The 288,358-nt window shown below is 46.1% G+C and overlaps 1 protein-coding gene across 1 annotated transcript; it reads right to left on the reverse strand.

Moving 5' to 3' along the window:
- Positions 1 to 47,193: 47,193 nt before the first annotated feature.
- On the reverse strand, positions 47,194 to 206,204 carry LOC147663565 (uncharacterized). The gene is made up of 7 exons (XM_086950357.1): positions 206,039 to 206,204; positions 157,010 to 157,060; positions 118,293 to 119,489; positions 108,161 to 108,369; positions 95,140 to 95,507; positions 56,753 to 57,009; positions 47,194 to 51,299 (listed from the first exon to the last, which is right to left on the reverse strand). The coding sequence occupies exons 1-7, from the start codon at positions 206,097 to 206,099 to the stop codon at positions 51,124 to 51,126; spliced, it is 2,319 nt and encodes a 772-aa protein (XP_086806483.1). The 5' UTR covers positions 206,100 to 206,204; the 3' UTR covers positions 47,194 to 51,123.
- Positions 206,205 to 288,358: the final 82,154 nt, after the last annotated feature.

Here is a 288,358-nt window from a genome sequence, read left to right on the forward strand (position 1 = left end):
TTCCGCCTTTGCAAATCTCACATTCTGTTTCAGTGCCTGCTGCTTCCCATGTCTCCAGGGCATATTAATTCTTGATGATTGCCTTGCCTTATCTTCCTTTCCTGTTTGGTTTCTGCTCCTTCAGATACCACATACTTGTTATTTTAACCTTCAAGCTTTATTTCCTGGCTCAGGCACACATGCATATACAAACACTCATAGCTTTGGGGTGCTGCTCACTGCCAGAAAAGTTGAGGCCTGACCATCTCTAAACGAGGCAGGCGCACTGAGGGTTTGGAGGGGCCAAGGATACATCATGTTTGTGACATTGTACCCTGTACACCAAACTCTAAATCTACTGGGCTGATCTACACCAAATTACACAAAGCACTCTTTCTGGACCAAGCTCTAGCTTTCTGCCACATTTGGTGTAATTCGGTTCACCTGTTCGTGCGGTAGTTGTGTCTGAATTCGCTCTGGGGAAATTGCATGGGGAAAACACCTTTTGGGACCTGCCTTTTTTTTCAACCCCTGCTTTATGGTTTACCTCAAAACTTTCCAGATAGCAGCTGAAGTGACTAGCAAACCAGGTTTAAAAATGTTGTCAAGATTCACCAAACTGCATCAAAGTTATTAGCAAAGAAAATGCTCTGTCTATGGTTACTAAGTCCTAACCATAACTACCTACTGGCAACCACCAGTAGGCAATCTATCTATATATATCCAGATAATTTTCAATCAATCAAAGGATAAACCTGCTCTCCAGAAGTCATTGAGAGGCTTTATTTTAGTTTGAGTGCAGTTTGATGCAAACAACAATGCGTTTCGGCTTCTGCAAGCCTTGTTCAAATTACATCACATGTATTTACAATCTGATGCATTTGCCTCCTGTGTGGGAATGTGACAAACAGAGAAGACAGACTTCCCCTCTTTTACAAATACTTTATTCAAATACATGCTCTCTTAATGACATGAAACTATTAATGAATATAATAATTATAAGTAGGTATTAGGTATACTTAATGATTAGGTAACATTACTTCTCTAATTTACCATGTTGAACTATTTTTGATAATGCAATAACATTTAACATTGTTTGAAGACTCTACCTCCATTATTTTTTATGGGAGGTTGTCGCAGTGTCAGTCGTTGGCCATGGGTAGTGCTGGAGTTGCCGGAGTTTGTGAATGCTGAAAAGTATTACATTTAATAAAAAGTGTAAACTTACTCAAAGCTTAAGTTGCCTTTAAGAATCAGGCCCTTGGTGAGGAGGAAATGGCCCCAATTTGAAGGGAACTCTCAACCGTAAGTAGCAGACCAAGGTCCGGTGAGTCCAAGTAAAAGTAGAGAATGTGTTTTGCTGAAGGTTACTTAGCGATGCCTAACAGTCCAAGGGAGTAGTTTGCCTTACTACATCTGGGATCAGCAAGCAGTTGTATGGATCTTCAAGTAACTGATGTGCATGATATTTCCATAAAAAGAAAACAAATCCTGGGATCCTTAAAGGAACAGACTACACATCATTGCTTCTGGAGAAGTGTGTGATGAGACATGGGAGCTTGTATTGGCTACTGTTATAGCACATTTTAAAAAGATTTGCTTTGATTTCACTGATACCCCCAGTTGTCATATAATTTTGGGTGCCTCTTTCTTATGACAACACAAACTAGACAGTTCATTGATTGGCAACCATCCGAAGTACAGTGCACTTCATAATATTGCGAAGGACACTGTTTTCCTAAAGACTGGAGTTCACCACTGCATCCCTTATTTGAATGTGCCAATTTAAGCACAATTAAAGATAAAAGAAATATTCCCAAAACCTACACAGAGTTTCAAGATGTGTTCAGTGAGCAGAGTACGGATTCCATACCTTCTCATAGGGAATATGATGGTGCCATTGAATTGTTTCCAAATGTTGGGATTTTACATGGTTGGATATATCCTCTGAGCATTGAAGAAAAACACTTCAAGAAATACATAGAGGAAAACTTAGTGAAAGGCTTCAAGGCATTGTACATCTCCTACAGTTCCTCCAATATGTTTCTTCCCAAAATCCATTGAACAGCTTAAATCATGTGTAGAATATAGAAAAGTGAGTAACATCACAGTGAAGAATCGTTATCTAATACCATTGATTTCACTTTAGTAACAACCAGGCCTGGGCGTAGTTCACAGAGTTTTGCTACGTGGAACTCTGCGAAATTACAAAAAAACTCAGCAAAGTTCCACGAGTGGCGGAGTGCAGTGTGAACTGCAGTTTGTGCTGTTATTCCAGCAGCTCGGGTAGAAATTTCACCTGTGCGGCAGCTCCCGCTCACAAACTTACCATTCACGAAGTTAGCGCTCGCGAGCGGGGAATAAAACTCTGCTGCAGCTTGCGAAACAGAGTTTTCTGCACTCTGCGAGTGTGGAGTGCAGAAAACGCCGCAAACTCCGTGAACGGAGCGAAGTTCGCCGCCCATGCCTAGTAACACCACACTGCCAAGATTTTTACTAAAGAAAATATTAGGGGAGTTTATAATCCTTGTAAGGTATGTGACAAATGGAAAACTACTTGTAATACTAGATATGTCATTTCAAGTATTTGGTCATGTCTTTTGGTTTGTGCAATGCTCCCACTTCTTTTCAACATTTAGTGAACAAAATAGTTATTCTGGGCACTTTCATTATTATCTACTTTGATGACATTCTAATTATATCTCAAGTTCTTAAAGCATATCAACAACATGTACAACAAGAATTAAGACATCTATGAGCCCATCCTTATTTGCCAAACTAGATCACTGCATCTTTAAAGTTAATTAAGTACATTACTTGACCTTCGTCCTTTCAGATAAAGGCACCTGCATGGATCTCAAAAAGTGGCTGAATGATCTAAAGCAGGGTTTTCCAATGGCAGTCCTGGAGGGCCAGATCCATTCCAGATCTTTAAAGTACCTACATTTATGTAAATGGGGATATTCCTAAAATCTGGCATGGATCCGTCTCTCTAGAACCGACATTGGAGAACCCTAATCTAAAGCACATAATATCTAGGAGGACTGTAAATCATGGTTGTTAGGGTTTGTAAAGTGTTATCCACTCTTCATCAAATCCTTCTTTACAGTGGCAGCCTATATTGTACACTTGACTAGAAAATGAATTCCATGTTAGTGGGGTGTGGGGTGCAGCGCAGCAGGAAGTGTTTGCTCAATCCACACTAGCCTTCATTACAACTGCCATCCTAAGCTACTCTGATCAAACTCTCCCACTGCGTGCATCTTCCTTCAAAGTGGGTTCCACACCGTCACAAGGAGATCCGATGACCGAAGCTGTACACCCTGTAGTCTTCTTGTCAAGAACCTTAATGGCGATGGAGCATAATTATAAAATATGCAGGAAGGAATTATTGGCAATCAAAGATACCTTTGCACACCGGTGACAGCACAAAGAAGAAGCTCTGGATTACGATTAAGTAATGTTTGCTGACCAATTGCCTGAACTCTGACTTGCCCCTTGGATAATGATTTGGTTGATTGGTGAACAGCTGCTAAACAGTTACTTGAACTCTGACTTGCCCCTCGGATTATGATTTGGTTGATTGGTGAACAGTTGCTGAACAACTCTGACTTGCTTCTGGATTACATTTTGATTTTAGTTGCTGTGATTGTAATACCGCTTCCTTCCTGAATTCCTGGTTTGCTTTCAACCCAACAGTTATTTAATAGTCCAAACTGTATTGGAAAAATAAGTCACAGTTCAATCATGTTTCCAAAATATGATTCATAATTTTTTTTTAAGACAGACACAATAACCATTAAAATCTGAATTATTATTGCCAGCACAGGTGTTTGGTTCCAAAAACATAATGCCTCTTGGAACTTCATTAGGCCCGAAAGTAATAAAAAAATATAAATAATCACTCAATAATCAAATATATCTGGTTATTAAAAACCATTGTGATGATTTCTGGTCCTGGGGGTTTATGAGCTGCCTCACTGCTACTGATCCACCTCTAACCAAGCTTTCTTCATCAGAGCTCTCTCTAGAACCATCCTCAGTGATGACGGAACAACACCTTTGAAAAGGAAGAAGGGGGCCATCTGGCCTTCGACCTACAATATAGGTCCAAATATCCTCTGAAGATGCCAGGTCCAGGCCAACCTGTTAATCATCCAGTAAACAGTTCCAGATTGGATGCAAGCATTGTAATAAAGTTCTACAAGAGAAGCCTCTTTGCAGGGGACAGGAAGAGAAAACCTACCTGAAAGTGAGGCACCCAGGGTGACATAGGCTGTTGGCTTTTCAGAATTGTACTTTTAGAATGTCTTTCTCTTTTCTCAGTGTCTTCATAGTAGAGACAGCACTGGAGTGCATTTATTGCCTAGCACACATTGCTGCCTGGTCGACCCAAAGCGCAGTTCATCTCTAGTTCATTCCTAGTGTCACTCCTCTTTACATATGAGGGCCTCAGTATCCCAGGTGATTGAAGGGGTCTCTTGGCACCTACAGTTTGGAGAGGGCTGATACTAATGATTGCAGTCAACAAAAGTAGCCTCAAGAGCAGTTCAAAACATCCCAGCTTACTTGTAGTAGTCCAGTGCACACACCCATGTAGATCAACACCCATACATCCAACCATCCTTCCATCCCTCCCTCACTCCGTATGAAGATCCATGACTTAAGAAATGAGGTAAAGTGGGTAAAACGTGTGATCACATGTAACTAACCGTGGATCTAGACATTGTCTTTCATCAGAGGAACATCCTGGTTAGTTGTATTATTCATTCACTTTCTGCCTTTGCAAATCTCACCTTCTGTTTCAGTGCCTGCTGCTTCCCATGTCTCCAGGGCATATTAATTCTTGATGATTGCCTTGCCTTATCTTCCTTTCCTGTTTGGTTTCTGCTCCTTCAGATACCACATACTTGTTATTTTAACCTTCAAGCTTCATTACCTGGCTCAGGCACACATGCATATACAAACACTCATAGCTTTGGGGTGCTGCCCACTGCCAGAAAAGTTGAGGCCTGACCATCTCTAAATGAGGCAGGCGCACTGAGGGTTTGGAGGGGCCAAGGATACATCATGTTTGTGACATTGTACCCTGTACACTAAACTCTAAATCAGGCCTTTATTTTTTAAAAGATCAATAGAGATCAATAATGAGAAAGGTTAAATTACATTCACAGTGAACGCGGTTTGCAAAGAGAAACATAGGTGCTGGATTCACTTACTCCGACTACTGCAAACCACCAGCGACATCATGGTTGCATCATTGAAGTACTTTATATCCAACCTATTAAGAGAAAAGACACACATCAGTAAAGGCTCCGACTCTTTGCACATGCAGACGAGGTGGTAGTCAATAAGGGCCTCCAGGAAGTTGGCTGCCCTCTCGCTCTCTGCTGTTTAATGCTGCTGCCTAGAAAGAGTGTTTGGTGATGCCAAAGAGTGTGTTGATATCACTGCTTTCTTTTGATGACACAGCAATCCTGAAGCCAACAGACCGAGATATGCAGATCACCGTTTTATTTTATTTTTTTCAAAGTTTTATATAACGCTCATGACCCGAAGATGTCGGGTATCAAAGTGCTTTACACGAGCACCAGTTGCGTTACACAAGGTCACATTCATTTTGTGCTAGGCACGGGGAGAATAAGCGATTTGCCCAGAATCACAGAATATTGAGCATCATTGCCGAGACTCGTACCCGGTTCCCCAGATTTGAGATCGATCGTCCTAGCCGCAAGGCCACATCCTCTCCCGTTCTGATCTTTGTGTATGTTAAAGATGGTCCTTTTTGCAGGTTTATCCCCAAGCGTTTTGCTTCCTATTTTTCTGATCCTGTTTTTGTTGGCTATAGGACTCTGGGCACTTTACCACTGCTGATCAGTGCTAAAGTGCATATGCTCTCTGTGTAAATTGTGTTTATGGTTGGTTATCCATGATTGGCATATATGATTTACTGCTAAGTCCATATTAAAGTGAACCTAGTTGTAATCTGCCATGTTTACCTGGCAGGTGCACCTACTTGCCAGGCCCAAACCTTCCCATTTCTTACATGTACGGCACCCCTCAGGTAGGCCCAAGGTATCCCCATGGGTAGGGCGCAGTGTATATGAAAGGTAGGACTTTCACTGGTGTGTTTTACATATCCTGGTATTGGAATACTGTCTATTTCGTGTTTCACTATTGAAAGGCTGTCTGTCCCATAGTTTAACATTGGAGCTAACTCTAACATTATACATGTGTAACATTCAATTGGGATAAGATGCAGAAATGGTGTGAAGGCTCTCTGAACTTAGAATTTAATAACACTCCTTTTAGTGAAGGTGATATTTAAATTGTGTTGGAAAATGCAATTTTTAGAAAGTGAACACAAGGACATGATGGAAGGAGCGCTGAATCAGATACTCACCCCCAGTCACAGATCTGGGTTAAATTCATCATCGTTCTTTAGCTCACTTCGCCATCCCAGTTCAGACCCAGCCATATACAAATCAGTCTTGACCCTGCAACCTATAAGTGTTTTCTTAATTTCACTACCTGTACAGTTATTCCAATTTCCTGGTTGACAAAGTGATTGATGATTTACGTGATTGTGGTCTATATGTTTTATATAGAATAAAGGAGATCTTTTTTAGAACCTGCTGTAGAGTCTCTTTTATGGTGTATTTTGTGTGTCACTGGTGTAAGTGTTGCGCAAACACTTTACACACTACGGGCCCGATTCACAGAACTCACTTAAGACAAAATCCTAAACTTACTACTTTTGGTATTCACAGAAGTTAGGATTTTGTCTTAAGTTTGTCTTAAGACAGACTTAAGACAGGCTTAAGACAAAATCCTAACTTAAGTCTGTCTTAAGACAAACTTAAGACAAAATCCTAACTTCTGTGAATACCAAAGGTAGTAAGTTTAGGATTTTGTCTTAAGTTAGTTCTGTGAATCAGCCCCTAAATCTGGGATAAGCCTGACTGCTCTGCCAAACTATCAAGGGGATGAGCAGGGGTTATCTTCGGTGTGTAACTCCCTTGCCCTGACTAGAGTGGTGGGTTCTGCCTGGCAGAGGTGCATACCCTAGCCAACCAGAAACCCCATTTCTAAGAGTGTGTTTTAGGGAGAAGCACACTGCACTTGAACTGGATGGTGCACAGGCACTCTGCTGTGTTTCTTTATCTCCATGAGAGTGTCAGCCGGGGCCTCTTAATCACTGCTGTGGTTGAGGACCCCAGGGAGTAGGGGTGGGAGCTGATGCCTCCGTTATACCAACTGAGCTCTTTCTGGAAAGGGTGGATGTTGGTATCCTGCACAATGAATAATCACCACTGCTCAGTCAATGCAAGGTTTTCTGAAACTTTTCTGTACTTTTTTGTAATTTTGATGGTAAATGATGCCATGTGGAGAGATTCAAAAAGTCCCAAATCCCAAATCCAAGAGGGACAGATGGGGAAATGTCCCTTCCTTAAATTAACCTCGTATGGAGGTCTTGAACCTTCTCCACATCTTCATTTTACTTTCCAACAGCAACTCCACTAATTCAAGGGGATTATATGAAAGGATTTCTGTATTTGCTGGTGTTGAATAGTTCAGGTTTCTTTGCATCAGAGCATTTATTGGAATGTGACTGGACATCTTAAGGAAGTCTCACTGGAGGTCACTGAAGATGAAACCCACACTTATGTGATGTGATTGCTTGTCTATGCCTGGAATTCTCAGGGATGCTCTCTGGGTTTAGATATGATGAAGGGCCCAGTGGGTCTACACACAACTATAAATAGACACACATGCAGAATATTTGCTCAGAAATTTGTTTGCATTTTCATGGGTTGTATTGATTAATTGGCACAGCATGCTATAAAGTGTTTCTGTATGCGGGCACTGCTCACTAAGGCATTCATTGGGCCTGGCATATGGAGCACGCATTTCTGTGTCTTTAGAGCGCAATATTGTCCCTTTTTAAGGCTGTGTGGGACACCCACAGGAGTGCAGGATGCCTTTAGAGGTAGACAATGGGTACCACACCTGCTCAACAACAACATCACACTCAGTCTTGCTCAAGAAGACTGGGACAAAGGTAGGGACAGAAGCTTCAACTTAAGAGAGATGTATTGGTTTTATATGCGAGTGTTTCCTGCAGGATTGAACAACTGGTAATGAGGAGTGACCACGTCTATTAGTCCAAATGCAAACAGGTTATCTTTGTGTCAACTCATTTACTCCAGTTGTACTTCGCAAGCAGTTTATTTCAATTTCAATGGTAAATCTATGTGGTTTTGAACATTTATAAATTGTTTTGCAGGACAGATGAAGGCATTCCACAGTCCACCCCAAGTACTCCAAGAAGCTTGTAACACTCATCTTTCGCCACTGAGTCTGTATCACGAACAATGTAGGCCTGTGTAACATTCTGGGGTGCCATGCCCATTGGGCTAAAGGAGCTTCACCCCCAGCCCCCTCGTTGCTCATAGCCCAGGCTGGTATCTTTGAGGGTGCTCGCCTCACAGGTAAAGCCTGGGTAGTGCAGAGCACTTATCGTGAAGCCGCGTCGGAGAAAGCGTCACTCAGGGGCATATTGCCAAGGGCACTGTGCCACAAAGATGTCACTTTTAACAAAGTTCCTGTGGCACAATGCCCAGCTCCATATTGACAAAGTGGCTTTAAGCCACTGTCTGTGGCTAAGCACCGCTTTGTAAATATGGTTCTCTTTTACGCAGGTATCTGCGTGAAAGTGGCGTCCAATGGGCGTTCCATCGCAACACCCAATGCTTTTTGGCGCTGCCCCTGATTTACACGGATCTGTAAATCTGAGGCAGCGCCAGAAACGTACGCCGGGCAAGAGCAGGCGTTAGAATCGCGAAACAAGGAGAGATGCTTTTATTTCTTCTCGTTTTTGCTCATTCTATGTGGGCTGCGATCTGCAGTAAACACAGACAGAGATGAACGCCATTAATGATTGTTTATATGTAGCAAGGTGTCCCTTCCTGCACAGAAACAATCATTAAATAATGACAATTTACTACTTCTATGTGTGCTACTTTTAGCGCCCGCGCTAGGGAAAACATGGGTGCGCTGTATTGTTGTAAGTATGACGTATCCCTGCGTTTTGGAAATGTCGGAGTGCGGCGCTGCCAAATTTGGCACATCTCCACGCTCTGAAATTTCATTGTACATATGGCGCTACATTTTCTTTAAAAAAGACAGGTTCAGCGTCTCTGCTGCCATGGATTGTTTCCTCAAGGAGGGAGGGAGGTAACTGGTGAGTCACAACATCCTAGGGTGCGTACCTCATGGTGGGGGCTCTCGCTGTGCAGGGTGATGTGTTTGAGCCTTCACTATTCTTTTAAAGGAGAGCTAATGACTGCCTATTAGCACTGGGATGAGAAACACCATCTGCACTTACAAGGTGATCCCTGCCCCCTCCCCATCTTTACTGATAGATGCCCTTTGAATGTCTAAGAAAACAAGGCAGAAAGTGACAAATTGTATTGCAAACAGGTCTCAATTTCTTGTAGAGATGAGCTGGAACCCAGATACAGCTGAGTCCCTGCATATTGTCGCTGTCCAGATAGAGCAAAGTCCAAGCAAAGATGGAGAAGATGGCATATGAATATAATGTTGTGCTCATTTACAGACAGCTTATTTCTTGCACTGAACTAAGCTGATTCAAGGGAAGACAGAGCTGCTGAGTTGAGTCTAAGATAGGAATTGAGGAGAAGGAGGGAAGGAGGATGAGAGTGAGCCAAAAGGATTGATGGAAGAAATTGTGAAACAAGAAAGAATAAAGAGATAGAGACTCCAGAAACAGAAGAAAGAGAAAGTTTGTGAGAATATAAAGGGAAAAGAGAAGAAAGAAACTAGAGAAGAATGTGACTGAGACATCAAAGAAAGGATGAGTATTAAATGGGAGATGGCAGGGTGAGTGATGTGTGAACAAGCAGCACAACAATGATGCTAAGGCAAATTAGACAGCACATTTCACCAATTCCTTTCCCTTCTGCTCCAGAAGTCTGGATGTCTCCTTGCCAGTGGGTGATGCCAGCCCTGGCAGTGGATGCCACGGGTACCAATCTCCAACGTAAAATCTGTAACACCAGCACTTTGACAGCTTGGGACCTGGGTTCAAATCCAGGTCAGCCCTCAAATGAAAATTGTGCAGTTCTGGACAAATCCTTTAATCTTACTGTGCCTAAACTTTACATATGTGAGATTCTAGTGCAAATCTGAGTAATTCAAAGATTTAAGCCCCCACTTGAGATCACCTCCCGTAATGCCCAGTGCTCTGTTGCTAACCGCCAAGGTCCGTGCAATATACATATCAACAAATACTATTTATGAGCATGTTTTTAACTTATTCCACGTTGTGAATACCACTACTGTTTGAGCTCCTGGTGACCCATCCTCATTTTGTGGCAGCCATATGTCATCCCCCCATCATTTTTTATTAACCCCAGTGCATGCTCCACATTTTTTATGGGATTCATGTAAGTTGACGTCTCTGTGTCTGTGGGAGCACACTCACGCGCTTATTGGGAGAGCCTCCCACAAACCTTGTCTTGTTCCTTTGGCCCATTTGATTCTTATGTGGCTTATGTTGCTCTTTACTAAGAAAAGACACTTCCAATGGGGCTTCAGTGCTTTCTTTTCTGTGTGTCAGACATGAAGACCAGACACCACCTTGCAGACATCTGATGCTCGCAGCTCTGGTGGACACTCTTGAATCCCCAGCAGTGCTAAATGTCTCAGGACAAAGCACTGGTAACGCCAGTAGATCTGGCTAGAAACACAGACAGGAATAAATGCAGTTTGCATCCATTAGAACATTAAAGGCACAGCTGCTGGCTTTGCTAATGTGTGTTCTCATCCTGGCTCAGAGGAAGCCTCCACCCCCATTGCGTGAAGTTGAAGCCCCTTCACTGTGGCTTGAACTACTAGTTCCCGCCCTGAAGTTCAAGTCTAGTTGTGCCCCTGCTTAGCATTTTGGCTCATTCCCAGGTCTACCAGTAATCTGGGAATGCGTCAAAATCCATGGGAGTTAACCATAGGGCTAATCCGCTTGAGGAGTTGAGGGGTAGGTGGGTTCAAGATGGAATAGAATTAGATGACGAGGACTGGCAGTCGGCCGTGTCCTCCCCAAAGGTGGTCGCCATTCCTGCTAGGCTGCGGCTCGTTCTGCTAAAAGTACTACATAAGATCTATGTTACGGGGGCCCGCCACATACATTAGGGTCTTTCTGATACCGGTTTGTGTAGACAGAAGTGTGTTCTCAAGGGTACCTTCCTTCATATCATCTGGAAATGTCAGTATATCACAGAGTACTGGCGCACAATTCACAAAACTATACACAAGGTTTTGGGGGTCTCCTCACTGCCTGAAGCGAGGAGATGCCTCCTGAACATATGGGAACCCACAGACCTAAACTCTGCGCAGACGCAGTGGGCTACATTGGGCTTCATGATAGCGAAAGGGAATAATGCCCAGTTGTGGGGAGCCAAACATCCCCCCACCTTGGAGGTTTGGGAAAACAACTTAGACTGGAGTATGTTTAGGGAAAAGACTGTCGTCATGGCGAGTGGACGCCCTCGAAAGTGGGCATTGACATGGGGACCTTGGAATAGTTATAGAGGAGGGATCTGTGTGCCGCCCAGGGATGCTGTTCTTGATGTACCCCATCCCCGTGAAGTTCCTGATATTGTGTGTGCTCAAGCATCCTGTACTCCCGAATGTGTTATCTTTGGTATGACAACTTTCCTCTGTACTGTGCATTTGACTGATGCTTTGTTCAAATAAAAAGAATTGATAAAAAAAATCTATGGGAATTGTGTGGGAACACCACATAATGCCTATGGAACATCTCCCTGGGGCGGAGTAACGCAACAAAGCAAATTGCACTGTGTGCCACGCAAGGCCAGAGTGGCTTGATAAATTGCATTTTAGGGTTAGCGCCATACATGCACCACGTTGCATGGTGCAATTGCGACGCAAACCCTGAATAAATATGCCCCTATTTGTTATATTACGTTGTAGAATTTGTATGGCGCTTCAATGTAGTGCTACTATTTCCGTGTTGTCTCGTTTCCTCCCTTACAAGTTGTTAACTTTTTTAAGACAGATATTTGTGTGTATAAACTTGAATAGGATAAATGTGCTTAGCATAAGGCGCTTAAAAATATTAAAATACACAACCATGTGATTAGATGAGTGATTTGGCAGAAGTCACAAAGCACAATAGAGGACTGAGTTGGTCCCATAAACACTACTGTTGTTTCTCTGTCACTTGAATGTTATCTTCAGTCGATTAAGGATATAGATTTAAAACCAAGCAAGTTTCAAAAACAGTTCAGGACTGCTATCTGCTGGTACTTGGTTTGATGATTGTTGTATCATATTTCTGAACGTTACCCTGAAAACAACAGTGTGAGAAAGGAAAACATGTTTTACAACTACCACCACTTAGTCTTCACTTCTCACAACCAGCGCTGGCACCAGTAGTTCTCAACATATTGCCCATTAGTAGTTCATTATAGTTTACTAGGTCTTACAGTAACTGTGCCTCCTTTACTGCCAGCCTTGCTTCTCATCAGCAAGGACTATAAGTACAAAGTGTGTGTTTACACACCGCTGGCAGGTTTTCAAAACACGGAAATAAAGGCATTGTCATTTACAATGCCAGGAGCTCAAACTCTTGCAAATGTGAGACCTATTGCATTGCAAATGCTTATTTTAGATCTTATGGAAACTTCCTGCGTGTGTCAGAAGGGGACGACCGTACCTCCTCCTTTTTTTAACTCTGCAGATCACCACATGCTCACAGTCCTGGCTGGGTGCAATGCCTAGTATGAAGTGAGTCTGTGCAAGGGGCTGCCACTGACTGGCCTCTGTAATTTCCATCTGTACATACAAACACACTTGCTGGTCTGTGTACTTGGATATGTTAATGTGTGTTTCTGAGTGTGGGTATGACATATTGTGTGTGTGTCTTATGTGACTGTGCAGACTCAGTGGGTGCACGTGTGCCTGGACGGTATGTCTCTGTGTGTAGGTGTTAATCAAAAACTTTATCTATATACTTTGTTAATGCTTCTTTATTGCAACACAAACCGCCCATACAGGAGTTGTTATAACGAGAACTGTGCGGTGGTTGAGACCAATTTACAGAACAGTGAAGACATGTAGTTGGGTCGATTCTACCTCTGCTCACCAGACAGAATAACTGGTCTTTCCACTTTAATAACTTGAGGCAGAGAGAGCTAAAGAGACTTGTCCAAAATAAACCAGTTCTTTGGCCATGTCCGGAAGCCATGATTAGAACCCTTGTTTTCAAGTGCATGTTAGTATTACAATCTTATGTTTTGTTATGGGATTGGGTGTGTATATTATGTTATGTAAATTTATGTTATTAAGTGGTAATGATGCATTAGATTATGTTATGCTAAGTTATTTTTTACTTATGTTATTGGATCCCTCTGTTATACAACAGATTTTATTCAATGTTCTGATATGTTTTTAGACACCTCTGTTCTAGAACAGATCTTACTCCATGCTGTGTTACGTTATTAACCAAACTAAACAGGTGATGGACCGAATGTGGATCAATGTCACACATTTACCCCAGTCCAAAGATCTGGGCCCAAATCCATCGTTTTTTTGCACTCCACACCACCCTGGGTTAGACAATGGCGATATGCAAATCAGCTCTGACCCTGTGCCCCATGGGAACAGTCCAGTCCGAACTACAAAAGCCATGTCCTTCCCAGAACGGAATCAAGCATCCGAGGACCGGACCGGTTTCGAGGTAACACCTCTCATCAGCCCGGCTAGCTTGACTCCAAGTGGTGTGGAGTGCCTGGGACCCACGTCTGAGCATCCCCAGTGCACTTATGGCGAATTTGCAAACTAAACAGGTGATGGACCGAATGTGGATCAATGTCACACATTTACCACAGTCCAAAGATCTGGGCCCAAATCCATCGTTTTTTTGCACTCCACACCACCCTGGGTTAGACAATGGCGATATGCAAATCAGCTCTGACCCTGTGCCCCATGGGAACAGTCCAGTCCGAACTACAAAAGCCATGTCCTTCCCAGAACGGAATCAAGCATCCGAGGACCGGACCGGTTTCGAGGTAACACCTCTCATCAGCCCGGCTAGCTTGACTCCAAGTGGTGTGGAGTGCCTGGGACCCACGTCTGAGCATCCCCAGTGCACTTATGGCGAATTTGCAAACTGAACAGGTGATGGACCGAATGTGGATCAATGTCACACATTTACCCCAGTCCAAAGATCTGGGCCCAAATCCATCGTTTTTTTGCACTCCACACCACCCTGGGTTAGACAATGGTGATATGCAAATCAGCTCTGACCCTGTGCCCCATGGGAACAGTCCAGTCCGAACTACAAAAGCCATGTCCTTCCCAGAACGGAATCAAGCATCCGAGGACCGGACCGGTTTCGAGGTAACACCTCTCATCAGCCCGGCTAGCTTGACTCCAAGTGGTGTGGAGTGCCTGGGACCCACGTCTGAGCATCCCCAGTGCACTTATGGCGAATTTGCAAACTAAACAGGTGATGGACCGAATGTGGATCAATGTCACACATTTACCCCAGTCCAAAGATCTGGGCCCAAATCCATCGTTTTTTTGCACTCCACACCACCCTGGGTTAGACAATGGCGATATGCAAATCAGCTCTGACCCTGTGCCCCATGGGAACAGTCCAGTCCGAACTACAAAAGCCATGTCCTTCCCAGAACGGAATCAAACATCCGAGGACCGGACCGGTTTCGAGGTAACACAGGTAACACCTCTCATCAGCCCGGCTAGCTTGACTCCAAGTGGTGTGGAGTGCCTGGGACCCACGTCTGAGCATCCCCAGTGCACTTATGGCGAATTTGCAAACTAAACAGGTGATGGACCGAATGTGGATCAATGTCACACATTTACCCCAGTCTAAAGATCTGGGCCCAAATCCATCGTTTTTTTGAACTCCACACCACCCTGGGTTAGACAATGGCGATATGCAAATCAGCTCTGACCCTGTGCCCCATGGGAACAGTCCAGTCCGAACTACAAAAGCCATGTCCTTCCCAGAACGGAATCAAGCATCCGAGGACCGGACCGGTTTCGAGGTAACACCTCTCATCAGCCCGGCTAGCTTGACTCCAAGTGGTGTGGAGTGCCTGGGACCCACGTCTGAGCATCCCCAGTGCACTTATGGCGAATTTGCAAACTAAACAGGTGATGGACCGAATGTGGATCAATGTCACACATTTACCCCAGTCCAAAGATCTGGGCCCAAACCCATCGTTTTTTTGCACTCCACACCACCCTGGGTTAGACAATGGCGATATGCAAATCAGCTCTGACCCTGTGCCCCATGGGAACAGTCCAGTCCGAACTACAAAAGCCATGTCCTTCCCAGAACGGAATCAAGCATCCGAGGACCGGACCGGTTTCGAGGTTACACCTCTCATCAGCCCGGCTAGCTTGACTCCAAGTGGTGTGGAGTGCCTGGGACCCACGTCTGAGCATCCCCAGTGCACTTATGACGAATCTGCAAACGGTGTTGGATTAAGCCCTGATCTCTTGACTGAGTGAGAGTATTCTGTTTAATTCAGAAACTCTGTCCATCACCACCCCCTGTTGTTTAATTATTTTGTCCACCATAAGCGTGGAAGGGTATACTCAGACGTGAGTCCCTTGCTCATTGCACCATCAGGATTCAAGCAAGCCGGGCCGAAGACGGCTGAAATGCCAGAAACCGGTCCCCGGTAGCTTGTTTCCTTCCCAGTGAAAGAATTGGCTTGGTAGTTTGGTTTGCCCTGTTCCCATGATGCACTGGGCCAGGGACAGACTAATTTGCATATAGCCAGGTTCTGTAGCTGGGATGGTGCAGTGAGCTAAAAAACGGTGTTGGATTAAGCCCTGATCTCTTGACTGAGTGAGAGTATTCTGTTTAATTCAGAAACTCTGTCCATCACCACCCCCTGTTGTTTAATTATTTTGTCCACCATAAGCGTGGAAGGGTATACTCAGACGTGAGTCCCTTGCTCATTGCACCATCAGGATTCAAGCAAGCCGGGCCGAAGACGGCTGAAATGCCAGAAACCGGTCCCCGGTAGCTTGTTTCCTTCCCAGTGAAAGAATTGGCTTGGTAGTTTGGTTTGCCCTGTTCCCATGATGCACTGGGCCAGGGACAGACTAATTTGCATATAGCCAGGTTCTGTAGCTGGGATGGTGCAGTGAGCTAAAAAACGGTGTTGGATTAAGCCCTGATCTCTTGACTGAGTGAGAGTATTCTGTTTAATTCAGAAACTCTGTCCATCACCACCCCCTGTTGTTTAATTATTTTGTCCACCATAAGCGTGGAAGGGTATACTCAGACGTGAGTCCCTTGCTCATTGCACCATCAGGATTCAAGCAAGCCGGGCCGAAGACGGCTGAAATGCCAGAAACCGGTCCCCGGTAGCTTGTTTCCTTCCCAGTGAAAGAATTGGCTTGGTAGTTTGGTTTGCCCTGTTCCCATGATGCACTGGGCCAGGGACAGACTAATTTGCATATAGCCAGGTTCTGTAGCTGGGATGGTGCAGTGAGCTAAAAAACGGTGTTGGATTAAGCCCTGATCTCTTGACTGAGTGAGAGTATTCTGTTTAATTCAGAAACTCTGTCCATCACCACCCCCTGTTGTTTAATTATTTTGTCCACCATAAGCGTGGAAGGGTATACTCAGACGTGAGTCCCTTGCTCATTGCACCATCAGGATTCAAGCAAGCCGGGCCGAAGACGGCTGAAATGCCAGAAACCGGTCCCCGGTAGCTTGTTTCCTTCCCAGTGAAAGAATTGGCTTGGTAGTTTGGTTTGCCCTGTTCCCATGATGCACTGGGCCAGGGACAGACTAATTTGCATATAGCCAGGTTCTGTAGCTGGGATGGTGCAGTGAGCTAAAAAACGGTGTTGGATTAAGCCCTGATCTCTTGACTGAGTGAGAGTATTCTGTTTAATTCAGAAACTCTGTCCATCACCACCCCCTGTTGTTTAATTATTTTGTCCACCATAAGCGTGGAAGGGTATACTCAGACGTGAGTCCCTTGCTCATTGCACCATCAGGATTCAAGCAAGCCGGGCCGAAGACGGCTGAAATGCCAGAAACCGGTCCCCGGTAGCTTGTTTCCTTCCCAGTGAAAGAATTGGCTTGGTAGTTTGGTTTGCCCTGTTCCCATGATGCACTGGGCCAGGGACAGACTAATTTGCATATAGCCAGGTTCTGTAGCTGGGATGGTGCAGTGAGCTAAAAAACGGTGTTGGATTAAGCCCTGATCTCTTGACTGAGTGAGAGTATTCTGTTTAATTCAGAAACTCTGTCCATCACCACCCCCTGTTGTTTAATTATTTTTGTGTTACGTTATTAGACACTTCTGTTATATAGCAGATATTATTCCATGTTAGGTTGTGGTATTAAACGTCTCTGTTATGTAACAGAGCATATTCCATTTTGCGCTATGTTATTAGACACCTCTGTTGTATCACAAATCTTATTCCATGTTGGGTTGTGTTAGTAAACACCTCTGTTATATAACAGATCTTATTCCATGTTGCTTTGTTATTAGACACCTCTGTTATATAACAGATCTTATTTCATGTTGTGTTATGTTATTAGACACCTCTGTTATGCAACAGAACTTATTCCATGTTTGTGTTATGTTATTAAAGACCTCTGTTATGTAAAAGAACGCCTTCCATGTTGTGTTATGTTATTAGACACATCTGTTCTATAACCAATTGTATTCCATGTTGTGTATTAGACAGGTATTTTGCTACATTTAATCTCGGGGATTACCATAATAGATAAGGGTTTTGAAGTTGATCACAAACCCTGGGGATAGAAGAATTGCACTAGCTTCTTGTTAGGCCATCGTCCTATGGATTGCATATTGTTTTGCCAACTGTACTGTTGTAAATTTTCTGATTGTCGGATGGGTGCCAGCTTATGCACAACACGGTGGACCTCAGCTGATTCTAGAGACAAGCCAATGACTAAAGTTATAATCATGTGGGGAGCGCGCGCAGCGCCAGACAAGTTGGCCGCCTGACCTTGGAGCGCCACATCGCGACGGGAGCAACTGCAGCATTTTTCACCGTTCCAGCACGAATCTCTCATGGAAATGGTGCGATTCTAAAATCGGAAGTCCCCCTGAGTAGATTTCTTTTACAAAATTCCTGTTTTGTCTTTTTCACGAATTAATTTCTGCAAACTCCAGCAGCATTTTCACTGCCGCCATTTTGTTTTTTCCAAGCAGTAAACTCTTTCCATCTCTCCTCAAACACAATGTTTTTCCATCACTCCCTCCTTTGACTATCACCTACCCAGCCGGAATTCAGGCAAACGCCCCCGCGTCTCTCCTGACCTTATCTGTCCCCTCTCACCTCTCCCTTCCCCCAACCCTCTCCCCTCTCAGCTCCTACTCTTTCCAGCTTCTGTCCTCTGTAAGCATGGGCGGAAAATCCGTTTCGCTCGCGGATTTTGCGGATTTTCGGGAAATTCGCAATCCGCGAGATTCGCGAATCTCCCGCAAAATCCGCAAATCCGCGAGCAGCGGATTTTGCTCGCACTGCTCGCACTGTTCGCGTGAGTTCGCGGCTTCCCAGTACAACTTCGCGCCCCGCGAATAAGTGCTAAATTGCAGAAATACGATCTTAGCAAAACTGAAACTACTTACCAGGTTCAAAAGTTCAGGCTCATCATTAGTAGCCATTTCCTGTAGTGCTTCCTGAGGGGCCCCTCCAGAGTTCAGTTGCCAGTTGCAACTATTATGTGACCCTGCTCTGAACCTCAGAATAGTTACACATATGCCACAAAGGTCCTGAATTACAGCTAAGGGAGACAAGCAGGAGCCAGGCTGGAAGTTAAAATCCATTAATCAGCCCCTAATTCATTATTGTCAGTTGGGGCAGGGCAGGTGTTGTAACTAATTTTGCAACAATGAAAGCACTTAGCAAGTGCAAAAGATCACTAATCAGGGCGCACTAAGGAAGCAGGTGCCAGCTAAAAAAATATTCTGTGACACATTAATCAGCCCCAAATTAATTCAGGTCACTTGAGGCAGGGAAGGTGTGCTTTGCTTTGCCGAAAATATGTACACTGGACAACCAGAGGGTGTGGTGATGAAACAGAGGGTGGCATGGGTGGGCCAGAGGGTGGCATGAGTAGTCAGAGAGTGGCAGTGGTGACAGAGAGTGGCAGTGATGAAGAAGAGTGTCCCAAACAGGCTGGACACGTAGAAACAACAAGTTCGCAAAACTTGCGACCCGACAGGTAAGTTCGCAAATTGCGAAATTGTAAAAACCCTCGCGAACTGGCAGAAACACGGGCGAACACAAAAAAAAAAAATCCGCAAATTCGCGGGAATTCGCGGATTTTGCGGATTGCGAGTTCGCAAATCCGCAAAATTCGCGAACGCGAGATTCGCAAAATTCGCCCATGCTTAGTCCTCTGCCCTCACCTGCCCCTGCCCTTTGTCCCCACCCTGTTTTTCTGCGAACCTCTTCCCTCGGCACTTGAGACCGAACTCTTTTGTCTGATGTCCGATGGAGCTACCCGGTTTAGCTATAGGGGAGATGGGCCGTGGATTTCCATTCTTGGTCGTCACCTACCCAGTCGGTCTTTAGACAGACTTCCTTTCGTCTCTACGGTTGTCCCTCCCCTTATCCTCACTTTCTCACCTCTCCTACCCCCCACTACTTTTCTCTCTCCTTTCTCTCCTCTCCTAATGTATTGCTGATTGTTTGATGTAATGTGTAATTGTTGATCTTTTTCTGTTATATTGTTGAACCACATTGTTGCACTTCCTTTCGTCTCTCCTGTCGTCTTTTCCTGCATCCTCCCTCTATTTATGTCTCTCCTTCTCTCCTCTCTCAATGTATTGAGACTGAACTATTTTGTCTGATGCCCGATGGAGCTGCCTGGTTTAGCTATCGGGGAGATGGGCTGTGGATTCCCTCCTTGGTCATCACCTACTCAGTTGGTCTTTAGACAGACTTCTTTTCGTCTCTCCTTATCGTCTCTTCCCTTATCCTCCCTTTCCCACCTCCCCTGCCCCCTCCACTACTTTTCTCTCTCCTTTCTCTCCTCTCCTAATTGTATTGCCTATTTTTTAATGCATCGTGTAATTGTTGAACTTTTTCTGTTACATTGTTGATTCTCATGTAAAGCGCACTGATACCTTCCGGTCCAGCCAGCGCTATATAAAACTCTTTAAATAAATAAATAAAACATTATGCTGCACCTAATATTTTAGGGTCATTTCCTTTCAATTTAGTCCAGATGTGATTTTATTGTTCCTCAACAATATTCTTTGCGTGCCTGCACTCTGCATTCTAGACTCTTCTGACTGGCTGTGGAGGTCTACTGGTGATTTCTCTTACTTCAACGAAGTTTCTTTCTTCCTTTGCCTTGTGGGCAGGACTAAGAAGTTACTTTTCACTAATAAGAGATAAACCCCCATGCTCCTGTCCCACCTCATACAATTTCTTCATCTCACAATACCAGTAAAATGGCGCAATCTGGATCCTCCAAAGCGACGATTTCGCCAACGTCTTCAATCAAAATGAAGACTCCAACCTCTGCCAACAAACGCCTCAAACAGGACCCTCTTTTCCACCAAAGACTGTCTCTTCAGTCTCTTTGGGCATGGTTCTTGGGGAAATTCGCTCTCTGCGCCCATTCATTGAAGAAACTAACTCTCGCTTGCAAGTGTTGGACTTTAAATGGACATCTATGAAATCTCGCATCACCATAGTGCAACAACATGTCGATGACCTACAGTCTTTACCTACTAAAGTGTCTGCCTTGGAGAGGGAGGTCCATTCACTTAGAAAATTTGCAGAAAACCTTGAAAATAGAAGCAGATGCAATAACCTTCGTTTATATGGTCTTCCCGAAGGATTGGTGGGTAATGACCCTGTCAACTTCTTCAATAATTTTTTGATAAAGCTTCTCGACCTTCCTCCATCTAAAACTTGAACATTCAACAAGCTCACAGGCTGAGTCCCCGCCTGTCTACGTCATCTGCTCCTTCGAACCCGCGAGGTGTCATTTTTCTTTTTTTGCAATTTGCAGACTTGTTGCTAGTCTTAAAAGCAGCTAAACACAAAAAAACAACGTGCTTGGTTAGGCTCAAAATTATTTATCTCCCAGGATGTCTCCTCAGCAACAGCCAAGCGATGGAAAGAATTCCTTGATCTTCATCCAGCCTTATACACCCTTGGAGCATGCTTTGGACTATTTTATCCGTGTTTGTTTAAGGTTACTTTCCAAAATAACACTTCAACTTTTAATGATCCGGCAGATTTGAAGAAATGTATTCACCTGCACTCCACCACATCTATGGAAACTTCTGGTCCTTCTTCTTCCTAATCGTCTTCCAGGCCTTGACTTACTCTTTTTCTTTTCTAGATGCTATGTTTTGAATCGTCTTGACTTACCTTGTTTCTTTTTGCAGGATCCTGTTAGCATTTGTCTTATCACATGTTCTTCTCATTTTTCATTTTTCTTCATCTATATTTCTGCAGGTGTTCTTTTTGGCATGTCTTTGTGTGCGTTTCCTACTTTTTCTCAGGATTCCCTGTTGTGCTGCCTCCTCCCTGGTTTGTGGTGTCATCTTCTCCTTCGTGTCGTCACTCCTTGTATATTTCTTCTAGTGTCCCCTCAGAAGGCATGTATTGCAGTCGTCAATCGTCTTTTATTCATTTGTATCCCCGTTTTGTACTAATTGATGATATGTACTGTCTTCTCTTACTGTTCTTTCAGTTATTGTTTTCCTTCTCCCTCCTTTTCTCCTTTTGCTCCTTCTTTCTACAACTCTCTTCTTTTTCTTTATCCTGTTTCCTTTCTTATGTCTCCTCTTTTTTCTCATTTCTACAACTTTCTCCTTTTTCTTTACTGTTTCACTCTCCTATGGCTTTTATCGTTGATCGCGTTTCTTTAATTGTTTCTCATTATAACATTCTTGTTGGTTCTATTGCTCCATATTTACTGACTATTCTCAAATGTAAGATCGATTATCACACTGTATGCTTAATGAATGCTTATGTTACTTCCATCCTGATAAATTCAGAGTTACTACATGGAATATTAAGAGATTAGGGAACCCCATTAAAAGACAACGAGTGCTGTCCCATTTAGCTAAGTTAAAAACTGATGTTGTTCCACTTCAAGAAACTCATTTGTCTGATGCTGAAGCTTCTAAGTTAAAAAAATGTTGGGTGGGCAATGTTTTTTCTTCTCCAACTTTAGGTAAGAAAAACTGTGTTTTGATTTTCTGTCATAAAAAATGTCATGTCTTGGTTGTTCATTAAGAATCTGTCTCTGATTGTCGTTGGGTTATTGTTAAATTACTTATTGATAAAATACCATTAGTTTTCTTTAACATTTATGGTCCAGTTTCCATTGATAAAACATTCTGGTCACAAATCTCTGATACATTACTTTCGTTTAACGATGACTATATTGTTTTTGGTGGTGACTGTAATCAAATTCATGACCCCAGCTTGGATAGACATTCTCCAGTTAAATTTGTAAACACTAAAATGCATTCACAATTCAGCTCTACCTAGACAAGTAATATCTTTCCTGGGAGACAAGTAATATCTTTCATGGACTTGGCTCAAGCAACGGAATCTGCATTGGGGGTGATCCTGTTGGATGCTGAAAAGGCGTTCAACAGGGTTTCCGGGCCATATATGTAGGATGTTTTGTGATTAAAAGGATTCTGCCCTCAGTTCTGTCAAGCATTTAAGACTCTTTATATATGTCCGGGTCATTTAATATCAGCAGGGGCACAAGGCAAGGGTACCCGTGCTCCTGTCTTTTATTCGCATTACATATTGATTTTGTTTTAATAAACTAAACCAGCACATAGATATTAAGCCAGTCCACCTTCGACATATTGTGTATAGAGCATTCGCTTATGCTGACGATATAGTCATAGTTAGGAGTGATATTGTTACTGCGCTACCTGCAATTAAGCTACTGACTAACCAGTTCTGGTGTTTTTCTGGTTATAAATGAAATATAGAGAAAAACCAAATTCTCTATTCAGGTACTGACCCCCCTGCAAATATGGCAACTGTCACTAAGTAACGTATCTGGGAATAAAAATTACGTTGTCGGTGGGAAAGATTCGGGATTTGAACATCAACCCAGTGATGGAGAAGGTGAATGCAACTTTGGAGAGGTTGGATCACCTTCATTTATCTCTCCATGGGAGATGTAATGTATTAAAAATGCTGGTTTTACCAAAAGATGTATCTATGTTTAGAACAATCCCTTTAGAGTTCTCTTTGTCGTGTTTTAATAAATTAGAGAGGATGTGCTCGAGATTTTTGTGGGGTCTCAAAGACAGAGAAGGGCATTCAAGAAGATGGTATTACCTAGACATCGTGGGGGCTGGTATATCCGATATTTCATGATGTATTATTGGGCAGCTATGATGTAATACATCAGTCCTTTGGTAGTTGGGGATAAAGCTGAACTTCTGCAATGTCATAGACCATCAATTTATGAATTCGGGCTGGGGGATGATACTAATGGGTACCTAGTTAAGGTAATCAAACCCAGTCATTTAAAAAAACAAAATGTAAGAAACTTAAGGCAGCCTATTTAGTATGGAAACAAATCAAACGTAAGATACGGGTTTTAAATTTGAATGCCTACACTTTGTTTTCGGCTTCTGGGTTGCTTCCTATGATCTTTCGAGACCAAGTGCCAATCAGATGGGGCTTAATAGGAATACGATGCTTAGGGGATTTGTTTGATGAGGGCCAATTACTAGCATTCTCAGACCTACAGGAGAAATACGTATTAGGTAAACATTAATTCTTCAAATTTCTCCAAATCCGTAGTTTTCTTGCTTTGTTGGGGTCAGGAAATGGACACAGTTTGTTAAGATTCCTTTAATTGAAAAAATGAAGAAAAAACACCAATCGGTAAATTCTATCAACATTTAGTGGAAACATTTAAGGATGATTTAGACTTTTGGAACTTAAAATGGGAAAATACATTGGGTGTTAATAATATTAATATATATATAAAAGAATCTCTTGAGCTTGCTAATCAAGTTTTAATGACGGGAAGAATCCTCAGTCAACATTATATGGCCCTTTATGATTTATATTATGCACCAAGGAAGATTGCTAAATGGGGGGCAACTGTTGGAATCAAATGTAATAGGTGTGGTTTACCAGCAGCGGGTTCAATACATATGTTTTTTCCATGTCCTAAATTAGGGGAACTTTTTAAAGAAATTGATACATTCTTGGGGTTAATAATGGGATCCCCTGTGACAATAATGGGTGAATTAGTACTAATTGGGGTAGGGTCGGATAGTGTGGCTAACATAAGAACTAGAGCTATAACTTCTTCTTTACTTATAAGTATGGCGGTGGTACGCGCCTATATCACTAACGATTGGATCAGTCCTGGTCCACCCACTTTTATGAACTGGAGCTCAAGCCTGTTAGCCATGTACAATTTAGAGCTATCAATGTATAAAACTAAAGGGAGAAAGAAAAGAGTCATGGGAGCAAAAATGTGGTCCCCAATATCAGAATGGATCTAAAAAATGTGTATTTATGTTTGGTTGTACGAAATGACCTTATTTGTTTTGGGTTGGCATATTAAGTGAATTGCGAAGCTTGTATAAACAATGATTCATTGTCAGGGAAACTCTGCCCACTTATAAGCTTAACAATTTTTCCTTGTTTTATGTGTGATGCCTATGAAATTTCTTTAATTTTTGTCTGAATTGTATCATACCTTTGTGATGTTATTGCTATTTATGTTGCCTTGCTTAAAAAGGGTTAAAAATTATTCAAAGAAAATATTTTAAAAAACAAAATAATTCTGCTCTATCATACTCGGAAAACCATAGTCGATATTTGGAGATTTTGTTACCCAGATCTTTGAAAATACAGTTACTTTTCACAACCACACCAATCGCAATCCCGCCTTGACTATATCTTTTTAAATACATCTTTGGCTCAACATGTCTTCCACTCTGAGATAGGTTCTATTTTAATATAAGACCATGCCCCAATTTTTGTTGATTTTGATTTAATACTTTTTGTCCCATGTGCTGGTAGATGGCGTTTTAATAATTCAATACTTGTGTATCCTAATTTCTCTGGCCAAATCAGCTCTTTCGCTTCTGTATTTTCAGCTATTAATACAACTCTGGAGGTCTCTCCCACCATGATTTGGGATTCTTTCAAAGCAGCCGTGAGAGGCTTCATAATCAATTTTGTCTCGCAAAAGAAAATAGGTTTTGAAAAGCAATCAACTCAAATACTTACTAAAATTAAAAAAACAGAATACGCTTATTATCACTCCAACACTGAATCTAATTTAAAATATATTATTAATGCTAAGCATACTTTTAATAGATTATCCACAGAAGCTTCTCCTTCCTATCTATTGAAAAATAGTTCTCGCTATTACGGGGTCAAAATAAAATGGGGAAGCTATTGGCTAATTACTTAAAAATAAGACTGGATAGAACTAGAATAGAATCATTGCAAAACTCTGCTGGGACCACACTTTTTAAAGACGAAGATATACTAAATGAATTTGTCTCCTTTTATATACATCTTTATACTCCTGAGACTCAACTTCTTAAATCTGATCTACCCTCTTATTTTCAATCTATTAACTCTCCTCCTCAACATATTGCTTTTGATTCATTAGAAAGTGATATCACTTTGGCAGAAATTTCCCATGCTGTTACGGTATTACGACGGGGTAAAACCCTTGGACCTGACAGATTTACTGTTGAGTTCTATGAACACTTTTCTAAGCTTCTTTTTCCAAATCTTCTACTTTTATTTAATTTCTTTATTACAAGCGGTTCTTCCCAGGGCACTTTTAAGGAAGCCATGATTTGTTTAATCTCAGAAGACAATAAGGACCCCTCTTTATGTAAAAATTATCGTCCCATTTTTTTAGTTAATACAGATTATAAGATCTTTGCAAAACTTTTGGCATTGGGCATTGACCCTATTCTACCTGAGCTCATTGGGCCAGAACAATCTGGCTTTGTAAAAGGTCGACTATCCTCTGACAATTCTAGAGTAGTTTTTAACGTCCTTAGCAAGGCCTCTTCCCTAGACTACCCGCTTGCTGATATAGCACTAGATGCTGAAAAAGCATTTGACAGGATTGGTTGGGAATTTATATTTTATGCTTTAAAATTGATAGGTTGTCCTCCCAAATTGATTTCCTTGATTTATTTATTATATTCTGGTCCTAAAGTTTCTATTTTTGCCAATGGTAAAACCTCAGATTATTTTTCTCTCTCTAGAGGGGTACGTCAGGGATGTCCCCTATCACCTTTATTGTTTGTAGTGGCATTAGAACCTCTTTTAACAAAAATTAGACAGGATTCTCTGATCACGGGTTTCCAACTAGTCTCACATCAAGTTAAAATGTCTGTTTACGCAGAAGATATCCTTTTATACTGTTCCAATCCGGATACTTCTCTTCCCCCTTTTCTCCATCATGTTGATACTTTATCTCGGTTATCAGCATACCGCCTCAATTGGGATGAATGTGAAGCTTTGCACCTTAATGTTTTATGCCTTAAGCACTATTTCCTTCTAATGGGAATTTCCTGGCAACCCTCTAAGTTAAAATACTTGGGTCTATGGTCTTCCTCGACTATTTCAGAGACTTTAAAATACAATTTTGATCACATCATCAAAACACTAAATGACACAATTACTAGATGGCATCCTCTTTTTCTCTTTTGGTGGGGTAGATTAGATTTGATTAAGATGATGCTCACCCCCCTCATTCTATACACTCTCTCTATGATTTCTGTGCACATTCAGGGATCTTATTTCAAGAAAATTGATTTGCTTCTACTAAAGTTTCTTGACATTAAATCCTATCACTATGCATTTTCTCTAAAACAAGCCTCCCGTTGGATCTCCATACAAATCTCCCATTGTGGCTATCTATAGAAAAATCTCTTCCCTTTTGACCTTCAAGAGACTCTTGCATTCACTACTAACATCTCCCCCTTGCGCTCATACTTTATTTCTAATACTCGTAAACTTTTAGCTGCTCTCCTACCATCTTCTTATCCTTCCTTCACCTCGTTATCTCAGCAATCCATTTGGCACAATAAATTACTACGTATCAAAAATTACACTTTTTACTGGAAATCTTGGAGATCCAAGGGTTTGATATGGATTTCTCAACTCTTGATTAATACTGAACCCTTATCTTTTGTTGATCTCCAGTCTAAATTTTCTTTTCCTAACTCTTTTAAAACACAATATAATCTTCTACTTCCTTCTCTTAATTAATATCTCCTTACACTCCCACCTATCCCCATTCTTCCTATAACATGTTCTACAATATTTCCCTTACTAGACACTTCCCCCTCTGCGTCTTCTGTTTACAAGTGTTTATTATTGCCTTCAGAACTGAAGACTGAGTTGGCGTGGGAAAGGGATTTAACACAGTGCTGGCCTACCTCTATGTGGGATAAATTGCGGCTAAAGATTCACAAGACGTCAAGCGCTGCTAATACTATCCAAACTCTTTATTTTTTTTATCAATGCCTACTATTCTCCCCTGCGGCATTAGTTTCTTTCTCTTCTAATACTCCATATGACTGCTGGTTCTGTCCCTCTTCAAATGTTGATATAAAACATATGCTATTTGATTGCCATAATATTCATACATTCTGACAATTAGTGTGGTCCCAAATTAACAATATTTTTAGAGTTAATGTTCCCTTTTCCTTACCTACTATTTTCCTAGGTTCACTGTCACCTCATGGGCCTCAATCGCTATCAAACTTTAAGTTGTTATGTATGTATGTATGTATGTATAGGCATTTATATAGCGCACTACTTACCCGGAGGGTCCCAAGGCGCTTCGACCGCTGCGAAACCCTTCCTGGCTTCCCTGAGAGATGGTCCCTTAATGGGTATCTCCAGGGTGAGACCAGGCATCCCCGGCGGTCTGGTGGGGCCGTTAGTGAAGATGAGGCAAGCTAATGCCCAGAGTTGCCGAGTGTGATCGCTGATCAGAGTGGGCACCGAGGCGAGAGAATTATCGAGTCCGCTGACCCTGGTCCAGAAACCTGCCGCGCCGGGAATCGAACCCTGGTCCTGGGCCGTCCTCTGCTCTCGGGTCTGCCGCCTCTAACCAGTGAGCCACACTACTTCATCTAAGTTGTTAGATGTATTATTAGCTATAGCCTTATATTTAATAACTTCAAACTGGAAACATGCGGATGAAGTTTCTTTTAAAGCTTGGGGGAACGCCATATGTTTCCACCACAGACTCGACACCAATTATGTCACCCCTCTCTCTCTAGCAATTAAAAGAGATTTTTTATGGCTCCCACTTACCACGTATCTATCCTGGTTCTTCTTCCAATGTTTCTAATGTTACTGTTGTAAATACATCAGACGATGTCCGTAAACCACCATTAAAATTCCCGTTTTTTTTCTTAAAAATGTGAGATGCTACTGTTTTATGCCTCTGTAAATATCCGCTTTGCCACAGTCGGAAATCCCCCTGCGGTGCGGAGGAATTTCACGTGTGCGTGCTTCGGATGGCCCCCGGCCATCCTCCACACACGCCCACGATGACGTCAGACGGCTGGGGGCCGTCCGGCGCATGGAAGCGGTTATATTACAATATTTTGTTATTGAATATTTGATTTGCATAAAGTGTTTAGTTTCATAGTTAGTTTTTCTCAATCTTTAAACTGTAATAATATAATATTATTATTTTTCCTTTCCCCCTTATTTTTCTCCCTCCTATCCCCTTCTTACGCATAGAATGTTTATTGTAACCATTGTATTTCCTATCCCTTTATATAATCTTAATGTTAACTATGACCTACTTTGCTTATCTTACTGTTGTTCTTTTTCCTCCGGTTTTCAATAAGCTCAAACTTAAAAATAAAAGTTAGAATCATGTTTTATTGGTAACAGTGATGACAAAAGCCATAGGTTTAACCTGTTTAAAGTGAAAAGTTACAAAAGGACAGTAGGCCCGACATTTCTATTTTTAAGCATGTTAAAGCCAATAGGTATTTAAGGGGCGGATTGGTGTTACACCGTGTTAAAGCCTGTAGGCAGGTACTGTATTACTAGGCACCACAGAGTCTTAATTAGTAGGCAAGGGTTGTGGGGTTTATTACCTCTCTTTAACAAACTGTGTGGGTAGAAGATCTGCACTATAATAATCCTTCCAAGACCCTCTTAGGAAGGACAGGTAGATATGGGTGGTTGCCGGGCTCTTTTAATAAAAACAATTATTAAAAATACATTCATTTAAGTACATACATGTGCATACATAGAGGTGCTGTAGGTCCGCCCTCTTCTGCCACTGGTTTGTTTGAATGTTGTTTAATCTCTGCTTCCATCCATCGCAGCAAACTCCCTGGGGCAGTAGATCAGTCCACTTCAGGCATTGGTCCTATTGTGGTGTGAGTGACAGTATTTGCCTGATCAAGTGTGCACATCTGTGTCAGGGCACGGTCTGGTGGGCCAGTCCTTTAGTTTTCCATTTTCTCCTTGCAAATGCCACCCTTCATTTCTGTCCTTCTCCTGCTTTTTAGAGCATTCTGCAGCTTCTCAGTCAGTGCCACCAGGCCACATGCCTGCCACTCATTTCACGTGCAGAGTGATGCCTCCTTCGCAGGCATGGCTTTCAACAGTGGCGTAGGAAGGGGGGTGCGGTGGGTGCGGGCCGCTTTGGGTGTCAAAACATATTTCTGCCATTTTGTCAAGTTGGGGTTGACAAGAACATTTCCACAAAGGGTACCACCTGACCTTGCTACGCCACTGGCTACCAAACCAGGTAATCCATTTAGAATGGTATGTGCTTTATTGTTTTACCATTGCAAAGTGGCCAAGACATTGCTTCTGAAAGTGGTGATCATGTCTGAACCTTAAAAAAACATACACTATCTACAATTCCATTGCAAAATAGCCTTTCGCTTTTATCTTTAAATTTATTTTTTAAATTGCAAACATACATTCCTTTACTTATTGCAATGGCATGCTATATGTTTTTCTACCTTTGTTTTTTAAGTTAGGCTTGTTGTGTTTGTGTGAGCATTCCATTGGAGATTGGTACGGAGATACACCGGTGCACCCCACAGCACACTCCTCGTTGGGGGCAGCAGGTGAAGGCCAAGGGCCCCCACAGCCCACCTGTTTCCCGCTTGCACCCAATCGCTTCACTCTTTTTCCCTGTCGAGAGCACAGGCAGGGAAACATTTTGTTCTTCCACCTGGCGGGAGCTTCTTTACGCCTGTGCACTCTGTAATGATGTGATGACACTGTGATGTCATCTAGAATGGGAATAGATTCTAGAAGGGAATGTTAAGGGTTTCAAGGGATATTGAGTCAGTTAGAGCAGGGACTTAAGAGCTAACATGAAGATCTGTATATAGCTCTAATCAAGGATATATACAAACACATCCTAGTGAGTATATTTATTACAATGGCGACGATAGGCGGAAGAAACACGCAAAATTAGACTTACATAATGCTGATTTGCTGTGAGGAGTCGTCCGTGTGGAAGAATCCTGAACCAGTTGATCGAGCAACAAAAAAAAAAGTTGTGAACGTCTACAGTCGCAATTGCCTGCTGTATCATAAGTGCTCCTGAGGAGCGCGGGGAGGAGCGTAGGACATGGCGCTGGGGAGGAGCGGAGGACATGGCGCTGGGGAGGAGCGGTGGACATGGCGCGGGGGAGGAGCGGTGACCAGCGGCAGACAGGCGGTGAGGACGGGCAGACAGGCGGGAGGAGCGGTGACGAGCGGCAGAGCGGTGAACTGAGGAGCGCGGGGGAGAAGCAGCGGCTGAGGTAAGGCTCCGGGGGGCCCATGGACAATGTCAGGGCAGGCGGGGTCGGGGCAGACGGTGGTCGGGGCAGGTGGGGGACGGGGGGCCCGGGCTGTTGGACAATGTCTGGGCGGGAGGGGTACCGGGCTGCTAGACAATGTCGGGGCGGGCGGGGCTCGGGGAAGCCTGATTGCTCCCAGACAAGGTCGGGACGGGCTGCTAGTTTAAAAAAAGAAGGAAAAATGACTACAGAAAGTGCACGTGATAGTAAATATGAGATCAAAAATGGTTAATGAAGAAGAAAATATGGGAAGTATTTCAAGCACAATTTATAGAAGACCATTGCCATTCAATCTAAATGAACAAGAAAATGTTGTGCAGAGATGGGAAAAGTGGACTAGAAGATTTGAACATTTTTTAAAGGCAACATGCAAAAAATATAACGATGAACAGGCAAAGGATTTATTACTTAATCTTGTAGGAGACGATTTTGAAGATTTAATAGTCACATTTCCGGAGCATGAAAGAAACATTTATGAGGGGCTTATGAAATGTTTAAATACAAAATTTGATCCACAAAGAAACTTGGATTTCAAAAGATATAATTTTAGCATGGCATGTCAACGAGAATATGAAACAATGGGCGATTTTGTAACTAGATTAAAAAACTAGTAACCTTTTGAGAGTTTGATAAATTCAGTAATGAAGAAGCAATGAGGCTAAGAGTAATACAAGGATGTAATTCAATAAAATTTAGGAAAAAACCTTTGGAACGAACATACAATTTACAAGAAATATTGCTCATGGCAAAAACAGAAATGCAAGCAGAAAAACATGCAACAAACATGGAAGAAGGGAGAATCAAAGCAATTGAACAAGTCAAACAGATGCAAATAGAAAATGAGTATAGGAGAGAAGATAGAAGCACAGGTCAGAGGGAAAACACTGAAAAGGGGGGTCCCTTGGCCCCCTGCCCGCATGGCGGTGCGGCGATCCCCTCTCCCCATGCCTCCCGGTGGTGTGGGGGGGCGTGATCTCCCGGGGTCCAATGATTACGCTGGAGGTGTGCGCCACACCACCGGTCGGCCGGCGCCCAACCCCTGATCCGGGAGGTGTGGTGCAGTCTTCCTGGTCAAAGGGGCGGGCGTCGAGGGGTGAGGGGAGGGGGCGCCCCGCCCTCTCCCCGCATCCCCGGGAATAAAGAACGGGGAGCGCTCAGTTGGCCCTTCTTGTCACCTGATGCTCCCCTACACTGGTCGTGCCCCGCGCTCGGGCCTCCTAATTTTCTGTTTTATCTTTCAGGTCAAGGATTGCTGCTAGGAGTGTGTGGTAGCACGACATTAGAAGCAGACAGACGGAGCGTGGATCGTACAGGCCGAAGCGTTCAAGTGGTATACCTGTGTACAGTGGATCTAGGACTGGACTGTAGGACACGCAAGAGTACTGGACGTAGGACACGCAAGAAATCGACAGTAAGAGGAGAGCGGGGGGCTTGCATTTCATCGCTTCGTGTGGCCGCCGGGTGGGTCTACGTTAGAGTTTGGCCACCCCTAACATTCGGAATAGCCGGCGTTGCGGTCGCAGTTGCGTGGTGCTCATAGCCCCCTGCGCATTCTCCGTCTCGTGAAGGTACAGGGTGCACAGGTTGCGAATCCGAGCAGTAAGCGAATCAATCAATAGACAAAATTCCGGGAGCCAAGGAAGCTAAGGGGACAAAAATGGAGTTGATGTTGCAGGCCATGATGCGTAAAATGAATGCCATGGATAAGAGATTGAATAAGGTTGACAGCCTGGAGGCTCAGGTGAAGGAAAGGATTGATGAGATTGCAGGCCCACGCGGTAGACCCAAGCGGCAGATTGCTGCGCCTTTGCTGGAGGGGGATTCCGATTCCTCGCCTAAAAGGAGCAAGTACAAGAGATCGAGGCTCAGTGCACCCGCTCATGCACCTGTGGCGGTGCCCACTAACCAGGAGCCGGTAGTCCCGACTCCCATGGCACTGGCTCCTGCCTTGCCATCAGGGGCCCCTCCTGTCGGGCCGGCGCCGCCTGCCCCAGTTTGCCCACTTCCGTTGCCTCCCGTGCCAGCACCCATGGGGCCCCCCCGCCGGTGCTGCCGGAGTGCGATGCTCCGATCCCACCCGAGCTAACTTCGCAGATAGCGGCTATACTTCCTTGGCTGCAGAAGGGGGGTATGATGCCCTCAACACTAGACCATGCCGATGAGGCGGCCAAGATGGTGGAAAAGATTAGGGCAGGAACAGTTGCGAGTGCGGCTGCGGCCTCTGTTTCTCCTTCTTCTGCAGGTTTGGATGCCGCTCGACCGAACGGAAGCGACGCGGGACCGGTCCCAGTGTCCGGTAATGGTAAGGAGGTAGCCCTGCCTCTCTTAGGGGACGGTATGATCCCGTCTAGGAGTGAAGATTGAGCGCAACATGTTTCTCGGGCGGTGAAAGAGATGATTTGGGCGGGAAAGTACATATATATTTTCTCTTTGCTATTAGACAATAGGGAAATGGAAAATGCCAAAATGCTTAAAGAATGGATGCACCCTAGTGAATGGCGAGTACAGTGTGCGAATGGGGGAGGCCAGATCGTCGGGTAACAATGCAGGCCTCTGGCGGTAAGGTCATGACCAGTGAGCAGCTATTTTAAGGTCTGAGGGGGCGGCATCATCCTTTGGAGGTGTCCGCCCAGGGGTAGGAGGGGTCACTGGCCCCTCCTAGAACTTCAGGGGCAGCTGGTAACGCAAGTTAGGGCCCTCCTTCACTGGTTAAATGGAGTTCACGGGGTGGACCGAGTAATTAACGGGCTTGGCTGCATGGGTGGACCGAGTAATTAACGGGCTCGGCTGCAGGGGCGGACCGGGTAATTAACGGGCCCGGCTGCGCATGCGCACCTGCGTAAGGGCGCAGCTTGTAAGACCTGACACCGGTTAGCGACCTTGCCATATTGCCATAAATGTTAGCATGCAAAAATCTTCAGATGAGGATGTTAGATTCGGTTAGGAAACAAGCTGTATTAGAATCTTGTTAAGGCTAGCCAATCACAATTGTCGATATGAATGTATCTAAATGTTCCTGATTATTTTTGCATAAAAATTGTATATTTTGTTTAACAATTTTATTATTTTGTATCTTAATAAATACGGCCGGGGGGTCTTGCGACCCCCCGCCTTCCAAAGACAAATCACGTTCCGTGTCGTTGTGTTCTGGGTTGATGTGGGTATACAGGGAAAGAGGCGGTAGCCGTCACTGACCATGTGTGCTACAGTTGTGGGTATCAGTTTCCGCATCAGAAAACATGCCCAGCAATGGGACAACAGTGTAAAGAATGTGGAAGGTACCATCATTTTGCAAGTGTATGTAAGTGTAAAAAAAAAATTGGGACAAAAAGAGAAAACTGGAAACAAACTCATCTAAATTAACCCTGGGCGCAGTTCGCGAAGTAGCGCTACGTGTAGCTTCGCAAAGTGCACTTTGCACTACGCGTAGTGAAAAAGCGATCTGAGCTGTACTACGTGAACTGCGTAGTGCGCTGTTTGCGATGATTGCACAGTGCCGGATGCTTGTCCGCACTGTGCAATCATTGAAAACGGCATCTTGCACAGTGCGAGCTGTCGTTTTCTGCCGCTTGAGTAGATTTTTACCCGAGCTATAGCTTTCTAAACGCGGACTGGTAGTTTCTCATCGCGAGCCATTCGCAATGAGAAACCTGACCTCCCCGCGTTGAGAATCTCGCCGGGAGGTTTATTTTCCACGCTCGCGATCGCCAACTTGATGTTGCTGATTGCGAATGAGGAAAAAGTCTCGACGGAGTGTCATTTTGCTCGCTTGCGGCCGCCAACTTGACGTTGATGACCGTTATGCTACGCTACACATGTTCGCACTGTGCGAAGTAGCACAAACTACACGAGCGTAGCATAATTGTACGCCCAGGCCTAATCTAAATGTAAAAAGAAGTAGAAATATGAAATACGTGAGACAAATGGAGGGAATTGACGAAGACTTTGAAGAAGAAGTAGAGGAGTCAGAAAAACTATACATAATGCAAGAAAGCAATGAATTACAATAACTTGACATGATCGGGAGAGAAAATATTGAAAAAACAACGTCCGTAGACTTAATGGTTGGATCTGAAAATGTCCCATTTGTTTTAGACAGTGGAGCAACATGTAACATAATGTGCATAAGTGAGTACATGAAAATAAAAGAACAACCAACTTTGAGCCCATCTAATGTTAGTGTTTTTCAATCGGGTGCTAAGCATCCTGTTTTATGTATAGGAAAATTTGTAGAGACGCTGCAATACAAAGATGTAGTAAGCGAAGAAGACATGCATGTTTTAAGAGGTGAAGTTCCAGGACCATGTTTGTTAAGTAATGTTACTGCTTAATTCATGGGTCTACTAGCAATGAATTGTAACATATAAATGGATCACCCGGTTTTTTAAAAATATCCTAAATTATTTGAAGGACTGGGTAAATTTAAAGGAAAAAAATACTTTGCATATAAATGAAGCAATAAAACCAGTGGCGCAAACGCATAGGAGAGTACCAGTTCACATGCAGGCCAAGGTGGAGAAAGAAATACAAAAATTGCTTGAACAAGATATTATGGAAGAAGTGACAGGAGCAACACCTTGGGTCTCTCCCAGTGTTATTGTATTACAGTGATGATAAATTGGTCTTCGGAAATACTCAAAAAAACCATGGTCAAACACTGGATGATGTATACAGACAATTGCAGGAAGCTGGGTTAGCTTTAAATTTAAAGAAATGTGAAATAAACAAGGAGTTAACATTTTTGGTCATACATTCTCAGCAAAAGGAATGAGGCCTGATCCAGTTAAAGTAACAGCTTTAAATGCAATAGAAAGGCCAAGAGATATATCAGAATTATGATCATTTGATTAATTTCTAGGTATAGCAAGTTACTGTGCACAATATGGAAAATATTTTGCAACAACAAGTTCACCGCTCAGAGAATTAACAAGAAAAGGACGAAAATATCAGTGGAATAATGAGTGTGAAGAAGCATTTAAAGAAATGAAAAAGGAAATATCAAATGCAGCAAATGTGAAATACTTTGATCCACATTTATGTACAGAACTCGTAGTGGATGCCAGACCTGTAGGATTAGGTGCACTTTTGGTGCAGCAGAAACCTGGAAGGGAAACACCTAGGTATGTAGTTTCTCATGTAAGCAAGAGTCTTTCTGAAGTTGAACAAAGATATTAACAACCAGAAAAAGAAAGTTTGGTGGTTGTTTGGGCATGTGAACACTTTCATGATTTCATTTATAGAAAATCATTTGTGATTATTACTGATCATCAAGCTTTAATATCTATTTTTGGGAACCCAAAAACAAAGATGCCACCAAGAATTGAAAGATGGGGAATGAGATTAATGGATTACGATTTTAGAATCATACATAAACCATGGAAAGAGTATAATCCAGCAGATTATTTATCAAGGCATCCATGTAAAACAGAGAGTGAACAACTAGAAGTGGAAGAATATATATGTTTCATAGTCAGATCAGCAGTTTCAGGAATTGTGAAAGAGGATGAGTTTATAGAGGAAACTCAAAAGGGTGGCACACTTCAAGAAGTAAAAAGAATAATACATGAGAATAGATGGACGTTAATGAACAATGGAAGTATATTTGAGATAAATATTAAAAAACAATATATACTAGCATATAAATACATAAGTAGTGAATTATCTGTGACCTTTTAAGAGGAAATAAAATAATAATCACTACAAGTAAGTAAGTAAGTAAGTAAATATTTTATTGTATATGGTTAATTAAAACCTTTACAAAATTTGCAAAGAGAATATAACATAAAATCATTAAAATTAAAAATGAATGAAAACCTACATTTACTCTCTGTTTTAAAAGGAAAGACAGAAAAAATAAAAAAATAAAACAATTTGACATTTGCTGAAATCGGCGTCTTTTGTAATCCTTAATCCTTTGATTTGATACCATTGTTCGCCATTTTTTCAGTTTGCATTATTAGGAGGCTAATAATCACTACAAGTTTATAATGTCGTTTAATTAACCTAGCGCATGAAAGTCATCAGGGCATCTCTGCAACAAAAAAATTCTTGAGAGAAAAGATGTGGTTTCCAAGACTGGATAAACAAGCGGAAGAGGTTATTCAGTCTTGTTACATATGTCAATGTACTTCTAGAGAAAGAGGGATTGAAGTATTGCATATGTCAGAGTTACCGGATGCTGTATGGACAAATGTAGCAGCAGACTTTTATGGACCATTAGATTCCGGACAATACTTGTTAGTGATAATAGATTAATATTCATGTTTCCCTATTGTAAAAATTATTTCATCAACGTCCCTGGCAGCAGTGCTCCCAATACATTCCTAATGTTCTAAAAACAGATAATGGAGCACCATTTAATGGAGATGAATTTAGAAAATGTGTTAGTTATCTAGGAATAGTGCATAGAAGAATAACTCCAATGTGGCCACAAGCAAATGGAATGATAGAAAGACTAATGGCTACAATTAAAAAGGGTGTGCAAAGAGCAACACTTTCACAAAATATCGATAATTCAGGCATTATGTAAAGTTTTGAGAGATTACAGGAATACCCCACATATGTCAACAGGAAAATGTCCATCAGATTTAATGTTTGGGCAAACAAGACAAACTCGCCTACCACATCTTCCAGCAATTCCACCAAAAGATCACAAGGAAATAAAAGAGAAAGACAAGGAGGCAAAAAGAAAAGATGAAATACTATGCAGAAAGTAGAAGGAAGTGTCAAAGTCAAGAATATCGAATTGGTGATCTTGTACTAGTTCGGCAACAGGAAACAAGATAGTCGCAAAGCAGATTTCATCCTGCGCTGTTAGAAGTAACAAGAGTTCATGGAACAGCAGTAACTGCAGAAAGTGATGACAAAATAATAATAAGAAATAAAACATTTTTCAAAAAAATTGAACAAAATGCTATACATGCAAATATAGAACCAAATGATCAACAAAATGAAATGTTAGACAGAAGATCAGAAAGAGTTACAAAGAAGCCAAAGAGATTAATTGAACATTGTTGATTTTATTTTTATTTATTTTTATTTTTTGGGGGAGGGGGAGAAGGTAATGATTTTTTTTTTTTTAATATATTTTTATTGCAGGAATTAGTTCAAGTTACATGCCGGTACCAGGATGCAATAACATTAGCAATGAAATGAAAGAAACCCCAATAGGAAGTACACCGTCTACACAGCCATTCAGCCCACATCCCGGGGGCTGGGCGGCGCTTACGCTAATCCCATGTGGTAGGGTCCGGCAGTCTCCTGGTATCGACCAGGATAAATGTAAGATCTTCTTCTGCTTTTCTAAACCACTGAAAAACACTCAACCCCTCCCATTTAATCCAACCCCCCAGAGGACCAAGAGCCAAGCAAATAGTATGAAAACAACTTCAATTGCGGTGAAAGTTTACTCCGGTTTCCCCTGCCTCTATCTACTACCCTCCCACCCACCCCGCCATTGGTGCGCTAGTGTGTGTACCCAAGAGCTTGCGGTAGGAAACCTATCTCATCATCGAGGAGAAACATGACGAAACATAGTTATTGGGTCGGAGGTTGTACACCCTCATCACTATCTGAGTCATTGGAAGTGTTGTAATCGCGCAGGGCCTGCACCAACGTCTTCCACTCCTATGCTGACTCTAACGCCTTCTCGTTCTGCTGTCGCCTCGCCAGTTGGTACCTCAGGGTGCTCTCCCCAGTAGCCCATTTTAGAAGTTCATTGCGCTATTTAGTGCCCGTTGGACCAACTCCTGCTTTCCAATGTCTGGTTACCTCCCGTTTTGCCAATAGAAGCCCATGGTCGATAAATTTACTGGAGAGTTTGTTTCTGGAAGTGTGAGGGAACCAATGCAGGATTCCAACCGCGGCGTCAAACACCAGGTCCCTCCCAGTAACCTCGTTGAGGGTGTCTCCTATCAACGACCAGTATGAGGATAGCGCAGGGCAAGACCACAACATATGTATGAGATTAGCCGCGGGCGCCCGGCATCTGGGGCAAGCCGCCGTGTCCGAGGCAAAGTATTTCAGTATTTTCTCTGGGGTCAAGTAGGCCCGGTGTAGTATATAAAAGTGAACCAGCTGGAATCGGGTGTGACGGGTGCCCTTCCAGGCGCGGCACATCAGCTGGGCCCATGTAGTCTCCGGTATGTCTTTCCCTATGTCAACTGCCCACCTAGTCCTGAGTATATCCAGCGGAGGTAGCCCCTCGTTGATCAGTCTGGAATATAAGCATGTCACCACCTTGACCGTCCCTGACGACATCATGACAAATTGGCACGCCCCTGACGTCGGAGGTTCCTCCAGACCGTTCTGCCAATACGCCTGAATCGCCCTCACAACCGCCGCGTGAAGTAGGAAATCGCCACGGGGAATGTCAAAGCGATCCAGAATCGCCTGAAACGGTAGCAACACTCCGTCCTCATAGAGGTCACCCACCAATTGTAGCCCTGCGTCTTCCCAATGCCTCAACCGAGACCAATCGCCACCATGTGGCAAGGCGGTGAGCATCCCCAATGGGATCTCCGGAGCATATGGGCGCTTCAGCTCCGCCCGGCTATGTACTCGGTTCCAGCACGACCGTATGGTTCGTTCCTCATGCGTGAGGTCCCTCAAGGCCAACCGTTGTCGCAGTGCAATGTAGGATATAACGTGTCTGGGCATACCGCGCCCCCTCCCCTCCTCCGGGCCTCGAAATTCCCGCGCCACTTCCTGGGTGTAAGTCTGCAATTGGGCAGCTAAGTAGTATTTCTCAAAGTCAGGCACTGCTAGTCCCCCCTCCGATTTTGGTTGCATCAGGGTCTTGAGCGCCACTCTCCGGCGGCCCGATCCCCATAGGAACGTCACCAGCATGGAGTTCAAGGTCCGGAAGGTGGCCGGCGGGATGGAGACCGGGAGCGTCCTAAAGTAATATAGCAGCCGAGGGAGTGCCACCATTTTCAGCAGTGCAATACGTCCAGCCACTGATAGCGGCAGGGTGGCCCAAAAGCCCATAGTACCTCTCAGTGCTCGGATACAGCGGGCAATATTGCCGTCCAGGATATCCGCATGGTCATGATACACATACACCCGTAGGTATTTGAGGCAGCTGGGCTCCCATCTGATCTCTCTGGTGGTATCAGGTCGGGGCTCCCCCTTCCGGACCGGGAACAGGCAAGTTTTCGCCCAGTTCACCTTCAGGCCCGAGAGCTCTCCAAAGGCCGTGAGTGCCGTGTCAGCCCCGGTCAAGGCTTCTCCGGCATCCTCCAGAAATAGCAATAGGTCGTCGGCATAAAGGGAGATGAATTGCTGCCCTGCCGAGGTCCGCAACCCCTGGAAGTAGGCCCCAGTCCGAATTGACAGCGCTAACGGTTCCACTGCGAGTGCAAAGAGCAGGGGGGACAACGAGCATCCCTGCCTCGTGCCCCGTTCCACTGGGTATTGTTGAGAAATCAATGGGCCCGATCGCACCCTGGCCATTGCCGAAGCGTACAGGACCGCGGTCCACCGCAGAAACCCCTCCCCCAGACCAAAGTGTACCAGGACTCTATGGAGGTATGTCCACTCCAAGCTATCAAAAGCCGTTTCTAGGTCGATCGAGAGGATCAAGGGGCTTCAGCGTGGGTCTCCACCAATAGACAAAGCAAGCGACGAATATTCATCGTCGTGTTACGCTTGGGGATGAATCCCGCCTGATCGACATGGACCAGGGAGCTCATGTGGCCTAATAGTCTCGAGGCTAGTATGCTGCTCAAAATCTTGTAGTCAACTGTAAGCATCGAGAGCGGTCGGTAAGATGCCGGATCACTGCCCTCCTTATCTGGTTTGAGGAGGGGGACCACCAAGGCCTCGCACATCGACCCGGGGAGGCACCCCAAGCGCTTCGCCTCCCTATACACCACCAGCAACCTGGGGGCCAGGAGGTCCACGTAGGTGGAGTAAAACTCCACCGGAAGTCCGTCTAGGCCTGGAGTTTTATTTCTCGCCATCCCTTATATGGCGCTACGGATTTCCCCTAGCTCCACATCTCTCCCCAGATCTTTCGCCTGTTCAGGCTCCAGCGTGGGGATCGGCAGTGACTGTAAATATTCGTCGATCGGGGTAGTGTCCTGCGTCAGTCTACTGCGATACAACTCCTCATAATAGCGCAGGTAGCAATCAAGGATCTCGGGTTGGGTGCATACCTCGTTGCCCGCCGGAGTGCGCATGGTCACCGTGGGGGTGGTTCGCCTCATGGGATTAGCCAGCCAGGCTAGGAGCGCTCCCGACTTGTCCCCCTCTGCTAGCGACCTGGTCAAGTAAGCCCTATAGTCGAAGCTACGGAGCCGTTCAACTTCCACAGCCACCGCTTCTCTCGCTGCCAGGGCCTGCCCCTGCAGTTCCGGGTTGCCGGGGCGAAGAAGCTCTATCTCGCGGAGTTTCCTTAGCCAGATCATCTAGAATAACTCTACTCATTCCCACCTTCTTTGTTATGCAATATCCCCGAACCACCACTTTAAATGCATCCCACTCCGTTGCTCTCGACCCAGCCGTACCCTCATTCTCTACAAAGTACTCAGCGATTTTATCCTCCAGTTCTGTCTTAAACACCAGGTCTTCCAAGATCTCGGGAGTAGCTTCCAAGTGGGCACACTGGGGGTACCTGGAAACCACCGGAAGTCTGCTACCAGAGGATTGTGGTCGGAGATGGTCCTTGTCAGGTACTCAGATCTCACGGCCGCGGATACTAGTTCCGCCGATCCCAACAGCCCATCCAGCCGCACGTGCAGCTAGTGCATGCCAGAGAAATGAGAGTAGTCCCGGGCACGCGGGTGTTGTGCTCGCCAAATGTCTGTCAGTCCCCACTGGGCCTGCCATTCCCTTCTACCTTTGGCTACTCGACGAACTGGGGAGTCCGGAAGGGGGGGATGGGATTGGTCGAGATCGACGTCCACCACCGAATTAAAGTCTCCCCCCACTAAGAGGGGTCCCGATAAACAGTGGGCCAAGGAGCCCGACAGTGAGGTCAGGAAAGAGAGTTGGTCCACGTTAGGCGCGTAAATGCAGCAAATGTTCAAGGCTCTGCCCCCCAGGACGCCGGTGATGGCCACAAACCGCCCCTCTGGATCTACCACTGTTTTAGTAACCTGTAAGGGCACCCTGGCTCTCACCCAAATCAACGCGCCTCTCGCATAAGCTGAATACGACGTGTAATACACTTGCCCTCTCCACCTACGCTGTAGCGCCAATCCTTCTGACTTAGTGAGGTGTGTCTCCTGTAGCAGCGCTATTTGTACCCCCCTGCGCACCAGCTAGGCATGGACCCTATGCCGTCTGGACATGGTGTGCAGGCCCCGCACATTCCAGGTAATGCATTTCAGGTTGGATAGATCAGCCATTGTCCCATAGTGTCACACTCAGTTTCCCCCGGTAATGCTCGAGCATGATCAAACTCTCAATTAGACCCACACCAATGGTAGTTGTCCCCTTCAACAACAACAGAACTCCCCCCCAACCCCACACTCCTATCTCACCCCCCAAGAACAGTTCCCAAATAGTACCATCCAGTCCCCATCCAAACCTTACCCTTGAAAACCCCCTCCCCCCAACTAACCTGACGGTAGCCACCGCAGGTATGCCTTAAGGGCTGAGTGAGGGCCGAGCGTCAATAGGGGGTCTCCGCGCCTCAATACTACTGAGACGTGATCGAGCCCCCAATCGTTTAGGTCTGGAAGAAAGTGCAACCCCAACACTCTCCATGTACCGGTAACCAACATCTCCCCCGAGGACCCCCTCGCTCCCACCATCCCCCCCCGTAATCGGAATCAGCTCACCCAAGGTCATCCCTGTCCATCTAGCAGGCCCTCCGCCGAATCTGGGGTTATCACGGGTAGGTTCACACTGTCAGCTTCTGAGTCCTCCGTATCCGACTGACGCCCACCACCACCGGGCTACGAGTCCTCCGCAGCTGGTCCGCCTTGGGAGCCAGATATGTTGGAGACCAACTCCAGCACCCCTCGCCGCTCTGACGCCGTCTCCACCGTCGAGGGCGTGCCCGATCTACCACGGCGACTCCGGATCCTCTTTGATCTCCGTTGACGACCCATCTCCGATGTGGATTGGAAAGAGGATCCAAAGCCGTCCTTGCCTGCTCTGTATAGCTCAAGCCAGCTGCAGACGTCCTCCGGATTGTCAAAGAATTTGGTCGTGCCATCCAGGATGATGCGAAGTTTCGCCGGAAACCACAGGGAGTACTGAATGCCCTCGCTTCGCAGTTCCCGTTTGATCGCCAGGAAGGAGGTACGCTTCCGCTGTGTTTCGTATGTATAGTCCGGGAAAATGTTCACTTGGCTGTTCTCCACCTGATACGGTCCGTTTTGCCTGGCGGAGTTGAGGAGGTGATCCCTGTCACGGAAATGCAGCAGCCGCGCCACTACCGGACGTGAGGAGCGGCCCTGCTGCGGCGGTCTAGCCGGCACCCTGTGTGCTCGCTCCAAGGTGTAAAAGGAGGAGAGCCCCTCAGGCGCCACCACAGTCCGGAGCCAGTCCTCTAGGTAGGCCACCATGTCGCCATTTTCAATTCTCTCTGGTAGGCCCACCACGCGGATGTTATTTCTCCTATTGCACCCTTCTGCGTCCTCCGCCCGTCTCTCCAGGTCTCCAATGCGGGATAGAGCGTCTTTCATGGTAGCAGCCAGAGTCTTTTGCGCGGGTTCCAAGATTCCGATCGAGCTCTCCACGTCTTTAACCCTGTCCGAGAGCTTACCGTGATCTGCTCTGAGCAGGCCCAGACTCGTCGCCACCTGAGCGATGTCCTGCTGGAGGGCCGATCGTGTGTCCGCGATCGCCTCTAGGATTCTATCAAATTGCTGTTGTAACTGCGGGCCCCCCGGCTTTTCCGGATCCAGCCTGTCTTCTTTGTCAGTGGCCTCCGTGTCTGAGGCGACCTGAGCTCCACCTTTAGGACCCTTCGGCTTCCCCATAATTACCGTGTTCTCCAGTGGGGGGCCCAGGAGGTGTCTAGTCGGGGGGGTCCCCGCACACTGCGTCCAATGAATTCGCGTGGGTTCACGCCGCCGTGGGCTGCCAGCCGGGCCCCAATGAAATGGCGCGGGCCTCGTAGTTCCCGACCGTCCGGTGGGCTACAGCGTTCCTGTCCCCGGGACCAACCAGCAGGGGGGGGAAGGTGGGGAGCGGCCGTCGCCGGGAGGCAGCGTCACTTCAGGGTCAGCCAAGCTCCCCAATCATCGCTGTTTTCTGGTGCACCCCCCGATCTCGCCCCTCACCAGGCGGACTGCCCAGGCTTCAAGCTGCTGCTCCCGGTGCACTCACAAGTCCGGGGAGGGGCCCGCGCGCTTTCCACCACTAGGGCACCAGGTACGTCCGACACCAGGCTCAGGGCTGCACCTGGGCGAACCTCACCACTCTCAGCAGCGCAGCACCCCTCGTCGCGCCTGTCGCCTCCCAGGGCCCCCGCGGTGCAGGTGGATCAGGAGCGGTCTTGGCGGGTGTCTCCCCACAGGATCTGCAAAGCCCCGGTCAATCGGACACTCGGCCACAGCTCCGTTCTTCCAGCGGGGGAGGGCTGGTCCGGAGTCGGCGGCCTCCCAGGTCCGCAGTGTGTCCCGGGTCTACGGAGACGGAGCGGGCGCCATCTTGAGCTCCACTCCGCTCTCCTTGCAGACCCTCGTTCTCTCTCCGCCAACTGTTTCTCGGGTCCTCCAAGGCCGCCCCCGAGTCAGCCCTGTCGGCGCACTTCGGCCTGGGGGGGCTGGGGTGCCCGAGACCCTCGATGAACAGGATTAATGCGGGCTCTGTCTCGGAGCCGAGCGTTCAGGCGACCACCGCCATCGACGCTCAAGACACGCCCCCAAGAAGGTAATGATGTGATGACACTGTGATGTCATCTAGAATGGGAATAGATTCTAGAAGGGAATGTTAAGGGTTTCAAGGGATATTGAGTCAGTTAGAGCAGGGACTTAGAGGTAGGGAAAAGACGGTGGGCTGGTGACCCTGGAACAGCATAGCTGAGCTGTGTTCACTACCTATTTTGAAAGTTGTGGCCCCGGGATGGGGTCCTTGGGACCTCTTCAGGATTGGTGAGGAGGGCCATGTGGCCATCCCTCCACTTTATTATAATATTGACCATCAGCCTCAGGTGATTGGGGCCATGGGGCCTCTTAGAGGCTTGTGGAGGGTGGCCACACCGCTCTCCCCTTAATTGTTGACACAACCACATGGGATGCGATCCCCAGAACCCTTTATGGTTCGAGGACGATGTTTGGGCAAGAAAATGAGCCATAAGGTGTTGTATTGTATTTTAGTATTGTTTTAATATGTAGTTTGCTGTTTTGTACTTTGTTTCTTTAAGGCTCGTGGCAGTGCGAGTTATAGAATGTATGTTAGTCATCAAGGTTCCAGCCCAAGGTTTCAGTTGGAGCTGTGCCTTGGACTGTAAGCTGTGCTGCCTGGCGCCTGCCTGTTTTTCCATGTTATTTGTACTTCAATTTAAATTAAATCCCTGAAGAGATCCTGCCTCCTTTGCGTTACTACATAGGGTTAGATACGTAAGTGCATGATATAGGGTTTAGTGGATGGAGTTATAAGTGGGTGCAGTGGGCCCCTCAGGCTGCTTGTCTCAGTGCAGGGCCAAAAATGCCATTTATTCCATCAGCATTTCCTCGGTGGGCTGGAGCCCTTGAATGGACAGTTTTGGAACCCCAGGGCTGCTCCTGGTGCCTCTGTCATTTTCCTCAGATCCCAAGGTTAATTGCAGCAGCACAGGGGGTGTTTAAGAAATAAAGAAAGAGAGGGAAGGTAGAGAGAACGTGATCAGAAATTGAGAAGAGAGAGGGATAGATAGGAGAGGAAGCAACGGAATGGATGGTTGGAACCTGAGAGATTGCACAAGCAAATAAAGGGAGCAGGGCTGGATTGATAATTTTTGAAAGGCTGATTTAGTTTCCCAGCCTGCACTGCCCCGGTGCCATTGCACCTGCTGCGCTATTGACAGCCACACCCTACGCTCGTCGGGATCTTTATTTTAAAGATGATTTTGGCAAGGTGCCTGTGATGTCACTTCCTGTTGAGGTGGATAATGGGAAATGTGGTGATTCATTTCCCATTTAGATAGATAATAAGAAATTGAGTCTGCCTGTTCTTTTTAAATATAGTTTCGGCAGGAAACAAGTGATGTCACTTCCTGATGAGAAGGCTGTTTGGTAATGTGACAATATCAATTCCTGTAGAAATGGATGCAATGAAATGTGGTAATTTCAATTCCAGTTGTGATGAATGCCAACAAATGGGGCCATTGAACGGATTCTTTTCTTTTTCAAAATTGTTTTGTGGCAAACAAGTGATGTAATTTCTGAAATAGATGGATGCTGGGAAATGTGTCACTTCCTTTTGAGATGGATGCATGCTTATTCATAGATGTCATGATGGTAAACGTCAATGTGTATTACCATTCATCAAGTAACATTTTGTGAGAGTTTGTAAGAGTTTCAAAGGCACTAACACTTATTTACCACACTGACGATATTTTGAATTCAGGGTCCTCTGTGTTGTCTGCTCTTGCAAGTGCCATTGGTTAAAGAAGCATTTGCCTCTTGAGTCTTGGTAGAAAGAGGCTTAGGGCCCGATTCACAGAACTAACTTAAGACAAAATCCTAAACTTACTACTTTTGGTATTCACAGAAGTTAGGATTTTGTCTTAAGTTTGTCTTAAGACAGACTTAAGACAGACTTAAGACAGACTTAAGTTAGGATTTTGTCTTATGTTTGTCTTAAGTCTGTCTTAAGTTTGTCTTAGGACAAATTTAAGACACAATCCTAACTTCTGTGAATACCAAAAGTAGTAAGTTTAGGATTTTGTTGTAAGTTAGTTCTGTGAATCGGCCCCAGCAAGATTGATGAATCACATATATTAATTTTTGCATTGAGACTCTGTAATTATAAAAACAACAACGTACATGAAACAAACCAAAGGGAAAAGGCAAATCTTTAAACATAATCAAGCACAATGTACCTGTGTACAGGTAAGGAACGGGAAACTGATATCAAACAAAATCTTAAGGTGCAAATAAGTATGAGATTGACTTGATAAGCTGGAGACTTGACAATAACAAGTTCTTTCCCACCCACTGCACGTGTCATTGCTGTCATGTTGTACACTTGCATTATTGCTTGTTCAAATCTTTAAAATAACAATAGTGCCAGAACATATTGAATGCTCAGCATAAAAAATCTATCATAATAAATAGGATGGTTAAGAATATTAAAACCAGGATACAACAGTGATTAAAAATACCCATAGACTACTCAAAGCTAAGACTGCAGAGTATTAGAGTCTGTCCCAGAATTTATTTATCAAGTTATATCTTAGATCCAATAATTTAGTTAGCTTAGATGCAAAAATACCACATAGTAGGGAAACACATGTTCTATTTATTGCGATATCCCTGATTATTAGCAATGTGTTATTCAAGCGAATAAGCTTCACAGATTTCCATACACCAAACTTTAAAAAAGAGGTTGTTTAGCCTTCCAAATCGAATCGTCATTCTAGTTCTAGCTAGGACTGTGGCATTTAGAAATACATATTTCTTTGGTCTATTATAAGAAAATTATCTTAGAATCAGGGATATATCTTCATTCAACATTTCAATTGGCCTCCTAAAAATATCTCAGTAATAATCTGGCAGTGGACTGGTGGAAAATGTGTGCATTCTATCAGTGACTATTGTAGAAGTCATACAGAGTACGGTATTGGAGCGACTTGTACTTATCTAAGGTGGTCTGTTAAGGAATGGTTTATATCATCACCAACTAGAAAAACATCCGAGCAATTGGCACATTTATGTCTCCATGATTACACACTGACCCCTTTCTCTTGCATAAAATAACCACAGAATCTAGGCATGGATGGGAGCTCGAAGCTCAACATCTTGTAAAGGGTACAGTGTGACATCAACATCATGGAGGTAGATAAACATGTATTCCTGGAAAGATTAAGTTAGTTTTATCTGTTACATTGTCAATGGCTACTAACGAATCATGTAGGTTTGGAGCACAACTAACAACGTTGTTGCATTTGTTGTCAAATATATAAAGGATACTGGAAATGCTAGGTGGGTAAGACCTTGGGCCTTATTTATGGAAAGCGACGCATCGCTGCGTGAAAACAGCAATGCTTCACTTTTCACTGCGCCTTCCTTGCTTCACCAGTGATGCGTCATATTTACAATATGACGCATCATGTCGCAAGGAGTTACAGATACGTCAGTATTTCTGACATATCTGTAGGCGCAAAAATTACGCATTGCTGGAGTGTGTCACAAAAGTGACGCAACTTCAGCAATGGGCGATTTATCATGGGCAAGTCCCATTTCAATGTGCCTGCGTCAGTCTTACGCCTGCTGTGAGGCAGGCGTAATAAAATTATGCATTTGCGTCCTAGAAGTGACGCAGTGAAATCTCATAGATTTCACTGCGTCATTTCTACAAGGCTTACTTGCGTCAAAACGCCCACCCTGCATACATCATACCTGGCGCAGGTATAATGTGGCGCAGGGGTTTACAAAGTGACACATCTACCTAGATGCGTCACTTTGTAAATATGACGCAACATGGCACATTTTTTTACCCTGCTGGTGCGTCACAAAAAGTGACGCACCCACAGGGCAAAAGTGACGCAAGGGCTCATAAAGAAGCCCCCTTATTTTTTTTTACAGAGTTTTATATAGCGCGAACTTGACCCGAATCGGGTATCAGAGCGCTTTACATAGCACCAGTTGCATTACATGAGGATACATTCATTTTTGTTAGGCACGGGGGAATTAAGTGATTTGCCCAGAATCCTTCCCCACATGAGTCTTAAGGAGTTGCTCCATAAGAATTCTTTACATTGACGGGGAGAGTAGACATCCCTGCTTGTTCCATATTTGATTGAAATTCTATTTAGGTGGCTGCTCTTAAAAGAGATGACAGCTTCCGGTCAATGACATACTGCCTCAACCAATTGAATGAAAAACTGATCAATATTCATAGATTTTATTCCCTCCCACATCAGCCACCATCAAACCCGATAAAAGGTTTTTTCTATGCCTATTAGCACACTGAAGATAGGTTGATTAAGAGCTTGAGTGCAGCTGCTCAGGTTCTTAGCAAAGTATAAAGCAACACATACTTGACATATGAGCTAAAAATTAGTTTAGTAAATGCTCTACATTAGATGTTGTGTTATTTTGAAAAACATATTCCAAAGAAATGTCACATAAAAAAAGTTTAACTTTAGAAGGAACACCTCACAAATATCTTTTGCATCGTTTTCTTGTGGATTGGCTGGTTTGTTTTCATTGTGAGCGTGCTCCTCACAAAGACTGCATGCGCCATTGTGGTCTTTCTTCTATGTCACTGGATGTATACGCCACAGTAGTCCTTCTTCTATGTTGCTGGTTTATGTACTATTGTGTTCCTTCTTCACAGTGGCAATAGAAACAGATAATCAAGTCTTACTAATGTCAGCTATAGCTTCTCTTTTCAAATTTCTGGGCATTACTAACAGCCTGTGTCACTGTAGTTTAATGTGTGCTGCTCACTACTCCTACACCTACAAGAAGCCTGTGGTAGAGCAGACTTGTGCTGCTTGCTACAAGGGGAGTACCAGATTATTTCTAATACATTATCGCCCTGGGACCAGTATTGCGTCCTAATTATCTTCTACAAATATATCACTCCATTAGAGTTATAAATATTGTTAATAATAGAAAATCTGCACCCACTGGGATGATATTTATTTCAACGCGATATGTGAAATACATTACTTCTGTCAAACAATTTTTTGTATACGATATTCGGACATAGAACCGCTCACTTGCCTCCTCGTAACAGTGTGTGGTAATGCTGGATTGTGCTGACCACTCTCAGTACAAATAATAAAAGCCTGCATTACTGTAGTCCTGTGCTGCCCACTCTTAAGTCTGACTTTAATGTGCTGATGCTTGCAAATAACCTTTGTGCGTGATCGTGCATGCATGTATTAACATATTTAGGCAAGATTAAACTTGCTAAGAAAAATAACAACTTTCCCTTGTGCCCTTGTTTCTCGCATTCTGCACATAAAGTGATTTTTCTAACGAGTTCCAAATATAAGGCACTTCTGCAGAAAATATCTTGTATTCCTGCGCCAGGAGTGAATTGATCCATTTTCTTATCCGTCATCAATCTTTGCCATAACGTCAGTCATTTTTCTGTCTGTCACCGCATTTTGTACCTGATCTTGAGTGCCACAGTCACCAATGTCAAAATGGTGTTGAATTCTGTGCTTCATTACTGTTAAACTTGATAAATTCACATCTGATTGCAATTTGATGAAATAGTGGTCTGGATAATATCAGTGCCATCCTTTTAACCCATCCTGTGGTGAGGTAAAGAGTCTTGAGCTATGGCCTTTAGAGCCGGTGTTTGCTTTATTCTTTTCCTTCTAGAAGTATTTTAATCATGTGCGTAAGGATTTCTTTGGCTATTTTAGTAGTTTTTATAGCTTTAAGGAGCAAAGGATATCGAATTGATAGGGAGTTTTTCTTCATGTTATTCTAGAAAATGATGTCTTTTGTTTGTGGAGCTCCTTATGGAGAAAATCGTCTTGAAATGTCTCTTCCCTAAGAGTCCTAACGGTAAATAAGTGTGTTAATTGTGATATATATGAAATGTGAAACTCTGACAGTGAAAATTATGAAATTCCGGTTGGATATGTGGATAAAGAAATTTGTCAATAGCAAACACATTCTTCCCTCACACCTGTTTCCGAGTTAGGAAGAGTGATCAAAGTGCAAATGGAAAATGGGATGTGAGCAAACAACTGGATCAGATGTTTAGGTACAGTTAATATTTTCAAACAGGTTTTTCAGATAAATTCCAATTAAATTATCCGATGGTTGTCTATCCAATTAAAATTTCAAAGCAGGTTAAAACATGATCATATGCATACTCTACAAGATATTATAAAACATATAATCGACAATAAATTAGTAGCAATTAAATATTCTCATGTTATTTGTGCTCTTTACATTTTTACTAGTTTTGACATTCATGAAATCATGCTAAGACGGATGCTTTGTTGAGTACATATATGCATGCAAACTTTAATCTCTACCCCGCATACAACTGATATATCTAAGCGGTGATTCGAGGACTTTGCTCCCTTGAGTCTCATCAGCTCTGTTTCTTCCTAAAATACACCCTACAGTTGGATCCTTGGAGGTTTCAGGATTCATTCTTCTTCACCCTGTAGGATCCTGTACCCCTGGCTTTGTGTTCTATAATATCTTTTCTGCACCAGCAATGCCAAAGCTGCCAGAAGGCAAATGCCACAGATCCCGCCAATGAGGGCTGAGTTCGTAGAAAGCTTCTGTTCTTCTTGATATCTTGCCTGCTTGAGGATCATTCCTGAAACATGGAACATAATATTATATTAATTAGTAGATCTGTAGAAACAATTAAAAACAGATGGTCATGGAGTTTAAGAAACATGTTTGCCAAGGAAGCCTCCATGAAATCAAATTGGAATAAAGGCTTTGATTTGTTCTGTTTCATCAATATTTTTCGTTAAAAGCCCCACAGGAGTTAGGAAAGGAGGGAAAGGATGATTTACCTTCAGAAAAATGCGCGCATGCACCTGAAACATTCCAAGTTCTGTTTATTAGGAAGTGAAATATTAATGATTATATAATCAGTATGAAAGCATAGGGGAATGAGTTGGATTAGAGATGATTTACAGGATTTATACAAAATCAATGGAAGCAGTGAGATAATGGAGCATCACCACCTCCACCCATGCACACAGTCGATACTCAGCCTGGAAGGTGCCTTTGTAAGAGATGCAATACCTACAGTGGGTGAAGCTACGTTTGCCTGAAAGCATTACACCCAAGCATGACTATTCTTGACAATAGTTGGAGAAAATATGTTTTTTTATAAAAAAATTGTCTTTGAAAGAGAGTTTTCAAATTAAAAGTGTTTTCATAGGATTTTTCCACTTTTTAATTTAAACTTTGCAACCTTCTTAAAGGTTGGGAAGTTGAAAGATTTTGCAAAAACCTACTTTATATTTGTGGAAAAAAACGAAGTTTAAAGTAACATTATAATTAGGTGAGTATGTCAGTGACAACAATAACGTTTTTGAACTAAAAAAAATACAGAAATGCACCAGTTGTAGTTAGCAGGGCTAAGTGCAAATTGCTCCCCTGCCATGCACTGCTTTTGCCCTCACATATTACATCACTCTTGACATGTTCTATGACATAATATATGACATCACTGATGACATCTCAAATGACATCATTGATGACAATACGGATGGCATAACTCATGACATCTTCCAAGCTGCCTTTGTGCACATTACTCTATAAACTAGTATGGCATTAGAGGCATGAAAGTAAGTACAAAATAGCTCAGAATAATATGAAGCATTGTTAATGCCATCACAGATACAACTCCCTTAGGTGTAGCAAGCATGTGTTATGTGCAACTTTGACTTTATCACATGCACTTCACAGGAAACCTAGTTGACATTAACAATCAACTATAGATTTATGGGAAATCCTCTTAACACACGGTTTTCAATATGTATTGTAAACAACTGTTCAGAGAAAGATGTGTTTCTCTAGATCCTCAAGGCCTGTTGTATATCTAATGCCCTACTATGAACAGTCTTTACCTGTATCAAACCTGTCACAGTCATTGAGCCTACAGTGATATTGGTAGAAAAGTGGGTACTGCAAACAGTATTTATAATATGGAGACAGTTTACTCTGTACCAACTCTCATGGGAAACACACCACAGAGTATTAGAAAGTATCTACTGAAAACAGTGGATGCTCCATGCATTACCTGTCCAAAAAAAGACTATTCACCTAGAATAACCAAGGTCTCAGGGAGCTAAAGATCATACTAACTGCAGCCTTCATACTGGGATGAAAAGTTTACAGGTAACCCATCTTCTGAAGCAAAACAAGCACATGTACATAGGTTAGTACCTGGTGTACGAAGTCTTCTGTGTTATGTAGAAATTGTCAAGCTGAGACGATTCTGCCCAATAACTTAAGGCTGCTTACAATACCTGGGCCCTCATTTACGAAAAGTGACGCATCGCTGCGAGAAAACAGCAATGTGTCACTTTTCATTGTACCCTCCTCCCGACACCAATGGTGTGTCATATTTACAGTATGATGCATCATGTCGCATGGAGTTACAGATACGTTAGTATTTCTGACGTATCTGTAGGCGCAAAAATGACGCATTGCTGGAGTGTGTCACAAAAGTGAGGCAACCCCAGCAATGGGTCATTACATACGGGCGAGTCCCATGTTAAATGTGCCTGCATCAGTCTTACGCCTGCCATGAGGCAGACGTAAGGTATTGACAAATTTGCGTCCTAGAAGTGGCGCAGTGACATCTTATAGATTTCACTGCGTCACTTCTACAACCCTTTCTTGCGTAGGATTTCAGCCCCTGCATACATTATACCTGGCGCAGGTATAATGTGGCGCAGGGGTTTACATAGTGACGTATCTGCACAGCTGCGTCACTTTGTAAATATGGCACTTCACGGTGCATTTTTTACACCGCTGGTGCATCACATAAAGTGACTTAAGGGCTCATAAATAAGCACCTTAGTAAGTAGAACTTGGAATCTTTGCCCTGTTGGGAACTCTTTCTGCAGTACCAGAAAACGTGTGTGGAACATGCAGTTGCCTGCACATAGAGTTATTCATCAATACAAAGATTTAAAACCTGTTCAATGCCTCAACACACCTAAGATGCATTAGGAGCATATGAGTTTTGTATACACTTACACCAGTTAGCGGGACACAGGCTGTACACAATTAGATAGGAAAATAATATGGTAGTTACCTGCCACTATGTAAGCTATAAAGCAAACATACTCTTTGGATGATGTCATCGGTGATGTCATTAATGTTATCATAGAACATGTCATAAGTAATGCAATATGTGAGGTCATAAGCAGAGCATTTTGGGGATGCAAGTTAATGATACCTTAGCTAACTACAACTGGTGAATTTCTGCGGTTGTTTCCGTTCAAAATGTTAATGTTGTCATTGAGAAAATCGCCTAACTATGGTAATATTTTATTACCATAGCTAAGCTCCTCTCCCCGAACCTTGGGGCCTATTAGGATTGCGGTGAATTCACATCCTCCGGGCCGGTGGAAGCCACCGCCGGCCCGGAGGATGCGGATTCACCGCTGCGGACCTCCAAAACACCACCAGCCACATTAGGATGGCGGTGTTATCAGCAGCAGACAGCAAGTCCGTCCGCCGCTGATCCGCAGGATGTTGTCTGCAATTTGGAGGCGGTGTCTGCAAGACACCGCCAGCCAAATTACCAAGGGCGAGGAAACATGCTTTTCCGCTGCGGATTTTCCGCCGTGGAAAAGCATGTGTACCTTTGCTTCTGGGGGCCCGTTGCGGGCCCCCAGGGTGTTGGGGGTGCACATGGGGGGTACTTATATATGCATGTACTTATATATGCATGCACAAAGCGGCAGGCACCGCACGGTGCCTGCCGCTTTGTGCATGCATATGCAATGCATGCAATTTTAACCTTGCGGCGGACGCTGCTTCAAGCAGCACCCGCCAAAAAGTTAAAGATACGGGATGTGACCGCCAGGGAGGCAGTCACATCCTAATTTACATGGAGGGAACGCCGCAGCCCCTGCGGACGGTCCCTACACCTCGGGGGTGGCGGACAGGCGCAGGTCCGTCCGCCATCATAATCGGGCCCTTAATTAGGCCTCAGGAATCCCTGCTCTGGGGCCAAATATAATTAACAAGGGGAGGAGGGTTAAGTGGCTCCCTTTCTCCGAGCCTTCATAGGCCCCAGGTACCCCATCACTCTGGCAATTTTTCATTTAAAAGGGGGAGAGGGCTGCACAGCCCCCCTCACCTTAGATTTTGACCCCAGTGGATGGGAATCCCAGGGCCTCCTTCCCTGTTAAATTGTATAAAAATAGAGAGGGTGCATGCACACCCTCCTCCCTAAGGCTGTTTAGGCCCGGGACCCATCCCCTGGGCCAAAGGTAATAAAAAAAGGGGATGAGGTGTGCAGCCGTTCCCCAACCTTATTAGGCCTGGGGACCCCATCCCGAGGAGCTGAGTAATTAATAAAGGGAGGAGGGCATGACGTTCCCTTCCCTTTTTTATTATATGTGGCCCCAGGGGATAGGATCCCTAGGACCTATTAAGGCTTGGGAAGGGGTGCCACATGCAAATGAAGAATTGGGAGCCCACAGGAAGAGGGTGAATTTTCTATATGAGATTGTGGGATAATACTCAGGAGGGGACGAAAGTGTGACAAAAGTATGCAAATGTGCTCCATAGGGCCACTGTGAAGTGTTATTATTGTCGACCAGGGATGATCATTTCGACATCAGATCGTATGTCTTAAGTGCAGGAGAGAACTAACCCCTCTGAACGTAGTGAGGTTCTGTCTCCCCTGTGGCGTCCTAGGTAAACCATCATCCTACCCAATGAATGGAAATGAATGGAAGAGAACCCACAACACTGGAACACTGGAAGAGGTTGGTGAACCTAACAAGAAGTAAATTACACTGATTTGCAATCAACTATGTTGGACCACAAGTGGTCCTGGGCCCCATCCAGCTTTCAACAAGTGAAAAGGACCTCAGACTTAAGGGTCCCAGTAACACCAGGCTCCACAGGCAGGCTCAGGAGTGTGCCTTTGGTGAATCTGCAGGAATACAACAATTATGGGTGGAATGCTTGACTCAATCTCAGCCACTGGTAATTATTCAGGCCACATCCCAGTCCATTGATTTTTTACACATTATGCCACTTTAGATGAGACCCAGCCTTATGCAATCAGCCTTGACCCTGCTATAGTAGGAACAGTCCAGCCCAACCTACCAGGTCAGGTCCTCCCTGAACCAGAACCAAGCGATGCAAGACCCGGTTTCATTCTAGCTGGGACTCTTCAATCAGGTGCAGCTTGGTTTCAGGGTCTCAGTGAGAACAAGGCTGCTTGGCGGAGCTGGAAACCTTCCAGTCTAAAGTATCCGAGTCCATTACACACCTGAGTAAGGAGGTGGACAACCCAAAGAAGAAGGCACTAACAACCCTAGAATTATTTGTATAATAATGTGACCGGATGTTTAACACGGTTGAGCAATGAAAATATTTGCTTCCTGTCAAACTGCACAACCAAGGGAATATGTTTCCTGCGGTTTTGGGGATATCAAGAAAAGTAGAGACCCACAAACATGATCGGAGGGTGAACATATACAAAGCTAAATTGGCAATGCTGCAGCATTATCAAACCCATGGTTCCTCTGTCACATTTAGAAGTGAGGGAGCAGTGGGGCTTCTCAGTCCCCCCCTCACTTGACAGAGACTCAACTGGTTCTGGTAGTGGAACCCATTGACCTGGTTGCATGTTAGCCGCAAGGCTACCAGGTTCCTGTGTCACTCGCCCAACCCTATTTTGGCCCTGACATGCTGGGAGATTATTTGATTATTCACGGCGTTTCAGGGTCATTGTTTTTTTGTTTTATTAAACAAACTCCCATTGTGTTACAGCATCCTAAGGTTGTAATGATGGCGGCATGGTGATGTCACTAGTCTTTGGTAAGAAGTTATTAGCAAATAAATGACTGATGTTCTTGTTACATGTGTGTCTGATGTCAGAACATGTCTATAAGAAGATATATGAAGCAAAACATTGTATATATCACCCACTTAATATAAACATATTTTCACCCCCTCCAGTGCTATGAATACCTCTTGTTACCCATAAGTACTTGAGTGTCTTTTCTTACTTGTCACCAGTTCTGACATGTAATGCAACCATACTGTTGGACTTACCATGGTTAAAAACAATGGGTCCCTGTGAAAGTCTTGCTGACTGGGGATGGCTCCCTGACCCACTGCTGTCCCTCTTATGCCTCTGTCCAGAGCATCCTTGAGTGCAGTGGTTGGGAGAAGAGTCATTGTGGCAAACAATGACATCGCAATGGAGATAGACCTCTGGAGAATCTCCAAATTTGAACACATGGAATTCAAAGTGCTGAGCTCTCGGATTGGAAGATTCATAACTGTGCAGAGTTGAGTCCATGAAGCATCTGTATGAAGGGTAAAGACGGAGACAGACAGATGTATTACCTTAACTAAGCAAAATAACATGTGGGTCAGGTGTACAAAATGGAGCATCATTAAGAAAACCTACAAACTATTCCTTGAAGTGTTTCACTCATCACAGTAGAAAGAATCGGACTAAGAAAGAGGTTGAAGATCTGATATTCCACACAATGTGTGCATCACTACTATGAAGCGTGCTCTATTCACCCTGAGACGTTCAAGCAACGTATGTAAAGTGATGTGATGTAATATCAATTTGTAAAGTGCTCTAATACTGAGACAGTGTGCCATAACTGACAGGATAGCAAACAGAAGATTGCCCAATTGAGAAACAGACAGGTCTGCAAAGCTTTTAGAAATGCAGACAGGTAGTCATGCATCCTAAGGTAAGAAGGCAAGGAGTTCCATAACTTTGCCGCAGCAGCAGAAAAAAATAGTATTTCTGCAGGTCCAGCAAACCTTAGAAACTCGTACAAGGCGAGCTTCAACGTATCTCTGGCTATGGATAGGGATCTAACCAAGGAACTCGCCCTGCAGATTTTGAGAGCCCAACCAATGAAATGCCTCAAACACAATGTATATTTCTGTAAATGCAGTTCACCTTGGTCCTGGAAGCTAATACACTCCTTGAACATTGGTGCAAAGTTCTTTTGTTTATTTTCCGCAGAAATTAACAATTGAGTATAGTGAGCATAGCAAGTGAACCTCAATCCAAAAGAGTGAATTAGTGCAGCCAAAGGTACAGATTACCAAGTGTTGGGCTTACTGCAGAGCCATGAAGAACACCCCAAACACTTCTTTGAATCCTTATTGAAAGGACCTCATCTTTACAGCCTGAGCCCTCTCAGATATGCATGATCGTAGACAGGCGAATGCATTGACCTCTATGCCAGTCTCCATCAACTGCTCCGTTATCTGAGTGTGGCAGACATGTCGAAGGCTGCAGACAAATCCAGTGACACCGAGGCAGAGGAATAGCCATGGCTGGCTAGGAGTCCATGGTTATTCAGGCCAAGAGAGTAAGGTTGTCTCAGCCCCATGGCCAAACAAGAGCAAGACTGGGCCTCATCAAAACTCCTATCCTGTTTAAAGAAGGCTGAGAATTGAGTATTCTATGTAACGCTGTAAGGCATCTGTTTCCTCCTGTTGTCACTTTTCACTCTGCTTTGGAGGTGCTCAGCCTTTTCCTATCTGATGACCTACCTTCAACCTCTGTACTATTGTGTGTCTTTTGCCATGATCCAGACATCCTTTCTCCTTGTCAGCTGCCCCAGTCTCCAGGGACCAGTCCTCTAATGTCTTTATCCAACCGGTTTCTGTCCTGCTCTCTCATATTCAGTTGTAGAACCTATGAGTAGTTCCTGAGCCTAGTAATTGCCTAAATCATGCTCCCTACCCTTGAGTGCAACCTACCCTTGAGTGCACCCTACCCTTGATCATATCCAGACATGGAGATCCAAAATAAATGACAGATATTAAGAAACTCACTAGAATTAGATGACAGCTGAAGCATCAATGAATGATCAGGGTGAAATTAATGCTACATAGACTCAGATAAACAGTTTACTAAAAAGGAAACAGGGCAGCGAAGAATATGAATCAAAAGTAACCCTGGGCAAAGCACTATGCCACGCTCGCGGAGTTTGCGAAGTTTGCGCAACTTCGCACTACGCGAGCTGCACGTAGCACAGTACGAACATGCGTAGTGCAGCGCTCATTTATTGCTTGTTCACGGTCCTGAACGTCATGTTCGCGACCGCGAGCAAGCAAAATTACATCCCGGCGAGATTCTCAACGCAGGGAGGTAAGGTTTCTCATTGTGAGTGGTTGCGCATGCTCGCGACCGCTTTCAATGAGAAACTACCAGTTTGCGTTGAGAAAGCTGCAGCTCGAGTAATAATCTACTCCAGCAGCAGAAAACTACAGCTTGCACTGTGCAAGATGCCGTTTTTAATGATTGCACAGTGCCGGATGCTTGTCTGCACTGTGCAATTATTGAAAACGCATCTTGCACAGTGCGAACGTGCTACTACGCAGCTCGCGTAGTGCTACGTGAAGTTCGAGTAGTGCGAAGTGCACTTCGCGTAGCTTCGCGTATCGCTACTTCGCGAACTACACCCACCCTTAATCAAAAGCAGGGGTAGAAGGAGGATTGGGCTAGGTTCACTCTCCTATGTGTTCAAAGTATAGCAAAAAGGATCCGTGGATGACGGATCAAAAGAACCTGGCCAAGGATATACGGGTGGTTCACCAATTGGGTGGAAACCAACCTCTATTAGCCGAAAAGAAAATTTTATTTTTTTGAGTCCCCTCACTCACCCAGGGTTGCCCCTAGGTGACATGCTTCATCATTGGGGCCATCCCAAGCATCTACTGCTTGGGGCACGCTGCGACTTGCGGAGTCCCGTAGGAGTACTTACGTTATTTTGTGAGGATATGTGTAGTTTAGTTTAGGGGGGGTGGTGTAAGTGATATTTAAAAATGTACCTAACTAGTGAGCCAAAGTTTTATTCCTGCTCCCAGTTGGCAAGGATAAAAAGGGTTAATAAAAGGGAAAAATAACTAATATGTAATTATAATCCCTAGTATTATGGCAACATGTTTCAGGTATCCCCTAAACCTCTACTTTTGGACAACTAAGGGACCAGCCCCTGGTGTACCACTCCATGCAGGACCTATAATTAAGTGAAAATAAATATAATGAATTCACACCTAATGTGTGAGCATTTCCAAAAAATACTAACACTGGGCAAAGCGTAGTTTGCGAAGTTTGCGCTGCTTCGCACTACGCATGTAGCACAGTGCAAACACGCGTAGCGTAGCATAGTGCAGCGGTCATTTTTTGCTTGCTCGCGGTCCTCAACGTCCAAGAGCAAGGAAAATGACATCCCGGCGAGACTTTTTCCTCGTTCGCGATCAGCAACATCAAGTTGTCGGGCGTGGAAAATAAACCTCCCCGCGAGATTTCCAACGTGGGGAGGTCAGGTTTCCCATTGCGAGTGGTTGCGTATGCTCGCGATGAGAAACTACCAGTCCGAATTGAGAAAGCTGCCGCTCGAGTAAAAATCTACTCGAGCGGCAGAAAACTACAGCTCGCACTGTGCAAGATGCTGGTTTTGATGATTGCACAGTGCCGGATGCTTGTCCGCACTGTGCAATCATTGAAAATGGCATCTTGCACAGTGCGAACAGGGTACTACACAGTTCGCGTAGTGCTACGCGTAGCTCGCGTATTGTGAAGTGCACTTCGCGTAGCTATGCATAGCGCTACTTTGCGAACTACGCCCAGGATTAAAAAATACATAAGGTTGATTCTGAACAAGTAGTATTTATTTTATGGACAAATTGCGCCTCATGGTCTGTCTGGGTGGAGGGGCCTGTGTGGAAATTGAAGAAATTGATGTACATAAACAGCATTAATTTCCCTTCTTCTCCCACTCCTCTCCCTGTGAGCACCATGAATACCGTAAATTATTGACCGTATCATTCTGCCAGTAAGAGCCCATACCCATATGCATATGTATAGCCATCCTAGGCACCACGGCCTTTTACCCATTGGAATCCCCGGCTTCCCTCCTGCGCGTATCTTAAACCCCCTCTCTCATGCATAGACCATGAAACCCTCTCCCTCTGCGCGACCCTGCTGTGAAAGGCAACCCTTCTGCTTGACCCGCACAAAACCCCCCATTCCCTCTTGAAGAGGCAATCCTTCACCTTAGCTGACATAGCCCTCCCCAGCTGCACCTGACTGCCCCCGCTCTCTCATGTACGGGTCATAAGATCTTTCTCTCTATGCGACTCTGCCCTTGTGTCCCCTCTGGCTCCCCCCTCCCCCTTCCTTCTCCTCACATGGGCAAGTCATAAACCTTCTTCTGCAAGACCCTGTCCTTGAGAGTCACGGCCGCGCCTGACCAACACCTCCTTTCCTTCCATGAATGCCCCTCTGTTGACAAGCCTCCCCTCCGCGCTCGATTGTCCACGCGGCATGAATACCACTCCTTTGATGACCCTTCCCCCGAGTCCGGCTGACCACACATGTCCGAGGCCATCGCCTGAGCCAGGAGATACCATTTACTGCCCTTATTGTATGAAGTCACTCCTCTTCAAAGGACCCACTATTGATCCTGGCCACCCCACCCCCTGGGCTATGATCAGGCGCACACATCCTAAACAGTTGACGGAACACTCAGCTGCGTGATTGCCCTCCCCTCTTATCAGCAGGTCAAGGGTCCCTATTGTGAACATATGTGGGGTAGGATTGACACGAGGATTATAGGGATGTCTTTTCTTTTGCGTCACACTGTCCTGATTGTAATGTCAAGTGTTTTGTAAGGTATAAAAGAAGGAGTCTCAGCTCACTTGTTAGAGCACCTCCTGAAAGACACCGTGTTTCGTGTCCGAAATGACTGGCTCTCCTCATGAGAATTAAACTCTGTTCTTGATTCCTGCTTCCAGCGCCCGTCTCTTTATTTGGTAACTATTCGACATGGGAACTAAGAGGTGGTTTGCGCCAGCGGCCTGGGCATCGGTAGTAATCTGGGCTCCTGTTCCACAATTGGCGTCCCAACGCGGGGTCCATCAGTGACATAAGGTTCGGTAAGAGAGATCCAGACGAAGAAGTGAACATCTAAATGATCGGAGTATACCTGCCTTGAGAGGGCCCTCGCCCGGCTGCCGATCGAAAAGAACTTCACCAATTCTGAACGGACCTCTCTCGAGTGACCTATTGTCCTGACTGGAATCCCACAGGAATGCTACATGGAGTAAGAGAACGATCGGGCGCTGGAAGAGGAAGACGAAGAACTGCCCGTATGGTCCGGTCCGGGTAAGATTAAGTAGGGTGTTTTTACGCCTGATTGGTAGGGTGGTTCTATCCACCTGATTGATTGATTGTTTGTATTGGAATCGGTATTTGTATACTGATATTGTTGGTATTGGTTCATTTAGCTTTGAATGCTACTTGACATATTGGTTCTCTTCTTGAGAACGAGACATTCTCTGTTTGCAAACAGCGGGAATAGGAACGTCGTCCCTCTTTGCAGATAGAGAAGGGTAGGTAATGCAGACTTTTGTCCCCGTTGTAATCCGTCATGCCTACTTTTCTCCCCACTGATTGTTTGAAATCGATTAATAATCGATTGTTGCTCTTTGAGATCTTCCCTGTCCACAAACAGAGACGAATAGGAATATTCTGTTTCCTTTATGGATAGCGAAGGGCAGGTAATGCAGACATTTGTCCCCGTTGTAATCCGTCATGCCTGTTTTTCTCCCCACTGATTGATTGGTTGCCTGGACATTGTTGTTCCAGGAATTGTTTCGTTTGAGGTATTTTCTACTTGCAAACAACGTGGAATAGAAATATTCTGTCTAGTCTTTGCAAGTAGTAAAGGGTAGGTTATGCCCCTTTGTGAATTCGTCAGTCCTACCCACTCCCCACTGATTGGTTATTTGGGGGGTAGCTCGCATGGTCCGCCCAGGAGACTACCCTTATGGAGGACATATGCTCCCCGCTCATGGCCATTTAGTGGAAGTAGACCATCTGGTCCGCCCAGGAGGCTACCCTAGTAAGTGGAAGTACATTGCTTGGTCTGTCCAGGATGATACCCTAATGAAGGAATATATGTTCCCCTTTTGATCGATAATCTAGTTCCACCCCGGACCATTTATTGGAGGGAACTCGTCTGGTCCGTCCAGAAGTACCCCCTAGTGAAAAGGACACATAAAAATATGAAGTGATCACCGTTCCCTACTAACAGAAAACTTTAGCTCGAAACACGCTAAGGAAGAGAAAGAAAAATAAAAAGAAATCAGGCTAAGTCAGTAACCCCCTGATGAGCTTTTGACTTCACTAAAAATAAGAAACATTAGAAATAGTTCGTAATAAGAAATATAAAATGGCGAAAAGTTTGACAGCAAAAATAGCCACGAGGTAGCTAGGTTTCGCTGCCTATTTCTGCTCCCAACATGTCTGCCTCATTGCCCACCACGCCCAAATAACCGTCACATGAAATAGAAACAATTCAATAGGTACCTACCCCCATTCCGGAAGCTCCCGAAGTGCAACAGGTCCGCGGTTACGCCCATCCGGAAGGCGGGGCCTCGAGGCATGCGGGGCTCGCCTGGCCGCGGTCAGTAGGAGATGATGGTGGGCAGGCGGCCCAAAGAATGATAAGGACCTCTCCACCTTTCCCTCTTCTGCCGCCCTGCAGGCCGCGGGGAGAGAGGGGGCTGTCTTGCCTCGGCCACCGACCACCCCTCTCTCTCACCCGATCCGGCTTTCGTCGAAGGCCGAAGCCAAAGCGAGGATGGCGGCATTTCTTTGTGCTATAATGGCCGCAACTACACCCAACGCCTGACAGTTGCAGGTAGTCCCGCCACATGCCATCGCCTGGATAGTTACAGGTAGTCCCGCCACATGTCAAAAAGGGGGGGGATGTCTTGCCTCGGCCACCGACCCCCCCCCCATCTTCAATGGCCGGCACAGCCAATACCGAAGCGCTGGAGCCGAAGAACGGCGCGGGGTCGCTGGAAGGGGGAGGCGGCGCGAACGAGCCTCCCCCACCTCCCTCCAGGTGGAGGCTTCCAGCGACACCCCAATGCTCTTACTTAAAGAGGGTCAACATCAAAAAGCGGTCTTTTGCCCAGGACGGGCACGCGCCCCATGCCTTCTCTCCTCAACCTTGAAGATTCTATGAGAGCCGGGGGGCACCCCGATCCCTCCACATGGGCGCCCCCGTCCCCCTCGCCGGGAACAGCGACATCGGTGCACTCCTGCCGGCGCCAGCTTCACTTTGGAAAATGGCTAAGGTGCAGCCACGGCAGAGGCTTGTTTAGTTCCGGAGGAACACCAGAATGACCCGGTAGGAAAATTGTTGCCGCCCTCCTCACTCTTTGACTGTTGTTAGACTGTTACCACATGATTCAAAACTTTTTGAACTACCAACGGAAGGTTCTGGTCCAACCACGAGTCATTGGAGACATTCTGACTGTGCTGGAACCAGCCTGACCTCGCCCAAAATGGCACCGACTCAAAATGAGACTTTTTGAATAAACTTTGTTGCACCCTGACCGCGCAGCTTTTTGTCCCGAGATATGTATGCAGTTTTTTGGATAATGAAAGTAGATATGAAGGATATTGAGTATGTGCTCGAACAAAGAACTGATTTAGGGTGGGTACTGATTATGATTTGGAAAATGAATTGGTGTAATTTAGATAATGGATGAGCATTGGATAATGAATTTATGAATTAATTAAAAATGAATTACCGACATGCATCATGCTTGCTCTGTAGGGAAGTTTAATACGATGTTATTGCACTGCTGCACTTTATGCAATGAACTGCCACCAACTTCGTTCTTCTTGTGTACAGTCTCAATCTGCTCCGTGGCCGGTCCACTGGGTTGTAGGCCTGTATTTATACATCAACGCTTTTTATTAAAAGTATTTTGAAAACGAAAGCATAGTTGTAGCGGTTGCATTAATGAGTTTTGGATGTTTTACTACAATGAGCGAAGAATAAGTATGATGAAACATGAAGGTTAAAAAGGATCAGATATTTAGCAGCTACATTATGTGTCACAGGCAGCCGGAAAAGTGTTTTAGACGCCCTTAAAACGACACCACAGAAATACCACCTGACCGCCACCCTTGCACCCAACAAAAGGGGTTGCGACCAAGTAACTCATGTAGATACGCAGATCGTCAAATGATTATCTATCTGACATCATTGGTCCCTCTGGGCTTAAACGCCGAGACGGTAACGAAATGCAGTACGTGGAGATAGGTCGAGTAAGTGGTAGGTAAACACATTTTCGGACTACTGCATGCTGATGTGCTTTGAATGCTGCCCCCCACCCCTTCTTTCTCCTCCCTTCTGCAGGTCACGTCAGAACGTCGGCTGAAGTGTGGGAGAGCGATGGTCAAACCACCGACGAAAAGGGAAAGAGGGAATATGTGTGTAGTCGTTATGACGATAAGTTTTCAAAAAGACGTAGACTTAAACATGACTGTTCCTCCTTAGAACATAGCGACTGGGAGGATGGACTGACATAGAAACTTGACGGGTACTGTATGACGACGATTGATTAAGAAATAACACGTTAGACAATGTAACTAGACATTTGACTAGGTAGGGTAAGGACAAGGAAAAAGTGTGTGGGTAAGGGTTACCACGGCACCACCCGTCTGGGAAGTTAGAAATGTTGCTGATGTTCAAAATGCACTGCCCCCTTTCTCACACTCTTATAGATATAGCCAAGCTGTCCGACTGTTCTCCCGATCAATACTTGCCGTTGCCTCAGCCTGGAGAACTTCCCACCAAAGGAAGGAACTGAAAAATGGTTTAAGATCCAACCATGGGTAAATAGCACGACCAGGTTAATTTCTGATCGACTAACCGAGGTGTAAGTATTGGCAATTGAGAACGCTCGCAGAGATAACAAGCGAGAAGGAAAAGGAGGGAAGGGTAGAAAGAGCTAAGCACGTAGATAAATAGGATAGAAAAGATACGTAGGATATAATATGGATTTTGTTGGCCACCTGTTGTTTTCTGTTTTGTCGTGAAATGTCTTATATATGTAATACATGTGCTGTCTTCCTTGTCTGAGTTTGTGTGTATGTAATGTACGGATTTATGTCTTCCCTCTGTCTGTATTTGCGTGTTGCCTGACCTTTGCTGTTCTGTGTTGTGAGCGCACTAAATGACCTATTCTCGTACACGTCTCTCTCTCTCTCTCTCTCTCTCTCTCTACATGTCATACGTGTACCGAATGGCTCGTTTAGATTGCGGGCGACTCCCACTCTCTATGAGAGTCTCCCTATTTTCTATCCCTCTTTGTGGTAAAATTGTGCCCCACCGGCACCAGTCTGATTAGATACTTATTGAACGCGAAGGTGTTCAGCGAAATTGACCGAAACTAAAATGATTGTATCTCGCCATATTACTACCTCTCCTTTCTGCAAAATGAATGAACTTGAATTGGCTGAGAAGGAAAGGACAGGTAAGACGACTAAGGTCCCCCAAATCTGGCCATTTATAGGGGAACTGTATGTCAATGGCACCTTATTCTGTTCATCAGAGACGAACGCCAGCGCCTAGATTGACCCCCAATATCCAGATTGCCCCACCCCCTTTGCACCTAAGCGCGAATACCCGAAGGATCCCCACCCCACTTGATTGACCCCAGCTGCTGTCCCGGATATAAACATAATGACCATGAGTAACTGTCGTCCCTCGAGAAAACCTTGTTTTGCCCTGACTCCCGATGATAACGCCCCCGCCCTGTTTGAAAAGGTTAGCCAGCCTTGAAGGGAAATGTTAGACTGTTAAGGCTCAGGTTAGAAAGACGAGTCTCCCTGGAGGCTCCGAAATGTTGAGTTTGATGAAGTACACAGTTGATAAAAGTCTGACTTTCCTCCATATGTGACCTGTGTAGACAATGAATAAAACTTGGCATGAACTCAGTAGGAATGCCGACATATGCACTGCTTGGTAAATGAACCTCTGACTGTGACCAATGAGCGTATCTCCCAAATGCGTAAAATTGAGGGAGGAATTCACATACGTAGATATCTTCTTCTGCCATCTCTCTAAAACCTTGTTTTGTACCTATTCAAAGATTCACGATCACCGAAGGAGAAGGGTCAGATGTGACGTACAGCCTGGCTGCAGATCTTGGGACCCGTGTGACCTCGACCAAAGGTGGAGCTGCAGAGCAACAAGATACGGGACGAGACCGCAATTTCAACGTGGAAAATGAAAAATGACGGGCCGCCTTGAAGCCCTTCGTCTGCTAACCCACGTGTGCCTGGAGTCTCTGTCCCCCTTATTTGGGCCCGATTGATGGGCCTGCCTGCTTGTTATCCTTTGCTCCCTTGGTCCCTTTTGTGTGTCCCAGGAACTCTGACCCAACTCCGCCCCCCCTCCTATCGACTATTTGAACAACACTCACCCTCTTTTCCACGTGACTTTTTGCCAAAGGGAAGAACTGCACTCAAGTGGAGTAGGGTGTTGCCACGGAAATATAGGTGCCGAGCAAAAAGCGCCGCCAAACGGATTGTTTAGGGAACAGGACTGTGGTCTAACAGCCGAGGACTGGCCGCACCCTGCAACGCGTAAGGATAGAGCCGAGCTGGACCTATAGCTCCACCGCCGGTGCTCAACAGCGCCAACGAAAGTACACGGACTAGAGCCTACCAGTGATGGCTCACTGATAAAAAGACACTGTGACGAAGAAATCTTGTGTATTTAACTGAATTCCGCTCTCAACTACCTGGTCAAAACTGTTCATTGGTCACATTTTTAAGTCAGAAACACTTATGCTATGTAGTGTGCTTAATTGTTAGGAACTCAACGAAATGCAATTTCCTATGTGCTGCATTCTGCCCATCACCTCAACTGTCTATGATTGTATGCCAAATGTTAGTATCGACAAAATGCTAATTCTTCAACGATGCCTGTCTATCTGTAACCCCATCAATTGCAAAAATGAACGCTGTAATGTAAAAAGGGGCGACTGTGGAAATTGAAGAAATTGATGTACATAAACAGCATTCATTTCCCTTCTTTTCCCACTCCTCTCCCTGTGAGCACCATGAATACCGTAAATTATTGACCCTATCATTCTGCCAGTAAGAGCCCATACCCATATGCATATGTATAGCCATCCTAGGCACCACGGCCTTTTACCCATTGGAATCCCCGGCTTCCCTCCTGCGCGTATCTTAAACCCCCTCTCTCATGCATAGACCATGAAACCCTCTCCCTCTGCGCGACCCTGCTGTGAAAGGCAACCCTTCTGCTTGACCCGCACAAAACCCCCCATTCCCTCTTGAAGAGGCAATCCTTCGCCTTAGCTGACATAGCCCTCCCCAGCTGCACCTGACTGCCCCCGCTCTCTCATGTACGGGTCATAAGATCTTTCTCTCTATGCGACTCTGCCCTTGTGTCCCCTCTGGCTCCCCCCTCCCCCTTCCTTCTCCTCACATGGGCAAGTCATAAACCTTCTTCTGCAAGAGCCTGTCCTTGAGAGTCACGGCCGCGCCTGACCAACACCTCCTTTCCTTCCATGAATGCCCCTCTGTTGACAAGCCTCCCCTCCGCGCTCGATTGTCCACGCGGCATGAATACCACTCCTTTGATGACCCTTCCCCCGAGTCCGGCTGACCACAAATGTCCGAGGCCATCGCCTGAGCCAGGAGATACCATTTACTGCCCTTATTGTATGAAGTCACTCCTCTTCAAAGGACCCACTATTGATCCTGGCCACCCCACCCCCTGGGCTATGATCAGGCGCACACATCCTAAACAGTTGACGGAACACTCAGCTGCGTGATTGCCCTCCCCTCTTATCAGCAGGTCAAGGGTCCCTATTGTGAACATATGTGGGGTAGGATTGACACGAGGATTATAGGGATGTCTTTTCTTTTGCGTCACACTGTCCTGATTGTAATGTCAAGTGTTTTGTAAGGTATAAAAGAAGGAGTCTCAGCTCACTTGTTAGAGCACCTCCTGAAAGACACCGTGTTTCGTGTCCGAAATGACTGGCTCTCCTCATGAGAATTAAACTCTGTTCTTGATTCCTGCCTCCAGCGCCCGTCTCTTTATTTGGTAACTATTCGACATGGGAACTAAGAGGCGGTTTGCGCCAGCGGCCTGGGCATCGGTAGTAATCTGGGCTCCTGTTCCACACCTGTAGAAGCTGAGCTCAGCAACCCTCCGTCAATATGACCTACTCGATCCCAGGGTGGACGTCATCTGGTCAACAGGCTCAAGATGAAACATAGTAAAGGCCAGAAGAGGAAGGACATTATGCCACCCATCCCTATTTAGGATGGATGGTGTAAGGCATGGGTAGTCACAAACATTTTTCTAGGGGCACAAAGTTTGGTGTTTAATGTGACCGAGGGCTGAACTGATGCCAGCGGGGGTGTAAAGTCAGTGTAGGGGAAGCAAAGCATGTCTATTTAGTGAACTCAAATGCACAATGTCAACCTTCAAAACCGTGGATGAATCTCGGCTTCTCCACTTGAATAAATTGTGTGACCCTGGGCAATGGTTTTATTTCAATTTCCCTCCTTTTTAGGTCTCGCTGAGTCAGCGCACATGCACTGCTCGGAGAGACTTTAGTAGGTAAGCTTTCAAAGTGCTGCTGGCTAGGTGACAAGCTTCCATTCACGTGAGCGTGCACGCGCGAACTGCCAGCCTTCAGCGCCATCTGTCTTTCCTCTTGCTTGCTCCCTGCCTCCTTCCCTCCCCTTGCCTTCACGCTTACAAGCATTCGGGATTCTCCCAATGCGTGCATCTTCATCAGGCAATATCACGCCCACCTTAAATTTCTCTTCCATCGCTGCCTCAATGTGCTTTCTCTTTCCACAAACTTCATGTTTGTGTTCCTTTATTTTGAGATGCTTTTAGTATTACTGTTTTGTGACTTAAGGAACATTAAGGAAATGTTACTGTGAAACTGGACAACGTTCACAGTGTTTATTTCTGATGGTAGCAGCTGCTTCATGTTTGGTGCACTATTCAGGGAGTCCTTTCGCTGGCCCTTTCATGAGGGCATGATGAGGAAGCTGGAAACTTTTGGCACATTCTTTTTAAAAGCACAGCTTGTTGGCGACTGGTTACTCGATTAGACCTATGTTGCGCTTTAGATCTCAAAGCGCTATGGTGGGTGCAGCAGTTATAACTCATGAAATATGGGGTGCAACTCACAAGGAGGGGGCAGGTTTGAGTGCACATTGGTTGCAATCGAACTCTTAAGATGATGGGCTGTGTGTATCCATTATCAGCACTCAGTCTTCGCTAAGTGATCTTGTTTTGTTGTTGTGTCAATACTTTGCTGAGCCCGTTTGACTTACAACGTGCTTTCTCTTTCTCCAAACTCAATGTTACGGAATCTATTAAGGAGGTCTTGGACATTGGAGGGAAGGTGATATTGGTTCTGCTGGATTTGTCGGCAGCTTTTGATACCGTCCCTCACTACCGTCTTCTCTCAAGACTCCAGGTTTGAGAGGGACGGCTTTTAGTTGGTTTGAGTCTTTTCTATCTGACCGCCAACAAACAATCTGGGCCCCTCCATTCTCAGCCTCAGTGCCTCCGTTGGAGGTGGGAGTTCCTCAGGGGTCAATCCTGAATCCCACTCTTTTTAATATATATATGTCCCCCTTGGCAGCATTGGCTGCGTCTTACGGAGCCCAGATTGTATCCTATGCTGACGACACGCAGCTTCTTTTTACTTGTAAAAAGAACACCGACTTTAATGGCGACAAGATCAAGGGCTGTCTAGGGGCCGTCTTTTCTTGGTTCCAATTGAATCAATTAAAGCGCAACTCGTATAAATCTTAGGTTCTCTTTTTTGGCTGCCCCCCTGACCTCTATTGGAAATCTTGGTGGCCGGCTGATATGTTCCCTCCTTCAGCTGCCACTTCCATGGCAAAAAACTTGGGAGTGAAAGTGGACAATGGGCTGACTCTTAAACCTCAGATTCTGGGTCTAGTGGGGCAGTGTTTCGGCCTCTTAAAAGTTCTGAGGAAATTTCTCCCCTTTTTTATCTCCCGTCCACAGGAGGATCACGGTTCAGGCCTTGATTGGCTCACAGCTCGAATATGCCAATGTACTATACTTGCGCCTCCCCGAGTATCTGCTTACCCACCTACAAACTGTGCAAAACTCATCCGCACGGGCAATCTTTGGCCTTAGTCGTAGGTCCAAGACTTCTGCTCTACTAAAATCACTTCACTGGCTGCCAGTGCGCAAACGCATTTTTTTCAAGACTCTCACTATGGCGTTTAAAGCCCTCTATGGCACTGGCTCGCTCTATCTAAGGAAAAGAATATGTTTCTCTTATCCTTCCAGATCCCTACAATCTGCCTCGCTAGCATTGGCTACTGTTCCGGATATTAAACAAGCTCGCATTGGGGGACGCTCGTATAAACTTCTGGCACCCCAATTATGGAACAAAGTGCCTCTGTCTCTCCGGAAGCTAGACAACCTTCTCCCTTCAGGAAGGAACTTAACCACATGCGCGCTAGTGGAATTCTGCACCTATGCTGAGATTTTAAAAAACCCATGTTACATGACGAGCTGGGCTTGTCATCAGCGTGCGAGGAGGCTACACCATGACGAGCCCAGCTCTTCATGAGCCTGGAAGGGGTTAAAACATGGTTGTTTGGACAATAGCCTCGGTGATCTTGTGGTCTCTGCTTTCTAGGTCTGATAGCGCCGGGACACTCTGCCCGAGTAGCTGAGCGCTCTACAAGACTCCCCCTAACATAACAATGTTTGTGTTCCTTTATTTTGAGATGCTTTTAGTATTACTGTCACACACACACAACCACAACCACACACACAACCGCGCACGCACACACACAACCACACACACACACACAACCACACACACAAATACACCCACAGCCAAATACACACACAACCACAACCATACCCAACCACACACAACCCCACACACAATCCCATGCAGAACCACACACACAACCACACATACACAACCACACACACAACCACATGCACAACCGCACACACAATGACACACACAACCACACACACAAACACACACACAAACACACACACACAACTACACCCAACCACACCCACAATCACACATACAATCGCACACACAGACACACAACCACACACACAAACACACAACCACACACACACAACCACACACGCACACATCCACACACACACACACACAACCACACACACACACAACCACACACAACCACACACACAACCACACATCCACAACCACATGACTCACACAACCACACACACGACCACAACCACACACACATAACCAGACACACAACCACACACAACCACATACACACACACAACCACACACAACCACACAACTACACACACCCACAACCACACACAACCTCACAGCCACACCCACAACCACACACACGCAACCACAACCACACACAACCACACAATCACACACAACCACACACACAACCACACACACAACCACACATAGCAACACACACAAACCCACACACACAACAACATGCACAACCACACACAACCACACCCACAACCACACACACACACACAACCACACCCAACCACACACACAACCACACATACAACCACACACACACCCACACACACAAACAACCACACACACACAAACACACACAACCACACACACACACCCATGCACACACCCACACACACACAACCACACACACAACCCCAAACACAACACACACGCAACCCCACACACACAACCACACAACCACACATACCCACAACCACACACACACAACCACAACCACACACACACAACCAAAACCACACACACAACCAGCCAACCACACACACAACAACACACACAACAACACACACAACCACACACAACCACACACACAACCACACCCAACCACCCAACCAGACAACCACACACACAACCACACACACAACCACACACACAACCACAAACACAACCACAAACACAACCACAAACACACAACCACACACACAGCCACAACCACACACACAACTACAACCACACAACCACACCCACACACAACCACACACACAACCACACATACAATCACACACACGCAAAACCACACCCAACCACACACACACAACCATACACACACACAACCACACACACACTCAACCAAACACACAACCACACCCAACCACACACACACACAACCACACACACAACCACACACACAACCCCATTCACGTACACACACACAACCACACCCCCAGCCACACACCCAACCACACACGCAACTACACACACACCACACACACACAACCACACCCAGCCACACAACCACACACACAACCACAAACACACAACCACGCATACAACCACACACACACACAACCACACACACACACAACCATACACACACAACCACACACAAAAACCCCACACACAACCAACCACACACACAACCATGCACACAGCCACACACACACACACAACACAACCACACACACACAACCACACACACAACCACAACAGCACACACACAACCACATACACAACCAAACACACACAACCGCGCACACCCACACAACCACACGCACCCACAACCACAACCACACAGCCATACACGCAACCACCAACCACACACACAACCACCCAACCACACACACAACCACACACACAACCACTCACAACCACACACACAACCACACCCACAACCACACACACAACTAAACACACACAACCACACACAACCACACACACAACCACAGCACTCACACAATCACACACACAACCAGACACACACAACCACACACACAACCACACACACAAGCACACACACACAAGCACACACACACAACTACAACCACACGCACAACCACACATACAACCACACACACACAACCACACACAAACCCTCATAACCACACACAACCACACGCACACAACCACACACACAACTACACACACAACCGCACACAAAACCACACACACAACCACACACACAACCACCCATACAACCACACAACCACCCATACAACCACACACAACCAGCCCATACAACCACACACACACGACACACACAACTACACACAACTACACACACATAAACACACACAACCACACACACACACAACCACACACACAACCACACACACACTCACACACACTCACACACAACCACGCACAACACACACAATAACACACACAACCACACACACAACCCCACACACAACCCCACACACAACCACATACACACACAACCACACACACCCAACCAACCACACAACCACACACACCACACACACAACGACACCCACAACCACACCCACAACCACACACAACCACACACACAACCACATACACAACCACAAACAGCCACACCCAACTACACCCAACTACACACAACCACACACACACCACCCATCGTACACAAGAACACCATCCGCATCTCGACCAAATCCGACGAAACCTCCACCGCCGCTGAACACCTCCACTTCCAGATACACACCGACCCCAAGACCACCATCCGAGGCACCCTCATCTACAGACCCCCGGGACCACGCACACAATTCAGTGAAGACATTGCAGACTTCATCAGCCCGCACGCCCTTCCCTCCGTCGACTACATCCTCCTAGGGGACCTCAACTTCCACCTGGAACACAACAACGACAGAAACACCACCACCCTGCTGGACAACCTCACCAACCTCGGACGCAAGCAACTGGTGAACACCCCCACCCACTACGCCGGCCACACGCTTGACCCTGTCTTCTCATCCAGGAAGCACATCTCCTTCAGCCACTCTACCGGACTCCGCTGGACCGACCACAGCTGCGTCCACTTCAGCTTCAGAAGAACCACGACCCACCACCACCCGCAACAGGTTCCCCGCCGGAGCTGGAGCAAGATCACCGCCAAGCAGCTCACCGCCTCCCTCAGCCAGAACACTCCCACCAGCACAACGGACCCCCACGAAGCAGCCAGCAACCTCACCAAGTGGCTCACCAACTGCGCTGATGACCTCGCACCACTAAAGAACCCTCCCAGCAGACCCGGCAGCAAGAAAACCCCCTGGTTCACCGACGAACTAAAGGACTCCAAGAAGAACTGCCGCAGCCTCGAGAAAGCCTGGCGGCTCGACCAGACCACAGACAACAGGACCGCCCTCAAGCACGCCACCCGCAAAAACCATCAGCTGATCCGCGCCACCAAGAAGACGGCACTCAAAGAACAACTGGACAACAACGCCCAAGACAGCAAGGAACTCTTCAACATCGTCAAAGAGTTCTCCAACCCCAGCGCCGGAAACAACGACATCACTCCCTCGCAAGACCTCTGCAACTCACTCGCCTTGTTCTTCCACCGCAAGAGCTTCGACGCACCAACCACGCACCCAGCCATCGAACCAACGCCTGCCACCACCACCACCCTCTGCATTTGGACCCTGATCAGCACCAAAGACACCACCCGCGCGATGAACTCCATCCACTCCGGATCACCATCCGACCCCTGCCCACACCACGTCTTCAACAAAGCCGACGCCATCATCGCACCCCATCCCCGGGACATCATCAACACCTCCTTCCACACCGCGTACTTCCCGGAGAGCTGGAAGCACGCCGAGCTTACCGCTCTCCTGAAGAAACCAACGGCGGACCCCACCAACCTCAAGAACTACCGTCCCATCTCGCTCATTCCTTTTCTTCCCAAAGTCATCGAGAAGACCATCAACAGACAGCTCGCCGCCTTCCTCGAGACGAACGAATCCCTCGACCCCTCGCAGTCCGGGTTTCGGGCCAAACACAGCACCGAGACCGCCCTGATCACAGCCACTGATGACATCAGAGCCCTGATCGACAACGGGGAAACAGCGGCCCTCATCCTCCTGGACCTCTCTGCGGCGTTCGACACTGTCTGCCACCGCACCCTAGTGCAGCGCCTCAGCAACATCGGAATCCAAGAGAAAGCACTGGAGTGTATCATCTCGTTCCTCGACGGAAGAACCCAGAGAGTCCGCCTCCCCCCGTTCAGATCCGAGGCCACCGAAGTCATCTGCGGCGTACCACAAGGATCTTCTCTCAGCCCAACCCTCTTCAACGTCTACATGAGCCCCCTCGCAGCCATCGCACGCCAACACAACCTCAACATCATCTCCTACGCCAACGACAACCAACTGATCCTCTCCCTCACCAACGACCCCGCGACTGCCAGAGCCAGCCAACACGAAGGGATGAAAGACGTCGCCGATTGGATGAAGAACAGCCGCCTGAAACTGAACTCAGACAAGACGGAAGTCCTCATCCTGGGATCATCACCCTCCGCCTGGGACGACTACCTGTGGCCCCCGCCCTGGGCACCGCTCCCAAGCCAAAGGACCACGCACGCAACCTGGGCTTCATCCTGGACTACTCCCTCTCGATGACTAGTCAAGTCAACGCCGTTTCCTCATCATGCTTCAACACCCTGCGCATGCTCCGCAAGATCTTCAGATGGATCCGCACAGAAACCAGGAAGACCGTTACCCAGGCACTCGTCACCAGCCGACTGGACTACGGGAACACCCTTCACGCCGGAACCACAGCCAAACTTCAAAAAAGACTCCAACGCATCCAGAACGACTCCGCACGACTCATCCTGGACATCCCCCGACAAAGCAACATCACCGGACACCTTAGAGACCTGCATTGTCTCCCCGTCAGCAAGAGAATCACGTTCAGACTCCTCACCCACGCACACAAGGCTCTCCACGACCTGGGCCCCAAGTACCTCAACGACCGCATGACCTTCTACACGCCCACCCGCCAGCTACGATCGACCAGCCATGCCCTCGCCACCGTACCACGCATCCGCAGAGCCACTGCCGGAGGAAGATCCTTCTCCTACCTGGTAGCCAAGACTTGGAACTCCCTCCCCACCCACCTTCGGCGAACCCAAGACCATCTCTCCTTCAGGAAGCAGCTCGAGACCTGGCTGTTCGAGCAGTAACATACGCTTCTCCCCCAGCTCCTTGAGACCCTTCCGGGTGATTAGCGCGCTTTACAAAAGCCGTGATTGATTGATTGATTGATTGACCCCCCCAGCCACTCACTGACTATCAGCCTCCTCTCAGCCAGGTAGCGTGATCGCAATCAGTTTCACTTTCACACTATCTTACGTCTCATCTTCCTGACACTCACTCCTCACCTCTCTGCCACTCACCCTTGACCCTCCTGGCACTAGACCGGTTTCCCCCAAGAACAAAAAATTACAAGCAATAGGTCTCGCCTTTGGGACCTTATAAGTGTTTAGCCACACAACAGTTGGTATTGTTGCACCAAGGATATTGTGCTGCATAACTAAATATTTATAAGGTCCCAAATGCTAGACCTCTTGGTCATTGGCTGCTTATTCTTCACAGTCACATATAAGGTGAATTTGAAATGAAATACACTTTTTGAATTTTAAAAAGACTATCGTTTTTTTTCCATGTTTGCTGTCTTTCAAAATGAAGGTGTACCTAAAGTTAAGGGCCTAGTTACTTTTTTTCCCTAACTGCAATTAACCTTTAAATAAGTACTTACTGTATTAAAAAAAAAATCATGTTAGTGCTGAGTCGACTGGAGTAAACAGGGGGGCACATGTAAAGGTCAGGAGGGCCGCATGCGGCCCCCGTGCCGTACTTTGAGTATCACTAGTGTAAGGCCTTTTTTTCCTGTCTGTCACTTTGAGGAAAAGCCTGGCAGTGAGGGACAGAAAAAAACACAATAATGACCCCCCACACCCTGGATGAAAAATTCCCACAGTGTGAGATCATCAGTGTTATGTTTTTCAGAAACAAATTCCCACTTTGGAAGTTTGTTTTTGAAGAAAAAAATAATCTAAAATGTGGTGGCCGTCCACCAAACATTTAGGCCTTCGTTGATGGGGATTTGGCTTTGGGCAGCGGAGCAAGGCTGCTTGCTGCACGACCCCACGCCCAAGTGAAAGGGCAGGAATGGTGCATTCCTGTCCTTTGCCCCTGCAATGGCGCCATTTCAGCAACCTTGCTCCAACTTATGCCCCCTTGCACTACGGCGCAAGGGTGCCTGTGTTGACGGCAGGATAGTTTTAGTGCAGGAAGGAGCACCATCCTTCCCATAAGCAATCCTAAGAGGTGTTTTCCTCTTTCGATGTGTGCAGCAGAATGCAACAAACATAGAAAAAAGAAAGAAATGAGGAGAAATAAAGATATTTTTCCTCGTTACACCTCACCTCGGGCAGCATAAGGATTACATGCTCTTGTAAATCTAGGGGAGCATCAAAAGCCATGGGTGTTGCGTGGGAACACCAAACGTAAGGCCCAGGGAACTCCTCTTGAGCGCAGAGCAAGGCAACGCAGCGATTTGCGCTGCCTTGCCTTACTCCATATGTATCAGGACATTTAAAGGCATACATAGTCGCTTTGCGTGGCCTCATAGGTATGATTTTGGTATTTGCCCTGCCAGAGCATCACAAACGTGATGCTCGGGCTGCGTAAGGAGCTCGTAAAAATGCCCCTAAGTGCTTTGAAAGGAACTACTGTGAAGCCGGCTCCGTTTAATGCACAGAGATAACTGCTGGCCCGGCATGTCATTTGTAATGTTGACAGGCAGAAAACCATCAAGATAGTGGAAGTAACGTCCTTCGACATCCCGACGTACACTACCCCTTCGGCCAAACTCAAAATCAATCCAGAGTACCCAAATTTTACTGTGACTTTGTATCCGCTTGTATTTATTAGTTAAATGTATTGTATCTTACAAGGTTTTTTAACCGAATAAAGATTGAATTGAATCCAGAGTATGCAATGATGTGCCTCAATACTCCCTCATGCGTTTATTTTTTACATAGGGTGGTCATATAGCTATATTAAACAAAGGCGGTTGACACTTTGTGGTAGTATATTAGGTCACAGTTTCTATCAGAAAAGCGCTTTAGGTGTTGCTAATAATTTGGGCCGCATTGAACAAATCTTCAAGAAATGTTTAAAAAAGTTCTTCCAAGTCAGCTCCTTCCTGGAGAGGTTTAGGGTGATTTATCAAGCTGGGACTGAAAAAAAGAGGGGACCAAAAACACGTTTTCCCCATGCAAATTTCCGTAGAAATATTTTAAAAGTGATAGAGAAAAATTGGCTGAACAGAATTGCACTACATTTGGCAGAAAGTTAGATCTTTACTTAGAAAGTGTGCTTCTTTGATTTGCTGTAAATCTATTCTGTTTTTTAGAGGAAATATAGTGATGTCTGGAGGGTTGGTCCCATAGGAATACTGGGGTGCTGGGAAGTCATTTTTTCCATTGGACCTTTCAGTCCCCACGTGAGGTCTTGCTGACTTCTGCAAGACCAGGCGCATTCCACCCAAATGGTCTTGCAGGGAGAACGATGGGGTGTCACGGAACCGTGTAAGTGTTAAAAAAAACATCAAGAACTGAAGCTTACACTATCCGGTTGTACCTTGAAGAGCTACTTCTGAGTCAGAACCATGGGAGTACCACTGTACGAAAAACAAAAATAGACAATGTGGACTAAGGGTCTGTGGGGGGGAGGGTTAGCCAACCATGGGCATTTGGCCATTAATATAAGGGAAGTTGGCTGCCAGTGGGGGTTTGGCGTGGGTCCTGCAGGAAACCCTATGGAAGGCACAGCCCAAGGCCATACAAGATGGGAGTGTTGAGATACAATGGAAGGGTTGGGCGCTGGAACAGACTACGTGCTAGGCCCTGTAGACAACCCAATGCCGGGCACAGTCAAACACCATGCATAGCTTGGGGAGGACATCCATGGTCGGGTTGCAAGCAGGGCATGGCTGCGTGCCAGGCCCTGTGTCTAACCGCCCACTACTCACTGTTAAAAGTTATACACAATGAGGGAGTTGGCAGAATATGTTTAAAAAAAAAGAAATTCACTGAAATAAACAAAGATTAAAGTGAAGTTATAGTTAGGTTTACCGTATATAAAAAAAACTAGAAATTTATTTAAAAACAAAGATTGAAGTGACGTTACGGAAACGTCTTGTAATATTATTTTACTTTACATTTAAAAAAACTAGAAATTCACTGAAAAAACAAAACTTAAAGTGTTTTTATAGTTACGTCTTGAGATAAAATAAAACAAAACATCCTACTGAAATTCACAAGCTATACTTTACTAAACTAACTATACCTTGCGTCCCCACGATGTGCTGCTTATGATCTCACCTAGTACATCCCTCATGACATTCAATTACATTATTAATGACATCACTGATGGCATCTTAGATGACATCATCAGGGATAGAGGCCTGCTGGGGTCTGTGTCTGTCTTTCAATAAATTAACTTTTTTTTAAATGTAGCTTGTTTTCCCTAAAAGAAATGGGGCTGTGTTCAAAAAGAAAAAAATACTTTTTTTGGGTTGTTTAAGAGTTGGCAGTGGTCCCGTGAGCTACTACCTACTCTTCAACAAACCTTTTTGACATTCACAAAGGGGAGGGGGTCCCAAAGGCAGCCTTTGCCTCTTGAGTATGCTTTACCGTCTCCTTTGAGGTATCAGTATAATATCAATGTTTTGCAACTACATTTCGGTTGCAAAACATTGAAACATTAGATATCGATTTGATATTTTGAAGGGACATCTACAGCATGTCCCTTCTGGGTACTGAATCAGTATCCATTCACAATCCCATTTTGGGAGTCAGAAAAACTTTTCCAACTCCTAAAAAGAGATTATAACATAAGAAAAAGCTAATTGGTACGTTTGAAACCATTAAAATGCTTAGTACATTTTGTCCCTTATTCAGTGTGAAAAATGAATCAAGCCATGGGCATGACCAGGGGAAGAACCATCTTATTCCAGTTACTGAACAGTAAAACAGAGCGACTCAATAGTGGAAATCAGCCTAACATGACAGGTCGTGAATGAGCGAATGGACCTCTGACGTTTTCCGCAGGGATACAAATGATTTTAATTTAGGGAAAATCGTTCGAAGATTATGTTTAATGGCATTGATATCCACAAAGACCAGTCCAATGTTCCCCAGTGAGCCAGACACATGCTGCAGATGAAGGAATGAAGAAAGAGAGTGTGTCCACCTGTGGTGGACTTCATCTAAAACCTCATCCTTCTGGAAAGAGATTCTGAGTCCATAAAGGTATTGTTGGGTTACAAACTCATTCAACCCAGAGGTGGTGCTGCTGGATCTGAAAAATGAGACCTCTTAAGATATTGCAGGAAGGACTCTGGAAGATAATATGCCCGTAAGAAGACCTAAAACACCCTAATCATCAGTGGTGTTGCAAACTGTGGGATGTGTGATGAATAGCACCTACTACTCTGACAAACTCATAATCAGAGCCCATTCATGTATAAGCAGTTGATGGGGGGAGGGGTGTAGATCCTAGGATCTCCAAGGGGAACCCCAGCTTTGACCTTATCCTGTTGCGTTTAACCCCACACACCGCTGCCTGCATGGCCTGAGAGATACAGCCCACCGCTAGTGGGGCCCGCATCCCTCACCGATTGCGCGCCAACTGCCATTTCTTCAGCTGTGATGTGGCCACACTTCCAAAATGGCAGTGTGCTCCGAAGAGCCTTAGAAGACGTCGGCGCCGAAGGCTATTGGAGAAGTGCTGTGGAAGGTGCAGAGACCTGGTGGGTGACCCCGCACCCTTTTGGGTCGGTCCGATCACTTTGGGCTGTCCAGCTGACATCTGAGTAGCCTTGCCGCCTATGCAGATGCTGGCATGAGATTCCCATGACATCTGAGTGCAAGCCGCAGAGGGGAGGCCCACAGGACATTCAGACCAGCCCCTGCAACAGGGATCAGGAGTGCGGGAGGCCCCCCAGGAAGCTCCTGAGTCTGCAGTTGAGACAGTTTGGGCTGGTTTGCAGCCCAAGAAGTGTTCAGAATGGGTGTTACCACTCCCAAGATGACGGCCCCTCACCAAAAACATTTTCTCCTCGAGGCGGCAGACCTAGGCACCAGAGACTGCTGATTCAATACCCCGTTGCATGGTGCTGTAGGTGAGGGTTTCTTCTGCCTGCTTGGAGGGCCTGGCTGAGCATGTAGGCTCCTGGCCATCCCACTACATAACTGGGGCTCCCGCGCTATCTTTGGAATAGGCTTACTTTTCTGGTGCACCACGGAAGTGTCCAGAATCTTTGCGATCCCCAACACTGATGTGGGAATGTCCTCCCCCTCCCGCCACTCTCCCCCCCACCACAGTGGGCTCTGAGTTGTGCTTGATTATGGATGGCTGAGAGAGAGATGGTTACAAGACTCCCTATATAAGGAACCCAGACCTTTGCCACAAACTGCACTGCCTTGATTACTATTGTCCAACCTTCCTGGGGGCAGGGATGGACCACTGCCTTTCCCTTACTGTTGTGCATGGCATTTGATGTGGAGAGGAGGCCCTCTCATTGACTATTGACCCCCGTGCAGGGCTGTGCTTGGCCGCATTCACCAGTTGGGGGCCCACTGATCCAGCTGAGAGTCTGCTTCCCACCCTGTTTCTTTTATGTCCTATCCCTCCCTTCCTTCTATGGGACTCATCCTGGAGATACACAGATGATACTGATATGTACCCTCTCTGTCCGTTTGAAAGTTTGGTGAGACCCATAGTGTTGGTTAATTTCTCCAGTCAGCCCTCCCACTTAGCCCGCCACAATGTCGTGCTCTGGCTGTGGGAAGGAGGCTCAAGGTCCAGGGCCCACACTATCTCCAGTGACTAGCGACTAGTGAGACGCATACTCTGACTTAGTTACAATATCTCAGGACAAGTTGGATTCGACTCTTCTGGCCATTAAAGACACTAAAGACAACTCTTGAGCACAAAATAGAAACAGTGGTTGTGGACCTTGGCCTCCCCTAGGGCTGATCACCGTAAACTATGGACCTCATAGCGGCCATACATCTTACCTTGCAGGTACTGGTCCCCACGACTGCGGATCTGAAAACACAAATGAGGGGTGGGGGTGGTTGTTTGATTGGGTCTAATTCCTTGAGGCCTGAGCGGAAGATTCTGAGGGCTGAGCACGCAGGAAAAATACCCGGGTGATGGGTATGCATGAGAAGTCTCGAATATGGTGGCCTTCTTCGAGACCTGGCTGCGGGAGAGAGTGACACTGAAGTGCTTGTCCCCGTTCTTCGCACTGTAGAGGACCCACAGTGTGCCCAGCTGACCCCTCCCCGGTGGGCCACCTAGGCCTGTTGTAGCACGCCTTCTACACCTCCGTGGCAGAGACCAGATACTCAAATGTGCCAGAGACCATGGAGACCTTCAAGTAGATGAAAGTCAGATAATTATTTTCCTGGATTTTACCATGGTGGTCCAGAAATGAGGGACTCTTTTCTTTTTTGGAGGTCAAGCGTAAGCTCCGAGAATTTGGTATCCAATATGCTATGCTCTACCCTGCCCGACTGTGAGTAATCACTACCCATGGGATGAAATTCTTCCTTGAAACCAAGGAGGAGTGGGACTGACTTGGCTTGAGCCTGGAATGTCGAGGGCATGGCAGGTGTCCTCGGAATTGACCCTGGCATAGGAGAGGACGAATCAGTGCCCATTCATCAGACCAAGCCATAAGGACCGACAGAGTGCTGTTGATGCAGCGGCTAAGATTGCGACCTCTGGTCCAGACGGCATTCACCTGAGGAGGGGGCAGCCTCCAGTGGCCCTAATATTGGCACAGACTCAGACTCTGCCCTACAAACCGACCGGAGTTGGGAACCACCTGAGGTCACTGCGCAATCTGCAGATGGACCAATTTATTGCACTGGGCCTGTGATGTTCTCTTTTCTATTCTACTTTCTGTCTACTTGGGGCTCTTCCCCTTCCTCTGTTCTTTATTCCCTACTGAACTTGCATGTAGGGCCTTTTGCTCTTTCTTTACAGTGAGGCCAAGGGGATTCTCTCCTTTTGACATGATACCCTGGGAGTAATTATGTCAAATATTTGGTATGTGGCTATGGGGTGGGTGCCCTTCGGGGGTCCCTTTCCCCCTTTTTTGGGGGGGAGTCCATGGCTCATGCCTATCGCCCCCTGTTTAGTTTTTGGGTATATTTGTGATGCACAGATTTGACTAGCTGTAGTGGTTTTATGATTTGGATGGAGGGTCGTTACCTTAGTGTCCTGGTGAGGGGGCAGTGATTTGTTGGATTGTTTTTTGAGGTTACCTGGGGTCCTGTGGCGGTCCGCTCCTTCACCTCCTCCATCTGGACTTGGTTCTATATACCCCTGCTTGGGTAGCTTGAATCCAATGGCATGGGGAGCACCAGTTTTGGGGTATCACCCATCTTCAGCCAGGGTAGCTTGAATCCAATGGCATGGCGAGCATGGGACCCATGTCTGCGCATACCCATCTCACTTCCGGCAACTACAGCAACACAAAAAGATGATGGACGGAATGATGAGCATTGTAACACTTTCACCTCCAGTACAGAGGTCTGGGCCAAAATCCATTGGTATTTTACTCATTAAGCCATTCTAGTTTGGACCCAGCCATATGCAAATCAGTCTTAACCCTGCTCCCCATAGGAACAGTCAAGCCCAAACTGCCAGGCCATGTCCTCCCTTAACCAGGAAAAAAGGATCCTAGGACCAGTTTCGGTGTATCAGCCAGCTGGCTTGAATCCAGTGGCATGGTGAGCACGGGACTCACGTCTGGGCAGACCCTTACCACCTAGGGTGACAAATGCAAAAAGAACAATTGATGAGCGGAATGCTCCACATTACCAAACATTCAACCCTAGTACAGAGATCAGAGCCTTAATCCATCGTATTTTTGCTCACCATGCCATTCCAGTTTGTACCCAGCAATATGCAAATCATTCTTGACCCTGCTCCCCATGTGAACAATCGAGCCCGAACTGCCAGGTCCGGTCCTCCCTAGACCAGAAAAAAAAGCATCCTTGGACTGGTTTTGGGGCATCGCCCCTCATCAGCCGGGCTAGCTTGAATCCAATAGCATGGTGAGCACTGGATACACGTCTGGGCATACCTTTCCCAATTGTGGCTTCTATAGCAACATGAACAGATGATGGACAGAATGCTTTTTGTGGTGCTATCACTTCGATGTGACCTAAAGTGGACTTCACAGATAAGCTTGTGGATCTGATAGCTACTCATGCCCTGGCTTCTAGCAAATTTGTATTACTGGGTGATTTTAATTTTCATGGCGAGTTACACCCGTCTCCCGAAGTGAACAAGCTCATCACTGACATGGAACATCTGGGGCTCTCCCAAAAAGTCCAAGGACCTACCCACAATGAGGGGCACACTCTTGATTTATTATATGCTAACATTGACTCATTTGTGTATGATGCGCCATGGCCCCTTACCTGGTCGGATCACTCCATGATCAAATTTATGAGCCCACCTGGTCTACTGACACCTACGGGACGGTCTGCTGGGAAAGACCAACGGTTTCAGCGAACATGGAATAAGCTAACCCCCCAGGCATTTGAGGAAGTTTTCTCGGCACTTCGGGTCTTAGAGGAAGGGAGGTTTCTAAAGCCCTGTAGACCTTTACGGTAAAACTGGGGAGAACCTTAGACACAATTATTCCAGAAAAACAGAAGCCCAAACTCCTCTTGAGTCGTCGCTCAGCACAATGGTATACCTCCGAACTAAGGCAGGAAAAATCCGCCTGCAAAAGACTGGAGAGAAGTTGGCGACGAAGTAAATCCCCCCAGTCAAAGACACTTTTCAAATCTTAACAAAAACAAAAATGTGTGTGGAGGGTCAAGGGGCATATTTACCGACCTGTCTGCTAACACCCCTGCTCAGACTATGAAACATACAACAAAACAGACCAGGTCTAACGATGGTGTGTAACTGTACCAGTGACTGAGAAACAGATAGAATGCATGTGTGCATCACTGTCGTGGGTGGTTATTGGCAACATATAACTAGAAAGAATCCCATCAGACCACCCTTATTGGTGGAGTTTACGTCACGTGGGAGTCGTTGATCATACCATACCACATATGGCCATATAGTGCCGTAGTGGGAATGGATGTCAGTAATCTAGCCATAGAGTTTGCCATTAAGTGGACATAATAAAGTGCAGTGCTCAGGTGATAATGGTGAAATAAAATTGACTACTTTAGTTCTGACAAAGTGTACATACAGAAACTTCGGTGTCAAAAATTAAAAACGCCTGGTGAAAAGTCTACCCTATGGCGCTGTGCAGGACGGTCTGTGCAGGACGGTCGACATGTTTCAGCCTGTGGGACATTATCCCGGCTTTCTTCAGGACCATATATATAAGGAAGCTACTGCAATTACAACCACAAGCAATGTGTTGGGTAAAAAACTAATACATATCTACCAGAAATTCAAACGTTTTAGGCGTCCACTGGTGGGAGAAGATTGTCTTCTTCCCAGCCTTGTGTGGGTGAAGACCTCACCTCACCCGGCAACCCGGCAACCGCTTCCGCTTGGCTCACACACCAGGGCACCGACGGACAGAGCGGGGCCTCCTACTCCCGAGCGGTTGCCGGGTGAGGTGAGGTCTTCACCCACACAAGGCTGGGAAGAAGACAATCTTCTCCCACCAGTGGACGCCTAAAACGTTTGAATTTCTGGTAGATATGTATCAGTTTTTTACCCAACACATTGCTTGTGGTTGTAATTGCAGTAGCTTCCTTATATATATGGTCCTGAAGAAAGCCGGGATAATGTCCCACAGGCTGAAACATGTCGACCGTCCTGCACAGACCGTCCTGCACAGCGCCATAGGGTAGACTTTTCACCAGGCGTTTTTAATTTTTGACACCGAAGTTTCTGTATGTACACTTTGTCAGAACTAAAGTAGTCAATTTTATTTCACCATTATCACCTGAGCACTGCACTTTATTATGTCCACTTAATGGCAAACTCTATGGCTAGATTACTGACATCCATTCCCACTACGGCACTATATGGCAATATGTGGTATGGTATGATCAACGACTCCCACGTGACGTAAACTCCACCAATAAGGGTGGTCTGATGGGATTCTTTCTAGTTATATGTTGCCAATAACCACCCACGACAGTGATGCACACATGCATTCTATCTGTTTCTCAGTCACTGGTACAGTTACACACCATCGTTAGACCTGGTCTGTTTTGTTGTATGTTTCACTTTTCAAATCTTCTCTGACAAATTACCATCGCAATTTAAGGGTAGCGAGATGAGTGTTCATAGCGAACCAAATCGAAAGTGCTACAAATTCCTCTCACGATTCAGAAAAGGGGGTGGTGATGAACAGAGTGTCTGAATTAAGCAGACCACTCTTACCCAGTCCAAAGATCAGGGCTTGATCCATCACCGTTATTTAGCTCACTGCACCATCCCAGGTCAGAACCTGGCTATATGCAAATTAGTCTGTCCCTGGCCCAGTGCATCATGGGAACAGGGCAGACCAAACTACCAAGCCAATTCTTCACCAGAAAGGAGACAAGCTACCGGGGACCGGTTTCTGGCATTTCAGCCGTCGTCGGCCCGGCTTGCTTGAATCCTGATGGTGCAGTGAGCAAGGGACTCATGTCTGAGTATACCCTGCCACACCTATAGTGGCCAAAAACGATTCAGAAAAGGGGGTGGTGATGAACAGAGTGTCTGAATTAAGCAGACCACTCTTACCCAGTCCAAAGATCAGGGATTGATCCATCACCGTTATTTAGCTCACTGCACCATCCCAGCTCAGAACCTGGCTATATGCAAATTAGTCTGTCCCTGGCCCAGTGCATCATGGGAACAGGGCAGACCAAACTACCAAGCCAATTCTTCACCAGAAAGGAGAAAAGCTACCGGGGACCGGTTTCTGGCATTTCAGCCGTCGTAGGCCCGGCTTGCTTGAATCCTGATGGTGCAGTGAGCAAGGGACTCACATCTGAGTATACCCTTCCACGCTTAGGGTGAACAAAATATTTAACAACAAGGGGTGGTGATGGACAGAGTTTCTGAATTAAGCAGAATACTCTCACCCAGTCAAGAGATCAGGGCTAGATCCAACACCGTTTTTTAGCTCACTGCACCATCCCAGTTCAGAACCTGGCTATATGCAAATTAGTCTGTTCCTGTCCCAGTGCATGATGGAAACAGGGCAAACCAAACTACCAAGCCAATTCTTACACTGGGAAGGAAACAAGCTTCCGGGGACCGGTTTCTGGCATTTCAGCCATCGTCGGCCCGGCTTGCTTGAATCCTGATGGTGCAATGAGCAAGGGACTCACATCTGAGTATACACTTCCACGCTTAGGGTGGACAAAATATTTAACAAGCCTTCCTGTCTCCTTGAGAGAAATCCCACCGTATCAAATTTTCAGGAAACTCCTAAAGGCTTTCCTGTACTAAAGGCTCCCTCCTCTCTGTTTCTTTCCTCGGATAGGGTCTGAGTAAGCGCCGAGATGCCTCAAGGTGATTCGAGCGCTATACAAGAGAGTATAACATAACATAAGATAACCTTTGCTTTAGGGGGCGGTTTGTACTGCCGCATTGGATCCAGTTAGATCAAAGCAGGTTTGGGCTGGGCTGCACCTAACACGGAAAAAGAGGATCAACGTTTTTGGGCTGAGTGGGTTTTGTAACTTCAGCTGGTAAACAATAATGTACTCAATAAAGGTGCAAACTCTTACAGAAAGGCCAGTCTGGGATTTGCGAGTCAAGGACATGTCCTGTAGCTTTCCTGCAGTTTGGGGTCAGTTTTCACTCTTTTCTAGGATAATACTTCTCCTGTTTTGTTAAGGGTCTTTTCAGCTTTCCATTCTGCGTAGGTTCCTTTGCCTTTTACTCTGATACTGAAGAAAACATTTTGAGCAACAAAGGGTGGGCCCATCCTCTTCTTTTATTCTTCTGAAGGCAATGCTGGGATTCAGTCTGAAAATGGAATATTTTTACAGCCTCCATCATGTTGGGTAAATTTAAGGATAGTAGATAAGCATTTTTAATTCTTCTCTCAAGTCATTGTAGAACATGGCTACGGCAGCTTCATCAATCCATCCCGTCTCTGCCTTTGATTGATAACATTTGGTCATATTGGAAAGGATATCACGAGTTCCCTGCTTTAACATGAGCAAATTGGCATGAGCTGACTGCAATGTCTGTTTTTGGAATAAGATACTGAAGAATTGTCAAACGAAGTCTGAATAGTACCTTAATAATGGGCACTCTCCATTTATTTGAGGTGTGGCCCCAGCGAATGCATCTTAGGACAAATTAGAGAGAACAAATGTAAATTTAGCTGGTTCTACTTGATATAGCTGAGGTTGACTGAGAAAATCCAGTTTGCACTGAGTGACAAAAGACTAAACTTTTCAAGGTTTGCCTGAAACTTTTCCAGGAAATGCCAAAACGATGAGGCCTATTAACTGGGGCGAACCGTGCCTGGGATATGAATCTATGGCGTTTCTTCAGCCACCATGACAGGGCTTTCAACCATCGCTGCAGATGGTTTCGGTACTAGAGTGTTAATCGCGAGCCACCTCCTATTCATCCTGAATCTTACTAATGGTTTGTGCCACAGCCTGAAGTGGATTAAGATCTGAATCCATGCCACTATGTGAGCCTGGAAAACTGTCAGGGATGAGGCAATTCCCAAGTGGGAGAGCCAGGCTCTGGACTCAGATGGAAGATGGAATCTCTACCAATTTCCCTTTTAGAACTTCTCAATACGCGGAAAGATAGTCCAATGTCCTGGATCAGTCCAGAAATGGAAATCAGGGAATAAGGATAAGAGAAGACAGGAGAGACTGGGTCTAGAGATAAGGTAAGAAGAGCAAGAGAAAAATCACACTAATAAGAGGTTGAGAGTTGCTCTACATGTCTGGACTGAACTTCATTAAAGATTACGGTAACCAGTCCTGAAGGCACTAGGAAATATTCAGAGGCCTGGAAGCTTCTGGCGGCCCTTCAGACAAAGCAGCAGCAGTGATGGGACCAAACGACAGGAGGTAAGACAACCAGGTAAAAGGGAAACATCAACCTGAAAAAGGAATAACAAAACAAAAGTGGAGGAAATGCAATATAGTGATCAACTAAGCGAGAGCAGGAGCATACAACAAGCAAACTGTTGGCAAGCACCATCTTGCTAGTTTGTAGCCTTGTTATAGGGACCAGGAGCTGCTGTGCTTTCTCTACTGGCCCTGACCTCGACTGGTCTGTTCTTGACCCTCTACCTGTGGGCCAGCCACCAACCCTTCAAGGTCTTTTGTGACTCTCTTGGACAGATACAAACTCTTTTCCAGCATGTTCCTACATGAAATCCTGGCAGCTGGATATACATTGAAGAAGAGAGGATTGAGGAGTCACCTGCCTGTGATGTGAATGGTGACGAGCAGAGCTGTGGAAGCATGACAATCGGGCCCAATTCTGCATGATTTGATCCAATCGAAGATCCCTGGACTCCTGCTGGTCTTCAGTGTCAAAGGCGTCTTAAAGGTCCAGTAGGTGTACTGTGCCATCGTCAAAGAGCTTTCCAACCCCAGCGCAGGAAACAACGACATCACCCCATCGCAAGACCTCTGCAACTCCCTGGCTTCATACTTCCACAACAAGATCGCGGACATACACAACAGCTTCAACAACCAACCAACGCACACCATGACCGAACAACCACCCCCCACCACCACCCTCCACGCCTGGACCCCGATCAGCACCGAAGACACCATCCGCACGATGAACTCCATCCACTCCGGATCACCGACCGACCCCTGCCCTCACCACGTCTTCAACAAAGCCGACGCTGTCATCGCACCCCACCTGCGAGACATCATCAACACATCCCTCGACACCACCATCTTCCCCGAGAGCTGGAAACACGCCGAACTCAGCGCCCTACTCAAGAAACCAACAGCGGACCCCACCGACCTCAAGAATTACCGCCCCATCTCGCTCCTCCCGTTTCCAGCCAAAGTCATCGAGAAGACCGTCAACAAGCAGATGGCCGCTTTCCTCGAGACGAACGGATCCCTTGACCCCTCACAGTCCGGCTTCCGAGCCAACCACAGCACCGAGACCGCCCTCATCGCCGCCACCGACGACATCCGAGCCCTGATGGACAATGGAGAAACAGCGGCCCTCATCCTCCTAGACCTCTCCGCGGTATTCGACACGGTCTGCCACCACACCCTAGTACGCGTCTCAGCAACGTCGGAATCCAGGACAAGGCGCTGGAGTGGATCACCTCCTTCCTCGACGGGAGAACACAGAGAGTCCGCCTACCACCGTACAAGTCAGAGGCCACCGAAGTCATCTGCGGCGTCCCCCAAGGATCATCTCTGAGCCCCACCCTCTTCAACGTCTACATGAGCCCCCTCGCGGCCATCGTACGCAAACACAACCTCAGCATAATCTCCTACGCCGACGACACCCAGCTGATCCTCTCCCTGACCAACGACCCCGCCGCCGCCAGAGCCAACCTGCACGAAGGGATGAAAGAGGTAGCCGAGTGGATGACGACCAGCCGCCTGAAACTGAACTCGGACAAGACGGAGGTCCTCATCCTGGGCTCCTCTCCCTCCGCCTGGGACGACTCCTGGTGGCCTCCCGCCCTGGGCACCGCACCCAAACCGACAGACCATGCACGCAACCTGGGCTTCATCCTGGACTCCTCCCTCTCCATGACCAGGCAAGTCAACAACGTCTCCTCGGCATGCTTCAACATCCTACGCATGCTACGGAAGATCTTCTGGTGGATCCCCACCGAGACCAGGAAGACCGTCACCCAGGCCCTCGTCACCAGCCGACTGGACTACGGCAACGCCCTCTACGCCGGGACCACCGCCAAGCTCCAGAAGAGACTCCAGCGGATCCAGAACGCCTCAGCCAGACTCATCCTCGACATCCCACGAACCAGCCACATCTCCGGACATCTGCGAGACCTTCACTGGCTCCCCGTCAACAAAAGAATCACCTTCCGCCTCCTCACCCACGCACACAAAGCCCTACACGACCAAGGCCCGAGCTACCTCAACAGCCGAGTCAACTTCTACGCTCCCAAACGCCACCTCCGATCAGCCAACCACGCCCTCGCCGCCGTCCCCCGCATCCGAAGAGCAACTACAGGAGGAAGGTCCTTCTCCCACCTGGCCGCCAAGACCTGGAACTCCCTCCCGACCGACCTGCGCCTGACCCAAGACCACCTCTCCTTCAGGAAGAAGCTGAAGACCTGGCTGTTCGAGCAGTAGCGGCTCCCCCCCCCCCCCCAGCGCCTTGAGACCCCACGGGTATGTAGCGCGCTTTATAAGTGTCACTGATTGATTGATTGATTGTGCCCCCTCCACCAGATCCTATGGTGTTCAGGAGATCATCCCACGTGGAAATGAATACTCACTTAGTACTTTTAACTGGGCTGAGCCCAATCTTTCTGCATGGGAGGAGTGTGGTTGTTCAATACACAGGAGACCTGTGCAAAGGGTCTTTGTCAATGAGTTTGCCTAGGAGCAATCCTTCAGATATTGATCTGTTATTTGCCTGGCCAGTCTGGTTAAGTTCCTGCTTCTTTAGTTGGGGTTAATGTGGTATGTTTTCATGCTGGTCTTTAACTCTCCAGTTGTAGAGATAAGTTAATAACCTCTTTGACCAGTATGGCACAGAGCGGTCTACCACAATGCTTTTGAATACATATGGAGGGTGGTCTGCCGGCTTTGCTGCTATCGTTATAAGTTTCTTTTGGTTTGATGTTATTAGTTAAATTTTGCTAGTTGAAGGAGCACTGTTAACATGGTTAGCAGTAGAGCGTGTTTCAAGCCAGCTAAGCTACTGTTTGCCTTTGGAACTCAGAGGCTCTTTTAAGAAGCTCAAATGTGGACATGTAGCACGTGAAATGCAATGAGAGTAGTGAGTTCTCTTGCTTTTATGATGGGTGTTGTGTATATTTTGTGGAGCTGTTATAGCTGGTTGTCTTTCATAGCTTCTGGTTTAGGTTCTAAGTAGATTTACAGGTGAGTTGAAGAGGTTGTTGCTGAGTTGTTATATCAGGAGCTGTTATGTTGAAGGCAAGTAATTGCAATTTATAAAATTATTTTGGGAACATTGCTGGGTCCAGAGGCACACTAGCAGTGAGTTCTTCTTCGAAGGAGTTTTACGCTTACGTTCTTCCTGGTGCAGCGTCATCTCCTAGCCATATGATGAAGACAAGATCAGGGTTGGGGTCAGCTAGCTGGTCAAGAGGCGGACTAGCAGTGGATTCTTCTTCGAAGGAGTTTTAGGTTGAAGTTATTCCTGGTGCAGCGTCATCTCCTAGCCATATGATGAAGCAAAGATCAAGGTTGTGGTCAGCTAGCTGGTCATGCTAAAGATCAGGCATTGATTAGCTTGAATGATAGTTTATCAATAGTTTGCCCTGCCTCTGATGTATTCACTTGTTGGTTACATGATGCCGATAGGAGTTTTTAATGGGGAAGCAGGACACTGTTATGAAATGGCATTAAATTAAACTCTGCAGCTGGTGTTATTGAAGAAGGTGTGGGTGACTTCTCTGATGATTCCTCTGGTGATTCTTCTGGCTGATGTAACAAGTGGAAAGGAAGTTATAGATTCCCTTGTTTCCCTTGGCATCATACTTTAAAGACACCCTAGGATCTAGCACGTTAGTTGAGGAAAGGTTAGTAGACCCAAGATGTGTTCTGTTGGCTGCTGTGGCTGTAATGGCAGCAGTGGAAGGACTGTTGTTTCCTCATGTCTGGTTGAAAGACTTGAATAAGAAGGTGTCTCAAAATCTAGCCCATTCGGTGAGCAGGAGTCAGCAGATTGCTTTAGTGAGTGGACGCACGGCTGACTACACTGGACCTCACCGTGTGCCATGAGGCAGAGACTAAACCTGAACCTCTGTATGTTGTACCAAGCCTGGACTCAAACTTATCTATTGCTGTGATAGTACATCTCACTTTTTTACTTCATCTTTCTCCACAAACACTGCAATATTTACAAATGGATGGTTTTCTAGGAAAACAATGATATGTCTGTTAGAATCATGATGTATTGCTTAATTAAGGACTAAATTAATATATTTTTGTTCTGATCAGTATTTACTAATGATCAGTAAGCTTCAACAATACAGTTGTAGTAGCCAGTCCTTGTGCATTATACATGAATATAGAACCCACTGCTGTAGATTGTAAGGATACTACAAGTCATTATGGAGTTTGTAACCATTTAGAGGAGGTGGGCCAAAAGAAAAGGAGAGGGTATTTTATTCTTTTTACTGCATCGTTACACACCCCCTTCCCACAAACTGCTTCAATGAATACTGTCTCGCTCTTTTGTATGAGAGAGATTGTATGGTTGCGGACATGAAGAATTAATATTGTGAAATGTACCCATCTGAAACAGTATTTTGTTGTACAAAGATATTAGAATCGGATTAATGTAAGTCAGATTTTAAAAAAACACTATTGTCCAGAATGTATATAAACCCACTGAGAGATCCCATCTTTTCTGCAAAGACTCCAGGGTGCAAAAAAAAACATTTTGACATAAATATCTCTTTTCTGCTGATCACTGTTCATTTTAGAAAAACAGATCATAAGAACAACAAGCCAGTTCTTTTCACAGTTTAATCTACACATGCAATGCTACTCTGAGATCTGCATTTCACCCTAGCTGCCAGCTCTGGCAAGAAGCATTATAACATCACTCATCTGTGATAACTTATTACATTTGAGCAGCAACACCACATGCTTATTGCAGGTAACCAGAGACATCACAAATTAACTAAAATAAGGGTTTTATGTTCTTATGTGTGCATGTATGTATAATATGCCACTTCTATAGTGTAAACCACCCTGAAAGGCAGGTGCTGTTCAGGTTGTATATTGGAATATCATTAGTAAAAGAACATATGACAGAAATATAGTGTCTAACTTTCTTTTACAAACATATTGTCCTATTTTCTGCAGACATTGTATTATTACCACTGCTGGGTGTTAGCTTTGTAAAGTATATTTAGGACACAATATTTCTGCAAGGTTAGATTTTGGTTACAGTATTCTGAGATCATAGAGCTGGTTGTTATAGTTTTGTAGATGATACAGATGGATGTGAGAGGGTGAAGACTTGAACAACAGTTCTTATATTGCTATCTGGCAGGAATGGTTTAACTTTCCTCAGTAGATAGAGATTGCAATGTGCCCCTTGGGAGAGTAAGGCTGGTGTCCAACATGGACCTAGGTGAATGGGTATTGGGTGAAAGGGGTTTCGAACCCATGTTCTTGCCACTGAGCAAAGTTTGGATCTGGAAAATAGCATGAATTATGTTTGTGGTGGGGGTTATGCTTCAGGTCTGAGCTGGATACTGGGTCTGAATAAATTGTCAGAGGCCTTGGATGTCTGGAGCAAAGGACACTTTCATGTTGACCTGTGTGTCATTGGCAGTTTGGTGAACTGTGGTGCTGAGACTGGTGAGTGGTTCCATGTAGGGTTTGAACATATGGGGGACAGCATGAAACTGAGAGGGGGGGGGGGGTCTGCACGTAAGAGGAAGCTTCTGTGACATGGAGGTCCCCTTGTAAATAGATACCTGCAGCCACACCAACATCTGCTTCTACATGTAGGAATATATTATTATGTGTATTTATATCCAAGTTAAGCTACTTAATAATGAAGGACTGTGTTATTTCACAGTTATTTGGTGTATTCATGGAGAAATGCATTTGTCTGACGTCTCACCCGTTCTTCAGCAGACTGTAGGATTCTTCGTCTGGAGTCAAGGATGGGGAGGAGTTACAGTTTTCGGTATGTATCTGGAGGTTGTCATCATCAGACTCCACCTTAAATTCGACGTATATCCTCCCATGAAGGTCAATCTCATGAGGAAACACTGTGATTGGCTCATTGAAGGCGCTGCTCTGGTAGAAACTCATCGAGACGTTGTGATGCCCAAGCGCCACCTTGGAGGTGACCATGGGGTGGAACTGAAGGATCAAGGTCTCGTTATCCACCATCTCACACCTCAGCGGTACCTCAATCCTGTGCACGGCGGTATTCGGGACGCTGCCATAGACTGTATTCACATACGCTGTTTTACCATCTTCAGACTTAAAGAAGAAACAAATGCAAGCGGTGAGCAGAGCCATTCAAGGAGCTTTCAGAGAGACAATAAAATGGTACAATTTATCCATGGCTGGAACGTGGAGTATAACCGGTCCCTTTGAACTTCAAGAAATGGTGGAGCCAATCAAGAGGTTGGTTCTGGATTTGGTTTGTCACATCAGTCTCTAACAGACTGCTTTGTCTGAGGACTTCGAAGCAGTCCTGGTAGTGCGAATCACAGAATTAGGTTTGACACTTTCCTGTAGAGAAAGCAGTGCCCTTTCCAGCATCTCAGTATCTCTGAAACACAGGAATTTTAAAGGGGAGGCATTCCCAGCATTTTAGGCCTCTGTATGTACCACGATTTGTGTCCTTCATAAGTCTTTCTTCCAAGACTCCACAGAGGAGAGTCCTCTTTATGTATATCCAAAGTACAAAGTCCTGTTTAGTAAAACACAATGCGGGCCACAGAGGTCTTTCAGTGGCGGAACAAAACATGAGGGGCCCCTGCAAGAAATTCTGAAGGGGCCCCTCACACCCACATCAATAGGGGCTGAGGAGGCCCCCTCCAGTATGGATAAGCCTGGGGACTCCCCGCAATGTTGGGGCTGCGGGGCCTTTGTTACTCTCCTGTGGCTTCAGGCCTTCCATAAACCTCAATTTTGCTTGTGCAGAATTCATTCAATTACCTTATAACTTCTAGTGGGTCACTTTTTTTCTTTCATTGAGACCCAATTAATGTGTTGTGTTTTTAGATCGTGCCTAGGCAGCACTTGCGCTGTCTCTTTGAGATATGCTGTATTCAGGATATAAGCATAGAGCTCCACCCACATACCGCCCATCTTTTTAATTGCCTCCTGTCATTGTCCTTTGTAAATGGTGGCTTTTCATTAGTCAATAGGCTTATTAGTAGTCCCAACTTTATACCGCCTTTTCTCTTCTACAAACCTCCCATGAGGACACCCCCTGTTATATGTGTTGTTACTCTGTATTTTTTATTTACAGCATCGGAGCACAATTTTCTTAAATGGCTTTTGCATTAAATAAATATTTAGAAACAAAAAGCTTGCAGCCGCCATTCTTTTCAATTTGTTTACTTTTGTTACACTTGCGGCACTCGTGCTTGAACTTTAACATCGTAAGCTAAAGCGTGGGGGCTGTGATTGCTTCAAAAGTAAAGAAATTGAAAAAAAATGTGTTGGTCTTTTCTTTACTTTTGAAGCAATTGCAGCTCCCGCACTGTAGCTTAAAATGTTTAAAGCTAAAGTGTGAGTGCCGCAATTGATTTGCAATTACTAAAAGTTTGAGCTATTGGTGTTGCATTATTATTAGCAACGTCAATAGCTCAAACTTTCAGTAATACAAGACTTATTGCATTGCAAATGCTTGTGTATTTTGCTTTTGAAGTTGGGTGGTGTAAATACAATCACCTGCCCCATTGGTTACGCTTAGGCCGTAGGAGCCTGCAGCCGCAGTGGAACAGGCTGACCCACGTGAAGTGCCCTATTGTTTACTTTCAACAGTTGGGGATAATCAGCTTGTTGCCGTCTTTTGTTTCCATGATTACAGAACTAGTGGCCACTGTGATGGCGATGGCCATTTTGGAATGCGTGCCTTTTATCTAAATAGAACCTCTGAGCATATTTCTACTACAAGTATGTTGTTGTTAGTATTAGAAGGGGAGCATTTTCTCATCTTTAAGTACAATAATGCTAATAATAATTTGTAGAATATTCTATAAAATTTCAAATATAAATAGCAGCCGCACGCCCTTTACTTAGTGACTGGAAATATGTATAATGATGTGTTTTTCAGACCTACATGTTTGCTTTACGTTTTTGAAACCCTCCACTCTTCTGTAATTCATGATAGCCGCCTCGTTAGTGTACGGCCGCCTAGTTGCAGTATGCTCATGCTCATTGCGGGTTGTCCGCCTGTCCTTATTGATCCTTGCTCTTCCATACAGAGCAGTGCCCGGAGTGTGGTTCTCTGCTGCTGCTAGGAGGAGTACTACGGATGTGACTGGTAAGGCCAGGAACCGAGGGGCATATTAACAAGGAGATGCGTTTATTATAGCAAACCACGCTTAGCGCGATTTACTCTATCGTTGGATTACATCGCTGTGTTAGCGACGTATTAACAACGTTTTGCTAACAGTCGATGTAATTCCAGCAATAGAGGGCGATTCACAGGAATAGCACATGAAATCCAGCGATGATTTCACAGTACTAATGTACAGTTTGCTAATAGGCAGGTGTGGACTCAACCTGACAATCCACCTCCCATTGTCAAGATGGCTAAGTCAGGTTTTAATCAGGCGTTAAATACCAGCGATAAGCACGGTTAGCGCAACTTTTATCATCGCTTCGCGGGTCTACTGCATGGCTTGCTAATATTGCAAAGCCGTGTTAGCGAGCATTCCCATGTTGTTTAGCTCAGGAAAGCCTACTTTGCATGTCATTAGCGATATTGATCGCTGACATGCAAAGTCACAAGGAAAAACGCGCTAACTCTTGTTAGAGTGTCATTGGTGATATTGAGATTAAAGAATCGCCTCTTTTTCGCCGCTATGTGCCGAAAAAGCCGCGATGTATCTCTTGATAATATGCCCCAGAGCCTTTAGTACTCTGAACCGAGGGCAGCAGAGTAGTTTAGGTGGGTACAGGGACCTTAGGGGACAGGGTGGAAAGGGGCATTAGAGTCATGTTCACAGAAGTATGTAGGGGCTATGCATAACTCTATTAGCTTCATACCCGGCCTCCCAAAATGAGCCTCCGTCACCGGTGCCAATAAACCTTTGCTCGCTTTCCACCAGTCCATGCTCCTGGCCCTCTCTCTTCACTATTCCTTCTCCCAGTTCTCCTGTCTTTCTGTAGCCAACCAACTCCCCACCTTGATGTCTTTTTAGCTGTCTCTCCTCTCTCGATGCACTCATTGCTTTCGCCCATCTTTTTACCCCTGCTCTTCTCTCTCTATTTCCCACTCTCCGCCCATACTACATTCCCCCATACGCAATGCCGACCCTTTCCCTCTTCTGTAACCTTTCATCTCTTCCTTTATGAAATCTCATCATGGTAGTCAGGTTTACTTTTATTCACAACCAAACACATTAGCGCCACTTTACAAAGTTTGCCAGTGAAGCGCTACTTTTGTTTTCCCTACTTTCTTTGAAGAACAGTGTTCACTTCTCCTGCTCTGCTGCTGCCCCTCCCCCTCTCTCTTTCTTTCTCTTCCTCTTATTCCCTCTCTTTGACTCTGCCTTGCTCCTCCTCACTTGCTAAAAACCATAAAATTGGAAAACGTTTAATATGATCCTTATCAGCGGTTTTCGTTATTTTAGTTTATAAAATGTGTACCACAGCTCTGTGTCCAGGGATGTGGTCTTTTTAACCCATACTAATTACTTTTTGTAAAGATAAGAGCAATCTGCAATCAAACAGGTCCCTTCTGGCCCTGTAGTCATGTTCTTAACTTTTCAGGCAAAAACACTCAAATATTTTTGAATAATAAGTGTGATAGTATTACAGTAACTATCTTGTTCCTGCTTACATTTCACATGCTTTACTTAATCTTGCATTTGTTGTTACTTTTTTTTTCTAGCCAGCACATTACTCTTATCTCCTCTCCCTCATAACCTATGTCCTATTTTCTGGTTACCAGTGGAGCGAGGGCATACAAATGGCATCAGCGCTCTGTAAATATCATCACTCCACTGCATACAAAAAAAATAAAAACATTGTCATTTTCAAAGCCAAGAGCTCTAACTTTCACAAATGCAAAACCAATTGCATTGTAAATACTTGTTTATACGCCCCCTCCACTCCACTTCAAACCAAAACACATGGGGAAAAACATTGTAATTTACCATGCCAATAGCTCTAACTCTTGCAAATGCGAGACCTATTGCATTGCAAATGCTTGTTTGTACATACTGTGGAGAGAGTGGATTGGCTCCTATCTGAGATTGCAGTACACACTTACTGGGTCATATTGCTAATATTTGCACCGCAGGGTTTCTCCACATTGGTCCCTTTATTAGTTAGGTCTCGACTGAGACAGCACGACAATCTATTATTTAAAAAATTAAAATGCTAAAAAGGGGTTTAACCTGTCATTACTTCATTGTCACCTTTATTTTCTTCCTTTCCGTTGGAGAGCGTCTCTGTGCATGTTGGTCTTCCTTTCTCTCTGCGGGTTGTTTTTATTTCTGGAGCTTGGACCGTTCAATTTCTAGATGAGAGTTTCTTCCACACGGCTTGCACTTGGATTGTGAGCGTGTATTGTTTCTTGCCATGTTCTTTTTACACGCTCCTACGCTGCTCTGGCTTGTGCTTTTTTGCTGCTTTTTCTACCTTCATTTTTGCTAAATTGTCTTGGGGTCACTACCCCATTTCTTTCCCCAATTTTCAAATCTTCGCTTTCCAGTGAACTGCTTTTCTTCGGTCAGTCTTTTCCGAGATGCGTAACAAAACAATTGATTACATTTTAATAAAGTCACATGTTGCAGCATTCACTAAGGTGTTAGAATGGAAATGTGTTTCTGCTTTAATTATGCATTAATCATGTAAAGTTAGCATTCCTGGCGCCATTTTATGTTTGGCCACCATTTGAGTCATGATCGAAACTAATGTCTGTTTCTCCGAGACACCGATTTCTGGTGAGTTTAATGTTTCCAAGGTTGAGCCTTGCTTTGCTAATGAATGTAATGTAATGCAAATTGAATACAGTGTTCTTGTTAGTGCATACCTTTCCCACCAGATAGAGGCCTCTCTCCCACTAGTCTAGAGGTGGGCTCGTCAGGATGACCTTCACATGGAGATGGTGTGTGCCTTATCCTTCTGTACTCCTTTGTTCAGCTGCACCTGCTCGGAAAGTTCCATGGTGGGCGTGCCTTTATTGGTTCAGAATCAGACATAATGTATCTCTAAGTCTGCTAATGTCAGTCCCCTCAACAGCACTCCTAGGCGATTGGGCAGACTGGGTTCTGCTCAAGTGTATCTGAATAAACATGGATTGGTTTGTATTCTCTACAGTCTGACCGACTCCTGATTTGGTACGGAAGACTGTGTGGTGGTCGGGAGTGACCCGGGTGACTCTAATCAGGTTGCTTCTTTCAAACGGCAAGTCTGTTTATGGCTCCAACTCGTTTTGGTCACATTATTCATTAATATAATTATCAATATTATTATTATTATGATTTGCACTGCGCATCAAATCATCCCCAGAGGTATCTCTTGGCGTCCTTGGAGGCACACTACTGGTAGCTTATGACAGGATGGCAATTAGAACAACCAGGTTTTTAACAGCTTCTTAAACTGCCCCAGAGTTGAGCGGGCTCGTATCTCATCTGGTAGTCTGTTCCAATGAAAGGGGGCAAGATGAGAGAATGCATGCCCCCCATTTAACTTTGCTACTTTTGCGGGGCCAGACCAATTTCCGATTGCTCGATCTAAATTGACGTACAGGAACATATGGGATTAGCTTCTTCCTTAGGTACACCGGATCGGTCCCCTGCAGTGCTTTAAACACTATGGTTGAGAGCTTAAACACTGCTCTCTTCCTAATAGGCAGCCAGTGCAGTTGTTGCAAGAGAGGTAGTGACGGAGTGCGGACTGGTTTGTTGAGTGCCAGCCACGAAGCCATGTTTTGGACAGCCTGTAGCCTAGATGCAAGATCTTCACTAATTCCTACTAGTAATAGATTGCCGTAATCTAATCTACTGACTAGATGTGCCTGTATTAAGGTCTTTCTGGCCTCCAGGGGGATCCACTGGAAAATGTTCCTCTGCATCCGCATTATTCCAAAGCACATTCAGTGTAATGCTGCCATCCCACCCAATTTGGGAAAACTGACGTAAATTATATTTCTAAATATTACCAACTGGTGATGTTGGTGCTTGTCTAAAAGAAAGTGTATGGCTGCTGTTAGCAGTTCAAAGGTTGTGTATATTTATAACACAACATACAATTCTCATACCATAATATGCTATACAATAACAGGCCATGGTGTACCATACCATACCATAGCATACCATACCATTGCATACGACAGGTCATGCCATACCATGCCATACCATATTTATTTATTTGTGTCTTTTATATAGCGCGCAGCTACCCCAACGGGGTGTCCCGGCGCTTGTGCTTAAAGTACTAAATCCTGTCAGGGGACGCAGTTAGCAGAAGAGAAACGTTTTGAGCGCTTTGCGGAACGGAAGTTCCTCCTGGATCTTACGCAGGGAAATGGGAAGTTTGTTCCACTGAGAGGAGGCACAGAACGAGCTTTTTTAAATCTGGGAGAGACCAGTAAAAATGTGGAATTAGAACGGAGACTTCTGACGTTGCTGTAGGGACAGAGGCATGATAATAGATAGGCAGATTCATGTACTTTTGTGGCCCGATAGGCCAAAGTCAGAGCTTTAAACTCGGCCCTTTTGTGGACAGGCAACCAGTGTAATTTACGATGATAAGGTGTTATATGTTCTCGGAGAGAGATGCCACAAACTAGCCGAACAGCGGCATTTTGAACTATTTGCAACCTATGGCACAGGCTTGTGGTTAATCCAAGGTAGAGACCATTGGCATAGTCCAGATGAGATGTAATTAATGCCTGGACTATTGTTTTTCTAGTATTGCTAGGTAAATAGTTAATGAATTTTTTGATCATCCTGATTTTAGAAAAACAGGCGGCGGAGACTGAGTGAACTTGGCTCTGGAAGGAGAGACTAGTGTCCCATCTCACCCCAAGGTTTCTTACTGATTCCGTAGGAGAGGGGGCAAGGCTCCGATCCGCCGGCCACCAGAGGTTCGAGTCCAGAGGGGAGGATTGATGAAAAAAAAGAACCTCGGTCTTTCCTGCGTTCAATCTCAGGAAGTTGTTGTCCATCCACCGAGCTATGTCTCGGAGACAGGATCAAATGTGGTTAGGGTGGAATCGTTGTATTAGAGCAGAAGCAGAATGTCGTCTGCGTAAAATGTAATCTTAATTCCTATCTGGGAGATTAACTCGGCCAGGGGAGAAAAATAAACATTAAATAAAAGAGGACTCAATGAGGAGCCCTGGGACACCCCCCATTTGAGTGGGCGGCTAGTGGAGGTGTAAGGTGGAGTAGACACTTGTTGTGTGCGATTGGACAGAAAAGAAGAAATCCAGTTGAGTGCCATACCCTGGATGCCTAGTGATCGGAGGCGGTTGAGCGGGACAGGATAAGAGACTGTGTTGAATGCTGTGGAAAGATCCAGCAGCACCAACACCGCTCTCGAACCCCTGTCCAGCGTCCAACGTACTGAGTCGGCCATTTCTATCAGGGCTGACTCAGTACTATGACCGGATCGGAACCCGTGTTGGGAATCGTGGAATAGGCCGTTAGATTCTATAAATCCGGCGAGTTGCTGGTGCGCCAGTTTTTCAAGAATCTTGGCCGGGGCAGAAAGTAGGGAAATAGGCCTACCAGTAGATGTTCTACTCATGCAGCAGCTTTCTCAATGTGCACACTGGTCTACGCACCCGCTATTCACATTTCAACTTGTACTTAGTATAAATTCATTTGTCAGTATGCACAATAAAAGGACAAAATTCAATGAGCTCTTCAAATAATCAAAAGTCTTTACTGATGTTCTTGTGTTCTTTAATTCTAGTGATATTACCCAGCCAACACGTATTTCGTCATGGGGAATTACCCACTTGACTTCTTCAGGGCTGTCTGTAAAATTATAGGGCCATATGTATCAAGGAACCAATTTGCGATTCTATAATAGCGATTTTTAAGAAATCGCTATTTCAGAATCGCAAATCGGTATGTATCAAGAAAATCTCAATTTTTTAGCGATTCCCTGATATTCCTTAATTGCGAAATCGCAATTAAGGAATACTTTCCCATTCATTTCTATGGGCCAGGAGGCCCATGGGAAGGAATGGGAAATTTGCGATTCGCAATTTGCTAATCGCAAATTGAGAAGAATTTCAAGGGTGCAGGGGTGTCTAAAGGACACCCTATTGCACCCCTGAAATAAGCATGTGGTGCACATGGATGCCCTAAGGGCATGTATGTGAGTCACATGGCACTTAGAAAAATGCTATAATTGGCATTTTTCAAGAAATTCGCAAATTACCACCAACTTGAAGTTGGTGGTAATTTGCGATTCCTTAGGGACAATTTGCTTTTATTTTACTTCATACATTGCATTTAAGGAATCGCAAAATTTGCGATTCCTTGAATGCAATCGCAAAATAAGGAATCAAAAATTTTGCGATTCCTTATTTTGCACCCAAATTCCATTTTGCGCAAATGAGTTCGCAAACGCCGAAATTCTGTGAATTTCGGCGTTTGCGAACCCATTTGGCCTTGATACATATGGCCCATAGTCTCTTGTACGTTCTCCCCGCCGGTTCTACTTCCGTCCCGGCTGTTACTGGGCTATTTCTTTTTTAACTCTGCTATTTCTATCTTATGTCGGCCGATCAACCTCAAGTGTGTGTTCATAATCATGGTGCTGCTCTCTATTCTGACATTTCTCCTTTCTAAGTTGGAATCAGCTTCCAGTTGATTCTGGGTATTGTCAGTCTCTTAGCAAGTACACTCTGTTACTTCATCTGTCTTCACGAGCACCCGTATGACCCAGAAGTCTTTCTCAATGTGGACGGTCACAACCTGCCACGACTGCCCGTGTTGAGAAAATCTTGCCGGGTGATGTTCTAGTACCCGGAAATCGCACCAGAGGACTCAATCAATCAATCAGGAGTTTGTTAAAGCGCGACTACTCACCCGTAGGGGTCTCAAGGCGCTAGTGTGCAGGTTCCATTCCATCAAGGGGGGGGTCTGTCGAAGAGCCAGGTTTTGAGGTTTCTTGCGAAGATGGGGAGCGATGTTGTCTGTCTGAGGTGGAGCGGAAGGGCGTTCCATGCTTTGGCCGCGAGGAAGGAGAAGGAGCGGCCTCCCGATCTGGTCTTTCTGGTGCAGGGGACCACGGTGTAGGAAAGCTGGGCTGATCGTAGGGTCCATTGGGGTGCGTGGAATTTGAGTCGGCTGTTCAGGTATGCTGGTCCGGTGCCGTGGAGGGCCTTGTGTGCGTGGGTGAGCATCTTCAAGTTGATTCTCGCCTCGACGGGGAGCCAGTGGAGTGTGCGCAGGTGCTGGGAGATGTGGCAGTGTTTTGGCAGGTTGAGGACCAGTCTTGCGGCGGCGTTCTGGATGTTCTGTAGCTTGCGGATGAGGTTTTTGTTTATTCCGGCGTAGAGTGTGTTGCCGTAGTCGAGTCTGCTGGTGACCAGGGCGTGAGTGACTGTCTTTCGGTGTTCGAGGGGGATCCATTTCAAGGTCTTACGAAGGAGGCGGAGGGTGTGGAAGCAGGAAGATGAGACAGAGTTGATCTGGCGGTCCATTTTGAGCTCAGAGTCCAGGATGATTCCCAGGTTGCGTGCGTGGTCTGTGGGGGTTGGCGGGTTTCCGAGGGTGGTGGGCCAGCAGGTGTCGCCCCAGGCGTCGGGGTTTGGGCCCATGATGTGTACTTCTGTTTTGTTGGTGTTTAGTTGTAGGCAGCTGTTTTTCATCCATTTGGCGACGGCTTCCATGCCTTCTCGAAAGTTGCGTCTGGGGGTGTTGGGCTCGTTGGGTAGGGAGAGGATGAGCTGGGTGTCTTCTGCGTATGACACGATGTTGAGTCCGTAGGTTCGGACGATGGGTGCAAGTGGAGACATGTAGACGTTGAAGAGCGTCGGGCTGAGGGAGGAGCCCTGGGGGACTCCGCAGGTGGTAGGTGTGGGGTCCGAGAGGAAAGGGGGGAGTCTGACCCGCTGCGTCCTGCCGGAGAGGAAGGAGCAGATCCAGTCGAGGGCCTTGTCCTGGATTCCTGCATCGAAGAGTCTGCGTATTAGGGTGCGGTGGGAGACTGTGTCGAACGCCGCTGATAGGTTCGAGGAGGATGAGAGCTACTGTTTCTCCTTTGTCCAGTAAGGTGCGGATGTCGTCTGTTGCGGCGAGGAGGGCGGTTTCCGTACTGTGTTTTTTTCTGAAGCCGGATTGGGAGGAGTCGAGGATGTTGTGTTCTTCAATGAATGTGGCGAGTTGGCTGTTGATGGCTTTCTCGATTACTTTTGCTGGGAACGGGAGCAAGGAGATGGGTCTGTAGTTTTTGAGGTCGGTGGGGTCCGCCGAGGGTTTCTTTAGGAGGGGGTTGACCTCGGCGTCTTTCCAGTCGTCGGGGAACGAGGCGGTCGCCAGGGAGCGGTTGATGGTTTGGCGGAGCATGGGTGCGAGGGTGTTGGCGGCTCTGTTGAAGATGTGGTGGGGGCAGGGGTCCGTGGGGTCCCCTGAGTGGATTGACTTCATTGTCTTCAGTGTGTCTTCGGTGGTGAGGGCTGTCCAGTTATCAATCGCTGGTTTCCGGGTGTCGGGGGTGGTTGGTGAGGGTTCAGTGTGTTGGTTGTCTTCGTCGAAGTTGTCGTAGATGCTCTTGATTTTGTGGTGGAAAAAGATGCTGAGTTTGTCGCAGAGGTCTTGTGAGGGAGGGATGTCGGTAGACTCGCTGGTGGGTTGGGCGAACTCCTTGATGATGCTGAAGAGTTCCTTGCTGTTGTGTGCGTGGGTGGAGATTCTGTCTTCAATCGCTTTTTTCCTCGTTTCTCTGATGAGTTGATGGTGGGCGTTGGTGGCGGCTCTGAAGATGTTGTGGGCTTCTGTGGATTTGGTGTTTCTCCAGGCCTTTTCGAGGCGGCGGCATGTGCACCTGGACTCTCGAAGTTCGGTGGTAAACCATCTGGCTTTCTTGGCACGGGTATTGTTGTTTTTCTTGAGGAGGGCTATGGTGTTGGTGCTGTCCGAGATCCATCTATGCAGGGTTCGGGCTGCGGTGTTGGGGTCGTCGTTTTCCGCGATGGTTGGGGTGGAGTTGTTGAGTGAGGAGGTGAGCTGGTCATCAGTGATTTTGGTCCAGTTCCTTTGTGAAAGCAGGTGCTGGTGTCTGTGGATGGTGGGTGTTCTGAAGGTGAAGTGGACGCAACGATGGTCGGTCCATGGGAGTTCGGTGGTGTGGCTGAAGGTGATGGAGTTTCCTGTAGTGAAGAGGGGGTCGAGGGTGTGTCCTGCTGAGTGCGTGGGCTCGGTCACAATCTGGCGGAGTCCAATGTTGTGGACTCAAATTCTTGCTCACCAACTTAACACTGGCAAGCCGCGTGTGAGAAAAAACGTTATCACGTGACGGTTGGGACGGTTGAGTTTTATGGGAACTCCGTGATACAAGTGTAAGGTGGAGTGGGCAAAACCCAGAAAATTCTGCCAGTGGAGCGGAGTTTTTCGCTCACCCCTGTTCCTAACACAGACTGACACTTGCCATGCAAATGGAAGTAAATGCCGCTGCTCAACACTCTCTGAGTCTTCTCCACTCTGGGCCTGCAGTCATTTCAGAAAATCTGGCACCATAAGCACCAAGAGAAACTTGAGTAGTACCAAGGCGCTTCCATTACAAATGTCAGCATTCTATGAACTATGGATAGGTGACAGATTGTACTCAGTACCACCTCTTCTAAGCTGACAGGGGTACACATCTTCTGTCTACTAAGCACTCATTTATCTGGTTGGAACACAAGCATAACTTGCAGCGCTTGTAATTTAAAATTATCTTTAGAAATCCGTTCTTCACTAACTTCAAAATGTTTTCCCTAGTTTATCTGTATTTCTACACCATGATGGAACAATTTTCAGAGTGGGCATGCTGCTATGAGTGCTACATCACTGAAGTCAACAAGAAATGTGAAAAATTCAAGTGTCACACTAAGAAAAAGAGTATAAAATGAGCTACTCCAATTCAGCAGGAGAGTGATAATGGTGTGGGATGTAGAGGGTGGTTCATTTTGGAGTGCACTGTTGCAAATATATTATCAAAGCATGGTGTGCCCTTGCAATGTCTAATACAGACAGCACATTTCCCATTTATTTCACAACACAATTTGTGCACACACGCTATGTAACTGAAAAAAAAATATATAGGGCACAAATGTTAAGTAATGTGTGGGATTTTAGTGAGTATTTGTCATTTGCACATCACCAAGTAGAGTCTTGGTTTGCTTTGATCCTAATAAAATCTTTCTTTCCATTACACTTCAGAATTACAAAATCATGTGCTTCATTTGTGTCTAATGCTGATATGTTTTGAAGTATTTGAACAGTTCATTTACAGGTATTCACAGCCTGTCCTTTCACGCTGCCCGCAGGCAAGTAAGATTGTAAGATAGTTCACATAATTCACCTTACAAAATCCTCCCACTTTGCAGTCAGAGAATGAAAAGTAAATGCAAATCCCCATTTTAAAAGAATAAGCACCAATTTGTCAGAAGACAGCCTGATCTGTGAGCTCTGTCATTTAACACACAGAAAATTTGAAAAGATAACAAAACTATTTAATGGCATCTTTGTTGGTCATTCACTTTATGAATTACAGCAAGGTTATTTTGGGGGGTCCTGCAGCACCCTCAGAACCCCTACGCCCAGCACCTATGCGGCCATGTAAAACATAAATTGTGGACTTTGATTTCGCCAAGTGAATGTGGTGTAATTTACTCAAGCATGATGTCTGAGAAAAACCGCAGGGTGGGGTAATTCGCTAATGACTCGGAAACCTGGATGCACTGATGGCCCCCCTCTCCTAAATAAGTCTTTAATACTTACAAGCACTTGGGTGCCACACTTATCGAACGGCATGGTGATGACAGCCCACTGACCCTCCGTTCGAGCTTGGCACTCTGGGCTGTTGAGGTGAACATCGTGAATCGATAGTTCGGCATCGGTGACCAAGCTGAGGGGGAGGCGGTATTCAGCGTGGCGGGAGAGGCAAGTCAGTTCAGGCTCTTCTTCAGGATCCTCAGGCTCTTCTGGTCCTGGAAAAGATTAGAAGAGTGTCCCCGTCTGTGACTGCACCGTATTGTATTGCAACATTTATATAGTTCTCTAGTGGGGCACTGGAGCACTTTCCTACATGGATAGCACACTACAGAATGTAAGGTATTTGGTTGGAAGTGAGTTGTCTTTGTTTTGATTCTGTGTGGGAAGTGTTTCCATGTTGTGTGTGAGTAACACTGTGGTGAGGTTATCGCCAGCCGTGGACGCTGCAGGTAAGAGCAGCGGTCCGGCTGGGGGGGATTTCGAGAGACGATCACAAGGGACAATTTAAGAAATAATTCATTTTCCCGTGTGGTCATCTCTCGGAATCCACCCTCACCTGGCCCCACCGCTCTTACTTGCAGTGGCAGCGGCTGGTTATTGTGTTATGGGATGCAGCGCTTATTCGCATGATGGATGAAGATGTGTGAAGGTAGGTGCCCAGTTTATGGTTTTCAGCAAGCTGGCAGCATAAAATAGTTCTGCAGGACTCTTTATGGTATTTTTAAGGTTCAGAGCCCAATTAACTGGTTACTGCACTGGGCTGTCAATTCTGAGATATGTTGTATAAAGTTTGTGGTCCTGAGCAAGTAAAGGCTATTCCAAGGAGGTTACACTGTTGGGTATAAAGTAAGGGAGAGTGAAAGGTAAAAAAACAAGCATTAGAAATGCAATAGGTCTCGCAGCATTAGAGTTAGTGCTTTTAGAATTGTTTATGGGTTTTTTGGTAAATCTTTAGCATTTTTGTTTCCTGTAGCCAATGCTAAAGAATTTAAAAAAAAAAGCCATAAACATTTCTAAAAGCTCTAACTCAAATTCTCCGAGACCTATTGCATTAGAAATGCAATAGGTCTCGCAGTAGGAAAGTTTGAGCTATAGGTGTTATTTATTTTTTTGTTTTTTATTTATGTGTTGTTTTTTCTAAATAGCTAAATTAATAGCTTTCTTCTTTACAAAGCCAATAGTTATAATTTTTGTAAATGTGACACCTCTAGCATTTGTAAAGCAACATGTTTTGTATTAACGGGACTTATATGTGACTTATATGTATTGATATTAAAAAAATCAATGGCTTTAAAAAACAATTAATAATTAATACGTAAATAAAATGGATTTTATTTTATATTGCCAATAGCTTAAAGTTTATTAAATATATTTAGTGAAGATGCTGTGGTTGCGCTGAGTGAGGGTGAGTGAGGGTGAGTGAGGGTGAGGGTGAGTGAGGGTGAGGGTGAATGTGAGTGAGTGAGGGTGAGTGAGGGTGAGTGAGGGAGGGTGAGTGAGTGAGGGTGAGTGAGTGAGGGTGAGTGAGTGAGGGTAAGTGAGTGAGTGAGGGTGAGTGAGGGTGAGGGGGTGAGAGGGTGAGGGTGAGTGAGGGGGTGAGGGGTTGAGGGTGAGTGAGGGTGAGGGGTTGAGGGTGAGTGAGGGTGAGGTGTTGAGGGTGAGTGAGGGTGAGGTGTTGAGGGTGAGTGAGGGTGAGTGAGGGTGAGGTGTTGAGGGTGAGTGAGGGTGAGGCGTTGAGGGTGAGGTGTTGAGGGTGAGGTGTTGAGGGTGAGTGAGGGTGAGGTGTTGAGGGTGAGTGAGGGTGAGGGTGAGTGAGGGTGAGGTGTTGAGGGTGAGTGAGGGTGAGGCGTTGAGGGTGAGGTGTTGAGGGTGAGGCGTTGAGGGTGAGTGAGGGTGAGGGGTTGAGGGTGAGGCTGAGGGGTTGAGGGTGAGTGAGGGTGAGTGAGAGTGAGGGTGAGTGAGGGGTTGAGGGTGAGTGAGGGTGAGGGGTTGAGGGTGAGTGAGGGGTTGAGGGTGAGTGAGGGTGAGTGAGGGTGAGGGTGAGTGAGGGTGAGTGTGGGTGAGGGTGAAGGTGGGTGAGGGTGAGTGAGGGTGGGTGAGTGTGAGGGTGAGTGAGGGTGAGTGAGGTGAGTGAGGGTGAGTGAGGGTGAGTGTGGGTGAGTGTGGGTGAGTGTGGGTGAGTGTGGGTGAGTGAGGGTGAGGGAGGGTGAGGGGTTGAGGGTGAGTGAGGGTGAGGGGTTGAGGGTGAGTGAAGGTGAGGGGTTGAGGGTGAGTGAGGGTGAGGGGTTGAGGGTGAATGGGGGTGGGTGAGGGGTTGAGGGTGAGGGGTTGAGGGTGAGGGGTTGAGGGTGAGGGGTTGAGGGTGAGTGAGGGTGAGGGGTTGAGGGTGAGTGAGGGTGAGGGTGAGTGAGGGTGGGTGAGGGTGGGTGAAGGTGAGTGAGGGTGAGTGAGGGTGAGTGTGGGTGAGTGTGGGTGAGTGTGGGTGAGTGTGGGTGAGTGTGGGTGAGTGTGGGTGAGGGATTGAGGGTGAGGGGTTGAGGGTGAGTGAGGGTGAGGGGTTGAGGGTGAGTGAGGGTGAGTGAGGGTGAGTGAGGGTGAGGGTGAGTGAGGGTGAGGGTGAGTGAGGGTGAGTGTGGGTGAGGGTGAGTGAGGGTGAGTGTGGGTGAGGGTGAAGGTGGGTGAGGGTGAGTGAGGGTGGGTGAGTGTGAGGGTGAGTGAGGGTGAGTGAGGGTGAGTGAGGGTGAGTGAGGGTGAGTGTGGGTGAGTGTGGGTGAGTGTGGGTGAGTGTGGGTGAGTGTGGGTGAGTGAGGGTGAGGGTGAGTGAGGGTGAGGGGTTGAGGGTGAGTGAGGGTGAGGGGTTGAGGGTGAGTGAGGGTGGCGAGGCTCGTGGTTGTACGCAATTGACTGGGAAAACTCGAAAGACCATGATCTGTGGAACGCCCTGCACACAATGCAAACCTCACCGCCATCTTGGAACTATTTCCTTATCAAAACAATGGGAGTGATGATCTAAGCACTAATTAAAAAACAAAATGCAATTGTTTTTAAGTTTGTTGTTTTATTGAGCACTCTGACGATCTTTTAGGCTTGAATATGTGGTTTACAAAAAGTTTAATGAACCGGAACCCCTGCCTCATTTCCTTAAACAGCAGGCGCGGTTTGGAGGCGCTGCCCGTATAGTTAATTCCTCGTTTCTTTATAGTTTTGACACAATTTAGAAATTGACCTGCAGGGGGTTGGCTGGCTCGTAGCAAGGACTTTTCGCCATGCAATTAGAATGTTTCGAAACATCTTTCCGGGTGCGGTTGGCAGCAGAGTGCTTCCAAGTGAAAGATGAGGCAAGTTCACAATTCCCATGTGTAAACAAAGCCAGGCGTGAATAGCAAGTCCCTTTCCTGTGTTACGGTCCGATCATTCTTCCTCACTAAAACAAGAAGCAGCCACCATGTTGAAGCCGGGGCGTGACGTTGCAAAATGTGCCTGCTCCGTGCGTGAGAGAGATGGCTTACTACAGCATGAGTTGCTTAATACCCCAGTACTAGCGCCTAATTAAAAAGTCTGTGTCTTCTTTTATCAGTACGGCGCCCACTGAGCTTCATGGAGCGTGGGGCCGTGAAACGTGCACCGTGCTGACAAAAAGCTTGTGGCCACGCACAGAAGTGCCCCATGTAAATAATAAAATAAAACTAAATGAAATTAAAAAAGAAGCACTGATGAGCAGCGGCAATGGGGGAAAGGAACATTAAAAAAAAAAAAAAAAGAGAGAGATATCGCACACAACCACTTAAGAACCAGAGCGTAAGGAAGCTGTACTTTACCGGTGCACCTCAACCTGAAGGGAAGTGACATGTCGGAACAAGCCTTTCACCGTAACACGGCGGGCAGGGGAGGGGGCGGGCAGGGGAGGGGGCGGAGAGGGGAGAAGTGCGACACGGCAGGCAGGCAGGGGAGGAGAGTAGGAGGAGGAGGGGGGAGGAGAGTAGGGGAGGCACGGCCTAGCGGCAGGCAGGCAGGGGAGGAGAGGAGGAGGGGGGAGGAGAGTAGGGGAGGCACGGCCTAGCGGCCGTGCAATCAAGTAGTGAGGGGGCGGAGCTGGGGGAGGCTGTGAGAGAGAGTAGGCAAGGCAGGCGGCTGGGGGCATGTGCACGCGCATTTAAGCTCAATGCGCATGCGCATTGAGCTTAAATTTCTCGTGCACTGCAAGGAATCGCCACGATTCCTTGCAGTGTGGATAAAGAGCGGATAAGTGCCAATACTCTCGCCTTGCTCGATGCGCATGCGCATCGACAGGCGAGACCTAAAAAGAACACTGATGGGCAGGGTTAAGAGAACGTGCTCATGTGGTCTCCCCTAAGTCAACATTCAAAAATATGTGGGGGCGTGGCCAACCGAGCTGCGAGATGGCTGCTTCCTAGCGAGCTCCGCCGGCTAGGGTATAAAATCCTGAATTAATCCTTCAAAAGTACTGCTGTGGAGGAATAACTGCTCAACTCTGTATCGCGGCAACACGGGGCACAAAGCAACCGCTGCAGGACCGGAGAAAAATGCTGCCGTGCTGGGGCAGCCGAAGCTAGTGCCGGCTACGCCGCAGGCAGCGGTCCGCTAGAGGTGACACTGCGGGCGGTCCGCGCTGAATTCCAGTCCGGGGCCGATAAGGCCTCAAAATCGTCTGTAAGACGCAGCGGAGACCGACGCAGAGCTGCGAGTGTGGTGATAACTGCGGAAGGCAGACACATCGACATATACTGTGCACCGACGGGACCTACGTGACAGCCCGGGTACGCAAATTAAATTGGGTGAAAATATCGCGCATTACAGAGGAGCTAACACCGGGGGCTTTCACGTGGACGGCAAGAGGCGGTAGCGGGGCACCAGAAGTGCCGAGAGGGCCACAACTGGCTCCCACAGGCCTGTTAAAGACTAAAACTCGGGCCAAAGACTTAACATGAGGCAGTAGTTGCTGAGGCCTTCTACAGCGCGTAGTACATCGGGGGCATCTACGGCCGGGGTGCAGGCGCACAGACAAAGCTGGGCCAACCTCGTCATTATATGCTTCTGTTATACGGCGTTTGTGTCGTTTGCAACATAGGTGCTGCACAGCATTACCAAAGAAGCGTCAGGGTCCCTCAGCGTATAATGCCAACACCCGCAGTGTTGTTATGAGTCGCTGCGTTGCCGAGCCTCCTCCTAATAGGCGCAGCGGCCCATCATTCCATCTGGCGCCTGTGCAGGTGACTCTCCCAACTGCTCCATTTAATACTCTGCGCAGTGGATACAGCCCCGCATTGATTGTGGCGTGGGGGAAAGGCGAGCCGCCACTGCCTTCTCAAAAAAAGGACAGATCTGCATGCCCAGAAGTGCGGATAGAGGCTGAGGTACTATCCTGGGTGGCCGCGGAGGTGTGGGTGACGATACGGTGGGCACCACAGGTAATGTCCCAGAACCCCTGAAATATCGATAGGGGTAACAAGCCTCTTGCCACAGATCCGCTATTTGGTTGGACACTCTGCCAAGGTGCCAAGCCTCCATTCTGTACGGGACACGGCCATGCGCGTGATGTAATCTGGGTTCTCATGAGGTGTTTGACGAGACAGCGGCTGTATTCCCCCAACGCCAAGCATTTAATTCTGTACCACGGCTCCAGCTTTCTGTGGGAGTGGAGCAGCCCGAGCTGGTCTTGCTCACAAAAGTCTTTCAAGTGCCTAGACGTGAAATCGGTGGGTAGGGCGCTGTGATGTTCCAATGATAAGGACTCCGGGCGGCTTGAGGGGGACCTCGGGTGTGTTCCTTAGTTGATAATCCTATACATACCTGGGTGTAGGCCGAGGAGCGATTCTGTCCTGATCAGCAACCACCTGCTAATACGCCCTAAACTCTTACATCCAGAGTAACAATGGGGAAGCCGGACGCAAAGCAACCGAAGATGACATTTGAGAATAAAAGAAACACCAGACAAACCGAGCAAGACCAAGATACATCTGAGGCGATGACTCAAAATGACACTGCGGTGTGGACAAGGGGAAGACGTTCGATCCCTTATGTTGGAGATGAGATCTAACCTGAAAAATATTGACGCAAAATTAGATACCTTGACCTCCCAACTGGACTCTGTACGAACTCAAGTATCTACACACGAGACGAGGCTGGACTGCCTCGAGAATAGGCAGACCGAATTCCACGAATTCAGGGCTGAAACGAAGGAACAACTCTTACATATGGACAAATTGCTGTCGGTGATCAGGGAAAAGAACGATGATTTGGAGGCAAGATCACGACGCAATAACCTCCTTGGAATTCCTGACACCACGGCTATACCAAAAATGGAGACGTACATTGCAGACCTTCTACATGAACTATTCGATCCACACTTGTCCCAGGTGTTTGTTGTAGAACGTGCGCACAGGGCGCTTGGCCCTAAACCACCAGTGGGAGGAACACCGAGGCCCATCCTGGCAAAACTGTTAAATTATCAGGATAGAGGCCTGATATTGAGTCTGGCAAGAGAGAAGGGACAGGTAACGCATAAGGGGAACAATATTTCCTTTTACCCTGATTTTACCCCAGCGGTACAAGCTGCTCAAAGAGAGTTCCTTCCAGCTAAACGCCTTCTACGACAGGCGGAAATTCCCTACTCTCTTTTATATTCACCGAAACTCAAAGTGTCTCATGATGGTTAGGCCCATTTATTTGCAGATGCTAAATCGGCCCTTAAATTTGCTAAACATGTATGTAAGTCAAACCCGGGCTCTGCGGCGCCGAGCTAAGCTGCTGTGGGGGGCAATGATAACCTTAGCGATAATGATTGATGGTATTTAGGCACAGTGTTTAACCTAATGTTTGCTATATTCCTTAACATGTGGTATCGCATTTAAATGTGCTTGCTTATGGTTAGACATCCGAGATGTTATGCGTAGTGTTTATCGCCCTTAAAACAATGCTAATGCGCTAAAACAGGGAAATCCATGCTACATTTGGTTAATAAGGTGGCATGTTTTTGCCACCTGTCTGTTCACAGTGACCTCCACGGGCAGGCTTAAAAGACTCCCTGGCCACCCTGTATCTACAGGGGTGTATGCCGGCGGTTCCATGCCCCCACGGGAAGTCTCCCTATGTTTGCTATATCCATGTTTCGAATTGGGGGTGGGGGGGATTTGTCTCAACCTAATTGGGGGGTTGGAGTGGGGGGGGGGACAGGTTTGTGGGTTGGTTGGTATGCACTGATGTATATGCTTTTTGTATATCCCTGGGTCACGTTGGGACATGTCCATTATGCAGATGTGTCTCTGTTTTTCTCTATTACTACAACACATCACCTCTTGGGGAGCGTAGAGTAACATTTAACATCCTCACATGGAATATTAGAGGACTCAATGTTGGCAGGAAAGCCAGGCTAGTTCATGCATATTTAACAAGGCACAACATAGATATTTGCTTTCTGCAAAAAACACACCTGAATGTTAGGCCATCGCACAAGTTGAAACATGCTAGATGGGCAGGGGTACACTCTGCAATATATTCAAACTATGCACGGGGTGTCGCTGTCCTTATCAGAAGAGGATTCGACTGAAAGATGACCGCTGAGTACATAGACCCTGAGGGACGATATCTTATTTTACATGGAAAGCTGGGAGTTACTCCAATGGTCTTTGCGGCAGTGTACGAGGGAGAAGGCACACGCTGCTCGTGATTGAAAACTGATGGGTTGTGGACAGTGAATAAATACGTCTTTGGTGACCCCCTGATCATGATGCACAGAAGGATTTGATTGCTATCCTTCATAATAAGGCCATTTATGCCCTGCACATTTGATGTCCTGAAAATTAAAAATGGAAAAAAAAGGGATTTGACTACGGCTACACATAATAAGGCCGTTAATGCCATTCACAGCTGAAATTTTGAAAACGCATAATATAAAAAGTCCTGAGAGAAAACCTTGAAAAAAATACGTAGGAATACCTTTCGCCCTGAAGAAGTCCTACGGACGAAACGCGTTGGCTACGTTTTTTTACTTGAAGATTGTCAATAAAAGCAAGAAAAGAACTTTAAGTCCTACTGAAGTATTTTCTTTCGGACTATTGTATTGAATGTTATTGTCAAATGCACACTGTGTGGGGTGCTGAACCATTGTGTTGTTTTGAATTATGTTGGAAGTCTTGGGGTATATGACTTCAGGTTATTAGCACCCACAACAAATCTACTGGACCATAATAGATTGGATAAAGTGCAGCTTTTTTGGCCCGATACCCCTGTTCTAGTGTTTTGAATAAATATTTGTGTAGTTTGTGTACAGTTATGTCAGTCTCACTCAGTTGTTGCCAGTTCCTTCATGACTTTGGTCCTGGATTAGAACTTGGTGGATGGGTTACTCCATCACAAAGGTGACGGATATCCCGTCTGCGAAAATGTACATCTCATAGGCTATAATGGGATTCATATTTCAGAGGACGGGATATCCGTCACCGTTGTGATGGAGTATCCCATCCGCTGAGATCTAAATCAGGTCCTTTGTTTTTTATGAACTATCACATATTTTTTAGGCAAAAGCCTCAGTCTGTCCTTGTTCTTTTGGGGTTGTGGCCTTCAGAGCTCGACAGTCGTCTCCATCTTCTGCTGGCGGGGTTCCATTGGCGGGTTCCCTTCTTCTTCCTCCTGGTAGAACCTCTCCCTGTGGTCACCCCAGCCTCCCTCTTGCACCGCACGCTGCAGCGTGAGAAATGTGGGGTCACTGAAGGAGTTAAAGCCAAGATCCCGCTGCAGTGTCTTAACCCCTAATACTTTGTCTCACCCCTGGTTTCACTGGCTTTTCACTTGTCTCCTCCGGCTATCAATTGCCATATCTTTGACTCCTCTTCCAAATTCTTCAAAGTGCCTCTACTTTACCAGACTCTCTATGTTCTTAGATTAATAAGAACAAGAATAGGCCATGCTCTGCCCTACTCCCTGGGGCATTTATAATATACCCACCTAGACCTACCACTGCATAGCGTACTGGCCTCTTCAATATGCATAGAGGCTTGTGGCTATACCCACAACAAAATTCGCATACATCGAGAAAATTCATTGTAAACTGCATAAATTATGGTCTTCATGGTATGTATGTAGGTTACTAAGGCACACAGAGCATTCACTGAAATGCATGTTCTGCACACTGAGACACATACAATCTATACCCCAAGCATAACCTGAACCGAGTTAATACCGAAGCCGGTTGAAATATAGACATTATATAATGAGTTCCACATATTGTACCAATATGCATAAGATATATACTCATAGATCCTATACAAAATATGTTGGAGTGCATATGTGATGGAATTAGGAATTGCTTAGGCTAAAAAATTTAAGAAAATTGTTTTTACCCTACCAATGAACTCCTTGGGGTCTCTGATTGCCTGAGGTGCATCAGTGCATTTAATTCCCTCTTCTCAACACCTGTCTGACATCTTGACCCAATCTAGTACTTTTCAATGTGTGACATTGTACATTAAAGCTCAGTTCTTGCTACATTGTGTTGGCAGCCCATGTCCTTCTAATTCTAAATCTGTATACCTGCCACTGCCCAAAAATCCATGTGCGTTACGGGCAGTCCAATGCCCTGCCCCATCCGTATATCTAAAATGGAAGCTCGAGCCCTGGGCAATGCAATTAAAAAAGTTATCCACCTTGGGTATCTTTATAAAGTTGTACAAAATTGAAACATCCTATATAAAATAGTTTTTTCCAGGATAAAAACACGCAAAATGTTTTCTGTAGGAGAATTGTTGTGTAAAAAAATTATTTTCAGGAAAATTAACCCTAAAATCTATTTTGATTGAAATTGAATTCATATTTGAGTGTTGCAAAGATGGATATCTTTGCATGTTTATGAATCTTTTAACTTTGCCCAAGAAATTCGAATTATCCCTAGTAAGAATGTGGGCACGTGTTGCTAGGTGAATGAGGTCAGCATTTTTTTCTTATATTTATTTCCCTTTGAATGGAAAGCAAACATGCCAAACATCATGGAAAACCTCAAAGAATTTCTAGAGACCCCTCCACATTTTTTGACGAGACTAAAATACAATTATAAAGGCACACTTTTCCTCAAATCAAACCTACCCAAAAAGAAAGATGTAATGAATACAAAATAGTAGAATACCTGAAAAGAAGCCAAGTGAATATCCATAGCTTATAAAATTTTCCACTCCGTAAACATAAATCATAAACTTCTCCGACTGATGATATATTTCATGTTGTCCTCCTTTTTTTCCAAGCATCACTTCCCAACCAGTGAAACCTTCCAGGTGTCGGACGGTCACTACATTATCACTCAGCGGTCTGTGGTCCAGCAGAAACTCCGATAACGAGGAGGACGGAGACACAATAAAAAGGTAGTTGTAATAAAAGTCTTGTGTGACAAACTTGTAGTATCTCCTTGAGAAGTTGTTTGGTGGGACGATTGCTATAAAAGGATCGAATTTGAATTTTAGAGCAGTCCGGCTCCCTTGGAAGAGGTAGGTGACCATGATGGGCTCAGAGGAGTTCACAAGAATCCCATCGCCTAGGTTCAGCCTGACATTGGAACCAGGCTCAAGGCGATAATGTTCCATGGTTCCTCCGGGATGATGAATGTCAACAGTTGTGTTTGACCTGGCGGCAAGGATATAAATCTTGTCTTTCTCTTTCTTAGACATCAGTGGGAATGTGACAAAGGTTTGTCCCCAGCTTTCAACAGGAAATAGCTGCTCAACGAGAATGTCACATCCTCCAGACAGTTCACACCAGTAGCACTTGTTACCACTGAAAACTGCCACTGGTGTTGAAGATGTGACTCTTGTACCAGTTAAATCGCTTTCACTTTCAAGAAGAAGAACCTGTTGGGGGCCCAGGAGAAAGGAGAAGGTCTGCATGTTGGTGTATGTGGTTCCATTGAAGGACAAGGCGCCGACAACTGTGACCGACACCTGAGTCTCAAAGTCTTCGCCATTGCCAACAGCAAATTGGTTCTTGTGACCAGCACCAGGAGTAAAAATATAGTACTCGGTACCCAGTTCCTGTCTAGAGAGACAGGCCATAGCATCTGCCGTCATGGGAGCATAATTGAAAGCAATGACAGAAATGTCCGCGTCTGAGCTCACCGTCAATAGTTTGGTCGACAGCTCGCCTTGCTTTAGCATGTACATTGATGCCACTTTCACCTCTATGGTGCTGTTCTTCCCCAGTAGCACCATCTCGCTGTAGGGTGGATTGGGCACCGTGATGTGCACTGTGCAAGGTGTATCATAGCTGCTCAGCTGTAGTGCAAGGTGGGCTGGACTTTCAAGTGTGTCCATAAAGACAACATAGAATGTTCTTCCTAGGGGGGAAAAAGAATAAGAGACATTTTACTAAGTTGATAATTATCATTGTGAACTTTCTGATTACTTACAAATATGCCGTTTCTATGTTTGCAGACTCTGCATAATGTAGAAAAAGATCACAAACTGAGCTCAAACAGATATGGAGAGGGTTGATGGGAGAAAAGGTCTTGCAACTATGTGGACTCTTTTAGGGGACTCAGTATGAGATCGACTGTTTCACCCAGAGCACAACTCTGGGAGAATACTGTGACTTACTATTCTAAGTGCCTCCTGGCAAACAATTATTGAGTCCACAAACAAAAACCCATTATTTTCAGGCCTCAAAACACCAGAACCTTTCACAGATGCAAAGAATGTGGGCGACTACAGTCGGACCCTTGCGTACACCCTGCAGCAATATGGGAGGAGCAGATAATGCCCCTCCCTCAAGCTCAAGCATGCACTGCATCGCTACCCCCCAAACCACCTCCCACACCCATCAACCCTCCTTCTGACACTTTCTGAATGCTCACTGCAGGCAGAAAATCACTGCTGCCCCCACCCCCCATCCCCACATGACAGAAGATCTGGTATCTCAGATATGTGCAATTATTCCTCATTCTAGGGGGGAAAAGTATGACTTGCCAGAATTTGGTATGGGGATACTAGCCAGAATTATAGATGTTGCCCCCCCACCACCATATCCATGCACCAATTATTTGGCAACTCAAGGACCTAGGTTTGCAGCAGAGGCTTAGGTGGTATCACCACCGTTATAAAACAGTGTCTACCCAAAGCCATTTGAGTGTTGTCATAAGCTTCCCACCACCCCTGCTGCTAGAACCTTTTCCGAGGCATTCACCACTCATACCGTGAAGAGCACCTCCATGCTACTCCTGAAAGCTGTCGTCTTTCATTACCCACTTGTTCTAAATCAGGCAGTCCAATGTGGATCCACACAGCCTGAACAAATTCAACCTTCTTAGTATCAGCCCGGAGTACGTAAATGAACTTGGCAAAGGTTGTGTATACGGGTAGTCCAAAAAACTGTCATGCATCATGAACTACAGGACCCTTATTGGTCATTCTATAAACACACCCCTCACGCCTACCTGCACATAACACGTTTATTTGTCACTCATACATCCAACCTTCGAAATCTTTTCTTGATGCTGAATTACAGATGTCTACTGCTGACCAAATGTATGTCAGTCATTTTATCATCCATACAGAATGAAAGGGTGAGTAGACCCATCAGGATTTCAACCTGTGACTATGAATTCAAACATAGATCCCTGATATGTTCTTATGTTAGCTAAAGCTGTAGGCCTGAAATGCAACCCCTGACAACTCGCACTTTAGGATTAATGTTCTGAATTTCATATACACTATGGAAGCTGTTCTTTCTCATCTTTTGCATTACAGGCATTCCTTAGGCATAATAATGTGTTTGTTTCAGCAGCTAGGCAAGGAGAGAAGAAGTTACAATCCTTTAACTTGGAGGTGATAAAGGAAAGAAGTTGGTTTCACACGGGAGAAGCACGAAAACCAAGGAAGAATTGTTGCCAGGGATGTACATGGAGAACACTGCTGAAGCGTAAGCTGATGACTGTACCCATTGTGGAGTGTGTGCGAGAGGTGCACAATGGGAAATTAACAGGGGATAACTGTTGGAATTGGGGATAGTGCCCACATCTCTTTGCCTTTGGAGAGGGAGCGTCTCAGAACAAGCTCTTCCTCTTGTCATAGTGGCTTTATTCTGCTTGACTCATCTTAACGGTGGAGGGACTTCTTTGGAAGACTCCATGACTGATACTTTTCCTCTTGATTCGAAACGCTTACTTATTAACGTAGGGATGTCATCTTAGTGATCCAGTAGGGATAGAATGTAATGCTTTTATTCAACAAGCCTCGATGCAGGGACATTTGGACTCTTGCTTCTTGATTGTCTTTATCTTCCTTCCCGAGTTAATCGTTTTGCTAATGTTGCCCCGTCTGAATTGGGTGCATAGATTTGATGTTATGCTGTTTCCGTTGTATTTCTATACCCTCGTGTTGATGTGTGTTTATGCTCAGTTATTTTTGACTTTGAACTAAATCTAATTAACCTTCCTAAATTGTCATTTGGTAATTATTTATCAGGAAACGGTGTTTCTAAATTGAGTGTGCATTAATGATTTTCTCACCTTCACACTTTCATGCTGCTTAAAAGACCCATCGGAGTGTGTCTCTAGATATTTTCCAGAACGACGAAATGGCCCTTTCAGTTGGTAGCAGAGTAGGATGGTTTGCACATGATTTAAGAGGTGAATCTAGAATTGGTTTAGCATAGGTGCTGCCTAGAACCCCAAAAGCCCTGAACCAGAGCCTAGTTATCGAGAATGGAAGGCGACAAATCCGGCGGAGACCAACGGAGTTTGACAGTGCGGCGAAATCAGCTGCGGAAGTGAGTATTAACAGGATGTGTGTAGAATGTTAAATTCCAGGAATGGCTTGACTGTGTGATATTTTGTTTACAGAGTTAGAGGGAAAATTGAGTGAATGTGGTTTTGGGTCGGATGTGGCCGAAAGTTTGAGATTTTAGTTGCTGGTCCCGCAGTGGCCTAAGATCCCGGGATATTGGAAGGTGTAGAAGACACAGCAATTCTGATTGTCTGACTGTAGAATTGAGGAATTGTCATGAGATGTCATCGGTAGTTCCACTTAAAGACAGGGAACTTTGTGTGAATGGGACGTATGGGAATCGTCTAGTGGACCTTGTGTACAAGGGTCAACTCTAATGATTTGGGTGACACATGCTGGTCGAGGGTCACTGGGTGCGAATGCTCTTGAGTGGTTGACTTCTATCGAACTTTTAGAATGGCAGACAATTATGGACTTAAGAGGATTGTCGAGTGTATGCGTGCGGAGAAATTGTGAAGGAGGGTGAGTTGCTGCAAGGAGTGAGAGTGACGTCAGACTGTTTCGTGCTGTGATAGGTTGGTTGGTGTTACACCACGCTGGGATTGGTTGGTGGTCATTGGGAATACTCTGTGGCTGGCAGAGATAATTTCACCATATTAATTGAACAAGAATTGCATTTTTGTGGGGAAAGTTTAGAAAGAGTCAGAAATCATGCAATACTTTAAGGTGTTCCGGGATCTCTTCAGAGGTGATAAAGGGGCTGTTACTCGACTGGGCAAAGAGGTACCACCGGAGAACTCTCCAGCTCACGATATGGGGACAAAGGTTGGGCTCCATACTATAATTTGGCTCCAAAAGTGACACAAAATCACTAAAATGGAGGGGAAATTGTCATTTCCATGCTTTGGCCCATTCAGGCTAGAGATATTGAACCAATTTAGGGGGACGATGTTTGCAATGTGACCTTTTCCCAGACCCACACAGTTTGAAACGTTAGATGGGTGAATGCGTGCAGCTTATGCTAAGCAGAGAGAGACATTTCAAGGGAGAATGATGAAAACCATGAGAATGTATCAGGATGAACAGTGGGATGCTAGGTTCAAGAGGTGGAGAGTGGAAACCATCGAGGGAGAGAGATTATATCCAGTGTTGGTAGGGGATAAAGAATCGCGAACAGAGAAACGGGGAGAAGGGCACATGGGAGTGACAGCAGTGATATTGAAGACAGCTTATTGGAAGCGTTGTTACCTGAACATCCACCACTTTACAGTTTAAAATAAGGAGGAGTGGGATGAAGTCTGGATGGCTCTGACAATGTGGGAGGTGTATCAACCCCAGTGGCTCCTGTTCCAGGGGTCGTGGGAATGATATCAGCAGGAACAAGGGTGACAGGAGTGTCCGTCTTGGGAGGTATGGAACCGATTGATGACAGCGCTACTTCACAGCTACCGAAACCTGTTACAGTACTAGTTACCATTGAACCTGTTGTTCCTGTTTATGACTCAAGCCCAACAGTAATCCTTAGCCAGAGACAGTCCATGCAAGTGGAAGGGACTTCTTTGGCAAGAACAGGGAGTGCAAATATGGGTTTCCGTTCTGTAGGGCTTATGGAATCCAGTACTCCCCTAGCGACTACCGCCGATCCTTCTGGAGTACGGATTGGTTCAAGCACAGTAAGATCTGTACCTATGGTAAGCACCAGCTTAGATCAGCACATATGGGATACTCCTGTGAGAGGACATAGCAGTATGCCTCAAGAAGCAAGTACAAGTCAGAGGACATCGAGAACCAGCACATCTTAGACATAGAGGACGTAGAGTCAATTGTTGAGGGACCATAATAACAGCAAAGAGAGCCAGAATAGTAAGTTGTGTCAGGACACCATGAAGTCTGCAATGAAGGTGAAGCTAGTGGATGTGGTGAGAATGAAGGCGGAATTTGAGGAAATCATTGGTGGGAGTCTACCTCTAGACAGAATAGTGATCAATGAGCGTCATGCATCGCTGTTTATGGCTAAGGATGCCACCTGGAGGTCAAGGCAAGAAGTTGTCGGATCTGGCTCAGGGGTATGAAGGCATTGCAGTGAAATCACAGGCTTACCTACAGTGACCAAGAGTTAGAGGAAATGAGAGTGACTGGATTGAGGATGCACATACGGGAACTGGTAATAGGTATAAGGACTTGGAATATGCTGGATAAGTGGGAAGAGAAGTGGTCAAGGAAGAAGAGCGCATGAAAGATAAAAGGAGAGATGCTTCCTTCCAGAGGGGGAATGCAGGGAATAGAGGCATACCCATTGCGAGAAGTGCCTAGCAGTGTGTATGTAAATGGCCCTTGGATTCGGGGTGCTCTTGCTGCGTTCACTAATTTTTTTCCAAGACTAAGAGAGAAACCTTCTGAGTGGTATAAGCAAGTTGATCGATTTGTTAAGATCTTGTAAATGTTGTGGATTGATTTAAACACCTTGTTCAAAATTGTGGTTCCTTGTGATCTATGGTCTGCTTGTAAGATAGCTGTCAAGTGGCCTAGTGCTGAGCAAGAAAGGGACTCAGTAAATCATGGTCCTTCCCCTTCAGTCATGAAAAAGTAGGATCAGGTGATCACGTAGTTGTAGTCCAAAATAGCCCAGTAACACATTAATTGGGTCAAGATAGATGGAACGACCTAGGAGCCTAAGGAGTCGGTACACGCCTATTATGAAAGGCGTTAGATACCCTTGGGACCATGTGTGTCCAAATTTATGACTGGATTGAGGCCGAAGATAAACCTCATGACCCAACAGCATCTGATCTGCTGGCAAATAAAAATCCGTAGACAAAATCATACAGTATGCCAGGTACTACAGTAATGAGTTAGAGTCCAAACATAGGAGGATAAAGGAGAAACTGATGTTAGTCAAAATACTTAATGCTCAGAAAGGAGAGTAGGTGCAGAGGATGGTGGGAGCTGTAACATATGGTCAGGGGAATGCCACAAGAGGCTTACAAGTACAACAGTTTGGAGGGTCAACTGGTCAGGGAAGAGTAATTGGTATCCCTATAGATCTGAAGACAGGGCTAGACTTTGCCACCCTGAAGGAGTCCACTGCATGTCATTTTTCTGTCACAAGGTAAGGCACTAGAAGAGTGAGTGTCTCCTCAATCCTGCGAACCAAGACCAAGGAGGAGAACTCATCCTGATAGCAGATGGTGTGAACCAGTTACAGGCAGTGACCAGGCCAAGATCATTTAATGCAGGAGGGAATCAGAACCAATTAGTGCAAGTGCCACAGCTTCCGAGAATTGCACAGGTTGATTGGACATACCACCAGATGCCCTTGATTTAGTGTCTGGACGGATTTGGTCTGGCCTGTCCTTATGGCAGTACCTGAGACAGGAGGAAGACTGTTCACTTGGCGCAGTCTTGGAGGTAGACCAGAATGGATCCTACGTAGAAGCAGACGTGGATGGTCATCCCATTATACACTTGATTGATACTAGTGCTACCCGTTCTACTGTGAGATCTACAGTAACCCCAAACCTGCCCCTCTCTGGAAAATCGATCCAAGTTGTAGGAGTCGCTAATAAGAAGATGACAATTCCTTTGGCGGAAGAAAGGCCATTGAAAATCGGGACCTTCCAGGATCACCATCAGTTCGTGGTGTGTCATTCCAGCCCAGTGAGTTTATTAGGGCGTGAGGTGCTGTGCAAACTGAATTGTACCATCTACTACACACAAAAGGAAATTGAGTTGCAAACAAATGACAAAGACATTGTAGTGTAGTCCCTAAAGTACCCTGTCATGCAGGACCTACAACGTTTACGGATAACATATACTGTGGGTCTGGTGGCAGACAGACATTGTACACCCCCGCCCCATATATTAGCATATGGTTTGCATTAGCTAGCTCGCAGTGCCACTAGCCTCTCCAGCTATCAGAGAGATACGTTTTAGCAACCTCAGAACACAATAACCTCAGACTCGTGGAAACAATATTTTACTTTTCACCCAGTCACTCATGCCTGCTTGTTTTTGCTCTCAGAGAGATACAGAGAAGCAACAGTCAAACATACTTACAACAAGAATTTATTGTACATTGGTTCTTCTCATGTAGAATAAGTGCGCTGTTGCGATTGTAACAGTAGCAGAGATATAGAATCAGCAGTGAATAAAAAGGAATAGTATTGTTCTACCATTTTACAATAGTCATGAACCCATACATGAATTTGAAATGCATTTATAAAATAAAGTGCGTACTCCTTTGATGCCTGACTAGATGTACCTAGGGGTACCTCGCATGTGAGTCGGTGCTTTAGAGCCTAAGCCTAAGAGCCTAAGAGCCAAGAATCCCACTAGGCTGTTAGTCGAACCCCATACCTGAATAGTGAAACTGTGGGACTTCGTCCTGGACTTGAGCTGGACATCCCGCAAGAGATCGTCAGACCACAGTCAGCTAGAGCGATGGCATTCCCGAGCTGCAGCGTCTCTGGTCAATGTGCCAGTGTGAAGTCTCAAGCTGCTCCTGCTTTCTGATAGCAAGAGATGCTGTATTCATACAGTCTATGTACGTGTGTTTCCCATTGTTCAGTATAAGGATGACGTTGGGGATTAAACCTCGTGCGTCGATGGGAGAGGTGAAGTGTACCCCCTGGAGAGTGTACTCATCAATTATTCATTTGCGCTAAGGATGACGTCTTAGCAATATCGATCTATCTGGCAGAACCCACCCTCGTCATAGAACTAGGTGAAAGGTTTAGTCCATAAAAGGCTGCAGACCTTATAAGGCGTGATGTCCGTATAAGGCATTCTGTCCTTATTTGGAGTTATGTCCTCATAAGGCTCGTTCATATGAAATGACAGGAGCTTATGTAGGGAAAGTGTACAATGTTCCCTGGACCTATAGTAGGGTACCGATATGAAATATAACAACATTGCTTTCAAATTAGCAAACCAGAACCTTTCCACTACTGTGTTTCCCTTGCTGACAGTGGAAGACATGCCACGAGATCTCAGAGACACTGTTTCAACAGTGGTGTGGGACTTTTCATGAGAGGAAATCAGATTGAATGGAGGAGTTGAGCCAGTCCGCATACAGGTCAAGCCAAATGCAGAATTTGCAAGAACACCTCAGTATAATCTCACCCCAGAAACGGTGCTAGGTATTACACCTTTCATTGAGTCCATGATTGCACAGGGCATCCTAAGGAGATCGTGCGAAGTCCATGCAACTCTCCTATTTTGTGTTTGCAGAAACCTAGTGGAAAATATTGCATTGTTCAAGACCTCAGGAAAATTAACAGCATAGTGATCCCATGTTGTCCTGTGGCACCGAAGCCATCTGTGATCCTATTCCAGATTCCTTGTGAAGCAGCATGGTTTACAGTGATTGACCTCCGTCAGGCATTTTTCTGTATCCCATTGCGTGAAGAAAGAAAGCCAATTTTTATTCGCTTTCCATCTAGAAAACCGTTTCTTAGCATGGTGTCGTATCCCATAAGGGTATACTGAAAGTCCAGCAAACCACACAAGATGATGGACAGAATATTGCACATTGGCATTGCTGTTCGCCCCATGTGAGAAGAGTGGCGTACTCACTACGCCACTGGAGTCAAGCTATCCTGGCTGATGACGACTGATAGTCAGAAACCGGTCCTAGGATGCTTGTTTCCGGTCCAGTGAAGACATGGCTTGGCAGTTCAGGCTGGATTGTTCCCATGAGGCACAGGGTCAAGAATGATTTGCAAATGGAAAAAAGCTCCCTAGCACACGTTATAGATTATTGTTTTTCTCAGTATACAAGTGTTTCCACCATTCGTCACTCTTGCATTCATAAATGATTCTTGTCCATAAGGTCCGGTAGATTCTTTTGAAGTTTTATTTCTGGAATTTCACAGCCAACACGTGTTTCGTCGTATTAGGAATGTAACCCACGACTTTCTCAAGGCTGCACATGTAAAAGAAAAGAACATAAAATATTGTTTTTGGGACTTATGACAAAGTCCTAATGTTTACTGTTAGATATTCACACTGGTATAAGTCAATTATTATCCGTACTAAGCCATCGTTTTGCATTAGTACTGTGAATGGAAGGTCTGGGTGGTGGTTAGAAAGTTATATACATTTGTAAAAAGGTGAAAAAATTCATGTATTAACAATCAATTTACATTTGAAGTTTAACACATAATGTACCTCTGTTTTCCAGTAGGTCTATGAGCCCGGTATAGAACGGAGAGACCAAGTGCTGTATTATTATTAGCCGTGGTTAGTGCTTCATATTGTAAACTTTACGGGTGTGGGAAGAGATATAGTTTCAGTGGAGCGCTATAAATTCCATGGGTGTGAGAAGTAATATAGTTTCAGTGGAGCGCCGCATGCAAAATATCAGAAAAGGAATTTGAATTCTGTGAAATACCTCATTCCTGAGTAAATCGGTCGTATCTGTAAACATGATGAGAATGAAAGAACCTGTCAGAGTAAATTCCTTCAAGTTTACTTAATAAACAAAATTCCAAAATAGAACAAGGATGCCTTCCACAATGCCCCTGTGAGGTACACAAGCCTGTGCCCAACACTAGCGGGGTGATTACAGTTGAAGAAAATAGGAAAGGTTTTAAGGCAAACAAGCGTTTTTCTGTTGACATATACATTGCACAGAAAATATCAAGTAGCACTATTACATCAGTTTCAACAACCAAATATGTTTGTATAAGGTGCATGAGCAAGTCGACGGCATTTCGGTTCCCCTAAAGGGTCATGGGAACCATCATCAGGACACACAAATAATTGCCTTATTTCACTAAACCTCCAATTGCCTAAGGGAAAATAGGGGAAAATAAGAAAAGTACAAACTTTAAGAACAAGGCATCAATAATTAGAAAATACAATAGAGTGACTCTTTGTGCAGGGTGCAAAAAGACTCGATATGCCGGGTGAAGATATCGCACTGTCCCTACACGTGAAGAGGTGGTGGCGGCAGTGAATCTAAATGGTCTAAGTTTGTGTGTTCAACCATGCTAGTCAGTGCCTCTTAGCGATATTACTTCAAGGCAGAAGGCAGTAGAGACGTGAACAGGCACACGGATCGAAGTGCACGTGGTGTTTTAAAATGGTAGTGCCTATTTAGAACCTATTTACAATCCGCCATAGTGGGTAAAATCATGTTTTGGCCGGACTGGGAGGCGCGCTCTGCTTACCGAGGCAGTGCGTAGTTGTCAAGGGGCAAGTCGTTGCTCAAAATTAGCCCGGACCGCCAGCCCTATACGGGGGGATAATCTAGATGTTAGAAGGAGGGAAATAGTCCAAGTGAAACTATGCGGAGCGTACCATGCAGATAATCTTACCGAATTAGGACAGCGGATTCCGTGTTACAGGGTCGTAACCGGACGACGCCAAGGTAAGCCTGTATGGAACAGAAGAGTGTTTGAGAAATTGGACCGCAAGGTGTCTGTCAAGGCTTAAGTCTACGCAGTGCTGTTTTACTCACCACAATCGGCGGTCATGGAGGTATTCCCTGGCGTGCTGGTGTGCTCAAACCAGGAAGTGAAGAAGGGGCGGGTGTGTTGTGATTGGCCAGTGCACGTGAGGATTCGAACATAGAAATAAACGAGGGGTGTAAGTTGTGGGGGCCATCTTAGGTGATGTCTAAGGTGATTCTACATGCAGGGTGACATTTCAGAATTACAATATCAGAAAACGTTGTCTGAACAGACAGTTGTTAGGCACTTAGTCCAGAGTCTTTGAAGTATATGTACACAGACTAGATTAAAGCAGTCCATTCCTCTTGCAGGTTCAGGCCCGAATTTAATTTTGAGGATTCGAACATAGAAATAAACGAGGGGTGTAAGTTGTGGGGGCCATCTTAGGTGATGTCTAAGGTGATTCTACATGCAGGGTGACATTTCAGAATTACAATATCAGAAAATGTTGTCTGAACAGACAGTTGTTAGGCACTTAGTCCAGAGTCTTTGAAGTATATGTACACAGACTAGATTAAAGCAGTCCATTCCTCTTGCAGGTTCAGGCCCGAATTTAATTTTTTGTTTTGTCTGGCCTACAAATTGTAATAGTGCTAATCTCATTTATGCAATTCTCTGTCCGTGCAATCTCATATATGTAGGCCAGACAAAACAAAAAATTTAATTGCGAATATCCCAGCATCACAGCCGCATCAGGTGCAAAACAGCAAATGCACCCCTGGTTGAACATTTCTTAAACAGAGGTCATACTGAAAATGAGATCCGTTGGACAGTTATCACACAAGTCATGATACCACCAAGAGGGGGCGACCTAACACGTATGCTGAACAGAGAAGAATTGAAGTGGATATTGAAGACAGACAGCCTGAATTCGGGCCTGAACCAGGCAAGATTCGTTTATTTCTATGTTCGAATCCTCACGTGCACTGGCCAATCACAACACACCCGCCCCTTCTTCACTTCCTGGTTTGAGCACACCAGCACGCCAGGGAATACCTCCATGACCGCCGATTGTGGTGAGTAAAACAGCACTGCGTAGACTTAAGCCTTGACAGACACCTTGCGGTCCAATTTCTCAAACACTCTTCTGTTCCATACAGGCTTACCTTGGCGTCGTCCGGTTACGACCCTGTAACACGGAATCCGCTGTCCTAATTCGGTAAGATTATCTGCATGGTACGCTCCGCATAGTTTCACTTGGACTATTTCCCTCCTTCTAACATCTAGATTATCCCCCCGTATAAGGCTGGCGGTCCGGGCTAATTTTGAGCAACGACTTGCCCCTTGACAACTACGCACTGCCTCGGTAAGCAGAGCGCGCCTCCCAGTCCGGCCAAAACATGATTTTACCCACTATGGCGGATTGTAAATAGGTTCTAAATAGGCACTACCGTTTTAAAACACCACGTGCACTTCGATCCGTGTGCCTGTTCACGTCTCTACTGCCTTCTGCCTTGAAGTAATATCGCTAAGAGGCACTGACTAGCATGGTTGAACACACGAACTTAGACCATTTAGATTCACTGCCGCCACCACCTCTTCACGTGTAGGGACAGTGCGATATCTTCACCCGGCATATCGTGTCTTTTTGCACCCTGCACAAAGAGTCACTCTATTGTATTTTCTAATTATTGATGCCTTGTTCTTAAAGTTTGTACTTTTCTTATTTTCCCCTATTTTCCCTTAGGCAATTTGAGGTTTAGTGAAATAAGGCAATTATTTGTTTGTCCTGATGATGGTTCCCATGACCCTTTAGGGGAACCGAAACGCCGTCGACTTGCTCATGCACCTTATACAAACATATTTGGTTGTTGAAACTGATGTAATGGTGCTACTTGATATTTTCTGTGCAATGTATATGTAAACAGAAAAACGCTTGTTTGCCTTAAAACCTTTCCTATTTTCCGGCCTGAGGAGGGGCACAAGTCCTATGATAAAGCATGACACCTCTCGGGGTGTGTGAGGGCATCACGAAGAAAGACCTGTCTTTCCCCTTCACCCTTTTTTCCTCCAAACCCCCCACCATCACATAGGAACTGCATACCCTCTTTGAACACTATCCTAAAATTGAGGTTAGCTAAAGTATGTGCTTCAACATCTTTGATGTGGCCTGTTGCTGCCCCACGAAATACTCATTTGGAGAGTTATGCATTTGCCTGCTGTGCCTGCCAATGAACTTGTGAACATTACAGATTTGGCCTTGACTACTGTAAAGGATTGGCTAACGTGGTTTGTTCTGTGTCTCATCAGGTTGAAGCAGTGACTGCACTGATATCAAGGGATCTCTGTTACGAGTCATGATCTGTACCCAGGAGACTGAGTCTTCATCAAAAGACACGTGATGAAAAACTGACATTTTTTTTCCTGTGGCCGAGACCTTACTTCTGCACTTATATTGTCCACCAAGCCAACTTTGCCTGGTAGAATAAATGCCCAAACTGAAGCTTTAATGCGTAATCATTGGATATATCGCCTGTCTCTTACCTCTCTGTCTCTATCCAACTGGTCAGAGGTAGCCAAAAAGCAAATCTTTTCTTCCTGATAATATTCTTCAAGGACAATAGCCAATCCTTATACATGCAGGGTTTGCATTCTCTCACTTCCTACAAATCTCTCTTCGTGCCAACAATATTAAATAGAATAGTATTTTCGACTTTTCTCCATCAATTTTTTCTTGTGCAGTAAATAATCAAAAAAGGATGATAGAGACGCTTACCTGAATTTGCGTCTTAAGAATATAGGATAAGGCCTTACTCACATCTTCCCAAAATGACTGTATTCCCGGACAGTCCGCAAACATGTGTACATCGTCTGCCTAGTTTTGCCCGCATTCGGGGCATGCTACAAATCCACCATTCCCAAACTTCGACAGTCTGAGGATTGAAAACAGATGGTTTCCTCTTAAATAGGCAGGTTTAACCACTTGATATAGGAGGAAAACTGTCTTGATCCTCATTGGCATGTTCCATACTAAGTGATACTGATGATTATAACTGCTGTGAAGTGTGGTGGAGTACTGAATTGGGTCCATGCCTATCACACCCATTGAGTTTTGGGTCCCTCTGATGAAACAGCTCCTCTCCCTGAAGAATTTCCAGCCGTAACTGAAAGGTCAAAGGAGGTCAGGGGAGGGGACAAACCAAGCTGTAGAGGTACCTGAAGAGGCTGGATACACACTAGATCAATCTGAGGGTGGTCAAGCTACACAAGACCCTGGCATAGACTCTGAGGGAGATGGTACCGTTGTAAGTGATAGGGAGTCTGACTCAGTGGAAGAGACTGGTGTGACAAGAAGTCGTAAGCAGTCCAGTAAGAAAGATGCTGTAAATGAGACATGGCCTTCGAGACAGATGAGGAAGAACCTGAGACTTGCATCTGAAAGAGAACTTGCACCAATAAGTGAGACGTCAGAGTTGGATCTGAGTGAGACAGAGCAGGACACAGAAAGTCACAGAAGATCCAGAAGAGCTAGAGTGCCTTGTTGGAGGTATTCCTCTCCCGAGTCGACTTATCTGGTCGCAAACTCCAGGGAGTGCGAGGTTCGAGAACTCAGTGCTGGTGGTCGAGATCCTGCTGAGAGTTCCTGGACTTGAAGGAAATGCACTTCTGTCATTGACTGCTCCTTTCCCACCAAGGCTAAGTGGCTTAAGAACTCTGATTGTGGAAGGCATTGAATTCACATGCTTCAGAGCACTGCAGTCTCCTCAAGAGACTGCAGCATTTAGAGCTGCTTTACTACAACAAGATATTGAGGAGATTGGCTCTGACCTGATAAGGGATGTGAATTGAACTGTGAACTGTAAATAATTTGTTTGTAGAAGATTACCTAGGCCTGAGTGGAAGAAGACTAAATTTAGGGATTTAATCTAAAAGAAGAAGAGGGAAGAGGGCTAGGGAGCTTTCTGAACAGTGTAAATCCAGTAAAGAAGGGACAGTTGAAAAATAAATTTCCAAGGCCCCAAAGGTTGCTTAAGAACGTTGTCATACGTGGAGAGTGGCAGAGAAAAGAGACACTGTGTACTATTCTACTCCTTGAACAGTGATCTGAGCCACTCTAAAATGGAGTCTGGAAATTTGAATCGTAGGCACATAGTATTGTGGGTGCACTAATTGTAGGGGTGATTGTAGTCATAGCTGTAGTTATTATAGAATCAATTTTAAGTGCATATGAAAGCGAGGAGCATGGGGTAGGAGTGCACGAAACATCCACACCTAATACTGCTTTCTCAAAGGAGGGTACTCTAGGATCTGAGAAAGGTTTAATAGAACAAACTAGTCGCTTCCTTCAGGTAGACCTCTGTAATGGAGATTATACATTAAATGCTTACACTATGTTGGTGTATGAGTACTAGACACTATGGAAGTTAGTGATTGTTATTTGTGCATGCAACTTCCCGCATCAGTTGAAGAGGGAATCATTTACCAACACTTGCCCTGTGACCTATGGCATTAGTTGTAGCTTACTCCTTAGTATGTTCTATGGAAAGGGTCATTATGAGTACTACTCCAGTTATGACGTGGTACTTTCAGAAATATCTGTATATAGAAATTTGAATAAGTACGATGCCCGAAGGAGAGTAGAGAGAATGGAAAATTATTTTGCACCAATTGCAACATTAGACCCTGCTTACATGCAGAGACATAATTTAACCTGCACATTAACAGATATAGAAAAGAGATTTAAAGACAAAGTAGAAGATAGACATAGGGGATTAGTTAACAATGTTGATAACACGGAAAAAGATTCTCATTGGACCAAGGAGAAATTGGCTCCTAAGGCTAAAGGGAGTTCTGGTCTGATAGCTTTAGATTGACAACAACGAGGAAAGCTTTGCATACTTCAAGCTGAGAGTAGTTACAATTCTCTATTTGTAGGACAGAGTGTACGCAATTATATATTTTTGGTGAATGGCCCTTGGAAGATGTTTTTGTAGGAGTCAGTTTGCATGGTATCTGGAGCATATTTATTTTGTGAAGAGAATGCGTATGTACGTTTGCCGAGCAAATGGTATGGTACATGTTATTTGGTGGTTGTGTTTCTGAAAATACACCATGTGGATGATTTGTAGAGTTCTGAAGAAAGGCCGAAAAGTAGGGAAAAACCTGGATTCAGTGCTAAAGAGGTTTGTGGGAGATATCTTCCAAACAATAATACCTAGTTTGGGAACAGTGCTTAATTATGTCAAGATTAGGAAACTGTCTATTATAGTGGATAAGTTGTCTGCTAACACAGCTTAGTTGTTGCTACTCATTGATGGGGAGGTGGTCTTGATAAGGGGGATGGTGATGCAGAACCAGCTTGCATTAGATGTCCTGCTCGCAAAAGTGGGCAGAGTCTGTCAGATGCTGAAGGTCCAACAGTGTTGCATTCATATCCCAGATAAAAGTAAAGATCTGAAGGGATATATTAGTAATATCACTGATATACATCAGGAGATACAAGAATTGGCAGAGGAAGGAGTTTGGGATAAGAGTGGAAAAGGATTTTCTCTCTGAACCCAAGGAAATCAACTGCGGAGTGCCCCAGAGATCATCACTGAACCCAACCATTTTCAACATCTACATGGCCTCCCTAGCCACCATCGTCAGACAGAATGGCATCAGCATAGTGGCCTACACCACCGACACCCAGCTCATCCTCTCACTCACCAAAGACCCCACCACCAGACTCAACTTCCAGGAAGGAATGCAGGACGTCACATCCTTGATGAGCAACAGCTGCCTGAAGCTCAACTCGGAGAAGTCAGAAGTCCTTGTCCTCGGAACTACCCCATCAGCATGGAACAACACCTCGTGGCCCGACGCCCTCGGCACCCCTCTGACACCCACAGACCACGCCAGAATCCTCGGCTTCATACTCAACTCCTCCCTCCCCATGAACAGACAGGTCAACGCTGTCGCATCCAGCTGCTACAACACCCTCCGCACTCTCTGCAAGACTTTCAAATGGAGCCATCCTGAGTTAAGGAAGACAGCCACCCACGCACTTGTAACCAGCAAACTGGACTACGGAAATGCCCTCTTTGCCGGCATGAACAAGTCACTTCTTCGCAAACTCCAGACGATGCAGAACACCGCAGCCAGACTCGTCCTCGGCATCCCTTGATACGAGCACATCAGCCATCACCTACGAAATCTCCACTGGCTCACCGTCGAGAAGAGAGTCACTTTCAAGATACTCACCCACGCCTACAAATGCCTCCACAACACTGGACTCCAATACCTCAACAAAAGAATCAACTTCCACGTACCCAAAAGAATACTCCGATACAACCTTGTCCTCACCAAAACCCCACACATCTGCAGAACCAAATGAGGGGGAAGAGCTTTCTCATACATCAGGGCCAAGACCTGAAAGCAGCTCCCACTTAACATCAGACATGCCCCCTCTCTAAGCACCTTTAGGAAGGCTCTCAAGACCTGCCTCTTTGACTGAACGGAACTACAGTAACCCCCCCCCCCCCCAGCTCCTTGAAACCCTCATGGGTGAGTAGCATGCTTACAATACCCTGATTGATTGATTGATTGATTGATTGATTGATTTATTGATTTGGCGCAGTTGGAAGGTGGTTTACAAATCTGAGAAGTAGACTCTTTGGATACATCTTGAAGCCGATACTGATTATAAAAATCTGGTGCAGAGACAGAATATGTAGTTGTTGGACCCGGCCTATTAGGCAGGTTCACCCCTAGACTTTTTGCGTTTTCCTAGCCTATTTATGGAACCTGGTGTTGGTGATTTTAGGCCTCTGCGCACTTTTTCACTGTGGTACAGTGTAAAGTGCTTGAGCTCTCTGTGGATGAATGGTGAGTGACCTGCCCTCCCATAGGAATGAATGGGGAATATGTATGCCCATGGTAGTTCCTGATGCGTGGGGAGTGCAGGGGCGAGTTTGGTATGAGAGAACTCGTGAGAATGAATGCCGCAAAATGATGTATGCGACATGGCTGTGTCTAGTCTAGAAGTCCTACTTTTGGAAGTTGGCATATTTGTGCAAGTTGGTGCTAGCGTGTGATTGGCTGGTGAGCCTGGCCCAGAGTGCATGGGCCTGCTTGTGGATTGACTGTCTGGTTTGAGGATGACAGGGGCTGGAGAGCCCAGGAGGTTGTCTGAAGTCAGCCCATGGATGAAAGGCAGCATCTGCTGCCAGGGAAGTGGGAGGAGATGGCACCTGATAGTGAAGGGCTGTTCCTGTGTAACTACAAAGCTGGCTCCACCTCCCGCTGGGCGACTGACACCTCTGTCCCTGATACTGAAGGGGACTTCCCTCTAAACCAGTCCAGCTGGTTCTCACACTGCCTGCTTCAAAGGACTTCAAAGAACTTCAAAGGTTTTGCACTGTATAAAAAGGGGTTGTATCCCCTTCCAAATTGTTCTTGTTTTCAACTTGAATCTGCCAGGAGCATGCTGCTGCTGGGGCTCAGGGGGATCCCTGGGCTCTGCCCAGCTCCTGGACATCTGATGGACTGCTGGGGGACTCTTCCTGGCTGTCCCCCTGTCTGGCTGCATCTTTAAGGACTTCTTGAGCATTCTGTGGACCCTTCTTGCTGTAGGGGTCTGCTCTGGGGACCTTTGGCGCCTGGGAGCGCTGTGCCGTGATCCTGGCGCTTGAGAGCGCTCCTGGCTGCATTACGAGCGTTTCGTTGCACGCATTTTGCGTGAGGATTGGCGGGTGCCACCCCGCTTATTTGATTATTTGCTTCGCGAGTGCCCACCTCGCTTATGGCCGTAATTTTTATTTACTCGAGGTAGCCCACTCCTCGGTAAACTCGGCCCCCGCCTGCCTGCCTAAGAAGGGCCGCTGCGCTGCCCGCAGCGACCCGGAAGTACCTGGCCGGCCGGCCAATCTCAGCGCGGCCGGCCGGAAGTCCCGCCCCCGCAGCCCGAGAGGAGAGAAGCTGCCCGGGGGAGAAGAAGAAGGACGAGTGATGGCGGCGCCGGTGTAAGCAGGACTCCCGTGTCTTGGGGAGAGCCCTGCTGGTGACCTGGATGATGTTGCCGGTCTCCCGTGATCGAGAGGGAGACCGGAGACGAGGAGAGCCCCGACGCGAAGGCCGAGAGCAGCTGAGGTTGCAGGCGGGACTCCGTGATGGAAGAGGAGCCCCGCGCTGCACAGAAGGAGAAGCCGCCGCCCGGAGGAGCCCCGCCCAGGAGAGCCCGGTGAGTTGAAGGGCTGGGGGGCTCCGCGTGGGCCACTGTTGGTGCCTGCTGAAGGCACAGTGCCTGCGAAGAGCGGCCCCACTTGGCAGCGGGCCGCTCCAGCATCTGGGGGCATGTCGATGAGCTCCGTGCGGTGCCGGTCGAGGCACCAAGTAAGGGCGACCCCGAATGGCAGTGGGTCGCCCCACCGTGATTACAGAGCTGCGAAGGGCTCTTGAGGGCCCATCTTGCTGCGTGTTGGTGCCGGTCGAGGCACCAAGTAAGGGCGACCCCGAATGGCAGTGGGTCGCCCCACCGTGATTACAGAGCTGCGAAGGGCTCTTGAGGGCCCATCTTGCTGCGTGTTGGTGCCGCTTCGAGGCACAGAGACAGGGCGGCCCCGGATGGCAGTGGGTCGCCCCAACGCTGAGAGAGCCTGTGTGGCTCAGAGGGGCCATATGTGTTTTTAAGAGCCTGTGTGGCTCCAACGTTTGTCCAGTGTTGGCCAGAGCCTGTGTGGCTCCAACGTGCACAGTGTATGTGTTTTAGAGCCTGTGTGGCTCCAGCCTGGGCGCAGTTTGCTCCTAAGGGCCAGTGAGGGCCCTGGCGCAGTTCTTTTGTTCTCCAGGTGCCCAGCACTTAGTGGGCACCTGCCACGTTTAGGCTTTTTGTACTTTGGACTGGCGCTGCATGGCAGCGCGCCCTGACTTTGGACCCAGGGCATCCTTGCCCCAACAAGGCCAGTTGGCCTAGGGACTGCCACAGGTAGTGGCTTATGTGGTGTAGGCGCAATGCGATTTCTATGCTTTTAAATAGTAATTGCCTACTGTGTGTTGTTTGCGCTATTGACTTATATTAGGCACCTCTGAATGTTTATGCATTATGTGTCTTCCTTTCCATGCGCTGCACCTCTGAATGGTTAGTCATCATGTGTCTTCTTGCGCTGCACCCCTGAATGTATTTTATTGCATCATGTGCTCTATTCTTACTCCTCTGAATGTAGGTTATTGCATCATGGGTAATGTGTCCTTTTCCTAGACCCCTAAATGCTGAGTGATACTTAGGTGGTTGTCTTTTCTACTCCTCTGAATGTAGGTTTATTGCATCATGAGTAATGTACTCTTTCTTAGACCCCTAATGCTGTGTGATACTTAGGTGGTTCTTCTTTCTTAGTACAGGTGGTCCTAGTAAGGTCCTGGTTCCTGTTACCAGTGGTTACTGGTTGTTATCTTTGTGATTACCATTTTATGTTTTACTATTTCATTCTAGAAGTGATTTTATATTCTACATTTTATCTAGAAGTGCTATATCTGAATATGACAGTGGCCCTTGTGGCCCTGTCCTGTGTACATAATCCCTGTGAATATTGCCTGTGCCAGTGGCACAATGTATATGTGTGATTTTATCTGATGTGTTTTTACAATACAAAAGTTATTTTTATAATAACCTTGTGTGGAGTCTCTTCTGTGGTGTGCCTAGTATGTTGTTGCTGTTGTGCGCTGGCGCAAATGCTTTACACATTGCCTCCGAGTTTAGCCTTACTGCTTGAGCCAAGCTACCAAGGGGGTGAGCAGAGGTTATCTTGGCGTGTGACTTCCTTGCCCTGACTAGAATGGTGGTTTCTGCCTGGCTTTGGCGTCAGCCTTAGCCTACCAGAAATAGCCAGTTCTAACATTGGTGGTCAGCGGTGCGGATTTGGAACTTGTGTTTGCGCAGTGCCATAGCGACAACTGGCTACATTACAAAACTCTACAATTGTTTTTTCAGATAGTCACATGTTTGGGATTATTGTTTTTGATTTTTTTTTCCTCAAGAGTGTCATTTTCAAATGTGTTTCTGCACTTTATGTTTAGTGGCAGATGAGAGAAAGTGATAGGGCGGGACGCCAGTAGAGGGGGAGGTTCCCATAGCTTAGGAATCCCTTGCTGGGTCCAATGTCCAATCCCAAATCCTGTCCCGGTGTGGGTAAATGGAAGAGAGGGAGTGTGAGGAGAAATGACTAGCTCAGGAGGGTGGTTGTTCCCTGAGTGTAGTGTGTGTCTGGATTCCCCAGTGTGGTAGGATCCAGTGGTGGCAGCTTTAATGTGTCCAGTGTGTTAATTCCCATTCCCCGCTCCCAGAGTTTGGTACCTGTGTCACGTGTGGTCAGGTTGAGTGATCAGGGGTGGTGGAAACTGCCTTACCAGTCCGAGGGGGGGGAGTGTGCGAATGAGTGATGTGCTGAACTGGAGGAGTTGGTGTGAGTTTTCTTTTTGTTAAAGAGCTTGCATGAGAGGTGTACCTCTGGTGGTGTGCAGGAGGTCCTGCAGAGGCACTGGACAAGAAGGTGGATGTCTGGCGGTGTGCTAGATGTCTTGCAGAGGCATTAGGGAGTGGTTCCAAAAGGAGTGGCTTGTGTATCTGATGATCCTGTAAAGGGGAAGAGGTTCATGTGTAACCCAGCTTGGTCCCAGTAGCATGGTCGGGGTGTAGGGGCTCACGCCCTGTCTCAGTGGAGGCGGAGTGAGTGTGGGACGGTGTGTCCCACGTTGGCCTGAAACCCTATCTCAGGGCCTGGAGGGTTCCTTAAGGGAGCGCCAGGTCAGGGGCCTAAGCTGTACATAGGTCATTTGAGGAGGATCTTCCTGTGTCTAGAGGACGGGGAGTGTCTGTAACCAGAACTCCGGCGGTCCTAGTGTTGGGCAGTACCGCTCCTAAGTGGAGGGTCCAGAAGTCCTGGCTCGCTGAGCATTTGACCGTCTAGAGTGCTTGACCATTTGTGGGGCCTCTGGAGGTTGTTCCCCGAGGAGGGGGGAAAGCCAGGTTGGGGTGTGGCCTAACCTGTAAGGAATACTGGAGGAGAGTGTGCCGCTGATACGCCGCTGGCGTGTGCTCTGTCTAGCCTGAGACATACTGGAACTGGAAGGGGGTGCAGAGGGACGGTGTCCTTACTTCTGACCCCGGTGTAACCTGAGGGTTTAGATCTTAGGTTGGGAGATTAGGAAACTTCTAGGTCAAGAGGAATCTATACCAAAGTGGATCAGCTGAAGAGACTGAGGGGGCTGCCCTTGCTGTGTGTTCTGGGGCTCACCTGCAGTTTGTTGTTTTCACTAAGGTAGAGGAAAGGGGGCTTTGCTGTGTGCTGTGTCCCCCCACCTGCTTGAAGAGTAACTGTGCTGTGTGCTTTGTACCTCAGAAGTGAAATAGTTTCCAGGTGGTAGACCAGTGATGGAGTGAGGTCCTGATCTGGTAGGAGAATTGTGTTCTGGTGAAGTGCTTTTCTGTGAGGGTGCGGAAACCCAGAAGTAGAGGTAGGGTGGGGCATTCTTGCCCGTGACCTCTGGTCAGCTTGAGGGTATGGTCCCTAGGTTGATGGATCAGTGGTAGTTGTAGCTACACTGAGAGAGAGAGTGGAGAATGGCTATTGTATGCCAGGGGTTACTACCCCCCACTCTGTGGATTAGTTAGGACCTGTGATTTGGATGGCCTATGGCCTGGTCTTGGCTGTGGATGACTAGTGTGTACCAGTGGGGTACCCTAGTTGAGTCAGAGAGTTATTATGTGGAGGAAACCATGTAGGTTCAGAGTGGCGAAAAACTGGACGGTGTCCCTGCTGTGCAAGGCCGTGTCCGTGGTTTTGTCGCCCAAAGCAGTGAAGCCCATCAGTGGTGTGATTGGTCTACCCTGCGTTTTGGCTGGAAGGGGGTTGTGTTGGACCCGGCCTATTAGGCAGGTTCACCCCTAGACTTTTTGCGTTTTCCTAGCCTATTTATGGAACCTGGTGTTGGTGATTTTAGGCCTCTGCGCACTTTTTCACTGTGGTACAGTGTAAAGTGCTTGAGCTCTCTGTGGATGAATGGTGAGTGACCTGCCCTCCCATAGGAATGAATGGGGAATATGTATGCCCATGGTAGTTCCTGATGCGTGGGGAGTGCAGGGGCGAGTTTGGTATGAGAGAACTCGTGAGAATGAATGCCGCAAAATGATGTATGCGACATGGCTGTGTCTAGTCTAGAAGTCCTACTTTTGGAAGTTGGCATATTTGTGCAAGTTGGTGCTAGCGTGTGATTGGCTGGTGAGCCTGGCCCAGAGTGCATGGGCCTGCTTGTGGATTGACTGTCTGGTTTGAGGATGACAGGGGCTGGAGAGCCCAGGAGGTTGTCTGAAGTCAGCCCATGGATGAAAGGCAGCATCTGCTGCCAGGGAAGTGGGAGGAGATGGCACCTGATAGTGAAGGGCTGTTCCTGTGTAACTACAAAGCTGGCTCCACCTCCCGCTGGGCGACTGACACCTCTGTCCCTGATACTGAAGGGGACTTCCCTCTAAACCAGTCCAGCTGGTTCTCACACTGCCTGCTTCAAAGGACTTCAAAGAACTTCAAAGGTTTTGCACTGTATAAAAAGGGGTTGTATCCCCTTCCAAATTGTTCTTGTTTTCAACTTGAATCTGCCAGGAGCATGCTGCTGCTGGGGCTCAGGGGGATCCCTGGGCTCTGCCCAGCTCCTGGACATCTGATGGACTGCTGGGGGACTCTTCCTGGCTGTCCCCCTGTCTGGCTGCATCTTTAAGGACTTCTTGAGCATTCTGTGGACCCTTCTTGCTGTAGGGGTCTGCTCTGGGGACCTTTGGCGCCTGGGAGCGCTGTGCCGTGATCCTGGCGCTTGAGAGCGCTCCTGGCTGCATTACGAGCGTTTCGTTGCACGCATTTTGCGTGAGGATTGGCGGGTGCCACCCCGCTTATTTGATTATTTGCTTCGCGAGTGCCCACCTCGCTTATGGCCGTAATTTTTATTTACTCGAGGTAGCCCACTCCTCGGTAAACTCGGCCCCCGCCTGCCTGCCTAAGAAGGGCCGCTGCGCTGCCCGCAGCGACCCGGAAGTACCTGGCCGGCCGGCCAATCTCAGCGCGGCCGGCCGGAAGTCCCGCCCCCGCAGCCCGAGAGGAGAGAAGCTGCCCGGGGGAGAAGAAGAAGGACGAGTGATGGCGGCGCCGGTGTAAGCAGGACTCCCGTGTCTTGGGGAGAGCCCTGCTGGTGACCTGGATGATGTTGCCGGTCTCCCGTGATCGAGAGGGAGACCGGAGACGAGGAGAGCCCCGACGCGAAGGCCGAGAGCAGCTGAGGTTGAAGGCGGGACTCCGTGATGGAAGAGGAGCCCCGCGCTGCACAGAAGGAGAAGCCGCCGCCCGGAGGAGCCCCGCCCAGGAGAGCCCGGTGAGTTGAAGGGCTGGGGGGCTCCGCGTGGGCCACTGTTGGTGCCTGCTGAAGGCACAGTGCCTGCGAAGAGCGGCCCCACTTGGCAGCGGGCCGCTCCAGCATCTGGGGGCATGTCGATGAGCTCCGTGCGGTGCCGGTCGAGGCACCAAGTAAGGGCGACCCCGAATGGCAGTGGGTCGCCCCACCGTGATTACAGAGCTGCGAAGGGCTCTTGAGGGCCCATCTTGCTGCGTGTTGGTGCCGGTCGAGGCACCAAGTAAGGGCGACCCCGAATGGCAGTGGGTCGCCCCACCGTGATTACAGAGCTGCGAAGGGCTCTTGAGGGCCCATCTTGCTGCGTGTTGGTGCCGCTTCGAGGCACAGAGACAGGGCGGCCCCGGATGGCAGTGGGTCGCCCCAACGCTGAGAGAGCCTGTGTGGCTCAGAGGGGCCATATGTGTTTTTAAGAGCCTGTGTGGCTCCAACGTTTGTCCAGTGTTGGCCAGAGCCTGTGTGGCTCCAACGTGCACAGTGTATGTGTTTTAGAGCCTGTGTGGCTCCAGCCTGGGCGCAGTTTGCTCCTAAGGGCCAGTGAGGGCCCTGGCGCAGTTCTTTTGTTCTCCAGGTGCCCAGCACTTAGTGGGCACCTGCCACGTTTAGGCTTTTTGTACTTTGGACTGGCGCTGCATGGCAGCGCGCCCTGACTTTGGACCCAGGGCATCCTTGCCCCAACAAGGCCAGTTGGCCTAGGGACTGCCACAGGTAGTGGCTTATGTGGTGTAGGCGCAATGCGATTTCTATGCTTTTAAATAGTAATTGCCTACTGTGTGTTGTTTGCGCTATTGACTTATATTAGGCACCTCTGAATGTTTATGCATTATGTGTCTTCCTTTCCATGCGCTGCACCTCTGAATGGTTAGTCATCATGTGTCTTCTTGCGCTGCACCCCTGAATGTATTTTATTGCATCATGTGCTCTATTCTTACTCCTCTGAATGTAGGTTATTGCATCATGGGTAATGTGTCCTTTTCCTAGACCCCTAAATGCTGAGTGATACTTAGGTGGTTGTCTTTTCTACTCCTCTGAATGTAGGTTTATTGCATCATGAGTAATGTACTCTTTCTTAGACCCCTAATGCTGTGTGATACTTAGGTGGTTCTTCTTTCTTAGTACAGGTGGTCCTAGTAAGGTCCTGGTTCCTGTTACCAGTGGTTACTGGTTGTTATCTTTGTGATTACCATTTTATGTTTTACTATTTCATTCTAGAAGTGATTTTATATTCTACATTTTATCTAGAAGTGCTATATCTGAATATGACAGTGGCCCTTGTGGCCCTGTCCTGTGTACATAATCCCTGTGAATATTGCCTGTGCCAGTGGCACAATGTATATGTGTGATTTTATCTGATGTGTTTTTACAATACAAAAGTTATTTTTATAATAACCTTGTGTGGAGTCTCTTCTGTGGTGTGCCTAGTATGTTGTTGCTGTTGTGCGCTGGCGCAAATGCTTTACACATTGCCTCCGAGTTTAGCCTTACTGCTTGAGCCAAGCTACCAAGGGGGTGAGCAGAGGTTATCTTGGCGTGTGACTTCCTTGCCCTGACTAGAATGGTGGTTTCTGCCTGGCTTTGGCGTCAGCCTTAGCCTACCAGAAATAGCCAGTTCTAACAGTAGTACAAAATATTGAGTTGCACAAACATAGAGACATTAATATTGTGGGTCAGAAATATCGACAGCAACAGTATTGTGGTCAAGAATATTGACTTAAGGTAAGTAATATCGATTTTAAAAATATCGTTTGCAAAGATATAGTTGTAATGTTTTTTTTATTATTGTTATGTATTTTAGTATATATTTTATATGTATGTGATGAATGTATTTTTAATATATGTGTTAAATGTTTAGTAGTGATTAATTTCTTTTTTTGCTCTTTTAGTACAGTATCGGTTTGTGGGTTTATAGAGGAATAGGGTGGGAAGTAATATAATTATAGTAAATGTATTGATTCATTTTTGGTGTATTAATATGTGTTTAATTGAAATGTTCTAGTGTTAAATATGTAAAGTAATTTTTTATTAATTAATTAATAAGTGGTTGTTAATTAATTTTAAGTAATTGGTAATTAATTGGGGTAATTGTCTAATTATTTATAGGTGTGTTACGGTGTTTATAGGTGTACATGGTGGGAAGTATTTATTTTTAATTCATGAATTAATAATTGGTTGTTAATTAATTTTAATTAATTAATTGCGTATACATTTTGTTAATTTTGTAATTAATTTTAGGTGTGTGTTGCGGTGTTTATAGTTGTAAAGGGTAGGAAGTATTTTATTTTTAATTTATGAAATAATAATTGGTTGTTAATTAAATTTCATTAATTTGTAAATCATTTTGGTAATTGTGTACTTAATTTTAGATGTGTGTTGTGTTTTTTAGGTGTAAGGGGTGGGAAAGGTGGGAAGTAATTTATTTTTAATTGATGAATTATTAATTGGTTGTTAATTAATTGTAATTAATTAATTGGTAATTTATTATGGTAATTGTGTAATTAATTTTAGGTGTGTGTTGTGGTGTTTATAGGAGTAAAGGGTGTGAAGTAATTTGTGTTTAATAAATTAATATATAGTTGTTAATTAATCTTAATTATTTGTTATTTATTTTGGGTAATTATTTATTTTTGTGTGTGTTGTTTTTACTTTTAAAGGGGTAAAATTTGGGTATTAAATACATTTGAATCATATAATTATAGTTGTTAATAGTAATAGTTGTTCATTTTAAAATAAGTTGTAATTGTGTTTTATAGTTTAATTTAGGTGTTTGTTGTGGATATTATAGTGTTAAAGTGTGTGTTGTCAATTAATGTTTATTAGTTTTTTTATTAATGATATTTCTTAAATTGATTATTAGTTATATAAATAAATGTATTTACAAATATTGAAGTGTTTTGTTATTGGTGTGATGTTATAGGGTAGGAAATAAAATAATTACATTTATGTTTTAATTAATTTTTGTGTTTCTAAATATTTTCTAGTTTAAAATAATTATTTTATTGTAAATGTATTTATTCTATTTTATTTAATATTTGTAGGTTTTTGTTATATGTTAATAATAATTTAATATGTGTTATTTTTCTATGTTTAATATTTTTTTTATAATGTTTGTTAATGTTTTGTCTTTTTTTAATATATATATATTTTTAAAGTGTTTGAATGTGAATAGTATTTTTGCATTTGCATTTACTGGAGTGGTAATAGTAATTGTTACCCATCCGCTATACATCAATTTCCCTACTGTTGCACTCACCGGCAATCCCTTTAATACTTTTTTTGCATGCGAATGGCGGCGGCGACCCACTTGGGTTTTACGGAACCACCAGTCCCAGAGAGCATTGCTTCAGGTGTTACACCTGTGTATAATTACTGTGGGTATTTACTGGTGCTTGCAGCTTGCCGTCATGTCACATGGTCTGCCACTAAAGAGGGCGTTGGCCCGAAACGCGTCTGGCAGGAAAAGGACTTTGTTCGCGGCTCGCGTCCTTGCGTTGGCATTAATTCCTACCTGTAAGTGCATTCCCACCTAGGGGCAACTCTTTCTTCCATTTGTTAGCGGCCAGCCCGGTCGCGGGTTTGCACTACCGCGGACAAACTGCAGGTCCACAGCTACCTCATTTGGGCAGCTTACTGTGGTACAGGAGGTGCCTTTTACTTGCGGGGTGCTTGTGGGGTCATTGGCAATGCTTTTAATACTTTTTGCATGTGAATTGCGGCGGTGACCCACTTGGGTGCTACTAAACCACCAGTCCCAGAAAGCTTTGCTTCAGGTGTTACACCTGTGTATATTTACCGTGGGTATTTACTGGTGCTTGCAGCTTGCCGTCATGTCACATGGTCTGCCACTGAAGAGGGCGTTGGCCCAAAACGTGTCTGGCAGGAAAAGGACTTTGTTCGCGGCTCGCGCCCTTGCGTTGGCATTAATTCCTACCTGTAAGTGCATTCCCACCTAGGGGCAACTCTTTCTTCCATTTGTTAGCGGCCAGCCCGGTCGCAGGTTTGCACTACCGCGGACAAACTGCGGGTCCACAGCTACCTCATTAGGCAGCTTACTGTGGTACAGGAGGTGCCTTTTACTTGCGGGGTGCTTGCGGGGACATTGGCAATCCTTTTAATACTTTTTGCATGTGAATTGCGGCGGCGACCCACTTGGGTGCTACTAAACCACCAGTCCCAGAAAGCTTTGCTTCAGGTGTTACACCTGTGTATAATTACTGTGGGTATTTACTGGTGCTTGCAGCTTGCCGTCATGTCACATGGTCTGCCACTGAAGAGGGCGTTGGCCCGAAACGCGTCTGGCAGGAAAAGGACTTTGTTCGCGGCTCGCGTCCTTGCGTTGGCATTAATTCCTACCTGTAAGTGCATTCCCACCTAGGGGCAACTCTTTCTTCCATTTGTTAGCGGCCAGCCCGGTCGCGGGTTTGCACTACCGCGGACAAACTGCAGGTCCACAGCTACCTCATTTGGGCAGCTTACTGTGGTACAGGAGGTGCCTTTTACTTGCGGGGTGCTTGTGGGGTCATTGGCAATGCTTTTAATACTTTTTGCATGTGAATTGCGGCGGTGACCCACTTGGGTGCTACTAAACCACCAGTCCCAGAAAGCTTTGCTTCAGGTGTTACACCTGTGTATAATTACTGTGGGTATTTACTGGTGCTTGCAGCTTGCCGTCATGTCACATGGTCTGCCACTGAAGAGGGCGTTGGCCCAAAACGTGTCTGGCAGGAAAAGGACTTTGTTCGCGGCTCCCGCCCTTGCGTTGGCGTTAATTCCTACCTGTAAGTGCATTCCCACCTAGGGGCAACTCTTTCTTCCATTTGTTAGCGGCCAGCCCGGTCGCAGGTTTGCACTACCGCGGACAAACTGCGGGTCCACAGCTACCTCATTAGGCAGCTTACTGTGGTACAGGAGGTGCCTTTTACTTGCGGGGTGCTTGCAGGGACATTGGCAATCCTTTTAATACTTTTTGCATGTGAATTGCGGCGGCGACCCACTTGGGTGCTACTAAACCACCAGTCCCAGAAAGCTTTGCTTCAGGTGTTACACCTGTGTATAATTACTGTGGGTATTTACTGGTGCTTGCAGCTTGCCGTCATGTCACATGGTCTGCCACTGAAGAGGGCGTTGGCCCGAAACGCGTCTGGCAGGAAAAGGACTTTGTTTGCGGCTCGCGCCCTTGCGTTGGCATTAATTCCTACCTGTAAGTGCATTCCCACCTAGGGGCAACTCTTTCTTCCATTTGTTAGCGGCCAGCCCGGTCGCGGGTTTGCACTACCGCGGACAAACTGCGGGTCCACAGCTACCTCATTTGGGCAGCTTACTGTGGTACAGGAGGTGCCTTTTACTTGCGGGGTGCTTGCGGGGACATTGGCAATCCTTTTAATACTTTTTGCATGTGAATTGCGGCGGCGACCCACTTGGGTGCTACTAAACCACCAGTCCCAGAAAGCTTTGCTTCAGGTGTTACACCTGTATATAATTACTGTGGGTATTTACTGGTGCTTGCAGCTTGCTATCATGTCACATGGTCTACCACTGAAGAGGGCGTTGGCCCGAAACGCGTCTGGCAGGAAAAGGACTTTGTTCGCGGCTCGCGCCCTTGCATTGGCATTAATTCCTACCTGTAAGTGCATTCCCACCTAGGGGCAACTCTTTCTTCCATTTGTTAGCGGCCAGCCCGGTCGCGGGTTTGCACTACCGCGGACAAACTGCGGGTCCACAGCTACCTCATTTGGGCAGCTTACTGTGGTACAGGAGGTGCCTTTTACTTGCGGGGTGCTTGCGGGGACATTGGCAATCCTTTTAATACTTTTTGCATGTGAATTGCGGCGGCGACCCACTTGGGTGGTACTAAACCACCAGTCCCAGAAAGCTTTGCTTCAGGTGTTACACCTGTGTATAATTACTGTGGGTATTTACTGATGCTTGCAGCTTGCCGTCATGTCACATGGTCTGCCACTGAAGAGGGCGTTGGCCCGAAATGCGTCTGGCAGGAAAAGGACTTTGTTCGCGGCTCGCGCCCTTGTGTTGGCATTAATTCCTACCTGTAAGTGCATTCCCACCTAGGGGCAACTCTTTCTTCTATATATATATATAATATATATATATATATATATATATATATATATATATATATATATATATATATATATATATATATACATTATTATGTTTGTGTGTTTAATATTTTAATTACGTTTAATTGGAATATTTTCTAAAAATATATTTTAAATTAAATTTCATTTGTTATTATATATTTTGTATTTGATATATATGTAAATCAATATTTTTTACATCTATATTTCTTACATCAATATTTTTGTACTTACCTGTGTAGGTACGGGAGACAATATTTTTGTATTCTATATTTTTTTCTATATTTTTAACATCAATGTTTTTGTCATCGATATTCTATCAGTGAACCTAATAATCTGTATCATTGTTCTAGTTGGAATGATGAGTGCACATGAATGGCATAAGGTGAGAACTCCTTAAAGGAAAGGGAGAGACAGATGGAGAGACTGCAAGACAGTTACTTTGGGAATTTGAAGAGAATGGAGGCGTTCAGTCATAGAAGGCTGGCTTCTAAATCTATTTAGGTCAGTCTATTCTACAGGGGGGTTTTGAAAATTATTATGATGACTCAATGTTATCACAGGGGGAGCTAGTAGAGTGGAGATTTTGTATTGCATTTTGCCCATTTGTAGGGGTGCACAATAATCACGTGTAGAGAGCACCCACATAGAATTGTGTCTTGTGTAAATGTGAGTATTAGAATTGTGAACCATGTTAACATATCTATGTGACATATTTTAGTTTACGGACAAGTAGTATGAAGAATTAACGTAGGAAATGAATGTAACTAGCAGAAAACACTAACATGGAGAAGCTTTGTTGTGAAGTTTGACATTACTCATGTACTAAATGTGTTTACTAATAATACTTTCTATAATTTGATAAATGTGTTAGTCGAGATGTAAAATAGTTGTGCAACCTGTGATTTTTAAATTATAGGTTCTTATATTAGCTAAAGCTGTAGGCCTGAAATACAACACCTGACAACTCTTGCTTTACGATTAATGTTCTGAATTTCATGTGTACTGTGGAAGCTGTTCTTTCTCACGTTTTGTGTTGCAGGTAGACAAGCATTCTTTAGCCAAAATAATGTCTTTGTTTCAGCAGCTAGGCAAGGAGAGAAGGAGTTACAATTGTATAATTTGGAGACGACAAGGAAAAGACGATGGTTTCACACAGAAGAAGGCAAGAGAACCAAGGACGAATTGTTGCAAGGGGTGTACATGGAGAACACCTTGGAAAAGTACACTCATGACTGTACACATTGTGGAATACGTGTGAGAGGTGGAGGATGGGATATCTACCTGTGGATAACTGGTTGTTGGGAGTAGGGATAGTGCCCACATCCTCTTTGCCTTTGGTGAGGGAGTATCTCAGATCGAGCTCTTCCTCTTGTGATAGTGACTTTATGCTGCTTGACCCGTCTTAACGGTGGCGGGACTTCTTAGGAAGACTCCACGACTAGCACTTTTCCTCTTGATTCGAAATGCTTACTCATCAATGCACGTATGTCATCTTAGCGATAGAGTTGGGACATAATTAAATGCTTTTCATTCACCAACCCTTGATGCAGGGACATTTTAACTCTTGCTCCTTGATTGTCTCTATCCCCCTTCTCGAGTTAATAGTTTTGCTTTTCTTGCACCGTATGAATTGGATGCGTAGATTTGGTTTTATGCTGCTTCCTTTGTATTTCTACACGCTCGTGTTGAGGTGTGTTTATGTCCAGCTATTTTGGACTTTGAAATAATTCTAATTAACCTTCTTAAATTGTCCTTTGGTCATTATGTATCAGGAAGTAGTGTTTCTAAATTGACTGTGCATTATGTTTTTCTTTCCTTCACGCTGCCATGATGCTTAAAAAAACCCATCGGAGTGTGTCTCTAGAAAAGTTCCAGAAACGACTAAATGGCCCTTTCACCATCCAGGCTAAGCCAATCAGACTCATTGCATCTTAAATCACCCTCTGTCAGGCTCAGCTAGCGTCTCTTCTAGGCGTTCTGTCTACTAACTTTATCTTCTAATTGCTTCATAAATATTTCATGGAGTAGTTTATTGAAACCCACTATTTGTTCAAGGAGTGTCAACCTCATAGACATTTCTGGAGATTAGTCCCTTGACAACCATATTCATACCTCAATTTTTCATCAGTCTCTCATACATGTGTTCCTATATATATTATATGGCCCAAACGAATAAACACTATGGAGTTTATCTTATTTTCTCTTTTATTTGTTGTTATTTTTGAGTAGCTGCAAAAAGGCAACTACTAAAAAATTCACTAGCTCTCTATTCACCATTCCTATAGCAGGAAACAGTACATACATCAGTTCTCTTATTCTCCCAAAGATACTTTGTCTAACTTAGGTCTGAGAAATTTCACAATACCATTTTGTTTAAAACATAACCCCCCTGTTCCTTCTTACATATTCTTATTACACTCACTAGATTTACTCCACGTCACCACAACCACACTCCCCCTTCCTATAAAATATTAATCCATAGCTAAACAAGGAATAGGTCTTGAAAAATCACATTCATTTCTGCAATTGGTATATACACCTTATCGATTCTCTGTACTTATATTCACTAATAGGGAATAGAATAATATCGGGCATTCCACATATTATGTGTTCTTTGTTATTCCTTCTGTGTTACCTTTTCTTATAATATTGGATATGATCTTCTTTGTTACTCTTTACACAATAGTCATGGAAACATCATAGGACACACAACAAACCTCTGAAAATCTCTTTATCATGCATAAGATATCCATTTCCTTTTCCGTGTATTCATTAATAGGGAATATGATCATTTCCTTAGTTTTTATACCTCTTTCATCTTAGTTGTCACTTTCCATCCATTTGTCCATTTTATACGATTTTATCAAAATAGTGTTTATTCGTTTGGACCACATATATATATATATAGGGTCATATGTATGAGAGACTGATGAACAATTGAGGTTTGAAAATAGTTGTCAAGAGATGTATCTCTAGAAAAAGTTTTGTCCTGCCCTAGGAACCATTATTGGTAACCAGGGGCACCTTCTCTTTAGATATTTTAACCTCACAGACATTGCCAGCTCCTGCCATCTCCACATCAAACACACACATCCTAGGTCCGCTGAGAGTCAATATTCAGAAACACACGTGGCCTTCACTCTTTCACAGCGTTTTAGGTCTCGGGATGAAGCTGCTTCCGGTCAGAGAATTAATGTCCTCTAGTGGGGCTTCAGAACCCGCCCCCCTGCTCTGTCTCTCCACCATTGGCTGGCTTCCTAAAAGGAGGACAGCCATTGGAGGAGAGAGCCTCTCCCTCCAAAGAAGCCCCGTCTTTTTCGGATTCGGGGGCGTGATTTTTTGCATTCTTTAGCCCTGTGACGTCGTCTGTCACTCAGGGCGCAAAACCACGCCCCCAAATCCGAAAAATTTCAGGGTTGCCGGACGCCATTTTGGTGCTCGAGCAGCGTCAACCGAGGACATCAGGTAAGCCTCTGCCCCCCTGTTTGTGCAGTTCTTAGTGCACCCGTCAACACATGGGGCCGCTTGGGGGAGAAAGAAGACTGCTCTTGAGCCTCTCGGGGCTCTGTCACGCACTTTGCCCCCTGAGCCCTCCTGGGCTCTACAGAAATGCGTCCATCTCGGTGGATTCCCCCATTGGGGACTCGGAACTTGCAATTGCCCCTGGGAGCCTCGGGGCTCCAAATCGCCAAATGCCGCCTTGAGATAGGGGAGCGGCCAGCTGTCTGCTGGGGCCGCTCTACCCTCACACTGCGAGGCCCCCACCCGGGTCGCTGCACTCACCGGTACTTGGCGCGGGGCTTCTCTTCCTCGGGGCCTTGCTGGACGTCTCCTCTGGTGCCGCAGGCGGGGCTCCCCTCCTCTGGGGCCTCGCCGGCGGCCGTGCCTCTGCCACTGCTCTCCGGGGCTCTCCTCCTTTGTCACCCGCAGAAAGTTAAATGTATCCATTGCATTCCCAGTTGTTTCTCGACACTTTACAGGATCAGCGATTTTGTACAAAATAAACACCCCAGGAAGCGAAGCGCTGAGCTCAGCAGTTCTGTGAAGGAGAATGGCTTCTCCCAGCTCCGGCGGTGCCCTGGTTAGCATTCCAGGGGCGCAGGGCGGGAAAGACAGACAGCAGGGCAGGCGGGCTGTAGACCCGAGTCACTGGGGTCGGACTGCTCGACGGGACCGGGACAGGAGGATTCGAGAGGCGAGCTACTGAGATTAGAAAATATACGGCTACAGGAACTGGAAGGCGAGGAGGCCGCTGATTCGGAAGACTTGAAAGGCACCGGGATCTGATGGTTTGATAACTCACGGTTTTATTTCAGGCCATGGGATAGCTCATTTATTGTCCCGTACGTGCATTATTTAGGCTATTGTGCATCACTAAAATGATGGAGTGACTGTTCTTCATGTCGTATTTACAGTCCACGTCCCCAGTTCTGTTGTGCTTGCTTTCTCCGGGAACAGTACTGTTTTTTTAGCCTGGAAAATGCTTGTACTTTTAAGTGAAGTGCAATAATCTGTCTCTCTCTCATCTGTCCCTCCTCAAAGTACGCCACTTCACTTAAACTTTTGGTGTTTTGTGCAGAACATCTTGCACGGAGTAAAGAATGCCCTCGAGTACAAAGCGCAGAGTACGGATTAGACTCGAATGAAAAAAAAAAAGTGTGTGCGAGAGCAGGACAACGAGCACCCCACTCCCCACCCGGCGCTCACACTGTTCCACATAAGGAGAAAGTGGGCCGGGGAGGAGGGAGGTCGACACCAGCCGCACTGGGGGGGCTTGATGCCTCGTGATAAACATGTTTGGCCCCCTCCCGGGGATGAAGGCAGACACCGGGCGGCGGCAGAGTGTGGGTACAGCTGCAGCCGGACTCCTGTAGGCGGCTGCACTCTTGAATAAAGGGGGTTGCTGAGTTAATAATGACAAAGATTACCTGGAAAGGGGTGGGTAAAGTTTAGATAGCTCTCAACCTACCAGGGATTTTTATCAGAGTTACCTGACATTGGAAGTTCTGGTACAGGGTAAACGTTCCACTGAAGTGATGAGAATTTGGGGAATAGGGCAGAGTCTGTTCCGCTTTTGGAAACAAATTGTCTCACGGGTCCTTCAGCTATTGCACCACCTCCAAAACAAGGAATGTGGATATTATAAATAATGTAAACAGATTATTAGTTTGTGGAGACCTAGCTTCTGCTCTTGAAGGGAGGGCCCGCCTCACCTGTTTACACACGTGCAGATGTGCTGTTCTTTCTGACCAGATGTGCCGTCCCGTCACTGAGAGGAAGTTGCCCTGTGTGCAGCCGGTTGCACAGCACACATTAAAGGAACCCGAACTACACATATACCAGCTGACGTAGGTTGGGTGATGTTTAATATTAATGTGTGTACATATTTTTGCAGATGTTATTTAGAGAGTATATCTCACCGTACATCCGGAATACTTTTTGTTTTCTAAAATACAGGGATGACTTCAAACGAAGGGCAAAGTATGCCGTTTGAAAGTTAAATAGACTTCAGCACGGTAACGTTTGTAGAAGGCAATCAACGTGTGTAAGGGTATAGACGTCTGTTCTTAAATATGTTATGCTCCATGCATTTGTATAGCCCATTATACCCATCTGTATAGTGCAGCACCTCCTTTGGAATCTGGGCACACTTTACATGCTGAGGTGCTCGCTCAGAGGCACACTGTTCTGTGCACTTTGCATTTCCTTGTTCTCTGTTGATTCAATGATGATTCTATTGGATATTGGCCGGCCTGGTTAGAATGGGGTATGCATTGTTTACTGAAAGCACGGTCTTGCATTGGGCCGGCTAGATCCTGTTATGTATTTCTGCAGGATACTGTGTGCATGGTTATGCTTGTAGAAGGAGTTTGCCGATTGTTTTCTTCTTTTGGGGTGCACGCCTGTGAAGTGTTGGTCATCATTGGCATCTGGTGTAAGCTGCAGGTCACGAGTTCGAATCCGACCTACGCCAAATGTCTCATCTTTAACGTGCCGGTAATTTGATCACCATTTTATTGGGAAGAATAAAACTGGCTATTTACAACATTTTGAAACCGAAGTGATTTAAGGAGCATTGTTAAAAACGTATTTTACAACAGATGTTCTATTTCAAATAATTCTTTCCAAAAACCATGTTCTCAAGATATTTCCAGTTATAGTCTGTTTATGTGATCACAGTGCATCGGCCAAGGATCATACTCCCTCATCACTGTCCCCTCACTTTTAAACATCACGTCAAATTTTTATTTTCTTACCAGTAGATTTTCTGTGAGCAAACATACAAACGCTGCTCAGTTGACATTACCTTTGATACAAGAACGTTTTCAGTTCATTCAGAATTCTTGGTGTATTTACTATGAAAGGAGCACCTAATCTACACTGAATGATTTATTAATAATTTAATTATATTGCATGAGAAATATAGTGCTGGAAAAGGAAAAAAGCAGTGTAGGAGCCAGAACAACGTGGCGGCAGATGGTGGGCGGAGCCCAGCGGGCCAGAGATAGGCACAGTCAGCCTATTCATTATTTTTACAACCTCTCCTCTGCAAAGAAATTGGCTAAAAGGTGAAAAGCTTCAGTAAAAACCGTTCTGGCTTACTTTATAAGTCTCAGTAGAGCAAATTTTCTAACTGTACTGCCTTTTGTCACTTCCCCTAGCAGAATTCAAATTCTGGTGAGAATACACTCCTGTTTCTGGCACGAAAGCATGAGACTTTTCTTTTTTTTACAAAATGGCCCAAGTAGTACGTTTTTGATCAGCCTCATCTCTGTGTCCATCAACTGTGTTTTTTGGGTCATGTGCTGATGCCAGGATTAGAACCCATTTCTGCAGGTTACAAGGACAAAATTAGTATATTTGAATATGGTAATAAAAACCTGGGTTCTGAAATGAAAAGAAGCCTATGGGTAGGTAACTTACAACTTGTTCCCCCGTCCTACTTTACAACTATATAAATGGGTGCCTTCCAACAATAGGGAGAATGGATTTTTAGGAAGGAAAAATATGTAAAATGCTTACGTAATTGCTATGGGTAGGGTAAAAAGGTAAGGTCGAAAGAATGATCTGAAATGGATGTTAGTAAATGTATCTCCTGCTTACGAATAAAAGAACCATAAAAGAAGGAGGTGTGATGTTAAGCTTGATTTAATGATTTGCCAAATTCTAGAAAGTATGCTCCTTTGGAACATCAAATAGTTAATTGCTGTTCTCATTAAAATACTCATCATGATCGACCAGAGCACAAGTGGCTGCTATACGTCTCTGTTTCTTCCTCCCCGGCCCTCTTCACTGTTTCTCTCCCTCTCCGTGCCTCTCCCTCTCCGAGGCCGCTCCGCCCGAGACACAGATATCATACCGGCGAGCAGTCACACTGAGGAGAAGAACCCGGAGGAGTGTGCAGGTACGGGCGTGAGTGCAGCAGCATGTGACGATTGGACAAAGTAATCAGAGCAGAGAAATAGCTCTTTAAAGGATTCCCCTTCCCCTACAACTCTCATGCCGTATCTTCTCCACTAGTTAAAAGTGAGCAGTGTGAGCACACACACATCAATGCTAAGCTATTGCCATTGTAAATGACAATGCCATTTATTTATATGTTTTCAAAACCAACACATAAATAAAAAAAATTGTCATTTACAATGCCAATAGCTCTAACTTTTGCAAAGGCGAGACCGTTGCAGTGTAAATGTGTGGGGGCCTCTCTGTGTGAGTGTGGGGGGGGGACTCTGTGTGTGTTTGTTGGGGCTCTCTGTGTGTGTGTGCGGGGCTCTCTATGTGTGAGGAACTGTGTGTGTGTGTGTGTGGGGGGGGCTCTCTGTGTGTGTGTGTGTGGGGCTCTGTGTGTGTGTGAGGGGGGGCTCTGTGTGTGTGTGGGGCTCTGAGTGTGTGTGCGGCTCTCTCTGTGTGTGGCTCTCTGTTTGTGTGTGTGTGTGTGTGTGTGGCTGTGTGTGTGTGTGGCTCTCTGTGTGTGTGTGGCTTTCTGTTTGTGTGGCTCTGTGTCCACGAATACTCTCTACTACTCTCTAATGCTCACCTATTTCCATTGTAAATAACAATACCATTTATTTATGTTTAAAAAAGAAAAAATGGAAAAAAAATGTTATGAGCAATGCCAATAGCTCTACCTCTAATAATGCCGAGACCATTGCATTGTAAATGCTTGTTAGATGTTGTCACTACCTGTCCTTAGATTCACGAACGGAATAAACTCACTCTTTGAAGCTGTGGTACTCGCATGTTCTCTCCTAGGAGTTACCAGGGACGCTGCAAATCAAAATAAAAGAACGGATGTCACGATTCATGAAGTTTTCATCTTTCTCTTTCAAGTGAAATTAGACCACATTTTAAAGTAATTATTGAAAAGAAAATGTCAGCCTCCCGTTGAGAGATATATGCTGCTCTTTATGCGGTTGTTACTTTAGAAATCACATTTAGGACGTGATGCTCGGGCTGTCAGTCCAAGGTTGGGGGTGAGGGGAGCTGGTGTGTAGTAAGAGTGCCAAAGACCCTTAATGTAAACAACGAAAAATACACCCCTCCCCCAGGGTATTTCTATTACGGGGATTGGTTGGGCTCCCCTTCGCCCTGTGTCACGGTGCCACTGCACCTGCTGCACCCCTGATAGATACACCCCTGGATGGGTCACCTCCTCTACACAGTTTATTTTTTTCCTGTTCTTTCTTTACTTTGATAGGTTTCGGTGAAATAAAAGCCCAGAGAACCTCCCTCAACATGTCGGTTATGTGGCATTTTCATGATTCAAGGCAGCTTACACCTCGGCCAGCTAGGGGGCGGGGCAGCCTAGTGGTCATGGGCCACTGAGCATCTAGGTGAGCCCGTTTGTGGCTGGGGTGAGGTGGGCAGGTAAGAGCAGCCAACAAACATTGGTGAAACGTCGGAATAGTCATTGCTGAAGTGTGTGAGAAAGCCAGCGAGGCTGACATCCGCTCTTTGTAAGACTCTGACCTGTCAAAGTTGTGAGTTGTTGGTACTGGGCACCGAACCCTCACTGCCCAGCCCCCCTCCCTCCACGCTTTCCCGACCCCCTGCGGCCCTCACCTGCCTTCCTGACCTCTCCGGCCCTCTTTAATGCAAGGATCTGAGTGTTTCTTATGTTCTTGTATGTGGACAGCCGGTTGTGAAGTTAACAAGGCTATAAGAACGCTCTACATAGGGACTGCACTCTCCGGACTCACCCTTAATAGTAAAAATTGATGAACAACATCACAACACAACCCAATTCTATTACAGGACCAGAGGCTTCAGATTATGCTTCCTCTTTCATTTACTGCAAACAAACAGCAGCCAATAAGATCATTTGTAACATTTAGAAACAAAAACATTCCCAGAATGCTCAACGTGGATATACAATAACCATAGAGACTAGCCGTATATAACAGTCATTAAACGGGAACACTTCCTCTTTCTTTGCTGATCCTCACAGAGATACGTGCTCGACTTTGTCTCTTGCCTTTTCTCTTGCTAATTGGTTCTTTGATGGTTACTACTGCTAGGGTTTACTATTGTTGACTATTTCTCATAGTCACATCAGGGCCACATGAAACCCCCGCCCCACATGCCCAAACCCGCAAATAACACAAAGACACAAATGTTAGGTTTGGGTAAAAATTGCTGCAGGTTTATTACATACAACATATGTAATGACGGTGGGTTAGCTTACGGGCGATCCTAGGGCAGGCCGCATTCTCGCCACCTGCCCGCCTGTTGAGCCAAACAACACAGTGGCGAACCACCCAACTGTTGTACAATTACCATAATTATAATGACACGCCCATTGCGGGGCGTGACTAGGCAAACCCCTGGTTGCGCAGGCCCACAACCGCCCGAAGGACTACTGGGGCGCCGACACGGATTCCTGCACCTCCCATGAGGTTACAGGTTAGGCTCTGAGGTTATGCTCTGGCACCCCTATGTGCCCGCTGACGTCCAGCGTTTGCACCTCTCTTCTTCCGGATCGCCCAGTAACTCCGCCTGCAACGAAAAATAAACATATTACAAGCTCCCCCCGGAGCCCCCTCAAGCCGACACTCTGGGTTCGAGGAAGGGCGGGAAAAGAGTGTCCCAACATGGAACTGCGACGTCCGGGGCGGCAAAGAGGGCTCCCCAGCAGGGCAGAGGTCTGATGTACTCCAGACTGCTCCTCCCCACCGCCCCGGACGTGCATCACTACCAGTCTCCACCAACCAGGGGAGACTGCCTCAGGAGAGGAACTACTGCGTCATGCGGGGGCGGGACAGCCCTCCGTGACTAGGAGCCCGCCCTCCTGATGGCCACTGCGTGGCCTCGGGCAGGCGCATAGTCACATCAGGGCCACATGAAACCCCCGCCCCACATGCCCAAACCCGCAAATAACACAAAGACACAAATGTTAGGTTTGGGTAAAAATTGCTGCAGGTTTATTACATACAACATATGTAATGACGGTGGGTTAGCTTACGGGCGATCCTAGGGCAGGCCGCATTCTCGCCACCTGCCCGCCTGTTGAGCCAAACAACACAGTGGCGAACCACCCAACTGTTGTACAATTACCATAATTATAATGACACGCCCATTGCGGTGCGTGACTAGGCAAACCCCCGGTTGCGCAGGCCCACAACCGCCCGAAGGACTACTGGGGCGCCGACACGGATTCCTGCACCTCCCATGAGGTTACAGGTTAGGCTCTGAGGTTATGCTCTGGCACCCCTATGTGCCCGCTGACGTCCAGCGTTTGCACCTCTCTTCTTCCGGATCGCCCAGTAACTCCACCACAGCCCGTGAGGTGGTTCCCGCTGCCGCACGGGCACCCCCACCATTATTACTGCTCTTTACCTGCAACCTACACCTAGAATTGCTACCTCCAGACAGAGGAGGAACAAGGCAACGCCCATAGGCGTGGGGTGCTACCATCGGGCACCAATAAACCTGTCCTACAACCCCTCAGGGAAACAAAAGGGATAGGAAGGGGCCCCTACTCCAGAGGCCCTAGGTAACATGACATAGGCTGTCCAGCGCAAACCACTGGGACACCAACATATCCCTTCCCCCTGAGCGTCAGAAAACTGCGCCAGGAGTCACTGATACATCTGAATCACTGTCTTCATAATCCAGCAGGGAGAGTAAGTTTGCTTACTGACACGAGGGAATAGGAGGGCACCGAACATACTATAGAACTTGGACGAGTCCCAGTTAAGCGATAATCCGGGTCCACAGGCCAAACAGCCGGCGTCCCCTGCCCTCTTAGGTTTTTGGCTGGAAGCGGCTTCAGACATAGTACCATTAAGTTAGCTAGACTGAAGGCCGACTACGACCACCTCCCGGGGACCGCAGCGCCTGCAACCGAGAGCCCCCTCGGCTGACCTGCACAGGGGCATGCATGGATAAATGCCAGCCACTCCGACACCAATAGGCATAACCACCCGGGGACAATCCCTCTACCCCAATAGGGTAGACTATCCCAGGCAAGAGACCAGGTGATAGGAAGGGCCCCCCAGCAGAGAATCTCTCCCGAATAAACACCCTTAATAGTAAAAATTGATGAACAACATCACAACACAACCCAATTCTATTACAGGACCAGAGGCTTCAGATTATGCTTCCTCTTTCATTTACTGCAAACAAACAGCAGCCAATAAGATCATTTGTAACATTTAGAAACAAAAACATTCCCAGAATGCTCAACGTGGATATACAATAACCATAGAGACTAGCCGTATATAACAGTCATTAAACGGGAACACTTCCTCTTTCTTTGCTGATCCTCACAGAGATACGTGCTCGAGACCAGGTGATAGGAAGGGCCCCCCAGCAGAGAATCTCTCCCGAATAAACAAGCGCTGTCACAAAACCAATCAACTGCCAGATTACGCTTCAGCAACTAAACCCCAAAGGATAAAGAAGTCTATTGCAGTGCCCAAATGCATATATTGGTATGACTAGCGACGTGGTCGTGAAAGTGAAAAACAGGAAAAACCACGTAATACAGGCCTCCCCATTCCAGCCTGCCGGCTGCAAGTCTATCCTACCACAGGGATAACTTGTCCCAAGGGTAACCAGGAAACTAGGACCCCCCCCCCAAAGGGATAGAGAACTGACACGGGGGGGGGGCACTGGATAAGAGACCAGATAGGATATTCTCCAGTCTGCTAGGGGCCCACCCAAAAGTATAACGTTTTTTCTTGTGCCTGGTGTGTAAAGCGTGCAATACCCATTGCACCACACACAGGTTGGCATGTTTGCCAACCCAGCACGGCACAATCCTTGTGCTGCACCCCTTTCGCCCACCCAAATACTAGGTGGTACTATCAACTCCCAGAGTTCTGAGCATTTCTGATTACCCTAGTTCGTAATTCAACACCCAGGAATTCGCTTACATGACCCGCTCAGAGGTAGCCTAGGAATAGCCACACCCTAAAACCACTGGCATAAGAGAACATGCCTAACAGGGACGCATTTCTTGGAAAAGGGTTTAGTTTGACCGAGGTAACATAGGGGGTGGAGTCCTCATGTGGATCCATTCAGAAATCTCTGGTATGACACAGTACTTAGCCTGGTGAGTGTTACAGAGGATACGAAAAGTGTGAGGAGGAAAATTCAGCCCACCCAAATGTGCTGAGTACAGTCTGGGTAGATGGTTCAATCCCAGGCGGAAGAGTCTGCCCACGGTTTAGTAGCTTAATGTTGTCAGAAATTGGTTGGTTAGCATGAAACAAAACATATGGGAACAATACACCTGTACTAGCGCTTACTTCGTCGACCGGGCACGCCAGGGCCGTACATATGGCATTGGCTTATTAGCCATGAACACTCACTTGTTTAGCATAACACTTAACTCCGGAGCTGGGGGGGTTACGCCAGTCTGCATACTGCCAAGTACAGGTTGCTTAAGAGAGATATTTTTAAAATTGGAGTGTAAATATGAGTGACAGTTCAATAGCTTAAGGAGACGCTTACCTGTACGACGAGGGAAAAGGCAATTGCTCCGCAAGGGATCGTAATATCAGATCATTATGATTTGTGCCTTAGCGCATACCTGTTTGTAGGCTTGTATACCCACACCTTATTCACACACATACATAATATTTATTGTAACTGTCAAACCCTAAAACCCCTAGTATTTCAAATAGCAAGCCTCCCAGTTTAACTGGAGAAATTACGGGGGACCTATACATAGGTGACAAAGTTGAGACTATGTAAGTGTGGCATATCCAGTCTTTTACGTGTGGCATACGGATGTCTTATGTCTAACACTTCGCTGCTTGTAAGAAAAGGACAGAAAGGAGGTCGGACGTCATGCCTATGTAGTAGTATGATGACCTCTATAGTGGTAAATGGGACCCAGTTCTAGCGTAGGTGCTACGAAATAATAATTAACATAAAACGATACTGGGTTTTCATTGGAGATTACCTGCGTGTCAGATGCAAGGCAGAACTATAAATTAAAGTAGTCGTGCGTCGCTAAGACGCCATGTTACGTACCGTAACATGGCCCGGAGTGCCAGCCCTAGGAAGGTGATAGATTGATAAAATTGCAGCCATGAACAACTACGGCAATGAGGAGGACAAGTGTCCTTGGTGCCACTTCTCCCGCTGCCGCTACGCTCCTGTTTATGTCTATCTCAGAGAGGGAGCGTCTTCATATAAGAACAGGTGTAGAGTCTTATTCTCCAATTCTTGTCCAGCCTACAGCTATAATAATAACATGCCAGTTCTATCCCATGCTATGCTGATGACATACTCCCCCCCACACCATTGCTGATAACCTGCAATGCTGATCTATAGCTTGATGAGGGAGTACCAGTGCTACATTAGAGCTATGAGCTATAGTATTAAGCTATAAAAGGAAACCCGATACATGTACTACATGACGACCAGTGTCACTACCACTTCCAGAATTTACAAGGGCCAAGACAGTCCTTAAACATCTATTACTAGCTCAAATGGGCAGGACATACTTGGATCTCTTCGGCAGCTCATGCTAAAACCCAGGACGAAAGATCAGATGAAAGATGGGTAGAAAGCGGGCGGGTCATCATGTCCTTATCGTGCCCGCATCATGCCTCGATGAAACAGCACCAGTGCTGCCTAGAAGAGACCTAATGCCTATACACTGCATGTATAAAAACTAAGTATAACCAACTGGTAATGGCCCTGCTTCTGTAAGCCAAAACATTAGCGCGACCGCCAGGCACCCGTGGTGTTGTAACTTCCTGCCCTTCTACACTCTGTGCAAGTCTAGTAAGATAGGTATGCTCGGCGGACACACTAGGGTTTGAGCGGGGGAGCCGTGGAGAGAAGAGCACATTGTAGGATAAATGGCCTAAAGAGCATTCCTAAAATATTAACTCTCACGACCAGGGGTCTGGTCGTTGACCTTCTAACAAATGACTGGGTGTGGACTAAAGAACACCGCAGTACACACCAACCGCCACGACCAGTGGGAAACCTAGGGCATCAAATAGCGCGTGCCAGCACATTTAAGTCAGGGGAAAGCGTGTATCATCCCCTAGGGAAAACAGGGGGCCATGTGAACAAACCCAGAATAGTTATTTTGGCCAACCAGAATTACCTGCCTAAGTATCTATACAACGCTTTCAGATTGGGGCTCGGGCCTCATGTTTTGTGCTTTCCTGCTAGGCTGCATGGCTACTCTACCCCCCCATATACAAGGCTAGCGGCATCTTTAAAATTCTGATTTAGGTAAGAGGCCTAAACAATTGCTGCTAGAACTGGGAACTGAGCTAGGGGACTTGCAGCCCTGAGGGGGGCGGGGGGGGGGGGGAGGAGATGCGTCTATGGAATACCCTGAAGCTACCTCATAAATGCGGACAATAGTGAGCCATTCATATACGATGAACCACCTCATTAAAGAACATATCAAAGCAAGCCGCAGATATAACAACAACATAATATCCTCCCACCCACAACCAAAGCTTGATACAGCTACGGTACACAAACACGTGCTTCGCGAAGGAATAAATAATTTAGCCAAAGACAATTAAAGTATGCGGCACAGGTAGGATCTAGTGTTCTCGACGTTATTTCCATCAACCGTACTGATATTGCAAGTAACTCCCATTCGAGTCCCACGACGATAATGAACTCCGCACGAGACAATACCTACCCTTACTCACTGCTATATGTGACAATGTAATATAAATGTGGGAGACTTGATGCAACAGAAGTCGGATGACAAAATACGCGCGGTACTACAAAGGGAGGAGACTTAACATGACTAAGACCCCAAACTGCTAATACTACCTAGCAGGAAGCCAGATGCAACGAATCGGATACCTGAGGCCCACTCAGCCCCACGCCCCCCATTTGCCAGCGAACATCCCTCACAAGGAGTGATTTAAGACCAAATAGTACATTTTTCACTCTTGGCTGGGGAAATCAACCTTGCAGTACCTGAATTAAGTGCCCCCTATGTTCCCTGGTGCTCGCAGATTATTCATTAGCATTAATAGCGGCGTCAATAAAATAAGAGTCGGGAAAGTTTCTCTTGAATAAATGCAAGTTCTACCTCTGGCGGGGAAATTCCAGGGCGCAATTAAGCTTTGCAAATCTCTAAGCATGATAAACAACCTTCATTCATGTTTTGAAATAAACATACAATGAAGATGCATAGTGCCAAGAACCAATTTTACCGAGCAGCGTGGAGTGAATATTTTAAATAGACAGAATACTTAAAATGAAGAACAGCGAGACCGAGCAGCCAGTTTTTCATTTTGTTAGCATTCTTTCCAAGAGCACCAGCGCCCTAATAGGTCCCGGAAAACAATCTGAAAGGGTAAATGGCAAAATTAGGTGTAAAGGCCCACACCATAAGTGCTGCACGGGACGGTAGCAAAAATCACATGCTTAAGAAGCTGACCCTCGTGACTAACACCGCGGGAGGTATACAAACCGGCTGCATCGCAAGCCAGACGTCCATGAATTTCCCCAGCCTAGTGGACAACTAATCATTGCCAAATTGCATTGTATGAACGGGCGCGGAGTGCACCAAAACCCCCCACTGCAACACACAGACAAGGTCCGGCGGAAAGGCCCGCCCAACACCCCCGGCGCGGGGCGAGGGTGGGGGGGGGGGGGGATTTGGTCGGCAGAATTCCGCCCGGTCCCCGGAAGAAACACTGAATAAGCGATTAACGAATTCGGAGCAAACACCCTTAAGGTCATAACGGCCGTCGAGGCCTGACCTAAATTGTACTGACAAATTGTACTCCATTTCCGACCTCAGCTGGATGAAAGGCCAGGAGTGGACTAGGTGGGAATAGAACCAGTGACCCAGAGGTTGATCACAGTTTCCAGTCGTGTACGAACTAGTCCATTGCGCGACCCGACCCGACATGGAATGAACAAGGCATGAGCACGCATCGGGTCATTACAGGCGACCAGGCTTGACCTAAGACTCTCGTTCATAACCTCGTAAACTTGGCATACAGCTTGGGAAACGCACTGCATCCATAGTGACCTAGCAACGCACCGCCACCAATTGACCTAGTCGCACTTGCCGCCCCACTCTGGGGCCCATATTATGCCTTCTCAGACCCTCCTCCGAATCGAGCAGCATTGCGTGCCAGATGCCGAAATTCCCACACAACATCACTTAAACCACATGTAATCCCAAGGTCCGTGAACACTTAGGAATGAACGATCGCATATCTGTTAGTACATGCTAACTGCTGATGTGGAGAACAGGGCTGATCCATCACATCTCCCCTTATCTACGTCAATGCATCTACAAGAAAAGTTTATTCACGATCGCCAAAAGCCCGCGCACCACACAGCGTGCTGTAACCCTTAGAACATGAAATCACCGTCGGAATTGGAATACCGCATTACCACGTAGTGCTCGAGGGCACCGCGTCTAGGCACGCACAAGGACAACGAGGGGCTAGAAGAGCGACTCTAAAGCAAACCACGATCCCCCTTGCTCAACACATATCGCTGCTCGGATACCCGGCATACAATCAAGCTAGTGATTGTCCAGGATCACACAATTGGAATGTGGACTGGAACCCTATTTCCGGTTCTCAAAAGGGGGCACACAAAAGTGACTGGCCCCGTCTAGTTTCGACCGAGTAGTCCGAAAACCGTTCTATATGAAGCATACAAGGCAAGCAGAATGCTACACTATTGAAACCCTTGCAATTTCAAGCCAGATGTAAATCGCGGTACCGCACTCATGGTTAGACACCGCCTCTGCAGCCTGCGGTTACGCATCGAACAATACTGCCGGGGTTGTGCGCACTAACATTTCAATAACAATGCATATACGGACCTCCGCAGCCGGTGCGAGAACCTTCGCCCTATTGATTTAGACTGGTACTGGCCGCACGAGGCCCGAACTCCACTCTTTCCCACACCGGAACAAAAACATTCAAAACTGCCCGGCATGCCAACGCTTACAGCTGTGAGCGCGGGGACCGCACACCACCGCGTGCAGCACCCCTCACCGCCCCCACCTCACACCCCTGGGGCACATCACCCGACGGAGGATGCAAAGCGTGACCCGCGGAGGTCAAAACCGCGATAAGACCACCCCTGACTCACCGCAACAGAAGCCCACCAGGCGACCGCAGGAAAAACCGCACACCGACGCCAAACAACGCCTCTGGACGGACCGACCCGGAGCAACAGCGCTTGAGCCGCGGGTGAGCAGGGGAAAAGAGTGTCCCAACATGGAACTGCGACGTCCGGGGCGGAGTTACTGGGCGATCCGGAAGAAGAGAGGTGCAAACGCTGGACGTCAGCGGGCACATAGGGGTGCCAGAGCATAACCTCAGAGCCTAACCTGTAACCTCATGGGAGGTGCAGGAATCCGTGTCGGCGCCCCAGTAGTCCTTCGGGCGGTTGTGGGCCTGCGCAACCGGGGGTTTGCCTAGTCACGCCCCGCAATGGGCGTGTCATTATAATTATGGTAATTGTACAACAGTTGGGTGGTTCGCCACTGTGTTGTTTGGCTCAACAGGCGGGCAGGTGGCGAGAATGCGGCCTGCCCTAGGATCGCCCGTAAGCTAACCCACCGTCATTACATATGTTGTATGTAATAAACCTGCAGCAATTTTTACCCAAACCTAATACTTGTGGCTTTGTGTTATTTGCGTGTTTGGGCATGTGGGGCGGGGGTTCATGTGGCCCTGATGTGACTATGCGCCTGCCCGAGGCCACGCAGTGGCCATCAGGAGGGCGGGCTCCTAGTCACGGAGGGCTGTCCCGCCCCCGCATGACGCAGTAGTTCCTCTCCTGAGGCAGTCTCCCCTGGTTGGTGGAGACTGGTAGTGATGCACGTCCGGGGCGGTGGGGAGGAGCCGTCTGGTGTACATCAGACCCCTGCCCTGTTGGGGAGGCCTCTTTGCCGCCCCGGACGTCGCAGTTCCATGTTGGGACACTCTTTTCGAGGAACTCTCGGAAAGGCCTGACTCCTACGTCATATGCACGTGCAGGTTGGCACAGTGTGTCCTAGAATGTATGTATATTCGCTAGTCTATAGTTGGAGCGGGCTACGATATCTTGCTACTTTAGAACTAGATATGTGTGGGGGGAAGATGGGACGGGCAGTGTATGGCACTGGGAAAATTTTCTACATTAATATTAGGAAAGATGACGCTGTGCAGGTTAACTGCCGCGCGTTCCTCGACTGCAAAACTGTCCTGGAAGGCCAAAGCTGACGGTTATTCTGAATGCCTGCCGAACAGCACACAACCTGCCGCGGCAAGCATCCCAAGGGTGGTGCGATAACTCGCGCCTCTGGCATGTGTATGCACACGTGAAGTCGTCGTCCTTGTCTAAATATTCAGGTTACTACATTATTAGGCAGTAACCTCCTGGTGTGTCGGCGAGTGACTATGTGTACCTTCAGCCTGCTAGTCCACAGCGAGTGAATTTAGCCGGCGTTGTGCTATTGAATTGCTCATAAGAGATACCTTGCATATCAGGGGTACTTCAGTGCAGGAAGGTCCCTTCCGTGTCCACATTCTCCGACGATGTGTAGGCTGCCTGTGGCTGGGCCATACGGGATATTGTACATTTGAGTTGTTGCTTGGGGTACTTCTGTGCAGGGAGGTCCCTACCGTGTCCACATTCTCCGACGTTGTGTAGGCTGCCTGTGGCCGGGCCATACAGGATATTCTACATTTGAGTTGTTGCTTGGCGCATGTTATGTGAGATCTGTGGTCACGTTCGTAAAACCACTTTAGCCAATGCCCAGCTTGTGTACATTTAATCGGTATATCCGTGTGCTTGCTGCGCTGCGTTAAAGCCAGAACATATTTGCAATACCATCAGTAGCATGGTGTTTGTCTCGCCAGTTGGCCTGGTTGGTGCGAGTCTGCAGGAGCCACGGTATAGGACTTTGAGGGGTGGGGGGGTCTCGGCCCGGGTCGGTCACAGCCCGGGGAGGCTTCTACCCGGTTCCCACGCATTAGGTGCCATGCACTTCTTCCCGTGTCGGAAAACATGTGTCATGTAATACTACTGGAGCTAGGTATTGCGCTGCGTTGCCTAAGCAGTGCCTCGCGCGTGCCATTTCGTCCGGAAATACATCCTCACCTGGTTTTGGTTCAGGGATAGCTCAATGGGTTTCAGCTTTGTCACAGATACTCTTGTTATTTCAGTTATAAGTTACAATCAGAAAGTAGTACAGTGATGCAATTATCTGTCCTCAAAGAGTTGCCTGCAAACCGCAAGTTAAAGGTTTGAATCCTTATGGTTTCCTCCCAGCCTTTACATTACCCTAATGTTCCCAAAATGGGTTGATTTGGTTAGGAATGTTCTCCTATTATAATGCCAATTCCGTCCACTGTCGATGTTTTGAGTCCAGAGTTTGTGCTTTGCCTTTCCAAACACTCTTAAAGATTCTGTCCACTGGTAGGGATGCATTTTCTTTCCCACTCCTTGTGATCAGGCTTGTCTGGTTATATTTTCTTCGTCCCGTTTAATGCGTGTGGGGGATGTTAAGTGCTCGGACTCCCTACCCTGGGTGCTATAAAACAAATGAAATGCATGTGAGAAACATGCCCTATACTGAATTCTTCAGCATCGCGAGTGACTTCTCCGGGAGCTTTCCACTCACCTTCATATCCCAGCTGCTCTGTTGCACACAGGTTTAGGTTACGGACCTTTCCGATCGTGTCCCCCTTTAGGCACCTCAATGCGCCCCCCCCCCCCCCAGGCCCTCGGTCCCTGCCTCACTTCCAGGGAAATATTCCTGTCCACGTTGTTTCCTAGTTGATGAAACTCGCTTTGCCCTGATTAAAACTTGCTGGCATGCGCCATTTGATGCCCAGGGTTAGCCAATGGTCGGCCACGAGTTGTGGCTGTCGGCGAGTGCGTGGACAGGCGTTATCGCGGGCTTGATATTCCTGCCTGGATATCGGTTTTCTTTCAATTCCAGTCATTCCTTACCAGTTCGGATCTTTTATTAGAGTACGATGATGCCGCTGGTCAATTTTCAAGCATTAGAACTTTATACGAGGACTGGAGAGAGCTGTGCCCGGCTACGAAGCGTTTCTAGGGCTGTCTTGGCACACGTGTGCACTTGTTGGATGCAAATTGTCATCCAGTTACTAGACGCATAGGTTGTTGGGCGGAGCGCGGAATCCCTTCAGAGTCCCTCCCCAGTCTTGGCCATGGGTTGCATCCATCTTCGTCCGGTAGCTCTCTTCGCTACTCCAGTATAGACGCTCCTACATGTGCATCATTCTAGTCTCGTCTTCCCTTGCGAATAGTCCAGCCCTTCCTGCCAATCCTGGCCCTCCCTGGTTTGGATACAAGCATCCTGGTTCTCGGTGTCGGGGCACACGTATTTTATGCGCTGGCTTGGCTGGCCTGCCAATAGCCACCTCCCCCCCTTTAACAGAGGTACCCCCCCCCCCGTCTTGAGACCAGCTACTTTTCTTCCTATACATTCCGTTACGAAATTGAGTACATTCAATCCCCAGATGATTATCAGATGTCGGTCGCATGCTTTACACCTGTTGGGTTTAGGACTTGATGCATGTTGTTTTAGCCCAGGCGCGGCCTGGTTAGGTTTCGAGTGGCAGGCACGATTAGGGTATGATGCCCCTCCCGTTTGCTGCCCATCTGCTTTTATCTGTTCTTTCGTCCGGGGTTTTTAGCATGAGTTGCCATTGAGATCCTAGTATGACCGGCTCTTTCGGGCTAAGAAATAGATGCTCTCTGACTGATTTGCCCCTTGTAAAGTCTGGAAGTGGTAGGGACACTGGTCATCATGTCGGATATGTTCGGTTTCTTCTATAGCTTAATACTATAGCTTATAACTTGACCCTTATGTAGCCCTGGTACTCCCCCATCTAGCTATAGGCCAGCATTACAGGTTATCAGCAATGGTGTGGGTGGGAGTATGTCATCAGCTTAGCATGTGTTAGAACTGGCATGATAATATTTTAGCTGTATGCTGGACAAGAAATTATGTATAAGACCCTACCCCTGTTCTTATATGACCAGACCAGTTTGTCAAGACCAGTTTCCCTGAGTTACTTTACGTGTTAGCTTGTGGGTCGTTACAAGTGGAAAAGGGTCCGGTAGGCATGCTGCATGAGTGTATTATGTGCAGATGGTGGGGTGTTTTAAGGGTCTAGTACGCACTTTTAGTGGTGGCCCAAGCCAGAGAGCAGGCAACTGGCTGTGTATATGGGGTGGGGGCGGTCTTTTACCCCATCTGTACTCCTTGGAAGGAACCCCGGAGCCGGGGGAAGTTTACCCTACAACGTGGCTCCTTCTAGGCCACGGTAGGGGCTTGTATTTAGGGTGAAGTGACATTACACTAGTGATGATGGCTGCAATTTCATCTCCCTTTCTCCTTCCTGGGGCCCAAATTCTTCCTCTTAACAGTGCCTAGGTCACACTCATTGCCCTATTAGACAGGCACCATGCACCCAAACCTTGCGATTCATGCTCAAAGTAAACAAGACTAAACACAGCTATAGATAGCGCTGCACTTCGGCCCATGTTACGTAAGTAACCTGTCGTCTGGGCATCGCACGACTTCTTTAGTTTGATAGTCTGCCATGTATCTGACGCGCAGGTATTCTCCTAAGAAAATCCAGCATCTTTATGTTTTGTTATTTTCAAAGTACTTACGTTACCTTGACCCCATTTACCACAAAGAGGTCTTCATCCTAATAGTTAGGCACAACGGCCGATCACTTTTGGTCCTTTTCTAACATGAGGTGAAGTGCTGGACATAGACATTCTTATGTCTGGTCATAAACAAGACTGGATTTGCCACCTACATATTCCCAGACGTTGTCAGCTATGTTGGGTCCTCGTAATTACTCCAGTAAGTTAAACGGGAGGCTTGCTATTATTTGTAATACTGGGGGTTTAATTGTTTGACAGCCCAGGCTAAGTATTGAGTTACACCTGAGAATTCTGAATGGATCTACATGTGTTGCATTACTAACTAGGGTAATCATATATATGCTTAGAACTCTAAGAGTTGATAGTACCCCCCCTAATTTTGGGCAGGCGAAGGGGGTGCAGCACAAGTGTTTGTGCCAGTCTCGTCGGCAAACTTGCCACCCTGTGTGGGGTGCAATAGGTTTAGCACGCAGTGCACACCAGACACCCAAGTACAAGAACAAACGTTACATAGGCTATGTTTGCACCGGTGCAAGTGTTAAGATAAGCACGTGAAAAATAGCAAACAGTGCGTTAAGAGAAGTGGCGTGGTGTGCAACAAAGAGTACCAACACAGGTACATAGAGAGCACTGCAATAATGGCAACCACTTTAAACCACTTTAAACTGAGAAATTCTACCTGTGCACCCTTGATAACGGCACATGTGTTGCCCTCCCATGTTGGTGGGGTCTTACGTCATAGTCATTCCCCCCCCCCCTTCCTTTGGTTCTCCTGCCTTATTTAGGAATTAATGCATTACCTAGGGGGGGGCATGTGTTTTCGGCTGTCCACGTGGTTTTCAGTTTGTCTTTTGCAAGACCACTTCGCTAGTCACTCCAATTTATGCATTTGAGTACTGCAATAGACTTTTGTATCCTGTGGGGATTAGTTGCTGAAGCGTAGTAGGGCAGTTGATTGGTTCTGTGACAGCGCTTGTTTATTCGGGAGGGATACTCTGCTGGGGGGGCCCTTCCCATCACCTGGTCTCTTGCCTGGAATAGTCTTCCCTATTGGGGTAGAGGGTTTGTTCCCGGGTGGATATGGCTATTGGTGTCGCGGTGGCTGGCATTTATCCATGCATGCCCCTGCACAGGTCAGCTGAGGGGTCTCTCCGTTGCAGGCGCTGCGGTCCCCGGGAAGTGGTCGTAGTCGGCCTTCAGTCTAGCTATCTAACTGTACTATGTCTGAAGCCGCTTCCAGCCAAAAAACCTAAGTGGGCAGGGGATGCCGGCTGTTTGGCCTGTGGACCCGGGTTATCGCTTAACTGGGACTCGTCCAAGTTCTATAGTATGTTCGGTGCCCTCCTATTCCCTCGTGTCAGTAAGCGCACTTCCTCTCCCTGCTGGATTATGAAGACAGGGAGTCAGATGTATCGCTGACTTCTGGGCGCAGTTTCCTGACGCTCAGGGGGAAGGGATATGTTGGTGTCCCAGCGGCTGGCGCTGGACAGCCTATTTCATGTTACCTAGGGCCTCTGTAGTAGGGGCCCCTTCTTATCCCCTTTTTGTTTCCCTGTGGGGGTTTTAGGACAGGTTTATTGGTGCCTGATGGTGGCTCCCCACGCCTATGAGCGTTGCCTTGTTCCTCCTCTGCCTGGAGGTAGCAATTCTAGGTGTAGGTTGCAGGTAAAGAGCAGTAATTTTGGTGGGGGGGCCCGTGCGGCAGCGGGAACCACCTCACGGGCTGTGGCGGAGTTACTGGGCGATCCGGAAGAAGAGAGGTGCAAACGCTGGACGTCAGCGGGCACATAGGGGTGCCAGAGCATAACCTCAGAGCCTAACCTGTAACCTCATGGGAGGTGCAGGAATCCGTGTCGGCGCCCCAGTAGTCCTTCGGGCGGTTGTGGGCCTGCGCAACCGGGGGTTTGCCTAGTCACGCCCCGCAATGGGCGTGTCATTATAAATATGGTAATTGTACAACAGTTGGGTGGTTCGCCACTGTGTTGTTTGGCTCAACAGGCGGGCAGGTGGCGAGAATGCGGCCTGCCCTAGGATCGCCCGTAAGCTAACCCACCGTCATTACATATGTTGTATGTAATAAACCTGCAGCAATTTTTACCCAAACCTAATACTTGTGGCTTTGTGTTATTTGCGGGCTTGGGCATGTGGGGCGGGGGTTCATGTGGCCCTGATGTGACTATGCGCCTGCCCGAGGCCACGCAGTGGCCATCAGGAGGGCGGGCTCCTAGTCACGGAGGGCTGTCCCGCCCCCGCATGACGCGGTAGTTCCTCTCCTGAGGCAGTCTCCCCTGGTTGGTGGAGACTGGTAGTGATGCACGTCCGGGGCGGTGGGGAGGAGCCGTCTGGTGTACATCAGACCCCTGCCCTGTTGGGGAGGCCTCTTTGCCGCCCCGGACGTCGCAGTTCCATGTTGGGACACTCTTTAGAGTCCCAACCCGAGCCCGGACTGTCAATAATCGTTGAGGTGGGTCCCTAGAAGTCCTTTAGAGTGTTCTATCTGGTATCTTACCCGGTGCCCCCCCCCCCCGGTGTCGGTTCCCTATCCCTAGGGGGGGGGATCCTAGTTAACTTAGGACAAGCTATCCCTGTGGTAGGATAGACTGGCAGCCGGCAGGCCGGACTGGGGGGCATGTGTTATCGGCTGTCCCCGTGGTTTTTTCTGTTTTCACTTGTTAGACCACGTCGCTAGTTATTCCAATATATACATTTGCATACTGCAATAGACTTCTGTATTCTGTAGGGGTTATGCCAATGGGTGCCTGAGTGGCTTTTATTTCTCCAGGCATATCCCTGCGCAGGTCAGGAGCTTAGGGGGCTCTCCGTTGCAGGCGCAGTTCTCCCCGGGAGGTGGTTGTAAGATGGCTTACAGACTAGTTAACTTATGGTATCATGGCCGATGCTGCTTACCAGCCCAAAACCCAAGTCGGCCTTCAGTCTAGCTAACTTAACGGTATGTCTGAAGCCGCTTCCAGCCTAAAACCTAGAGGGCAGGGGATGCCGGCTGTTTGGCCTGGGAACCCGGATTATCGCTTATCTGGGACTCGTCCAAGTTCTATAGTATGTCCGGTGCCCTCATATTCCCTCGTGTCAGTGGGCACAATTACTCTCCCTGCTGGATTATGAAGACAGTAATTCTGATGTATCTGTGACTCCATGGCGCAGTTTTCCGACGCTCTGTGGGAAGGGATATGGTGGTGTCCCAACGGCTTGCGCTGGACAGCCTATTTCATGTTACTGAGGGCCTCTGTGGTAGGGGCCCCTTCCTATCCCTTTAGTTTCCCTGAGGCGTTGTAGGACAGGTTTATTGGTGCCTGATGGTAGCACCCCACGCCTTGGGCGTTGCCCTGTTCCTCCTCTGTCTGGAGGTAGCAATTCTAGGTGTAGGTTGCAGGTAAAGAGCAGTAATAATGGTGGGGGGCCCGTGCGGCAGCGGGAACCACCTCACGGGCTGTGGCGGAGTTACTGGGCGATCCGGAAGAAGAGAGGTGCAAACGCTGGACGTCAGCGGGCACATAGGGGTGCCAGAGCATAACCTCAGAGCCTAACCTGGAACCTCATGGGAGGTGCAGGAATCCGTGTCGGCGCCCCAGTAGTCCTTCGGGCGGTTGTGGGCCTGTGCAACCGGGGGTTTGCCTAGTCACGCCCAGCAAATGGGCGTGTCAGTATAATTATGGTATTTGTACAACAGTTGGGTGGTTCGCCACTGTGTTGTTTGGCTCAACAGGCGGGCAGGTGGCGAGAATGCGGCCTGCCCTAGGATCGCCCGTAAGCTAACCCACCGTCATTACATATGTTGTATGTAATAAACCTGCAGCAATTTTTACCCAAACCTAACATTTGTGTCCTTGTGTTATTTGCGGGTTTGGGCATGTGGGGCGGGGGTTCATGTGGCCCTGATGTGACTATGCGCCTGCCCGAGGCCACGCAGTGGCCATCAGGAGGGCGGGCTCCTAGTCACGGAGGGCTGTCCCGCCCCCCCATGACGCAGTAGTTCCTCTCCTGAGGCAGTCTCCCCTGGTTGGTGGAGACTGGTATTGATGCACGTCCGGGGCGGTGGGGAGGAGCCGTCTGGAGTTCATCAGACCTCTGCCCTGCTGGGGAGGCCTCTTTGCCGCCCCGGACGTCGCAGTTCCATGTTGGGACACTCTGTGGTAGGGGCCCCTTCCTATGTGTCCCGCAAGATCGCGACGGCGTCCGGGCGGCAAAGAGGCTTAGGAGAAGGTCACCGCAGCATAAGTACCCCTGAAGCCCCTCCCCGCCGCCCGGACGAGATTCTCGGCAGGCCGCCTCCTCCAACCGGTGAGGCGGAAGTGCCGGACATACAAGTGGGGGCGGGACCGCCCTCCTTGACTAGGTGCCCGCCCTCTTGATGGCCACTGCGTGGCCTCGGGCAGGCGCATAGTCAACTCAGGGCGACATAACATTCCCCCGCCCCACATACCCAAACCCGCAAAGGAAACACAGACAATTATAAGTTTGAGTAAAAAATTGCTGCAGGATTTATTTACATACAACATATGTAAAGATGGTGGGTTAGCTTACGGGCGATCCAGGACAGGCCGCATTCTCGCCACCTGTCCGCCTGTTTGAGCCAAACAGCACAGTGGCGAACCACCCAACTGCTGTATAATAGAATTAAATACTGACACACCCATTTGCTGGGCGTGACTAGGCAAACCCCCGGCTGCACAGGCCCACAACCGCCCGAAGGACTACTGGGGCGCCGACACGGATTCCTGCACCTCCCATGAGGTTACAGGTTAGGCTCTGGCACCCCTATGTGCCCGCTGAAGTACGTCATTTGCACCTCTCTTCTTCCGGATCGCCCCGTAACTCCGACACAGCCTGTGCGGTGGTCACCGCTGCCGCACAGGCCCCCCACCATTGTCACCTATTCTACCTGCAACCTCTGCTCATGAGTGCCTCTTTTAAGTCCAGCAGAAAGAGGTCTAAGCCAACCGGCGTGAGGTGAACACCATCTTCCTCGAAATACCCCTTGACCTTTTCCTGAATCAAGTCATGTTTAATGAAACCCAGCCCTCTGCGCTGCGTAAACTTTTTCATGGCCGCATTTATGCGCCTTCTAGTTCTCTCGATTGCCTCGCTAGAGTGTCCCAACATGGAACTGCGACGTCCGGGGCGGCAAAGAGGCCTCCCCAACAGGGCAGGGGTCTGATGTACACCAGACGGCTCCTCCCCACCGCCCCGGACGTGCATCACTACCAGTCTCCACCAACCAGGGGAGACTGCCTCAGGAGAGGAACTACCGCGTCATGCGGGGGCGGGACAGCCCTCCGTGACTAGGAGCCCGCCCTCCTGATGGCCACTGCGTGGCCTCGGGCAGGCGCATAGTCACATCAGGGCCACATGAACCCCCGCCCCACATGCCCAAACCCGCAAATAACACAAAGCCACAAGTATTAGGTTTGGGTAAAAATTGCTGCAGGTTTATTACATACAACATATGTAATGACGGTGGGTTAGCTTACGGGCGATCCTAGGGCAGGCCGCATTCTCGCCACCTGCCCGCCTGTTGAGCCAAACAACACAGTGGCGAACCACCCAACTGTTGTACAATTACCATAATTATAATGACACGCCCATTGCGGGGCGTGACTAGGCAAACCCCCGGTTGCGCAGGCCCACAACCGCCCGAAGGACTACTGGGGCGCCGACACGGATTCCTGCACCTCCCATGAGGTTACAGGTTAGGCTCTGAGGTTATGCTCTGGCACCCCTATGTGCCCGCTGACGTCCAGCGTTTGCACCTCTCTTCTTCCGGATCGCCCAGTAACTCCGCCACAGCCCGTGAGGTGGTTCCCGCTGCCGCACGGGCCCCCCCACCAAAATTACTGCTCTTTACCTGCAACCTACACCTAGAATTGCTACCTCCAGGCAGAGGAGGAACAAGGCAACGCTCATAGGCGTGGGGAGCCACCATCAGGCACCAATAAACCTGTCCTAAAACCCCCACAGGGAAACAAAAAGGGGATAAGAAGGGGCCCCTACTACAGAGGCCCTAGGTAACATGAAATAGGCTGTCCAGCGCCAGCCGCTGGGACACCAACATATCCCTTCCCCCTGAGCGTCAGGAAACTGCGCCCAGAAGTCAGCGATACATCTGACTCCCTGTCTTCATAATCCAGCAGGGAGAGGAAGTGCGCTTACTGACACGAGGGAATAGGAGGGCACCGAACATACTATAGAACTTGGACGAGTCCCAGTTAAGCGATAACCCGGGTCCACAGGCCAAACAGCCGGCATCCCCTGCCCACTTAGGTTTTTTGGCTGGAAGCGGCTTCAGACATAGTACAGTTAGATAGCTAGACTGAAGGCCGACTACGACCACTTCCCGGGGACCGCAGCGCCTGCAACGGAGAGACCCCTCAGCTGACCTGTGCAGGGGCATGCATGGATAAATGCCAGCCACTCCGACACCAATAGCCATATCCACCCGGGAACAAACCCTCTACCCCAATAGGGAAGACTATTCCAGGCAAGAGACCAGGTGATGGGAAGGGCCCCCCCAGCAGAGTATCCCTCCCGAATAAACAAGCGCTGTCACAGAACCAATCAACTGCCCTACTACGCTTCAGCAACTATTCCCCACAGGATACAAAAGTCTATTGCAGTACTCAAATGCATAAATTGGAGTGACTAGCGAAGTGGTCTTGCAAAAGACAAACTGAAAACCACGTGGACAGCCGAAAACACATGCCCCCCCTAGGTAATGCATTAATTCCTAAATAAGGCAGGAGAACCAAAGGAAGGGGGGGGGGGAATGACTATGACGTAAGACCCTACCAACATGGGAGGGCAACACATGTGCCGTTATCAAGGGTGCACAGTTAGAATTTCTCAGTTTAAAGTGGTTTAAAGTGGTTGCCATTATTGCAGTGCTCTCTATGTACCTGTGTTGGTACTCTTTGTTGCACACCACGCCACTTCTCTTAACGCACTGTTTGCTATTTTTCACGTGCTTATCTTAACACTTGCACCGGTGCAAACATAGCCTATGTAACGTTTGTTCTTGTACTTGGGTGTCTGGTGTGCACTGCGTGCTAAACCTATTGCACCCCACACAGGGTGGCAAGTTTGCCGACGAGACTGGCACAAACACTAATGCTGCACCCCCTTCGCCTGCCCAAAATTAGGGGGGGTACTATCAACTCTTAGAGTTCTAAGCATATATATGATTACCCTAGTTAGTAATGCAACACATGTAGATCCATTCAGAATTCTCAGGTGTAACTCAATACTTAGCCTGGGCTGTCAAACAATTAAACCCCCAGTATTACAAATAATAGCAAGCCTCCCGTTTAACTTACTGGAGTTATTACGAGGACCCAACATAGCTGACAACGTCTGGGAATATGTAGGTGGCAAATCCAGTCTTGTTTATGACCAGACATAAGAATGTCTATGTCCAGCACTTCACCTCATGTTAGAAAAGGACCAAAAGTGATCGGCCGTTGTGCCTAACTATTAGGATGAAGACCTCTTTGTGGTAAATGGGGTCAAGGTAACGTAAGTACTTTGAAAATAACAAAACATAAAGATGCTGGATTTTCTTAGGAGAATACCTGCGCGTCAGATACATGGCAGACTATCAAACTAAAGAAGTCGTGCGTTGCCCAGACGACAGGTTACTTACGTAACATGGGCCGAAGTGCAGCGCTATCTATAGCTGTGTTTAGTCTTGTTTACTTTGAGCATGAATCGCAAGGTTTGGGTGCATGGTGCCTGTCTAATAGGGCAATGAGTGTGACCTAGGCACTGTTAAGAGGAAGAATATGGGCCCCAGGAAGGAGAAAGGGAGATGAAATTGCAGCCATCATCACTAGTGTAATGTCACTTCACCCTAAATACAAGCCCCTACCGTGGCCTAGAAGGAGCCACGTTGTAGGGTAAACTTCCCCCGGCTCCGGGGTTCCTTCCAAGGAGTACAGATGGGGTAAAAGACCGCCCCCACCCCATATACACAGCCAGTTGCCTGCTCTCTGGCTTGGGCCACCACTAAAAGTGCGTACTAGACCCTTAAAACACCCCACCATCTGCACATAATACACTCATGCAGCATGCCTACCGGACCCTTTTCCACTTGTAACGACCCACAAGCTAACACGTAAAGTAACTCAGGGAAACTGGTCTTGACAAACTGGTCTGGTCATATAAGAACAGGGGTAGGGTCTTATACATAATTTCTTGTCCAGCATACAGCTAAAATATTATCATGCCAGTTCTAACACATGCTAAGCTGATGACATACTCCCACCCACACCATTGCTGATAACCTGTAATGCTGGCCTATAGCTAGATGGGGGAGTACCAGGGCTACATAAGGGTCAAGTTATAAGCTATAGTATTAAGCTATAGAAGAAACTGAACATATCCGACATGATGACCAGTGTCCCTACCACTTCCAGACTTTACAAGGGGCAAAAGAGTCAGAGAGCATCTATTTCTTAGCCCGAAAGAGCCGGTCATACTAGGATCTCAATGGCAACTCATGCTAAAAACCCCGGACGAAAGAACAGATAAAAGCAGATGGGCAGCAAACGGGAGGGGCATCATGCCCTAATCGTGCCTGCCACTCGAAACCTAACCAGGCCGCGCCTGGGCTAAAACAACATGCATCAAGTCCTAAACCCAACAGGTGTAAAGCATGCGACCGACATCTGATAATCATCTGGGGATTGAATGTACTCAATTTCGTAACGGAATGTATAGGAAGAAAAGTAGCTGGTCTCAAGACGGGGGGGGGTACCTCTGTTAAAGGGGGGGAGGTGGCTATTGGCAGGCCAGCCAAGCCAGCGCATAAAATACGTGTGCCCCGACACCGAGAACCAGGATGCTTGTATCCAAACCAGGGAGGGCCAGGATTGGCAGGAAGGGCTGGACTATTCGCAAGGGAAGACGAGACTAGAATAATGCACATGTAGGAGCGTCTATACTGGAGTGGCGAAGAGAGCTACCGGACGAAGATGGATGCAACCCATGGCCAAGACTGGGGAGGGACTCTGAAGGGATTCCGCGCTCCGCCCAACAACCTATGCGTCTAGTAACTGGATGACAATTTGCATCCAACAAGTGCACACTTGTGCCAAGACAACCCTAGAAACGCTTCGTAGCCGGGCACAGCTCTCTCCAGTCCTCGTATAAAGTTCTAATGCTTGAAAATTGACCAGCGGCATCATCGTACTCTAATAAAGGATCCGAACTGGTAAGGAATGACTGGAATTGAAAGAAAACCGATATCCAGGCAGGAATATCAAGCCCGCGATAACGCCTGTCCACGCACTCGCCGACAGCCACAACTCGTGGCCGACCATTGGCTAACCCTGGGCATCAAATGGCGCATGCCAGCAAGTTTTAATCAGGGCAAAGCGAGTTTCATCAACTAGGAAACAACGTGGACAGGAATATTTCCCTGGAAGTGAGGCAGGGACCGAGGGCCTGGGGGGGGGTGGGGCGCATTGAGGTGCCTAAAGGGGGACACGATGTGAAAGGCCCGTAACCTAAACCTGTGTGCAACAGAGCAGCTGGGATATGAAGGTGAGTGGAAAGCTCCCGGAGAAGTCACTCGCGATGCTGAAGAATTCAGTATAGGGCATGTTTCTCACATGCATTTCATTTGTTTTATAGCACCCAGGGTAGGGAGTCCGAGCACTTAACATCCCCCACACGCATTAAACGGGACGAAGAAAATATAACCAGACAAGCCTGATCACAAGGAGTGGGAAAGAAAATGCATCCCTACCAGTGGACAGAATCTTTAAGAGTGTTTGGAAAGGCAAAGCACAAACTCTGGACTCAAAACATCGACAGTGGACGGAATTGGCATTATAATAGGAGAACATTCCTAACCAAATCAACCCATTTTGGGAACATTAGGGTAATGTAAAGGCTGGGAGGAAACCATAAGGATTCAAACCTTTAACTTGCGGTTTGCAGGCAACTCTTTGAGGACAGATAATTGCATCACTGTACTACTTTCTGATTGTAACTTATAACTGAAATAACAAGAGTATCTGTGACAAAGCTGAAACCCATTGAGCTATCCCTGAACCAAAACCAGGTGAGGATGTATTTCCGGACGAAATGGCACGCGCGAGGCACTGCTTAGGTAACGCAGCGCAATACCTAGCTCCAGTAGTATTACATGACACATGTTTTCCGACACGGGAAGAAGTGCATGGCACCTAATGCGTGGGAACCGGGTAGAAGCCTCCCCGGGCTGTGACCGACCCGGGCCGAGACCCCCCCACCCCTCAAAGTCCTATACCGTGGCTCCTGCAGACTCGCACCAACCAGGCCAACTGGCGAGACAGACACCATGCTACTGAAGGTATTGCAAATATGTTCTGGCTTTAACGCAGCGCAGCAAGCACACGGATATACCGATTAAATGTACACAAGCTGGGCATTGGCTAAAGTGGTTTTACGAACGTGACCACAGATCTCACATAATATGCGCCAAGCAACAACTCAAATGTAGAATATCCTGTATGGCCCGGCCACAGGCAGCCTACACAACGTCGGAGAATGTGGACACGGTAGGGACCTCCCTGCACAGAAGTACCCCAAGCAACAACTCAAATGTACAATATCCCGTATGGCCCAGCCACAGGCAGCCTACACATCGTCGGAGAATGTGGACACGGAAGGGACCTTCCTGCACTGAAGTACCCCTGATATGCAAGGTATCTCTTATGAGCAATTCAATAGCACAACGCCGGCTAAATTCACTCGCTGTGGACTAGCAGGCTGAAGGTACACATAGTCACTCGCCGACACACCAGGAGGTTACTGCCTAATAATGTAGTAACCTGAATATTTAGACAAGGACGACGACTTCACGTGTGCATACACATGCCAGAGGCGCGAGTTATCGCACCACCCTTGGGATGCTTGCCGCGGCAGGTTGTGTGCTGTTCGGCAGGCATTCAGAATAACCGTCAGCTCTGGCCTTCCAGGACAGTTTTGCAGTCGAGGAACGCGCGGCAGTTAACCTGCACAGCGTCATCTTTCCTAATATTAATGTAGAAAATTTTCCCAGTGCCATACACTGCCCGTCCCATCTTCCCCCCCACACATATCTAGTTCTAAAGTAGCAAGATATCGTAGCCCGCTCCAACTATAGACTAGCGAATATACATACATTCTAGGACACACTGTGCCAACCTGCACGTGCACATGACGTAGGAGTCAGGCCTTTCCGAGAGTTCCTGGATTAATTCATCCACCTTCCGAGCCCCCAGCTCCGCCGAAAGCAGAGGTGGCCTGAGCCTCCAATCACACGTTACAGAGGTATTAGAAGATCACATTTCGGGACAGCTCACTGAAATTACAAAATGCGGATCGAAGCACTATCGAAATGCCTCCCAGAGTGAACGGCGGAGTTTACCAGCCGCCCATCGCACCCTGCAGCAGCACGGACACCGTAACCACATGTGATGACTTTACCTCCGATTCAAGAACACAACAAGCGCCCGGAGCTGGTCGTATTTGCTTTGCAAATGTGCCACGTATCGGAAACGTGGGCTTTGAGCGAGTAGAAGGCCATCCTTTGTGGAAGTCCTTTGTTTATCTCCAGGCTCAGGGCATGGGAAGCATTCTTATCAGCACTGGGACCAGCTCCTGAAACCGGAAGGTTTGGGGACGGGGGCGGTGTTACGATAAACACGTGAGAAATAGCAAACAGTGCGTTCAGAGAAGTGGCGTGGCTGGCAACAATGAGTACCACACACAGGTACATAGGGAGCACTGCAATAATGGCAAACACGTAAAATTGAGAAATACTACCTGTACACTCCTGATAACAGCACATGTGTTGCTCTACCATGAATAGGGAAGGTCGTATGTCAATAGTCATTTCCCTCCTTCCTTTGGTCCTGCTGTCTATCTTTCATCTTAGGCTCGGGTACCTGTTGGCAGCCCACCCGCGGTCTGCAGCCTTAGTGTAACAATCAATTCAGGTATAAGGTGAACATCGGTGGCTACCACAGCCCGAGCCCGGACTGTCAATAATCGTTGAGGTGGGTCCCTAGAAGTCCTTTAGAGTGTTCTATCTGGTATCTTACCCGGTGCCCCCCCCCCGGTGTCGGTTCCCTATCCCTAGGGGGGGGGATCCTAGTTAACTTAGGACAAGCTATCCCTGTGGTAGGATAGACTGGCAGCCGGCAGGCCGGACTGGGGGGCATGTGTTATCGGCTGTCCCCGTGGTTTTTTCTGTTTTCACTTGTTAGACCACGTCGCTAGTTATTCCAATATATACATTTGCATACTGCAATAGACTTCTGTATTCTGTAGGGGTTATGCCAATGGGTGCCTGAGTGGCTTTTATTTCTCCAGGCATATCCCTGCGCAGGTCAGGAGCTTAGGGGGCTCTCCGTTGCAGGCGCAGTTCTCCCCGGGAGGTGGTTGTAAGATGGCTTACAGACTAGTTAACTTATGGTATCATGGCCGATGCTGCTTACCAGCCCAAAACCCAAGTCGGCCTTCAGTCTAGCTAACTTAACGGTATGTCTGAAGCCGCTTCCAGCCTAAAACCTAGAGGGCAGGGGATGCCGGCTGTTTGGCCTGGGAACCCGGATTATCGCTTATCTGGGACTCGTCCAAGTTCTATAGTATGTCCGGTGCCCTCATATTCCCTCGTGTCAGTGGGCACAATTACTCTCCCTGCTGGATTATGAAGACAGTAATTCTGATGTATCTGTGACTCCATGGCGCAGTTTTCTGACGCTCTGTGGGAAGGGATATGGTGGTGTCCCAACGGCTTGCGCTGGACAGCCTATTTCATGTTACTGAGGGCCTCTGTGGTAGGGGCCCCTTCCTATCCCTTTAGTTTCCCTGAGGCGTTGTAGGACAGGTTTATTGGTGCCTGATGGTAGCACCCCACGCCTTGGGCGTTGCCCTGTTCCTCCTCTGTCTGGAGGTAGCAATTCTAGGTGTAGGTTGCAGGTAAAGAGCAGTAATAATGGTGGGGGGCCCGTGCGGCAGCGGGAACCACCTCACGGGCTGTGGCGGAGTTACTGGGCGATCCGGAAGAAGAGAGTTGCAAACGCTGGACGTCAGCGGGCACATAGGGGTGCCAGAGCATAACCTCAGAGCCTAACCTGGAACCTCATGGGAGGTGCAGGAATCCGTGTCGGCGCCCCAGTAGTCCTTCGGGCGGTTGTGGGCCTGTGCAACCGGGGGTTTGCCTAGTCACGCCCAGCAAAGAAGGACCGCATTCAATAAGTCTATAATGAACCACTCGCACCCTCCAACGCCAGAGAAACTGTCCTGCTAAACTCAAGATGACGCTGGTCGAATATCCAATATTTATCTTGGGTAATATGATGGTAGGCATGTCATTTGCCACCAAAATGCCACACATTGTAATGGAATGGTTAGACAACTTATAGTAAGATACCATTGGGACAGGATGTTGCGCATTAGCCTCGACTTCCCCCTATGCCGGGCTCCCAAACCGGACCAAATTGGCGTACAGGGGGGTCGATGAATTTGAAAATATTCTTAACTGCACATCCTACAAAATGAACAATACTGATGACGTTTAAGGCTTGTGCACTCGCACCAGTTCATAGAGACTTATAGGGAAGGCACAACCGATGCGGGGTGAAATTACAAAGAAGTAACATGAATTAAGGGTTAGCACCGCACGGCTGGTCCCCATTCAAATCGTATAGTGCCCTTCCTTATAAATAGCTTGTCAATTTCATAATAGGGGTACATGTGAACACACCAGCATAGTTATTTCAGCCTACCAGAATTACCTACTTAAGTATCTGTGCAACACTTTCAGTTTGGGGCCCGGGCCCCTAGGTTTGTGCTTGTCTGCTAGGCTGACATGGCTACTCTACACCCCTCATTTTCCGGGCTAGCGGCATCTTAAAAATTCCGATTTAGGTAAGAGGCCTAAATATTTGAGGCTAGTACTGGGAACTGAGCTAGGGGACTTGCTCCCATGGGGGGGAAAGATGTGTCTTTGGAATACCATGATGCTACCTCTAAAAATGACGGACAATATTGAGCATTTCTTTAACCACAGGCAACACCCATCAAAAACATATCAAAACACGCCGAAGATTTCATAAAGACATATCATTCTCCCACCCACAGCCAAGGCTTGATACAGCTGCGGTACACACCAACGTGCTTCGTTAAGGAATAAATAATTTAGCCAGAAGACAATCTACGTATCCGGCACAGGTAAGAACTAGTGGTCCCGGACGTCGTTCCTAACAACTGCAATTACTCAAACCATAAATATACCGTAATGTCGACCTGCACGCACGAGAGGCTGAAGAAAGAACTTGTGTATGGATTAGACGCGTGCATCAGCAGATGTGAGAATACAACGACTTGGATGCGCAATGAAGGTGTAGACCAAGAAGTTTACAGGGATTCAGACTGCCCCTTTGAGATAATATATTTTTTTCGCTCTCCAAAACCTTCACAGCAAAATTCTAAAGACTGCGGGCGAGTCCATTTTTTTTGGCAGGGTGGCGTAATTAGACATTCATCCGTACATATATCTCGTGCAAAAGAATTAAGCAAGTGCAGGAACACAAACTACTGAGTACCCGAATGCTCCTTAGAGGTGCGGCAATCTCCCTTAAATGATTTGCAGCAGTACTGAACTTGCAGGTAACTCCCTTTCAAATCACACGACGATAATGTACTCTGCACGAGACAATACCTACCCATAATCACTGCTTGTATATGACAATGTAAATGTGGTGAAACTTAATGTAACAGAAGCCAGATGACAAAATTCGCACTGTACTTGCAAAGGAAGGAGACTAAACATGACTATGACCCCATCTGATAATACTACCTAGCAGGAGGCCTGATGCAACGAATCGGATACCTGAGGCCCCCTCAACACCACACCCTCCTGTTTGCCAGCATACATACCTCACAAGGAGTGGTTGCAGGAGCTGCCTGGTCAGCGCGGCGCCGGGAGTGCGCCAAAGGGGGGGGGGGCGAACAAAGGTGGCGGAGTCTGAAATAAGAATGGCAAAATTAGGTATAGAAGCCCACACCAGAAGTGCTGCGTGGGTCGGAAGCAACAGTCACATGCTTAAGAAGCTGAACCTCGTGACTAAAACCGCAAGTCATAGAGAACCCGGCTGCATCGCAAGCCAGGCGCCTAAAAATTTCCCAGGCCTAGGAGGGGGGGGGGGAAGGCTGTGGCGGGAGGCAGTCGGAGGAAGAACGAGTAGAATATCGCAGCACAACGAAAGGAAACACAGTAACAGCAATTAAGGAATTCGAGGAAAACACACGTAGGGTCATATCGGCCGTCGAGGCCTGACCTCGGACTAGCGTTTGCGCTTCATTAACTTTGGCGTAAAGCATGACAAAACACGATAATGAACACAGTCCTGAATCAGCAATTATCGGAATAAACCAGGCATGAACACGCATCGGGTCATTACAGGCGTCCAGGCTTGACCTCAGACTCTCGTTCGTAACTTCATTAACTTTGGCATTAAAGCGTGAGAAACGCACAGCACCCATCTCCACCATAGTGCCCTAGTCGCAAATGCCGCCCCACTCAGGGGCCCATATTATGCCTTCTCAAACCCTCCTCTGAATCGAGCAACATTGCGTACAAGACGCCGAAAATTCCCACACAACATCACCTTAAAACCACACATGATCGCATGCTCCGTGAACACTTGGAATGAACGATCGCATATCTGGTAAAAGCAAGAATACCCAGTACGTGCTTGAGGATGATGCGGATAAAAGTGGCTGATCCCTCACATCACCCCCCCATCCACGTCAATACATCTATAAGAAAAGTCTATTTGCGATCGCCTAAAAGCCCGCGCAACACACAGCATGCTGTAACCCTTTGCACCCTTTCCCACTCGACATAAATCACCGTCGGAATTGAAATACCGCACTACCGCGTAGTGCTCGAGGGCACCGCGTCTAGGCACGCACGTGGACAACGAGGGGCTCGAAGAGCGAATTCTAAAGTAAACCACGATCCCCAACCCAGCCCGAGTGAACGATGGGAATAAACGTCCAACTCAGGGGCCCGGGTCGAGGCTATCGGATGCACCAGATACCAAGTGCATGGGGACACGAGGGAAGCCCGCTTACCCTACCCTGCGGCCACAGATGTGAAGGCCGGGGAGAAGTGGCCAAGGGAGCGGCATCAGGCTGCAAAGAAACCAATACCCCCACCGACAGGCCCACCACGTGGGGCTCCCCGGGCCCGCCCGCACCCCGAGAGTGAGTGCGGGAAAATTACCGGAGTTGCAACCCCCTACCTCCACAGCGGCCCGACGTCAAACAAAATTTGCCACTGGAATAACCTGACGAGGATGGGGACGGACGGGGAGCGGGGGGGGGGGGCGCACCATTGACCCCACATGCCCCCGGGCCAAGGAACCGCCTACAACACTTCTCCGTGGGAACGTGGCCCACCCAAATCCTCCCCACTCACCGCAGGCAACGCAAACCGTCAACCGGAAAAACACATCGTCTCGACGCAAGACCGGACCTCTGGACGCGACGAGAAGCGATACAAAAGAGTGTCCCAACATGGAACTGCGACGTCCGGGGCGGCAAAGAGGGCTCCCCAGCAGGGCAGAGGTCTGATGTACTCCAGACTGCTCCTCCCCACCGCCCCGGACGTGTATCACTACCAGTCTCCACCAACCAGGGGAGACTGCCTCAGGAGAGGAACTACTGCGTCATGCGGGGGCGGGACAGCCCTCCGTGACTAGGAGCCCGCCCTCCTGATGGCCACTGCGTGGCCTCGGGCAGGCGCATTTTACAGCCCATTTGGAATGAACATTTTCAGGGCCGTTTCTGCCGTTAGGCAAGACTAGGCAGCTGCCTAGGGCGGCAAAAGGGTGAGGGCGGCAAAAACATGCTTGCGTGAACGTTTGTTAAATAAATAATTTTATTGTGATACTGCCTTGGCTTGAACGCTAGCGCGTGTATCTTTTGCAGCGCGCTGCGCTGCCGCTGGGTTATACGGGAGCTCGGAAGGTGGCGGTTTGGCTTTACAAGCGCTCCTCACCTTCCGATTGCCGTTTTTCCTTATCCCGGTCATTCTCGCCATGGTGATTGCGGCTGGCGGTGCCTTCCCTGATACGGGCCCGCTGTTCTTCTGGAGCCTCACATCGCGTAGCCCAATTGGGTTCGTTTGGGCTTCATTGGGCTACGTGACGCCCAATCCGGTTTCCTCCCTGCTCCATGCGCTCATTTAAATGCGCATCAGAGCTTCAGGTTGTTCTTTCAGTACCCTTGAGTTGACGCCTTCCCCTGGCTGGAGAAAGTGGCAGGCCCCCAGCTGTGTGCAGGCTGGTATATTTACAGAGGCTCTTGACGCCCTCGGGCTGATTGTGGACTACATCTTTGCTGAGGAGCAAGTTTTTTACTTCATATAATTAATATTTGCACCAGGATTTGCTCCCCCTTGATTAATCCCTTTGGGATTCTTAATAATTTGGTCTTAAGTTGTCACCTATCTTACGGTGGACATGGAAGACTGGTCCTATTTTGAGGTGGACGAATATAGGTACTATGAGGAAGAGCATGCCCCCCTCCTCGAAGACAACCTCGTGAATGCTTTGGATGCATCCGTCCAAGACTACGTTAACATGGCGGTGGAAGTGGCGCTCCCTAAGACCGTGATTAAGGCGTTGTTGGCGGCATTAAAGCCTATTACGGCGCAACTGGAAAATTTCGCGAAGTGCCATGACTTTTTACAACAGGATAATGCTCCCACTAGTACGTCTACCGGGGGTAAATCTGCATCTACTGTAGCACCCAATTGGCCGCTTGCACAGGCCCTCACTAAGTTGCCCTCCCCGTTAACCAGAGACCACCCATACTCAGGGTCTCCGAATCCTCTGCCCGCTGTGCCCAAGGTGGCTACAGATAAGGACACTGACACGGACACTGACTCCACCAGGCACACTGTGTCCCCTAAAAGGAAGAAAGCCAAGAAAACGATTCTACGCTCTCAATCTCCCCCAGTTTACCAACCATCTAACCCCTTCAATTTCCACCCCCAGGATATATCCCAGGTCCTCCAATTGGGCCCCTCCTCCTGAGGCGGTGGACTATATTCATCAAAACCTGCGACGCAGTTTTGACAGGGATGTTAGAAACCGTCTAAAGTCTACTCTGAATGCCCCCGTCCCGATGTACCGGACAAGGTCACAGAGGCCCCAGATATTGACCCTAATATGTTGGCCTTCCTGAAAGAAGTTCCAGAAGGATCCCAAAAAAGGCATAGATCGGGCCTGGCGTGGCTGCCAGGATAAGCTGTTAGATACCATTGGTCCCTTATCTAAAATCCTTGAGATGGTTCTGGTGGCCAAGGAAACTGGTGCATTGATCGACCCTGACATTCCTGAGGGTTGGACCCAACGCGCGATTTGTTTTTTGGGTAACGCAAACGACGCCATTTTTTCAGAGTGCAGGAAGTCCCTCTTAATGCGCATGGACACTAACTTAACCGAGCTGGCCACGGCAGAACCAGGTGCCCTGGCAGATGGATTACTGTTCGGTGAACGTTTTGTCAAAGACGTCTCCAAATATGTGGGAACTTTCACCAGTCTAGACAAAGCCCAAGCTAATATCAAACGGATATTCAATGCTGACCTTTTTGGACGGGTTGGGCGGCGCAGGGGCCGCTCGCCAGGCCATCAGTATTACCAGGGTCCCGCACAAGGTGGTTACGGCCGGGGCCGCAGAGACTTTCAGGACCCCACCAGAGGCGGTACTTTCTACCCAACCAGACGTTCTAATCGTCGTGTTTCCACCAAGGTGGCCATAGAGGAAAATCCCAACCTCAGATTACGTCAGGTAAGCCCACTGTCTCTATCTCTGTACCCGCTGGGGGGGGGTCGGATTCACCATTTTCTTTGCAACAGGCAGACAGCTAGGGTCCTTCAAACAGTGCAAGGTTTTCGCATAGATTTCTATCAAACTCCCTTCCAAGGGTCCCCTCCTATCCCTCTGTATTTTTCCCAAAAAGACGAACGTTTTATAGATCAAGAAATAGAGGAGATGCTGAAGAAGCACGCGGTTGCCTACTGCGAGGAGGGTGAGCCGGCGGGCTTCTACAGCAACGTCTTCCTGGTGCAGAAGAGGGTTGGAGGTTACCGGCTGGTTCTGAACTTGAAAGAGTTCAATTGTTTTGTTCTGTACCATCATTTCAAGATGGAAGGGATCCATCTTCTAGCAGACCTCCTGAGGCGGGCGGATTGGCTAGTCCACCCCGACCTCAAAGACGCATACCTTACAGTACCCATTTTCCCTCCCTTCTACAGTTTCAATGGTGTGGCAAGCACCTGGAATACTTGGTCCTGCCTTTTGGTCTTTCCTCGGCTCCGTGGTATTTCATCAAACTCCTGAAGCCGGTGGTTGCGCATCTCCGGGAGCAGGGTATACGTCTCATAATTTACCTCAACGATATTCTGATCATGGCTCTCTCTGTGCATCTAGCATCTCTCCACCTTCAGATACGATGTCCCTGTTAGAGAATCTGGGGTTTGTAGTGAACAAAGAGAAATCGATTCTCCTTCCGACGCAATCACTGGAGATTGTCTAGCGCATCATATAACAGTGATTTCGGAATACCTTCCGGGGCGAGACAATGCAGTAGCAGACTAGCACTCACGCCATTTGAAGGACTACAGCGATTGGAAGCTTCATCCATCCCTGTTTCACCAGATCCAATCTCTGTGGGGTCCGTTCAGCATAGATCTCTTTGCCTCCAGACTGAACTATCAGCTGGAGTTGTTCTTCAGCTGGAGGCCAGACACCTTAGTGAAAGCAACAGATGCATTCAGACAGGATTGGTCCCTAAGTCTCCATTACACCTTTCCCCCGTTTGTCCTGATACCCAGAGTGGCGAATCAAGTTTCTCGACAAGAAGCGGAGATTGTGTTGATCACCCCGATGTGGAAATCGCAACCGTGGTTCCCAGGTCTTCTGGAGATGGCATGCGATTAACCGCTTCACCTCCCGTGCTTCCCACTAATGTTCCAGGGCCCCCAGAGAGAGCTTCATCCGTTGGTCCTGGCGGGGCAGCTATCACTGATGGCGTGGAAGCTTTCCGGCAACAGTGGTCGTTGCCAGGAATTTCGGAGCAAGCTTCCGGTTTTATCCAACAAGCCTGGGCTCCTTCAACCAGAAAGCGATACGGGTCTGCCTGGAAGGCTTGGTTAGGTTGGTGCTTGGAGAAACACCTGGATCCCGTGGAAGCAGATCTCTCTCACGTCGTAAATTTTCTCTCCCAGAAGGCTGCTGATGGTTTATCCTATGGATCGGTGAATAACTTTCGTTCAGCCATTTCAGAAGGCTATTCTCAACTGGATGGCAATGCAGTGGGAATGCATCCATAAGTGTGCAAGCTTTTGAAAGGAATTCGGGTAGCCAATCCTCCTAAGGCTAAGTATACTTCTTTACAGGATGTTTTGAAAGTTCTGAATTTGTTTGATAACTGGACTAATAATGAGTTACTGTCTCAGAAACAATTGTCAGCTAAGTTAGCCATATTATTATGCTTATCTGCCTGCCGCATGGTTTCTGATGTTAGAGTGCTTGATTTAGAGGGTAGGATTTTCTCACTAGAAGGTGTGTCTTTTGTCATTACTGCTCGTACCAAAACCTTTCCCAAATCCATTGATTACAATGCGTTTCCTTTGAATGAAAAACTTTGTGTGGTTAGATGTCTCAAAGTGTATGAAGAATGTACACGTTCTCTCCGGCCAGCTAGTTGTTCCAGGTTGCTTATTGCTTTACAGAAACTTTTCAAACCTGTTACTTCCGCTACTATTGCCAGATGGCTTAGATTTGTTATGTCAGAAGCAGGTATTGACATTAACTTGTTTGGAGCACACTCAGTTAGGGGTGCTCTGGCCTCCAAATCATTCATGCTTGGTACCAGTATACACAATATCACGAAAGCTGCTGATTGGTCTTCCAGTTCCAGTTTCAAACTATTTTATTATAAACCTGTGGGCGATGTAGCTTCAGTGGTGTTAGATAAGCGTTAAACGAGCATAATCTGAAGCCTCCCGTCGTGTAATAGAATAAAAAATTAGCTAGCATTTGCACCAAGAATTTTCAATTCTATTAAGGACACGGAGGCGAAGATTATCCCACCCAGGTAAAATGTATCTTATGAGTCATCCAATATACCTCTGAGCACTCAATTACAATTACAAAGTTGTGTAACCAATACAATACATATGTCTTCAAGTAACTCAGCAGACCACAACATATGACAGTCCCAAAAAAAAGTTCAAGCTTTTAGTGTCTCTTAGTTGTCCTCAGGTTTTATTTCAAAGTTCCAAGTGATTTGCAGAGTTCCAAACTTCTTCAATACATCTTAACAGTGAGGTCAATACTGTTGCCAACACGTGTTTCGTCGTGTGTTAATTTCACACATTGACTTCCTCAGGGCTGTAATAAGAAAATACAACGCCCTTCATTACAATCTTTCAAATCATAACCTTGTCTGGAGAGATAGATATAGTCCCATCCACCATAGAAAAATGTCCTTATGTGCAGCTTAAATGTAGGCATAGTACCAGAGAAACATAAGCATGGACATATCTTACCCAAAGTACAAATGGTGTTAAACCAATTCTAAAAATCCATGATTACCTTATAACCCAAGAACACTGGACAGAAGTATCAAAATTTCACCTGAAAAAATATTCAATCCTCTCCAATTATAAGTAACCTCTTCTCCAGTGTAAGTATAACAATTGTCTGTATAATAGAAACCAGACATAAGATTAATAACTCTAAAACTGTGATCAGCAAAAACCCTTTGTTCATATAAGAAGTCAGAGTTATAGTACAGTATAGTAAGAGAGCATGTATATATAACTCCACTAATGAATCACATGTTCACCATAACTAATAAGACCAAAACGTGGCTCAACCATTATTATACGCGTGCAAATTTCATTACCCTATCTCATGTAATTAATATACACTCACCATTTCATATCCTGAGTTATTTCCTTACGTACAATTGCACTATTCTCTAAATCAACATGAACATCCTGGAATAGAAATAACCTCATTTAAATTCCACACCATAAGCATAATACATACAGGATATCAGCAATAATAAACGCCTCCACTCACCACATCCAAAACTATATATCTTTGTCTGGGGATACTGAAACAAAAAAGAGTAACATTCACTCTCCTGTTCAATAACAGATGTCTAGAATCAAGTAGTAACTCTTACTGTTCTTACCCTCGTATTATAATGGCATATCCAAATCCCCACACCTGTACTGCATCAATCTTTGAAACGTATTTCCAATATAGTCATAGGACCTGTATATCCAAATAAAACGTATACAACCAAAGTGAGCGATAGTCAGTCTCAATTCAGGAGCTTTACTTAGCTAACCACCATGCTCAATGTTCCAACCTTACCGTCCGGTATTCTTTTATGGATGTATCCAAACTCGCAATTCTATACCTATAACTAAGCATGGGCGAATTTTGCGAATCTCGCGTTCGCGAATTTTGCGGATTTGCGAACTCGCAATCCGTAAAATCCGCGAATTCCCGCGAATTTGCGGATTTTTTTTTTTTGTGTTCGCGCGTGTTTCTGCCAGTTCGCGAGGGTTTTTACAATTTCGCAATTTGCGAACTTACCTGTCGGGTCGCAAGTTTTGCGAACTTGTTGTTTCTACGTGTCCAGCCTGTTTGGGACACTCTTCTTCATCACTGCCACTCTCTGTCACCACTGCCACTCTCTGACTACTCATGCCACCCTCTGGCCCACCCATGCCACCCTCTGTTTCATCACCACACCCTCTGGTTGTCCAGTGTACATTATTTTCGGCAAAGCAAAGCACACCTTCCCTGCCTCAAGTGACCTGAATTAATTTGGGGCTGATTAATGTGTCACAGAATATTTTTTTAGCTGGCACCTGCTTCCTTAGTGCTTCCTGATTAGTGATCTTTTGCACTTGCTAAGTGCTTTCATTGTTGCAAAATTAGTTACAACACCTGCCCTGCCCCAACTGACAATAATGAATTAGGGGCTGATTAATGGATTTCAACTTCCAGCCTGGCTCCTGCTTGTCTCCCTTAGCTGTAATTCAGGACCTTTGTGGCATATGTGTAACTATTCTGAGGTTCAGAGCAGGGTCACATAATAGTTGCAACTGGCAACTGAACTCTGGAGGGGCCCCTCAGGAAGCACTACAGGAAATGGCTACTAATGATGAGCCTGAACTTTTGAACCTGGTAAGTAGTTTCAGTTTTGCTAAGATCGTATTTCTGCAATTTAGCACTTACTCGCGGGGTGCTAAGTTGTACTGGCAAGCCGCGAACTCACGCGAACAGTGCGAGCAAGCCATAAAATCCGCTGCTCGCGGATTTGCGGATTTTGCGGGAGATTCGCGGATCTCGCGGATTGCGAATTTACCGAAAATCCGCAAAATCCGCGAGCGAAACGGATTTTCCGCCCATGCTTACCTATAACACGAAGAAACGTGTCGTCAGCAACACAACAGAAGATCTATAAGCTTAATTTAAGTCGTACTAGTATTCTAACTGCGATGTTGCTTACCAGTGTTACAGCGGCAAGTGTCCTCGCTGTATGTCGGCTTTCTACACGGTCGCCATCTTAAAGTGTCTTTTTATACGGAAAATAGTGGGCGCCATATTACAATGGTCAATCTCACCGATCTCTATATATCTTAAAGTATAAGCTATAACTGCATCTATAATTATATATGGACCGTGTTATTCATACATGCGCTTCATCGTGTAATATTGGTTGGATTTAGTAAATTATAAGTTCAGGAAAATACATGTGCGTCTATTTTTTCAGTCTATACGCCTATTTGCTAGGGTATTGGAGTATTGGTATCGACAGTGACTAGCGCCTGTCCACGGGACTTTACACTTCGTGGACGATAGTCGTATGTCAGATACGATCCCAAGTGTATGAGTTTGTCCTATAAGTGACAATTATTTGTCGGTGCGGATGCTTTAATGAAGCAACTCCGAGAACTTGATGAACGTTATAACGGTAATACGTGTTATAATTTACTAAATCCAACCAATATTACACGATGAAGCGCATGTATGAATAACACGGTCCATATATAATTATAGATGCAGTTATAGCTTATACTTTAAGATATATAGAGATCGGTGAGATTGACCATTGTAATATGGCGCCCACTATTTTCCGTATAAAAAGACACTTTAAGATGGCGACCGTGTAGAACGCCGACATACAGCGAGGACACTTGCCGCTGTAACACTGGTAAGCAACATCGCAGTTAGAATACTAGTACGACTTAAATTAAGCTTATAGATCTTCTGTTGTGTTGCTGACGACACATTTCTTCGTGTTATAGGTATAGAATTGCGAGTTTGGATACATCCATAAAAGAATACCGGACGGTAAGGTTGGAACATTGAGCATGGTGGTTAGCTAAGTAACGCTCCTGAATTGAGACTGACTATCGCTCACTTTGGTTGTATATGTTTTATTTGGATATACAGGTCCTATGACTATATTGGAAATACGTTTCAAAGATTGATGCAGTACAGGTGTGGGGATTTGGATATGCCATTATAATACGAGGGTAAGAACAGTAAGAGTTACTACTTGATTCTAGACATCTGTTATTGAACAGGAGAGTGAATGTTACTCTTTTTTGTTTCAGTATCCCCAGACAAAGATATATAGTTTTGGATGTGGTGAGTGGAGGCGTTTATTATTGCTGATATCCTGTATGTATTATGCTTATGGTGTGGAATTTAAATGAGGTTATTTCTATTCCAGGATGTTCATGTTGATTTAGAGAATAGTGCAATTGTACGTAAGGAAATAACTCAGGATATGAAATGGTGAGTGTATATTAATTACATGAGATAGGGTAATGAAATTTGCACGCGTATAATAATGGTTGAGCCACGTTTTGGTCTTATTAGTTATGGTGAACATGTGATTCATTAGTGGAGTTATATATACATGCTCTCTTACTATACTGTACTATAACTCTGACTTCTTATATGAACAAAGGGTTTTTGCTGATCACAGTTTTAGAGTTATTAATCTTATGTCTGGTTTCTATTATACAGACAATTGTTATACTTACACTGGAGAAGAGGTTGCTTATAATTGGAGAGGATTGAATATTTTTTCAGGTGAAATTTTGATACTTCTGTCCAGTGTTCTTGGGTTATAAGGTAATCATGGATTTTTAGAATTGGTTTAACACCATTGGTACTTTGGGTGAGATATGTCCATGCTTATGTTTCTCTGGTACTATGCCTACATTTATGCTGCACATAAGGACATTTTTCTATGGTGGATGGGACTATATCTATCTCTCCAGACAAGGTTATGATTTGAAAGATTGTAATGGAGGGCGTTGTATTTTCTTATTACAGCCCTGAGGAAGTCAATGTGTGAAATTAACACACGACGAAACACGTGTTGGCAACAGTATTGACCTCACTGTTAAGATGTATTGAAGAAGTTTGGAACTCTGCAAATCACTTGGAACTTTGAAATAAACCCCGAGGACAACTAAGAGACACTAAAAGCTTGAACTTTTTTTTGGGACTGTCATATGTTGTGGTCTGCTGAGTTACTTGAAGACATATGTATTGTATTGGTTACACAACTTTGTAATTGTAATTGAGTGCTCAGAGGTATATTGGACTGTTCATTTCTGTGTGTAACAGAAAATCGGGGGCGTGGGATACTTGCCCCTCCTCTAGATGCACCGCAATCAGTAATAGTTCAGAATTTACTTATCCCTGATAATAATTGTAGAGCGCCCTGAGTTTGTTAGTATCCCAGCTCAATTAACTTTTTCCAAAACAGGTGCAGCCCTCTTGGGATTTACGAATATGAATAGGGATCAGGAAGCACAGGATCTTTTCAGTAATTTCCAGACAGGTAGAAGCAGTAAGCCCACAAATGTGCAACAACCGACTAAGAATGTAGGACTTAAGGAGAAATTTAAGAAACTAGAATATTTGAAGAAGCAGGAATTGAATAAATGGTGGGACGCAGCCACCCTGAAACAATATCTGACCCTCAATAGAATACCTAGAGGTCTCAGATCTCAAATAATGCCTACCTACGAAGACTTAGAATCTGATTTACTAGATAGGTGGGAGAAGGAATTGACATCTTCCTCCAGAAACCTAATGAATATACTTATTGAGAATGCGGAACGCAGGATCAAGAAATTACTGGAGGAAATACAGAAAATTGGGGATGAGATAAAAGAATTAAATATGCCTGAGGCCACTATAAAAAATTACACGATCCTTGATAACTACTTGAATGACCTTCAGGCAGACATTAAGCGTAGAAAGGCAAGAAAACTACAACGAGATGAAAGGGATTATAAATCAGGCCGCGTCTTCACATTTGCCAAACGTTTTGATTATTTAATTCAGCAATCCCGAGGTTCTAAACAGAAGCCTACTCCTACACCTAATATGAGTGCGAGTGAAACAGAAGCGTCATCACTAGCTAGTAGTGAGAATGAGGAGGTGGATGGTTCATTGCAAGCTGAGGCAAATTCAGAGGATAACAGTAATTTTTTAGAGGAAGTCAAACGAGTCAGAATAGGAAATCGGGACAGCACCTTCAGTGGCAGAGGTGGGGGTCTGTCAAGACAAGGAGAGGATCTAGGGGCAAGGGGTCAACAGGCACCAAGAAGAGGAATGAGACTCAGATTGTGGAAAGAGTAACTGACAGCCTTAATGTAACTGACTGTGAACTGGAGATTGTTAACCTATCACAATTAACTCTTACAGATGATATGATCTCTTTGTTAAAGAAGGGTCTTGGTTTTTGCCTAAATTTACTACCTGATTGGTATCAAACCAAGATTGATATATACAGATTTGTAAGATTGTTAAAAATCAAGAAACATTTTGTGCATGTACCAATTAAAGATAAAAGTCATGAACATTTACAGACTATTAGTGACCTGAGTATAGAGGGGGCGAATGCAACGAAGCTACTGCTGTCGCTCACGGAGAATGAACATGACCCTATTACAATGGCTAAACTACTTGATGACCTTGAAGTTAACAGATTTGTGAGTGTTAGCAGTGGCCTTAAATTGAAATCTAAGTGGACACCGCAACTAGGAACAGGTAACACCATAGACACTTTTCACAAAATGGTTGAATTGGATATAGACAAGATAATAGACAAGGGCTCTAGACATGGGCTACATAGAAAGCCAGATAATTTGACTATTGCAGAAAGATCAGCGCTTAGGACCTTAAAAGACAATGACAGTATTACCATCCGTATGGCAGATAAGGGGGGTAATATTGTCGTTATGGACACAGCAAAATATAATGCGGAAATATACTCTCAATTAGACGACTCCAGGTACTATGAAGTACTCAGTAGTAACCCTCTTGATACACTAAAGATTAATATCAACAAGAAACTCAGAGAGTGGTATGACCTGACATTATTAGACATTGATGAATATAACTATCTTACCATTACAACACCTAGGGCACCTTGTCTATATACATTACCAAAAGTTCATAAAAACAGAGACAACCCACCTGGGAGACCAATAATCTCTGGTATTGGTGGCCCCACTGAGAGGATTTCTCAGTATATTGATATATTCTTGAGACCATATGTACAGTCATTGCCCTCGTATATCCAGGACACGAAACACGTGCTGAATATTATGTCTGATGTTGCATGGGAGGAAGGGATGTACTTAGTGACACTGGACGTTGTTTCGCTTTATTCTAATATCGAACACTCCCTTGGTATTTCATCAGTGGAGACCTTCCTTAACAAGAGGTCAGTGGAGTTCTTTGAACACACTAAAATGTTACTAGATATGACCGATTTAGTACTGAAGAATAATGTGTTCCTTTTTTATCAGAAATGGTACAGACAACGCCTTGGTACCGCGATGGGATCCAGATTCGCTCCGTCTTTTGCTAACCTCTTTATGGGGTGGTTTGAGGCGGAGTGGATCTGGGGCCATCGTGGACGGAGGTGGATTGATAACATCCAATACTGGGGCAGATTTATTGACGACTGTCTCATGATTTGGACTGGTTCACTTGTTGATCTCCTTGGCTTCTTTGACCACCTTAATAACAATGATGTCAACTTACGATTTACCACTAAATATGATACAAAGAAGATTGAATTTCTAGATATTGAACTCTTTGTGAAGGATATGAAACTCTGCTCCAGGATGTTTAGAAAAGACACTAGCTGCAATGCAGTATTATATGCAACAAGTTGCCATCCTAATTGTCAGAAGAGATCCATTCCCTATTCTGAGATGGTCAGGGCAAGGAGAAATTGCTCTGAGGATGAGGATTTTGAGCTAAACTTAATGGACATGTCAAACAGATTTCTAGCCAGAGGCTATGATACCAGAGTGATTGTGAAGGCTAGGAGGCGAGCGAAGAACCTACGAAGGCAGCAAACCTTAGCATGTAAAGAACAAGTAGATGAAAGAATTGAGAAAGTACGGTTGATTACACAATATAACACTGAGTCTAGGGTACTGTACTCAATTGTGAATAAGCATTGGTATCTATTCGAGCTGATCTTGACCTACTACCCGTTATAACTGAGAGACCATCTATTACGTACAGAAAAGGCAGGACATTGGCCAATGATTTGAGCACGAGTTATCCGAATAAATCTAAGAAGGGTATTTGGCTTAATGATGCAAGGAAGGGCTTTCACAAATGTGGCCGTTGTAACTCATGCAGATGGGCTAAGAAGAAGGTACTTCAATTTAGTTACAATGGCTCAGATGTATATGATATTGATGTATTTATCAACTGTGATACAACTTATGTTATATACGTTATATCCTGCACTTGTGGCCAAATATATGTTGGCAGCACCATTAGAAGATTAAGAGGTAGAATGGTGGAACACTTCCGAGCCTGGAAGAATGGTGATACAAGATACCCCATTGCTGCCCACAGTGTACAAAACTGTGATAAACAGGATCAACACCAATTCAGTTACCATGCTATTGATCACATTGCCCCAGACCCAAGGGGGGGCAACAGGCAGCTTAGATTGAGAAGAAAAGAAGTGATCTGGATTATGAAGTTGAGGGTGGTAGATAGGGGTTTGAACATTGATAATGAGTACCAGTACTATGTTGGGCAGGATTAATGTGGACTGTACTAAACACTGAACAGGATGATTTAAAATGCTGCTAATGTTTTTATGCATATAACTTGTTTTTTTGTATAGATACCAATGCAGTCCCAGTGCTATATTGTTGATGCCAAGAATTCTAGGAATATAAAGATTGGATATTGTTGTAGCTAACAATTCTAGAAATGTAGACATTGGAGCTGTCTTAAGGGGTGGCCTTTAATGGGTTCTGATGCTATCCTCCACCAGAAGCCTATAGCGATTATTGGGTGCTGATATGTGCCAGACTGTTTATAATTATCAGTTGTATTATGTGTTCTGAATACCTGGATATGTGCCAGATTGTTTTTAATTATCATTTGTACTATGTGCTCTGGGTACCTGCTTTGGTCTGCGATCTACTAATACACCTCTATTTCTCTCATATACCTTACCTTACTAATAATGCCCTATCACACTGGGTGACGTAATTGAGACAACCTTGTCTCTTACTGTTGGCTGGATCATGGGATTACATGTGCGCATTTCAGGAAAATACATGTGCGTCTATTTTTTAAGTCTATACGCCTATTTGCTAGGGTAATGGAGTATTGTTATCGACAGTGACTAGCGCCTGTCCACGGGACTTTACACTTCGTGGACGATAGTCGTATGTCAGATACGATCCCAAGTGTATGAGTTTGTCCTATAAGTGACAATTATTTGTCGGTGCGGATGCTTTAATGAAGCAACTCCGAGAACTTTATGAACGTTATAACGGTAATACGTGTTATAATTTACTAAATCCAACCAATATTACACGATGAAGCGCATGTATGAATAACACGGTCCATATATAATTATAGATGCAGTTATAGCTTATACTTTAAGATATATAGAGATCGGTGAGATTGACCATTGTAATATGGCGCCCACTATTTTCCGTATAAAAAGACACTTTAAGATGGCGACCGTGTAGAACGCCGACATACAGCGAGGACACTTGCCGCTGTAACACTGGTAAGCAACATCGCAGTTAGAATACCAGTACGACTTAAATTAAGCTTATAGATCTTCTGTTGTGTTGCTGACGACACGTTTCTTCGTGTTATAGGTATAGAATTGCGAGTTTGGATACATCCATAAAAGAATACCGGACGGTAAGGTTGGAACATTGAGCATGGTGGTTAGCTAAGTAAAGCTCCTGAATTGAGACTGACTATCGCTCACTTTGGTTGTATACGTTTTATTTGGATATACAGGTCCTATGACTATATTGGAAATACGTTTCAAAGATTGATGCAGTACAGGTGTGGGGATTTGGATATGCCATTATAATACGAGGGTAAGAACAGTAAGAGTTACTACTTGATTCTAGACATCTGTTATTGAACAGGAGAGTGAATGTTACTCTTTTTTGTTTCAGTATCCCCAGACAAAGATATATAGTTTTGGATGTGGTGAGTGGAGGCGTTTATTATTGCTGATATCCTGTATGTATTATGCTTATGGTGTGGAATTTAAATGAGGTTATTTCTATTCCAGGATGTTCATGTTGATTTAGAGAATAGTGCAATTGTACGTAAGGAAATAACTCAGGATATGAAATGGTGAGTGTATATTAATTACATGAGATAGGGTAATGAAATTTGCACGCGTATAATAATGGTTGAGCCACGTTTTGGTCTTATTAGTTATGGTGAACATGTGATTCATTAGTGGAGTTATATATACATGCTCTCTTACTATACTGTACTATAACTCTGACTTCTTATATGAACAAAGGGTTTTTGCTGATCACAGTTTTAGAGTTATTAATCTTATGTCTGGTTTCTATTATACAGACAATTGTTATACTTACACTGGAGAAGAGGTTACTTATAATTGGAGAGGATTGAATATTTTTTCAGGTGAAATTTTGATACTTCTGTCCAGTGTTCTTGGGTTATAAGGTAATCATGGATTTTTAGAATTGGTTTAACACCATTGGTACTTTGGGTGAGATATGTCCATGCTTATGTTTCTCTGGTACTATGCCTACATTTATGCTGCACATAAGGACATTTTTCTATGGTGGATGGGACTATATCTATCTCTCCAGACAAGGTTATGATTTGAAAGATTGTAATGGAGGGCGTTGTATTTTCTTATTACAGCCCTGAGGAAGTCAATGTGTGAAATTAACACACGACGAAACACGTGTTGGCAACAGTATTGACCTCACTGTTAAGATGTATTGAAGAAGTTTGGAACTCTGCAAATCACTTGGAACTTTGAAATAAACCCCGAGGACAACTAAGAGACACTAAAAGCTTGAACTTTTTTTTGGGACTGTCATATGTTGTGGTCTGCTGAGTTACTTGAAGACATATGTATTGTATTGGTTACACAACTTTGTAATTGTAATTGAGTGCTCGGAGGTATATTGGACTGTTCATTTCTGTGTGTAACAGAAAATCGCGGGCGTGGGATACTTGCCCCTCCTCTAGATGCACCGCAATCAGTAATAGTTCAGAATTTACTTATCCCTGATAATAATTGTAGAGCGCCCTGAGTTTGTTAGTATCCCAGCTCAATTATCTTATGAGTCATAATGTCAAGTTTACCCATCCTGATTTACAGGTATTTGACAGTTGATACGAATATAATTTTTGGTTTCAGGCACTGACCAGAAAGGAGAATAGACCATTGTGTGGCACTAAGAGAAGTAGGTTTCTGCGATCTTCAGTTTCAAGTTCCACAGTTCTTGTTGTTCCAGCATTCTAAAAGGACTTAAATGCATTATCGTTTGCATTTGGACTGATACTTATATATTTGAACTCTACTCATTGGCCAAAGAAAGAGGAAGTGTTCCGGTTTAAAGACTGTTATATAGGGCTAGTCTCTATGGTCATTACATATCCACGTTGAGCATTCTGGGAATGTTTTTGTTTCTAAATGTTATAAATGATCTTATTGGCTGCTGTTTGTTTGCAGTAAATGAAAGAGAAAGCATAATCTTCGCATCTGTGTCCTTAATAGAATTGAATATTCTTGGTGCGAATGCTAGTTAACTTTTTTACCCCTCAAGGCCATCTTACCAAACATCCTACCCCATCACGTCAGTAATACGCATGCGCACTCCCAGACAGAGTCAGACTGTTGTCCCTCTCTTCACCGGTCACATCACTTGTTGCACTGTAATCTTAAAGGTGACAGGTTTCTCCTAAACATCCTAAAAACATAGGGCCCGATTCACAGAACTAACTTAAGACAAAATCCTAAACTTACTACCATTTTGGTATTCACAGAAGGCACTTACTCATTTCGGTATTCACAGAAGTTAGGAGTCCTAACTTTAGGACTCCTAAATGCCTTCTGTGAATACCGAAAGTCTTAAAGTTAGGATTTTTCTAGGGCATCTGTGTGTGCAACATATGTGCACAGATTAATTTCAGGGGTTCAACAGGGTGTCCTTTTGACACCCTTGCACCCTGAAATTGCATGCACAATTTGCGAGGAACTATTGGTACTCGCAAATTGCGCATGCAATTTCCTATTCAGTCCTATGGGAAGCCATTCCTTATTTGCGACTCGCATTTTGCGAGTTGCAAATAAGGAATGTGTAGGAATCGTTATTTTTATAGCAATTCCTACATGCATAGGTTTTTGCGAGTCCTTAATTGCGATTCCTTAATTATCGCAATTAAGAACTCGCAAAATCCTACCTTGATGCATGTGCCTGTAATGGGCTTATTACGATGGCTAAAGTTAGGACTCCTAAACTGAGAAAAATCCTAACTTTGTGCATGCAAATTCAGGGTGCAAGGGTGTCAAAAGGACACCCTGTTGAACCCCTGAAATTAATCTGCGCACATATGTTGCGCACACACATGCCCTAATACTCCTAAACGGAGAAAAATCCTAACTTTAAGACTTTCGGTATTTTACAGAAGAAATTTAGGAGTCCCAAAGTTAGGACTCCTAACTTCGGTGAATACCGAAATGAGTAAGTGCCTTCTGTGAATGCCAAAATGGTAGTAAGTTTAGGATTTTTTCTTAAGTTAGTTTTGTGAATCGGGCCCAAGATTTCCTCTCCAATGTTGGCATTACATGGGTGATTGGTGGTTGAAGGCCTAGACCCCCCAAACGGTGCGCCAGTTACTTCTTGATGCCTAACGCCCCATTACAGTCCTTTCACCTGGTAAAACACAGTTTTTGGACCTCACTACAAAGTGATTTTACCGTTGCAAACACTAAGATTTGGTAAATCAGGTCTGTAAACGCTAAATCCCTTTTTCAAATGTACTAATCTTATTTAACGAATCAGAAAAGGTTTTCCGGATCGTTAAATGGATTTAGGAAAGCATACCGAATTAGTATTTGGAAGGGGCGTGTTAAAGGCGTCTCTTCCAAAAACTGATTACTTACCAAAATCAGGGTGCAAAGCATTAACATTTTACTCACACCTCAAAGAAGGTGATAACCCAGGCGTAAGCGCAATAGGGTGGATCCCGGCGGGGAGTCGACTGACGTCGGGATAGGTAAAATGTATTAAATAAATAAGATCCCTTACCTTGCACTCGCCGCATCGCCGAGTCGGCGATGCGAAGAGCACAAAGTAAGTGGTTTTATTAATTTATTTTATTTTACTTATCCCTTCGTCTGTTGACTCCCCACACCTCACCTACGGCACCTTACCACGCCCCTGCCCTGTCCCACCCCTCACTGCCTCACCGCTCTTACCTGTGCCGGCCGCACTTGTGATAACCCATTTGCAAATGGGAAGGGGTCCAAAGGGGACCACTGCCTACTTCTAAAAAAGTTGGCAACAATATAAAAAAAATTGTTAAACGCATCCTGTTTTCTATTACGGAAAATGGGTCGAGTTTATAAAAAAGTATTGCTTCATTTTAAAACAATCACAAACATGGGGGTCTACTGACCCCACCAGACTGCCATTCCCGTGATGGCTGCGATTCCTAGTGGATCGCAATTTGCAACCTATCTCAATAATATTCATGAGGTAAATCAAACTGTGACCCACTATGATCAGGGGCACTGGAATTTTGCAGCAGAGGAGGGCAAAATAATGCAGCAGGGTTGAGTAAATTATACAGCAAAAAAAGGCAATTTATGCGGCATAATGCAGTACATTTTCTGATCGCAATACTTAATTTTGTCATTTTTATGCTTGTTAACACTGTCTAGGGAGTAGTTGCGCCTCATCTGTACTAGTTTGCAATAAGCAACAGGGCTGTCCACTGTACTGCAACAAGTATCGCTGTGTTTTTTGTAACTTTCGAACCGTTTGAGCTAGAAACAAAATATATTTTTTGTTCAAATCTGCAGATTACACAGCAGATGATGGATCATGTGGCAAATGCAGCATATTGATAAATATGCGAAAAATGCAGCGGCTCACAATCCCATAATGCCAGTGGCCCTGGCTATGATTCAGTATTTTGTGAACAAACCTGTTAGTACATATGTTTGCAAAATACCAATGCATTCGGTTAAAGTTGGTGTGCAATTTGCAACCAATTTTACAGAATGCATTTTTAGTGTATGAGGCCCAAAGTGCCTGAATAATATAGGGAATTGATTCCAAGTTCCACCTACCTGCAAGCCACTTGCGCTCTTCCTCACTGGCCCATGCACGTCACCCCCTCAAATCCGTCGCAGCCACAGTGGGAGCCGCTCCTTCTCCTACATCACAGCTAAGACCTGAAATGACTTCCCCCACCAGCTTCGAACAGCCCCCTGCCTGGGGACGACAGGAAGAAACTCAAGACCTGGCTCTTCGACGGAGATTTCACACCCACAGCACCAGGATACCCCTAGGGGTGACTGGTCTGCGCTATACAAATTCTGACTGATTGATTTATTGATTGAGTACAACAAGGCAGTAAACACATAGAATTAATGCATGCAGAGCCCTGCACGTGCATTCTGTAGCTAATGGCTGGTACAACAGTTGTACTCACCAGAAGTAATGCCTGTAGTCAGGAGCACCAGAATGGCTCTTGTAACAATCCACCCCAGCATTATGCCAGTTTTCAGAATCACAAGCTTCACTGCTGCTTGCGAATAGGACTGGAATTTGTGCAACCTTTCGCCTAGCTGCTCCCTTCCTAACTGATTATACTGGAGGTGTGTGGGGAAGGTGGTGGCATCACTTATTTTAATTCAAGGAAACTATGCATATTCATCATATGGCCCCTGATAACATATGACATGTGAACATTGCAGCTGCTTCACAGGTGCCTCAGTTTCAGTTAATCATGTTTTTCACTGTAACATAAAATGAGCAAACATTTACACCATTAACTCACAAGTTGTGTTAGCGCAGGCATCTTTAAAATGGGAAACAGCCTTCGCTGCAAAGTCGGGACTACGCATTACTTTACAATGCAGGCTTTACAACAAATGCTTCTTTACCATGCACGTCTTTACAATGGCATACTAAATGTAACTCCCTTTGAAGTCCAGCGCTTTCCCTACTGTAGCGCAGACTGGAGCTGGAATAGTAAATTATACCTCTCTGAATTCCAATGTTTCTGTGGCGGTTGCAAGCGCTGATGGTAGAGCGTGTTGGGCGACTCTTTGAATTTTCTTTTCTACCAGCACAAGAAACTTTACCAGCCTACTGTTGAGCTGCGGATCCTCTGGGTTGAAGCAGGCCAGCATTGCCTGTCTCCGCGTACAAATCCCTCTTGAGTTGAACTGAGTTTTAAGTAGTCGGATCCGTTCTCCTTCAGTTTGTTGCAAACAGCAGGGCAGGTGCGGCATGCTTTCAGTGGCTGAGCCGCATAGTGGATAGCAGTTTGAGAATTGTTCCGTCTGCCATGGTGGAAGGTGCAGAGCCAAAGGGAGTATACCCAGTTGAAGTTTTCTGAACTTTTCTTTTACATTTCTTGAGTAGCCTAGGCTGAAATATTTTTGAGGTGTGAGTGAGCGATAGCTGTTGATTGTCATCTAGGCATGACTGCAGCCTGAGAATGTGGCCTTATCTTCTACCAGTGAGAAGCTTCTAATTGAGTTCCAAACCAGTTTTTTGAAGGCTACGTGACTGATTGGATGTCCCAGACCTGGGGCAGCCCAGTCTTTGTGAGGGATTCCTGGAGGAAATTCCTGGCAGGCGATGTGCTTCCGTGCTGCAACTCTTGCATAGAAGATGATTCAGGGTGTTAGGAGCGGCGTGCCAGATCTTATACCAGCAGACAATAAATGCACCTTGCCTTGCCAAGGACCATTTCATTAGGCCGCACTGCAATCGGATCCGTACCGCCAAGGAGTAGTTTGGGAGGTTAAAGATGATCCTGTAAGTCTTGACTAGTATACTGTCTAGAGCAGTGTTTCCCAAACTGGGGTCCTCGGACCACCAGGGGTCCGTGACACATTCCCAGGGGGTCCGTGGGCAGCAGTTTTAAAAGCACAGCAAAGTTTCTTGAATAATTAGAAGAGTTCGAGCAACAATAACAGTGTCAAGATAATGCCAGTGATTAATGTACCTGCTGGAGAGAGAGGAGGGTTTTGTTCAGTGGCAGCTTTGACTTAACTAATGTAGCACAGAGGGTTAATGTGCCTACTGCAAAGAACGTGTAACAAACAGACTTGATGTGCATAGGTCAGTGGTTACTGATTTTGTCACAGAGATTCTTTTGTTACCGTGCACTTTATAAGTGACAATCGTAATCTAGCAGAGAGACCTATAAAAAGATTTATTTGGGAAGAAATACATTTTTAATGTAAAAGTCAGTGCTAGCCACTGTGTTATGTTCTGAATCCTGAGTTTGTGCTTTTCCAGGCCAAGCACTCTTTAAAAATGTCTATCAGTATGAATGACATGTTAATACTTCACCTTGTAGTCCCCTTACCTTATGTACCATTTTCTAAACACTGATTTACATGTATGATTCATTATCTCAATATGTATGTGATGTAAAGTGCTCTAACATCCTACAATGGTATGAGAGATGCTATAAAACAAAGGAAATACATGTGACAGAGGGGGTATTCCTTCAATATAAAATACTAAGGGACACATATGCGACCCGTTTTTATATGCGCAAACGGGTTCGTGAACCAGTTTGCGCATACAAAAAGCCATCGGGCCATGTACATAGCCTATTTCGCGAGTCACAATTTTTTTGCAACTTGCTAAATAGGTTTTGCAACTTGCTATTTGAAAGGGGCATTCCCTTCCAAATAGCGAGTCTCAAAACCATGTACAAATGTTTTGCGACTGCAATTACAGTCGCAAAACACCCGCAATTATCACTTACTTCAAGTAGATAGTAATGCATTCGCAAATAGGAAGGGCTTGCAAATTGCGAGAGGCTCATTAATATACATGAGCCTCGCAATTTGCGACCCCATTGGGAATTGCAAACCGTGTTAAACACACTGTTGTACATTTCATTTAGCGACTCACAATTTGCCATTCGCAATGGGCCACCAATTGCGAAGTGCTAAATAAAATGGTCGTACATCTGGCCCCAAAATCCTTAGTACTTTGAGTATTTGTATTGTGTGCACATGTGTGTTTTTTTTAGTTACTGTTTTAATATTTGAAATTTAGCTCATACAGATTACTTGGGGGTCCCAGGCTTCCAGTGGTGACTCAATGGGGGTCCTCAGGGGTCAAAAGTTTGGGAACCACTGGTCTAGAGTCTAACAGGCACATGCATCAAAGCTATTTACGATCGCAAACAGTGCGAATCGCAAAAATCGTCAGTTTGCGATCGCAAAATAAGCTTTTGTGATGCATGAAACAACTTGCCACTCGCACTTTGAAAAATCACAATTATTTGTGAGTTTTCAAATTAAGATTGCATTTAAAGAATCGCAATTTGTGATTTCTTAAATGCAATGCAAGAACCACTTGAGAGTAGCGATTTCGCTGATTGGGGGCGCAAATTATTCTGAAGTTGAACTTCATGGTAATTTGCAAAAACTTTGAAAAATGCACTTTTGTGCATTTTTCAAAGTTTCATGTTGTGCACACACATGCTCTTAGGGTATGTGTGTGCGCAACATATGTGCACAGATCAATTTCAGTGGTGCAACAGGGTGTCCTTTTCACACCCTTGCACCCTGAAATTGCATGCGCAATTTGCGATGAACTATTGGTACTCGCAAATTGCGCATGCAATTTCCCATTCATTTCTATGGGCCGGTAGGCCCATAGGAATGAATGGGAAGCCATTGCTTATTTGCGACTCGTATTTTGCGAGCTGCAAATAAGGAATGTGTAGGAATCGCTATTTTTATAGCGATTCCTACATGCATAGGTTTTTGCGAGTTCTAAATTGCGATTCCTTAATTATCGCAATTAAGAACTCGCAAAATCCTACCTTGATGCATGTGCCTGTAATGACCTTATTACGATGGCGGTCGGAAATCACCCCAACCGCCATGGTAGCAGGAAAAGACTGCCCGCAAGGACTGCAGCATACCCGCTGGTCCAATTAGGATGCTCGGCAGTCGAAATCCGACAGTGGTGATACGATCGCAGGCATTAACATTGTGGCAGTTGCTGCTGCCAGCAGCACCGCCGCAATGTCAAAAGGAGCATGTCCTGCATTTCCCTGCACTGCGTGGCAGGCACCCTACAGTGCCTGCCACCTGGTACAGAGACATGTACCCCCCCCCCAGTGCACCCACACCCCCCCAACACATTGGGGGCCCGCAATGGTCCCCTGGAACCTGTCTCCACCAGCCGTTCCATGCTGGTTCCAATGCAGCGGAAAGGCTAGCTTCCGCCGGCATCATAATCATGCCGGCAGAGCCTGGCCCTGCACCGGCCCCATTTTAGCAGTCCAGGTCCGCCCACCAGGGAAGCTCAAGGACTGCTACCTGCGGAGAATCGGCGGGCGGGATTTCGCACCGTCGCGGTCATCATCACCATGCTAATGTGACAGGCGGTTTTTCGGGTTTCGATCGCGGACGGATGGCCGCCGCTGGCCCGCAGCTGCCAACCGTCTGCCAGCGTAGTAAGCCCCTTAGAGTCTGCCTGTCAGTGCTTCGCTTACATAGGTGATTGCTGGTAGTATTTTTGTTTCAGTTACCTGAAGGAGAGGTGACTGCAACAGACCTTCCTGCTTTAGTTTGGGGTTCCTCAGCATCACTGATAGTGCCATCCCTTTCTATTTGATCGCATGACGAATTGGCCCCCCTTGTCGATTACTCTGCCTAGGTACTTGTAGTTTATTGTGGTTTGGATCAATGTAGTCCCTAGATACTAGGGTGGGGTGTTTTTTTCTGCAGCAGTTGATGGTCATTGTTTTCGTTTTCTCGAAGTTTACTTCCAGGAAATTCTCCTCTGCGTATGCCTTCATTGTGTGGCTCACCAGGACCCCATCGCCGCAAACAGGAAACTGGATATTATTGTGCCCCCCAGCCTGGAGGCATGCAAAATGCAGAAGTTATACACTCCTGTTTTAACCATTTGATGGTTGGAACTCACCTGGAGAGGTGTGTGCTCTCACCCTGCTTCACCTGCACCCAGGTGTCTGTGCGAAGTAGTATTAACATGCCCAGCAGTGACAGCGGGATGTTCGAGTTGGCCAGTTTCCTCCAGAGCCTAGGCCGGCCTATTGTTATCGAATGCTGCTCTGAAGTCTATGAAGCAAAGATAGAGGCTGCTTGGAGCATCTTTCTGCATTGCTATGGCCAGGATGTTGGTAGTTGTGCCCGTAGATTTGGAGAATCTGGTTTTATTGACTGGGATCATGGTGTTTGCCATTGACCAGGCATGATTTGATTCCAAGTAAGTTCCACCTACCCGCAAGACACCTGCACTCTTCCTCACTATCCCATGCACAACCCCCAACATCCATCACAGCCGCAGTAGGAGCCGCTCCTTCTCCTACATCACAGCTAAGATCCAGAATGACCTCCCCCTCCACCTCCGGATAGTACCCTCCCTATTATTTTATTGACTGTTCCCCAGAATTGAGTGCACAGGTGTCTATAGGATATGGTGCACCGCTCAGGTTTCCATAAGATATGGTGCACAGCACAGGCATCTGCAAGATATGGCGCATGACACAGCTGTCTGCAGGGTATATTGCACGGCGGTGGCATCTATAGGATATGGTGCACATCGCAAGCGTCAATAGGATATGGTGCAATGCACAGGCATCTATAGGATACGCAGAGCAACTATTGGACAGCCACACTAATGACCTTATCACTAGCTTAAACGCACTAGGTCTAAATCAGCTGGTGGAAGGTCCCACCCACATCGCTGGTTGCTCTTTAGACCTTCTACTCACAAATTCGTCCAATGTTGTGACTGACCAAATACTCCCAGTCCTATTGTCTGACCACCATGTGATTAGGTTTCTCATACACAGGAAACCTATTCAACCCCAACTCAGGAAAGTACTGAAACCAAGCAGACCATGGAATAAGATAAGCTTAGAATCTTTTTCCACTCATTTTATCCCCCCCCTTACGGAGATTACTAAGCCCAAAGGGCAGCAATAGATCTGGAACTTGCAATCAACACGACCTTAAACACTATTCCCCTCCAGAAAGTTAACGAGAAGTCCAAATAAACTCCCCCCCTGGTTTACCCCAGATATAAAATTACCAAACTCACCGTCAGGCCAGCTGAACGTAAATGGTGACACACAAAAAATGGTATAGACAAACAGCACTACAAAACATTGCACTGACTCTACATGGACAAAATAGCCACAGCCAAAAAAGTTTATCTAGGGGACAGGATACACCTGGCCTCAAATTCTCACAAAGAGCTATATAAAATAGTCAAGGAATTCACAAATCCCTCTTCCTGCCAGCCTACACTCACTGAGACCCAAGAATGGGTGGATTCTCTCTCATCCTTTTTTATAAACAAAATAAATGACATCCACAAACTGTTTCCCCAACCACCGACACCTCACCTAAGCAGATGGCAAATAAGCTTCAACCTATGTTCACCACTGCTCTTAATAAATTCCACACATTCACAGAAGAAGAAGTAGCCCTCACCATCAAACAAATTAAATCTGGATCACCAGCCTTCCCGGCCTCCTCTCAAACCCTATCCAAAATTGCACCGACCATTCTCCCTAGCCTGATCAAATATTTTAACCTCTCACTATCTCAATCCACCGTACCCTCCCCCTGGAAAGAGGCCATAATCAGACCAATCCTAAAAAAAAAACAGCCGACCCTAAACAGCTTGTCAACTACCGACCAATCTCCCTTCTGCCTCTTCTCGGAAAAATCATGGAATCTATGATCAACAACCAACTATATAAACATCTAGACAATAACAAGTTGTTGGATCCATCCCAATCAGGATTTCGGGCTTTCCACAGCACCGAAACAGCCTTACTCGACATAGTGGACAACATTCGGCTTGCCCTTGTCACAAGACAATCCGCCATCCTGATTCAACTTGATTTATCGGCTGCCTTCGACACCATCTCACATGGCATCCTTTTGGAATGCCTAGGAGAGGCTGGTGTTGAGGGCTCAGCACTACTTTGGATTCAGAGCTACCTGACAGATCGATACTCCAATTTCCAAATTGGAAACTTTTCTTCTAAAAGCCAGAAAATAGACAAGGGAGTTCCTAATACTGAGTCCAACACTCTTCAATATATATGTGTCCCCACTGGCAAAAAATAATCATAGCTCATGGGTTTGTAACAGTCTTGTATGCCAATAACAAGCAGCTACTAATCACCCTAGGATCAGACATCAAACTTAGACTCCAACTGTGCATGACGGCCATAAATGACTGGATGACAAACAACCACTTATTCCTTAATGCCAACAAAATCGAAATATTGCTCTTCGGTGATGCCCATAAACAGTGGACAGTTGACTGGTGGCACTCGGCCTTGGGACCCAGCCATCCGCCTAAATCAGCAGCTCCAAATCTGGAAATAACACTGGATAACAAACTCTCCATGGCAGACCACATCAACAATGTAGTGCGCACCAGCTGCGGACTAATGTGCAATCTCAGGAAAATCTTCAAGTGGATTCCTCTTCCCTCACGCATGCCCTTAGTAAAGGGACTAATAATCAGCTGTTTAGATTATGGTAATGCACTACTCACCTCCATAAATGTGGATCTTTTGACTAAACTTCAGGTCCTGCAGAACACTGCAGTCAAACTGGTCCTAAACCTCCCTCCCCGCACCCCCTTTGCGCCAAGTTTGAAGACCTTACACTGGCTTCCCATAAAAAAACTGATCAAATTTAAACTATGCTGTATAGTCCACAAGACCATAAACGGCAACGGGCCGAAATACCTAGCCAATAAGCTGACAACGTACCAACCAGCCAGAACCCTTCGCTCTACCAGAAAGCATCTCCTAACAGTTCCCAAAGGCCGAACAGTAAGGAATGGGGACATATCCTTCTCTAAAATTGCCCCTGAAACATGGAACTCTTTGCCTCTATACCTCAGACTGGAACCTGATCATCACAGGTTCCGAAAAACCCAGAAAACTTGGCTTTTTTAGTTCTGCCTAGACCCCGCGTCTGTCATCTCTGAGTATCTACTGGCGCTATGAGACCTACGGGTGATAAAGGCGCCTAACAAGCACCAAATACATACATACATACATACACCGCCACCATATTGTGGGCCAGCTCCACCCGGCTGGCAATCGGAACGATTGCCGACCGGTGGAAAAGCGGCGGATGCACTTTGCGTCCACCGCGATACCCCTAGCCATTATTATATCGCGGGGGGGTAAATCAAGTCACGATGGCATGCGGATCGCCACCGCCGGACCGGCGGTGGCGATCCACCCGCCATCGTAATCAGCCCCTTAGTATTTAAAATAGTTAAAATATAAATACATATAATTTAATGCTAAAACAAATAACACATATTTATTATTTAATAATCAACTACTTTAATAACTTTTTCTGAATTCTAAAATTATTGTAACATTTTTATTAATATAATTACATTAGTCTTAAAACATTCTATGCATCACTTTTACTAGATATTAATGCATAATAACAATATTTATTTTTTTACTTTAGGTGGGAGTTTATTTTTCAATTGAAACTTCACCAAAACATTTTTCATCTCATTTAATATATTTAAATGAAAGATTTATTTCAAAATTAAGTCAGTAGTACGGTAAAAATAACTTTTAAAATAAATATATACAATTATTTTACAATACTATTTAACATAAACATATTGTTCTTATTTTTTTCAAGTTAAAAACACTTTTTTTTTACTTTTCCCAATATAGTTTACCAGGGGGAGACTCAAAGTAGAAACAGTGAGCTCAACATGGTGAAGTGTAGGGAGAATTTATTGTAAATCAACTATATATATTTTTATTTGAAATATCGAACAAAGCAAAAAATGCTACACCTCTATTAACTTCATTTTGAATAAAATATTTAATTAATTAAATTATATTCAATTAAAGAAAACATATTTTACAAAAGTTGAATTAAAAAAAATCCCACCTAAATAAAAATATATACATTTTTTGTATTAATAATTATCACAAGTGATGTACAGAATTAATAGAAAATATATAATTAGATTTAGTTCAAATCAAATGGTACATTAATTTTTAAATTCAAAATATATATTTTATTATACATTTTTAACATTAAATTTCATCTATTTATATGTTTAGGTATTCTAAATAGTTGAACTCAATTTAGCATTATTTCCTACGGAGTTTCTATTTTAAGGCCCCACCTCCTTTATTTACTATGGAAGTGCGCTTCAGTATCGATAGTTGACCATGTGTAGTACACAAGCTATCCTGTTTCTTTTGTGCAGTAGGAAATTACACTTGTAAATTTGGGTCCACCCCTATTTCGGGTGTGGAGGGGGCAGGTATGTTTACATTTTGAGTAACTTGAGTGAATGGCCATAAGTAGTAACATTACATAAAAGTGTAAAGCTAAACTTACATGTATGAAGCTTTCACAAGTATAGTTGCCTTTGTGAATAGCCCCAAAAATCTTGAGATAGGTTGTATTTGAGATTTTTCCCAATTCATAGAAGGTTTGAGACACTGTTTAATATATGCAAGAGGTTTGGTATATCAGCTGTTGCTTCTGTAATAAACGCGATTGTGTCATCAGTCTAATGCAAAATGTTCTTAGCTTTCATCGGTTTTGATACTGTGTAAAATTTCTTCCGTTTTCATTACGTTCATTGAGGGTTCACAAGAGACGTTAGATAGTACGGGTGAAAGAGGACAGCTTGTTTTGTTCCTATTTAAATAAGGAAACAACTAATCTGTTTCCATTTTGCATTGTGTAAGAAAATGGATGTACTGTATGGTAGGGTTGGGGCTTATCATGCAGGACACTTGCGTCGGTCTCCTTGGGTCCAGTCAGAGTTATTCACTTAACCTTCAGCTTAACTCTCTGTTAGCTGTGGCTCAAAGCAGCAAGGCTTAGCAAAGGAACAGTGGCAAAGTTGTGTATGCTGTGTGCACAGTCTCTTCAGTCTGTGATGGCAGCTGAAAGTCGTGTTTTCACTTTGTCACACACAGAGTGGCACAACCAGTGCTGCAGCTCTTGTGTGGACAGCCAGCCTTACATGTCCTAGGTACCTGGGTAAACATGTAGATAGTGAGATCAGTGAGTCACTGATCCCATCCTTGGGTGCACACTGTAGTTCCTCTATAATTCAAAGAGGTTTCACACTTCGTTCATTGATTGTTATTCACATTTATTCAACATAACAGTTCATTGGTGAATCTCATAAGTACATCGTGTTAATAAGTTAATCCATTCTTAACATATTGGCACTGTCCCTTGTGTAAATCCAATGCATTTCGGGGCTATTATCTGCCCCTTCGTCAGGGAAAGGTACTGTAACAAAGTCAAATTGCATTCATTAGAATACCGGCACACGTAAGCAACGCTAGGAGCATTCATTTGTTTTCCCCACGGGTTTGAAAGTTTTTTAAGGTGACCTTATAATTTGACACCCACCTTCCCCTACACTTCCTGTAGCGTCCACCCCCACTAGTTTAAGAAACCACACACTACTGTGAGTTCATTACTTTAGACTTACCTTATGCAATTTGACTTTGTTACAGTACCTTTCCCTGACGAAGGGGCAGATAATAGCCCCGAAATGCATTGGATTTACACAAGGGACAGTGCCAATATGTTAAGAATGGATTAACTTATTAACACGATGTACTTATGAGATTCACCAATGAACTGTTATGTTGAATAAATGTGAATAACAATCAATGAACGAAGTGTGAAACCTCTTTGAATTATAGAGGAACTACAGTGTGCACCCAAGGATGGGATCAGTGACTCATTGATCTCACTATCTACATGTTTACTTACCAACGTCGTGGGACACTAGACGTTACTTGTGTAGCACCTAAAATCTTACCAAAAATTTACCCGAAACTTTCAAAACTTGCTGTGCATCTGCCCAACAAACCCATTAGTTCTAGGTACCTGGGTACCATGTACTAGGGACTTATAAGAAATTCAATGCATGCTAATTGGGGACACCTATGCCTTTTTGTAAACACTGTCACATAGGCCTGGACAGTGGCGTAACAAAACGTGAGGGGGCCCCCCTGCAAACTACATGGAGGGGGCCCCCCTCCCATCCTCAGTGCCAGTCTAGAGCTCTCAGGCAAGCGACCCGCCATACTGCAGGGGATGCGGGCGATTGTTACACCACAGTCACCAATACAGCTGTTATAAGTAACACTGTATGGTGGAGTTAAAGGTTGGGCTTAGTCTGCCAGCAGGCTATCATACGTGGTGGTCCATTCATTACAGGGTCCCTGCCATCAGTACGCCAGGGAAGTTTGCCCAATTTTAGGTGGGTTTCCTGATGCAGACTCCTGTCATGATATACAACGTCGGGCCCACTCATCCTTCAGTTTTGACAAAAGTGCATCCACTGCTCCTTCTCGTTTCCATTTTAAAACATTAGACAATGCGACAATGCAGTATTTCAAAAGCAGATGTAACTACAAAGAGCACATTTTGATAACACATTTTTATTAGTAGACAATAGCAATCAAAAGAGGCATTGCATAGCTTCATACACACTGTGACCCCAATTCCATTACAGTCTCTCTCAATGAGTCAGTCTCTCTCTCTCAGTCAGTCAGTCTCTCTCTCTCTGTCATTCAGTCTCTCTCAGTCAGTCAGTCAGTCTGTCAGTCAGTCTCTCTCTCTCTCTCTCTCTCTCTCTCTCTCTCTCTCTGTCAGTCTGTCAGTCTCTCTCTCTCTGTCAGTCTCTCTATCTCTCTCTTTCTGTCAGTCAATCTCGCTCAGTCAGTCAGTCTCTCTCTCTGTCAGTTTCTCAGCCAGTCAGTCTCTCTGTCAGTCAGTATTCAGGCTCTGAGTCAGTCAGTCTCTACTCTCTCTCCATTCTATCTCTCTCTCTCCATTTTCTCTCTCCACTCTGTCCACTCTATCTCCACTGTCTCTCTCTCTCCACTGCCTCTCCCTCCACTGTCTCTCCCTCCACTGTCTCTCTCTCCACTGTCTCTCCACTCTCTCACTCTCTCTACTCTCTCCAGTCTCTCTCTCCACTGTCTCTCTCCACTGTCTCTCCGCTGCCTCTCACTCTCTCTACTCTCTCCTCTCTCTCTCCCGTCTCTCTCTCTACTCTCCCTTCTCTCTCTACTCTCCCTTCTCTCTCTCTCTACTCTCTCTCCACTCTCTCTACTCTCTCTACTCTCTCTCCACTCTCTCTACTCTCTCTCTCTCCATTCTCTCTCTTTCCATTGTCTCTCTCTCCACTCTCTCTCCACTCTCTCTCAACTCTCTCTCTCCACTCTCCCTCTCTCCACTCTCTCTCTCTCCACTCTCTCCACTCTCTCTCCTCTCTCTACTCTCTCCACTGTCTCCCTCTCCACTGTCTCTCCACTCTCTCTCTCTCCACTCTCTCCACTCTCTTTCTCCTCTCTCTTTCTCTCTACTCTCTCTCTCTCCACTCTCTCTCTCTCCACCCTCTCCACTCTCTCTCTCGCTCTTCTCTCTCTTCACTCTCCCCACTCTCTCCACTCTCTCTCTCCACTCTCTCTCTCTCCACTCTCTCTCTCCACTCTCTCTCTCCACTCTCTCTCTCCACTCTCTCTCCACTCTCTCTCTCTCCACTTTCTCTCTCCACTCTCTGTCCACTCTCTCTCTCTCCTCTCTCTCTCTCTCTCTCTGCACCCTCTCCACTCTCTCTCTCTTCTCTCTCTCCACTCTCCCCACTCGCTCCACTCTCTCTCCACTCTCTCTCTCTCTCCACTCTCTCTCTCCACTCTCCACTCTCTCTCTCTCCTCTCTCTCCACTCTCTCTCTCCACTCTCTCTCTCTCTCCACTCTCTCTCCTCTCTCTCCACTCTCTCTCTCTCCACTCTCTCTCCACTCTCCACTCTCTCTCTCTCCACTCTCCACTCTCTCTCTCCACTCTCTCTCCACTCTCTCTCCACTCTCTCTCCACTCTCTCTCTCTCCACTCTCTCTCTCCACACTCTCTCTCTCTCTCCCCACTCTCGCTCCACTCTCTCTCTCCACTGTCTCTCTCTCCACTGTCTCTCTCCCCACTGTCTCTCACTCTCTCTACTCTCTCTCCACTCTCTCTCCACTTTCTCTTCTCTGTCTCCCTCCACTCTCTCTCCACTCTCTCTACTCTCTCTCTCTCCCTCCACTCTCTCTCTCCACACTCTCTCTCTCTCTCCCCACTCTCGCTCCACTCTCTCTCTCCACTGTCTCTCTCTCCACTGTCTCTCTCTCCACTGTCTCTCACTCTCTCTACTCTCTCTCCACTGTCTCTCCACTCTCTCTCTCTCCACTCTCCCCACTCTCTCTCTCCACTCTCTTTCTCCTCTCTCTTTCTCTCTACTCTCTCTCTCTCCACTCTCTCTCTCTCCACCCTCTCCACTCTCTCTCTCTCTCTTCTCTCTCTCCACTCTCCCCACTCTCTCCACTCTCTCTCTCCTCTCTCTCTCCACTCTCTCTCTCTCCACTCTCTCTCTCCACTCTCTCTCTCCACTCTCTCTCCACTCTCTCTCTCTCCACTTTCTCTCTCCACTCTCTGTCCACTCTCTCTCTCTCCTCTCTCTCTCTCTCTGCACCCTCTCCACTCTCTCTCTCTTCTCTCTCTCCACTCTCCCCACTCGCTCCACTCTCTCTCCACTCTCTCTCTCCACTCTCTCTCTCCACTCTCTCTCTCCACTCTCTCTCTCTCCTCTCTCTCCACTCTCTCTCTCCACTCTCTCTCTCTCTCCACTCTCTCTCCTCTTTCTCCACTCTCTCTCTCTCCACTCTCTCTCCACTCTCCACTCTCTCTCTCTCCACTCTCCACTCTCTCTCTCCACTCTCTCTCCACTCTCTCTCTCTCCACTCTCTCTACTCTCTCTCTCTCTCCACTCTCTCTCTCCACACTCTCTCTCTCTCTCCCCACTCTTGCTCCACTCTCTCTCTCCACTGTCTCTCTCTCCACTGTCTCTCTCTCCACTGTCTCTCACTCTCTCTACTCTCTCTCCACTCTCTCTCCACTTTCTCTTCTCTGTCTCCCTCCACTGTCTCCCTCCACTCTCTCTCCTCTCTCCCTCTCCCTTCTCTCTCTCTCTACTCTCCCTCTCCCTTCTCTCTCTCTACTCTCCCTCCACTCCCTCTACTCTCTCCACTCTCTCTACTCTCTCTCTCTACTCTCTCTCTCTCCACTCTCGACTCTCTCTCTCCATTCTCTCTCTCTCCACTCTCTCTCCACTCTCTCTCTCTCTCTCCCTTTCTCCACTCTCTCTCCCTCCACTCTCTCTCTCCACTCTCTCTCCGCTGTCTCTCTCTCCACTGTCTCTCACTCTCTCTACTCTCTCCCCACTCTCTCTTGCCACTCTCTCTCTCTCCACTCTCTCTCTCCACTCTCTCTTTCGCCAATCTCTCCCCCTCTCTCTCTCCACTCTCTCTCTCTCCACTCTCTCTCTCCTCTCTACTCTCTCGCCACTCTCTCTCCACTCTCTCTCCACTCTCTCTCCACTCTCTCTCCACTCTCTCTCTACTCTCTCTGCACTCTCTCTCTACTCTCTCACCACTCTTCTCTCTCCACTCTCTCTCTCTCTCCACTCTCTCTCTCTCCACTCTGTCTCTCTCCACTCTCTCTCTCTCCACTCTCTCTCTCTCTCTCCACTCACTCTCTCTCCACTCTCTCTCTCTCCACTCTCTCTCCACTCTCTCTCCACTCTCTCTCACTCTCTCCACTGTCTCTCTTCACTGTCTCTCTCCACTGTCTCTCTCCATTCTCTCTCCACTCTCTTTCCACTCTCTCTCTCCACTCGCTCTCTCTCCACTCTCTCTCTCCACTCTCTCTCTCTATGCTCTCTACTCTCTCGCTCTACTCTCTCCACTCTCCTTCCACTCTCTCTCGACTCTCTCTCTACTCTCTCTCTCTCCACTCTCTCTCTCCACTCTCTCTCTCCCTCTCCACTCTCGCTCTCCACTCTTGCTCTCCACTCTCGTTCTCCACTGTCTCTCTCTCCACTGTCTCTCTCCACCCTCTCTCTCTACCCTTTCTACTCTCTCTACTCTCTCTCTCTCTCCACTCTCTCTCCACCCTCTCTCTCTCCACTCTCTCTCTCTCCACTCTCTCTCCACTCTCTCTCTCTCCACCCTCTCTCTCCGCTCTCTCTCCACTCTCTCTCTCTCCACTCTCTCTCTCTACCACTCTCTCTCTTGCTCCACTCTCTCTCTCCACTCTCTCTCACTCCACTCTCTCTTATTCCACTCTCTCACTCCGCTCTCTCTCACTCCACACTCTCTCTCTCTCCACTCTCTCTCTCCACTCTCTCTCTCCACTCTCTCTCTCTCTCCACTCTCTCTCTCCACTCTCTCTCTTGCCCCACTCTCACTCTTGCTCCACTCTCTCTCACTCCACTCTCTCACTCCACTCTCTCTCACTCCACACACTCTCTCTCTCTCCACTCTCTCTCGCTCCACTCTCTCTCTCCACTCTCTCTCTCTCCAGTCTCGCTCTCTCCACTCTCTCTCTCTCCACTCTCTCTCTTTCTCCACTCTCTCTCTCCACTCTCTCTAACTCCACTCTCTCTCACTCCACTCTCTCTCACTCGACACTCTCTCTCTCTCCACTCTCTCTCTCCACTCTCTCTCTCTCTACACTCTCTCTCTCTCCACTTTCTCTCTCCACTCTCTCTCCCACTCTCTCTCTCTCCTCTCTCTTTCTCTCTCCTCTCCCTCTCTCTCTCTCTCTCTCTCTCTGCACCCTCTCCACTCTCTCTCTCTTCTCTCTCTCCACTCTCCCCACTCGCTCCACTCTCTCTCCACTCTCTCTCTCTCTCCACTCTCTCTCTCTCCACTCTCCACTCTCTCTCTCTCACTCTCTCTCTCTCTCTCTCGTCTCTCTCCACTCTCTCTCTCCACTCTCTCTCTCTCTCCACTCTCTCTCTCTCTCTCTCTCTCTCCCATCTCTCTCCACTCTCCACTCTCTCTCTCTCCACTCTCCACTCTCTCTCTCCACTCTCTCTCTCTCCACTCTCTCTACTCTCTCTCTCTCTCTCCACTCTCTCTCTCCACTCTCTCTCTCTCCCCACTCTCGCTCCACTCTCTGTCTCCACTCTCTCTCCACTGTCTCTCTCTCCACTGTCTCTCTCTCCACTGTCTCTCACTCTCTCTACTCTCTCTCCACTCTCTCTCCACTTTCTCTTCTCTGTCTCCCTCCACTGTCTTCCTCCACTCTCTCTCCTCTCTCCCTCTCCCTTCTCTCTCTCTCTACTCTCCCTCTCCCTTCTCTCTCTCTACTCTCCCTCCACTCCCTCTACTCTCTCCACTCTCTCTACTCTCTCTCTCTCTACTCTCTCTCTCTCCACTCTCGACTCTCTCTCTCCATTCTCTCTCTTTCCACTCTCTCTCCACTCTCTCTCCACTCTCTCTCTCTCTCTCCCTTTCTCCACTCTCTCTCCCTCCACTCTCTCTCTCCACTCTCTCTCCGCTGTCTCTCTCTCTACTGTCTCTCACTCTCTCTACTCTCTCCCCACTCTCTCTTGCCACTCTCTCTCTCTCCACTCTCTCTCTCCACTCTCTCTCTCCACTCTCTCTTTCGCCAATCTCTCCCCCCTCTCTCTCCACTCTCTCTCTCTCCACTCTCTCTCCTCTCTACTCTCTCGCCACTCTCTCTCCACTCTCTCTCCACTCTCTCTCCACTCTCTCTCTACTCTCTCTGCACTCTCTCTCTACTCTCTCACCACTCTTTCTCTCTCCACTCTCTCTCTCTCTCCACTCTCTCTCTCTCCACTCTGTCTCTCTCCACTCTCTCTCTCTCCACTCTCTCTCTCTCTCCACTCACTCTCTCTCCACTCTCTCTCTCTCCACTCTCTCTCCACTCTCTCTCCACTCTCTCTCACTCTCTCCACTGTCTCTCTTCACTGTCTCTCTCCACTGTCTCTCTCCATTCTCTCTCCACTCTCTTTCCACTCTCTCTCTCCACTCGCTCTCTCTCCACTCTCTCTCTCCACTCTCTCTCTCTACGCTCTCTACTCTCTCGCTCTACTCTCTCCACTCTCCCTCGACTCTCTCTCTACTCTCTCTCTCTCCACTCTCTCTCTCCACTCTCTCTCTCCCTCTCTCTCCCTCTCTCCACTCTCTCTCCACTCTCGCTTTCCACTCTTGCTCTCCACTCTCGTTCTCCACTGTCTCTCTCTCCACTGTCTCTCTCCACCCTCTCTCTCTACCCTTTCTACTCTCTCTACTCTCTCTCTCTCTCCACCCTCTCTCTCTCCACTCTCTCTCCACTCTCTCTCTCCACTCTCTCTCTCTCCACTCTCTCTCTCCGCTCTCTCTCCACTCTCTCTCTCTCCACTCTCTCTCTCTCCACTCTCTCTCTTGCTCCACTCTCTCTCTCCACTCTCTCTCACTCCACTCTCTCTTATTCCACTCTCTCACTCCGCTCTCTCTCACTCCACACTCTCTCTCTCTCCACTCTCTCTCTCCACTCTCTCTCTCCACTCTCTCTCTCTCTCCACTCTCTCTCTCCACTCTCTCTCTTGCTCCACTCTCACTCTTGCTCCACTCTCTCTCACTCCACTCTCTCACTCCACTCTCTCTCACTCCACACTCTCTTTCTCTCTCCACTCTCTCTCGCTCCACTCTCTCTCTCCACTCTCTCTCTCTCCACTCTCGCTCTCTCCACTCTCTCTCTCTCCACTCTCTCTCTTTCTCCACTCTCTCTCTCCACTCTCTCTCACTCCACTCTCTCTCACTCCACTCTCTCTCACTCGACACTCTCTCTCTCTCTCCACTCTCTCTCACTCCACTCCACTCTCTCTCTCACTCCACTCTCTCTCACTCCACTCTCTCTCTCACGCCACTCTCTCTCCACTCTCTCTCCACTCTCTCTCACAAAGTGTGCGTTACCATGGGCATCCGCAGAAATGTTTTTACTTCATCACCATCCCCCTTGCACTCTTCCCCCCTCTGCCTTGCACCCTTCTCGCCCACTCCCTTGCACCGATCTCCTCTCCGCCTTGCACCCTTCGCTCCTCTGCCTTGCACCTTTCTCCCCTCTGCCTTGCACCCTTCTCCTCTCTACCTTGCACCCTTCTCCCCTCTGCCTTGCACCCTTCGCTCCTCTGCCTTGCACCCTTCTTTCCTCTGCCTCTCTAGCTTGCACCCTTTTCCCCTCCGCCTTGCACCATTCTCCTCTCCAACTTGCACCCTTCTCCTCTCTACCTTGCACCCTTCTCACCTCTGCCTTGCACCCTTCTCCCCTCTGCCGTGCACCCTTCTCCCCTCTGCCTTGCACTCTTCTCCCCTCTGCCTTGCACCCTTCTCCCCTCTGCCTTGCACTCTTCTCCCCTCCGCCTTCCACCCATCTCCTCTCCGCTTTGCACCCTTCTCTTCTCTACCTTGTACCCTTCTCCTCTCTACCTTGCACCCTTCTCCCCTCTGCCTTGCACCCTTCCCGGCCCCACTTGCCCACCCCTGCGGACGCCCACATGGTGCTTCTAACAAGAGTGCTTACCTGAAGGCACCATTTTGCTGCCTCATCCCTTCTCATATGAGCTTTGCCCTGGAGAATGCTCTCTCTGGGGTACCCCACTCCCACCCTTGTCAGGGTCCCGAGCAGTGCTCTGTGTTGCCTTCTGCTCTCTCTCTGGGCCTCTGCCCCCCTCTCCTTGTCAGGGTACTGAGCAGTGCTCTGTGCTGCCTCCTGCCCTCTCTCTGGGCCCCCACCCCTGTCCTTGTCAGGGTCCTGAGCAGTGCTCTGTACTGCCTCCTGCTCGCTGGGGCCCCCACGCCCATCCTTGTCAGGGTCCTGAGCAGTGCTCTGTGCTGCCTCCTGCTCTCTGGGGCCCCCACCCCCGTCCTTGACACGGTCCCGGTCAGTGCTCTGTGCTGCCTCCTCTCTCTCTGGGGCCCCCAGCCCCCGTCCTTGTCAGGGTCCTGAGCAGTGCTCTGTGCTGCCTCCTGCTCTCTCTCTGGCCCCCCTCCTTGTCAGGGTCCCGAGCAGTGCTCTGTGCTGCCTCCTGCTCTCTCTCTGGACCCTACCCCCCTCCGTGTCAGGGTCCCGAGCAGTGCTCTGTGCTGCCTCATGCTCTCTGCCCCCCGTCCTTGTCAGGGTCCTAAGCAGTGCTCTGTGCTGCCTCCTGCTCTCACTGGGGGCCCCCACCCCCATCCTTGTCAGGGTCCCGTGCAGTGCTCTGTGCTGCCTCCTCTCTCTCTGGGGCCCCCAGCCCCCCTCCATCCTTGTCAGGGTCCCCAGCAGTGCTCTGTGCTGCCTCCTGCTCTCTCTCTGGGGCCCCCGTACTTGTCAGGGCCCCGAGCAGTGCTCTGTGCTACCTCTTGCTCTCTCTTTGGGCCCCCTCCCCCCTCTTGTCAGGGTCCTGAGCAATGCTCTGTGCTGCCTCCTGCTCTCTCTGGGGCCCCCAGCCCCATCCTTGTCCTTGGCTCTTCTCAGAGGAGCATAGCCCTGTGGGGAATGCTGTCTCTGGGCCCCCACCCCTGTCGAGTCCTAGCTGTAATAAATGACGCGGACTCGAGGGTTCTTTCTGGTGCTTTATTGGTACGTCTGATCCCTTCCCGTCCCTACTCTACTCTGCCTACTTCCTTCCCTGACCCCTCCCTGTCCGGTCCCTCTCACATCTCCACCCTCCACCTACTAGAATGTTAACTGACACTCTTACATCTCCCCTCTTCTTAAACAAAGCAAAAGTCAATCATGTTGGCAATGACTCGTCATTTCAACGACAGTATGAACGTATTTACAGTTCCTCAATCAGCCGCACAGGTCTTCGAATGGTTCGTCGCGGTCTCAGATACACTTCCGAGTTCTCATTTTCAGACTCAGTGTGATACTCGGGCTTTGAGGAAGCGCCGCTGGCTACTGCACTCTCACTAGCCAAGGCTCTTGACGAATCGGCAAGGGCATCTTTGACTGCAGAAGGGCATTTTTGAAAGTGTGATACGTTTCTTGTGATTCTCTTGTTTTCAGACTCCGCGGTGATCATAGTCCCCTTTTGCTGGGTGACCATTAACGGCTCAGCTCGATATCGACAGTCCGTTTTCCTCTGTTGCTCTTGTTTGACTAACACCCAGGCTCCTTCATGAATGGACGGAGTTCTGGCTCTCCCCTTGGCATCCGCATATGATTTCATTTTCTCTTTGTTCTTTCGATCAGCGACAGCAATGTCGTCATGTTCGAATCCATGCTTGTCAGACTGTAGAGCGTCATCCAGAGTGGGTATCCTGGTCCGTATTGATCGCCCCAACATTAGAGTAGCCGGGCACTTGCCAGTGGTCGCATGTGGGGTTGTGCGGTATGCTCGCAAGACTTCGTTTACGGCAACTTGGGGATCCTTTTTGTCAAGTGAAGCTTGTTGGAGTGTTTTTTTTAGAGTGGCCATAAACCATTCAACCATGCCATTGGCCTGCTGCCACAGAAGGGTAATATTGCGATGTTTGAAATTAAGGTGCTTGGCAAACTCCCCAAACTCCTGACTGTGTGGAAAGGTGGTCCATTAACTGTATTGATTGTCTTGGGTATGCCCCAGGCAGCGAAGACTTCATCCAGAACAGCGATGGTGATGGCAGCTTTTGTGGATGAGACGAACTGGGCAATGGGGATCCTTGAATATTCGTCCATGACAACTAGGATGTATTTCCCGGATTGAAGAGGATCAAAGAAGTCCAGGGCAACATCTTGCCAGACGCCATTGGGTAGTGTGGACATCTGCAGGGGAGCGGGCGGTTCTCCTTGACTCACCAGCTGACACTGAGGGCAGTCTTTGAGGGCCAGTTCTACCATCTGATCCAAGAGCGGAAACCACACCCTCTCTCTGAGTGCTCTTGTAGTCACCACCACTCCTCGATGTCCTTCATGTGCCAGATTGATTACACCTTGGCGAAGTTGCAAGGGAATTACTATTCTCTGATCTCGGAGCACAAGGCCATCCGCCGTGACAGATAATTCATCTCTTACGTGTTTGAACGCACTCAGTTCTTGCCTCTCACTCGGATCTCTGGTTTCATCCTCGTCTGAGTGTCGCCACGTGTTTGTTCAGAGACGATGCTTCACTTGTTGCAGGACAGCGTCTTGCGTGGTGGCATCCCGGATGGCTTCCAGCGGGACAGCAGGTGGCCTGGCCTGGTCAACCACGAAATGGATATATTCCTCAGCTAGGGAATACCCTGCTGTGGTTGTGATTTTAGGGTGCCTCGACATGTAATCAGCAGGATTGGCAGCCTTCCCGGGTTTGTGTATGATGGTGTATGTGTATTCCTGAAGACGGAGGCCCCATCGTTCTATCCTGGGAGGCATTTTAGCTTGTGGATTGCCAAAACTGGTGACTAAGGCTTGGTGGTCTGTGACTAACGTGAAATGTTTGACATATACAAAGATATGGAAATGCTCGCAGGCCCATACGACGGCTAGGCTCTCCTTCTCGGGCTGAGAATAGGCTCTTTCCGTGTCTGTAAGACTCCTGCTTGCATACGCAACGATGTGTCGCTGGTCGGTGTCATGGATGGCGCCTAGACCAACGGGCCTGGCGTCAACTGTAATTTCTGTTTTCCTCTTGGGATTAAAATACGCCAGGTTGTTTGCGGATTCAACTGCCTTCTTGATCTCCTGAAAGGCTTGTTCACATTGTGGTGTCCAGTTGAAAGGCTGCCCTTGTTTGGTGAGATTGCGCAAGGGATAGCTGATGGTGGCATAGTCTCGTATGTATCGAGCACAATAGCTCGCCATTCCTAGAAAGGATCTCACATCCCCTACATCCTGAGGGCTCTTCGTGTCGTTTAGCGCTGCCACTTTCTCAGGGTCTGGCTTCATCTCTGCTCCCGAGAATATATGTCCAAAGAATTTCAACGTGGACTTGTGAAATTCAAATTTTTCCTTGTTTAATGTGAGGTTTGCGTCTAAAAGGGCATGACAATCTCTGTCCAGTGCTGTGTCATGTTCTTGCACTGTTGCACCATAAACTAGTATATCGTCACTGTAATTTAGGGCATTCAGAATGTGGTGGATTGTCTTCCTTATGGCTTCTTGAAATATCTCCCCTCCGGAGGAGACTCCAAAACTGAGCCGCTAATATCTGAAAAGTCCAAGATGAGTAGCAAACGTGGTGATGGACCGTGATTTTATATGTAACTCAAGTTGATGGTATCCTTTATTAAGGTCCAACATGGAGAAGACTTGGGCTCCGTTGAGGGACGCAATCATGTCACTCAGATGCGGCCCAGGATGTCGCTCTCTCTCAATGGCAGTATTGCTCATGTCAACGCAGAGGCGCACTTTATTTGGAGTACCCTTTTTTTGCACAATCACTACTGGCGAAACCCATGGAGTGGGTCCGTCAGTTCTCTCAATGATGTCAGCTTGTAGCAACTCTTGTAATTCTTCTTCAACGGCCTTTTGGAGATGAAATGGGACCCTTCTATGATGCTGAGCTACGTGCGTCACCTGCTCGTTGATGTGTAAGCGCACTTCACAGCGCGCCATCTTCCCAAGTCCAGTGAACAGTTTGGGAAACTTGTGGATGATGTCTGGGTCGTCACTTACACGATAAAGAATCTCCACCAGCCGGAGTCGCTCGGCTGTGGGGAGGCTGAGAAGACAGTCAGCTTCTGGTCCTTCGATCACGTGTATATGAGCAGGCACAGTGTGTTTTTTTTAGACATCCACTTGTACACCCTCACGTGCGGCGGACTTAGTGGAGGAATTGGATTCATTCTCCGATATTCTGTCACTGGAATGTAGTTCAGGGATGCGCCACTGTCAAGCACAAATTTGGTCGCGTGACCACCTACACGGATATCAAGTCGCGGGTATTTCTTGAGTTGATCAGGGTCAGCCACCATGCAGATATATTCATCACTGTCCTGGGACGCAGGAGATGGTGATCTCGACTCTTGCGACGGTGACCTTCTCGACCAGTAGGATTTGTGTAACGTCCCACTCGATTGTGAAGATCCTGTGGACGATCTTCGGTGATCGCGGACCACTTTGGCGTGGTGGCGTGTGGTCGTTGGACGAGAAGACCTCCCAGAGTCTTTCTGCTTGTCTCTTCATTATTCTTAGCAGACATTTTCAAAATGGTTATCTCTTCTGCATTTCCGGCACTGTTGTCCAAGGGCGGGACATCCATCAGTGTGGGGAAAGTCGTATCCGCACTGATAGCACTTGAGCGGATGTTCCCGTCTTCTGTCCCTTTTGCTTGAATCATGACGTCTGCGATCTGTGTGTTGATGATGATTTTTTGGTCTCGACGTTCTTGTCTGTCATGAGGGGACCTGCGGGTGGTGCGTGATTGAAGTCGGAAGGCTTGTTCATGCTTCTTTGCGCGTCCTGCCTCCATCTTTTTGGCATGTTCCTCCGCCTGGTCATGAACTCTAGTCATCTCCTCGATCTCATCTAAGGTATAGCTTTTCTTTAATAGTCGGCGTCTTAGGGACTCTGATTGACAGCCCTCTATGATGCGTAGCCTGAGAGCATCTTCAGTGGAGAATGCTTCAAATTCACAGTAGCGGGCCAATCGTCGAAACCGTGTGATGAACGTGCTCATTGGTTCTTCCTTCTCCTGCGACACTAAGTTGAAGGCATACCTCTCATAGTCGACATTCTTTTGTGTAGAAACTTCCTATTCAGTGCATCACGCACTTTGGTGTAGGATGCAGTATCTTCAGTGGGCAGTTCTTTGATGAGTTGACTAACTTCCTTTCCTACCAGGTTACGCAAAGCGATAAATTTCTGATCTTCTTCCGTCACCTGGGACCCTTGCATAAAATCTTCAAAGTCCTCAAGCCATTCTTGCCATCGGAGGCCCATTCCTCCTCCAGCCTCAAGCGCAAGTGATTCAGGTGGGCGCAAGAAGGAGACACCCATCATGCCTGGTCTGCTGGTGCCAGCTGGGGCTTGGCTCTCCGGGAAGGTGAACCTGATATCTTTGAAACTTGTTTTGTTATGCTTGCTGTATTCTCAAACAGTCACTTTGTGGTTTCGGGGATTTCGCTGCACGTATCCGCTAATAGGGACGGGAGCTTGTTAAATGTCTGTTCTTCTTCCCCTTCGTTATGCTCCGGTCATTTCTGCACAAGTTCGTGGCACTAAACAATCGGTTTTGAACTTGTATGTGATTGTGCTTATTTGGAAACCCCTTGCTGCCTGACTTAACAATGGCCGCCGGCTATCCCTGAGAGGGGATAGGTGGAGAAGCCTGACTTTAAGATGGCCGCCATCGTCGAAATCTCGCTTCCCACGAGATTTGGCAGAGTTTCCCACACCCCGGGGCCTCAGCGTCCACGAGCAGGGACTCACTGGGTAGGCGATCACAGCGATCAATCAGGCACAGTGCAGAAGACCGGGGTGGCCTCCCGGCATAAGGCAGCGGATTCTTAAGCAGCAGCTAAAACTGGAGTGGGCTCCCGGCATCCGCAGCTACTTCATGGGCAGCACACGTGGCTGGGGTGGGCACCCAGCTCTCAGCGCACGTCCGCGCTTGTAGGCATCAATCTCCACGGCTTGCAGGTCGGGGAGATCGGGACAGAATGCGGCAACACTGTCGGCTTAGACTTCTGCCGAGGCGGGCACGAGATGAGCGTGCCTGTCGCGACGGCGACACCACACACACGGCGCTACGGGAACAGGTCCATCAATCTCTGAGAGCAACGCGTTCAGGCAATGCGATGCATCCCACCCTCGTCGCCAGTTGTCGAGTCCTTGTTGTAATAAATGACGCGGACTCGAGGTTTCTTTCTGGTGCTTTATTGATACGTCTGTTCCCTTCCTGTCCCTACTCTACTCTGCCTACTTCCTTACCTGACCCCTCCCTGTCCGGTCCCTCCCACATCTCCACCCCCCAACTACTAGAATGTTAACTGACACTCTTACAACCCCCATTCTCTTTCCGGGCCTGGCACCTCTGACTGAAGGGAAACAATGTAGGTTGATACTTTGTTTCTCTTCAGTCAGAGGGAGAGGGGAGGGGCTCAGAGCAGGCTGCAGACAGCCTGCACCTGCTTTAGAGGGAGAGAGGCTTGCTTCAGTGCAAGCCTCTCTCGCACCGCAGGATCGTTACGCCCCTGGGTCTGGACAGCAGGCCCAGTGCACTCTCAAGGTCGAAAAACCAGCAGCCAGTAGTCGAAAATGAAAGCAAAAAAATCATGGAAAACTGCAAAAAGCTTGTTTTCTCAATCAATGGGTCCTATACAGGGCACACTACTCCTTTGGCAGCACATATGCCCTAATCCCATGGAGAGTAGTGTTTTTTGCATAATGTTACATTGATGCTGCCAAAAGCCTCGTCTACATTGCAGAGGAAAACTGGTTTCACATCGACTATTTCTCTTTAGCTAAACCGCACTTCTTGAGATGCTGAACATTGAAAATTCCTTACCTACTAATTGCAAACCTAGACTGGTTGTTCCCTAATATTTGTGTTGCAGCTGACGCCTCTTTGTATGCTCAGACATCTTTTAATATGTTAATATCAATTTTCAACAGAAATATTGGCCTTCATAGGAAATGGAAATTTGCTTTTATTTATTTTGTCATTGAAATCAGTTATATGTTCTTGTTCAAATATGTTGCTTTGAGAATTTCTATCTTTTAAAGAATCTGGGACTAGATTTATTAATTTGTTCTAAACAGACAGGAATTAAACGAGGAGTAGCTATACTTATGAGGCGGAATTTAGGTATCGCTCTTAAGACATCAGCTGATAAGTGGGGTAGGTGGGCTTCGGCCGAAATTTCAGTATCTCAGAACAAGATTATGATTTATTCTGTCTATGGCCCTAATCTGGACGATTCTGAGCTGTTTAACTCTCTAAATCAGGAGCTTGTATTATGTAATATTCCTATTATCTTTAGTGGTGATTTAAATATTCTTATGGAAGCTAGCTTTAATATTAGAAAAAACGAAAGATACGTAGGCCTCATACCACGGACGTTTAAGGCTCTGAGGTCCTTGGTAATAGATAATGGTCTTTTGGATGTTTGGCATACTTTACATTCTACGGCTCCTGGTTATAGCTTTTTCTCTGTCCCACACAGGAAATTTGTCCGCCTTGACTATTTTTTTCTATCCCAGTTCTTTTCTGATAAAATAAAAATACAAGTTCTTCCCAAACTGTTATCAGATCATAACCCTGTTCTTTTAAATCTCAACCTGCCTTTTATTGGGTTACGCCCACAATCAACCTGGTCGTTTCAGAGGAACTTGCTATCACAACAAGATTATATACTTTTCATGACGAATATTATCCAAGAATTTTTTCAGATTAACAATGAGACGGCATCAATCCCAATAGTCTGGGATACATTTAAATCTATTATAAGAGGAGAAACGCTAAACTATTCGAATTTTCAACAGAAAAGCAATTGTGATACATTTTAAAAAGACTGTGATATGGTTTTAAAAGTAGAAATACGACTAGCTGAAAATATTAAAATTAATAAAAATATAGAAGAATCTCAAATCGATTTAACCATTAAACGTAGTCAAGTTTATTCTCATATTGCTGATCAGGTAGCTTTACGGTTTTCTCAATATTGAACAGAAAGTTATGAGCTGAGTGAACAAACCGGGAAAGTTTTGGCCCAAAGACTTCGTCAGCGCAATGACTAATGAGATCTTTAAAATTTTTGATCTCAAGGGAGAAGTGAAAACGTCCAAGGGGGACATACTGGTAGCATTTAATGAATTCTATAAAACATTATATCACCAAGTCGATCAACCATTAGATTCAGATATCAAACAATACCTTAAAGAGATTCATAAAACTGAATTATCGATAGAACAGAAAGAGATGCTTAGTGCCCCAGTTATTTGGGAAGAAATTGAAACAGCTATTGTTTGCTTAGCTGCCGGTAAAGCAATGAATATAATAGAATTTTATTGTGTCTTTATGAAAATCTTGAAGCCAGAATTGATTAAGATCTTTCAGTCTGCTTTTGCGGGCCACCCACCAACCTCATGGTCACTTGCCTCAATAGTCATTTTTAAAAAGAAAGGCAAAAACAGTGAAAAGTTAGGTTCATATAGACCTATTTCTCTCATAATGGCTGACAGCAAAATCTTTTCTAAGATTCTGGCTAATAGACTAAATACATTAATGCCATCACTTGTTTCTATTAGGCAACATGGTTTCATTTTTAAAAGAGACACTACTGATCATGTTAAAACAAATAATAGCTCTGTTGGATTGGGCACAGGCCTCGGAATCTCCTGTTGCGGTGGCCCTGTTGGACGCAGAAAAAGCGTTCGACAGGGTCACCTAGGGGTTCTTATGGTCGGTACTGGTCTGGATGGGATTCCCACATTCATATATTAACGCAGTAAAAGCTCTTTACTTTCATCCGAAAGCTGTTATTAGGGTAACAGATACTCATTCTGAAGGATTTCCGATTACGAGGGAGACAAGGCAAGGCTGCCCTTGCTCCCCCCTATTGTTTGCCCTATATCTTGAACCTTATCTCTGTAAATTATGTACTCCAGCTGACATTACTCCTGTAATAATTGGTAAGAACCATTTTAAAGGATTCGCCTATGCAGACGATGTCACTATTACGACCACAGATATAAGACGGGCACTCCCAAAAATAATTAGCTTAGCCGAAGAATTTTGAGTACTCTCCGGCTATAAATTAAATATAACCAAAACTCAATTGATTCATTCTGAATGGGGGCGACCTAATGAAATAGCTTTTGTTCCAGAAGCCCAATATCTTGGGATAACTATTTCCTCTAAGATTGATGATATCATACGTCTGAATGTCGAGCCCGTCTTAATATCTTCTAATAAGGTTCTAGAAAGGTTAAATAACTTACACTTCTCTTTGTATGGCTGTGTCAATATCATTAAAATGCTAATCTTTCCAAAGTTTTTATATTTATTTCGAACAATACCTCTGTTATTTTCTTCATTTTATTTTACTAAAATTGATAAAATGGTATCTAGGTTCCTTTGGGGCTATCACCGTTCTAGGCACGCTTTAAAATGGTGTACTTTGCCAAGAACAAAAGGCGGTTGGGGAATCCCTAATTTCCGGTTGTATTATTGGCTTATCTTTTTAAGACATATGGGTATATTACTTTTTAGGGATGTCATCATTGAAGAATCAGTATATCCTTCAGTCTACGAATTACTGTTAGGTGAAGAAGTAACCCAATGTTTAGTAAAAATCATATAACCCAGTTATTATAAAAAAACAAAATTAAAAATTGGAATAGCGGCATTAGCCGTCTGGGGGCAAATAAGGAAAAAAATTGTATGTTTAAAGGAAATCCACTCTTATTCTCCTGTTCTAAACAATCATATGTTACCAGCAGTCTTACATGGATCACTGACAGAATTTCGACCTCAAAAATATCGACCTACAGAAATATCGAGTCAACAATATCGAAGGCAAGAATATCCACATCCTATCCACAACATGGTAAGTACAAAAATATCGAAAAAATAATATAGATGTAAATAATATCGATGTCAAAAATATCGATTTTCTTTCTTTTAATATATCAATGTAAAATAAAGTATATAACACTAATAAATTAAATCTACATATTTAAAAGTATCTAATAATGTTGTAAATAAATAAATAATACATATATATTAATAATACATTAATGAAATATATACAGTAAATATATAATATATATGTACTGAACAATAAGTATTACTAATTATTTTACTAATTTATAAAATAATTAAATATATTCTAAATTACTAATACATTTACAAACATAAAAAAATAACATAAATAAAATGTAACTAATATACAAAATAAAATAAACTTTTAATTTTTTTACAATTAATTATATAAAACGTTGGATAGCGTAAGCGTAAAAATTACTATTCCCACTCCAGAGAGTGCAACAGTAGGGAAAACATTGGATAGCGTAGGGGTAATAATTACTATTCCCACTCCAGAGAGTGCAACAGTAGAGAAAGCATTGGATAGCGTAGGGGTAAAAATTACTATTCCCACTCCAGAGTGCAACAGTAGGGAAAGCGTTGGATAGGGTACGGGTAAAAAAATATTACTATTCCCACTCCAGAGAGTGCAACAGTAGGGAAAACATTGGATAGCGTAGGGGTAAAAATTACTATTCCCACTCCAGAGAGTGCAACAGTAGGGAAAGCGTTGGATAGCGTAGGAGTAAATATTACTATTCCCACTCCAGAGAGTGCAACAGTAGGGAAAGCGTTGGATAGCGTACGGGTAAAAATTACTATTCCCACTCCAGAGAGTGCAACAGTAGGGAAAGCGTTGGATAGCGTAGGGGTAAAAATTACTATTCCCACTCCAGAGAGTGCAACAGTAGGGAAAGCATTGGATAGCGTACGGGTAAAAATTACTATTCCCACTCCAGAGAGTGCAACAGTAGGGAAAGCATTGGATAGCGTAGGGGTAAAAATTACTATTCCCACTCCAGAGAGTGCAACAGTAGGGAAAGCGTTGGATAGTGTAGGAGTAAAAATTACTATTCCCGCTCCAGAGAGTGCAACAGTAGGGAAAGCGTTGGATAGCGTAGAAGTAAAAATTACTATTCCCACTCCAGAGAGTGCAACAGTAGGGAAAGCGTTGGATAGCGTAGGAGTAAACATTACTATTCCCACTCCAGAGAGTGCAACAGTAGGGAAAGCGTTGGATAGCGTAGGGGTAAAAATTACTATTCCCACTCCAGAGAGTGCAACAGTAGGGAAAGCATTGGATAGCGTAGGGGTATAAATTACTATTCCCACTCCAGAGAGTGCAACAGTAGGGAAAGGGTTGGATAGCGTACGGTAAAAATTACTATTCCCACTCCAGAGAGTGCAACAGTAGGGAAAGCGTTGGATAGCGTAGGGGTATAAATTACTATTCCCACTCCAGAGAGTGCAACAGTAGGGAAAGCGTTAGATAGAGTACGGGTAAAAATTACTATTCCCACTCCAGAGAGTGCAACAGTAGGGAAAGTGTTGGATAGCGTACGGGTAAAAATTACTATTCCCACTCCAGAGAGTGCAACAGTAGGGAAAGCGTTGGATAGCGTAGGGGAAAAAATACTATTCCAACTCCAGAGAGTGCTACAGTAGGGAAAGTGTTGGATAGTATAAGGGTTAAAATAACATACTTATAAATAAACGATTTTTCTAATTATAAAAAATAAACAAATAAATAAATATAAACTATATACAATACCTATACATAAATATAAAATACATGCTTAGCTAAATATATTTAACCTACAAAAAATTTAAATTAATACCATTTAATAATATTTAATTGCCAATTAATAATTAATTAACATTTATATTATTAACAATACTATTAGTTTTAATACATTATTAATTATTTAAATTTACATTACTTCCCATCATATTTCCCTATAATACCACTACCCACAACATAACACATTTATCCATTTATGAATTAAAGAAAAATAATTATCAAATTATTTAAATTAATTAACTATTAATTAAAATTAATTACCAATTAATTAAATTTATTTTATAATTCCTACTAATTATTAACTAATTAACCATAATTAAATTGCTTCCCACCCTATTCCCCTATAAACCCACACCCCGCTACAGAACATATATATCAATTATTCAATTAATTTTTTTTTTTAAATTAATTCATAATAATTAGCAATTAATTATAATTAATTAATTAATCCTACTATTTATTAATCTACTTACCATAATTAAATTACTTCCCACCCCATTCCCCTATAAACCCACAACCCGCTACAGAACATATATATCAATTAATACATGAATTAAAATTATTTTCCAATTATTGACAATTAATTACCAATAATTATAATTTATTAATAAATCCTACTAATTAATAATCTATTTACCATAATTAAATTACTTCCCACCCTATTCCCCTATAAACCCACAACCCGCTCCGGTACTAAAATATACAATTTTTTTATAAATTAATTTATTATTATATAAAATTAATACACATATAATAGTAAATATTTCAAATACTTAAGTTAAACATATAACACATACATAATAAAAAACTATAAAATAATACAAATATCGATATTAGTGTCATCGAAATTAGTAACATCGATATATATGCTATCGATATTACTAACTTCGATATTACTTACATCGATATTAAGAATTTCGATATTACTTACCTTAGGGTCGATATTCTGTCCAACGATATTCTTGCATTCGATATTATGCTCCTTCGATATTTCAGACTCGATATTATGGTAGGTCGATATTTCCAACTCGATATTTTGTCTGTGTACCGTCTTACATGACCAAATTATTAAAAGATGGTATCATTCTGGAATTTATGTACTAGGTGACTTATATCAAGATACTAAATGTGCCTCATTCTCTGATCTCCAAATTAGATATGGTTTATCCAAAAAGGATTTCGTTAAATACCTTCAGATACAGAGTTTTTTAGAATCTAAAGGCCTTCTAGATCATAGCTGTATGAATAAAAATACTATTTTAGAAATTATCAGGAAAGGCTTAGTTTATATTACTGCTATTAATCAAATTAAAGACGATCTTTCGCTAGTAGAGAGCAAATGGCAAAGGAAATTTGAACTCGAGAATGTTGATATGGGAAGATCTATCGAATTATCAATTAAGATTCTTTTTAATGGCTCACTTCAAAGTCAACACTACATGTCAATCTTTGATCTTTATTATTCCCCTATTAAAATAGCGAAATGGAAAATAGGCTATGGAGATAGATGTAACCGATGTGATGAGATTGGGGCTGATTCTATTCACATGTTTTTCAAATGTATGAAACTTTCCCGTTTTATTGCTGATATAGAATCTTTTATCAATAATAGCTTAGGGATTGTTGTAAATTTAACTCCGGAATTAGTTATTCTAGGCTTTCAAACGGATCACATCGGAATCAGATCTACAGCCGTAGAAGCCTTTCTGTTTATTTGCATGTCAGTTTTTCGTTTCTGTATTACCTCTCGGTGGATTGATACTGAGCCCCCAGTCTTTCACCACTGGCAACTTAAATTGCTCTCTTTTTATCAATTAGAAATGGCAATGTATGAACTTAAAGGGATTAAAAAAAGGACACAAGGTCAAAAAATATGGGATCCGATATCTAAATGGATTTAATATGATTTAATTATTTTATGTGATGTCATTTGCTCTCTAGGAAGTATTATATATCATGTGATGTTTTTATGTTATTTTGACCTTTTTTTCTATTCTTTTCTGACTTTGATAGGTATCTTGCTCATTGTCCGGCTGATTGTTGAAATAAAAGCTAAATAAAATAAAAAAATTAAAAAAAAGAGAATTTCTATCTTTTAAAGAATCAACAGCTTGAACACTCTCTTGTAGTTTGACCTCTTCTTCCAGGTATTGTTTCTTAAGAGTAGGGTTTTGGATGTACCAGGAAGTATGGCGCCTTCCTTTGTGTTTGTATGATGTGTGTGGTGTGTGTATGATGACACGGTGCTGCCAGGTCAGGGGAATTACCCTATAACCACTGTATGTGTGTGGGTAGAAACCTGCACACATTTCAGAAAAGCAATGTCCAGGGCACACATTATAGAGTGAAAACAATGGTTAATACAGTCTCGTGGATTTGGAGAATTATCATGTAAGGTCCTCTCAAGTAGTTTAAAGTCTCTTTAGTTATTTAATCTTTATCGTAAAAGGACACAACCAGCCAACACATGTTTCGTCACAGTGGGAAGTATCCTGTGACTTCTTCAGGGCTGTGTGAGCAAGGGCAGATGACTTTCTGGGATCTCCGTTACATCGGAGCTTACTTGTTTCTTTTAACACTGCCAAGGAGTTCTCCGTTAATTGTTATTTCCTTAATCCAGACCAGCCGTATCCGAATTATCACCAGCGGAGTGATTTCCCAAACACATCTACGCTTTCTCATACAGCACTGAAGGTCAACTGGTGATCTTGTTTGAACAGGGCATTCGGTAAGCCGTTAGGTCCAGGGGCACCCTTGGATCTCAAGTTGTTGAGTACCTTTTCTACCTGCGATGGCGTTATCCAGTTTACATCAAACTGTGGGTCTGCATCTCGGTTGTTTTTTGGATGTAGAATCTGCTGGGCTGGACTCCATGCAAGCGTATTGTTGCTTTGTGTGTGTTCTAAATACTGTATCCAATCACCCTCAAGTATGTTGACGTTGGAGACCTGAGCATCTCCATTTGCGACTTTGTTTATTTCGGCCCAAAATTTACCATTATTGTTAGATTTGCTAGATGCTAATAGTGATTGCCAAATGCCAGTTTGGTATTTAGATTTTTCTAGCCACACTTCTTTTTTGTAATTTTGCCTTAGTTTGTATATTTGATTGGCTGTGTCTTCACCCTTTATCTTGGCTATCGCTTGTAATTTTCTAATTTCTTGGTTTAGGGTCCTTTTGTTGCGCACTATGCGTCCCAGGGACGCTTGAGGGGCTTTAGCCAAGGTCGATTGATGACTGTGAGGTTGGTTGCCGAATCTCTCTATTAATATTGTGATCAGTCTTTCACAGTTGTCCAGGTGAACTGATGGGTCGTCTCCTGTCGCTTCAGTGTGGGCGTTATGAATAAAAGTCATTATCTCTTTGGTGTTATTGCCGTTCCACACAAGTCTCTTGAGATTGTAAAGGCTTGGGGGTTCAGTCAAGACTTCGTATGCTGCGGCCCTTTTATGTTGGATGCTAAATTCAAATGCTTGCAAACTATGGTCGCTCTCTAATTTGTGGATAATTTTGTAACTAACAATGGATTGCAGGACCACTAAATCCACAATGGTATAGTCCAGCACTGAATGAGCCTGTTTTGCTATTCTGGTTGAAGCTGCAGGTTGGTCTTGTGGGAAGTGGCCATTCAAAGCAATCATTCCCACCTCTGCGAAGATTAAGGCGCACTGTTGGCCGATTTTATCCTTTTTTCGATGGTTAGTAACGATACTTGGAATTGTTCCGCCTTTCCATTTGTTTTGAGTCATGGTTAGAGTCTGGTCCTTTTGAAGCAAGAACATGTTCAAGTCTCCTGACACGACCATCCCAGTCTGCGGGTAAATGGATTGCATGGATTTGATGAGGGCTTTTAAGGTCAGAATTTTCTCCACTTTGTTCTTGGAGTCTGGATGTATGTAGATGTTACAAATTTTCATTGGCGAAAAGTCTTGAGCCCTCAGTATGCCTTTGCCGGGGTCTTGAGTCATCTCAATTTTGATATACTGTATCCATTGTTGGCCTGTGTCGATGTTGACATAAGTCCAAGCGATGCTGGTAGTCAGATAGATTGATAGGCCTCCGGCGGCCCTTCCCGAAAGGCCGCTTTTGGTTGCTAGTAGTTGAATTTCATTGAAACCATCTATTTGCTGCGAAGCCATTAGCTAGATTTCTTGTAATAATAGGATGTCAAATTTTTTAAAAAGCACATTAATTCAGCTTCGTTGGTTTTGCCCCCCAGGCCATTCATGTTCCAAGAACAAGCTTTTAGGGTTGGTTTTCATGCTTCTATCATCCCTGCCACCGATGAGTTTTGTGTTGGGGGTAGAATTTTCCGATGTTCTTTAGATCCCCCTGTCTGGCCGTGGTGGATGATTCATAGATTGGCCCATTCCCCCTTATTGGTGGCCATACCGCCGACGCCCCCCCGGAGAATTCCGCCTTCTGGTTTAGATCTTTTTTCCACATGGGGCTGCTAGTGGGCCTGGGTATCTTTCTGGCGGCACTGATTTTAATTCAATTCCCCAGTTGGCGAACTCTTCTCTATAACGCCACACTTCTTTGGCAATTTCGGGGACCTGCAGTGTTACCACTGTCATTTCTCTCCCATTGTATTGGGAATTGTTTTGAATTCAATGCTATCTATGTGAGTTGTATCCACGTGTTTTAACGTCTCGAACGAGGTGGTAAGTTTTAGAATAGCACTCCGATTTAAGATGTCATGGTTCCCCCTTGAACTGTAATGCGGTATTAATTCGTGCTTTATTGAGCCCACCGAATAGGTAGTATCTGGGTTCTCATTCCGGTTTGAGGACCAGAATTGGTTGTTTCGCATGGATGGTCTGTCTGGACTGCTCTGATTTGGGGCAATCGGCTGCGTTACCAACTCGATGTCAAAGACCGCCTGGTGTGATATTTGGTCCGCTGGGACTTGAGTATACGGTCTCGGTTGATGATGCTCTGTTGCGGGTTGGTTCTCTCTGGGTCCCAACGCCATTTTCGAGAAATAGTGTGAGATGGTTTTCTGTTCTGCATACTGTTTTGGCACGGGAGAGCCAACCGCCAATTGCATTGTTAGTTGAGGTTGTTTAGCAATTGGAATGCTTTGATTCTCGACGGCAACTGTTGATGTAGTTTCTGGGGGCTGAGTCGCTAGAGGACATGACAGCCCGCGGTCCACTTGTTCTTCCTGGTCCGCCTTAAGCGACTCTTTATGATTTGCAATTGGAATGCTTTGGTTCTTAATAGCGACTGTTGATATAACTTCAGGGGGCTGAGTCGCTAGAGAACGTGTCAACCCCCGGTCCACTTGCTCTTCCTGGTCCACCCAGTCTTTATGGTGTGGGCTTTGCAATATCGTACCTGTGGTTGTGTTGGGTTTAGGGAACCTTCTAGCATCTTTTTTCCCCTGATGCTTATTTTGTCTTGCTTTCCTCAGTCTCTTGCGCTCGCGCTTTGTCAGTGGAATGATTTGGTTTGTTTGCCCGTTGGATGTTGTTTCCGGGTCTTCTCTCCTCAGATTTTCCGGCTCTGCCGTACTTCTGTGGGGTTGGATTCCGCTTTTTTGGGGTGACCCGGAAACAATTTTCCCTGTGCTGGCTGGGTTTGGAATTCCTTTTTGATGCTCTCTTGTTGCTTCAGTGGTTAATTCCTCGGTGGCCGTAAGGCGAAGTGTTAAACAGCCTTCTGTTTTGTCCACCCTTATATCCTCACTATCTGATGTAGCGCTGGAGGTTGAGGTTAACATGCTTTCTGATGAGGTTCCGGTCCCAAAAGTTTCAGAGGAATGGTGAGCGTTATTTGGTTTGTTTTGAACCTCTTCCAGAATGTCAGTTAGAATTGCTGGCAAAACTTTAAGATGGTTCATTGTTTCAGAGCACTGACATTCATGGTACGTTGTGTGCGGGTCTTTCTGTACCCGTTCAATGAAAGAATTCAGCTCGAGATTCTTTTTATCTATGCCCGCGACGTGCGTGGATAAGATTTGCAAGATATCTATCTGCGCTTCCAACTTTTCAGAATGTTGGAGTAGGCTGTTGAGATGGTTTCCATCATATTAATGAACGGCGGCCACAATGGTGCATACACTGGTAAGCTATTGTCGACTGACTGATTTGGGTCTTTGGGGCTACGAGTTTCTCGAAAGTCTAATAGATCTCGTTGGTCTCCGCCCTGCCCCATGTCGGGGGTTGGTGTGTGGTTTGCCGTTCTGATCCTTAGCTCGGAGCCCTTAGGGGAAGTTGTTGTGCTTGTTGTAGAGAGGTTAAAGTGGAGCGGGAATAGCCCCGACAGGCGGTTTGATGTTTTCCTGCAGGTCATTTGGCCGGCGATTGCGGAACAAGCACTGATCGGAATGTGTGCCTCCTGCGAATCTGCCCAAACGCTGGAGTTGAATATGTTATTTTGGTTTACTTGTGCCTCTGTGCCTGGTGAGCCATCTTTTGGCTGTGTTCGGAGAGGGTTGGTCCTTGATGGCGGTTTCGGTGATGACCTTGTCCGGTGTGTCTGGTTGGCCCTTGTTGTCCTTTCTCAGAGCTGATCGCAAATCCACCCCGTGGTCGTCGTAATCCCTCGGGCCGAAGTATGAGCCTAGGCTGAGGGAACGCCGCGTCTCTAGGCCAGTGGGTACCGTTGATGTTTCCTTTGAGCCCTCAGTGTGCTCGTCCCTTGGAGCAACATTGGGGAAGGGGTCGCCACCTTCCCCCCTTGTGTTTATTTGGACTTCACCTTGAATTGGTTCATCCTTTTAGTTGGATTCTTTTGGAAATTGTCCCAGGGGTGATGTTCATTTTCATGGGAGTTGTTACTCAGGGTATTATTTTGAAGCTGCACGGCTTTTGTTAATGAGGTCACCGTTTGGGATCTTCTTTTGATGTTGGTTGTGGTCGTTAAATTTGGTGCATGCAGCGCTGACGGCGCTGAAGGGGTGGCTGAGATTAAAAAATCTGTGATCTTAGCGTTCCTAAGGGCTGTGGTCTTAATTGGTGTTTTAACAGTAAAGACGCTGGCAGTGATATCTTTTGCCTCTTTCGCCTCTAACGTATCGTCTGTTGGGTCCTCGTCAGATGTGAGGGAGAGTTCTTTGCTCATTTTCCGGCATAGGGGTTGTTTGTTTTTGCTTAATTTCACTATGGGGTCTGTTCTGATTTTCCCAGATCTCATGATGAGGATACAATTTTGGTATTTAGAGGACTTGCCTCCTGCTCCTTATGACCGCTCAAACACCCTATTGCGTGACTGTGACGACGGTGGTGCTTAGCCTTGGGCGGTACACCAATGTCTGGGGTCCAGTCCAGGGAGAGTCCAAGGGAACTCCTACGCTCTGTGTGCTCTTGCTACCACTGCTGCTGCTCAAAGATTCTGGCAGTTTGTGTTTGTGTTTGTGCGGGCGGGGCTATATGCTCTATGTTCTGAGTGCTTGTTCTGAATGCTTGGTGCGTTGGTTATACTCCAGGGGCCCCTTATCGAGCGACACGGACCACCTCGCACCACCGCTGTGCACTCTTACTGTCTTAACTAGGGAGCCAAGGACCAGGTTACCAAGGGCCGCCACAGAAGGAAGGGGGTAGGAGACACACCAACCTGCTCTGCCTGCTCTGGTCCCGCGATGATCCCGCGATGGTCCTCCCGGCAACCCTGGACCTGGCGCTGGTTGAACAACTCCCCAGGACAGCTTTCGTCCCTTCATTGTTCTTCCCCGCTCCTCTCTGCTCCGCTCAAGCCCCTGCTGCCAGTCCGCGGTACACACTGAGGCGGCTGCTAACAGACAGCTGATCTCTCCTCTCCCCACAAGCTGGGGGCTGGAGGGGGGATTTTGCTGGGGGAGATGCGGGATGCGGAATGCGGTTTCGACACCCCCCCAGGTGGTGCTCCCTCGCGGTGCTCCCTCGCGGCTTCTCTTACAGGCGTTGCTGCTGGCTGCTGGGTGCTGTAGCTGCCGTAGTACCGTGGCTGCTAGCTACTTGCCACTGGCTACTGCGGCTCCTCTTCTGCGCTTCGACGCCTCTTCCCCTCTGCTGCTGTGGGGCGCGGACACTGCTCTCTGCGGGGTCTCTGCGGAGTTGCAGCGTCTTTTTTTTTGGGAGACGTGGCGCTGCTCTCCTGCTTCCTGCTCCTTCTCCCACGAACGCTGTGTGCTTCAGTGCTGCTTTGCTCTGCGCTCTGCTCTCTAGCGCCCTCTGCAAAATGCATAATTTCTCTATCTGGAGCTTTTTAGTTCATGTACAAATCTTCATGGATTAATCGAAACTGATCATTGAGGTTTCTCATATCTTTATGTATGTCCCCCTAAGTCTCATGTATGCTATGTCTTAATCTGTTGTTTTTCATCTTCCTCAATTTAGATGTCAGTAACATTGCACACGTATGTCAAATTTACCAAGATGTGTCACAAAGGCAATAAGAGCTAATTCTGCTCTTTAGTTATAATGTGTGTCTACATTTCACATTTTCTGCTTAGAATCCAATTTTGAGTTTCCTTTTTAAATTTTGTTTCCAGCTGCTCGAGTGTACATTGTTGTTTTAGTTTCTTGGCCTCTTCTTTCTTTTATCAGGAATACACAATCATTTTTAGGTCTTGCAGAGAGACCTAATGCCGCCGATCCAGAAATCTAACTTTTATGATCCGGATTTGTAGAAGTGCACGTGCTCGTGACCGTGCTTCTATCCCCCTGCCTTGCTCTTCAAAGGCTCCCCTTACCATTTGCTCCTGCCTCCCCGCCCACTGGTTCACACTTCACGGCCGCAGGCCGTGACTCGCATCTCGCCCACTGGTTCACACTTCACGGCCGCAGGCCGTGACTCGCATCTCTACTCCCCCCTGGTCTCATATCAAAGGCAGCAGCCTCCCACAGGCTTCCCCCCGCCCCACCCGAACGTCCTCTTTGGCTCCTTAACTTCTGCCCTCTCCCCCCTCCCTGTTCCTTTTCGTGTTCTTCGATGGTTTCTCTTGTTTTCTTGCTTCCTGCACTTTTCTCTTATCGTTCCTCTTCCTGCTCACTTTCCTGCTCACCCGCCACAACAATGCCGAGAGCTTGTTAAAACACGTAGGCTATCAAGCTGTTTACGTTTCTCGGGATGGCGTCCGTTCCCCTTGTAAATTGTCGTCAGAGATTTCGGGTGTCAGCAGCTGCCCCTTTGAAACATAGCTTCACTTGTAAACCTCTCATGGATCCTTGATCAGTTTATCTTGGACCCACAGCTAAAGGCTTTCCATTTTGGCGCGCAATTGCTCAACAGCTAGCCTCCTTACAGCTAGCTGCATTTAAATTGCCTGCCGCTCAAACTTCTTTTTGGGAATATCCCGTACAGTAATCGCCGCTCTCCCGTAGCATTTACCCAAACAAATACGACAAGGCTTCATCATATTTAAGGTGGAATGCGAAGTACGTTGAAACAGCAGGGCGAGACGGCGTTGACTTGTCTGGACATCGAGAGGGAGGAATCTAGGATGAAGCCAAGGTTACGTGCATGGTCTGTGGGTGTGGGTGCTGTGCCCAGAGCGGAAGGCCACCAAGAGTCGTCCCAAGCTGAGGGGGAGGATCCTAGGATGAGCACCTCCGTTTTGTCTGAGTTGAGTTTTAGGCGGCTATGTTTCATCCATTCGGCTACTTCTTTCATTCCTTCGTGAAGATTGGTTTTGGCGGTGTTGGGGTCTCTGGTGAGGGAAAGGATTAGTTGGGTGTCATCGGCGTAAGAGATGATGTTTAGGTTGTGTAGATGCGCGATGGAGGCGAGAGGACTCATGTAGACGTTAAAGAGGGTGGGGCTGAGTGAGGATCCTTGAGGTACGCCGCAGATGACTTCGGTGGCCTCTGAGTAGAATGGGGGAAGTCGGACTCTTTGAGTTCTCCCAGCGAGGAATGAGATGATCCAGTCCAAGGCTTTTCCTTGTATGCCGATGTTGCTGAGGCGTTGTATAAGGGTGCTATGGCAGACTGTGTCGAAAGCGGCGGAAAGGTCGAGTAGGATGAGGGCCACTGTTTCTCCGTTGTCCAGGAGTGATCGGATGTCGTCGGTCGCTGCAATGAGGGCGGTTTTGGTGCTGTGTTTGGCTCGAAACCCGGATTGAGATGGATCAAGGGAGTTGTTGGATTCAAGGAAGGCGGCGAGCTGGCTGTTGACGGCTTTCTCTATGACTTTGGCCGGGAATGGGAGGAGGGATATGGGTCGGTAGTTTTTAAGTTCAGAAGGGTCTGCTGTGGGTTTCTTCAGAAGGGCGCTGAGTTCGGCGTGTTTCCAGCTGTCTGGGAAGGTAGCGGAGTTGAAAGAACAGTTGATGACATCGCGGAGATGGGGTGCGATGATGGAGTCAGCTTTGTTGAAGATGTGGTGGGGGCAGGGGTCAGAAGGCGAGCCAGAGTGGATTGAGTTCATGAGGCGAATGGTGTCTTCAGTGGTGATTGTGTTCCAGGCGCTGAGGTTGTTAGTTGGCGGAGTGGGATCTGAAGGGGATGGGGACTAGGGTTGATCGCTGGGAGAATTCTCGAAGCTGTTGTGGATGTCGGCAATTTTGTTGTAGAAGAAGGAGGATAATGCGTCGCAGAGGTCTTGGGAGGGAGTGATGTCGTTAGATGCTGCGGTGGGGTTGGTGAATTCTTTGACGATGTTGAAGAGTTCCTTGCAGTTATGAGTGTTGTTGTCGAGACGATCCTTGAATGCTGATTTCTTGGCGGAGCAAATCAGTTGGTGGTGTTTGCGGGTGGCGGTCTTGAGGGAGGCCATGTTGTCTGAAGTTGGGTTTTTTCTCCATGTTTTCTCCAGGGTGCGGCATAGTTTCTTGGATTTTTTAAGTTCATCATTGACATCAAACACTGGGGCGTATTGACGCCCCTATCCGGACGCACAGCATTAGTTCGTGCATTGCAATAATGCCACAGTAAATCCATATCCTCGGTTTTAATTCCAAAAGTATCCATTTTTAGTACAATTTCATTCTCATTAGTCCGTCACACGTAAGACACTTGTAGATGCATTTATTTCCTTTAAACACTGTAGGAATGCACGTAGCTTTATCCTAAAGTACGGAATGCAACACGAAATATTTCTCTTTAAACAGTCTCTTTCACCCAATGCATTTCGAGCCCATCACGGCTCTTCGTCAGGGGTATATCTACAAATGTTTAAAACATATCAGTTAGACTATGTATTCACGATTAATGAGCGATAAGATTATTATACAGAAATTCAACAATAAAGATTAATGCATACAATTCATTTACGTTCTTCCCGCCATTAACGTTTTCTGCCCACTGAAATCAATTGTGCCTGAATAAATGCTGGTTATTACTTCTTCACTCGTTTGCATTTCATTAGATTTTCTCAACTTAAACACCCATTTAACATGAATAAACCACCTCTTCCAACCCCAAACATAATCCCATACCTTAGGTCAAACATTCTGGTTCCTGTTCTCACTCCGGTCGACAACCATGATCTGTGCATTACTGCCTCACTCGATTATAAACAGCTGGGTGGTAATCCCACCCCTTTCCCGTCCCGAGAAATATTTCGTGTTGCATTCCGTACTTTAGGATAAAGCTACGTGCATTCCTACAGTGTTTAAAGGAAATAAATGCATCTACAAGTGTCTTACGTGTGACGGACTAATGAGAATGAAATTGTACTAAAAATGGATACTTTTGGAATAAAAACCGAGGATATGGATTTACTGTGGCATTATTGCAATGCACGAACTAATGCTGTGCGTCCGGATAGGGGCGTCAATACGCCCCAGTGTTTGATGTGATGTTACTAGCACGTGATTCGGTAGTTCACGATACCGGGCCAGCACGCATAAAAAGGTGGAAACTGAAAATATAAGAACTAATGGGAGAAATAAGGAGTGCACTGTGTCATTCATTGTTTGAAGTATCATTATACTGTCTACCCGACGAGTAGCACCCAGGAACAACAAACGATAAGAATACCTAAATCTCATTGTCACTTGGCAGACCTTCATAACATCGTTTCTCTAAAAGTGGATCTGATGAACTACATTCGTAAAACATAAAGGATTAACATGGGCATGGACATTTTTTCAAACGCACATTTTGATTGAACTGTGCAATACAGATTAGAGATTAAGTTATTTACGCTGCCATCAGCGTTCAACATAACATTTACGGGAGGGCGGGGAACTCAATGTTAAATTGTTTGAATAACTGGGAAGAGGGTTACGATTGGGTTAAACACCGTTTTGAAGAGTAACTCGTATAGCATGAGTATGAGATCAGTGGAGAGGGTTGTGTGAGGCATTTTGGGATCGGTAGTTTGCTTTATTGGAGGGGAGGAATCAGAAGTTCAAACGACGGGAAAGGGGTGGGATTACCACCCAGCTGTTTATAATCGAGTGAGGCAGTAATGCACAGATCATGGTTGTCGACCGGAGTGAGAACAGGAACCAGAATGTTTGACCTAAGGTATGGGATTATGTTTGGGGTTGGAAGAGGCGGTTTATTCATGTTAAATGGGTGTTTAAGTTGAGAAAATCTAATGAAATGCAAACGAGTGAAGAAGTAATAACCAGCATTTATTCAGGCACAATTGATTTCAGTGGGCAGAAAACGTTAATGGCGGGAAGAACGTAAATGAATTGTATGCATTAATCTTTATTGTTGAATTTCTGTATAATAATCTTATCGCTCATTAATCGTGAATACATAGTCTAACTGATATGTTTTAAACATTTGTAGATATACCCCTGACGAAGAGCCGTGATGGGCTCGAAATGCATTGGGTGAAAGAGACTGTTTAAAGAGAAATATTTCGTGTTGCATTCCGTACTTTAGGATAAAGCTACGTGCATTCCTACAGTGTTTAAAGGAAATAAATGCATCTACAAGTGTCTTACGTGTGACGGACTAATGAGAATGAAATTGTACTAAAAATTGATACTTTTGGAATAAAAACCGAGGATATGGATTTACTGTGGCATTATTGCAATGCACGAACTAATGCTGTGCGTCCGGATAGGGGCGTCAATACGCCCCAGTGTTTGATGTGATGTTACTAGCACGTAATTCGGCAGTTCACGATACCGGGCCAGCACGCATAAAAAGGTGGAAACTGAAAATATAAGAACTAATGGGAGAAATAAGGAGTGCACTGTGTCATTCAGTGTTTGAAGTTCATCATTGAACCAGGGGGCCTTTTTGCTGGCTGATTTCATCTGGTGCTTTTTCAGGGGTGCTAATTCATCGGCACTGTGAGTAATCCAGTGTTTGAGGTTGGTGGCCGCTTGATCTGGGTCCATTGGGAGGGTGGGAGGGTTTTGGTTGAGTGATGTGAGGAGTTGGTCGGTGGTGATTTTGTTCCAGTTTCTCCGAGGAATGGGTTGTGGACGGTTGTGGGTCAGGGCGCTTTTGTAGTTGAAGTGAACACAGTTGTGGTCCGTCCAATGGAGAGCTGTGGTGCGATTGAAGGAGATGTGCTTGCTGGAGGTGAAGATTGGGTCGAGCGTATGTCCGGCTATGTGGGTGGGGGTGTCAACAAGTTGTTTGAGTCCGAGATTGGCCAGGTTGTCCAGAAGGGGGGTGGTGTTGCTGTTGTGTTTGTTTTCAAGGTGGTAGTTGAGGTCTCCTAGAAGAATATAGTTCTCGGAGGCGAGGGCGTGTGGGCTGACGAAGTCCGTGATGTCATCGCTGAATAGAGTGCGGGTGCCTGGAGGCCTGTAGATGAGGGTGCCTCTGAGTGTGGTCCTGGGGTCGGTGTGGATCTGAAAGTGGAGATGTTCGGCGGTTGCAAGATTGTCGTCGGAGCTGGTTGTGATTTTGATTGTGTTTCTGTGGATGATGGCGATGCCTCCTCCTGTTTGATTGATGCGGTCTTTTCAGATAATCTTGTACGCGTCCGGTATGGCAATGGCGATGTCGGGTGCTGATGATGTGTTCATCCATGTTTCTGTGAGGAAGGCGATGTCAGGTGACGTTGTGTCGATTAGGTCCCAGAGTTCTGTTGCGTGTCTGTGGACCGAGCGGGTATTGAGCAGGATGCACTTTAGGCGATTGGTGTGTGTGGGGGGGGTGGGGTTGGTGAGAGTCCTGAAGCAGTTGAACTTGCAGGAGAGGCAGGCGAATGGGCCGTGGGTACGTCCTGGGGTAGCTATGCAGCACTGTAGTGTGCGTCCGGGGTTGAGGGAGCGGAGAGTTGCGGCATCAAATGTGACTCTAGTGGGTTGGGTGTGGCGAGGACCAGGGGGTCTGGCGCTGGGTGCGGTCCCGGTGCGGACGGGCGTAGACGGGCTTACCTTTGGCGCACCTTCGGCGCGGCCGCAGCGCGTGGACGCTGCGCGTCTGGACATCCGTCTTAAGTGGCTAGTGGAGGGGGCGGAGCGTGGGAGGGGCAGCAGGGAGGCGGTAGCGGGGAGGAGGGGCGGGCCAGGGGGAACCACAACAACAAAATGGAGGGTCAAAGGGAAAGCGAGACAGGGGCAGCAAATGTCCAAAGGCACCGAGTGTGCAGCCAATGTACCAGCATGCAAATAAAGCCTCAGCAATGTCGCGCTGTGATGCAGAGCAGAGAGTGCGGCACTACGTATCAAAAACGCTCTAATTGATTAAATGAATGCTCCTTAAGTGAAGCTACGAAGACAGGCAAACAAAACGATATCAATTACAATTAGCACAATAAACGATACCAATTCCGGTAAGGAGTGCGTTACAGCAGAGTGCGTTGCGAGTAGCAGCACGAACAGATTGTAGAGTTCGGGAGCGTGGGGGAGCGACCGTTCTGGAGTAGGTCCGAGCGGTCACAGTTTGGCCGGGGAGGTGGAAAGCTCTCTATTCGTGGGTGGGAGGGGCAGCAGGGAGGCGGTAGCGGGGAGGAGGGGCGGGCCAGGGGAAACCACAACAACAAAATGGAGGGTCAAAGGGAAAGCGATACAGGGGCAGCAAATGTCCAAAGGCACCGAGTGTGCAGCCAATGTACCAGCATGCAAATAAAGCCTCAGCAATGTCGCGCTGTGATGCAGAGCAGAGAGTGCGGCACTACGTATCAAAAACGCTCTAATTGATGAAATGAATGCTCCTAAAGTGAAGCTACGAAGACAGGCAAACAAAACGATATCAATTACAATTAGCACAATAAACGATACCAATTCCGGTAAGGAGTGCGTTACAGCAGAGTGCGTTGCGAGTAGCAGCACGAACAGATTGTAGAGTTCGGGAGCGTGGGGGAGCGACCGTTCTGGAGTAGGTCCGGGCATTCATTCCTTCCGACGTAGACAAAACTTAGTGCTTTTACATTTGCTAAGTAACACCTGTGATTTCAAAACGCTTCTATACTCCTGCCTTGCCCTTCAAAGGCTCCCCTTACCCCGCCCACTGCTTCACACTTCACGCAAGGCCGTGACTCGCATTTCTGCCCAGCCCCCCTCCCAGCGCTGCCTTGTTCTTCAAAGGGATCCGCCCCCCCCGCCGCTTGTTATATGCGCCTTTAAGTTGTACTTTACCCTTGCTCGCTCATGATCAGAAATGCATTTAGACAAATGTTTTGTTTGTATTTTAATCACGTGATAAGATGCAATGACTGGTTTAGGAAGCATTGGCAAGCCTTCCTTTTTGAAGGTCTGCTGATCCATATCGTTAATGGCATTAATACCTCTTGCACTTTAACTGTGGAGTATATAGGACGAGAGCCCTTTCTTTTTACTCGCTCTGATATGCACTTGCACTTTTATTCATAGTACTCGTATTAGCCTGCCCTGACCCTGTTCTTTATCCGCTGCTTGTATGAATTCATGTTTATTTTAATCATGTAATAACGTGTATGGTACAGTCTTATCGTACTGTTGTGTTTTTTTCCCTTGTCTGCTATGCTTTTAATTAATCATGCAATTCGAATGAACTTTGAACTTTAGTTTTAGCTGACCCAGAACTGCTCTTGACGTTTCTCTATGGCGTGTGTGCACTGCAAATCTAGCATAGTGTTGTGGGATTGCACATATGGCCAAGAACTCTCATATATTGTTTGTATGAACACGTGCAGCATATATAGAGCAAAAAATCCAGGAGCGCGTGCAGTAACTTCTTTGACTCTAAAGGGAAAAGATTTGCCCTGCAGGGACCAGCGGCAACATTACATAATCGCGCAGCAATCCCTGGCCAATAGAGGAAGTCGCTTTCGGTCTGAACAACGTTTAATAGCTTTGTCGACTTTGGTTTTTAGAACACGTAGGCTATCAAGCTGTTTACGTTTCTCGGGATGGCGTCCGTTTCCCTTGTAAATTGTCGTCAGAGATTTCGGGTGTCAGCAGCTGCCCCTTTGAAACATAGCTTCACTTGTAAACCTCTCATGGATCCTTGATCAGTTTATCTTGGACCCACAGCTAAAGGCTTTCCATTTTGGCGCGCAATTGCTCAACAGCTAGCCTCCTTACAGCTAGCTGCATTTAAATTACCTGCCACCCAAACTTCTTTTTGGGAATATCCCGTACAGTAATCGCCGCTCTCCCGTAGCATTTACCCAAACAAATGCGACAATGCTTCATCATATTTAAGTACAGTACAGAGATCTGGGCATAAATCCATCTTTTTAGGTCTCGGCCTAACTAGGCAGCCCACCCCCTCCCTCTCCAGCGCGCGCCCCATTCTCTCTCTGTTGCCACACGCATCAGTAGGCAGCCCACCCCCCTCCCTCTCCATAACAACAACTGGTTCAAATATGCTCTCTCAATGTTTCAAGCTTTATTACAAATGTCACAAAAAGATGTTAATATTTTACTTCTGTTCTTGGATATTCGTCACAATAAAATACACTGAACATAATCTTCACAAAAGTCATTTACAAAAGTTTAAGCTATTGCCATTATAAATTACAATAACTTTAATTTTAGTATTAATTATTTAAAAAAATTAAAAGCCATTGTTATTTGTAATATCAATACATCTAAGTCACGTAAATACAACACATATTGCAGTACAAATGCTATAGGTGTCACATTTGCAAAAGTTAAAACTATTGGCATTGTCAATGACAACGCTATTAATTTTGCTATTTTCAAAAATCAACACATAAATAAAAAAAAATTGTCATTTACAAGACCAATAGCTCAAACTTTCCTAATGCGAGACCTATTGCATTGCAATTGCTTGTTCTCAAATTGTGGCCTTTCCTTAAAAAGTTGATTGATATAAATTGAACGATATGTGTACTAAATTAGCCTCCCAATAGTTGATCCCTTAACGTGACAGATTCTTTGTTCTAGTTAGTATAGTTAACTCTTGTGATAAGTCTAGGGTGAACCTGGTTTCTGGACGGTCAGAAAGGGCCTGGATTTTGGAGAATGTGATGTTTGTCTCGGAGTAAAATGTAGTGTTTATTCCTGTTCAGTTGATAAGCCTCCTGATATTAAATTATGTTCCTTGAATAATTATGTTAATGGTAATAATGTCACCGTCATGGCTACCAACAAATCAGCTGGTTTTTGTACATTCGTTGTGCCCCCTGCAGTGAGGACTGTGTTTCAGGTATATTATGGCAACTAGCCAAAAATAAACAACAAGTTGGCGCCTTCGAATCCTTCCTGGACTGAGCTGATCTGATGCTGATGCTGCTTCAGAATGCTCTGGGCTGCTGCACGCAAGATATTGCAGGATACAGAGAATTCTTGAGAGCTCATAATATCTCAAACGCTCAGTGGCCATTTTGAGGCCGTAGAGTACAAAAATCATGCACAACCCTCAGTGACTTGTTAGTTAATCAGGATCCAGATGCCAAGGACCTCATATCTAGTTTCGGCTCAACCACACCCATGAGAATGCCCATCCAAGCGCCACAGCTGGAAGTTTACCTTCTTCTTCTCAATGGAGTCCCTCGGCTGCAGTGGAATCTTCTGAGCAGCCAAGATCTCCGCTTTGTCTGGCAGGAGCCTGAAAGGAAACCGAACATTTTAGATTTCTAATATGTGCAATCTGTATGCACATGCAAGTCGTTACTGGCACATGTCATTGGGGTAACTGCTTAAAGCAGGACTTGAGGTTTAAGAGTGAGCTGGAAATATTTCAAGAGCGCTGTTGGACAAGGCTTCAGTGAGGATATTTGAAAGCTAGAAACAAGTCCACAGTAAAATAACAGGACATTGGCTACAGTCTCCTCATCTGCACTGATCACTCATATTAACTTCTATTTAGGGCTCTCCGTGGTGTTCCCTCGACAGATATGATGCATGGAAAACCCTCTGCGATAAGTGCCTGAAAAAAGATGAAACTAAACTGACCAGACTGCCATCAATGTACAACTAAATCGATAATTCATATTCATCACTTCCTGGCATACCTCATTCAAGAGTCAAACAACTATAGCCAGACACATGTTATGACATTCTATTGGTTAGCCAACAATCCCCTGGGCATTTTAACCTGTTGGTGCCTCTCTAAACCTTCCTCCCCTAGTAGGGTACTGTAGGGAACCTCAGTATGGCTTGTGGTTATTTATCTAATCCTCCTTGACTCTACCAGGTCAGTCAGGACATCCTTCACTATCTGTAGGCCCCTGCAGCAAGTTAGAGTCAGCTATCTCAAGAACAGAATTAAGTGCCAATTGCAGCCATCTCCAGAGGTTCTGGATGTATGGCCTGTCTCCAGTGCAGGCGTAGTACGGTATGAGTAAAACCATACATGTACTATAACTGAGTGGAGATGGGCAACAGATTTTTATTATCAAAGAGCGATGACAATTTTCCATTTGCTGTCATATTTCCATATCGTAGACTTCAGTCAGTGAATGAGAGTAGCTCTCACACATCTTTCTTTGCTCCATGTACCATAAATGAATACACTACCATAAAGGGTCTTAATGTTTCAGCTTCTTCTTCTAACCCATGGCCATCCAGCAAGAATCCTGTATCCGAGGGCAGAGCTTTAAAGTAATGAAGTGGCTTGCTGCATCTCTTATACTGGTTCATACCACTCATATTAACAGGAATGTTATTTAAGTTTCTATATTTCCTACTATCAATAAAACCTGTACCCAAAAAGCTTAAGTAAAGCACAAAGGTAGATCTTTTTATTCCAAAATTGTTCATTGTATACAGTAACAATTTCTTAGTCTTGACTTCTGAACCACGGAAGCAGAAATTAATATTGATTGTATAACTCTGAGAGGAAGGTGTGAGCCTCTAAAATAGACCTGGGGGACATTTCCATTACACTGGTGTAATCTCAAATACATTGAGGAATTTTGCATTTCACTTGTTACATAAAATTCCTTAAATGACTCTACAGTTTTAGGGCAGGAGCACGGGAGTAATGCCAACGAACAGAATGAGAGCAGCTGTTATTCACAGCACCTCTGTTTCTGGCGCTAGTTTGCCTTTTGTGTGTAAAACGCGTCGTCGCGTCCAAACTAGACGTGAAAAACCAACACTTTCTCTTTTCCTTCAAACTGAATATGTGAAAGTGAAGGGATTGGACCTCCGTGTTCCATCCCAACATCTCCACCCTCATGTTGGGCTGCAAATTTACAAATGCACTGTGAATCTTTTATTAATAAATATGTCAATATTTATGTATTATTAGAAGTGAGCGTAACTTGCATCATTTCCCGTAGCCTGAAAAATGCAAAATTACAGCAAAGTTATGTGGAATTACTCAAGAAGCATAATCCAGCATTTAACGCTATTTCCTTAGTGCAAAATGCACCTTTGTTTCCTAAATGGACCAAAGCGGAATTTTTCGCTAAGGAAATAGTGATAAATGCAACAAAACCCAACAACAACATCCAGCACCTGCTCGCTCTCTTTTCATGTGTTCTTTCTGTGGGCCCATTTGGCCCAAATTATTCTAAATTACACGAGTGGGTGTAATCGTATAGTTTTTGGTAATTTCGCATCACAAAAGTAACGCAACATTGCCAAAATTACTGCTTTTACTCTGGCACAATTCAAATTTCACTCAGGCATATATATTATGGTATTTACATTAGACTTGATATTAGTGAATATTTTATTTATTAATATGTTGATATGTATACATTATTGTCTTTAAAATAGACTTGATCATAGTGGTGCATGTGTTTAAGATGCAAGACCATATTCTATGACTGTACATGGAGTAATACATTTATTGGGGTCTCTGTAAAGGTAAGATGATATTGTCTGAGTATGGACCATAGCCCCTCTCTATTGTTGTCTCAGTAAAGGTTTACTAAGATAATATCACCCGAGTATGGACCATGGCACCCCTCTATTGGGGTCTCAGTAAAGGTTTACTAAGATAATATCACCCGAGTATGGACCATAGCCCCTCTCTATTGTTGTCTCAGTAAAGGTTTACTAAGATAATATCACCCGAGTATGGACCATGGCACCTCTCTATTGGGGTTCAGTAAAGGTTTACTAAGATAATATCACCCGAGTATGGACCATGGCACCCCTCTATTGGGGTTCAGTAAAGGTTTACTAAGATAATATCACCCGAGTATGGACCATGGCACACCTCTATTGTTGTCTCAGTAAAGGTTTACTAAGATAATATCACCCGAGTATGGACCATGGCACCCCTCTATTGGGGTCTCAGTAAAGGTTTACTAAGATAATATCACCCGAGTATGGACCATGGCACCCCTCTATTGGGGTCTCAGTAAAGGTTTACTAAGATAATATCACCCGAGTATGGACCACGGCACCCCTCTATTGGGGTCTCAGTAAAGGTTTACTAAGATAATATCACCCGAGTATGGACCATGGCACCCCTCTATTGTTGTCTCAGTAAAGGTTTACTAAGATAATATCACCCGAGTATGGACCATGGCACCCCTCTATTGGGGTCTCAGTAAAGGTTTACTAAGATAATATCACCCGAGTATGGACCATGGCACCCCTCTATTGGGGTTCAGTAAAGGTTTACTAAGATAATATCACCCGAGTATGGACCATGGCACACCTCTATTGTTGTCTCAGTAAAGGTTTACTAAGATAATATCACCCGAGTATGGACCATGGCACCCCTCTATTGGGGTCTCAGTAAAGGTATACTGAGATAATATCACCCGAATATGGACCATGGCACCCCTCTATTGGGGTCTCAGTAAAGGTTTACTAAGATAATATCACCCGAGTATGGACCATGGCACCCCTCTATTGTTGTCTCAGTAAAGGTTTACTAAGATAATATCACCCAAGTATGGACCATGGCACCCCTCTATTGGGGTCTCAGTAAAGGTTTACTAAGATAATATCACCCGAGTATGGACCATGGCACCCCTCTATTGTTGTCTCAGTAAAGGTTTACTAAGATAATATCACCCGAGTATGGACCATGGCACCCCTCTATTGGGGTCTCAGTAAAGGTTTACTAAGATAATATCACCCGAGTATGGACCATGGCACCCCTCTATTGGGGTTCAGTAAAGGTTTACTAAGATAATATCACCCGAGTATGGACCATGGCACACCTCTATTGTTGTCTCAGTAAAGGTTTACTAAGATAATATCACCCGAGTATGGACCATGGCACCCCTCTATTGGGGTCTCAGTAAAGGTTTACTAAGATAATATCACCCGAGTATGGACCATGGCACACCTCTATTGTTGTCTCAGTAAAGGTTTACTAAGATAATATCACCCGAGTATGGACCATGGCACCCCTCTATTGGGGTCTCAGTAAAGGTTTACTAAGATAATATCACCCGAGTATGGACCATGGCACACCTCTATTGTTGTCTCAGTAAAGGTTTACTAAGATAATATCACCCGAGTATGGACCATGGCACCCCTCTATTGGGGTCTCAGTAAAGGTTTACTAAGATAATATCACCCGAGTATGGACCATGGCACCCCTCTATTGGAGTCTCAGTAAAGGTTTACTAAGATAATATCACCCGAGTATGGACCATGGCACCCCTCTATTGTTGTCTCAGTAAAGGTTTACTAAGATAATATCACCCAAGTATGGACCATGGCACCCCTCTATTGGGGTCTCAGTAAAGGTTTACTAAGATAATATCACCCGAGTATGGACCATGGCACCCCTCTATTGGGGTCTCAGTAAAGGTTTACTAAGATAATATCACCCGAGTATGGACCATGGCACCTCTCTATTGGGGTTCAGTAAAGGTCTACTAAGATGATGTCGTCCGAGTATGGACCATAGCCCCTCTCTATTGGGGTCTCAGTAAAGGTATACTAAGATAATATCATCCGAGTATGGACCATAGCCCCTCTCTATTGGGGTCTGAGTAAAGGTCTACTAAGATGATGTCGTCCGAGTATGGACCATAGCCCCTCTCTATTGGGGTCTCAGTAAAGGTATACTAAAATAATATCACCCGAGTATGGACCATAGCACCCCTCTATTGGGGTCTCAGTAAAGGTCTTCTAAGATCATTTTGTCTGAGTATGGACCATAGCACCTCTTTATTGGGGTCTCAGTAAAGATATACTAAGATGAAATCGTCTGAGAGACACTGGAAGATCTGGTGTTCAGTGACATGGTTCAACAGGGCATTGACCGCTACTTTGCGGAGAATGAGGGCTCGGCCAAGTCACGTTCGGTGGAGTGGGATGCGATAAAAGTGGTGGTGAGAGGTGTGTGCATGGGTAGATTCTCGAATGCGCGGACGGCGGTCCTGAATGATTTGGCGAAAGCGGAAGAGGAGTTGCGTGGCCTGGAGCAACAGAGGCCTGGCCGGCCGGAGCTACAGGAGAGATTGGCGGAAGCGAGGGAGGTGGTGGCGACTGAGACTGAAAGGCTGCGGTGCTATGACTATAAGTTGTACAACGTTAAGGTGCATGAGGAACGTGATAAAGTGGGTGCACTCCTAGCCAAACTTGCAGACCCGGAGCCTAGGGGGTGCCCGGTCATGAGTATCAGAACAGAGGGAGGGGAGGTGGTCTACTCACAATCAGCTGTGCTGGCGCGCTTTCAGTCGTACTACACGGGATTGTATGAATGCCACCTGGAGGTGGAGAGGGATGAGATAGGCGACCACTTGGCCTTGCTCCCACTGCCAGTGCTGGATAGTGAGGATGCCAAGGAACTGGGAGGTCCGATAACACTAGCTGAGGTGAGAGTGGCTATTAAACAGATGGCTCGAAATAAGACCCCAGGGGTGGATGGTTTGCCAATTGAATTCTATGCCAAATTTGTTGATACCCTAGCACCAAAACTAATGGTGGTGTATTCGGAGGCCAAGCAGCGAGGTTGCCTGCCTGAGTCAATGAGGGAGGCACTAGTGGTGCCACTGTTGAAGCCAGGCAAGGATGCGTTGAGTGTGACGTCTTACAGGCCGTTATCAATGCTGACGGTGGACTACAAGATTCTGAGTCGCATACTGGCCACCAGGTTACTGCCGCACATGACAACACTGGTGCATAGGGACCAGGCGGGGTTTATCCCAACTAGGAATACCTCCATGAATATACGAAGGCTGGTCCGAATTTTGGATAGTGCTGGGTCTTCGGCTCTTGATTCCGTGGTATTGGCAGTTGATATCGAGAAAGCTTTCGATAGCCTTGAATGGAGGTATTTAGACGAGGTACTGCTGAAGTTTGGAGTTGGGGAGGGTTTCCGGAGTTGGACGAGGGTTCTTTACAAGTCGGCTAGGGCAAGGGTGCGCCTGGGCCCGCTGATATCTTCGGCCTACCCTGTTTGCAGAGGGACGAGACAGGGCTGCTCATTGTCACCCCTGCTGTTCGCATTGGCGATGGAGCCGCTAGCGGCGCAGGCGAGGACAGGCGCCATATATGGAGGGATCGCGCAAGGGCCGGAGTCGCATTATATATCATTATACGCTGATGACTTGCTTCTGTACTTGGCGGACGCTGAGCGGTCTTTCGAGAGAGCGGTGGATATGCTGGATGGATTCGGTCGGTTATCAGGCCTTAAGGTGAATTGGACTAAGACCTGTATATTCCCACTGCGGGCGGGTACACCCTGTCCCCTGTTAGCGAGAGAGGTGGTGTGGGAGCCCTCTGGCTTCACCTACCTCGGGGTGCGCATTTACCACGAGGCGGCTGACCTACTGGAGGGGAACGTAGGGCGATGCATACGTGCACTGAGGGGCAGCATGACATTCTGGGCCTCGCTCCCCCTGTCGGTATTGGGCCGAGTAGCGCTGCTAAAGATGGTGGCGCTTCCACGGCAGCTTTATTATTTTCGTACACTGCCGGTGTGGATCCCGCAGCGGGTCTTTAAGGAACTGAAGACGCTGGTGACTGGCTTCCTTTGGGACCAAGGCCGGCGGATGGTGGCACTGGACACTCTGATTAGGCCTAAGACTGAAGGGGGAATGGCAGTCCCCGATTTTGAACTGTATTACCTAGCAGCACAACTGCAGGTCCTAACACAGAATGTTGCTCGGGAATTCAGGGGTCCTGAGAGTGACCGTGGTGCTGGTATTCCAAGGTGCGTCCTTTCTTACATAGTTATGCAACAGAAACTGGATTTGAAGGAGCTTACGGTGGAGGAAAGGACGCTTAGGTCGTGCTGGCAAAGGAGCGTGAAAAGAGCAAGGAAAGTCCGGCCGTATGCACCGGATGGGGATGTTAACAGCGCTGCCGCATGGGGGTGACTGGTCTAGGCTTCTGGAATGGGAGGAGTTGGGGCTACAGATGGTGGGGGACCTGTACGTTGATGGAGCATTGGTTCCCTATCGGGTGCTCCAGGAGCAGTTCGGGTTGCCGGACGGTACCTTTCTATTGCACGCGGCAGTGGTGGCGGCGCTGCAAAAGCATTGGGGGGTAGGGCTCGCTGAGCCGGAGGTGACCTTGGCGTGTCAGTATGTGGTAATGGCCGCGGGCACTGTTAAGGCAGTGACGTGTCTCCACATGAGAATGTTGAACGAGGGGTTGACACCGATGCTGGCTTTGAAATCGCGATGGGAGGATAGCATAGGCAAGCCCATTCCGGACACGGTCTGGAGTCAGATCCTGAGGCGGACGTGGAAGGGCACGTGGAACGCACGGTTTCAGCAGGTGCATTTCTTTATCCTACACAGGGCGTACCTGACCCCGGAGAGGTTAAAGCTGTACTTCCAGGTGCTTGACGCAGTGTGCCCGAGGTGCTTGGCTCCCGAGGTTGCCTTGGATCACCTGTTATGGGGGTGTCCAAAACTGGGGACGTATTGGTCGGAGGTGGGGGTACTCTTGAATGCGGTGACAGATAGGGAGGTGGACTTTGATATGGCGGCATGTCTCCTGCTCTGGTTCCCGCATACTAAAAAAACGAAAATCACGAGTAAATTCATTGATTTAGGAGTTATGTTGGCGCAGAGGGAGATAACCTGGCACTGGAAGTCTAGAGAAGGCCCTTCAGTGAGGAGGTGGATGAATGAGCTGTTGAAATGGGCGGGCAGTGAAAGCATTATTAGAATGCGGCAGGCTACTAGACTTGGCAAGGAGAGCTGTCTGGACATGGCGAGAGCCTGGGAATTGGTGGTGCAAGCGTTGCGTGATTACATGGTGGGAGAGGATGAGGAGGAATGATAGTCCATGCGGATTCCATGCACTCTTAGCGATTGCGAACGACTCCTGGTATGTGGCGAGCCCCTGAGATGGTACGGTTTTGGACGACCCACATTTGCAGCAGCGGCAGTGGTAGTTGGGGGGGTGGGGGAGGGAGGGGAAGGGGGTCTTGAGGGAGGTTGCTCGACATAGCGGCCTGGACTACTCTCGGCAGATAGTGAGTAGGTACAACCAGGGTGACGGGGGGCTCCTAGGCAGGCATTCTGGCTGTCACACTGGGGGGGCCTGGGAAAAGGAATCTGGAACGGTATGGCTTGAGCTATGTTGGACCGGGTATGAGCTGATGGTGGTCTTTCCTGGAGCATTTTGAGTTCGCTTGTTGCTGCATGGGGGGGGGGAGTTTTAGGGGGGTAAAAGCAGATACTAAAAAGTGATGCTGGTCGGATCCTGGGAAAGGGGTACACAGAAATATCTTCCTGGGAAGGATAGTCCTGCAGCGCCGCCCAACCTCCGGGATGTGGGCTAAATGGCTGTGTATGGTGTCTCTGTCGTCTTTAAGGCTGTAATGCTGCAAGAGTGATGACTGGCCTCTGATGTGGTCTTGTTTCTAATTCTGCAATAAAAACACATTTAAAAAAAAAAAAAAGATGAAATCGTCTGAGTATGGACCATAGCACCTCTCTATTGAGGTCTGAGTAAAGGTATACTAAGATGATATCGTCCTAGTATGGACCGTAGCACCTCTCTATTGGTGTCTCAGTAAAGATAAACTAAGATTAAATTGTCTGAGTATGGACCATAGCCCCTCTCTATTGGGGTCTCAGTAAAGGTTTACTAAGATAATATCACCCGAGTATGGACCATGGCACCCCTCTATTGTTGTCTCAGTAAAGGTTTACTAAGATAATATTACCCGTGTATGGACCATGGCACCCCTCTATTGGGGTCTCAGTAAAGGTTTACTAAGATAATATCACCCGAGTATGGACCATGGCACCCCTCTATTGTTGTCTCAGTAAAGGTTTACTAAGATAATATCACCCGAGTATGGACCATGGCACCCCTCTATTGGGGTCTCAGTAAAGGTTTACTAAGATAATATCACCCGAGTATGGACCATGGCACACCTCTATTGTTGTCTCAGTAAAGGTTTACTAAGATAATATTACCCGTGTATGGACCATGGCACCCCTCTATTGGGGTCTCAGTAAAGGTTTACTAAGATAATATCACCCGAGTATGGACCATGGCACCCCTCTATTGTTGTCTCAGTAAAGGTTTACTAAGATAATATCACCTGAGTATGGACCATGGCACCTCTCTATTGGGGTTCAGTAAAGGTCTACTAAGATGATGTCGTCCGAGTATGGACCATAGCCCCTCTCTATTGGGGTCTGAGTAAAGGTCTACTAAGATGATGTCGTCCGAGTATGGACCATAGCCCCTCTCTATTGGGGTCTCAGTAAAGGTATACTAAGATAATATCATCCGAGTATGGACCATAGCCCCTCTCTATTGGGGTCTGAGTAAAGGTCTACTAAGATGATGTCGTCCGAGTATGGACCATAGCCCCTCTCTATTGGGGTCTCAGTAAAGGTATACTAAAATAATATCACCCGAGTATGGACCATAGCACCCCTCTATTGGGGTCTCAGTAAAGGTCTTCTAAGATAATTTTGTCTGAGTATGGACCATAGCACCTCTCTATTGGGGTCTCAGTAAAGATATACTGAGATGAAATCGTCTGAGTATGGACCATAGCACCTCTCTATTGAGGTCTGAGTAAAGGTATACTAAGATGATATCGTCCGAGTATGGACCATAGCACCCCTCTATTGGGGTCTCAGTAAAGGTCTTCTAAGATCATTTTGTCTGAGTATGGACCATAGCACCCCTCTATTGGGGTCTCAGTAAAGGTCTTCGAAGATCATTTTGTCTGAGTATGGACCATAGCACCTCTCTATTGGGGTCTCAGTAAAGATATACTAAGATGAAATCGTCTGAGTATAGACCATGGCACCCCTCTATTGGGGTCTTAGTAAAGGTATACTAAGATAATATCACCAGAGTATGGACCATAGCCTCTCTCTATTGGGGTCTCAGTAAAGGTATACTAAGATAATATCACCCGAGTATGGACCATAGCCTCTCTCTATTGGGGTCTCAGTAAAGGTATACTAAGATAATATCACCCGAGTATGGACCATAGCCTCTCTCTATTGGGGTCTCAGTAAAGGTATACTAAGATAATATCACCCGAGTATGGACCATAGCCTCTCTCTATTGGGGTCTCAGTAAAGGTCTACTAAGATAATATCACCCGAGTATGGACCATAGCCTCTCTCTATTGGGGTCTCAGTAAAGGTATACTAAAATAATATCACCCGAGTATGGACCATAGCACCCCTCTATTGGGGTCTCAGTAAAGGTATACTAAAATAATATCACCGAGTATGGACCATAGCACCCCTCTATTGGGGTCTCAATAAAGGTCTTCTAAGATCATTTTGTCTGAGTATGGACCATAGCACCTCTCTATTGGGGTCTCAGTAAAGATATACTAAGATGAAATCGTCTGAGTATAGACCATGGCACCCCTCTATTGGGGTCTTAGTAAAGGTATACTAAGATAATATCACCAGAGTATGGACCATAGCCTCTCTCTATTGGGGTCTCAGTAAAGGTATACTAAGATAATATCACCGAGTATGGACCATAGCCTCTCTCTATTGGGGTCTCAGTAAAGGTATACTAAGATAATATCACCCGAGTATGGACCATAGCCTCTCTCTATTGGGGTCTCAGTAAAGGTATACTAAGATAATATCACCCGAGTATGGACCATAGCCTCTCTCTATTGGGGTCTCAGTAAAGGTCTACTAAGATAATATCACCCGAGTATGGACCATAGCCTCTCTCTATTGGGGTCTCAGTAAAGGTATACTAAAATAATATCACCCGAGTATGGACCATAGCACCCCTCTATTGGGGTCTCAGTAAAGGTATACTAAAATAATATCACCGAGTATGGACCATAGCACCCCTCTATTGGGGTCTCAATAAAGGTCTTCTAAGATCATTTTGTCTGAGTATGGACCATAGCACCTCTCTATTGGGGTCTCAGTAAAGATATACTAAGATGAAATCGTCTGAGTATAGACCATGGCACCCCTCTATTGGGGTCTTAGTAAAGGTATACTAAGATAATATCACCAGAGTATGGACCATAGCCTCTCTCTATTGGGGTCTCAGTAAAGGTATACTAAGATAATATCACCCGAGTATGGACCATAGCCTCTCTCTATTGGGGTCTCAGTAAAGGTATACTAAGATAATATCACCCGAGTATGGACCAAAGCCTCTCTCTATTGGGGTCTCAGTAAAGGTATACTAAGATAATATCACCCGAGTATGGACCATAGCCTCTCTCTATTGGGGTCTCAGTAAAGGTCTACTAAGATGATGTTGTCCGAGTATGGACCATAGCCCCTCTCTATTGGGGTCTCAGTAAAGGTATACTAAGATAATATCACCCGAGTATGGACCATAGCCTCTCTCTATTGGGGTCTCAGTAAAGGTATACTAAAATAATATCACCCGAGTATGGACCATAGCACCCCTCTATTGGGGTCTCAGTAAAGGTCTACTAAGATGATGTCGTCCGAGTATGGACCATAGCCCCTCTCTATTGGGGTCTCAGTAAAGGTATACTAAGATAATATCACCCGAGTATGGACCATAGCCTCTCTCTATTGGGGTCTCTGTAAAGGTATACTAAAATAATATCACCCGAGTATGGACCATAGCACCCCTCTATTGGGGTCTCAGTAAAGGTCTACTAAGATGATGTCGTCCGAGTATGGACCATAGCCCCTCTCTATTGGGGTCTCAGTAAAGGTATACTAAGATAATATCACCCGAGTATGGACCATAGCCTCTCTCTATTGGGGTCTCAGTAAAGGTATACTAAAATAATATCACCCGAGTATGGACCATAGCCTCTCTCTATTGGGGTCTCAGTAAAGGTCTACTAAGATGATGTCGTCCGAGTATGGACCATAGCCCCTCTCTATTGGGGTCTCAGTAAAAGTATACTAAGATAATATCACCCGAGTATGGACCATAGCCTCTCTCTATTGGGGTCTCAGTAAAGGTATACTAAGATAATATCACCCGAGTATGGACCATAGCCTCTCTCTATTGGGGTCTCAGTAAAGGTATACTAAGATAATATCACCCGAGTATGGACCATAGCACCCCTCTATTGGGGTCTCAGTAAAGGTCTACTAAGATGATGTCGTCCGAGTATGGACCATAGCCCCTCTCTATTGGGGTCTCAGTAAAGGTATACTAAAATAATATCACCCGAGTATGGACCATAGCCTCTCTCTATTGGGGTCTCAGTGAAGGTATACTAAGATAATATCACCCGAGTATGGACCATAGCCTCTCTCTATTGGGGTCTCAGTAAAGGTATACTAAAATAATATCACCCGAGTATGGACCATAGCCTCTCTCTATTGGGGTCTCAGTAAAGGTCTACTAAGATGATGTCGTCCGAGTATGGACCATAGCCCCTCTCTATTGGGGTCTCAGTAAAGGTATACTAAGATAATATCACCCGAGTATGGACCATAGCCTCTCTCTATTGGGGTCTCAGTAAAGGTATACTAAGATAATATCACCCGAGTATGGACCATAGCCTCTCTCTATTGGGGTCTCAGGAAAGGTATACTAAAATAATATCACCCGAGTATGGACCATAGCCCCTCTCTATTGGGGTCTCAGTAAAGGTATACTAAGATAATATCACCCGAGTATGGACCATAGCCTCTCTCTATTGGGGTCTCAGTAAAGGTATACTAAAATAATATCACCCGAGTATGGACCATAGCCTCTCTCTATTGGGGTCTCAGTAAAGGTCTACTAAGATGATGTCGTCCGAGTATGGACCATAGCACCTCTATATTGGTGTCTCAGTAAAGGTATACTAAGATGACATCATCCGAGTATAGACCATAGCCCCTCTCTATTGTTGTCTCAGTAAAGGTATACTAAGATAAAATCACCCGAGTATGGACCATGGCACCCCTCTATTGAGGTCTGAGTAAAGGTATACTAAGATGACATCGCCCGAGTATGGACCATAGCACCTCTCAAGTCAAGTCAAAGACAATGTTTATTTAGACTGTGGTCTTTAAAAAGTAGTAGAGCTCATTACACTTATTAAAACTGCACAAGTTCTACATTCTCGGAACACCAAGGAGCTTAATACATTATCAGCAGTGAAATAAATACCAATTATCAGGTAAAAACAAGCCACCTCCTTCTACAATTTATACCTGGCTTAATTCAACTCTAAAACCGCCGATGACACCCAGCTAATCCTTTCCCTCACCAAGACCCCAACACCGCCAAAACCAATCTTCACGAAGGCGTGAAAGAAGTAGCCGAATGGATGAAACAGAGCCGCCTAAAACTCAACTCAGACAAAACGGAGGTGCTCATCCTAGGATCTTCCCCCTCAGCTTGGGACGACTCCTGGTGGCCTTCCGCTCTGGGCACAGCACCCACACCCACAGACCATGCACGTAACCTTGGCTTCATCCCAGACTCCTCTCTCTCGATGTCCAGACAGGTCAGCGCCGTCTCGTCCTCCTGCTTCAACGTACTTCGTATTCTCAAAAAGATCTTCCGCTGGATCCCCCTCGAGACAAGAAAGACTGTCACCCACGCACTGGTCACGAGTCGACTGGGTTATGGTAACGCACTTTACGCCGGAATCACAACAAAATTACAGAAAAAACTCCAGCGCATCCAAAACGCATCAGCGAGACTCATATTAGACATCCCGCGCCAAGATCACATCACCGGACATCTAAAAGACCTCCACTGGCTTCCCATCAACAAAAGAATTACTTTCCGCCTTCTCACCCACGCACACAAGGCCCTCTACAATCTAGGACCCGAATGCCTCAACACTCGACTGTCCTTCTACAAACCCACCCGCCAACTAAGATCGTCCAAGCAAACCCTCGCCGCAGTCCCGCGCATCCGGAAATCCACCATGGGTGGCAGATCCTTCGCCTTCCTGGCTGCCAAGACCTGGAACTCACTCCCCACCCACCTCCGCCTTACTCAGAACCACATCTCCTTCAGAAAAGAACATAAAACCTGGCTATTCGACAAATAATAAACCCCTTCCCCTAGCGCCTTGAGACCCTCTGGGTTAGTAGTGCGCTATACAAATTCCCGAACTTGAACTTGAACTAGTAAATAACCTCCGCTCTCCCTCTAGGTAGCTTGGCGCGAGCAGGCAGGCTTATCCCCAAGGCAATGTGTATAATAGTTGCACTTAACACAAACAATGATCCCCCATCCACCACAAACTGAGACCACACAGGTAAGATAAAAAATATAACTTTATCTAGTTTCAGCAAGAGAAATAAAACAGTTGCATGATATTCACTCCTCTAGTAAAAGGTTGCACTTAATCTTAATGGTTGCACTTAGTTTGTTAGGAAGTTCTTAAAACAAAACAGTCTCAAGTCTCTAGAACGTGTTGGTGGTTGTAGTTACTGTTAAATCGGCTCTATTATCGATTTGGAGCTAATGCCCTTCAGCGCTCCTCTCAGGCTGTCTTACCCGCTCTGATCGGCGAGTTTCCAGTCTCCCCCGCGCTCTCAGCGCTTCTGGTCACCTTCCCCGTGCTTTCCGCTATGCCCCCACAACAGTCGGGGCTCCCCAGTGAAGAACTCGCCACACGCGGGGCAAGCAGCAGACACGCACGGTCCCGGGGGCTGGCAGGGAGACTTCCTCGGCAGCAGCGCCTCTTCTGGATGGGCACAGGCGCTGGACCAATCCATGCGCGGCTCTCGGGACGAGCCTCCGATGACGCCGCACGCCTCTCCGGTCCTGGGCCAATAGGAACGCGGCTTCTTCGTGTAGTCGCTGGAGGTCCACCAATGACAGCGCGGCCTTCTCAGGCGAGCCTCCCTGAGCCAGCCAATCCCAGCGCGGCCGCTCCGATGTTGCTCACGCGCCCTGGGCCGCTGGCGGTGTATTTCCTTAGCTGTTTTGTGTCCCGGTTCGCGGTGGTGATGCGCGGATCTGGCGATTCGGGGCACAGCAGTCCCCCCCACAGGGCACACGATGTATAGGGGTCGCCCTCAATGTTTTCAGCTTACGCACCCAACAGCTCACGGGGGAAGCAAAGCAGTCCCACGGCCAGCGTCGGTTGTATGTCGATAAACACACCGATTCTCTCCCACGGCTGGCGGATGGTCTGTCAAGTTCGGGAATTTGTATAGCGCACTACTAACCCAGAGGGTCTCAAGGCGCTAGGGGAAGGGGTTTATTATTTGTCGAATAGCCAGGTTTAATGTTCTTTTCTGAAGGAGATGTGGTTCTGAGTAAGGCGGAGGTGGGTGGGGAGTGAGTTCCAGGTCTTGGCAGCCAGGAAGGCGAAGGATCTGCCACCCATGGTGGATTTCCGGATGCGCGGGACTGCGGCGAGGGTTTGCTTGGACGATCTTAGTTGGCGGGTGGGTTTGTAGAAGGACAGTCGAGTGTTGAGGCATTCAGGTCCTAGATTGTAGAGGGCCTTATGTGCGTGGGTGAGAAGGTGGAAAGTAATTCTTTTGTTGATGGGAAGCCAGTGGAGGTCTTTTAGATGTCCGGTGATGTGATCTTGGCGCGGGATGTCTAATATGAGTCTCGCTGATGCATTTTGGATGCGCTGGAGTTTTTTCTGTAATTTTGTTGTGATTCCGGCGTAAAGTGCGTTACCTTAACCCAGTCGACTCGTGACCAGTGCGTGGGTGACAGTCTATCTTGTCTCGAGGGGGATCCAGCGGAAGATCTTTTTGAGAATATGAAGTACGTTGAAGCAGGAGGACGAGACGGCGCTGACCTGTCTGGACATCGAGAGAGAGGAGTCTAGGATGAAGCCAAGGTTACGTGCATGGTCTGTGGGTGTGGGTGCTGTGCCCAGAGCGGAAGGCCACCAGGAGTCGTCCCAAGCTGAGGGGGAAGATCCTAGGATGAGCACCTCCGTTTTGTCTGAGTTGAGTTTTAGGCGGCTCTGTTTCATCCATTCGGCTACTTCTTTCACGCCTTCGTGAAGATTGGTTTTGGCGGTGTTGGGGTCTTGGTGAGGGAAAGGATTAGCTGGGTGTCATCGGCGTAAGAGATGATGTTGAGGTTGTGTTGGCGCGCGATGGAGGCGAGAGGACTCATGTAGACGTTGAAGAGGGTGGGACTGAGTGAGGATCCTTGAGGTACGCCGCAGATGACTTTGGTGGCCTCTGAGTAGAATGGGGGAAGTCGGACTCTTTGAGTTCTCCCAGCGAGGAATGAGATGATCCAGTCCAAGGCGTTTCCTTGTATGCCGATGTTGCTGAGGCGATGTATAAGGGTGCTGTTGCAGACTGTGTCGAAAGCGTCGGAAAGGTCGAGTAGGATGAGGGCCACTGTTTCTCCGTTGTCCAGGAGTGCTCGGATGTCGTCGGTCGCTGCAATGAGGGCGGTTTCGGTGCTGTGTTTGGCTCGAAACCCGGATTGAGATGGATCAAGGGAGTTGTTGGATTCCAGGACGGCGGCGAGCTGGTTGTTGACAGCTTTTTCGATGACTTTGGCCGGGAAAGGTAGGAGGGATATGGGTCAGTAGTTTTTCAGTTCTGAGGGGTCTGCTGTGGGTTTCTTCAGAAGGGCGCTGAGTTCGGTGTGTTTCCAGCTTTCTGGAAAGGTGGCAGAGTTGAAAGAGCAGTTGATGACATCACGGAGTTGGGGTGCGATGATGGAGTCAGCTTTGTTGAAGATGTGGTGGGGACAGGGGTCTGAAGGCGAGCCAGAGTGGATTGAGTTCATGAGGCGAATGGTGTCTTCAGTGGTGATTGGGTTCCAGGCGCTCAGGTAGTTAGTTGGAGGAGTAGGATCTGAAGGGGGTGGGGCGGGTTGATCGCTGGGAGAATTCTCGAAGCTGTTGTGGATGTCGGCAATTTTGTTGTAGAAGAAGGAGGATAGCGCATCGCAGAGGTCTTGGGAGGGAGTGATGTCGTTAGATGCTGCGGTGGGGTTGGTGAATTCTTTGAGGATATTGAAGAGTTCCTTGCTGTTATGAGTGTTGTTGTCGAGTCGATCCTTGAATGCTGATTTCTTGGCGGATCGAATCAGTTGGTGGTGTTTGCGGGTGGCTGTCTTGAGGGAGGCCATGTTGTCTGAGGTTGGGTTTTTTCCCCAATTCTTTTCCATGGTGCGGCATAGCTTCTTGGATTTTTTAAGTTCATCATTGAACCAGGGAGCCTTTTTGCTAGCTGATTTCATCTGGTGCTTTTTCAGGGGTGCTAATTCGTCCGCACTTTGGGTAATCCATTGCCTGAGGTTGGTGGCCGCTTGGTCTGGGTCCATTGAGAGGGTGGGAGGGTTTTGGTTGAGTGATGTGAGGAGTTGGTCGGTGGTGATTTTGTTCCACTTTCTCCGAGGAATAGGTTGTGGGTCAGGGTGGTTTTGTAGCTGAAGTGAACACAGCTGTGATCCGTCCAGTGGAGAGCTGTAGTGCGATCGAAGGAGATGTGCTTGCTGGAGGTGAAGATAGGTCGAGCGTCTGTCCGGCTGTGTGAGTGGGGGTGTCAACAAGCTGTTTGAGTCCGAGATTGGCCAGGTTGTCCAGAAGGGTGGTGGTGTTGCTGTTGTGTTTGTTTTCAAGGTGGTAGTTGAGGTCTCCTAGAAGAATGTAGTTCTCGGAGGCGAGGGCGTGTGGGCTGATGAAGTCCGTGATGTCATCGCTGAAATGAGTGCGGGTGCCTGGAAGCCTGTAAATGAGGGTGCCTCTAAGTGTGGTCCTGGGGTCGGTGTGGATCTGGAAGTGGAGATGTTCGGCGGTTGCAAGATTGTCGTCGGAGCTGGTTGAGATTTTGATGGTGTTTCTGTGGACGATGGCGATGCCTCCTCCTGTTTGATTGGTGCGGTCTTTTCGGATAATCTTGTAAGCGTCCGGTATGGCTATGGCGATGTCGGGAGCTGATGATGTGTTCATCCATGTTTCAGTAAGGAAGGCGATGTCAGGTGACGCAGTGTCGATTAGGTCCCAGAGTTCTGTTGCGTGTCTGTGGACCGAGCGGGTGTTGAGTAGGATGCAATTTAGGCGGTTAGAGTCGGAGTTGTGTTTGGAGGACGTGGATTTGGTGAGGGTTCTGAAGCAGTTGAACTTGCAGGAGAGGCAGGCGAATGGGCCGTGGGTATATCCTGGAGTAGCTTCGCAGCATCGTGGTGTACGTCCGGGGTTAAGGGCGAGGAGAGTAGCGGCATCATAAGTGATTCTAGAGGGTTGGGAGCGGCGGGGACCAGGGGGTCTGGCGCTGGGCGCGGTCCAGGCACGGACGGGCGTAGACAGGCTTACCTTTGGCGCACCTTCGGCGCGCATGGGGCGCGACCGCTGCGCGTGAACGCTGCGCGCAAAAGCATCTGTCATATGTGGATACTGGAAGGGGAGGGTCGAGGGAGGGTCAGCAGGGAGGCGGGGTGGAGATCAGGGGAAGGAGGCAGGACCACAACAAACAAAATGGCAGCAAGCAGTCGATCTGCTAACAACACTGGGGCACAGAGTAGGCGATCGAGATGTTAATGGCGGTCAGGCAGGTACACAATGCAATAACTGGCGCAGATACAAATACAGGCAGAGATGTGCAGAATAACAGTCTAACAAGCGCACTAAATTCGTCAAGCGTTATGAGTCATATGGCCTCGGCAAATGTAAACAATGCTGCGCGGCGGGCGGGGCAATATAGCGCTACGCTTTAGCTGCAATGAAGTTGTAATGTGCAGGATCTTTGAGGTAACGATACAGCTTCTGGGAGGCTGGGAGCTGCGTGTGGAGCGGCCGCTTCTGCTGAATGCAGGACGGTCACAGCGCGATCGAGGAGGGGCTGCGAGGTCAGTATCAGTGGGAGGGAGGGTCAGCAGGGAGGCGGGGTGGAGATCAGGGGAAGGAGGCAGGACCACAACAAACAAAATGGCAGCAAGCAGTCGATATGCTAACAACACTGGGGCACAGAGTAGGCGATCGAGATGTTAATGGCGGTCAGGCAGGTACACAATGCAATAACTGGCGCAGATACAAATACAGGCAGAGATGTGCAGAATAACAGTCTAACAAGCGCACTAAATTCGTCAAGCATTATGAGTCATGTGGCCTCGGCAAATGTAAACAATGCTGCGCGGCGGGCGGGGCAATATAGCGCTACGCTTTAGCTGCAATGAAGTTGTAATGTGCAGGATCTTTGAGGTAACGATACCGCTTCTGGGAGGCTGGGAGCTGCGTGTGGAGCGGCCGCTTCTGCTGAAAGCAGGACGGTCACTGTGTGTATTCCTTCACCCTGACTAGAAGCAAGGGTCCCTACTTGGTCTAAGGTACTTACCTCTACCAATTAGAGACCCCCAGTTCTAACACTGGTCGATTAAGCTGGATGAACCCGTCAAAAGCTGGGGTTTCGTTGCATAGCCATGTTTCTTGCAGACACAAGATTCCCTCATTTTTTGCTAATTTGTTTATAGCTTCCTGTTTTATCAACTCCCGAGACCATTTATATTCCACGATATAAACTTAAGGCTATGCAACACCCCATCATCCTATTCAACCTCACTTAGACCACCATCTTCTTCCATACCTCCCTGATGGCTACTTCTTGACTCCAATTACCCCAAGACTTGTCAAGAGCTGAGTTACTTACTACTATATTCAGGTTACCTGCCCCCCCTTCCTTCTCCTCCCATATCCTCACCTGTCTCTTGCCAAGCCCTGCATGGCACTTTAGGAAGCCACTAACTGGATTGATATTTTCCTCTAGTTCTTTCTCAGGTACTAACCGTATGCCCTCCTGCAGTATCTCCCTCTCTGATTTCTCAATTGCCAATCTTACTAGATCTGAGTAGACTGACACTCTTGAGAATTCCTTTACTTGTATGTTTTCTATGAATCCCACCAGTCTCAGTTCTTTTGTTCCAATACCCCTCAGGCTTGGACATTTTGCAAATGAGTATAGGGGTTGGGATCTATTTAGTGGTACCAGCTTTCTTGTTTTTTTCCTTTTTTTGCTAGTTGAGCCAGTTCAAAGTACAGCCACCTATTACCTTCTATTTCTGTTTCTATCTTTGGGGATTCTAAACCTGTCCTGGTGTTCTTCCATCCAGTTCCCCCTTGTTTACTTTTTACTTCCATTTTCCATTGCCCCTGTGCTACTTTATCAATATTTTGATACTTATGTTTTTGTATATTATAGCCCATATTGGTTGATTTTACAACTGGTTTTAATTTTAGTAGCTCCTAGTTAGGTCTCTTGGTAACACTTTCCCTTTTGTTAGGATTTTGGCCCTTTCTCTTATTCACTTCTCTCCCCTTTTTAAGAGGTGTCAACTTCTGTGGGGTTGTTTTTAAATTAAGTTCTTCCGCCCTTTCCTTTTTACTTTCCTTTTTACCTACTTTTTCTTTTCTCTTTCTATATACCTTTCTTTTTAAAAGACCGCTCGGCCTCAATTGACTGTATCTCCAATTGCCTTCTCTTCTTTTTATCAACATTGGGCATTTGGATACATATACATTTTGTGGCGGTTCTATTATTTCTGTGCCCGTGTTTTTTTCTGTAGACTTTGGGTCTAGAACAGGTCAAATCATGGAAAGCATTTACCCACTGATTCCTTGCAATTCCTCCTCTATCTTTTGTAAGTGAACCTTTTGTGATTTCAGCACCCCATTATTTAGCATTGTAACCTCTAATATCCCCAGAAGGGTTTTTTGAAGCACCAAAAGTAGGTCCATCATTGAGGAAGAAGAAGTTGCAGAGATGTCAAAATCATGTGAGCTGTTCCTCTTGGAGTAGTCTCTTCTCTGAGTTCTCGAAGTCTGCTGGTGCGTTTGGATAATATTCGTTTGTGGCCATAGCACTTTTGGAACCAATGCTTCCCCCAGTCAGATCTCGGGCCTTCGCTGTCGATCTTCGCTAAGCCAGATACTTCCAAATCCTCCAATTGCTGCCCCTGTAGTGAGAACATCTTGGGTGATGAAGAGAGCCGTGGTCCTATTATTATTTCATTTTGACTAAATAAAGAATCGTTCCTCAATTGCGATATCTCCAGTAATTCTTCACTGGTTTCTATTAAAACATTTTCATTCTGCTGCTCTTCTTCGCCTACCTTGGGGTTGGTAGAAGAAACTATTTTTTTGTAGTGCTTCCCTACAAAGTCCTTTATTAATTTAGAGGCTGATGAACTTCCTTTATTATCTTGCATAGCTCCTCTTGTGGTTTTAGAGCCTTTTTTATTTTTCCTCCTTTGGGCCACTTCTTTTACCCCTTTTTTGGGGCTTTCCAGGCTCTCCTGACTTTCTTCTAAGGTTCTACTCTCCATAGAGGACTCTCCTCTACGGCCTCCTTGCGATTTTTCTTTTTCCTTTTTGGTGCCATTAGTCTTTTATTAGAGATATATCAAGGTTTGGGTAATCCGCTTGCTCTCTGGTCAGCTCTAATTCATGGCGCCTTACTCAACTTAACTGAAAATACGTTCTTTATCTTTAAAATGTGGAAACTCTACCACCATCCACTCACTTACCTCTGCTGTGCCTTTATCCCACCTTGCCGGCTACGCCAGCCACTATGTGCTTCTTCCAGAATACTTTTCCCAGGTTCTCCTCCCTCTTCCAGCTGCCCAAAATTCCCAGGGCGGGCTGCCCCTCCTGCTCCTGTTCCTGCCACCCTGCGTTTTTTTTTCTAGAAGCAGGGAATTGCCGGCAGGAAACAGGCGGGAGACAAACAGCGGTATGCACCGGGAGCCACCGGGAAATTGCCGGCTGACTCTCAGTAGCGCGTCAGGGGTCCCGAATGCCTGTCAGGTCCACCTACACGGCGCATGCTCTGTAATTAACTACAGCGCGGTGCGATACAATCCAGCAGTCCAGCAGTTCTCGGCCGTATTTCGTGGCCAGTATCCGCGCTCCTCGTCCCGAGTGCTCCAGGGGGCGGCGCTTCGTTGGACGTCGTGGCGTGGCATGGCGTGCCTTCTCGGCGTTCGTGTCAGCAGGGGTGGCAACAGCAGAGACTCCGGCAATAGCAGACCTCTCTATTGGGGTCTCAGTAAAGATATACTAAGATGATATCACTCAAGTATGGACCATAGCCCCTCTCTATTGGGGTCTCAGTAAAGGTTTACTAAGATGTCATCGTTCGAGTATGGACCATGGCACCTCTCTATGGGGGTCTCAGTAAAGGTATACTAAGATCATATCGTCCGAGTATGGACCATAGCACCTCTCTATTGGGGTCCCAGTAAAGGTATACTAAGATCGTATCGTCCGAGTATGGACCATTGCACCTCTCTATTGGGGTCTCAGTAAAGGTTTACTAAGATGTCATCGCTCGAGTATGGACCATGGCACCTCTCTATTGAGTTATGAGTAAAGGTCTACTAAGATAATATTGTCCGAGTACGGGCCATAGCCCCTCTCTATTGGGGTCTCAGTAAAGGTATACTAAGATCATATCGTCCGAGTATGGACCATAGCACCTCTCTATTGGGGTCCCAGTAAAGGTATACTAAGATCATATCGTCCGAGTATGGACCATAGCACCTCTCTATTGGGGTCTCAGTAAAGGTTTACTAAGATGTCACCGTTCGAGTATGGACCATGACACCTCTCTATTGAGTTATGAGTAAAGGTCTACTAAGATAATATTGTCCGAGTACGGGCCATAGCCCCTCTCTATTGGGATCTCAGCAAATGTCTTCTAAGATGTTATCACCCTGAATGGACCATAGCACCCCTCTATTGAGGTCTGAGTAAAGGTATACTAAGATAACATCATCCGAGTATTGACCATAGCCCCTCTCTATTGAGGTCTAAGTAAAGGTATACTAAGATGACATCGTCCGAGTATGGACCATAGCCCCTCTCTATTGGGGTCTCAGTAAAGATATACTAAGAAGAAATTGTCTGAGTATGGACCATAGCCCCTCTCTATTGAGGTCTAAGTAAAGGTATACTAAGATAATATCATCCGAGTATGGACCATAGCACCTCTCTATTGGTGTCTCAGTAAAGGTATACTAAGATAATATCATCCGAGTATGGACCATAGCACCTCTCTATTGGGGTCTCATGAATGCTGCAGCGAGACTTATCACTGGATCAAAAAAGCGCTCACACATTTCTCCTGACTTAAAATCCTTGCATGACACACAAGGCTATACACCACAACTCACCCAGCTACCTCACTCAGAAGTTGACAATTTCAGGTGGTTCAAGAGCCACAAGAAGCACAGAAAAACTAATTTTGAAACCACAAAGATTCCATAAGGAAAAAACTTATAGATGCTCCTTCTCAGGGATGTCACCCAGGATCTGGAATGCCCTCCCTCCAGCAACCAGACTTACCTGCTCCACGTCATATTTCAAAAAAGAAGCAAAATCGATCCTCATGGCTAAATTCACATGAATATAAGCTGAGGAATTCTCGAGACTCATCATTTATCCTTTTACTACATTATCTGGCCTGACCAACTATGCACCTTGTTACCTTACACTGCTCTCCATTGATAAACTTCTGCTCCTCTATGCACAAAATGCTTGTTAATCACTCTTTTGTCTTTTGATCCCATATGTGTGTGAAGCACTCTGACATCTGTAAGGATCTTGTTCGCGCTATATAAAACATTCAAATAAATAAATAAATAAATATGGACCATAGCACCTCTATTTGGGTCTCAGTGAAGGTATACTAAGTTAAAATCATTTGAGTCTTAAACATAAATCCAATAGCAGAGCACTGCAAATTAAGAAGTTCAAACTGCAAAGCATGCAGTCAAAAAATGTATTTTCCAAACGTTGTAAAGTCCATATGTCACAGTCTTGATCAAAAGTTGATCGATTTGACAAATTGTTGACACGTAGATATTAAAGCCGAACAGCTGACACGTGTTTCGTCGCTTAATGCAACTTTTTTAAGGCTCAAACACAAGAAGTCAAATGGCTGAAGACTTACTTATAGGCCGGGAGTTATACCGTATCGGATTTTTATCAGGAAGATTATCAGACTTCCTGATGGCTTGAAACGTGGTCCCTTACTCAGCGACGGGGTTCTGAGTTTCTCTCCGGCTTTTGTGTCAATTATTAGGTAATACTCTCTCTAATGGCTCGATCCTTGCAGCTTTTTCCAAGTGTAAGTCAGACTTACATTGGCTAATACCCTTATTTGTGAGTGCAAAATACTTTTGAAATTCAGAAAAAGTGATTATCTAATGGTAAATTTTTTCACGAGTAAATCTACTAACAACTGTAGGGAGTGGATAGGATCTAGGTGTTACAGGACTGGAATTCCCTGTGATTTTGTGATCTTCTGCAGACATGCACATTTGTCGGTCTTCACAAAACTGGTCTCCAAACCCTTCCCAACCTTGAAAAGACGATCTTTTCCAGGTATGATCTTAGGTCATAATATACTTCTGTTAATGATGGGAATGGAAGACAATATTTTTACATTAGATAAAAAAAAATGCTAATTTATTTGCACTCACTTAGATTATTGAGGATGTGGTCCATCGGCTAGACTGCCGACTTTGGTGCTGGAGACCAGGGCCCGAGCCACGGGGTCGAGTCCACATCCTGTGATTCTGGGCAAATGACTAAAAGCCAGATTCATGAAGCATTTTTGCGGGCGCAAACGGTGCGAATCGCAGAATTCGGCCGTTTGCACCCGCAAAAATTGCATTAGAAATTCATCATTGGGTCATGTACTCGCAAATTGAAAAATCGCTAAAAATTGCGATTTTTCAAATTGCGATCACATTTAAGGAATCTCAATTTGAGATTCCTTAAATGATATTCATGACCCAATATGAAATTGCGAAATCGCTATTTTGGGACGCAATTTACCGCAAGGTCAAACCTCGCGGTAAATTGCGAAAACTCAGAAAAATGCATTTAAATGCATTTTTCTGAGTTGCATGTTACACACACACATGTCCTTTGGACATGTGTGTGTGCAACACCTGTGTCACATTTCATTTGAGGGGTGCTACAGGGTGTCCTGTGGATACCCCTGGCACCCTTCAAATCGCAATCTTATTTGCGATTAGCTAATTGCTAATCGCAAATAAGGAATACACCCCATTCATTCCTATGGGCCTTTTGGCCCATAGGAACGAATGGCGAGTTATTCCTTATTTGCGATTAGCAATTTGCTAATCGCAAATAAGGAATCAGTAGGAATCGCATTTTATTATGCGATTCCTACATGAATGCCGTTTTGCGAGTCCTTAATAGCGAATCGCTATGATTCGCTATTTGGGGCTCGCAAAACGGCCCGTTGATGAATCAGGCGGTTAATCTCCCCATTCCTGAGAGTTTGCGCTATATAAATATGCCTAAATTTTTTTTTTATATTTTTACATGCCAGACTTTTGAACTTTTCCCACAGTAAACCTGAAAAGTTGAGACAGGTCCAGATTCCTAGGCATAGCTTGTAAATATTTTCGGATTTCTAAAAATGGGTGTCATATAGTAATTCTACACCCATTTGAAGTAGTACTTCTCTGTGTGTAGGTTTATGTAATTCTTGAATGCGGGCTCTGTATCGGTAAACGGGACATGCTCTCTTTGACTGAAGTAGTGAGGCAGAAGATGCGGCACCCAACTCAAGATGGAGCCTTTATTGCGTTTGAGCCCCGCCAGCCCAATCTGTCATGGCTGCCGGGATACCAGTAGATTGTGCGCTTCAGTCGCGTTTCCTGCCCTGTTGTTGCATTGATCATTCTTTTTAAATCCACTAGAGGGCGCTCCGAGATCAACTATTTTAAGAAGTGTTTGCCGAAGTTAGAAGAAATACAAATAAATCCAATTGAAATGTAGGGACAACTCCACATGAAGCTAAAAGAGAAATAAAGTAACGCATGCATAAACGCAACGACAAAAGAGAAGTTATTAACCGAATATTCTTAAGTGTAAACTTATTACAGCATAACTTACAAGTGTGCACATCTATTTTTTCCTCCATGAAATATTTACCTCACTTTTAAAACGTACACGGTAGATTTTTAATTGTTGTCACGTTTCCCGTGATACTGTGTATGTTGTCTTTAACTATTTAAATAGGGAAAAAACCACACACGCAACGTACCTATGCACTGAACTAATATTATTTGTAATTTTTTCATCTATCTCGTCGGAGCTCATTTTATCGACCTTAGAAGGATGAAAGCTTGAATGATCCTTCACACAATTCCAACCACTGACTTGAAGGTTACGGGCTTATCTCTGATTAAGGCTCTCAAATCATTGTGTTAACCCACCAGATACCCTCGTTGGATTTTCGATGTGCGTTTGCACGTTACTTTCCTAGATTTCATTGTTAAATCAGACTTTAATTCTTACATTTCATTTGCAGAAACTGATCTGCCTCTACCAGTCCCCTGTTAATGACAAGTGGTGGAAAAAAACTGTTGTTAGGACTAAAGGGGCAAATTATCAAGAAACTGAGTTAAAATGATCGCCACTTTAGCGGCAGGAAACTGCCTCTAAAGTGGCGATAATGGGCTTGATAATATGCTCTATGGAATTCCAATCGAAGCCCATGTTAGATGTCTTCACATTTAACACGGGCTTCGATTGGAATTCCATAGAGCATATTATCAAGCCCATTATCGCCGCTTTAGCGGCAGTTTTCTGCCACTAAAGCATCGATAATTTTATCGCCTGTCTTGATAATATGCCCGCAGTTAAAAGGGAACAATATTTACAAGGGTTAATGGTCCCTCGTAAATATGGAGGAGCTTCACAAAAAGTGACGCACTGGTGGTTGAAGGGGCTTTAAATAAGCCCCTGGGTCCCTTGGAAAACTCCTCTGTGCAAGAGTTGAACTATATGCAAATCACTCTTCGTCCTGCCCCTGAAGAGACAGTCCAGCTCGAGCTGCCAGGACATTGCCCATCCCCTGGCGACATAAGCAGCCCCAGCTGGCTTCGGCCTTGTTGGGACTCTGACCCACTGAGCTCTGGGCTCATGTCTGCACCAACCCCTTTACTGCACCTCATACTTAGGGCGAGTCAGACTGCACACTGTGAGATGCCCTAAGAGCGACAGGTCTGCCCAAATGTGAACTGTGGGGTTTCCAGTCCTACAGAGCTCACACTGCACCTCAGGGATGAGGTCCACCAAAGCAACACCAGGGCTGGCTTCCTGTTCAGGCAGGATATGGCCCAGCAGTCTGGGATGCGTTGTTCCTATTGGAGCAGGAGGATGGCTGATTTGCATAATATTAATATCTGACTGTAGTGGTAGTGATATGGAAGAGGACAGAGCCTTGAGGGCTCCAGGAGGCACCAGGGTACGCTGAGGCAAAAAGGTGCCCATCTGGACTGGGTGAAAGGGATCTCTGGGGTGGGCAGATGGCAGCGCAGGGCACCCCCAGCTCAAATGGCATATTTAACCCATTCTACAGCTAACACAGCTCAGCTCAATTGGCCTCTAAACCCCATCCCCACAGCTCACACAGCTCAGCTCCAATATCCTATGAAACCCCATCCCACAGCTCACACAGCTCAGCTCAATTGGTCTCTAAACCTCATCCCCACAGCTCAGCTCAATTGGCCTCTAAACCCCATCCCTACAGCTGACACAGCTCAGCTCAAATGGCCTCTAAACCCCATTCCACAGCTCACACAGCTCAGCTCAATTGGCCTGTAAACCCCACCCCCACAGCTCACACAGCTCAGCTCAAATGGCCTATTAAACCCCATCCCACAGCTCAGCTCAATTTGTCTCTAAACCCCATCCCTACAGCTGACACAGCTCAGCTCAAATGGCCTCTAAACCCCATTCAACAGCTCACACAGCTCAGCTCAATTGGCCTGTAAACCCCACCCCCACAGCTCACACAGCTCAGCTCAAATGGCCTATTAAACCCCACCCCCACAGCTCACACAGCTCAGCTAATAATGGCCTATTAAACCCCATCCCCACAGCTCACACAGCTCAGCTCAGATGGGCTCTAACCCTCATCCACAGCTGGCACAGCTCAGCTCAAGTAGCCTATTTAACCCCATCCCACAGCTCACACAGCTCAGAATGTCCAAGCCCTATGCAGAGTTGCCGCACAAGCCTCGACCCCTGCTGTGATATGTAACTTGGTATACAACGTTTAGCACGCATTTGTTACAACGCACTACCATTACAACGCAGGCATTACCACGCATACCATTACAACGCATTGCGCTGGGGGGCGCTCTAGGATAGGGAATAAGTTTAATTTTATATCCAACACTTTCCCTAGTGTCCACGGGGACTGGAGTTGGAATATAAAATTATACTTACCACTATCCAGCACCTCAAAGCGCTATGCGTTGTAATGGTATTCGTTGTAAATACCGCGTTGTAAAGGTATGCGTGGTAATAGTATGCGTGCTAACGTCATACATCCATGTAACTTACCTAACCTATGACTGTAGATATTGCGAGCGCCTTGAAGACTTGGCTCACCGTGACCACGTGGGAGATCCTTTCTGCTGACTCCAGCTCTGTGGCGTCTGGCACGTGCAGAGCAACATCAGCATGAGAGCTCCCTGCACAGGGCTTGATATATGACCAGTCACTCCGGTGCATTATTACCCAGAGGGCAGCTGGCCAGGGCGGGGATTAGAGCCTTCACCGAATCCTCGAATAATTGGGGCGTTGGAAACTTGGCCCACGTCTTCCATGCATATGTTTTTCTTTCTGATTGTTTCATAGTCTGGGATAAAGGATGCCAGGTATGTATATTAATCAATTGTGGCCTCTGCGCCCTTGGTGGACACCCACAAAAGAATCTTCATCATCGAACTGGATAAAAAGATGCCAGTGGTAGATTTCTAGGGGCACTTTTCCCATGTTAAAAATGACGCAAAAGTGGCGCAAGGGGCTTGTAAATCTGCCCCCTAGAGTCTAGACAGCCGGACTATTTTCAGTGTTGAAAAGTTGTAAAGGGGGAGGGATACGTACATTACTTTAAGTGATGTGCAGCTCTCAGGTTAAAGGAAAAAGTAGTAATTACAGAGACTGGCTTGATTTTCAACTCATCTGTCATAGTTTTTACACGTTGCAACTGGTAACTAACTGGAAGCAAAGCTGGGCATATCCAATTCCTGTGAACCAGGCGCTCCTGACACTTGGGTCTTGCCAGAGACGTTGTGGTCTGTAGAAGAGTTAGCCACACTCTTTGATTGGATAACAACTCAGAAAAAAAGACATCTTGTTATAATAAATCCTGCTTGTCTTTTCTTTCGAAAAAGCCAGTGGTTTCGCCCGCAGCCAGATGTCTCCTTCACAGATCAGTTGGCGGTGGGCTGTTGGCAGGAGACCTCCTCTGCCTTTCTCAAGCCACCCATGTTTCCCGCTTCCTGTGATTTTAGTGTCCCGGTGCACTTGGCTGCCAGCAGGCATGTCACACGTTTTTGCGTTGACAGGGTCAAAAATGTCATGCCGGGCACTGCATGTGACAGGCACCTGCTTCTAATGTAAGGAACATGGCAGCGCCAGTCCCTGGATATACCAGGGAATCAAAGTGCACAGATGGGCACATTTTGCAAGCTAGTGGCCGGATATAGGAAAGGATTTTGCTGTTGCAAACCATGCAATTTCAAAATCACCGGTTTGCAACTGCAACATACCTTTTTCTAATGTATAAAACCTATGTTATTGGTCCCCAAAAAATGTATCAGCTGGGGCCAATGCAGGTATGAGTGGTGGAGCTGGGTTGGGGCTGGGATTCGACAGTCGACCACGTGAGAGATCTAAATATATAGTTCATGTTCCATCGTCGTCGTCTGTTGAAAAACACCCCTCCAACTCAGCCACACCGGTCTCACCTGCAGGGGCCGTGGCTGAAAATTATGACTGAAAAATACGTTTTACGACTCATACTGAAACGCAATAAGGAAGGGGTGTGAAAGAGGTGTTTCTTCCAGTTGTCAATTGGAATGCCAAGTACCAATGACTTGCAACTACAGTTCCACTCACAAACCATTGACAATTACAAAAACCTCAAAGGAAGTGGTAACTGACTCGCAAAGGGGAAAGGATCTCTTCTCATTTCGGAATTATGGACCTCATTACGATGCCGGTCAGACCGACCTTCGGACCGCCGTCTTTCAGAGCCCGTTCCGGTCGCGGAGCTCGGGAAGCCTCCCTCTGCCATATTACGATGCAACCACTGCTACTGCGGTGATCGCAGCTACTGCAGAGCACATATCCCCGAATGTGTTGCTGCAAATGTGTACATAACACACAGAAAACATGTGATATGTACACACATGCATAACATAGGAGGAGATATGCCTTGGACACACCGCACCCCATTGCTGGAGTGTGGCAGAATGTGCACAGTCCAGTCAATGGGGATACGGAGAAGGACATACCTGGATTCCGGCGCCAAAAGGAACGTTGTCATCGGGGTGCAGCTTCCACGGTGTATGGAGGACCTGGAGGAAAGGTTCCATGGCAAAGAATGCTGGAAAGAAGCGGATTGGGGAGAATACGCACCCCAAATCCTTTGCTTCAGATGACTCCAGGCAGCCAGTCAGACCGCCTAGGTCGATTCGTCAGAAATAAGGGTGGGCGTAAAATCCGTTTCGCGGGCGAATTTGCGGATTTTCTGTGATTTCGCGATCCGCGAATCTCGCGAAATCGCGGTAAAATCCGCGAATCAGCGGGGACGAATTTTCAGCCAAGCAAGGGTTACAGCAGCAGGTGCAGAAGTTGAACCTAATTTCTTTGTAACCTTTTACAAAAGGGTTACAAACAAATTAACTTCAACGTGGACACCTGCTGCTAATTGCTTCCTGGCGCCTCGTTGCCTACTTGCAACTATTCTCTGACCCTGCTCTGACCCTTGAAGCAGGGTCAGAGAATAGTTACAAGTAGGGTACGAGGCACCTGTCCAAGGAATTAAACCTCATCAGGAAGCACTTACAGATATAAAAAACAGGAAGAAGGGAGAGGATGGCAAATACACCCATTTTGAGTTGTCAGGAGGGGTTAAACTAAAGGAGACCTTTACAGCACAATTTTCATATGCATTTTGCTAAAAATAAAAAGCTGTATGTTCTGTAGGGGCAACTCAGGAATCTGGCCCTTCAGAGATCCGGCCTCTCTTTCTTTCTCTCGTTCTCTCTCTCCCTCTCTCTTTCCCTCTCTATCTATCTATCTATCTATCTATCTATCTATCTATCTATCTATCTATCTATCTATCTATCTATCTATCTCTCTCTCTCTCCATCTCCCATAAACAACTGCATGGGTAACTTCGCTATGCAAGCGGCTCGCGAAGACGCAAAAAACCCAGCGAACACGCAAAAAACCCAGCAAACACGCAAAAAAATAAAAATCCGCAAATTCGCACAAATTCGCGAATTTTGCGGATCGCGAATTCGCAAAACCGCAAATTTGGGGATCGCAAATTCGCAAAATTCACCCATGCTTAGTCAGAAACCCACATCGTAATCCGGACTACGGTTGGAGTACCCGGTACAGCTCTATGAATGCAGTTTGTCTCTGACCGCCATATCGGCGGTCGGAGGAAAGTTGTCGGAGTCAGACATCTTTCAGCAGTTGGTTGAAGTTCATGATGCATGCATCGTAATACGTCAGTCGGACCCACCACTTCCGAAGAGACCTTCGACGGGTTGACCGCCACCAACAGGACCGTGGAAGCCGGTCCGACCAATCTTGAAATCAGCCCTTATGTTGGTAGTTTCAGAGGGAGTAAGCAGTAGGCACCTGCTCCCCTGATGTTTTTCTAAATGGAAACTTTTTTTTTTTAAAGAAGCTTTGGGTTCTTTAAGAAACATGGACTGCTTTAAAAAAACTTTTCCATTTATGAATACTTGCAGGCCAGCATCTCTGTGCTTGTAGCAAATCACAGGGGGTTGCAGATTGTGACCTGCCTAACTAATTACTTGTTAAACAGGTTGTTATATGACCCCTGTAAATGTGATCCTGAGTTGGTACGCAAAAAGTTGGTATACAATTTTTGACCCCTTTTTGCAAATGGACTCTTAGTACATCTGTCTCTACATTTCATAAAGATTATTTAAAGGAAAGCTGCTCCACAATTTGATTTGTATGTCGTGTGTATTCCATAACACAACTGTACAACTCTTCAGTCCTACAGAAATAGACAATGCCTGCATTTGAAAATAACAAATTTGAAGTAGATATTGGGTAATTACAGCATGCCAGGGGACGGTGGAATAACTGTAGCAAATTCAGATAGATTGAGGGAAATATGTCAGGTGCCATTTAGGAATCTCCTACAAATTTATCATCGGTGGTCAGTTATATTTATACTAGTTTTCTATAAAGCCGCACTGAAATTTGAAATGCTCTAAACACTTTTTTTTCACCAGTAGTTTGTGATGGAAATGATAAATCCCTGGTTCGAAGAGTTTCTGCTGGTGAAGAATCAACGAGCTGAGGGAATCCCAGCATTAGATTGCTGCGGTCCAGGAAATTCCGCCACTTGACTCTTCACCAGTGAAGAACCCTCCTGTGAAAGTCTTACCACTTGACAACAAATTGAAAAAAATTGATAGCTGTCTGCCATTTTTTAATTCATAAAGTTTTGTATAGAGCAAACATGACCCTAGTGGTATCAGAGCGCTTTGCATGATGAGAAGAAGAGTACCACGTGGCCTGGTAAACAGGAACACATACGTGGGAACCAAACAAATCAGAAAGTAAAATAGGATAACACGGATTGGTCTTCAATAAAGTCAGTAATAGGACGGTCAATCCCCATAAGAGTTTGGTAGCTATACATGTTGCCAATATATTGTCTTAGGGTAAAAACTTAGTCAGTTGAAAAGATTTGGCTTCTATTTTGAAGGAGGTAGCGGAGATTAAGCGAACATATGGTGGTAGAGAGTTCCATATCTTGGGTGCAATAACCGAGAATGCCCTGGCAGCCGTTTTCTTTTTGTGGGTTCGTTGTAGTTTCAGAAGCAAGGTGAGCACACTTCGTGAAGATCTGCTGCTCCCTGATTTTTCTAGCTTTTGAGCCAGGTAACTGGGGCTATTGAAATGTAATGCTTTATGCGTCATTCAAGCATTTTTCTGTTGAATTCTTGCTTCGTACGGTAGCCAGTTCCATGCACCAACCTTTGGATCCTGGAAGACGTCAGTAGAATTGAATCAAAAATATTACCTGAACCCCAGTTGTTTAATTCAATCATATTTCCCACTCAGAAAGGTTGTAGAAATCAGTTTTTTATTAACATCAGAAATAGTAATTACTATGATAATATTTATTGACTTAGTTAGTTAGTTGAGTTGTCTTGCGCTAACAAGCAAAGGCCACCTCGGATCGGTAGATTAGAACATGAAGGCACAGTTACCAGAACAGCAAGAAAGATGGAGGAAGTCTGATCACAGATCAATGAAGGAGAAAGACAGAAAGAATGTCTCAATTGTGGAAAAGGGTCCGGTCAAATTAAAAAACAATAACAAGCATTGGCAAAGCCAGTAGACTTGGAATGGGAAGGAGGAAGAATAGGAAGGAAATAGACAAAAGAGAGAAATAAATATGAGAAAGTAAAGAGGGATGATGGAAGGAAGGGAGAATGAGAGGAAGAAAAGTGAAGAGGGGAAGGAAGCTTAGAGACCAGTGGTGATTTGCGCTATACAAAAACTTTTTAACATAACATAACATAAGAACGCGGAAAGGGGAAAGAAGAAGGAAGGATTAGTGGGGAAGAACAAGTCATCCTCCGTGTGCAGGTATGCCTAAGGTCTGTTCCTTTAATTGTGCATACATTTATGTCATTTGTACTGTCTGTGTACATGAGTACATGTGGTTATCTTGTCTAGAAAGTGCAAGTGTGCCGGTTTGTCTGCTGGTGTGCGTTTAGATGCCTGCATTGTGCATGTGTGTCACTAATCTTGTTAGCTTTTGTGCACATTATAGTGATGGAAATTTACCCTGCATGGTAAACAAGAGTAAACTGCAGCCCTAAGTGCCCAACTACAAGTGAAATTGGTAGCCGGACTTTAATGCTGATCCAGTGTGTGGCGGAGGCTTAAGTCTGTCCCTGACAAGGAGAGGTCCAGGACCTCTTCTGTGACCTGGAGGTGCCCACCAAGGATGCCTTCTTGATAGTCAGTGGACTACTCTTCATGCCCTTGGTGTATGGCATAAAATGGTGATGGCAGAGTACCATGCTTTTGAATCTACAGTGTGACCAGACCTTTCTACTGTATCGGTGAGAGTTCTGTCTTCTGACCCCGATCTGTAAAGTTCTGCTGTTATTTGAAGCCCAGAACCTTGTTCTGACATGCCCTCAGCATGTTGAAGGTGTGCAGGTACAGTGAGTGTGTGTAACTTGTATGAGCGGGACTCTTTATGTTGCATGAGGCTGAATACTGGGGCCTGTGGAAGCCATTTTGCGTGCCCCTTGTTTTGTATACGACAAGATGGAGGATAAGCCCAGCTTCCCCCTTGGGTGAAAGTGTATTATCTGCATTCCTGTGACTGGAGGACGGAGACCCAAAGACTAGAGTAGGGTGGAGATGGTACTTGTTAGCAAAGAAATCCTGATAAGTTGCAGCTTGTAAACATCATTTGGCAGATGGCATTGGTGAGGAATAGGACTGCAGTTTCTGTGTTCGCAGTGAGGAAGTTTCCCGACAGGGCCTGCCCTTTTGTCTGTCTGATCACAGCTTCAGGAAGACTGGTGACAGCTAGTTAGAGAATGTATAATTCGTGGCAGCCATGTTTTGGATACTCCTACTCAGTGCTTGTCTCATTGCTACCTGCCCTGTGATGAAACACTTTGCACAAAAGCTGTGTCTGGAGAGAGAGAAGCCTGGAAGATAGACTAGAAAGAGAATCAACACGCACGGGTTATGAAGCCTCAGATAATGTTTCCACATGCCCATCTGGGCAATGTTTATGAAAGTGGGATCAAACTACCCCCCTTTGTTCCATTTCGACTAAGGAAGAAGTGCTCCATTGAGTACTTGTAGAGCTGCGCAACCAGGACTGGTGTTTGCCCGACAGCCAGTCTCCCAAAAGTGAGGGGATATAACCGGAAGTCAACACTTTCCAACGAGCCACTAGTGTCTCTCTAAATAGCCTGGAGCACTGGCTACCTGCAGAGAGACAGAAGCAGAGTGCCTGACCCTGCAGGAGGAGAAACTATCCAGAAAGAGAGGTCCAGCATATTCCTGGAATGAGAAGCATACAGAC

The sequence above is a fragment of the Lissotriton vulgaris genome, unplaced genomic scaffold (genome assembly GCF_964263255.1).
Source record: "Lissotriton vulgaris unplaced genomic scaffold, aLisVul1.2 SCAFFOLD_1266, whole genome shotgun sequence".
Classification (NCBI taxonomy): Eukaryota; Metazoa; Chordata; class Amphibia; order Caudata; family Salamandridae; genus Lissotriton; species Lissotriton vulgaris.

What these genes read in the sequence shown, in the direction of transcription:
- LOC147663565 (XM_086950357.1), bottom strand. Translation starts at nt 206,099, where the DNA reads ATGCTGGGGTGGATTGTTACAAGAGCCATTCTGGTGCTCCTGACTACA. An exon ending in GACTACAGGCATTACTTCTG is followed by an intron (nt 157,061 to 206,038) that starts GTGAGTACAACT and finishes TTTGATTTGCAG; the next exon opens with CGTCCCTGGTAACTCCTAGG. An exon ending in TTCACTTGGCTTCTTTTCAG is followed by an intron (nt 108,370 to 118,292) that starts GTATTCTACTAT and finishes AATCTTTTCCAG; the next exon opens with GACCAGAAGAGCCTGAGGAT.